General features: G+C 42.7%; 3 protein-coding genes, 1 non-coding gene and 1 pseudogene across 7 annotated transcripts; 2 read left to right on the forward strand and 3 right to left on the reverse strand.

Annotated features, from left to right (window-relative positions):
• Window positions 1-1,496: 1,496 nt before the first annotated feature.
• ZNF395 (zinc finger protein 395) lies at window positions 1,497-49,581 on the reverse strand. Of its 4 annotated transcripts, none has more exons than XM_070292253.1 (10): window positions 49,481-49,581; window positions 20,168-20,414; window positions 18,170-18,402; window positions 14,763-14,872; window positions 9,557-9,792; window positions 8,830-8,930; window positions 7,873-8,155; window positions 6,229-6,321; window positions 5,163-5,266; window positions 1,497-4,972 (listed from the first exon to the last, which is right to left on the reverse strand). In XM_070292253.1, exons 1-10 carry the CDS (start codon window positions 49,516-49,518, stop codon window positions 4,861-4,863), a joined length of 1,557 nt encoding a protein of 518 aa, XP_070148354.1. In that variant the 5' UTR covers window positions 49,519-49,581; the 3' UTR covers window positions 1,497-4,860. The 4 variants fall into 4 exon arrangements, with proteins under 4 accessions (XP_070148354.1, XP_069432800.1, XP_069432801.1 ...); XM_069576699.1 differs by lacking the exon at window positions 49,481-49,581 and adding an exon at window positions 48,657-49,127; XM_069576700.1 differs by lacking the exon at window positions 49,481-49,581 and adding an exon at window positions 48,816-48,950.
• Window positions 49,518-140,516, reverse strand: FBXO16 (F-box protein 16). Its single transcript, XM_069576701.1, has 11 exons — window positions 140,371-140,516; window positions 135,525-135,660; window positions 128,188-128,223; window positions 117,195-117,401; window positions 111,846-112,010; window positions 104,971-105,203; window positions 103,031-103,133; window positions 90,259-90,571; window positions 65,569-65,610; window positions 49,875-50,070; window positions 49,518-49,581 (listed from the first exon to the last, which is right to left on the reverse strand). Exons 2-8 carry the CDS (start codon window positions 135,621-135,623, stop codon window positions 90,392-90,394), a joined length of 1,023 nt encoding a protein of 340 aa, XP_069432802.1. The 5' UTR covers window positions 135,624-135,660; window positions 140,371-140,516; the 3' UTR covers window positions 49,518-49,581; window positions 49,875-50,070; window positions 65,569-65,610; window positions 90,259-90,391.
• LOC138434810 (U6 spliceosomal RNA) lies at window positions 96,625-96,731 on the forward strand. Its single transcript, XR_011254890.1, has one exon. It is a non-coding gene; the product is annotated as a U6 spliceosomal RNA (small nuclear RNA).
• Window positions 140,517-142,898: 2,382 nt separating the features above from the next.
• LOC138434632 (large ribosomal subunit protein uL30 pseudogene) lies at window positions 142,899-143,673 on the reverse strand (annotated as a pseudogene).
• A 2,193-nt stretch (window positions 143,674-145,866) lies between these two features.
• Window positions 145,867-240,193, forward strand: FZD3 (frizzled class receptor 3). Its single transcript, XM_069576702.1, has 7 exons — window positions 145,867-146,021; window positions 154,398-154,926; window positions 178,458-178,654; window positions 195,467-196,484; window positions 226,749-226,897; window positions 230,672-230,905; window positions 236,967-240,193. The coding sequence occupies exons 2-7, from the start codon at window positions 154,738-154,740 to the stop codon at window positions 237,178-237,180; spliced, it is 2,001 nt and encodes a 666-aa protein (XP_069432803.1). The 5' UTR covers window positions 145,867-146,021; window positions 154,398-154,737; the 3' UTR covers window positions 237,181-240,193.
• Window positions 240,194-279,490: the final 39,297 nt, after the last annotated feature.

The following is a 279,490-nucleotide window of genomic DNA, read 5'->3' on the forward strand; positions in this document are numbered from 1 at the left end:
GGAAGGAAGGGCGGGGGGCGCGGGCAGCGGCGGGAAACCACAGTGATTCTTAGTCTTTTTTAGAGACCAAGTGGGGCAAGGACAGGGGAAGGGGGAGAAAGGGGCCCTCTGATCTACACCGAGGGGAGGGAAAAGGCCAAGGACAACCTCTCCCGCAGGCTGCTGAGCTAGATTGACTTTGGCAGTAATCTACCTAGTTCTTAGGTCCTCCCTGAGCAGCTTCATACCTCCTGCTGGGTGCTGTGAGGGGGTCCTAGAACCCCCTCCCAGGGCAAGCCAGACCTTTCTGTGCCACCTCCCCTTCCACCCAGGCCAGCTCTGAACCAGCCTCGTGGGCCATCACAGGTCGCAAAACCCATGGGTTGACGGGGTGGGGGTGGGGAGGGGCAGCCTCTGTTACTCCCCAGGGTTAGCACGCACCGCACAAGCAGAAGGTGGCTCATTCTCTCCTTAGGCACCTGCCAGCACCCCCAACAAATTCAGGTCCACAGCCAGGAGCTTCTCCCCATTGTCAACAATGCAAGCAAGGGAGAAAATGGTTATTTTCCTAAATCAAGGAAGTCATTGATGTAAAAAGTCAAAGAACAGTGGTTGCTTTTATGAGGAAAAGAGGAATAGCACCTTGCTAGAGGGCTTTCCTCGGAGAAGGCAATGGCAACCCACTCCAGTGTTCTTGCCTGGAGAATCCCAGGGACGGGGGAGCCTGGTGGGCTGCCATCTATGGGGTCGCACAGAGTCGGACACAACTGAAGCGACTTAGCAGCAGCAGCAGCAGCAGCAGAGGGCTTCCCTGGTGGCTCAGATGGTAAAGAATCTGCCTGCAATGTGGGGGACCTGGGTTTGATCCCTGGGTTGGGAAGATCCTCTGAAGGAGGGCATCAGAACCCACTCTAGTATTCTTGCCCAGAGAATCCCCATGGACAGAGGAGCCTGGCGGGCAACAGTCCACAGGGTCGAACAGAGTCGGACACGACTGAGGGACTAAGCACAACACAGAGGTACAATGGCAGTTTCTGGAATGCTGGCCAGGATCTGTTTTTTGAAGGAATGGTGGATACTTAGGTGTTTGCACTGTAATAATCCATTAAACTGTAAAAATTAAAATTAGAGATTAGGAAGAAAAAAAAGAAAAGGGTTATCTCCTAGATTACAATCCTAGTGCCATTATTTCCCAGATGACGACTTTGGGCAAGTTTTCTAACCTCTGGGCCTCAGTTTTCCTTGCCTGTAAAATGGGAGTGATGAAATGAAAATAATAAATTTTAAAAATAGGTTTTTTTAATTTTAAAAATAAAATTAAAATCACTGCCAACAGTAATCCCTTTGTGGGTTATCCATGTAAGCACTTGGCCGGGTCCCTGATAATGTTGCCTGCTGTTGCTATAAGCAAAGGAGTGTACACACCTCCCCCGGGGCTACTGCTTGCTTAACACCAAGGACAATGATAATCTTATCCTTTGCAGGGTGAGAGGGCGGAGGCACAGGCACACATCAAATCAGACAATGTACCATTTTATTCCTTATAAAATATATTTCATATTGCTGTAAAAACATTATATTTCACATTTTTTAAAAAAATTTTTAACAGTAAAAATAATACTTGGAAGACAGCTGGGGGAAAAGGCGCCAATAAAGACAAGTTCACAGATGGGATTTATCTCCCTCTCCTTTTTTTTCTTTTTGCCCCTGGTAAAGTCAGAACCTGTGAGGACCAGAAAGTAACAGGACAGATTTCTTCCGACAAGTCAGAGTTTCCACATCCAAATCCACTATGTCCTTCAAAGAATCTAGCCTCAGGCCAACTGCAACATTGTGGATGTTGCTCAGAATGTGTTCTGAAATGACAGGACTGCTTTCACAGCCAGCTTAGAAGTCAGATCAGTCGATCTAAGCCATGTTACTCACCCGTTGCTCCTTGTGCTCTGCACCTGTGACCTCACTTGACCACCAGGAAATGGCAAGTCACTCCAGTCTTCTTGCCTGGGAAATCCCACGAACAAGAAGAGCCTGTAGGGCTACCATGAGGTTGCAAAGAGTCAGACAGGACTCAGTGACTCAACCACTACCACCACCACCATTCACTGGACTCTTTGCACTGAAGGCGCAAGCATGGGTGCAGATTCAGTATCATTAAGGCTGCTCAAAGCAGGCACCACAGACTCCAAAGGTACTTCCAAAATATTGTGAATAAGCATAACATCCCCGGAGTAAAGAGTTTCCCAAGACGCTTGCTTTGCCAATCTGTCCTGTTAGTTTCCAAAGCGCACCTGTCGCCTCTTACCTTCCATCAGATTCTGCCTCCCAGGATGGGCCAGGAAGGAGGGAGAAACACAGAGGTGAAGAAAACAGGCGTGTTGGTGGGATGAGTTCACAAACCACCCCCGGCCCTCCGAGAAGAGACGAATGGGACAACCCTGGGACAGACCACACGTCAAGAACCCACACGACAGCCACAGATGGAGCAGTGGGAGGAGAGAGGCTGGAGGAGGCCACCACCACCGGGAAGGAGGCCGGAGCAAAGGCCAGCAGGGAAAGCCACACCAGAACATTAAAAAAAAAAAAAAAAAAAAACCTCAGTTTTGAAATTGTTGCATCAATTTCTTCTCTCTTCCTTTTCTGCCCTGTGCAGCAGTAACGCGAGAAGCCTGCCTTACTTAGAGAAAATCTTGATATCCAGTTGTACCTACATGGTCCAAACTGAGGGGGAAATGAAAATAGTGTCTCCAAAGGGGAGACCCAGCAAAAGCTTTGAGTAAGGAGGAAAGGGGAGATGCTGCTGGGCAGAGCTTCCCCCACCCCCATCTCAAAGGCCCCCTCCTCACACGGGTAGGACCTACAGGTGCACAGGGCAGGAAGCCAGGAGTCAGCTTTGGGAAGCTGGGAGCTTGAAGGAGTGGGAGGAAGAACCCAGCACCTCTTGCTGGCCTGATTTCCAGCTTTACCGAGGGACAGAATTCCACATACATTTTTTTTTTAAGTAAGTTATAAAAATATATCCCATCACCACCAAAGACACTCGTGTGTAAGAGTGCCTTTCCCTTCTGTCACCAAACCCAGGTCACCATCACCCTTCACACCATCACACCCCCTATTCCCGTCTGCCGGTTTCCAACACGCGCGTGGCACAGACGGAAAGACATCTATCAGGTTCCTGCAGCCAGGTGAGCCCGCCTGGACGGGAAGGACAGCTTTGCTCACAGCCAAAGGCTGGATGCCACTGTGCAAACCCCAGAGAGCTGGCCTCGTGGTAGAGTTCCCTGAGACCCTGACATTTGGGACGCGGGCCCTGAGGAGTCCCCCAAGCCAGTGCCGCTTGGCAGAAAGGTGAGGCTTTGAGCCAAAAACATGCCCTCCCCCAGCCCTGCTCGCCCAGGCACAGAACCCCCTGCCTCTACTTGTCCCTCCTCAACAAAAATGGATTCACATATTCAGCTCTCAGGTCACGCCGTCTGGGGTCCCTCCATTCCTGAGGTCTCTAGTAGATGCTAAATCAACCCCAGTTCCTGTCACGTGACCTCCTCAGGCCCCCTAACCTCCCCAGAAAAGACACGCACAGGTGTCTGGGACCACAGCACCACATGCAACTGACCCTCCCCATCACACTGACTGGACCAGGCAGAAGCCCCCTGAAGAGTCCTGTCCTGCCTGCCACTTTAGGAAGAAAACCAGACGGTCCCCAAAGGGCCGGGTGAGCCCATGGAGCCACGGGACGGCTCTGCGCCCTCTCACCGTGGCAGGAGCTGCCACCTACCTTTCTGTCTGTTCTCTTCACCAGCCCGGCCCTATGGCCTTGGAGGAACACAGGAAAATCCCTGGTTCCCAGGAGACGAAGAGGGACCTACCTCAGGGCAGGATCTCTCGGCCAAAGGGGGAATCTTTAATCAGAAAGAGGCTCCTGAATACACCGTAAGTGAAAACAAAGGGTTTCTGAGAGGGTGTCTTCCAGAGCTGGTGGGGAGGGGTGGGTGTGGTTCACTCGGGGAACAGCGAAGAACTCTCACCGAGTATTAGAGAAGTATTAGAGACCGTCTGGTCTCTTCTCAAGGAAAGAGTGGGCAAGGCAGTCTTGATCCGCCACACCGTACAACGTGAATTCTTTTTAGCGTTTTGGCTCAGCTTCCTGGGGACAGTCTTTTTACAAACCTACGAGTCTGGGCTTGGAGAAGAGGCCACACCGTATCTGTTGGGCTGCAACCCGACCTGAGGGACCCCAGATCGGAGCAGCTGGCACCAGAAAAAGGGCTTTCCTTGCATTCTGATGGAAGCTGCCGAGTGAGGACAATCTCTCCCTCCTCCTAGATCTGGGTGGAGAAAGGGGGCCGGCTGCACCTCAAAAAGCTCACACATCAGCCCCTTCCCACCCCAGCCTCAGCAGGTCCTGTTCTCTGAGTCATCAGCCAGAAACCTCTTTTACCTAAAAAAAAAAAAAAAAAGTAAATCCATGTTGCTCACAGTCCCTTCTGAGAGAGTGGAGAAAGCAAAGAATCCACCAGCTCAGCAGGAAACACAATGAGCTGTCCCTTCCTTCCATACGGTACACATTCATCCCCTAGGGAGATGGGCTGTGGGGAGGAGAGGAGGGGCTGTCATTTCTTTGGTCTCTGGTTTGCTGCAGAATACCCTTGGTCAGTTTTGGCTCTCTCTTATTTCAGGGGAAGAAAAAAAAATAATTTTTTGTTTCTATTTTTTTTTTAAAAAAAAACTAAAACATTCCCATGAGGGAGGGGAAAATGTTTTGAGTATTCAACCTTAGCCAATAGAGCCCAAACTCCCCGTGTCCACTCTGTAGCTTTTAGGCTTCTGCTGTGGGGCTTGGGACCCATCTGCCTGTGTCTTCAGGCCGCCGGGAGGGGCCGTGGTTCAGTCCAGGAAGCGCTGGCAGGCCTTCTTCCAGCGGCAGGCGGTGCACCACTGGTCCCGGTGCTCAATGCCGTACACCTTGCGGCACTTTTTAGCTTCCCCGCGGGCCTTCCTGCAAGACGGGTCGATGAGGGGATGGTCACCCACTGGCCAGCCAGCAAGGGGAACCACCAGGGCCGGAGGACCAACTGCCTCGCTCGCATCTGAGACGTCCCCCACTGGCTCCCTGGGACCAGCCCTAGGGACGAGGGGCGGGTGGGGACAGGAGCCCCCAAGGAGATCTCGGGAGAAGACAGGCTCACCTGGTGGTGCTCTGGGCCCGAGGTGGAGACGTGACAATCAGGTGAGACTTCATGGCAGGCGGCGGCTGCTGGGGCTCGCTGAAGCTTAGCGACCGGCTCCGGACCTGGGCACAGGCAGAGGGGCTGTGAGCACGAGGGCAGAAGTACAAGGCCAAAGGACCATCCGGGGGAATAGCCAGCTACCCCCACCCCACCTTGTGCCAGGAGGCCTTCTCTAGAAGGAGACTTCAGGGAGAGGTGAGCAGGGATCAAGGAGGGAGTGGAGGTGGAGAGGGAGGAGCCAGCCTTGAAAGGCACACTCCAGCTAAGGGAAGGGGCTCCAAGCAGGAGAGCCACTAGGCCTGGCCCCCTCGTGGGCTGCCACTTGCAGACTGAGAAGAAGCTACCATACTGAGGAAGAAAGAGAGACGGTACAGCCTCAGTGGCACCTTCGGGCACGTGGGTTTTACAGTGTGTGGTGATGCTTTCCTGCAGGAGGCGTTTCAGACTGCAACACCCTAAGGGTCTCTCAGTCATGTCCAACTCTTTGCAACACCATGGACTGTAGCCCACCAGGCTCTTCTGTTCATGGGGATTCAAAATAACTTCTGATTTATTTCAGTTCGGGGACAAGCAACCTAATGCGCTGGTCCACAGTGGTCCGGGGAGCTCTGATCCACCTGCACAGCCCTCCACATGCCCCTCTTTCCTTTCTCACCCTCCCTCTTCCTCTCCAGCTTCCCCATGTCCTCTCCCTCCTCCTCTTGGCATCAAAACCTTACCAAGCACCCCTGGGGGCTCAGGACTAAAGAGGGTGCTGATCCCACCTGGCCTCAGGATCTTGGCAATAAACTTGATCTGGGTGCTCCTCACCAGCACGCCCCTCCCACATTCCATGGGCACCTGTGACTCTTGGTGGTGGTGGGGTTGGGTGGGCAAGGGTATGAAGACCTTTAAGAAGCTGGGGTGCCGGAGGCAACAAGCTCAGGGGGAAAGGCCTCCAGCATGGGGTGTGTGCGGCTGAGCCCTTGGCTGGTTCCGGGGCCCCTGGAAGGGCTGAGGGGCTCGGAGTGCTGGGCACACTCACCGGGGACAGGGCGGAGGCGCTGGAGGGGGCAGCGGCCCAGCTGATGCTGGTGTAGATGTGCGGGGAGACCGGGATCTGGAAAGGCGGCAGAGCCTGCGGAGACAGAGCGCGTTGGCCAGGGCCCGGCTCAGGAAGCTCTCAGGGCCCTCCTCCCACCCCAGCGACCTCACGGTCTGCAGCAACAGGTGCACCTCACACTACAAAGTCCTGGGACACCCCAAAATGCCCCTCCCGAGAGAAACAGCAGAGCACCAGCTCTCTGGAGTCGCCTTTGTCTCGGGCTCCAGTCTTTTTTTTGGAGCTCTCCTCTTGGAGCTGGTTTACGTGCCAGCCTCATGAGTTAATCATCTCCGCAGATTAACTTCCTGGCGGGATCACCTACCAAGAACATGCTCGGGGCAGCTCCCCCAGGAACTCAGCCTCGTGAGTTGGGACACAGGCACTGTGCTAAGGCGCCTGCCACCCCTGGGCAACCGCGTGGAAGCAGCAACTCTCCAGGTCAAGGTGTGTTTCTAAAATCACCAACCGCCCTCTCCAGGCCTCATGTCACAGGGACAGCTGGCAGCCTGAAGGGCCACCTGAGTTGGAATAGCTGAGCGACCACTCATTCTAATGAGGAGGAGAGCTGGCTCGCTCTCTAAAGGCTTTCCGACGGAAAGCACTGCTTCTTAGTTACTAACTTGCAAATCAACCTACAGTCGGAACAAAACAAGCAGTAGGCATCAAAGGATTTTAAGAAAAACTTGCACTTGGCAAAGAGAGTCTTCGGTACCTACTACATGCAGCAGAAAACCCCCGAAATGCCACCTGCTCCATGCCTGCTTTCCCAACCCAATGGGCATAATACCCTGGTCTTTACGGCTATTGTTGCTGAGTCACTGACTTGTGTCCGGCTCGTGAACTGTACCCTGCCAGGCTCCTCTGTCCATAGGATTTTCTAGGTAAGAATACTGGAGCCGGTTGCCACTTCCTTCCCCAGAGGATCTTCCCAACCCAGGGATCGAACCCGAATCGCCTGCACTGGCAGGTGGATTCTTTACCACTGAGCCACCAGGGAAGCCTGGTCCTTCCTGTACCCACCACAATTGTTTGTGCCTCCAGTAAGATATTTTAACTACTTATTATAATTAATCACAGTTACACATTCATTTCTCTCTCCAGCTAAACTGTACACTTCACAAGCTCAAGAATTATAATCTTATTCTACTGCAAAGCTTACCTTGCAGCTTGACACACAGTAGGTATTCAAAACACTGAGTCCCAGATTATCTAATGTAGTACAATTCTGAGAATTGGGGGTTTGCTCTCGGAAACCCTACTACCCTAGTCTATCCCCTTATAACCAAGGATGGACCAATTCCCCCGTCCAAATCCATCAACCTGGTCACTCAGGGATTCCGTCAGATTTCTTAACCACTGGATTCAGCCAGATTCAGTAACCACTCATTACAATCACCAAGGTACAACTCTGGAATTCCTGTGTTTATTAAGTGTGAAGTCATTTTCCTTAAAGTAAGAGATGGGTAATTCAGCTGAGGACTCAGCCTCCAATCAGTGTGGTCAGTGGCCTGTGATCAGGCTGACCAGTGACAGGCACGGAATCCCTCACGGCCCCTAGGCTGAGCTCCCAGGGGGTCCCCATACCTGGTATGCATGGTCGGCCTGAATGTGCCAGAAGGAGCCAGGAGCTGACTTGCTGAGAGCACCGGAGGGCAGGTAAGACTCCAGGCCAGGGTGATCTGGGCCTGAGGACTGGGCTTTAGGAGGAGGCGGTGGGGGCAGGATGGTGAGGGGCGGGCTGGTCACGCCGGGGGTCGGAGCCGGGTCGGCTGTGGGGCCGCCAGCCGCAGCAGCTTCCCCCTTCATCTGCACCTCTGTGTAGTAGAAATCCTCCTCCCGCTTGAACTGGTCGGAGTCCACGGAGTCCCTGCAGGGGAGAGAGATGTGGTGACGACCAGGGGCAAGCTGTCCTGGTCCAAACACCGGGGACAGCGAGGCATGAGGGGAGCACCTGCTCAGGGCCACCAGCAAGTCACAGGAGGAGCCCGGGAGGACAGGTGGGAGCCCAGGTCCCGACACGGGCTCCCAGGGACTGCACCCTGGCACAAGGGGAATTATTTTCCCTAGCACCGAAGCTTCTCCTCTGGCCAGATCTGCTTCACGCTTTGCCCTGGGTCCTCTTTGGACACCACTCACTCACGGACACACTCTCCGGCAGGGGAAGGACTATGAGTCGGCCCCCTCGGCCATATGCAGCTCCGGCTCCGGGTGGTCAGTGTGAAGGGAGCCCCAGCTCCCCAAGGGGAAGCAACAGGCTCTAAGTAACTAACCATCCTCTAAGTGCCCAGAACTGAACCATCTTCCTTCCAGGGTGAGAAGACATACCCATCAACAGCATCAACATCCACCACGCAGGAGGGCCTCCTTCCCAGCAAAGATCCCAGCAAAGGGGCTGTTCCACAGGGCCCAGGATCAGGGATGGGTGGGGTCCTCAGCCAGCCAGTTTCTCAGAAGCATTTGGGGGTGTGGGTCTCGGGGAATCAGCGGGTGGAGGAGGTCTGAAGAACGCCCTAGGCAGAGGAGCTCTGCGCGCGTGCCTACCCCAGGTGGAGGGCTTTCACGTGTCGTTTGATGCCCACGATGGAGCGCAGGACTTTGCCACAGCTGGGCCACAGGCACTTGTACATCACCTTCACCGAGTTCTGGACGGAAAGGAACAAGGGATGAGGAGGTCATGTCCGCCCGCTCAGCCTCACCCAGCGGGGCTCCAGTCACATCCAACAGGACCCAGCAGAAGGCTCAATCGAGTAAAGGGGTTCCCAGAGACCAGAGAGACTGACAAACACGGGCAGAGAGCTGGTCCTGGGGGCCGGCATCGGTCTGGAGCGGAGATGGGGGTGGGCTTGGGGGCAGGAGGATGGAGAAGAGGAGATGCGGTGGGGGAGGGGAGAAAGGCTGGGGGACAGGGGAAGACCTGACGCAGGTCTCTGCAGGAGAGCCGGTTTGGGCAGAGGTGAGGCCAATGATGTGGCATTGGAGAAGAGGGGCGGGCTTCTGGCAATATTAAGAGCAAAGAGAAGCAGCAAAGGAGAGCTGAAATGATGGCCCAGGGCCTTGGACTCTGAGCTCCCAATGCAGGGTGGGCCGGGGTTCAATCCCTGGGTGGGGAACTAGATCCCACATGGCACAACCATGATCTGGTGCAGCCTAATTAATTAATTAATTAATTTTTAAAAAATGGATCACTGAAACAGGATAGAGCCCGAGAAGGCCGGGGAAACCAGGCCTGGCCCCTCTGCAACTGAGCTTGAAAGCTCAGGCCATGCACCTTTCTTTTTCGGGGAGCTGGTTCATCCAACAGGAAAGCATCCGGGTCGGTCTCAAATCCATTATCAGTCTGGGGAGAGCCGAAGGCGTCCCCCAGGTACTTGGGGCTGGCCTGGGGGTGGGGGGGCGAGGGGGTGGAGACGCCGCTGCTCCCGCTCCAGTGCCCGCTGGTGGTGCTGCTGCCGCTGTCTGACACGTCGCCGCTCTCCTTCCACGGGTCGCAGGCCGTGCGGGAGGCTGGAGAGGAGAGGACAGAGGATGCTCGGTGCCTGTCCCTTTGCTCACGCCACATTCCGCAGACAGCCCCAAGTCGGGGGCAGGGCACCCTAGTTCAGAGTCTGGGGTCCTGGGCTTCCCTGGCAGCTCAGTGGTAAAGAACCCACCTGCCAATGCAGGAGACACGGGTTTGATGCCTGGTCTGGGAAGATCCCACAGGCCAAGGAAGAACTAAGCCTGGGCGCAACTGCGGAGCCTATGCTCTCGAGCCTGGGAGCTGTAATGACTGAAGCCCGAGCACCCCGGAGCCTGTGCTCTGTGACAGGAGAAGCTGGCTCCCTGCAGGTAGAGGGTAGCCCTCAGTGGCCACAACTAGAGAAAAGCCTGAGCAGCAACAAAGACCCAGCACAGCCAAAAATAGATGCGTAAATAAAAACTGTTTTCTTAAAAAGGTTGGGTTCCTGAATCTGATGCTGGGTTCTGCTTGCCTGGCTTTGTACTCCAAGGGGGAGAAACACAAACTGAAAAAGCACCCCTTCCCTAACAAACCGCTCCCCTTTCTGGGCTTCAGTAAAAAAGGAATGGGCCCCTTCACTGCAGCACTGTCTGCGGGTGGCAGACCGCTCTGTTCTCCTGGACCCTTCCTGCCACAGCTGTGCTGACCATCACTGACCGCCAGACACACTCTGTAGCTGTATTTTGTGTGCAGGTATCCCCCAGTTTTCGAAAGTTCAATTTATACCTTTTCCTTCAGATGCAAGACCTGCAGTCAGCCCTCCAAATCCCCAGTTTCCGCACTGAAGATATTTAGGAAAAAGAATTCCAGAAAGATCCCCACAGCAACACTTGAATTTGCCACACAGCAACGAATCATTTAAACAGCAACATTTAAAAGGCATTCACACTGTCTTTCCAACTACTTACAACATTGTACACAGCATCTGCCTTGTGTTAACGTATTATAAGCAACCTAGAGATGATTGACAATACGCAGGAGGATGTGCATAACTCACAAGCAAGTACAATGCTGTTTTACACAAGGGACTTGAGCATCCATGGATTTGGGTATCCGCACAGGTCCTAGAACCAAACCCCCACGAGTACCGAGTGACAACCTTGCATCAGGACCTGTTTTCACTAACTGAAAGGAATCTAAGGAGGACTTTCACTTTATGAGAAAAGGTGACACAGTTTTCAATGCTGGTTCTGCAGCGAGCTGTTACGGAGGCAGGGCGCCCCAAATAGTCCAGGCCCCTTCCTAGGAACCACACTCAGCATCTCAGCACCCAGCCCCCAGAGCTTTGAACTGAACCTGCGAGTATCTGTGCTTTATCACAATGTATTTTGTGCATCCGTTAGCCAAGAGGCGTCCTAAGGGAATTGTTTCTTTGCCTTATACCATTTCAGTTTTCGAAAGTTTTCACAGAAATGCTAATTTCAGATAGCAGGGGAGACCTGTATTATTAATGGAAAGATAACCTAATCAAAAGGTACCTCTCACTTTAAAGGTAAGGGGACAGCAGGGAGAGGGGAGAGGAAAAGCCTCTCCTGCCCCCACCCCACCCCGTGCACAGACAAACGGGCTGGGTACATTTGGGAAGTTTTCCCAGCAGTGGAGTAGGATGCAGAGGCCAGGAGAAGGCCTTGTTAACCAGGCTTTCTTAAAAGATGCCTTTTGATAATTTAAACCCAGGCAAGAACATCAAAACCTGCGTGAGAAAAGAAACCATTCAGCCAGCTCTCACAGCTGTCAGGAGGTGAAGCCTTTACCAGAGCTGGCTCCTGCTTTTATCCACAGGGAACACGCTTAGAGCAAGAAAGACAAGCTCTGAGAACAGTTCAGACTCATCACGAGATGACAGGAGGCCTGCTCGCCCGACAGGGCCTGAACTCGCTGCCCTGCTCCCAGCAACACGTCTGAACAGGAAGATCAGTCAGACGTGTGAAATTTTCAGTTTTAAAACTGCCTCCCTTTGGGTTGCTTTAAGCCCAGCCAGACTCTTCCGTGCCTGGGCCATAAACCTGTACTGACAACTCATTGGCCAGAGATCCATTAGTACGTCCTTTGTTACCCGAACATTATTGATCGGAGATGTTTCATATTCACTGACATAACAAATTGGCGGCCACAGGCATTAGGTTCTGCAAAAATTCTTAGGTCAATAATGTGCTAGTTTACCTCATTTAGTTGTTGTTCAGTCACTAAGTCGTTTCTGACTCTTTTTGACCCCATGGACTATAGCCCACAAGGCTTCTCTGTCTACGGGGTTTTCCAGGCACAAATACTAGAGTGGGTTGCCATTTCCTACTCCAGGGGATCTTCCTGACCCAGGTATCGAACCTGCGTCTCCTGCATTGGCTAGCGGGCATTGGCAGGTGGATTCTTTATCACTGAGCCACTAGAGAGGCCCGATTTATACTACAGGAGAACCTGAAATTTTGATACACAGAAATAGCAAGAAAAGGGGAAAAGCCTGTGACACATTCAGGTATGGTGGCCTTGTCCCCAAGCCCCAACTTCCACATGGGCAGTGGTCCACAAGGCCTCCTTACCCTGGATTCTGAGACCATCGACCACATCCCCCGAGGCCAGGATAAGCATCCCACTGCTTTCCTCTCATCCTACTCCATATTCCAATCCACTTTCAGGCTGACCTAGACACCCAGCATTCCATATTTCCAATGCAGGTTTTCCTTATATAAGTCTTAAATGCTAGGAGAAGCCTGCCCAAACAGAATGGGCCAAATGAACTCTGCCTTCCCTAAGCATCACTGTCGAGTCTCAAAGGTATGACTTCCTGGAAATTGAGAGTTTATGGCATCTACACATGAGGCTAAAAATAGGGTAGCCCTTCAGGAAAGAAATCAGGAGCCGCCAATGATTCTCACAAGTCCACTAAGGAAATCCATCAGGGAGAGATGGGCGAAGGGGAAGAATGCGACATCTGGCATCAGGACAGGAGAAGAGAACAGGCCCGCCCCACAATACAGCAGTCTTGCACGGAGGAGCCACTCACGTCGCTCAGTGCCAACACTGGCAAATAGGCACATAAGGAAAAATACAAAACAAAGCTAAAAAGTGAAACTCATAAATTAACTGGTATCTTATAAGTGAAACAAAGTTTTAGTCACTCAGTCGTGTCTGACTCTGCAACCCCAAGGACTGTAGCCCACCAGGCTCCTCTGTCCATGGGATTCTCCAGGCAAGAATACTGGAGTGGGTTGCCATTTCTTGACCCAGGGATCGAACTCGGGTCTCCTGCATTGCAGGCAGATTCTTTACCATCTGAGCCACTATGGAAGCCCCACATATCTTATAAGAGGAACATAAATCACTCCACCTTAGATCATACAATTTTCTAGGGCAGGGTCAACAGAGATTCTGTACCAGGAAAACAAAGTGTTGCCAGGCCAATGCACCCTGAACTTCTAAGAAATCCTTGTAATGCCCTCTGCTCTCCACAGGCCCACGCAGAGCCATCCTAACAATACAGACACCAGGAGGAATGGGTGGATTCTGCAAAAAGCAACCATGATTAGAGCAAGGTTTTGGTTGTTGTAGAGACCTCATCTTCCAGAATACATCAACATAATTAGCTGCCAAGGAGGCCTTATCTTCCCACTTACTTCAACGGAAGACCAGAAATATGTTGTTATGGGAAAACCACTTTAACAGACAACAAAAAAATGTTTATCACGGGAACTTAAGATATCACAGCATATTATCAGTTAGATGGGTATATGCTAGGGTTGGGGTCTGTGTGTGAATATATATGAACAGATTATATACATAAACACACAAACACACACACACACAAGCTGAGGGGAATTTCAGTCAATGATTTTCTTTCCCTTTATGATATTTTCCTGGATCTTCTTCATGTTGACCAACCTCCTCAATCTCCTAAACTTGTAGAGTTTCCTGAGACCTTAAAACTGACTCTATGGGACTTCCCTGGAGGTCTAGTGGCTGAGACTCTGAGTTCCCAATGCAAGGGGCCGAGGTTCAATTTCTGGTCAGGGAACTAGATTCCTTATGCCAGAACTAAGAGTTTCCACGCCACAGCTAAAATTCAGCATGACCAAATAAATGAATAATTTTTAGCTGACTCCTCTCCTCCTGTGTTGCTGGTGTGGGTCCCAGGTGTTCACAGAACGGGTGTGTGATGCTCTGCCCCTCAATTGGTGCTGTAAGACCGCAGTAGCTTCTGTTAGCAGTCTAACCATTGATGACAGGCCTTGGGTGAAATAAGTAAATCTTATCACTTCCTTAAATTTATTTTCTAAGTAGGGAGATTACTTATGAGGGATGCTTTGTAAAGGCCACTTTCCACCTGATATGTTCAAAAGTGACTCCATTATTTTCCTATAAGGTTTTAAGAAGCTCACGATTCAGTTAGATCTCACCAACAAAAAAGTTATTCCCTGGGAGTAAGTTAGGCCAGCCAGATAACAAATTTCAAAAAAAAAAAAAAAAAAGGTTCAGATTCACCACAAACCTTGTCAAACTACTAATATCCAGCAACCCACCTTCCTCCCATATTACTCATAATGTATTTGGGGGGTTGTGCTAGCATTTTTTTAATTTATAAATTTGTTATGAAATCTTTCTATTGGTTTGCATTAAGCGATTAGATTTATTTCAGACTTCAGATCGTTTATTCCACACTAATTTACGAGGCTGAATGAGGCACTTGGAAGGGGGCCGTGAATCGGCCGAGGCCACGAGGGGATCATTTAGTACGTTCCTACCTTTACAACTAAACGTTCCTCTCCTGGCCTCGTGCAGCCCGAGTGCCTTGCTCGCTTACTCCCGTGGAAGAACTTACTCAGGTGGCCAGTGAGGTTCAGTCTCACATTCAACCATCTTCACAACGCACCAGGAAACTTCTCCCCAGAGGAGGAAACTGAGGAGAGAGAACGGAAGCATCGAACTCCGAAAGAGAGGAAGCCTCGGCCGCACCCAGAACCCACTCGGTCCCGTTCCTCACCGGAAAAGTTGGCCTCGCCCCCGGGAGGACTCTGTACGACAGGGCTGCAGGACAGTGACGTGAGCACCATGGCAGCCATCATCTCGTCCATTTCCACTGCATCCGACCTCCTGGATTCAGACGGGTGAGAGCCAGAGGTTACTTCCCGACACAGCAGGTCACGTGAGCATCTTACGTTCCTGGAATGTACCATTTGGGCCCCTACTCCGATGAGTTGGTGTGTGGTCAAGTAATAGAGTTAAATAAAGCATTCGGACCTCTCCCCATTCTTCATGAAAAGTACTCAGTTCTGAGTGTCTCTGATAATACCAGTCAACCCCAGGGAAAGCAGGCTGGGCCCCATCCCACTGCTGACACCCAGAGGTAGCTCCATTCTCCATGGAATTCACTTCCTAACTCTCACTCTGCAGCTTAAAATTGGGAATTTTATTTGAGGGAAAGGAAGACATGCCCAAGCAATGAAATAAAGCAAGGGCATACAAGACACCTGGCTAGAATTCGAAAGCACTATCATTACCTTCCTTTTCTAGCTTTATATTTAAATTTTTAAATATTTATTTGCTTATTTAATGTATTTGACTGTGCTGGGTCTTAGTGGCAGCACACAGTATCTTCAAGCTTAGCTACAGCATGTGGGATCTACTTCCCTGACCAGGGATCAAACTCAGGCCCCCTGAATTAGGAACAGAGTCTTAGCCACTGGGCCACCAGGAAGTCTCTATACTTACATTTAAGGGAGAACAATTCCACTCACCAACTCCCTTCCCTTCCCCTCAATATCAGTGATGAGATAATATGGTAGCTTCTGAATGTCAACAGAATCTGGCACATAAGCCAATGAGCAAAAAATCTCCAGAAATACTAAAATAAATCTCCCAACAAACCTCAATGCTTTATACAGCAGAGATCTATGAAATTTTATACATAATTTCCTTAATCCATATAAAGTTACACTATTTGAAAATAAAATGAAAGCCATCAACAAGGTAATGCTAAAGTATGAAAAGTCAGTCTGAAATAATTTTCCAGGTGGCACCTCTATTTCAAAGGACTGTATTATACAATTTATTCTTTACAATTCAGATCCACTAAATTATATGACATGAAGCAGCTAAACTGAGACTAGTAATGTATTAGACATGTCAGCAGCCCCCTTTTTGAATGATTATTTGTATTTTTATTTCTATAGAATAGAAAGACAAATTCTTTGCCAGTGTTCCACTGAATCCACAATCACAAATGTTATTTACTGCTCTGGTCTGGTCTCAAGACACAGAATATACTGTCAATAACAGTAACATGCACAGATACACACACAGATTGCAGGGGCAGGGAGTTCAGCTGCTTACATATCCTGTATAGAAGAATCTCGGGGCTTCCCTAGTAGCTCAGCTGGTAAAGAATCCGCCTGCAATGCAGGAAACCCCAGTCTGATTCCTGGGTCAGGAAGATCCCCTGGAGAAGGGATTCTCTACCCACTTCAGAACTCTAGGGCTTCCCTGGTAGCTCAGACGGTAAAGAATCCACCTGTAATACAGGAGACCTGGGTTCGATCCCTGGGTTGGGAAGATCCCCTGGAGGAGGGCATGGCAACCCACTCCAGTAATCTTGCCTGGAGAATCCCATGGACAGAGGAGCTTGGTGGGCTATGGTCCACAGAGTTGCAGAGTCAGACACAACTGAGTGGCTAAGCATAGCACAGCATAGAAAAATCTCACTAGCAGATTTTCTTTTTTAATCTGAAAAGATCAATGTGCATAGAGTATATAACATAGAGCTTCCCTGGTGGCTCAGACGGTAAAGAATCTGTCTGCAGTGTAGGAGACCCAGGTTCAATCCCTGGGTTGGAAAGATTTGCTGGAGAAAGGAATGGCTACCCACTCCAGCATTCTGGCCTGGAGAATCCCCACGTACAGAGGAGCCTGGTGGGCTACAGTCCAAGGGGTCACAGAGTCGAACGTGACTGAGCAACTAACACAGTATAGTTTTTATTCTCAGGGAAAAAAAAGATTCTAAAACAGGAACTTTCCTAATAGTCCAGTGGTTAAGACTCCACGCTTCCAGGGCAGGGGGCAGGGGTTCGATCCCTGATTAGGGAACTAAGATCCCACATACTGTGCAGTGGGATCAAAAAAAAAAAAATTCTAAATAATTTTTTAAAACTTCTAAAGCTTGGGGCGGGGGGAAACTTCTAAAGCAAAGTATACATTTTTCATTCAAAATCAATGGTTTTAAATATCTAGCTGGGGCTCTGTAATCTCCTGACTGAGGCTACTGTCTGTTTTTGCCTGGTTTGAAAGTTAAGAATGGCATAGCTTTTTAAAAGTTTACTTATTTGTTTGTTTTTGGCCATGCTGGCTCTTCCTCGCTGTGTGCGGGCTTTCTCTAGTTACAGCAAGCTAGGGGCTACCCTCTAGTTTGTCGGGCGCAGGCTTCTCACTGCGGCGACTTCTCTGCTTACAGAGCGAGGGCTCCAGGGCACTCGGGCTCAGCAGCTGTAGCTCCCAGGCTTAGCTGTGGCATCCTCCCAGACCAGGCATCAGACCTGTGTTCCTTGCATTGTCGGGCGGATTCTGAACTGCTGAACCACCAGGAAAGTCCCTGGCTTAACAGTTTTCAAGTGGTTTTACAAATCAAAAGGATATTATTTCTTGACATATGATGCATGGAAATTACACGAAATTGAAATTTGAGTATCCATAAGTGAAGTTTTAATTGGAGCCCAACATGCCCGCCTGTTTAAGTTCTGTCTGCAGCTGATTTCTCAAGATCACAGCCAAGCAGAGTAACTGTGACAGAGAACTTGTGTCCCACAAAGCCGACATAATATTTACTATCTGGCCCATTCTGGACATGCTTGCTGCCTCCTGATCTAAGCCACTTTTTTTCTCTCTCATCATGAAAAACTAAGAACTAATTTTAGTTTAAGCAGGAAAGGGAAAAAAATAGCCCTCAGCCAGATGAAGCTATATATATATATCACTCTTAACAGAGTCACCAGGGCTTCCCTGGAGGCTCAGCGGTAAAGCATCTGCCTGCTAATGCAGGAGACTCAGGTTTGATCCCTGGGTTGGGAAGATCCGAAGGGAAATGGCAACCCACTCCAGTATTCTTGCCCAGAGAATCTACAGACAGAGGAGCCTGGTGGGCTACAGTCCATGGAACTGCAAAATTGTCAAGACAGGACTGTGCGACCAAAACAACAATAACAGAGTTATGGGGAAGAAAAGATGCCCGTCTAGGTTTTTTTTCAAAGGAAAAAAACTCTCACTGTATCTCGTGCGACTGGTACCTTCAGGAGTAGACAGATATCTGGAGTTCTGCATTCCTTCCCCAACCCAAGGCATCCCCAAACCCCTACCTCAACAGCCACATGTCTTTCAGAGCCAAGGTTCTCCCACACAAACCTCTTCGGGACATCAATGTTCCTGGACACAGGCCTGTAGGCTGGCGCCTGGGTTCCCTGCTCTGGAGGTGGCACCTGGGGACTGCGGCCCGGTGGCTCGGCCAGCCACACCTCTTCCGCTTTGCAGCAGATCTGTAACTTCTGGTCCAACAGCCAGACAGTCACCTTATCCTCTGCCCAACTGTGCCGCTCCACCAGCCCTGTGGACTCTTGACCCCCGTACTGCACACAAACCTGGAGAGAGAAAGAGCAACCAGTGGTCAGCACTTGGCAGTTCTCACTCCATGTGCTCTAGGTTCTGGGACCCAGGAGCTACCTGAAACAAACTGCATTCTCTGACTCATCTTTAGTTCATGAAGATGCTCCCGGGTACCTGCTTCCTACCTGAACATCCAGACCAGCCAAAGTGGATCAGTTCTCACTGAAACAAATCTTTATAAATTCTTTAGATGGAGAGAGCAAAAGTATCAATTTCTGAGACTTCTTGTTTTAAACTTGGAGTCTATATACAACTAAAGTTGATATCATCTTAAAATACTTATGTTTTCTGTAAGCGTCATGGAAACCACAAAGAAAAAACTCTAGTAGACATACAAAAGATAAAGAAATCAAAGCACAGAACTACAAAAAAAAAAAAAAACTCACAAAGGAAGACAGCAAGAGAAGAAAGGAACAAAGGAATTATAAAACAGGAAAAAAAACTAACAAGATGGCAATAGCAAGTCCTTACCTATCACTAATTACTTTAAATGTAAATGGATTAAAATTTCAAATCAAATGAATTTGGAATCTGTATCCATCTTCTTGAGATCTTAACCTGACTTGCCTCTAAAGTTCTATGTATCTGCTGGTTCCCAACTATTGCCTTGAATTGCTCACACTCTGCATTTCTGCTTTCAGAAAATCCTGAGTCTACCTGGGAGCAAGATGGTAGTGATGAAAATGCAGACCGACCGCTTTCAGAGGTGCCTAGCAGTTGGCAGGGTCCTCACCTTGTGGGAAAAAAGATCTGGACCACACAAGTCTTAAAAGAGAGGCAGAAAGTAGAGCCTCTATTATCAGCTCTTAGGAAGGCAATGAACGAGAAGCCCACTCATCTGGATCTAGCGATAGCATGAGGCCAAACAGATCTAGTGATAACACAGAGGAGCAGAAACTGGAAAAGAGAATCCAAATGGCATTCCAACTAAACAGACACCTTCGTCTCCTGAAACGTCTCAAGGTAATTCAATGGTGCAATCTTCGTTGTTGTTCAGTCGCTAAGTTGTGTCCAACTCTTCGCAACCCCATGGACTTCCCTGTCCTTCACCATCTCCCGGAGTTTGCTCAAACTCATGTCCATTGAGTCGGTGATGCCATCCAACCCTCTTATCCTCTGTTGTCCCTTTCTCCTCCTGCCCTCAGTCTTTCCCAGCATCAGGGTCTTATCCAGTGAGTTGGCTCTTTGCATTAGATGGCCAAAGTATTAGAAATTCAGCTTTGGCATCAGTCCTTCCAATGAGTATTCAGGGCTGAATTCCTTTAGAATTGACTGGTTCAATCTCCTTACTGTCCAAGGGACTCTCAAGAGTCTTCTCCAGCACCACAATTCAAAGGCATCAATTCTTCAGCACTCAACCTTCTTTATGGTCCAACTCTCACATCCATACATGACTGTGGGATGCAATCTTCTCTCTCTCATAAATCTGAGCTCCTTTCCCTTGTTTTTGTAAAGTTGTAAACTGGGAAAGATTAAGAGAAACTGAGCTCTGGCCATGCTTTGCACTGAGGCTCTGAGCAGGCTTGAGCCCAGAATTGTCATGCAGGAGCTCTGGATCTGCTAAGAATGGCTCATTCTCTTGGGAAGCCTGCTGTCCAAGGGGCTCATATGGCTGCAAGGAAAAGGTCTGCACTCAAGTCAGTGCCCAGGGAGTTTCTGGCCTGTCATTTGGGATACCACTGGGCTGCTGAACCCCAGCATGGGGACAGCGGACACTTGTCTACTTGGGGATCAACCTACCTTCTGCCCAGGGTGAAAGGCCACCAGCTGGGGGCCTGAGGTGCCTGGAGCCTTGAGGACTTCTTTAGGCTGCTCCTGGCAGGACAGATCCTTGGAGGCAACAAAGGGCTGGGGAGCCGCCCCCTCCAACAGCTCTGCCTGAGGCTCTGACGGTGGGGCAGCCCCAGGTGGTCCCAACACCCGGGCTCCCAGAAGGGACCGCTTGCCAAGGCGCCGGGACAACACGCTGGCCATGCTGTTGCCTTTCCTGGGGAGACAAAGGAGACACAGGGTCCTTTATCCAGTATCTGGGGAATCAGGAAGATGCCCCCCACACAGCTGGAGCCCATGAGTGTCCATAAAAAACGATGAGACATTTTAAAGTAATTTTTACAACGGTTTTCTTTCTACAAAAGCTAAACATCTGTTACGAGTAGGACATTGAGAACATCCTGATAGGCAGAAAAACAAATCACTCAAGAAGAGACTTCCCAGAGAAACACCCATGTTTCCTGGACAGTGTTCCAGGCTTTCTGCTACACGAGGGTTTACATACTTGCATTTCTACAAAAAACAGGATCATGGCTTGGTAAATGGGGAATTTTCACTTATTGTCAGCTGTACTGTATCATTAAATGTTATTCTACAGAAACTCTTTTGGGAGACATGGCTGTGTTTTCTTAGGCAGCTGCGTCACTGCTAATTTAACAAATCCCTTATTATTGTGCCTAATGGCTGCACCCTTGGGTTGTGTTACCGAAACTTCTCTGCCCACAGCGAGCATCTTAGCGTGCCTGGAAAAGTGACCCTCAGCATACACACCAAGGGTCACTTTCCAGGTCAGGATCCTATTAAGACAGTGTGAAGTCAGAGCAGAGGCCTCCCTGCGTGGTGAGTGGTAAAAAAATCCATCTGCCAATGCAGGAGACACGGGTTTGATCCCTGATCTGGGAAGATTTCCTGGAGAAGGAAATGGCAACCCACTCCAGTATTCTTGCCCGGAGAATCCCTATGGACAGAGGAGCCTGGCGGGCTACAGTCCATGGAGTCAGAGAGTCAGACATGACTTAGTGACTGAACAACAACCAAGTTAGAACAAGAGGGTGTCTGTGAGATACTCACAGAATCCCACACTTAGCTGGCTTCAAAGCTGCAGACAGCCACAGAAATGAGCCACGGTAACTCTCCTTGTTTTACACTTAAGGAAACTAACCCTGGGAGCTTAAGAGACTTATTCATGGCGATAAAGGTTGTTGGTGTCAGATAAATGGGATCTGGTGTCCTGATTCCAAACCCTGATCTTCTCACTGCCTCCCAATTGCCTGTACACTGCCCCTAACAACTCGGGCTGCTTGTGAATTCAGGGCTGATAGAAATGCAGGACCACAGCCTGCATGGACCCACGGAAGACCACTGCAGGCCTCTGCAGTCACCCCATGATGGGCAGGAGCTGCTCCAAAAACTGGACATATTATTTCTGCCTGGTCAGAGGTGTCAGCGCACCCTCCACGGATCATACTCCAGAAACCAGAGCCCTGTCCTCTACATTTTATGGTGGAAGGGCTAGAAAGGTGACAAGACGAGACGCTTGCTGATGCCTGAGAGGTGGGTTCTAACCACCTGGCACTCTATAAGCCCCAGGGCAGGGGTGGTTGAGGGGGAACCCCTTGACCTTCAGAAGCCCATACCATTCCAGAAAAGAGGAAGTCAATCTTCTAGGGCCTCTGAGAATCAAAACTGTCAACAAGTTGCTCTTGGGAAATCCCACCCATGCTCCACAGCCTGTCTGCTAATAATACAGTTGCAAATATGGAGAAGGGTTTGGCACGTTTTAATAAATGTTTTACTCAGAGCTTCACAGGCTAGAATCAGGGAGTATGGTATCTCCATCATGAATTCCCTAGAAAGCAAAGAAGAGGTAAGAAAAAGGTCAAAATCAGACTACCCTAACGAATTCCTCTCTAGATATCTAGTGACTTTATATGTAGTAACACTATTGGAAAGCTTTTTTTTACTATGCATGTCATCAAAAGGAGGAAAAACACAAGAAGTAAATTCTTCATCATCAAAAAAAAAGTGTCCACCCAGTCACCTACTGTCATCTTCAGGCATCAAGCCAGAAACAAGAGCCTCGAACTCTTGCTTTAAGCACTTCCCAGGTGGCGCTAGTGGTACCAATGCAAGCGTCACAGGTTGGATCCCTGGATTGGGAAGATCCCCTGGAGAAGCGAAAGGCAACCCACTCCAGTATACTTGCCTGAAGGATCCTGTGGACAAAGGAGCCTAGGCTACAGTCCATGGGTTGCAGAGTCGGACATGACGGAGTGACTCTGAGCACCCAGGCGGAAATGTGCACATGCACGTGGACACACACACACACAAACACACACACACACAGAAAGAGTTAGTCACTCAGCTGCGTCCAAATCTGTGTGATCCATGGACAATAGTCTATCAGGCTCCTCTGTCCATGGGACCTCCTAGGCAAGAATACTACAGTGGATTGCCATTCCCTTCTCCAGGGGATCTGCCTGGCCCAGGGATGGAACCCACGTCTCCTGCATTGGCAGGCAGGTTTTTTGGTCACTGAGCCACCAGGGATGCCCATAACCCACTGTTTAATGTCGAGCTGTAAGCAAAGCCACAGTGCCACTTAGAGACGTCAGATGGCAGCAACCTTCCAGAGAAAGAAAGAACCCTGCTCTTGACCAAAAGAAAAAAAAAACACACACACACACACGCACACACAACACACAGCGGCCACCCCCACTTTCCACAGCAGGAAGTTTGAGGTTTCTACCACTGAACATGAAGAAAGGGTAGCATTTCCAAAATTCCTGGGCTTCCAGTCTTCAGACGGAGCCTGAAATATTTGGCTCACAGTCTCTGATGATGTTTTCTTTTTCCTAAGCCTTTTTTTTTTTTAACGTAAAGAACACTTTTTATTTGATTTGTGAAGCTGCACCTTCCAAAGCCTGCTGGATTTGCACAGCTGGTGAACATGCCCACTTCCGGCTTCTTTCCACATGCGTTCTCTGGCCTTTCTCCTTTGACTGGCCTGAATTCCACCCTGAAATACATTTTATGATTTGCTTTATTTATAGTGAGCTCAAATCTTAATTTTTAAAAGCAGAAGAGAAAGAAGGAAGGGAAACTGCCTTTATTAAATGCCCAATAGCACGAGCTTTCACAAACTGTATCTAATTTAATCCTCAGAACAACTTAAGACAAACATATGGTCTTTCATTTCTGATGAGGAAACTGAGCCACTGCCAGCTTAGGTTGCCAAGGCAACACAACCATGAAAGGCAGTCCCAGGGGACTGAACTCTTGCCTCGTTGGTGTCAAAGGGCATGATACTGCCATTAGTCCAGTAGGTGTGAGATCTCTCAAAAGAAAACACTCAAGTTGCTTCTGACCTATGTGGTATTTTTTTCTCTATGTCAGTGAACCTTGATAGGAAAAAAATAAAGCAAAACCAAATAAAACCCAGCTCCCAATCCTGCAAGTTTCTGCATCCATCTCCTGTGCTTTTTTCTTTCCTTGAAAATCCCTTTTCCACTTGCACCTTAGCTTCCTACCTACAAAATAAAGGTCAGTGCTTTCCTCTGATCTTGTTTAACAGTCCAGGTCATTGTTAATCATTTAGTGGTTTGGGAAGAACTTTATACACATATTGCCCTCATGAGGGCGCAGAGAGATATGGAATCAATCCCAAAAGTTAAGGAAAATTTTAGCCAAATTTACACTGGGGACTGATAGCATGGAAGTCAAAAAAATATGACTCTAGATTAAATGTAGGCTACTGAATCAGGAGCACGGCTCTGGAGATAACACCATCCCTCAAGTCCTTCAGGAATTCAGAAGTGAACTCAAGCACCTACAGAGGTGTGCCAGGCTTCCCAGGAGCCACTAGTAGTAAAGAGCCCGTCTGCCAAAACAAGAGAGTAAGAGATGCATGTCTGATCCCTAGGGTTGGGAAGATCCCCTGAAGGAGGGCGTGGCAACCCATTCTAGAGAAATCTTGCCTGGAGAATCCCATGGACAGAGGAGCCTGGCGGGCTACAGTCCAAGAGTCAGATATGGCTGAAGTGACTTAGCATGCACACAAAGGTCTGCCATGCAGCCAGGCAGAGGTGCCAGGGTAATACGGAATTTGCCAGGGGCTCTCCAGGACTGCTTGTCACTTTATACCTGAGATCGAGGATCCCAACTCTCTCCCAGTATGTTTCTATCAATATAACCACTGCCTCCTTCAAATCCTCCTTCCCTGATCTCTACTTTCTACTCACTTCCCTATTAGTTTCTTTCTTCAGAGCTATAGATGTTCCATATAAACCAGTCAGTCCCTAACTTGCCACAGGGTTCTGGTACCATAAAGAGAAATCAAGAAACATCTATTTCAGGGTAACAATAACAGTGTTTCAACAAGTAGGCAAATCCAACTTTACAATGTTACATTCTCGAGTTACAGAAGTCTTTGACTAAAACATAAACTCATGCTAAAAAAGACTTCCTGGCTGATGTAGAGTTTTAAGAGAACCTGCTTCTCTTTGCTTCTCATCCCCTCTGCTGTCCTCCTCAGGGTGTGGTTGGCTACTGGAGATGTATTTTGGTCCATGTCCAAAAGGGGTGAGCCCTTTTCCAAACTCAGCAAACATCTTCTGATGTGCTAATAGCTCTTAATGAGGACATCTGCCATCAGTTTAACAACTGGAACAGACAGAAGAAAACAAACCCTCTCTGTGGTTCTAAGCTGCAAATCGCCATTTGACATGTGACTGTTGCCAGACAACCCCTCGTCTCAGCACATCCATGTGTGTGTGTGTGCACGCCCTCATGCACAATGATTGCTCTCTTTAGCCTCCCATGGCAACAAGCTATGACATCACTGAGTAGCACTTGCAGGACGCAGGTCATACAGTCAAACTGATTCATTACACAACCAAAGGGGTTTTTTTTGGGGGGGGAGGGGTTGTTTTGTTTTCCTGTTTGTTTTTGTCATTAAAGAGGGTGAGGCTTGGAGTAAGACTTCCATATGCCAAAGCATGGAAGACTGCTGCTTCTCTAATGAACAATTTGGGGACCAAGGTCAGGGGCATCACTCCTCTGCTGAGATTCCCCACTAAACCTCAGCTTTCTATTTTATGATCTCCCCTGAGTAACCACTGCAAAGAGCAACGATTTGAGTTTTTAAGACCTCTGGCTAATATTCTGCATATTGTTCTTAATCTTTTATCGGTGTTGCTATTATTTTCTTTTAAATCTGTAAAGTTTTCACTTACTGTCTTCCTTCCACGTGACATTCTAAGCTCACGTAAAGGTCAAAAATGCTGCAGCACACCACGTTTTACTGCCTAATGGAATTCAGTGGAGAAGAAGACAATTCACTGGTCCCAAACAATTCATGCTTCAGCGATCCTTGCCCAGGGATGATCTCTGTTACAGAGAGATGCCGCATGCGTCCACAGCATACTGATGACTATATGCAAATCTGTCTGTGGTCCTCACCATCTGAACCTTGCTTGGCAGAAAGAAGCAAGTTGTCATACTCTGTCCTCACTGCCCAAATGCTACCTGGTTCTCAAGCTTTATTTTCTTCTGGGTGCCTTCTCCAGGAAAAGTTTAAAAAAAAAAAAAAACAACCACTTCACTTCATTGAGCATACATTGATTATTTCTTCCCAGAGGACCTTTTTCTCAGCCTGGTTTTGGACAGAAAAATCTCCAAGAGTAGCCAAGGGCCTGCGTGAAAACATCTAGGTCTCTCAAGTTACACATCAGGCCCTATGACCCCATTTTTTAAATGCATAGTGTGCATTTTAGGTTTTTCAGGGTATGAGCTTAAGATCATAGCGTTGAGCATATTAGTAATTGATTCCATGCCAAGATTTCTAAATCAGCCGTTCAGAGAATGACCATTTCGATCCTCAAGTCATCTTAATCGTTGTCTTCATCTGAAGGTTTTTAAAAACCAGATTATACTGTCTCAATGTATAACAGTTTAGACTGCTGGTAAAATTAAAATTAGGTGATCAGGACTGGCAAGGATCTTAAAGGCTGCCCATCTCCCGTTCGGGGCTGGATCTTCTCCACAGGATCTCCTGTAACTGAGGGCCCAGCCTTCCCACCGTTGAGTAATAGAAGTAATAGCAAAACGGAAGAGGAAAATTAGGGCCCCAAATAGCGGAGTTATTTTCATATCCCAGCATATGGGCTGCAGAAACGGGTCACCTGATCTGGTTACACTGAATTTTCCCCAGCAAATAATAAATGACCCCGATCCACAAATACTTTTGTTGATGTGACTGCACAGGAGCCATTCTAGTCAAGTAAAAGAGACCATGCTGTTTGTGCTGCCCACAGGGAAGGAAAGGGTTTTCACAGTTCAGCCCAGGAACAACTGTGCTTCCTCTTCCTTCACACCTACCTCCTCATCTACTTACAAAACCAGCAGCGTCCTTTATTCACAGCTGTCATGCAGGCACTACTCTGTATGAAACACAGGGCTCAGGGACCTGAAACTCCAAGAGACTCCATCTCCCCAAGACAGCAAGCCCCTGCTTATCCCATTAAATGCATGATTTTGAACAGATGTTGCTATTCCCATAGGTAAGGAAAGCCCCCGATTAAAAAATAATATGTGGTGCACTTCCCCGGTGGTCCCTTGGGTAAGAATCCACCTGCCAACACAGGAGATGTGGCTTCAATCCCTGATCTGGGAAGATTCCACACACCATGGAGCAACTAAGCCCGTGCGTCACAACTGCTAAAGCCCACGTGGTCAACAGCCTGTGCGCCACGATGAGAAGCCACCTCAACGAGAACCCCTTCTGTAGCAACAAAGACACACTGCAGCCAAAAATAAATTAAGTAAAAATTTTAAAAATAAAACACAGTTAAAAAAATAATGTGTTGTAAGAAATAAGACCTACTACTCACCCTAAAACGATAGGCAGATGTCAAAAATAAGGGTAGCATTTTAGCACTTAGACTTGATTCTAAGAAAGTACAGTAAGTCCCATATATACAAACAAGTTCCGAAAGAGTGTTAGTAAGTCCAATGTGTTCGTAAGTCTAACAGTTAGCCTAGGTATCCAGCTAACACAACCAGTTATATAGTACTGTACTGTGACAGGGTTATGATATTTTTCACACAAATAGTACATTAAAAATAAACACACATAAAAAAAGATAATTGTTTTTAATCTTACAGTACCTTGAAAAGTCACTAGTATAGTGTAACGGCTGGCACTTAACAGTACCATGTACATCACCGCTGCTTTTACGCTTGCTTTTGGATGTGTACATGCTAAATCGCTTCAGTCATGTCAGACTCTGTGCAACCCCATGGACTGCAGCCTGCAAGATTCCTCTGTGCACGGGATTGTCCAGGCAAGAACACTGGAGGGGGTTGCCACGCCCTCCTCCAGGGCATCTTCCTGAGCCAGGGATCAAACCCAAGCCTCTTATGTCTCTTGCACTGGCAGGCTGGTTCTTTACCAGTAGCATCACCTGGGAAGCCCTGCTTTGGGACATCCTGGGGTTCAAATAAAGACACTGTATTCTGTAAAGCACACAAAAGTACAACCACTTGTAGAGGACGCACGCATGTGACAATGCATGCCAGACACGTGAACTAATTTATGCGGTGAAACGTGAGAATACACATTCGCATCTTTGAAAGTTCGCATCTTGAAGGTTTGTGTGTAGGGGACTTACGCAGTGTGCTCTTGAAAACAGGTAGAGCATGCTGCTTAAGGAAGCAGGGATAAGTAAAAGCACGCCTGCAAACATGCCAGGCAAGGTGGAGGGCTGGGCCAGCACTGTTTTCCTATCTGCACGGGGCGCGCACACACGTGCGCACATGTGGGTGCCTGCACTGTGGTTAAACCTGATTCGGCTGTACCAAAACTATGTGAGAGTTCCCGTAGGAGGCAGGGAGTTGCCCGACTGCTGACTCGGCATTCTAACCAGAGCCAGCGGGCTGGAGGAGGCGGGGAGAACCGGCCTCAGAGCACTGACAGTTCCCTCCAGCAGTTTGCAGAGAAAGCTTCCCACCTGCACAGTAACCCAAACCACCCATGAATGCCTGCATAGCACTCGGGATTCCACTTTGATACACACATCTGGGGGCTTCCTTTTTTTCCTGACCTCACAGCAACTCAAGGAAACGCGGAGGGACAATTTAATCCCAATTTTATAGCTGAGAAAACTGAGGCTCCTTCAGAAGGCCACTGCTTTGCTGGCCTAGTCAGCTGGGCTGTCTGCAGCCTTTCCTAGTTCATCCCTGGACTCGTTCTCTCATCCCTGGACCCTGGAGCAGGACAGGGGCTCAAATGGAAGGGCTTTGGAGTTCCCCGGGGCCTTCGTGTTGCCTTGTCTGATCCTCACAGTGCTGTGAGGAAGGAAGTGTGAGCTTCATTGGGAAGAAGGGATCTATCAGAGGCACTTGTGTGTGTGCATGCTCAGTCGCTCAGCTGTGTCCGACTCTCTGCAACCCCATGGACTGTAGCCTGCCAGGCTCCTCTGTCCATGGGATTCTCCAGGCAAGAATACTGGAGTGGGCTGCCATGCCCTTCTCCAGCGGATCTTCTTGACCCAGGGATTGAACCAGTGTCTCCTGCACTGGCAGGCAAGTTATTTACCACTGAGTCACCAGGGAAGTCTATCAGAGGCACTTACAGTTATGAAAAGGGAAAACTGGCATCGTAAGAACCACCTTCCCAAATCTAAAGCACAGAGGAGAGAATTTAAAATGCCTGACAGGGACTTTCCTGGTGGTCCAGTGGCTCAGACTCCAAGCTCCCAAATGCAGGGGGCCCTGGTTCGATCACTGGTCATCAGAGAACTAGATGCTACCTGCCACAACTAAGACCCAGCACAGCCGAATAAATACACATTTTTTTAAATAAATAAAAATTTTAAAATAAAATGCTTAACAACATGGGACCCCTTAGGTAAGTCCCTGAATGGTGCACACCCCAGAAAGGGAAGCTGAGTGATTGTGATGCCTGAAATGCTGATCTCGAGACACAGAGGCCTCTTGTATTCCTGCTCCTCTGAAGGCAGAGAGATGCAGGCTCTATTTCTTCACTGAACAGAAAAACCGTGTGGAACTCAGCAGTCATTTGAATGAATAATCACCTACCCTGGCAATCCTAAATAAACAGACCGGGGGTGGGGGGTGGTGCCAGGGGGGTTGTAGGGAAGGTGAGTCACCTGGTGACTTTCCTGGCCAGAATCAACAGGTAGTAAGAAGGTGGGAGCCCTCTCCCAGGGTGGACAAGATCCCCTGGAGAAGGGTATGGCAACCCACTCCAGTATTCTTGCCTGGAGAATCCCATGGACAGAGGAGCCTGGCAGGTACAGTCCATGGGGTCACAGAGAGTCAGACACAGCTGAGCGACTGAGCATGCACACACACAAGTGCCTCTGATAGATCCCTTCTTCCCAATGAAGCTCACACTTCCTTCCTCACAGCACTATGAGGATCAGACAAGGCAACACGAAGGCCCCAGGGAACTCCAAAGCCCTTTCTTGCAGGTACCCAAGAAAGGAGCCACCTGGTCTGGGGGCCGGGCCAGGAGAGGGGGAGAAACCATGCACACGCAAAAGAGAATGGGCCAAGCAGAAAAGAGCAACAGGGGAGGGAAGGACCCAAATACCCCTCCGGAATCCGAGTCCCACCTGGGAGCCATCAGGGCCAAACATAAGCCAGGACAAAATAAAGTGTAGTCTTGGAAATTACAGGTAATGAGACAAGGAGCACGTGCTGTTCGAATGACAGAACATTCTAGTGACTGATAACACTTAAAAACTTGAAATAAGAGCTGGATAATGAACAGAACTAGACGTGTCTGGTCAGAAGGACTGTACCCCGCTTCCATGGATCAACTTTTTTGGAGGGAGGGGAGGGCTGTGCCATGTGGGACCTGGTCCCTGACTGGGAGGCACCCTGGCCCCCTGTATTGGGAGCTCCGAGCCTTAACTACCGGATCAGGTCCTTCCACGGATCAATTTTTCATCTAAATGTTGCCTCCACCCTGACTCCCCGCTTCCCAGGACAAGTTTCCTGTCTCAGGATGGGGGCAGTTCCCCCACATTGTCACTCTGGCACCTTCTCCTGGGGGACAACCCTTCGCTCCTGGGGCTGGAGCGTTCTCCCCAAGAGCCGCACAAATGCCTCCCATCCCCTAGGAGCTCTGTGGCCGAGGGAAAAAAAAAGGCTGGATACACCTGAGTAACTGAAGCTGGCTCCTCAAAATGGAACCAGAGAGGCTGAGTCTGGGCACACTGCCAAGGGCACCGCTTCAGGAAACGCGCTCCAGGCAAGCCCGTGACCCTGACCTCTGCGATGTCAGGCAACAAGCCACCACCTGAAAGCCTCAGTTTCCTGCCTCACCGTAAAAACTGAGGCCACTTCCCAGTGTCCGGAAGGGTCTCCACAACGTGTCCCCTCCTCTGCTGCCTGATCCCAGCCTGGCACTAGACAGCTAACAGACATAGCTGGCCACTCGGACAGCTTAGTGGCCACAGTCCGGCCGGCACCTGGGAACTGAGGTTGTGAAAGGGTGTTCAACCAGAATCAGTGATGCAGCTACTAACTCTAAAGGGAATCGAGAAGCTGGCCACGGGGACTTCCCCTGTGGTCCAGTGGTTAAGACTCCTCGCTTCCAGGGCAGGGGGCATGGGTTCGATCCCTGGTCATGGAACTAAGATCTCACATGCTGCAAGACACAGCCAGTGTTAATATATAATAATATTATATTATATATTTATTATATATAAATATTTTATTTATATATTTATATTATGTTATTTATAAATAACATATAATATATAATTATATATTAAAATATTATATAATATTATTTATTATAAAATACTTCTAAAAAAAGTTGACCATGAGTGAGTTACTGATTAACTGAAATCACAATGGAACTGATTTTGGCAAGGAGGGGAACTGAGAAATTCAACATATTCCACTTAGAGGCCACCTGGCCATGGGGAACCAACCCCAGGGCTCCCAGCTTCAAGCTCAACACCCAGCTGGCCAGCTCTGCCCTGAGCCCAAGGCAGGGCCCATGTGACTAGCCCCTCACCTGGCTCTCAGCACACAGTTCCAAGTCTGCCCTCCTCCCCCGCCCCTGGCCAAAATCTCCGTCTTGGTGGCCTGCCCAGGGCGGTTCAAGGACCGCTGCCAAGCCTCCGCGAGGCGGAGCGTGACCAGCGTGACTAGCCTCTGCAAGCAACCCTCCCAAATCTGACACCTCAGTCCCAGATCCCAGCTGCCTGGATCTGGACATGAGTTTACCCATGCAGACACACCCAGCACACAGGGCAGCGCCAGCTCACTGAAAACCCAGGGGAAGGGGCACCACAGGACCCCAGCACCTGTGAGCTAAAATAATCTGCTGAATAATCAGAGAACTTTAGGCCTCACTGAGCTCCACTTGCATCCCACACCCAGCTCGTTTATTAAAGCACTTCATATGCTGAAGAGTGACAGTCATCGATCTGTGCAATTAGATGAATGGATCAGAATCTGCTTCTTTCAGGAAAAGGCAAAAAAAAAAAAAAAATCAGCAATCTGAAACCAAAGCCCAGTTTTAAAAAAGATGGTTTTTAGGGTGAAGCTTATAAACATAGATGACTATGCATGTTAATATTTTCAGTGCTTGACACAGTTAAGTTGAAATAAAATGTTATGGGTCGAACAACAACAAAAAAATCTGCTGAGTGACTGGAGGGTGAGGGAGACAAACACGTTTCCTCCTGAAAACAGAAAGTCAACCTCAGTGAATACCGTATAGGAGATGGTTTAAATAAATAAATTGTGAAAATGGGCACAGTGAGGGAGGGGGCTTGCCCCAGGCCCAACCCACCAAGGAAGTGGCTTTCTCTAGAGTGGCCATTTATGGAATTCTCAGCTTCCCATGTAGCTCAGTGGTAAAGAATCCACCCGCCAATGTGGGAGATGCAGGTTTGATCCCAGGGTCGGGAAGATCCCCTAGAGAAGGAAATGGTAACCCATTCCGGTATTCTTGTCTGGGAAATCGTGTGGACAGAGCCTGTCTGTTGGGCTACCGTCCGTGGGGCCACAAAGAGTCGGACATAATTGAGCACACGCACACGCATGTCCCAATAACCGTGGGCCTGAGGATGATTTCGAAGGCTGCAGAGAGATGGAGAAACAGGTGAAACGAGTGGGCATGTCTGTCTGAGCTCAGGATATCCAGGCATCCACTCTTGGATGTTCTTTCTGAAATGGACAGAGGATGAGAGCACATTCGCTGGTGACAGTAACGAAGTTAGTGTGGACCAAACGGAAGGACCAGCGGGCCGCACACGTGCACTCTGAGAAAAGAGAAGAACGACCCTGGCATGTGGTGGGTCGCCACAGTGGCTGCCCAGCACCAGTAACCCACTGCTGGCCCCTGGGACCACATGGAATCCCTCCCCAGGTCAGGCAGGGAGACTGAACTTAGGGTCACGCCGACAACTAGACTCTTTTGAGAGGAAAGGCCCCGGGGTGTTCACAAGCCCCCAGATCAGGTCTATCTGCTTCATTAGAACTGTTGAGAATCAAGGGCAAGAGAAACCCAGCATTCTGTCCATCCTGCAGCCTTTCGAAGACTATAGTTGTTCAGGAATGTTCCGAGAGCTATCATTACTCAAAGACAGAAGGGCTGGCCACTGGCTATGTATTTCACAGACTGTATCTCACTTCATCCCTCACAATAGCCCCACGAGATAAGCAGGATCACCTCCTCCACTTGATAGATGAGGAAACTGAGACGTGGGAAGGTTGAGCAACATTCCCAAGGCCACAGAGCTAGGAAGTGACAGAACCAGGTATCACTGAGTCACTCTGCAGGACAACAGAAATAACACAACGCTGTAAATTAACTATACTCCAATACAACTTTTTTAAAAAGAAAGTGTTCCCTGGTGGCACAGTGGATACGAATCCACCTGCCAATGCAGGGGGGGCAGGTTTGATCCCTGGTCAGGGAATAAAGATCCCACATGACACAATTAAGACCCAGGACAACCAAATAAATTTTTAAAAAATAATTTAGAAAAAGAGAGAGAGAGAGAGTCACCAAGATTCCCTTCCTAGATATTCTGATCCCCCAGGTCTGAGAGAAAAGCCCAGGAAGGAGTGGGAAAAGAATCTTCCAGGGCTAAGTTCAATAAGTGAAGTGAAGTGAAGTCGCTCAGTCGTGTCCGACTCTTTGCGAATCCATGGACTGTAGCCTACTGGGCTCCTCTGTCCATGGAATTTTCCAGGCAAGAGTACTGGAGTGGGTTGCCATTTCCTTCTCCAAAGTTCAATAAACGATAGCCTTAAAAAAAGGCACCAAGCTCTGGGTGGTGATGAGACGAGACTACAGGGGAAACTTCGCTCAAGGAGGGGAACAGCTGACAGTAAAGCTGAACACTGACAAGGGCAGTGTAATACATTTAAGGGGGGAGGGGAAACAGAAATCATGGAAGAGCTCTGACATAGGGACCTCTGTGTAGACTGGACTGTCATCCTACCGGGATCACAAAGTCAAAAAAAAAACAAATTCGTTTTGTCCAGCACCAATGCAAACGGACTAAACCAAAAGGAAACACGCTACCCACCACCACCTATAAACTTAAGAGACTCATCCATCCTGGGGACACAGGTGGCTGCCCATGGAGAAAGAACCTGTGAAACCCCAGGACAGTCAGCTCAATGGGCTGTCACGGGGAGGGCACACTCAAAGGAAAGATTAAGGCCAGTGAGCCCTGGGAGGGTCTAGCAAGCGAGAGAGATAAAATAGGGTCCCAACATTGACTGAAGCGGGTCAACACCCTCAAAGAAGGCGATATAAATTGCCTTACTGGGTTTGGACAACTGTGTGAGTGCAATCAGCGGGGGTCCCTGGATTCAGAACCAGAACTGGTTTCTAACCTCTGTGTAAGAAATCTGAAGGTGAATGCATCTAGGATGATTAAGGTTGCAACAGGACCTTCCCCTCACCAGCTGGGTGACCAGCAGCACCAGCATGCTCCGTTCAAAAGGGACAGAGCCAAGCCCTTCCTTGCCATACACCCTCCTAAAGGCATGGGTTTGGCCTGACGATGACTTTTCCTGTCTTCCAGGAGTTCTCAGAGATCTAGAGATGATGGGAGGGGTAAACACAGAGAGACACACTCCATCCTTCTCCAAGCACAATGGAACTGCTGACAAGAGTAATACAGACAGTGTTCGAGGTTTGGTTTTGTTTTTTTTAAGAACACAAAAATGCTTCCACAGGCCTGACCCTTGGCTTGCGTGTTGAAGCCACACTTTGTATTCTAAAGATGGACAGAGGAACTATCACAGATGGGTTGAAGGTCTCCAGCTAGGGAGTGAACTAGGTTAGAATTTACCATCTAGGGGCCACCACGGCTGCTCACCCATCCAGTGACTCTTCTCCAACACACAGGTCAAAGTCCTCGGGGAACTAGACCCAACCGACTATGGGGTTCAATGGACTCTCTCCAACACCCAGCCTCCCAGCCAAACTGCATACTCGCATACCCTGGGGCCTGCCCCATTCTCAGAAAACAACTGCTTTGTGTCTGAGCCCACCTGAAGAAGTTCTGGCCTACATTAAGCCTAAGCTCAGAACTGACCCTGTAATGGGTCTTTATTATTTTTTTAAATTAAAGTATCAGGACTTCCCTGGTGGTCCAGTGGCTGAGACTCCGCATTCCCAATGCAGGGGGCGCGGGTTCCATCGCTGGTCAGGGAACTAGATGCCATGTGCCTCAACTAAAGAGTCCACTTGCCACAACTGAAACTCAGCACAGCCAAATAAATAAATATAAAAAAATTAAAATTAAAATTAAAGTACCCTGTTACCCAGCAAATCCCCTTTCTCACTATCTATCCTTGGTCACATGCGTGACAAGCAGGCATGTCTGGCCATGTTTACTGTAACAGCATTTTGTATCAGTAGGGGATTTGGAAATAACTTCAATGGCCATCAATTAGGCTAAATTAAACAACTGTTTGTGTGTGTGCTAAGTTGCTTCAGTCATGTCCAACTCTTTGCAACCCCACAGACTGTAGCCCATCAGGCTCCTCTGTCCATGGGATTCTCCAGGCCAGAATACTGGAGTGGGTGGCCATTCCCTTCTCCAGGGGATCTTCTCCACCCAGGGATCAAACCCACATCTCTTATGTCTTCTCCATTGGCAGGCAGGTTCTTTACCGCCAGCGCCACCTGGGAAGCCCACAAACAATGGTTTAGCCTTCTGGTTCTAAGCAAGGTTATGCAGGAGGTAAAATCAGTAAGACCTATCTGCAGTGGCAGAAAGCCATCACCAAGATGGAAGGGGGGTGGGGAGAGCACAATACTACTTGCCACGCACTTTTTTTTTTAGTTCTACAGGTATAAATGCAAGTATGTTAAGCATCTGAGAACACCAACAAACTTTTAACAGTGGTTAACCTCCGGGGAAGGACTGGGATTACAAGTGGTTGTTAAGGAAGATTTGGGTTTGCTCTGAAAGGTTTGCGTTTTTTTTTTCCCTACAGAGAATGTGTTCATGTACTACTTCTGTAATGAAAATTGCATTTCACCATGTGATTTTTTTTTTTAAAAAAAAGAAACCGACCTTGTTCCGTACATTTCAGTCCGATGTTTGGGGGCAATTTCTAACTGAATCTGCCATACAATTCCCTAGGAGGCTGAAAGCAGAGTGGTGCAAAGCAGTGGGCTTTGCAACACAGATCTTACTTTAAGTATTAGAATCCCAGCTCTGTGACTCTGTGGATGGTTCAGTTTATACGCCAGTTCAGGGAAGAGGCAAGAAAAAAAGAGAAAGGCATGTCAGAGGGCTTCTGGGTAACATAAAGGGATGTCCTAGGAAAGATTTCAGTTGTGCAAGCTGAGCATTCCAGCTGTCCAACATCACACACACACACACACACACACACACACACACACACACAGACTCGCCCATAATGGCAGCTCTCACCCAACCACACATAATCCACACCAGGGCCCCTAGCCAACCAGCTGTGCTTCAGACCCTTCCATCTGGGAATCAGGATTTTTAACATCAATTCCGATCCCGTGGGTTCATGAGAAGGAAGAAGCTGACCACCACATCAGACAAGCTCTAAAATCTCATTTACTCCTGAGGGCCACCTAATCACACAAAACACTGATCTTTTAAACACACACACATACTCTCCACCTCTTCAAAACGCCACGTGAAAAGCCCATAGAAACACAAAAGTCTATTATTAAAGTCCTAGGGTCACCAAAACTAGCCTAGCTAGGGTCTTAGAAATCAGAGTTGTGGTCCTTCTGGTTGAGGTGAGGATTCACTCAAAAAGGTCACAGGGAACGCTTCGGAGGTGATAGAAAGGTTCTGTCTCGGGATGCATTTGTCAAAACTGATCAAACGGCACAGTTCAGATCTGAGCATTCCACTGTATGCAAATTACACCTCAATTTAAAAAGAAAACTACCCCAGCAGCCTTTCTCCCTGGCTGCAGCAGAACTTTGAGCTGTCCTATGAGATATCTGAAATCTCTGTTGTGCTATGTAAAGTGCACAAGTACCATGGCGACAGTCACCATAAAAATAGATAACAAGATTAAAATGGATAGAGGACACAGGAATTTAAGAACGGCACACCAGGAGCAATTCGTGTTCGGCTGAAGAAGAAAAATAGAGGACAGGGAGGTTTTCATTCCACCACCACCACCAACTCCCCCGCCCCCTTGCACTTTGAAAAACAGCCACCCAGTGTGGTTGTTTTTACTAAAAGAGTTTTATGGCTTCCTAATACTCAAAGGACAAAAACGGCTGAGAGCTGTTATTTCTTATCGTGTTTTTGCCTTAAAAAAAAAAAAATCTGATAGCCTAAGTTTTTCCCATACTCACTGTTATGTGGCCCAGGGAACTGATTCCGAGCAACTCAACAAGCACAGTCGATGTGCCATATACTGTGTGAGACCCAAATGATGCTGGGATAAAGGCGGCCTGAGCCCTTCATCATCAAATGCACAAAGATTTCCCACTGTAGTTCTCAATTACAGAGTTCTGTCTGTACTTTTTACATACATCTAAAACTGACGCCCCCTAGGTAAGCACCCCGAAACTGCTTCACATGAAGAAAGCACTTCCGTGCTTCCCTGGCAGCTCAAAGGTAAAGCGTTTGCCTGCCAATGCAGGGGACACAGGTTCAATCCCCGGTCCAGGGGGATTCCACACGCCTGGGAGCGACTAAGCCCCACAACTACAGAGCTTGTGCTCTAGAGCCCGGGAGCCGCAGCTGCTGAAGCCCCTGAACCACAGAGCCCGTGCTCAGCAGCAAAAGAAGCCACTGCGGTGAGAAGCCCGCGGACCTCGACCGGAGAGCGCGCCTGCTCATCTCGACGAGGGAAAAGCCTGCACAGCCACAGAGACCCAGTCCAGCCAAAAAATAAAATTAAATTTAAAAACACCAAAAAACCACTCTCTTGCCTAATACTGATTCTTTCAAATGCCAAAAGGCCGGCATGAATGGCCTGGTGACATAAATCTTGCGTTCTTCTCCAAAAGATGAGATAAACCTCTATTCTCCTTGTGGAATTTCTGAGAATCATTTGCTATGTGAGTTAGCCCTGACAGTGCTCCCAACAAAAGAAGGAATCCAAAAATATCAGCAAGAAAATCTAAAATGTTTAACCAGAGTGGATTCTAAATAAACCACATAGTTTAGTAAAATTTAGGCAAAATTAAACTTCCACATGGAAGCAACAAATAAAAATGTGAAAACAAAAACATTTTTATTCAAATCACAAATTTACTGTCCAATATAAAATAACATTAACATATGCATCTCTGGAAAATCCCACCCAAAAGTTTATCTGTTCCTTGTCGTCACTGTCACTAAATCCACAGAGCAGCCACAAGGTTCAGACTCATCCCTGGTGTCAGGACGGCATTTAATGTGCGGAGGGCCTCCCAGGTGACTCAGATGGTAAAGAATCAGCCTGCAATGCAGGTGACTTGGGCTCAAGGTTTGATCTCTGGGTCCAGAAGATCCCCAGGAGAAGGAAATGGCAACCCACTCCAGTATTCTTCCTTGGCGAATTCCCATGGACAGAAGAGCCTGGAAGGCTACAGTCCATGGGGTCACAAAGAGTCGGATACGACTGAGCGACTGAGCTCAATAACAACAATAACCTGGTAATATAAATCTGCCTGGAAAACATGAGGAAGGAGGTAGCCAAGGACACTTTTAGATCCTCCACAGCCAAGCAGAGGCCCTCAGGAGTCAATTAAAGGCCCCCAGCTTGATTCATTCATTATACTGAACACAACTGCCCAATAAACACGTTAGTCTTCCATATGCCAACCTGCTTTATTATTATTTGCCATCTCCACTCCACCTCTGTCTTCTTGCTTTTCCTAAAGACAAAATTCAATTTTCAGCAGTCCTGGCCACAAACTGACTCCTGAGCCACCACTGAATAGTCCTCTTCCTCCTTTCTAAAATGAGCCCAGCAGATTTCTTGAAAATGTTGGGACCCACTTATTAACATTTCCTAAAAAGCCTACAATGATGATGTTGACCATAGTACTGTACAATTAGAGGTATATCCCATATTTCACATTATCTTTCAGCTTTGACAAGTCACACAATAACCTAAGAATTGGAAAGGACTTTGGAAGCCAGCCTAATTCTTGTTCTCTTCTACGGCACCCTTAATCCACAGCATTCGGCCCACATTGAATACCTCCAATGATAGGGAGCTCACTATTCCATGGGAAGATATTTCCACTGTTGGTCAGACCTGCCAGCTGGAAAATTCCTTTCCCGGGACTCCTCTGGTGGCCCAGCAGCTAAGACTCCACACTCCCAGTTCAGGGGTTTCATCCCTGGTCAGGGAACTAGATCCCACATCCCTAAGAGTTCAAATGTTGGAACTAAAGATCCCTCATGGCAACAAAGGCCAAAGATCCTGTGTGCCACAACTGAGGTCTGGCACAGCTAAATAAAAAAAATCAAATTTTTTAAAAACTTCCTTTTCTGACAGAACTGAAATCTGGTCTCCCAGTCTTTATGGTTTAAAGGAACCTTAGGGCTCATCACCTTCAGTGTAATCATTCAACAGGTAAGGAATCATGTAAAGCAATCATTCTACAGAGGAAGAATCTGAAGCCGGAGAGGAGAAAGTAATCGTTCCGTCCATTGGTCATATTCTAACACCAGGAGCAGAGATGAAAAAGTCAATTACCATGAAAAGATGGGAAAGTACTACTGGGTGCCCACGCCCCTGAGTATGCGCCTGTCAATCCTAATCCCACCGCATCCCAGGCTCCTTCCTGTGGGTGAAGCCTTCTTTGTTTGTGCTTCTTTAAAATCATAGCCCGACAGTGGTCCAAATGTCACAAGACCAGCAGAGGTCACTAAAACCAGATCCTGGGATTGGACTGATGAATTTCTGATCCGGCTACGAACGGGATTTGAATTCTAAAATAGGGCTCGCCCAGTAGCTCAGATGGTAAAGAATCTGGCTGCCAAGGCAGGAGACCAGGGTTCGACTCCTGGGTGGGGAAGATCCCCTGGAGAAGGGAATGGCTACCCACTCCAGTATTCTTGCCTGGAGAATCCCATGGACAGAGGAGCCTTGTGGGCTACAGTCCATGGGTCTCCAAGAGTCAGATGTGACTGAGCAACTAACACTAACTTCTAAAAAACACCTTATGTCACTCAGGGCTCCCATTAAACTTGTGAACAACAGAACAATCTCCAACTTTTTCCCACATGATCTGTCCCATCCTTGGCACCTGGAGGACCACTGGGGCCACGCTGTGCTTGTCTGTTTGACTGTTGGTCTCCCGCTTTCAATCAGATCATCAAATTCAGGTCAGAGACTGAGCCTTCGTTTGTGTCTCCAGTCAGTGCTTGACACATAGCAGGTAAATAACTCAAGATTAGTCACCTAATGAATCATCTGCCTTTACCCCATCCTGTCCCCGAATGATGAAATGTTTTTTAAAAATACACGTGTTCAGGAGAGTGAAGAGACAAACCACAGGCTGGGAGAAAATATTTGCAAAAGACACAACTGATAAAGGACTATTATCCGTAATATACAAAGAACCCTTAAAACTCAACAGTAAGAAAGCAAACAACTCAATTTTAAAAAGCGAGCCAGAAACCTTAACAGATACCTCACCAAAGACATAGAGGCAACCAAAAAAGCTGTGATCTTTTTGAAAAGATGTGATCACAAGTCATTAGGGAAATGCAAATTAAAATGATACCACTACCCACCGACGAGAGTGGCCAAAATCCAGATAACTGACAACGCCAAATGCTGGTGAGGATACAGAGCAACAGGAACTCTCATTTATTGCTGGTGGGAATGCAAAGCGGTGCAGCCACTTTGGAAAAGTTTGGTGGTTTCTTCCAAAACTAAACACGCTCTTACCATACGATTCAGCAGTTGCATTCCTTGGTATTTATCCAAAGGAGCTGAAAAATTACATCCACATAAAAACCTGCACACAGATGTTTACAGCAGCTTCATTCATAATGACTGCCCATACTTGGAAGCAACCAAGGTGAACGGATAAATACACTGTGCTACACCCAGATAATGGGATATTATTCAGGGCTAAAAAGAAATGCTGAAAAGAATTATACTACCAAGCCAGGAAAGGACACGGAGGAAGATTAGATGCGTATTATCGAGTGACACAAGCCAGTCTGAAAAGACAACACACTGTACAATTCCGATGATATAACATTCTAGAAAAAGCAAAACTGTGCAGCCAGTAAAAATAACAGGGGCTACCTGGGGTTAGGGAGAGGGACGGATAAATAGGCAGAGCACAGAGGATTTTAGGGCAGTGAAAATACTCTATAGGATACTGTAACAGTGGATACATTTGTCCAAAATCAGAATATCCTTATATAAACTATGGATCTGGGGTGATTAGTAATGGTCAGCGTAGGTTCATCAGTTACAACAAATGTACCATCTGGTAGGGGATGTTGATGGCTGGAGAGGCTGTGCATGTGAGGGGCAGGAAGTATGTGGGAAATTTCTGTATCTTCCTCTCAATTTTGCTGTGAATATAAAACTGCTCGAGAAAACAAAGTATTTTTAAAAAAATATATGGTAGTGTTTTTCCCACTGTGACATACATACACCCTATAAAAAATATAAATAGCTAACTTAAAACATTAAAAAAAAAGCCACTCAACTCATCTATCTAGAAGTAACCAATATTAATATTTTGGTATTAGAATTATTGGAATATTTCCTTCCAGTCATTTTCTATGCACTTTTTTAAGATTTGAAATCATAGGGGCTTCCTGGTGGCTCAGTGGCAAAGAATCTGCCTGCCAATGCATGAAACACAGCTTCGATCCCTGATCCAGGAGGATCCCACATGCCTTGTAGCAACTAAACCCGTGTGCCACAACTATTGAGCTTACGTTCTGCACCTGCTGAAGCCTGCATACCCTTAGAGCCCGTGCTACACAACACGAGAAGCCGCCACAATGAGAAGGCCACACAACACAACTGCAGAGGAGACCCCGCTCGTCGCAGTGAGAGAAAAGCCCTCGAGTAGCAACGAAGACCCAGCACACCCAGAATAAATAAAACTATTTTCAAAAACTTAAAAAGATTTGAAATCATACTGTAGATGCTCCCTAACTTTTCGCAGAAACATCTGTCCATGTTATTTTAAAATATTCCTAACCATGATTTTTAATGGCATAATATTCCATTATGAAGACACATCCATCAGAATCACTTATGGATTACTTCCTGCCCAGTCACTCTATTGGATATTTACGTTGTTTCCAATTTTTCATTACAGTTTAAGAAAAAAAAACAACTCTAAATAATCTCTGTGTACAAAGCATCATGTACACTTGCGATGTGGTCTCCAGGAGGGGGATTATCTTACTAGAATGTATAAGCATTACAATTCAAATTTTAACTAAATCAGGGTCTACATTTATCACTTCTGGAATTTCTTTTTAAAATTTGAGCCCTCATTCTGTATATCTCTGAATCTTGGGTTATCTACTAACTAAGCAATTCCTCCCACTTCTACACTGTCAACAATGCTGACAAATATACCTTCTGTATCTTCATCCACAATGATGGAAAAAAATGTTGAACAGCTCAACACCAAGAATAGAACCCTATGGCACTCATTTTTAGACCCCTTTCCAGGCTGACTCAGTGCCACTAACTAACAGTTTTTGCATACAACTGTCAAATTAAATTAATACCACCACCCAGCCCACATTCCACCACTTATTTAATATGGACCATCCTACCTAAAGAAACTGATAAACACTTTACTAAAGCCAAAGTGTACCATAGCTAACGCATGGCTTCTCTGATGTAGTAACCAAACCGTTATATAAAACAGGAAATGGGGGACTTCCCGGGTGGTCCAGTGGTTAAGAATCCGCCTTCTGACGCAGGGAATTCGGGTTCCAGCCCTGCTCGGGGAGCTAAGACCCCACATGCCGTAAGTGGAGAAGCCCTCCACTGCAGCTACGGAGCCCACAGGCGTTCTGGAGCCCACACAAATGCAATGAAAGACTCCGTGTTGCAACTGAGATCTAACGTGGCCAGTAAATAAATAAAATGCAGATATAAAGTGAAAGAGGGACACTGGACACTTATTTTTAAAAAAGCAGGAAATGGGTTTTAATTTGATATGATTCGGCTGACTTCTGGTTATCCTTGCATCCTATGATCACATATTTTTAAGCAATTTGGCAAAAAGTACTTCAGTTTCAACTTTTTTTTTTACAAAGACTATATTTTAGGGGCTTCCCTGGTGGCTCAGTGGTAAAGAATCCACCTGCTAAGGCAGGAAACACGGGTTCAATCCCTGGGTGTGGAAGATCCTACATAGGGCGGAGCAGCTAAGCCCATGCTCCGCAGCTACTGAGCCTGCGCTCTGGAGCCTGGGAGCCTTGACTGCTGAGACCACACGCAGCAACTACTGAAGCCCACTCGTCCTACGGCCCTCGCTCCCCAGCCAGAGAAGCCACCACAATGAGGAGCCTGAGCACCACGGCTACAGAGTAGCCCCCACTCGCTCAAACTAGAGGAAAGCCCAGCAACAAAGACTCAATACAGCCCCAATAAATAAATAACTTTAAAAAAAAAAACTGTATTTTAAAATAGTCAGGCTGCACATCTGTAAAAAGCAGAGTGGTTCTTGTTCAGTGCCTGTCACCTGTAGCTTCCCCCGGGGAAGGACTATCAATCACGGGTGGTTATGGACCCCCTAGTTTTCTAGGAGTCATTTGCACTCATACCTGGTCTTGAACCAATTATGACATGGTCATTACGTATTCTGGACTATCAGTCTCTGGATCCCGGAAGCCCACCTCCAAGACCACCCTAGGAAGGATCTAAAAGAAGAAATGAGACCGTCTCCTTGCCATTCCTGTATTATTCACGCACAGAACCAAAGCTCCTGAGGACCTAATGTCAAACGGCACTTGGCAGTTGTGACTCACATCTCACCAAATTATTACCTCAACATGGTTCCCAGAAGGTACGTGCCAGGAGTCACCATCTAACCAGACCAGCCAGAAGTGGAAAGCGGGAGGACTAAGAGATCCTGGGGGTCACTAGAAACCGGCCTCACCAGAGAATACAGTCCAGGGCCATCTCTGATTAGTACCATTCCAATCATCAGGAAAATATTTCACAGTGCCAGCCGGCAGCAACTCAGAAAAGACTACTGACAAGCCTCCAACAAGTCATCTGCACACAAAGCTCTCAAATTCAGTGTCACACTCCTACCGGAATCCTCCGACAGCAATCCCAAATTCCCTCCTTAGCCTCTGAGTCTCGGAAACTCAGGTCACAAACCCAAAGGCCTGCAGAGCTGAGCAGGAAACTGGTATCAACTGGATTAAAGCAGCGGAGAGCAGGGGAACCTGAATATCTGTCGACCCACCCCCCAGGGTGGTGCTGTCTCCCATCTCCAGGGGGCAGCCACCACTCAGTTGCACAGGCCGGCCTGATCTGACTTTTTGTGAGAGTTCCAACTTCAGAGGTTTTTCTGGACTGCTCCTGATTTTTGAAAACCTCTGTGTGGTAGAAAACCTCCCAGGGACAACCCCAGTCTGCAAACTGAACACATTCTTCAGGCCTCCTGTTTACAACCCCTCCACTACCCTTTGATCCTAACCAACCTTTCCAGTCTGACTGCTCCCTCCTCTCTCACAAGGACCTCTTCTGCACACTGTGTACACCCCTAACCCCTGGCCGTGGGCCCCCACCTGTGCAGCATCATAGTGATAAACCCCCCACCTGTGAGGCACCATGAGCTACCACAAAGGAATCACCCCAGACTTCCTTCCCTATTTCAGAAGTTTTTTCCAAGTCACACAAGCATAGCTCCTTCCCTTGTACCCTGTGGCTACTTATTTTTCATCTTGGCATTTCATCACCTTGCCTTGCTCCTTAATCACAGGCGGACCTTATCTCTCATGGAGTCTGTAAACGTTCAGTCCCTTCCTCATGCTTCCTTCCACCTTCAGCACTAATCAGGGGCGCTCTGCACAGAAGCAGTTTACTCAATACTTCTTCGATGTGAAAATGCTCTTTCACTGTTTTCCTAACTGTGGGTTATGATCCATTATGGGCTCGTTAAGTTGACTTGGTGGAAGACAATAAACATTTGTAAATGAAAAATAATGGAATAGAAAATAAAAGTGTCAGGATTGAGATTGACATGTACACACTGTGCTGTGCGGTGCTGAGTCGTGTCCGACTCCCTGAGACCCCATGGACTGTAACCCACCAGGCTCCACTGTCCACAGGATTTCCCAGGCAAGAATACTGGAGTGGGTTGCCATTTCCTCCTCCAGGGAATCTTCCTGAGCCAGGGATCAAACTCGTGTTTCCTCTGTCTCCTGCATTGTAGGTGGATTCTTTAGCCACTGAGCCATCAGGAACTAACAAGGAGCTACCGTATAGCACAGGCACCTCTACGCAACACTGTAATGATCTATATGGGAAAAGGATCTAAAACAGAGTGGATGTATGTACATGAATAACTGATTCACTCTGCTGTACACCTGAAACACAACACTGTAAATCAACTACACTCCAATAAAAATTCATTAACTAAAAATATCAGAGGAGATTGCACCAAGCAAAAGAGGTAGTACTCATGAACTTAAATTAGGTTTTCACATACATGATTGGGTGTACTAGTTCATAGTGTAAATTTTATTTCTTAATGTAGGTCATGGTTGAAACAGTGTAGAAAACATTGTTCCGTAATCAGTAGATTAGTTCCACCAGGGCTCCATGCAACCTTTTTTTTTTTGACAGTCATATATTCCCTAAAAAGAAAAAAAAAAATCTGATGGCTACCTCTCCCCATATGAGCCTGTCTGCCCTGCTAATTCATTGATCCTGCATCCAGAGGAAGAGGGAGACTAAGTAGCTGCAATGACATTGCCACTCATTCTGCAACTCTGTGCAATCATATCCCTCAAATTCACCAGCCCTGGGATGTTGCAAGTTGAGGCTTGGGGAATTTGTTCAGTAAATCACCCTTGCTCAGCCTTGCAAAAGGAAAGCAGAATTCAGAGCTCAGGAGAAGCACCCTCTGCAGACAGACAGGCAAGTGGCTGGCTTCCTGGGACCTGGCTAGGGCTCCGGTTAGGAGGAACCTGGCCCTGGAAAAGGCACTATCCCAAATTTGGGCCCAAAATTTCCTCCTTCCTCTTTTAGATCGTCTGGCTGTCCCCTCGTCTTGTTGCTTCCCCCATGCTCACCTGCAGTGAGACACCAGGACTAGACAAGATCTCTGTGGAGAGCAAAACTCAGCATGTTTCAAAGTCCAGCAATTTATGTGCTTGGTGAATTCCATTCCAGTTCCTGCCATTCTCCAATCCCTCCCTCCCAATTAGAAGAAAAAGTGTCCCATATTCCTTGGAGCCTCAATTCCTCCGAGCTGCTTTGCTCCCTTCAGGTTCAGGACCAGGTGATGTCATCTGGATGGCAAGACAGAACAAAGCCTTCCAACTCACACCCCAGATCCCCTCACCAACAACCTCTACTGCACCCCCTATGACCAAGAAGACATTCATCAGAGTGCCTTCCATCCCCCGGCTCCGGCAGCCTTTCCCACCCTATACACCCTGGTTTCCCACCAATCTCAGGGCTGCAGTTGCTAGCAGGACACCTATGTTTCAACTTCTTAGCAAACAAATGAAACTTCTCTGCAGAGTATCAATTACTTCTCTCCAAAACACACATTTCCGATTTCTAGAGTTACCAAGCACAGCAGCTCCAAGGCCCTGGTGTGTAATCAATTTCCACAAAGAATTAATTTGCATTCATCTCCTCCTTCACCCTGCCCCTGTCAATAGACTATTTAAACCGTAATGCTTCTAAAACTCATCCACTTTTGCATTTCCAGTTATCCCAGTCCAAATCCTGGGCATTCCACAACTGTAACAGCCTACTGATTTGTCTCATAACATAACTTTTCAAAGGGCTTCCCTGGTGGCTCAGCAGCAGAGAATCCGCCTGCCAATGCAGGAGACTCGGGTCAACACCGGTTTGATCCCTGGGTCAGGAAGGTCCCCTGGAGGAGGAAATGGCAACCTATTCCAGTATTCTAGCCTGGAAAATCTCATGGACCGAGGAGCCTGGAGGGCTACAGTCCACAGGATCGCCAAGAGTCAGGCTAAACAACATTACTTTTCAAAATCTTTCCAAAGACCCTCTCGTGACATCAGTCTGGCTCAGAAACCTTGACGGTCTCCCCAGTACACACAGAGTAAAATGCAATCCCTCAGCCTGGCCTTCTAGGATGTTCACAACCTCAATCATCATCCTTCCCCATCTTTACTCCTACTGCTCAAGAAACATCCCCTGGTCTGACCAAGGGCATCTCCTGTCTCTCAGGAAAAGTCATGTCCGTTTGCACCTTGTGGCCCACCTCAAGGGTCTCCGGGAAAACAGTTCTGTGATTCCTACCCTATTCCTTCTCTGAACTCCACCAGCACCTATTCTACACTTTGCAGCTTGACAGGTAATGGTGCCCTAACTTGAGGCCTTAGTTCCCATGCTCAAGTCTTTCTGTCTCTCCCCTGAGATGATAAACCCTGGAGGAAATCATCTCCTGTATCTCTTACATCCTCCTCATTGAATAGCTGTCTGAACCTCTTCTCCTCCCATATGCAACCCCTTTCTGACCTCTCATACCTGTTACTTCTTCCTCCCCTACCTCTGGCCTTTGCCAGAGTTATTTTCCATGCGCATAACTGATTTCATAACTTAGGACTCCAAGTCCAGTCCCCAGCTCTGACCTTGCCTTTGACAGTCCCCCTGCCCCCTAGCATTTAGTCACTCAGGCAGTCAGAGTACATTAATTTGAACTTGAGCTCTCAAATCACTTCCACCTTTCCTTGGGTGCGCTCTCCTGGACAGCCTGGCATGGTGCTGAGAAGGCCTGCAGTCCCCCAAAGGTACCTGTGGAATTGAACTTAATTGCTGTTTTCTGGTGTTTCCAGAGTCCTGAGACCCGGACTCTCTGTTTACACAAAACCTTAGGAGGATGTCAAAAAGGCCTTGGATACCTGTTGATCACTCACTTGCAGGCAAAGTGCACCATACGGGGTGTAAAGAAGGGGTCGGTGGCCTGCAGGTAACTCCTGCACCTGGCGGCCTGACATCTGGAGAACGCTCGCCTGCGGGACGCTCTCCAAAGTCACCGGGCATTGGCCAAGGCCGCCTGAAACCAAGAGGCAACGGAGCCCCCTGGTCCCCTGGCAGGTGGGCGTCTTTAGATTTCTGAGTCCGTCCTAAAGTGAAGGCGCCGAGCCCCGAACTCCCAGGCAGGGAAGAAAACGCTGCCTTGGAAATTGTTTGCACATGACAAACTCCCCGTCCAGGCCCCCACAAGCCCACAGTGCCTGCGCCCGGGGCTGCCGGCGAGGAGACACAGGGTGAAGGCGCGCAGAAGGAAGTAGGGGGGTGGACAGAAGGGCAGAAGTGGACCGGGAGGGTGGGGGCCAGCCCCCGAGGTGGAGGGTGTGTCGCGCCGCGCGTCCCGGAGCCCGGCACTCGCCCGCCCGGCCGCTCGGCGGAGCGGGCAGGAACGCGCGGGGCGCCGGAACGACTGGGCCGGCCGCCCAGCCGGAAAGGGTCAGGGAGGGGGCAGGTCACCCTCCGGCGGAGAGGCGACTCCGGACCGGCGCTCAAAGTTGGGGAGGGGATTCCTTGGCGAGCGTGATAAACAAGGCAGCTCACGGGAGGGAGGGAGGGCGCGCAGCCACCCCCCTCCCGGCCGGCGCGGCCACTGCCGCAGCGGCCCCCGTGCCCCGACCGGCCGCGGCCCCGGCGGCGCCCGCCTCCCGGCCCTCCGGCCCGGCCCCCGCGGGCGTGCAGAGCGTGGGAAGTTCCCGGGCCGCCCCCCAGTCCCCGGGCTGCAGCGCCGCGAGGTCCTCGCGCAGCTCACCTCGCCCCGCCACGAGTGGCGGCACGGGCCGGGCAGCTCCCCCTCGGACAGCTCGGCTCGGTTCGCGGCTGCGGCTGCCGCGGCCCCCGCCCGCCCGGCGCGGCCCACCGCCCCGCTCCGCTGCGGCCGCCCGCCCGCCGAGGCTCCGTTCGCGCCCACCTGGCCGGCCTGCCCTCCCTCTCCGGGACACTGCGCTCACGTACGCGGCCGCGGCCACAACCCGGCCCGGATTCCCAGCCCGGGAAGGGAGCGGAGGCGCGCGCCAGCCAGCGAGCGCGGGGGCCAGGCTGGAGACACACCCCCTAGCCGCCCTCCCCGCGCGCGCACCCCGCCCCCGGCGCCGCGCGCGCCCGCCGCCCGCGCGCCTCTCGCCGGCCGCAAGCGCCCGCGCCCCGCGCCCCTACACCCACGCCGCGCGCCCGGCGTGCACACCCCGGCCGCCAGTAGACCGTGGGCGCTCAATAAGTGCCCAGCGACTCCTCGCGCACATGCGCCCTTGAACCTGACCGAGTGGTGACGCCCCCGCCTCCCCCCCGCCCCCCAAATCCGACCCGGCGGCTGCAGCCCCGAACCAAACTTGAGTGTTTGCCTGTTTTCACTTGAACCGCCAACCGAGCCAAAGTTTCTCGCTGTTGTTTTTCCAGGCCGGGCTCTGGGACCGGCTTCACCGAGACAGGCCGAGCTTGCCCCAGGGCGGGAAAGGCCGCCATCAGGCTCCGGGCGCCACCGACGGACGCTGGGCGGGGGCAATGGAGACCCAGGCCGCGCAGCCCGGCCCGCCGCGCGAGAACGAAAGGCCGGAGGGAGTGAAGATAGCAGCCAACCTTTCCATCTTCCTTTGCTTTAATGTTTTCTTCTCCATTTTATGACATTTTACTCGAGCTCACTCGTTTGTAGTTGTAAAGTGAGGCGTTATTTACTGTTTCTGGAATTAACAGGAGAGAAAGTTAACTATTAGCTTTCAGCCCTTATGTAAACAATACCAGTTGCTTTTGGCACCGTTAGGCTCTGGCTTTTGTATAATTTGTAACGAGGAGAATTGAAGCTGTTCCATTGTGTTGCTCTGTGTTTTTCAGAGATAAGACCAAGAGCCACAACGGTAGTGAAGGGCCCTAGTGCCTGTATGCATGGGCATATGGATTCATAGTCAAATAAATTTAAAGGGTAGAAGAAACCAATCCCCTCCCCCCAAAAGTTTTAAAATATTTTTGGACTTACTTATTGAGTTTGCAGTCAGTTCACCTTCAACTTGAAGTGTACTGTTTTTCTTGCAGTGAGACGGTGGGGAGTGTGCAGGAAAGGACTAGAGGCTTTGCAATCAGACGGGCCTGGTTTGCGATCCTGATTTTATTGTCGAACTAGTTTTATGCTTTTCAGCAGGTTCTTTTCTCTATCTGAACCTCAGTTTCTTTATCTGTAAGATGAAATAAAAAACATGGCTACAGTGCCTAGCTCACACCAAAGAAACACTAAATATTCTTTCCCTTCCCTCATGGTCCACCATTTGTTAACATAAGAAAAATCTCCTTTAAAAAACTCCAAAGTCCCTAAAGGATATCAGTGCTCAACTAGGGGTGACTTTTGCCTCCAACAGACATTTTGGCAATGTCTGGAAGTATTTTTGATTGTCACAACTGGGAGTAGTGGTGCTCCCAGCATCTAAACAGGTATAGGGCAATGGTGCTGCTAAATATCCTGCAAGGCACAGGACGGCCCCACACCACAAAGAATTACCTGGTCTGAATTGTCAATAGTGACACTGTTAAAAGATCCTGCTATAGGCTAATTCAGCCATCAAACAAAGACTGGTTCCCCCTTTTCCTTCTTATCCTCAAGGAAACATTCTTGTTTTGCATTCAAAAGAACAGAAAGCAAAGCATTTGGGGGATCACAGCAATGATATGAATATGCAAAACCTCCCCTTAATGGGAAAATGCAGATTTGAATTTTACTTTTTATTATTAAAGGAATATTCTACTTCATTAACAACCGATGTGTGCACCCTTATTATTAAGGTATCTTGTGATGTATTATGTATTACTACAGTTCACGAATGTACTTCCCAGGTGGCACCTGTGGTAAAGAACCCGCCTACTAATGTAGGAGACTCAGGTTCGATTCCTGGGTCGGGAAGATCCCCTGGAGGAGGGCATGGCAACCAACTCTAGTATTCTTGCCTGGAGAATCCCTTGGATAGAGGAGCCTGGCGGGCTACAGTTCATAGGGTCACACAGAGTTGGACACGAAGCGACTTAGCACACACACACAGTTCATGAATAGCTTTCGGTTCTGTTTCCCTTTCTCTTCAGACCATAGGTGCTTACTGGCTTCTGCAGATTCACCTCTCTGCCAAGTCCCTCACCGATCCTGACATTTATAATATAGTCCCTGCCTCCAAGGGACATCCAGTGTAGTTGGAAGTAAATGAATGCACTTGCAATAATTAATGAAAAATACAAGATAGCATATAATTAAGCTTTAATTGCAGCACCCAGACCAAGGGAGTGAGGAAACTGAGTCCAGCAACACCAGGTGCTACCTGGCTGAGGTGTTCTGCCAATGTTTGTTGAATGAACTGAAATAGTGAACACCTTTGACACCAGATAGGACTCCAGGTAAATTCTATTCCAGTCTTTTAAAACTGCTAGCCTTTATAAAGGGATGTCGGTGCCTGGCTGTGAGGTTTAATTTTCTTAAAACATCCAGTTCAAACTTGTAACCCAACCTATATATTTCTGAAAATGATTGAACTTTAATAAAACAGAAACAATCATTCATTTGACAGCTATGTCAGTGCCTGCTGTGTGCAGTGTGAGCCACCGGTCTCTAAATTTGCACAGAACCCAGAGCTTGTTCTGTTTGAGACAGGCCATCCAAAGGCATGTGCTCTCTTACTGCATATACTGAATGAATATCCCCTTTGACTGCAGGTATGTACTTGTCAGTATGCATTCCAGAGTTTTGCACATTAATACAGACTCTGAACTTTCCCTCACAAACATCCATTCCCAAACACATACCCAGCACTCGGTCTCCTGGCCCAGTCCTGAACACACCCCATAGCACACCAGACACAAAGCATGATGTGCTTAGAAAGATTATAACTGGTTGGTTTCCAATCTTGGCTCCCTCCCCTAACCCCAACCACCAGCGGTACCCCCAAAGTAGAGCTTACCCTCCCTGGAGGCTGTCGCATCCGAGAACTGCCCATCACCTTGCTTTCTCCCATAGCCTGACCCCCTATTAAAATGTAGGCACCCGGGGACATCCCTGGAGGTCCAGTGGTTCAGGACCCACCTGCCAATACAGGGGACACGGTTTGATTCCTTGAACCTGGTCCGGGACGTTTCCACATGCCTTGGGGCAACTAAGCCCAAGCACCACCACTACTGAACTCTGGTGTAGGCCTGTACTCTACATCAGAAGCCCCCACAATGAGAAGCCCAATCACCGCAGCTGGAGAGCAGTCCCGCTCACCACCACTAGAGAAAAGCCACTCACGGCAACAAAGACCCAGTGCAGTCAAAACTAAACAAACACAACAAGCAAACCTTAAAAAAAAAAAAGTCATCTGGTACCTCCTCCCCTTCAAAGTCATTAGCTTCTCAGAGCTGTTAGAACTGTGCCTGTGCTCAATCACGTCCTACTCTTTGTGACCCCGTGGACTGTAGCCCTCCAGGCTCCTCTGTCCATGGGATTTCCCAGTCAAGAATACTGGAGTGGGTTGCCATTTCCTCCTCCAGGGGATCTTTCTGACCCAGGGATCAAACCCAAGTCTCTTGTATTGACGTGGATTCTTTACCACTCCTTAAGCTGAGGTTCAGCAAAGCAGACTCAGGACTTGTCTCTTATTTCTCATATTATATGGACACATTCATAGGAGATTTTCAAGGTGAATCTGAAATTGCCACTGTCTCCCATCACCTGATGACTGTTTCCAGGCTTGCCTCCCTCCAGTCCATGCTTTTATACCAGCCTCTTTCCTCTGCTCCAGACTCCTCAAAGGCTTCCTGTAGCTTTTATAATAAAGTCCCAGCATTGCTCATTAAGATCCTTCCTGGTGGGGCTCTTAATTAGTTCTCCAGCCACCAGTTGCCTCTCTCTGCCTCCACCCCCTTCGCTCTGCACTGTATACATACTAAACTGAACTTCTGTCCTCTGCCTGAACAGACTTTCTCGTTGCTTGACCCAAGCTGTTTTCTCCGCCTCGAATACTCTCCATCCGTCTCTCTCATCTCTTTATCTTACTATTCCTGCCCGTTCTTCAGGAGTCAGCTTAGACAGCACTTTCTCTGGCCTCCCCAAGGCTGGATTACCTGCCTGTCCTTTAACTCCAGTAGCACCTCTACTCACCCCACCTTACCATCAACACTGCATCATTCCAAAATCTCCATCCCCTTGTCCTAATCTCCCACAAGTCTGAACATTCTAGGGACTTCTCTGGCAGTGGCTAAAATTCCATGTTCCCAATGCAGGGAGCCTGAGTTTGATCCCTGGTCAGGGAACTAGATCCCACATGCCACGACTTAGAGTTTGCATGCTGCAACAAAGATTGACGGTTCCATGTACCGTAACTAAGACCCAGGACAGCCAAATAAATTAAAATATATATTTTAAAGTACTGAACATTCTATGCAGATAAGGAGTGTGTCTTGTCTCCATGCCATACCCAGCATTTGGCAGAGTACCTGGCATGAGGTGGGCACCTGATAAACACTGGTGAATAATGAGTTGCTTGTTGAACTCTGGGGAGTGACTAGAGCTTTTCCATCCATAGTCCAGGCAATTACTAGTTGGAAGCACGCCTCAGATGCCCAGAAGATGTCAGGGCTGGTGAAGACTTTCTAATCATTTATTAATATTTGGAACAGGATGCAGCCTATGGAATGAACTCAGTTTTGGGGTTCCACCAGAGCCTCATTTGATACTGAACCTGGCTTCTTGAACACCTGTGATCTACTTGACACCTCCACTTGGATGTCAGATAGTATCTCAAAGGTCCATGTCCAAAGTCAGACTTCTAATTTCACTCCCAATTGGCTTCTCCCCATTCCAGTAAGTGGCAATTCCATCCTTCTAGTTGCTCAGGAAACAAAGAGACAAGCAAAACCTTGGAGGCCTTTCTTTAATCCTTAACTCCTTTTATTTTCTTATACTCCACATCAAACCCACCAGAAAATCACTGAAATATATCCAGAATCAATTACATTTCTCCATTCCAGCCCTCTTTCCCTAGCTGGACCGCCATCTCCCTGAGCTGGATTTCCAAAACAGACTCCTATCCACATTGGCAGGCAGATTCCCAACCACTGGATCACCAGGGAAGTCCTCTCCTTGCTTTTTACGTTGCCTCTCTACACTCTACTCAGCACCACAGCAACCAAAGTGATCCTTTTAAAACCTAAGTCATATTACTATTCTGCTCAGAACCTCCAACTGCTTCCCACTTACCTCACTACAAGGTCTCCAGTCAACTCTCTGGCCCCAAAACCTAGCACGCTTCCCTGGCTCTCCCAATGCCAGCCACACTAGCCCCCTTGCCCTTCATTAGACCGACTTCCAACTCAGCCTTTTCGAAGCTATTCCTTTGGGCTGGACAGATCTTCCTCCAGGTATCCACATGGGCAGCGCTGGCACTTGACTCAGGTCCCTGCTCAAAAGCACTCTAATGGGAAAGACATTCCTCCCCTCACCTATCTAAAGTAGCACCACCCAACCATCCCTTGGCCTGGCTTTATTTTCCCCCTTAGCACTTATCACCACCTGACAGGCTGTCTCCATTCATCGACTGTAAGTTCAAGGATAGTAGAGACTGTCGTTTTGTTTATGTATCCCCAGCTTCTAGAACAGTGTCTACCATATTGTAGGCATTCAGGAAATAATCACAGGACTTCCCTGGTGGCACAGTGGGAAAGAATCCGTCTGCCAGGGCAGGGGACATAGGTTTGATCCCTGATCCTAGAAGATTCCATATACTGAGGAGCAGTTAAGCCCATGAGTCACAACTACAGAGCCTGTGCTCTAAAGCTCTCAAGCTGCAACTACTGAGCCTGCATGCTGCAATCACTGAAGTCTGCATGTTCCAGGGCCTGAGAGCCACAACTAATGAGACCCTGTGCCAAAACTACTGAAGCTGTGCACCCTAGAGCCTGTGCTTTGCAACAAGAGCACTCACCACAATGAGAAGCCCATGCTCAGCAACTAGAGAGTAGCCCCTGCTCACCACAACTAAAAAGTCCAAGCGCAGCAACGAAGACCCAGCACAACCAAAAATAAGATAAATCAATAAATGATTTGTTTTAAAAAAGAAAGAATCATGAATCAAAGACAGGTATCCACTACTTTAATCTGACTCATTTGAAAAGACCCTGATGCTGGGAAAGATTGAGGACAGGAGGAGAAGGGGACAACAGAGATGAGATAGCTGGATGGCATCACCGACTCAATGGACTTAAGTTTGAGTCAACTCTAGGAGCTGATGATGGACAGGGAGGCCTAGTATGCTGCAGTCCATGGGGTTGCAAAGAGTCGGACACGACTAAGCGACTGAACTGAACTGAGTCTCTTGGGAATACCAGCTACATACCATCAGGATACCAGCTGCTCAACTGCTCTGCCACCCTGCTTCTCACCCACTTAGAGCAGGGACTTCTGTTACCTCTATGCTACCCAGTTTGAAACTCAGCTTCCATACCTCAACCTCAAACTAGCTATGAGTTTCAAATGAAAAGGATAATACCATCAATTTTGCAACTGTAGCAGACTTGATGCTTTTCTTTTGATTGAGAAAATGTCACAATGTTTCCTAGTGACAAAAACTCCTATTTTAAGCTTTTCAGGTTAAAATGTATAAGACTTAGGAACTCTAAAGAGAAAGTCATTTGTAGGTAGGCCTGTGGCAATTGGCATCTCCTCTCTAATCTACCCAATTTGTAAAGCTATCCTGGAGAAGCTGGGCTTTGTATTTCATTGAACAGAAAGGATTGATAGGTTGCAAGTAGGCTGTTCAAAGTTTAAGGATACACCTGGAGTAGTTGCTTAGATCTACACAGCCACGTTGTTGTTTAGTAGCTGAGCCGTGTCCAACTCTTTGTGACCCCATGGACGTCTCCTACATTAACAGATGTGTTCTTTACCACTGAGCCACCTGGGAAACCCCTGCACAGCCGTATTTTTGAGCAAACAAGCCCCCACATGTGTGAAGCTACCCACAGACACACCCCAGTCCATAAACACCCAGATCCCTGCTTATCTCTTCCCAGCTCTGAAACTAGGAATATGAGCAGGAGTACATATTCAAAGTGGGGAAGAAATGAGCTGGCTTTAGGAACACAGACCAGAAAGCCCTGTGACTGGGTATGAAAGAATGTGTAAGCCCAGGCAGGCTCTCTGTGCACATCTGGTTTTCCCTTTTATGCTTCTGTGATTTCTATGACACAGGAAATCCACTCTGGAACAACCCTGTCTGCTTTCTAGTGAGTACATAAAAAATGAGGATTAAAAGTCTGTTTATCTCACTGTTGAGGGCAGGAAGATAAAATCCAGAACAGTACCGATTTGGGGGTGGACCAACTCCAGCTTCATTCTCCACTGTGCCCCAGGGGAGATGCTAAGTAACTGAGACCAGAGGAATGAGAGGCCAAGCAAAAAAATTCTGCAAAGGCTTAAGATTATCTAGGCATGGCTCTTGCTCTGAAGCAGACCAAGTATAGGAAAATACCACGTGGTGAAAAGAGCAGTCCAGTCAACTCAACCAACATTAATACTATTGGAACCACTCTCAGTCTCACTGGGAGCCCTTCTCCATTTGGCTTTCACAGTGTAATCTTTGTAAAAAAAAAAAAAAAGAGAGAGTCTTCTCATAAAAAGTCCTTAAAGTGGGCAGAAGCAGCCAGCTTTCTCACTCCATGAGACAACACAGAGCTGTTTAAGAGAGGAGCAACATTAAATCAGGTGGGAAAGGACAGGAAAACTTAGACTCCGAAAGGGAAAAAGAGGACTGGGTCCCACCCCAGTGGGGTTAGGGGTGAAGTTATCTCACACCCTCAGTAACAAACACGAGTAGAAAAGCAGATTGGGAGAAAAGAGAGACCAAGCAAAGGCCTAACAAACAGTAAGAAGCCAAGAAGTGCCAGAAAACTGTACTGTGAATGCACACCGAGGCCACTCCTTATGTTAGTTTCTTAGGCTCCAATCAATGATAATTACTTTTGGGAAATTCCCTGGTCCGGGAGTTAGGACTCTGAGCTTCCACAGCAGGGGGCCTGGGTTCGATCCCTGGTTGCAGAACTAAGATTCTACATGCTGCCAGATGGGGTTAAAAACAAAACAAAAGCCAACTGTTACTTTTTTGCCCCATGTTGCTCTGAAGCCTTTCGTTCGTTAGTTTTTTCTGTGCCAGGCGGCAAGGGAGGTCTTCGGTCTCTGACCAGAGATGCAACCTGGGTCCCCTGCAGTGGATGCCTGGAGTCTTAACCACCAGACCACCAGGGAAGTCCCAAGCCTTCTATTTTTATTCTCCTTCCCATGGCAGTAGTACTCCATCCCCTCCCCAGCCTCCCAGAGAAGGGGTTAGTGGCCTTTTCTCTGGAGAGTTCACCAGAGTTTCATTTTGTTAAGCTGTTAACCTTCATCCCCTCAAATACCAACCCTTCTCTTCACTAGCCCCACATAAGTATTCTGCCCCTCTTCCTTATTCTTCTGTGAGACCAAACTCCTGCCCAAGACAGGTGTGTCTGCCACAACCCAGACTACCCAGATGGTTAAGAATGGCTCAGGGATTTCCCTGGTGGTTCAGTGGCTAAGACTCTGAACTCCCAATGAACCCAGGTTTGATCCCCAGTCACAGAGAAGGCAATGGCAACCCACTCCAGTGCTCTTGCCTGGAAAATCCCATGGACAGAGAAGCCTGGCAGGCTGCAGTCCATGGGGTCGCTGAGGGTCGGACACGACTGAGCGACTTCACTTTCACTTTCCTGCATTGGAGAAGGAAATGGCAACCCACCCCAGTGTTCTTGCCTGGAGAATCCCAGGGACGGGGGAGCCCGGTGGGCTGCCATCTATAGGGTCGCACAGAGTTGGACACGACTGGAGCGGCTTAGCAGCAGCAGCACCAACAGCAGGGACCTAGATCCTACATGCTGAGACTGAGAGTTCGAATGCTGCCACTGAGACTGAGCTCAGCTAAATAAATTAATTAAATGACTCAGAACCTGGCTACCTCCTCCAAGGCGGAATAATCATCTGGGAATACCACAGTTTTGCACAAGTGACATGCAAAGGGCATAGGAAGATCTGAATCCAACATACACGCCATGGGATGACAGCACCACAGAGCACTGGGTCAGCTCACAACCTCCACAAGGTCACACCAGTGATGTGCTAACTAACCATTGCCGAGGACTGGGGGTGATGAACTGAATGACTTCTCAACAAACAAAAATGAAAAAAAGAAAATTTTTGTTTGTTTCAGTCCATAAATCCATACACCAATTAGACAAAACCCCAACTATAAAAGCCAGTTTTAAAAAGCAATTTAAAGGCTGCCAGTCATTGGATGACAATTTCTGGCTCTTTTGAATTAAACAGCAGACACTGTTCCTTATTTGTACCAGACATCTTACTGTATTTGCAGTCAGCACAGTTTTGTACATCTATCACAGGTTGGCCTCTATCACGACCTGGTGGGATGTTCAACTTCATAAGACCAGTTTCTAAATCTTCAGAGGCTAAAGGAGATTGATAGACACTATTGAATTCCCTTTTGTTTTCAGCATAGATTGCAAGACACTTAGAGTCTCCTCCAAATTCAATTTTTTCAAGTTGAAACCATATACGGACAGAAAGTTTCTAGTCTTTCCATGTTGTTATTGTCACTCAGTTGTGTCTGACTCTTTCCAACCTCATGGACTGCAGCACGCCAGGCTCCCCTGTCTTCTACTATCTCCGGGAGTTTGCTCAAATTCATGTCCATTGAGTTGGCGATGCCATCCAACCATCTCATCCTCTGAGGTCCCCTTCTCCTCCTGCCATCAATCTTTCCCAGCATCAAGGGCTCTTCCAATGAGTCAGTTCTTTGCATCAGGTGGCCGAAGTATTGGACCTTCAGCTTCAGCATCAGTCCTTTCGGGATTGATTTCCTTTAGGATTGACTGGTTTGATCTCCTTGCTGTCCAAGGGCCTCTCAAGAGTCTTCTCCAACACCATAAATTGAAAGCATCAGCCTTCTTTATGGTCCAATTCTCATCATAGACCTCTTTCCATAGACCTGCCTAAACTAATATAGATGAAATACAGTGAACCTTCCTGATCTTTGGTTTTCTGAAGAAAGTCAAGCCAATACTTGCCTGTGAAACCCATAATCGTACCTTGATAATATATGCATATAATCACCATAGTGATTCTCTTAACCTACAATTCATCTAGCTTTAAGCCACATCCTGCCTTAATAATCCTAATATATTAGAGTAGAAATCCTGTGAGTTAACAAAATCCTGTTCAATTATCCTTTTGTGTTATCCACCTGGAAGCACTCCAGCTTGCCAATACTTGCTTTCAACATGGCCATTCACAATCTTCTCATTTATAAATTGTTGAACCACCAAATCTCAACCTTCTCCATCTGACAGTGTAATTGATTGCCTCTCAGATCACCCGTGACAAGCCTGAAATGATTCCCAAAGGTAAGAGAAATGGCTAGCACCTAGGTTTTCAGCCATTTAGCATCCAAACGTGGGAGTGAAGATCTGCCATATATAGGAACCAGACCTCTATCCACTCCCAGACCATCCTAGGGTTTTTGTTTTATTTTTTTAACTAATTAATTAATTAAATTTTTGGCTGCCCTGGGTCTTTGTTGCTGTGTGTGGACTTTTCTGTAGCTGCGGCGAACTGGGGCTACTCTCTAGTTGTGCTGTGCTGACTTCTCATTGCAGTAGCCTCTCTTGTGCAGCACAGACTCCAGGATGCATAGGTTTCAGGAGCTGCAGCTACTGAATTACCGTCTCAGTAACTGTGGTGCATAGGCCCTAGAGCACAGGCTTAACAGTTGTGATGCTCGAGTTTACCTGCTTCACTGCATGTGGAACTTTTCCAGAGCAGGGATCGAAACTATGTCCCCTGGATTCTTAACCACTGGATTCTGAACCAGCTAGTGCCATCCCTCTGATATTTCTCTTCTTCCTTCGCGGCTGATCTCCTGATCCAAACTAACCACCCAAAGAGAAGTTTGGAAATTCACTAGCTGATAATCTGCTAAGCTTCTTTGACATGAGTACTAAGAGCCAAAAATGACTGGGAAATCATTACTATGATGTACTTTAGCATCCGTTGGCCTCATGGCCAACATGCTAACACACCACTTGATAAATGATAGTTCTCACTGTCACTCTGATTTGCTACTGGGAAAGGTGCAGGAGGTGAGACGCGATATTACTCTCAGTGAGCCAGAGAGGTGATGAAATGCGGAGGACAGTCTTATGAAACCTGGGTGACACAGCCAGGAGAAAAACCAATTCAGTTCAAAAAAGCCTTAAAAATAATGCAAGTCTTTGTTGACATTTTCTTTAGGAGGAAACCAAGGAGGAATTTCATCTCAGCATACACAATGAAACTTCCAAAAATCCTCTTTTCAAGCTTCTGTCCCCAGTTTCTCCTCCTTCTGTCTTCCGCTGTCCTCCCCTTGTGCTCTTGTCTCCTTATTACCCCTTCTCCTCTGTCTTCTCCTTCCTCAAGTGAAGAAAGAGGCTGCTCCTAAGTTCGGTCTCTTAACTTTGTCAGAGATCTGGCAGCTGACTGAGGCAGCCAAGAATCCTCTCCCTTGAAATTAGGGAGTGGCAAGGGATTGGTACTGTATACATTGAAATTTTAATGTTTCTCTTTTCTTCATCTGACAGCAGTATTAGTATCAGATCAGTTCCAGGCTCTCTGGGGCCTCCACAGTTTTATCACCAGATCCGTAGAGCAGCTGACAGAGGATGGGAAGGAGGATTCTTCCCTGCTGTCCTTGGACCACTGACCAGCTTTTATGTTGCTCCTCAAAAACTGACCACTACCCTTCCAACACTTCAGCTTGAACCCACTAAAACAGTAGTTATTATTGGACCCGCTCGCTTTCTTTTCCATTTCACTAAAATCCTTCTAATAATCTCATCTCAAAAATCTCAATCTTGGGACTTCCCTGGTGGTCCAGTGGCTAAGACCCCGTGCTCGCAATGCGGGGAGCCCAGGTTCGATACCTGATCAGGGAACTAGATCCCACATGTCGCAGCTAAGAGTTCGAATGCCACAACTAAAAGATACCCCACGTGGAACCCATGACTGAAAAGAGAATGGCATGCTGCAAGGAAAACTGATGACCCCAAGTGCCAGGACTAAAACCTGGTGCAGCCAAATAAATATATAGATATTTAAAAAAAAAAAAAAAAAACCCTTAATCTTATCCTCTCCATGATTCAGACTGTCACACTAGCCCAAGGTTAAATGTTATCTACCCAACTCTGAATTCAGGTTTGTTGGCTGGTGTCCTGTTCACCATACAATAATATTGAAGAAGAATTCTATTTTCTTCTGTTTACCCATATCCATGGGACTCACATTTGGTATGACTCATGGGAACTAGAATGCTGAAGAAGTGATAGTTGTGGCCAGCACCCAACTTCCATTATTTTCTGAAGGATAAAGAAATAATATTGTGCCAAACTTGTTAGTCAAGCCTCTCTTTGGAGGCAAGTGACAGGAACTCAATTCATGCTAACTTAAGCAAAAAAAAAAAAAAGAGAGAGAGAGAGAATTTGTTGGCTCACTGAACTGGGAAATCCAGGAGTTTGGACTAGCCACAGGCACAGCCAGACCTCAGGTTTAAACAAAATTGTCAGGGTGTGTACTCTAAATCTCTCCTTTCTGCTTGCCCCTTCTTAGGAGTCCCCTTCTTTCCTATCTCAAAATAGCCCCTCACTTCCAATAAAAACAGCTTCCTTCATACACTTGGGAATCCTGTTGCTGGCAGCTACCAACTATGACATCCCCATTCAGCAACACCAGCAGAAAACAAAACTAACTCAGTATTCACATATTCGTTCCAGGGAGAGCCTCTAATTGATTCTGCTTAGTTAAAATGCCCCACTTTGGACTACTGCTGCCAGAGGGATGGTTTACTAGGCTTTTGAGGCTAAATCAAACCGCAAGCAATAGAGGACTGACGTCCCCAGAGGAATAAATGCTGGAGAGAGACGTTACATGTCTCCACTACAGAAACGGGAGGGAGGGAGGGGAAGACAGCATTTGGGAGTCAAAGGACTCATGTTCCTCTGCTCGTATATCAGTTGGGTGATTTTTGACTTGCCACTTCTTTCTGAGCCTCAGTTCCTCAAGTATAAAATGGTTACATGGCAGTTACTAGTTATAATATTAAAAGATATGTTAGTGTCTCTGTATGGTACCAGGTGATCTTTCAGATAATGGAAAACTGACTAAGTTGAGGATGGCACTGAAACGGTGCCCTCCGTCCTCTTGAGTTTATATGGATACATTTATAGAGCACTTTACATTTTACCAAAGGCTTTTTTCATCTACCCGTACAAATTGCAAAAATGAAGTTCAAGAGGCGGCAATGTAGACTATAAGCCGAAATTAACTTATTTGTGTAACTGAGGCCCCGCGCAGACACACAAAATACATGACGATCCTGCAACTGAATCATTTCCTGGACTGAGAAGTGGCAGAGACCCGCTCCGGGACAGAACGCACGCAGGCATCCACCTCTTAAGGCAGCGATCCCTAAGAGCACGTCCGCACAGCCTCTCCTCCGGGGAGGGGAGCCCAGTCTAGGTTTAAGGAATTTCAGGGCCGAAAGGACTGCCGGCGAGTGAAGGAGTGTGTACGTGAGTGTGTGTGTGTGTGTGTGTGTGTGTGTGTGTGTGTGTGTGTGTGGCGGGTGGGGGGGGGGGGACGGGCGGTGGGGAGAGGAGGAGAACTATATAGGCTAGGAAACTAGAAAAACACACCCTCCCCAAACCAACAACAAAAACAAAGCTGTGCTGGGCGTCTTTGACTAGACCCTTCCAGGAACGCTGCAGCCTTGGCATCTTCGCCGCAGTCAGCCCCGCCGTCCGCCCCTCCTCCGCCCCACTCCCGCTCCGGCGGCTCGCAGATCCAGCTCCGCGTTTTCCCTGCCGCTCTCCCGCCCTTCGGGTTAAAGCTCCCCCGCCAGGAGTAAACAAGTCTCCGACTGGCAGCCGGTAGGACCGGCCCCCTCGCCCCGTTTCCTGCGCCAGCCTCAGCAACAGGCCCCGCCCTTAGCGACAGGCCCCGCCCCAGGCCATCGGCCCTTCCCCTCGCGGCGTCCGCAGGCTCTAGCCTGGTCCGGGCGGCGGGCCCAGTCCCCAGTCCGCCCCCGGAGCCTCCTCCCTGGGGACCCTGCGGCCTGCCAGCCCGCCCGCGCGCCCCCAGCCCAGGCAGAGGGAGGGTGCGTGGCGCACACGTGACTCGTGTTGTGGGCGGAGCCTGTGCGGGCCTGGGCGGCGAGGGCCGGGGCGGCGGGGAGGGCGGGCCCGGCCTCGCCTCCCTCACTCCCTCCAGCCCGCCTGGGCCACGGCCCGCGCCCGCGCCTCCTCGGGCCCGGCTGGGGCCCCGCTTTGGCCCCGAGCCCGGAGATCGTTGCGCTAGGCCTCCCAGTGACTTTGCCACTGTGGCTGCACCTCCTCGCGCAGCCTCCCGGCGCAGCCCGGCCGCTGGGCTCGCCCCCGAGTCCCCGCTCGGCAGAGCCTCTCAAGTTTCCTGTCCCGTCTGCAGCCCTGCGTACTCACAAGCCTGCACGGACACACCGCCTTCCTGCCTCCACCAGCGGAGACGCCCTCCTGCACACAGACCTGATTGTACAGTCTTCGCACACTTCTCCGTTCATCACCATTTCGTAACCCGAACATAAGACGGACCCGCTAGCTAGCTCACCCAGCCCACCTCCCTTCCCTTTCTCTTACTCTGAAGGTGGGGGAAAACCTGAGGTTCAAAAGGTGAAAAGATTTCCTAGAGCCGGAGCCAAGACCAGACCTCCGGGTGGCCAGGGCCTTTCTGTCTGCCCTGATCCTTGCCTGCTATTCAGGGTCAGACTGACTACCCTGAACCGGTAGTTCCAGCCTCGGTTATCAGTTAATACCCTCTAGATCTTCCTCTCCCCGGGGGAAAATGTATCTGTCCTCTACCTCCTGTCTGTCCAGGGTAGCTGAGGAAATAGATCAGAGCTGGCAGAATAGAAAACCTTCATGAGAGACAGTTTGAGCCAGAGGTTGGAAGAGAAGACTTGGAGGCGGACGGGAGGCCGAGCCCTTCCTCCTCCTAGGTGTCTCGGGCAAGCCATGTGATTTCTGTCTCCCTCTTGCCCCTCATCTGTAGATGGAAAATAATGTGAGGATGAACCAAGTTAATATAGAAAGAGGTAGAACTGGCGCTTTGCATATCATAAAGCCATCAAAGAAATTACTCTGGGCTAGTCATTGTGCTGGGTTTCTTAAGTCCTATCCTCTCCCTCTGGGTGCTTCCCTCTGGGTATTGCAGCCAGATTAACTTATTGGGCCAGGCTCAGCTTTGGAGGAGTGACTTCAGGCTCCATGCAGATAGTGGCTGGAAGGGCAGAGGCTGGGGGACCCTGTTGGCTGGGACCTCCCCAGGCTGAGAGCCCCACAGCTGAGTTCTAAGCCAAGGGGGAAAGGTTATGTGCCAGAGGGAGGGCCAGGCAGGGACCCTCCGAGCTCTGCGCTTTTAGAGTGCCCAAGGTGGGGTGCTTGAGTAGGGGGAAAGCTGGGATTCAGTGCAATGGGGAGACAAAGGCCACTGCTAGATAGAATGTCAAATACCCCACTAGCTTCTGACCTTTTAGCTCCTGACCCTTCATTCAGTAAATTCCACAAGTGAGTATGTGCATCTAATCCTCCTTTGCAAATTTCTTGAGAGCAAGCTCTGTGTTTTGGTCTCCTTTTCTCATCCTAGCTTAATATTGTGGACCTAAGTCATCAACAAACGCTTGTTTGGTTTTTTTTTTAATGAAATTATAACTTGCGTATCACTGAGTTGGGGGCTTGAGGAGCAGGTCCTAATTTTTAAGAAAAGGAGTTAACAGTTTCCCTATCCAGTACCCTGACTTCTGAGTTAATTTGCCCTGGGGTTACACAGAAAGTTAGAAACAGAAGCCAAGTCTCTGCTTTCGGTCTGATGTTATTTCCATTTCATTGCACTGAACTTACAATGCAATTGGAAGGAAAAACAAACTCCCTAAAAGCTATAAAACAAAATACGGTAGTGCACGGTTAATTCCTGACTGCGTGGTTCAAATGGGAGGACTGCAATCCCCAGTGCCTGGGATCAGTCGGAAAATGCTCCCTGCAGGAGAGGGCACCAGCCTGAAAAGATGGGTAGGATCCAGGACTGTGAAGAGAAGAGACAATTCCTGGCTTTCCCTGAGGCCCTGGTGGTATTTAAAGATCAGTGAAGAAACCAGTCTGGTTAGAAGACTGGTTTGGGTTGGGTCCCAGGGGGAGCGAGGGGGGGTGTCAGAAGGTTAAGTTGAATCCTTTTTTTTTCTTTTGGACACACTGCTTGCAGGATCTTAGTTTCCCAACCAGGCATTGAACCTGGGCCCTCAGGAGTGAAAGCAGAGTTCTAACCACTGGACCTGCAGGGAAGTCCCAGAAGGATAAGTTGAGATTTCAGGAAATTTCAAATACCAGGATAAGGAATTTTGACCTTGGTCTGTGGATAATTGGGAACCCCTGAAAATAGACACCAAGCTAGGTGCTGCACCAAGACGAGACACCAACCAGATATCTGCCAGCTTGGTCTAATTTGCATCTTTCGTAGACAGTTGCTTGCCATATATGTGCATTTATTTATACCCACACAAGAAGGAAACTCCACTCACCAGTTCGTCTATATTTGTTTCGTCTCCAAATGTACATGATATCTGTGTGGGAACAGAGGAAAGAGAGGGAGATTCAGAGAGTGTGCATGCCTGCTGTCGAGCAAACACTTTCATCTGTTGATATCTCAGACATCCCTGTGTGTAACCCTCACGATCTTGTGGGTTGTGAGTTTACTGCTGCTGTAACACCAGAGATGGTAAGTGGTAAGTGACTTACCCAGATCACGGATCTAGGAAGTGGTGGAGCCAGAAGTCAAACTCAACTTTGATGCCGAAGCCCATTCCAGCCCCCTGAGAAGGCACAGGAGCTGTCTTCCCATTCTCTGTTTCCTGCTTAGAGAGGCCAAGTGTGCAGCTGACCCAGCTGGACTCACATTTCTAGGAGTGCTTTCTCATCTCTGGTTTCCTATTTTTATCTTTCCAGGCTTCCCCAGTGGTTCAGAGGTAAAGAATCCGCCTGCAGTGCAGGAGACTCGGATTCAGTCCCTGGTTCAGGAAGATCCCCTGGAGCAAGAAATGCTACCCACTCCAGGATTCTTGCCTGGAGAATCCCATGGACAGAGGAGCCTGGCAGGCTACAGTTCATGGGGTTGCAAAAGAGTCAGACGTGACTGAGCGACTAAGCAACAATGAAATGCTTATCTATTCTCACCTTTTCTAGTCTTATTTTTAAGATCAGAACTCCTCTTTGAATAGGCTTCAGCAAGCCCTCGACCCAATTTAGCCCTTGACCTAATTGTGCATTATTTTATGTACAGAGGGCTCCAACAGTTGTATAAGCTTCAGGCCAGATAAAACCTGGGTCAGCCTCATCTGGATGACTTAACTCGGTTATTTAAAGTAACTCAAGTTACTGTCTGAGACTTAATTTCCTTGTCTGTGTAAAAAACATCATAGACTCTGGTGTACCAGCTGAACATCTGTTGACACATAGGACTAAAGATACTGAAGTAACTTAAAGAGCCTGGTCTTTCCTCACCTTAGGTATATTAAAAAAAAAAAAAAAAAAAAACCTAGTGGATCCAAAAAGACACATGTATCCCATTGTTCATTGCAGCACTATTTACAATAGCTAGGACATGGAAGCAACCTAGATGCCCATCAACAGATGAATGGATAAAGAAGTTGTGGTACATATACACAATGGAATATTACTCAGCCATATAAAGGAATGCATTTGAGTTAGTTCTAATGAGCTGGATGAACCTAGAACCTACTATACAGAGAGAAGTGAGTCAGAAAGAGAACGATAAATATTGTATTCTAATGCACATATATGGAACTTTGAAGAATTTATTTATGGGTCAGCAGTGGAGAAACAGACATAGAGAACAGACTTATGGACATGGGGAGAGGGGAGGGGAGAGTGAGATGTATGGAGAGAGTAACATGGAAACTTACATTACCATATGTGAAATAGATAGCCAATGGAATTTGCTGTATGGCTTAATAAACTCAAACAGCGGCTCTGTTTCAACCAAGAGGGGTGGGATGAGGAAGGAGACAGGAGGGGAGTTCCAAAGGGAGGGGATATATGTATATCTATGGCTGATTCATGTTGAGGTTTGACAGAAAACAACAAAATTCCGTAAAGCAATTATAAAAATAAATTAAAAAAAAAAACCTAATGGATCTATTTATCAAGCAGTTAGGTCCAAACAATTTTTTTTTTTAATTTTAGCCATACTGGGTCTTTGTTGCTGTGGGGTGTGGGGTGGCTTTCTCTAGTGTGGGCCACCCTCTAGTTGGGGTGCCCAGGCTTCTCACTGCGCTGGCTTCTCTCACTTTGGAGCACAGACTCTGGGGCATGCAGGCTCAGCAGCTGTGGCACACCAGCTTAGCTGCTCCGTGGTACATGGGATCCTCCTGGACCAGGGACTGAACCTGCGTTCCCTGCACTGGCAAGTGGATTCTTAACCACTGGAGCACCAGAGAAGTCCCCACCTGAATGTTTGTTCGGGTTTGCCCCAGCGTGCCTGTGCTCAGTCCCTCAGTCGTGTCCAACTCTGCAACCCCATGGACTGTGGCTCACCAGGCTCCTCTGTCCATGGGATGTCCCAGGCAAGAATACTAGGGTGGGGTGCCATTTCCTTCTCCAGGGGATCTTCCTGACCCAAGGGCTGGAGCACCATCTGCTGCATCTCCTGCGTTGGCATGCAGATTCTTCACCACTGTGGCGTCTGGGGAAGCCCTTATCACTCAACCATCTACAGGGAGTCTTCCTGAAGTTGCCCTCCCTCTGTCTCTCCAATCTGGGTCATGGCTATTTACATGACATTAAGAATATAAGGAATAATGGTGGTTTGTTGGAAGGCCTGGGCTCCAGTTCTGGATCTGTCACTTGAGAGCTCCAATGCCTTGACCGTAAGTTTCTCTTTCCAAAATTCCTTCCAGCTTTAAATATGTACAGATCTACACTCAATCTTTCTCCTGAGCAACCAGAGTTTTTTTTAATGAACTTGACTTTAAGTCGACCTTAGAAGACTGCTGTTGTTCAGTTGCTCACTTGTGTCCAACTCTTTGTGACCCCACGGACTGCAGCACACTAGGCTCACCTGTCCTTCATCATCTCCCAGAGCTTGCTCAAACTCATGTCTGCTGAGTCGTTGATACCATCCACCCATCTCGTCCTCAGTCGTCCCCTTCTCCTCCTGCCCTCAGTCTTTCCCAGCATCAGGGTTTTTTTCCAGTGAAAAGGGAAATATTTCTTCTGTTGTGCTCTGTGCTCTGTGACAGCCAAGAGGGGTGGGATGGGGTGGGGCAGGGGGGAGGTTCAAGAAGGAGGGGACATGTATGTACCTATGGCTGATTCATGCTGATGTATGGCAGAAACCAACACAATATTGTAAAGCAATTATCCTCCAATTAAAACTAAACAATTGTTAAAAAATCCCATTTCACATCAGGCAAATTTATGAAAAGAGGGAAGAAAAAATAACAAAAAGTATATGCAGGGGGGCTCTTGGGATGATGGAAATGTTGTTTCTTGATCTGAAAACAAGTAACTGGGTGTGTTCAGTTCAGGAAAATTCATCACACTGTACACTTTTGGTATTTGCATCTCATGTCTGTGTGTGTGTGTGTGTGTGTGTGTGTGTGTAACACTTTACAAAAAGGGAGGAAAGCAAATCGCAGAACTGAAGCAATATATGTTACATAAAAATATAACAGTGTTTTTAAAATTAAAACTAAAAACCAAAAAATCCTGACAATAAACTGTAAGGATGTTCCTGTGTTGTTTGTGATAGGGTTTGTTTGGGTTTTTTCTTAATGGTACATAGTATGCTGCTGCTGCTAAGTCGCTTCAGTCGTGTCCAACTCTGCGCGACCCCATAGACAGCAGCCCACCAGGCTCCCCCTGTCCCTGGGATTCTCCAGGCAAGAGCACTGGAGTGGGTTGCCATTTCCTTCCCCAATGCATGCAAGTGAAAAGTGAAAGTGAAGTCGCTCAGTCGTGTCCGACTCTTCGCGACCCCATGGACTGCAGCCCACCAGGCTCCTCCATCCATGGGATTTTCCAGGCAAGAGTACTGGAGTGGGGTGCCATTGCCTTCTCCGGTACATAGTATTCCATAGCACAAACGCAGAATAGTTTTTGTTTTGTTCTGTTTTTATTTAATTTGGGGGACTACACTGGTTTGCATTGCTTTGAGTGGTCTTTCTCTAGTTGCAATGAGCAGGGGCTACTCTCCTGTTGTGGAGCATGGGCTCTAGGAGCACAGGCTTCAGCCGTTGTGGCACACGGACACAGTAGTTGTGGTGCACAGGCTTAGTGGCTCTGTAGCAAGTGGAATCTTCCTGGGCCAGGGATCAAACCCATGTCCCTTGCATTGACAGGCAGATTCTTTACCACTAGATCACTAGGGAAGTCCTGTGATAAGGTTTTAAAATAAATTTTAAATCATTTGAAAGAAGAAGTAAAATAAACCTCTTGCCAGCTCCCAGGAAGCTTTAAGACTTGGGCCAGGAAGAGGCAGGGTCTGTTCCTTCTGCATGAAATAGTAGGATCTGAAAGGGGCTCCTTTGTCCCTGCTCTTCTCCTTGTCATACTACTGAGGGTCAGATGCTGAGCCAGTGCAGGCCCATTATGGGAACTCCCTGGCAGTCCACTGGTTAGGACTCTGTGCTTTCACTGCTGAGGTCCCGGGGTTTCAATTCCTGGCTGAGGAACTAAGATCCTAAAAGCTGGGCAGCCTGGCCAAAAAAAAAAAAAAGAGAGAGAGAGAGACAGTTTATTAGGATATTCTGCAGAATTAGTACAAGCAAAATCCACACTGCTCAAGAATTCAGGATTAGCTAAGCAATCATCCTGAAAAGCCAGGAGAGAGAAGTTTCTGCTTATCTCAGGGCACTGGTGGGTTACCCGTGTTCATCTCCAGAGCTTGGAGCCGAGGAAGCAACCAGTCACCAGAGGCTGCAGGAAAGAGCACTGGACATTCGTGTCCTAGCCTTTGCCTAGCCTCAGTGACTCAACTAGCTGAGTGAACACCTCTTCTTTAAAATGATGAGTAGAGGGCTGCCCTGGTGGCTCAGTGGTAAAGAATCTGCCTGCCAATGCAGGAGACACAAGTTCAATCCCTGATCAGGGAAGATCCCACGTGTGTCACACAGTAACTAAACCAGTGAGCCACAACTGTTGAGCCTGCGCTCTAGAGCCTGGGAGCTGCAATTACTGAAGCCCACCCACCGTAGAGCAGAGCCCATGCTCTGCAACAAGGGAAGCCACTGCCTGTGCCTCACAACTAGAGAAAAGCTTGAGAAGCAACAAGAGCCTGCACAACCATAAAAAAATAAATAAAATGATAATTTAAAATGATGAGTAGACACTGGCAAGGTCTCTTCTGGCTTGATAATTCAGTCATTTTGTGATTTAGTGATGCTAAGAGAAGCGTTCATTGTCTTAACGAAACTGCAAAGAACACATCCACTCCGGAAAGAATAGTGAAAGCAGTTTTTAAAAACATCACAAGGCCAGGGGCCCAGATGAGCGATGCAAGGCAAATATATGTATATAACTAACGTCAAAGATGAGTTTGAGCAGGCTTTGGGAGTTGGTGATGGACAGGGAAGCCTGACACGCAGCAGTCCATGGGGCTGCAAAGAGTCAGACACAACTGAGCGACTGAACTGAACTGAACGTCAGAGATAAGGCCAGAACAGGAGGCTCCAACGGCAGCAGCAGGAGTGAGCTGAAGTTATGGGGCTGGAAATGCAGGCCAGCTTAATGAATAGGACATGGGAAAACCACGTGATGATACATGCACACCCAGATAGAAGTAAACATGAAAAGTGGGTTGCTGCTGCTTTTTGATTCCATCAGTGCTCTGCTATGATTGGGAAGACCTATTACCCAAGGGTTTAGAATTTAAGGGAAAGTGCAGATCTTGTTCATATTCACACTCTTTCTCTGCTGGTGCAAAGGGGTAAAGGAGAGCGCGACAGATTCTATCTGTTACGGAGTATCAAGGAATCAGACAAACCACTCTGACTTCAGTGTCCTCAACTGTAAAATGAAGGCCATGCATAATAAAACTTCCTCAAAGGGTGATTATGATCTAACTCTCAGAGCATGCAAGCTCCTGCTCAATAGAGTGGCTATTATTATTTATTCTATTATTCGTTGTTGCTAAGTCTTTAAGTCCTGTTGACTCTTTGTGACCCTCAAGGACTGCAGCCCACCAGGTTCCTCTGTCCATAGGATTTCCCAGACAAGGATACTGGAGTGGGTTGCCATTTCCTTCTCTAGGGGATCTTCCCGACCCAGGGATCAAACCCTCATCTCTTGTATTGGCAGGCAGATTCTTTACCACTGAGCCATATTACTTATTACACTATGACGAAGCTCCAGAAAGTCACTCAGAGTCCCTTCAGCCACTCAGATTTGGGGAATCTAGTATTGTGACTTGCCAAGCAAGTCCTGCATGGAGAGGCACTCCAGTTTTGGAGAAGAAGAGATTTTATTTTTTTCTCCTCTTGGCATTTGAATTCACCTTTATTATAGCTCTTATCCATTTAAATGTTAATATTTTGTGGGATGAGGTGAGAGTGAAGTCACTTGTATGCACAATGTTGTTTGTTTTCTATTTTCTTCTCTAAGGTTCCAGCAATATGGGACTTATTAAAAAATCATTTACGTATTTAATTTTTGGCTCTGTCTGGTCCTAGCTGTGGCATGCAGCATCTTTCCTTGTGGCACGATGCAGTCTCTTCCTTGGGGCGCTGGAGCTGTCATTGTGCACAGGCTTAGTCACCCCGGGGCATGTGGGATCTTAATTCCCAGACCAGGGATTGGACCTCCATCTCCCGCATTGGGAGGCAGACTCTTAACCACTCAACCACCAAGGAAGTCCCTATATGGGACTTTTAAAAAAACTGAAATGTATTTGATGTATAACATTGTATGAGTTTAAATTGTACAACATGTTGAACTGATACATTTACAATGTGATTACCATTGGAGTATTAGCTAGCACTTTGATCACATCATAAAACTACTGAATTTTTGTGGTAGGAAGAATTAAGATCCAGTCTCTTGACAAGTTTGTTTATAAAACAATATGGTTGTCCATAATCCCTGTACTGAGCCCTAGATCTCCAGGACTTACTCATCTATAGTTGCAAGCATGTATGTATCATTACAGTGGCCCAATGGTAAAGAATCCGGCTCACAACGCAGGAGATGGAAGAGACTCAAGAGATGTGGGTTCAATCCCTGGGTGGGGAAGATCCCCTGGAATAGAAAATGCCACCTCGCTCCAGTATGCTCACCTGGGAAATCCCATGGACAGAGGAGCCTGGTGGGCTACAGTCTGTGAGGTTCCAAAGAATCAAGACATGACTGAGTGACTGACTGCCCTGCGCACACACACACCCTTAAACAATACCTCCCCTAATCTGCCACCCCCCAGACCCTGGTAACCACCATTCCATTCCATTTTTACCAGTTTTTTTTAGATTCCACATAAAAGTGCTATCTGACGGTATTTGTCTTTCTCTGTCTGATTTATCCCACCTAGCATAATGCCCTAAAGACTGAATTATGTCTATCTGGAATCTTCTTTTGCCATTCATCGTTCTACCTGTACTTAGGAAGCAGAGATTGCTTTTCTCCCCCTCAACCCCTACCTTTGCCACATGGCTTGTGAGATCTTAGTTCCCCCACCAGGAAATGAACAAAGTCCCCAGTAGTCTGGCTGGACCCCAGGCCCTTGGCAGTGAAAGTTCTAACCACTGGATGGCCAGGGAATTCCCCCCTCCCACCCCCCCACCTGCTCCGCCGCACCTCTCCCCTCCCCCCCCCCCAATTCTTAATAGGAATAATTACTTAACACCTGCACTTTGAGGGCTTCTTGGCCTGATCCCAGGGGAGCCTCTGCACCTGTTAGCAGGCTGCATCCCGAGTGTTTCAATATTCTGTGAAGGAAGCTTCCCTGGAGGGAGGAGGACAGCGGTCTGAAAGAGAGAATTCCGGCTGATTCCTCTTTCAAGATACCCATTGGGTGGTATCCTTTCAAAACTTCAGGGGAACAGAAAATGGTGGGGAAACTGAGAATCAAGAACTGGCCAAAGTCCCCAAGTAGTCCGAATGTCTGAGTCCAAAAGGCTCCGAAATTTTCTTCACGTTTTTAATGAAAGGAGGCACGTGGTGCAGAGGTTTGGTGCCTAGGAGAGACCGGGTTACCTGTTCAAGACCTCGGAGTCTTTCTCTGATCAGTATGCATGGTGTAGGAAGTCTGGTCATTCATTCAGTGCGACTGGAAATATAAATTAGTACAGTCTTTGTGGAGAACAATTTAATATTAAGAATCAGGAACTTCAAAAACATTTTCATCCTTTGAATCTTTAAAAAATACGGTTACATTTTGCTACAGCTGGAAGTTAGCACAGAACCATACAAACGACGTGTTCATGGATATGGGAAATATTTTCAAGCTATTAAACACAAAAATCAAGATACCCCAAACAATTTACACAGAATTATCAATTATGTAAAAAAGAAAAAAATACATAACCTCATATGAAGAAATATCCCCAAATGTCAATTGTTTTCTTGTGGGTTAGTGGAATGATGGGTACTTTTTCTTTTTCCCTCTTTCTTTTTGGTCTGATTACTTACACTTCTGTACTGGGCCCAGTTTATACAGTAAGAACATTTTACTTTGATTATGTGGTGGCAGGCGGAGGTTGAAGCCGACCTCAAATCTCCCTGGGTTCCTTCCCAATTCTTTGCATCAGGTTAATTTCCTCCTGGCTAATTTCCCCCTTTTAAAAGTGTGGAAGCCTCCGCAGGGCCCTTCAGACAAGCTCAGGGAGGCTGGAAAGAAGATTCGAAAGGCTGAGGCGCAGCGAGGAAGGCGTGCTTCCGCGCGTTCCTGCCCCGCGCGTCCCGACTCGTTTGCACCCCGGACGGCCCCAGACCGCGCAGGGCCACGGCTGCCAAGGCCCTGGGCGGCCCGACGGCCGCGCTCCGCCTCGCCGCAGGCCCGGCGCCCAGGCCCCGGCCACGGCCGGCGGAAGCGCCTGGGCCCAGAGGCAACGCGAGGCCCCTCCCCGCCAGCTCAGCCTCCAGGCGCGCGGGGCGGCGAGGGCGGCGGCGCGGACGTGCCCGGCCCCACGGAGGCCTCCCTGCGCCGCCCCAGGCGCGCGGCCCGCGGGCGGGGAGAGCGGAGGAGACGCGGGGAGGGAGCGCGAGGCCAGGCAGCCCCGCAGCGCGGACGCGCTGCCTTCCCGGGGCCTGCGAGGCCTCTTTGTTCCCGAGTCGTGCTCGGCCGGCAGATGGGACTGGCGTCTCCGGGCCGTGGGTGCGCTTCTGCGCCCGGGTGGCAGGCCTCTCCCGGCGTGCGCCCTCGCGTCGAGTCCTGCGGACTCTCTACCAACCAGATCGATCGTTAAGGTCCGCTAAGCCCTAGACTCCAGACAAGAATTTCAGTGGGCACTTGGCTTGTCCTCAGCCAGTCCCCTCACCTTCGTGGCCTTAGCTGTCTTTTCATCGACTTTGCTCCTGTCCCGCTCTCTGTCCAAGGCTAATTCTACCTCCCCAAGGGCCTTGAGTTCACTTCGGCCCTGTCTGTAAATCCATCCTCCCTCCCCAGCTTCGGGAATCTCCTTCCACCATACACTACCCTCTGCCAACACACGTGTCCAAGGCTAAGTGAAATTTCACCTGTGCTTTGCTCCTGGGACAAGGTACCGCCCTATGCCTGCTACTTACAAATATTCCCAAAGGAAAGAACAGTTTACACTTGGGGGTCACTCAGAAGCAGCTACATAAATTTGCAGGGTCCTATGAGGGACCTCATGCTTAGAAAGAATTTCAGATGGGAGGGAAGTTCAAGAGGGAGAAAACATAGGTATACCTATGGCTGATTCATGTTGATGCTTGGCAGCCTTAGTTGGACTCGTATCCAACTCCTTGCGACCCCATGAACTGTAGCCCACCAGGCTCCTCTGTCCATTGGATTTTCCAGGCAAGAATACTGGAGTGGGTTGCCATGCCCTCCTCCAAGTTTGGCAGAAACCAAACCGATACGGTAAAGCAAGTATCCTTCAATTAAAAATAAATGAAATTAAAAAAAAAAAAAAGAATTTCAACAGCATTAAACCAAGCCCTTGACTCTTCTAAAGGGCTTCCCAGGTGGCTCAGTGGCAAAGAATCTGCCTTTTAATTCAGGAGATGCAGAAAACATGGGTTTGATCCTTGGGTCGGGAAGATCCCCTGGAGTAGGAAATGGCACCCCACTCCAGTATTCTTGCCTGGGAAATCCCATGGACAGAGGAGCCTGTCTGCTACAGTCCATGGGGTCACAAACAGTCGGGCATGACAGAGCTTGCACTCACGCACACAGGCTATACACCCAGGATGCTGGTCTTGGCAGTACCCTTTGCATCCTCAAGACTATGCCCTAACCACTCCCTGCCCCCATCCTCACCATCCTAACTACCCCTCCCCTCCATGTTTGTCCAATGCATACAAGAAAGAACAGAGAATGTCTTCATTGTGGCTGGCTATCAGAACTAGGGTTCCTTCCTTGGTCAGACATCTCCTTTAACTTCTTTGCAGCACTCATGTGGCTGGTGTCTCTTTTCCTTATGAAACCCCCTCTCCTTTGGTTGCTGTGATGCCGCACCGTTGGGTTTCCCTCCCTCTCTAATGCATTCCTTTAGGTGCTTTGCAGGCTCCCCTTCTCCTTCTATACTGCATCTGTGCATGTTCCTAAAGGTTCGTTCCTCAGTTCCTCTTTTCTGATTCCCTTGGAGAGATTACCATTTCAATCATCACCTTTGTGCATGTAACTCCCCAGCCTTGATCTCCAGCCCAGATTTCCCTCCCAAGCCCTAGCCTCGCTCTTCTAACTCTTAGGTGTCCTGGCAACTCAAATGTGACAAGTCAAAACTTGAATGTTTGGAATTCCCTATCTGTCAGGTGGTTAGAGGGCTTCCCAGGTGTCGCTAGTGGTAAAGAACCTGCCTGCCAATAGAGGAGGCCTAAGAGACTCAGGTTCAATCCCTGGGTCGAGAAGACTCCCTGGAGGAGGGCATGGCAACCCACTTCAGGATTCTTGCCTGGAGAATCTCATGGACAGAGGAGCCTGGCAGGCTCAGTCCATAGGCTCAAAAAGAATTGGACAAGACTGAAGGGACTTAGCATGCACTCATGCCCTCACCCAACAGGACTCTGAGCTCTCACTGCCAAGGGCAGTGGGTTTAATTTCTGGCTGGGGAAATAAGATCTCCAAGCAGCGCAGCAGGGTCAATAAATAACTAATAAAAAATTGGGAGGGACTTCCCTAGTGGTCCACTGGCTAAGACGCCATGCTCCCCGTGCAGGGGTCCCGGGTCGCCTGGTCAGGGAACTAGATCCCACATGCCACAGCTAAGAGTTCTAGCACTGCCAGACTGAAGATCATGCATACTTCAATTAAGACCCAGTGCAGCCAAGCACATACCTATTTTTTAAAATAATAATTTAAGAAAATTTTAAAGTTGAGTATATTCTTCTTTGCCCCTTCTTTCTCTCCCTCTTTCTTTGTAAGAAATGAACAAAAATAAACCAAACCTGGGACCTGTCGAAGTGCAGGGCCCAATACAAACACACAGGTGGTACTTTCAAAGAATCTCTTCACAATGTATTTTAGCCATTAGATAGCAACCTGGCAGATACAGATTAAGATCAAACCAGGAAGTTAACATGACAAGTAATGAGATAAATCACTTTGTTGATGCAGTGAGAACACAGTCACTTCTGTCACAGTCTGATCAGAGATGTATCGCCGGGGTCTAATACGGAGGAAACATGCACAAACCCAAACGGGGGACAAGCCTACAGAATGGCCTGTAATATTAAAAAATGTCACAACCATGAAAGTAAAGGAAAATCACAGAGCTTTTCTAGATGGAAGGAGATTTGAAAGATGTAATAGCTGAGTGCACTGCGTGGCCCTATGTTGTGGCCTTTTCTTAAGAAGGGCATTATTGAGACAAGGGTGAAAGTCTTATCTCAAGTATCTTGTATGATTCATTCCATGTAAATTTTTTAAATCTTTTTTTTTGGCGGGGGAGGGCTGCATTGGATCTTCATTGCTGTGCTGTAGTTTCTCTAGTTGCAGTGCTCACACTCAGTAGTTGCAGTGCTCACACTCAGTAGTTGCAGTGCTCACACTCAGTAGTTGCAGTGCACGGCCTTAGTTGCTCCACAGCACATGGGATCTTAGTTCCCAGACCAGGGGTCAGGATCGAACCCGTGTCCCCTGCATTGGAAGGTAGATTCTTAGCCACTGGACCAGCAGGGAAGTCCCTCTTTTGGTATAACTTTTCTCTAACTTTGAAATTATTGCAAAAGATAAGGAAAACTTGCCATTACACACCCCCCTCCAAATTAGCTTTTCCTCTAGGCATCTGTTAATAGCAGCAACTGTCTCCCAAGTGCCCAAGTTCAAAAACTTTGAGATCACCATGGATTCCTTCCCCTGCTGCTCTTTACCCCACCAACCAACTACTCACTAAGTGCTGTCAATTTTTTAAAAAAATATTGCTCACCAGGACTTCCCTGGTTGTCTAGTGGCTAAGACTCCATGCTCCCAAGGTAGGGTGCCAGGGTTCCATCCTTGGTCAGGGGACTAGATCCCACATGTTGCAACTAAGAGTTCGCATGACACAACTTAAAAAAAAAACAACAACCCATTTGTAGCAACTAATAGACTGAAAATCCTGAGTGGTATAACTACGATTTGGTGCAGTAAAATAGATAAATAAAAATGAAAACAAAAAAATATTGCTCACATAGCCACCTTTTAAATTAAACTTCCATTTTTGTTTGTCTGTTTGAGTGACATTTCTTTCCTCACATAATTGTTTTAGGGAGTGCCTGTGAAAAGAATGCATATAACGTAAAGCAGGCTAGATTAGATAGAAGGTCCTATTTCTCCATCTTCAGTCTGGATTACTGCTGTTTACTGCTGTAATCTCCTAACTGGTCTTCTTGTCTTTGGTTGCTCCCTTCAACAACCCTGCATGTATATGGTTACCAAAGTAATCTGCCTAAAAGCACACCTTTATCCTTTCCGGGCCTGAATTCCCACAGTTGACAGTGGGACTTAATCCATTTTCTCTGGGAAGTCTGATGTTCCATGAGCTAAACCAAGGTGGTCTGCCCTTGTGACCCTTCCCCAATTCATAGAGAAAAGAACATTTAATGGGTAGAATTCCCTCAACTTGTAAGTCCCCCCTGCCCCATTTGTTTTTCTACAGTAAGGATCCAAATTTTTATCTCTAGCATTGAAGTGTTAGTCGCTCAGTCATGTCTGACTCTTTGCAGCCTCATGGACTGTAGCCCGCCTGGCCCCTCTGCAATTTTCCAGGCAAGAGTACTGGAGTGGGTAGCCGTTCCCTTCTCCAGGGGGGGGTCTTCCCCCTGAAGAAGACCCAGGGATCGAACTGGTGTCTCCTGCATTGGCAGGCGGATTCTTTACTGTCTGAGGCCCATCTGCTCGCATTTACTGATGACAAACTGGACGAACAAGCAGCAAGTAAATAATAAAAGATTTGGCAATTGCAGGCCATATTTATTTCAACAGCTTGATTTTCTCCCAGGCACTCAGGCTGGTAGTTGCGATCATTACAATGTTAAAGATATGGTCTTTTTCTTTCTTGAAAATTGTTTCTCTTTGGGATGATGGAATGAAATATATCAAAATTTCATCATAGCACATTAGAGAAAACACCGCCCTCCGAGTAGATACTTTGGCCTCTTCTTCAGAGTTTATTCAACCTTATCACTACGACTCCCCTTCATGAATCCTTGACTTCAAAAAAGTTTTCTAATCTCTGTTCACATTTGCTTTTTTTTTTTCCCCTTTTGCATAAACAATTTTATCTCCCTGGAACTCTGTCCTGGCCCACGGCTTGCATACAAATCCCATCCAGCCTTAAAGGAACAAATCAACTTTCTACTTGGTGAAAACCCCTAAAATCATAACAATCTCTTGTTCTAACTCACAATTGTATGTTGCTATGAAAAGTGCATGGGAAAAAACCAGAATGGTATACAACAGTGTTCTTCAAACATAAAAGAACATAAGAAATATCCGGGAACCTTTTTAATTAAAATTATTTATCTATTTGGCTACACTGGGTCTTAGCTGCTGCATGTGGGATTTTTTTTTTTTTCTAAGATGCAGCATCTTAAAAAGGGATCCCCGTAAAGGGATCTTTAGTTGTGGCATGTGGGATCTACTTCCCTGACCTGGGATCTAACTCGGGCCCCCGGCATGGGGAGCAGGGAGTCTTAGCCACTGGACCACCAGGGAAATCCTTCCAATTGTTTCTTTTCTATAAGAAACCTTCCTGTTACATTATAGTTCCCTTAACTGCAAGGATCCTGTTCGCCTTTAGAATCCTTTATGGAGTCTCAAAGAGAAACAACTTTTTTAAGTACAAAAGGATGGTATCTTTGTTAAATACACTGATGACAAGCGGATGGGGGCTCATGAAAAACTCAGTGTTTCAATGATTTAGCAAGGGCGTAAATAAATAAATAAATAAAGTTGGGCTTTTCCACAAGACTGTCTTGTAATAGAGCTATCATTCTCAACTGGGGGTGTGCATGCCCTCCCAAATTCTAGATCACATTACGCACCCCGATTTTTATGCACTCTCCCAGAATCACCAGCACAGAGTCATAGGAGCGTCATATTCCTCGAGTAGATTGGGGTTGAGAACCATCATAACAGGAATTGAAGGTGGTGGTGGTATTTGTTAAGATAAGGTTCTTTCAGTCCTACTGGGCTAGAACTATGCCTTTCTGAGAGTATATAACTTCTTAGTTTTCTGACAATTGATGAGTAAGGGAGTCTGCCAGACAAAGTGGGGTAGAATATGCCAGGTCTAGGACTTAACCTGTGTCTCCACACCAGCAGGGAGGGCAGACCACCCCGACAGCTCACCCGCTCTTGCCACAGGCATTTCTAGACCACCTGAGCTTCCACTTGTGTGCGATGGTGCACTCAGAAGAAGGCAAAGCCTCTAATTCTCAGCTTCTGCCACTCATTGGCACCTGTGTATTTTTCCTTACATTACACACACACACACACACACACACACACACACACATATATTTTGGCCATACCGCTCAGCATGTGGGATTTTATTTATTCATTTATTTGGCTGCACTGGGTCTCAGTTCCAGCACTCAGGATCCTAGTTCCCTCATCAGTGAACCCGCGCCCCCTTCATTAGAAGCGCAGAGTCTTAACCATGGGCTCCCAGGGCAGTCCCAGATTACTTTTTTTCTTATTCCTCACAAGTAGGATTTTGGGGGAAGTAAATCTCTTCCTCTGTAAGGAAACTGAGAAATTAAATGATCCTCCCCCACCCAACCATGAAGCCGAGTGGAGCAACCCTTCAGAAGTGCCTAAGACCCCTCCCGCCCCATCTCGTGTTCAGGAAATAAACAAGACAGCCTCAGTGGCTGAGTGTGAGGTGCTGGCAGAACACCCAAAGCACAAACACCCTAGAAATCGGGGGAAAGAGGGGATGACGTGAGGGAGGGTGGCTGTCCTCGAGGACAGAGATTTGGGAGTCGTCATCACAATCGGGTGAAGCTGACAGAGCTGAGCACCTCTCAGGCAAGACCGAGAGAATAAACAGGACTAAACAGGAGGTCACTGCAGATTCAAGGAACAGACCAGTTAAGGCATGGACCCCATGGACTGTAGCCTGCCAGGCTCCTCTGTCCACGGGATTCTCCAGGCAAGGATACTCGAGGGGGTTGCCAAGCCCTCCTACAAGGGATCTTCCCAACTCAGGGATCAGACCCGAGCCTCCTGCTTTTCCTGCACTGGCAGGCGAATACTTTACCGCTGAGCCACCCGGGAAGCCCCATGAGTGGAATGAGCACCCTTATAAAGGAGACCCCAGAGGTGAGGATGCAGGAAGGAGGTACGGGGCCTGATCAGACACGGAATCTGCAGCACCTTGATCTTGAACTCCAGCCACCAGAACTGTGAGGAATAAACGTCTGTGGTTTTTAAGCCCCTTGATCCACAGTATTTTGCTTTGGCAGCCCAGACTGGACTGACGCACCATGAGAGTAAAATTGCCACGAGGTGAGGGCTGAGACCCGGTTTGCTGGTGTAAGGAGCGGAGGGAGATATTAAAGAACAAAAGACAGACACACAGGGAACTTGCAGGGAAGTGTTTAGTGAAATGAAGGAGAGGAATAGGGCTGAGTCCAATGATAACGGTGTAAAGACGAGTGGTTACGTGTGGGGTGAAGCATGTAAGGCACCTGAAAGTCGCTAAACTCAGATAGTGTGGTCCCAGCACCAAAGTGGATGGAACCAGGAGCCCAGATGGGTGGGACACTGGTCATCCCAGGGGCCACGCTCGGAGACTTTGGCTCTCTCCCTCACCAACAAGCACGATGCACGGTCACGAGGGTCTTCACTACTCCAAGGCACCTTGGCAAGAGATAAGGCTGTACGTGAAAGTGGGCTTAAACACACATCTTTCTCCGTCCTTTTTTTTTAAAATTAATCCTTCCATTTTTAAATGTTATGTTTTAGTAGAATTAAGTAGATTCATATTGCTGTGCAACCTGCCAACATCATCCATCTCCAGAACTTCTTCATCTTCCCAAAGCGAAATTCTGCATCTGTTAAGTGCTTGGTGGGACTTCCCTGGTGGCTCAGCCATAAAGAACCTGCCTTGCAATGCAAGGGACGCAGGTTCAACCCCTGGTTGGGGAACTAAGGTCCCACATGCTGCGGAGCAACTAAGCCCGCGCACCGCAGCTAGAGTCTGTGCACCAGATGGAAAGATCCTGCATGGCACCACACAGATCACACACGTTGCAGCTCAGACCCGACACAGCCAAATAAACAAATAGCTTAGAAGATACACTCTTGGTTTTAAAAGTAAAATAAATGCTTGGTACCCCTGGTAACCCCCATTCTACTTTCTGTCCCTACGAATCTGACTACTCTAGGGACCTCCAATAAGTGGAACCACACGCTGCCCTTCGCCATCCACATTGCAGGATGTGTCAGAAGTGCTTTCCTTTCTAAGGCTTGATACTGTTCCCTGTATGTTACAGGCTTCCCCGGTGGCTCAGTGGTAAAGAATCTGCTTGCCAAGGCAGGGGACTCAGATTCAGTTGCTGGGTCCAGAAGATCCGCCAGGGAGGGAAATGGCAACCCACTCCAGTATTCTTGGACGGGAGAGCCTGGCGGGCTAGTCCATGGGGCCGCAGAGTTGGACGTGGCTGTGCGTTTGCTGCCCTGCCTTTTGTTTATCCATTCATCCGTCAGTGGATGCTCGGGTCGCTTCTACCCTTTGGTTATTGCAAATAATCCTGCTATGAACATGGGTGTACAAACGGCTCTTTGAGTTGCCACTTTCAATTCTTTTGGGAATACACCCAGAAGTGAAATTGCTTGCATCGTACGGTAATTCTAGGTTTGATTTTTTTTGAGGAACCACCATACTGTTTTCCATAGCAGTGGTCATTTTACCTTCCCCCCAGCAACACAGAAAGCTTCCAATTTCTCCACATCCTTGCCAACACTTGCTATTTTGTGCTTTCAGTAAGAACCATACTAATGGATATAAAGTGGTTGGTTGGTTTTATAAATAGATGCTTCTCCTTAGATTATAAATTCTTCAAAAATTATATGAATATTAGTTTGATTCAAATGGAATCGAAGGCTTGAGCTGAAAAAAGATTTTCCTAAGTGTGGCGGTGTAAATATTCAAAACTCCCCCAAATTAGTTTAAAAACATGTTTCTATTAATGTCTGTCCTGTCTCAGCTTCCAAGGCCTGAACTCAGATCAGTGGGGAAGGAGCGCCCTCTTGTGTCCTTTCTCTGCCAGTGTCAGTGACTAAAGAAGCCGAGAAACAACCCTTTCACTCCAAGGACAGCAAATGCCAGCCACGTGTCTACTGGGTAAAAGAACTTGTGAAAACTTGGACAGAGTGAAACTAGGGTCTTTTAAAGAAATCCCAATCTAGAAGGGGTAGAGGAACAAAATACATGCAGAAATAACAATAGAAGACTATGCAAAATGGATGGATTATCTATTAAGACTCTGCAGGAATTAGGTCAAGAGTCACATCAAAATACAAGTGTGGCTGGTTACAAAGGAGCTCGGGTTGGCTCTCGGGTTTCTTTCAGGGTTCCAGTTCTAGAAGGTCCCTGACCTATGAGGGCAGCCTCCCTGTCGGGACTCCTTTCATGACAAGCTCGCTGTACACTCCCATCTTTGGGAGGGAGGCCCTGGAGACTCCTCCTGCGGTCCCTTCTTCCATGTAGTATCCTGCTCATGCCTACCTGTCTCTTGAGTTTCATCTTCTTCCCCCAACCCTCTGGGCTTCCCTGGTGGCTCAGATGGTAAAGAATCTGCCTGCAATGCAAGAGACCCAGGTTCGATCCCTGGGTGGGGAAGATCCTCTGGAGAAGGAAATGGCAACCCGCTCCAGTATTCTTGCCTGGAGAATTCCATGGACAGAGGAGCCTGGTGGGCTCGAAAAGAGTCAGACACGACTTAGCGACTAACACACACCTCCCCACCTCCCTAAACAGGCTGTCGATGGGCACACAGTCTCCATAGCCTTGTTGCTCACCAAGATAATTATACAGAAAGTACGGCTTTCAGAGTTTTGCAGGTTTCATCAGCGTGGGGACCAGTTACAGAAGATAAAGATGCTCTCTTGCAAACCTTGCTCCATCAGGCAAGCAGCCTTCAGCTGGCCTCTTAGGGCCCTGAAGGAGACAGTCCTTACCTCGTCTGCATCCTGCTGGACAGCTGAATGAAGACACAATCAAGGCATGGCGGTACACCGACCACATATCCAGCTGGGTAGAAACTAGGGAGCTCACTGGTGGAAAGAGCCGTTCTTCAGAGTCAGACACAGGTGGGTTTTTTATTTTTTTTAATATATCTTTTTAAAAATTTTACTTATTTAATAATTTTGCGCCACACACTGTAGCATGTGTGATCTTAGTTTCCTGACCAGGGATCGAGGCCACACCTCCTGCATTGGGAGGTGGAGCCTTTTTTTATTTTTGTATTTTGGCTGCACTGGGTTTTCACGACTGCGTATGCTTTTCTCCAGTTGTGGTGAGTGGGGGCTCCTAGCTAGTTGTGGCGCACATGCTTCTCACTGCGGTGGGTTTTCCAGTTGCGAAGCACAGGCTGTAGGGTGCACGGACCTTGGTAGCTGTGTTCTGTGGACTCTTTCCCGACCAAGGATCGAACCCACATCCCCTGCATTGGCAGGCGGACTCTTAGCCAGTGGACCACCAGGGAAGTCCCCGCAGCTGGGCTTAAAGCTCAGCGCTGCTGCTCTGTGCCCGTGGCCCCCCAGGGCATGTTACTTTACCGCCATTCAGCAGCTCTGAGATGGGAAGAACAGTCCCCACCTCCCTCTCTGGTAAGATTCTCATGAAGCTTAAACAAGACAGAGTACACAGACCCTGAGGAAGTATCCAGCATCATACACGCCCCTCTGCTTCCCGCTCTCACTGCAAACCTCCTCTCCAGTCTGAGCGTGCCGTAAGTCTCCTGGCTGCATGGGCCCGAGACCTCTGGGCAGCTGCACAATAACTGAGAGCTTAGGTCACCAAGAGCTGTCCGGGAAGCAGAAGAAAGGCTGCTTTGTTTCGTATTCTCACGCAGGGTGCAGTGGGGAAGGTGTTTTCAAACCGTCTTAATTTCTTCCCAAGACTTTTTCCAGTTGCCCAAGCCAGCAACCTGGGAGTCATCCTTGACTGCTCCTTCTCTCTCACCTCCCATACGTGTCTTTCTAAAGCCTGTTACTCCTCCTTGCTGCTGCTGCTGCTGCTGCTGCTGCTAAATCACTTCAGTCGTGTCCAACTCTGTGCGACCCTATAGACGGCAGCCCACCAGGCTCCCCCGTCCCTGGGATTCTCCAGGCAAGAACACTGGAGTGGGTTGCCATTTCCTTCTCCAATGCAGGAGAGTGAAAAGTGAAAGTGAAGTCGCTCAGTCGTGTCCGACCCTTAGCAACCCCATGGACTGCAGCCCACCAGGCTCCCCTGTCCTCCTCCTTAAGACATTCCAAATCCTCTGGGTCTCTCCATCTCCCTCCATTGTTTTACTTTCACTCTCCATCGCTGTTCCCTGGAAAACCATCACAGCTTCCTGAATGGCCCTCAATATCATCTCTCTTCCTCATCACCCAGCAGATAGAGCTCTTTCTAAATGCAAGTCTCTGGGGATGATGGGAGGAGTTGGGAGCCTGGGACTGACACGTATACACTACTGATTTGCACGCATGCCTGCTAAGCCCCTTCAGTCGTGTCCGGCTCTTTGCGACCCCATGAGCTGTAGCCCACCAGGCTCGTCTGTCCGAGCAAGAATACGAGAGTGCATTGTCATGCCCTCCTTCAGGGGATCTTCCTGAACCAGGGATTGAGCCTGTGTCTCTTAGTCACCTGCATGGGCAGGCAGGCTCTTTACCACCAGCACCACCTGGGAAGCCCCACACTATTGATACTATATATAAAATAGATAGCTAATGAGAATCTGCTACAGAGCACAGGGAACTCTGCTCAGTGCCCTGTGGCGACCTAGATGGGAAGGACATCCAAAAAAAGACAGCAAGGAGAGCCAAACCAGTTAATCCTAAAGGACATCAACCCTGCATATTCATTGGAAGGACTGATGCTGAAGCTCCAATCCTTTGGCTACCTGAAAAGCCAGACTCACTGGAAAAGACCCTGATCCTGGGAAAGATTAAAGGCAGGAGGCGAAGGGGACGACAGAGGATGAGATGGTTGGATGGCATCACCGACTCAATGGACATGAGTTTCAGCAAACTCCAGGAGGTGATGAAAGACTAGGAAGCCTGGTGTGCTTCAGTCCATGGGGTCGCAAAGAGTCAGACACGACTGAACAATAATATGTACAGCAAAGTATATAGCAGAAACTAATACAACATTGTAAAGCAGCTATACTCTGAAAAAATTTAAAAATAAAAATAAAGTCACACTACAGATTATAGAAAATAAATAAATATTACAATAATTTTCTGTAGAAAAAAAAAAGAAATCTGGTCTCAGCAAGTTGCTCCCCTACTTAAGATCACTGACGGATTACTTGCTTCCCTGGCAGCTCACTTGGTAATGAATCCACCTGCAATGCAGGAGACCCTGGTTGGATTCCTGGGAGGGGAAGATCCCCTGGAGAAGGGATAGGCTACCCACTCCAGTATTCTTGGGCTTCCCTGGTGGCTTGGGTGGTAAAGAATCCACCTGCAATGCAGGAGACCTGGGTTCAGTCCCTGGGTTGGGAAGATTCCCCTGGAGGAGGGCATGGCAACCCACTCAAGTATTCTTGCCTGGAGAATCCCCGCGGACTGTATAGTCCACGGGGTCCAAAGAGTCAGACACGACTGATCGAGGAAGCACAGCACAGCAGCAATGAGTACTCAGCTAGCTCCAAAAGAAAGCCTTACCTCCTGAGCATGGCTCAGTTCCTGTTTGGGCTCCTGCCTACTTTCCAGCTTTTTTCGCATCAACCCTGCTGCAACCCTCCTCCTCTGTGCACCAGCTCTGTGCATATAAGGCTCAGCGACACCGAGCTTTCCTGGATGTGGGATTTTTAGTGCTAAAACCAGGACAGCCCCGGGCAAACCAGGATCCCGGTCACCCTAGTTCTGTGTATCGTCTTCCTCAGTCCTGAATGCTCCCCCTTGTCTGTCCCACCCCGTGTTTACTATCCAGCTCCTCACCTCTGTTTCTGCTTGCACATCACTTCTGCAGCCCCCAGGGAGTGGTTTATTCGTTGTATCTAGGCACTCTGGGGCTTCCCAGGAGGCACTGAACGGAAAGTGAAAGTGTTAGTCGCTCAGTCGTGTCCTGACTGTTTTGCGACCTCATGGACCGTAGCCCGCCAGGCTCTACTGTGCATGGAATTCCCAGGCAAGAATACTGGAGTGGGTACCCATGCCCTCCTCCAGGAGATCTTCCTGACCTGGGGATAGAATCCAGGCCTCCTGCATTGTAGGTGAAATCTTTACCATCTGAACAACAGGGGTGCTAGCAGTAAAGAACCGCTGCCAATTCAGGAGACCCAAGAGACGTGGGTTCGATCCCTGGGTCTGGAAGAGGAAATGGCAACCCACTCCAGCATTCTAGCCTGGAGAATCCCATGGATAGAGGAGCCTAGTGGGCTACAGTCCATGTGGTCTCAAAGAGCTGAACATGACGGAGTGACTTAGCACAAATGCTCAAGTTCTCTTGGCAGCGACCACTGTGTTCTAAGAGCCACTCTGTCTCTCTTCAAGTTATAAACTCATTAAACAATGAGGCTTTTTTTTTCCCTTCTACCTATAATCTCAGAGCCTAGTGGAGATTCTGGCGCACAGTAGGTGTGCAATGGAGTTTTCTTGATTTAATGACTATCAGTATCAAGGTATCAAATGTCATCTATTTCATATCACTATGCGGGATGTTATGGACTGAATGTTTGGGTCCCCTCCAAAACTCATATGTTGAAGTCTTAACCCCCAGAGGGGCTGTATTTGGACGTGGGGCTTTTAAGGAAATGCATGAGAGTGTGTTAAGTCGCTCAGTCATCTCCAACTCTCTGTGACCCCATGGACTGCAGCCTCCCAGGCTCCTCTGTCCATGGGATTTTCCAGGCAAGAATAATGGAGTGGGTTGCCATTTCCTCCTCCAGGGGATCTTCCTGACCCAGGGATCAAGCCTGTGTCCCAGTGCAGGGGGCCTGGGTTTGATCCAGGGTCAGCAAACTAGATCCTACATGCTGCAACTAAAGATCTCACATGCCGCAACAAAGCCCTGGTGTGGTCAAATAAGTTTTTTTAAAAATTCAAGTAACACTAAATTCAACACTATACTTTAAAAACAGCATGTGCAGATTGAGCCTATTCCTGTTAGTCACTCTATCTATGTAGCCCTCTATCCATCCCTCTATCCATCCCTCTATCTGTATTTGTTATAATGGTGTTCACCAATTGTGGACATTTGTAGTATTTCTGTGATCATAAAATCAGGATGATTTGAACTTAGGGAAAAAAAGAAGAGACACCAAGAGATCACTCTCTCTCCCCCTCCCTCCATCCCCTCGCTTTTTCGCCCTGCAAAGTCACCCAGGAAAGACCATGTGAGCACACTCTGAAAAGGCAACCCAAAGGGAGCTCTCAGCAGACATCCACCCTGTCAACACTGGGTCTCAGGCTTCCAGCCTCCAGAGTGGTGAGAAAACAAATTTCTGTTGTCGAAGCCACCAGCCTATGGTATTTTGTTACGGCAGCCCAGCCCCAGCGCGATAACACAGAGGACATACCCAGTTCATATAACCATGCTGTGACCATTGATGGGTGCGGTCACACAGGCACCCTCTTGAGGCAGAGATCTGCTTTCTATTCCAAAACAGTTCCAGTAATACTTCCCATCCCATTTTAAGAACATAAGTGTTCCACATGACAAGATTGACAAACTTGTTTTTCTCTCATTCTGCTTTACTTCTGCGAACAAGTATCTTAGAATAGTAACTTCTGGGACTGGAAATGGCTGCATAAATATGTGATTCAGTTTCAAATGTATGACTAATATTTTTTGCAGCTAAGTAGCATTTTCTGTTTTCCGATGACACTTTAAAGCCCATTTATGTTACCTGAGTATGCATAATTAATTCCTCCTTTGGAAATGTCGTTTTCTCCACTGAGCTGGTGATTCTTCATCGTCCCACTCAAATTCCACTGCTCCCCTCCCACCCCTGGCCACACTTGGCAGCCCGTTCCCTGCCTCAAAGCCTGACACCTACAAGCTGCAGCCCCCAGTCTTCGCTGTTCTCAGCGCCTTTTTCTCGGCTCTTGACCAAAAGGAAGCACTATCAGAGTGTGAAGGGAGGAGTGTGAAGGATGAGGACAGAAGGGTGGGTCTTCTCCCTCCCTCCCTGCCAGAGCCTGGTCTCCGCCATGGGTGCCTTCCTCTGTCATACAGCACCCACGCTGGGCGGCCCTTCTCCTGTGACCACCGCTCTGGATGGGTTCTAGGAATAACACGCCCTTTCTCTTTTGTTTCTCCAGGCCCAAGGATGATAGAGGCTTCTGCCGTTAATGGTTTCCAGTGGCTTCTCCATTTCGTCTTGATTCTCTTTACCTTGCCCACAGTGTGAGTTAAGGGTTGAGTTGTAACTCCTGTCTCCCATTCCTATGTTGAGGTTCTAACCCCCAAGACCTCAGAATGTGACTGTCTTAGGAGAGTATCTTCAAAAAGGTAATTAAAATTAAACAAAGTCATACAGGTGGATCTTAATCCAACCTGACTTGTGTCCTTGTAATAAGAGGCCCAGGTGGCACTAGTGGTAAAGAACCCGCCTACCAATGCAGGAGACGTAAGAGACGTGGGTTCGATCCCTGTGTCCGGAAGATCACCTTGAAGGAGGGCATGGCAACCCACTCCTGAATTCTTGTCTGGAGAATCCCATGGACAGAGGAGGCTGGCGGGCTACAGTCCAAGGGGTAGCAAAGAGTCCGACAAAGTAAGAGAAGCTTAGGACACCGACATGCAGAGAAAGAAGACAGTCTGTGGGGAAGGCAGCCATCTGCAAGCCAAGGAGAGAGGCCTCAGAAGAAACCAACCCTGCCCGCATCTTAATCTTGGACTTCTCAGCCTCCAGAAAATAAATGTCTGTTGGTTTTGAGCCACTCATCAATGGTGGTGGTGGTTTAGTCACTCAGTCGTGTCCAACTCTTTGTGACCCTGTGGGCTATAGCCCACCAGGCTCCTCTGTCCATGGGATTCTCCAGGCAAGAATACTGGAGTGGGTTGTCATTTCCTTCTCCAGGGCATCTTCCCCACCCAGGGATCAAACCCAAGTCTCCTGCATTGCATGCTGTTTCTTTACCTCTGAGCCATCAGGGAAGTCAGGAAGTATCAGTGGTACTTTTGTTAAAAAGCAGCCTAAATGGACTAAGACTTTGTTGCAGCAGCCCCAGCAAACTATGATACCACGGTCAATCATCCCATCTCTAAACCGCTTGTGGAGCCTTGGGGATGTGCTGGTTATATCCTTCTCGGACCTGGCCTCACACAGCCAACCTCACCAAGGACACTATCATATATCCCTTTATCCACTCCACGGTATCTATCATCACATTCCCAAGTTTATAAATATGTCAACGTTTGTGCGGTAAATACCTGTTCCTGAAATACTGCAGGACTCGCTTTCCCCAATAAGGTTCCTAAGCCATTTCTAAGCGAGGATCCAAGTGACAGCCAAGTCTCTGTGTAGAGCATCTTGTCGTTTTTGGAAAAGTCTTTTCACATTTTTTCACATCAGCTGCTGCTGGAAGGCCTGGGGTGATGACTGAAGTCCAGAGAGCCTCTGGAGATGCTGTGTGAGAGTTTTTGTTGCTGCTTCAGTGGCTGGGAGGCCCAGTGGCTGGTGAGGAAGCCAAGCAAGGTGAGCTGGAACGTGTAGGGAGGCCCTGGGTTCTGCATTTAAGGAACTCTGGGGAGGAAAAAAGATACCGCTAGAGTGAGAGTTGTTAGAACAGCAAAAAAAGCTATCTAATTCAACTTATTTAAGGAATATAAAGGGCTTCCCTAGCGGCTCAGTGGTAAAGCATCCACCTGCCAAGGAGGAGATGTGGGTTTAATTTCTGGGTTGGGAAGATCCCCGGGAGAAAGGAATGGCAACCCACTCCAGTGTTCTTGCTTGGAGAATTCCATGGACAGAGAGAGCCGGGTGGGCTACAGTCCACAGTGTTGCAAAAGGGTCGGACACAACCTAGTTCTAAACAATGACAAAGCAGTATAAAACAATTTTATAAAATCATAGGACGGGAAGGGATTTATTGAGACGTGCCGGTTTCACCAGCTTCCCCCTCATGCAACCCCTCACGTACTGAGTTACTCCTAAGAAATACATTTCTTTGTCTCCAAAGCACTTTCACAGCCACATTTCATTTGAGCCTCAAGGAAACTGTGTGAGGTAGATAGGGAGGTATTAACGTCTCCATTTTACAAATAAATGAAACCTAAGAGCAGGTAGTTGAAATGCCAGCGTTCGAGGAGCTAAAAGGTGTTAGAGCTGGGTCTGGAGACTCGTGATCCTGAGACCAGGCGGGTATTGATAGAGTTCCCATCGTTTACCCTCCCTGCTAATCTGGGCATGCGCACAAAAGACTGATGTCACAGGCGGACATTCCATCCAAAACTCACGGTGAAGAGGGACTTCTCAACATCTGGCCGCGAGCAGAAAAGGCAGGGGAAGGGAGAGAGCGAGAGAAAGACATAATATGAGCTGAGTTTACAGGGAGCAGGAGGGGGCACATGCACCCTTATCTCAGCCCCAACTGGGCAGAGCAACACAGGAGAGCAAGCAGATGTACAGAGGCTGAGCCTCTCCGAACACGGTCCCCCTCCCGCCTCCATATTCAGCTGGCAGGTCCCAGGAGTCAGGTCATCCGTTACCTCCCTCTAATGCTCTGATGGATATGTTTGCAACACACAGGGTTTCCAGTAATCTGGGGGAAATCCTACTTTAGGCTTTCACTGAATCAGAAATTGCTGCAGCCATGACTGCTGTCTTCAGTGAACTGTGTCCCTCTTCCTCTACAGAGATGCCCCACACAGGCTGGTCTCGCCTGCACCCTCCACCTGCCGTCTCTCTCTATATATTTTTTAATTGGAGGATAATTGCCTTACAATGTTGTGGTGGTCTCTGCCATACATCAGTGTTAATCAGTCATAATGAGATACACACACACACACACATACACACACATATATATATCTCCCTACCCTCTTGAGCCTCCCTGCCCCCTCATCCCACCCTTCTAGATCATCACAGAGCTCCAGGTTGGGTTCCTTGTGCTAAATAGCAGCCTACCACAAGTTATGAACATACATGGGGCTTCCTTGGTGGTTCAAATGGTAAAGAATCTGCCTGTAATGCAGGAGACTCAGGTTTGATCCCTGGGTTGGGAAGATCTCCTGGAGAAGGGAATGGCAACCCACTCCAGTATTTTTGCCTGGGAAATCCCATGGACAGAGGAGCCTGGCAGTCTGCAGTCCATGGGGTCTCAAAGAGTCGGACACGACTGAGTGACTTTGAGAGTGAGTGTATATACATCAGCGCTACTTTCTCAGTTTGTCCTAGCCATGTCCACAAGTCCACTCCCTACATCTGCATCTCCATAGGTTCATCAGTACTGTTTTCCTAGATTCTGTATATATGTGTGGTGCGTGCCTGCTGAGTCGCTTCGGTCGTGACTTTGGTCATACAGACCCCATGGACTGTAGCCTGCCATAACGCATATCATACACGCGTTAATATATAATATTTGTTTTTCTCTTTCTGACTTACTCACCTGCTCTCTTTACTCCTTCTCTACATCTATCCTTGGAGGCCCACCTTCTCCAAGAAGCTTGAGTGTTTCAGGCCTCAGGGATTTATGTCTCAGCTGCATTCCTGAAGCCATTATCATCCAGACCCCCAAACTCAGCACTGACCACGTGCTCTTCAGGACTAGTTCTCTGATGAGACGTCAGCCCCTGGAGAATCAAGCTGGAATCCCACACCCTCCTGAATCTACGCTCCTGCCTTTAGTAGACCCATGCCTGTTAGCTGTGACTTTTCTAGGAAAGAGTAGCCAAAATTGGGGTTAAACACAGCCAGTCGTTGGAATCCAAGAGGAAAGGGGGAAGGCGTGGGAATTAATTGTCTTCCCGTGTTAGAAGTTTTCGGTGTTGTCTCAAGATCTGCATACAGTCAGCATTTTCATGTTGCTCTAAGATTAGCACAAGGTAAGAGAACAAACAGAAGCCTTCCTCTGTGCTATTTTAGGAACAAGGAAAACAGAATAATACCTTCCAAACGGAGGAACAGCCTAGCTTTCTGTGACACAAGAATGGGCTCGTAACACCTCGGCTGTAACAGTTTCAAATGGAATCCTATTACAGTGCAAAGTATATTTATCACTGTATTTGAGGAACGCTTTCTCCTAAGTCCCCCCGGGGGAAATCCACAGGCCCAGGCAGGCTCCTCTCAAGCTCTTCTTTTCCACCCTGGCAGGTCCCAGGGACTCCCCCGCCCCACCACGTCTCCTCTTGGTAATTGTCATCACCTACCCAAACTGTCATTTCTCATCACTTCCTGAGGGGCTCTGGAAGCTGGTCTCTTTATGTCCACCTGTTGGACTGCACCTCAGAGGCTTACAAAGCCTGCATTTGCCCAGCTTCAAGACTGAAGAAAGCCTGGACTGGGCAACAGAGGGCTTCCCCGGCTGCTCAGCAGTGAAGAATCCACTAGCAACGCAGGAGACACAGGAGATGGGGGTTCGATCCCTGGGCCAGGAAGATCCCCTGGAGAAGGGAATGGCAACCCACTCCAGTGTTCTTGACCGGAGAATCCCATGCGCAGAGGAGCCTGCCGGGCTACAGCTCATAAGGTTGCAAAGAGTCAGACGTGACTGAAGTGACTTGGCATGCACAGATGCATCAGGCAACAGAGACATCAGTGGTTTGACAGATGGGGAGCTTCTGTGTCTGAAGCAAAGTCCTAGAGTGACCCCCCACCCTGTGCAGCAGCACCTTCAGGACGTGGCAGCAGGCTTTGCTCCTGGTGGAGGGGGAGACTGCCAGTCACAGGGGAGTCGATGTCAGATGGGTTCATCGATTACCAGGGAAACCAACAGAAGGGCACACCCCTCACCACCCCTTTGATAAGATCACTAGCTGGGGCCCAAGGCAAGTATGTAGGAAGGCCAGAGTCAGTGTAAGTGAAGCAGGCACTGGGCGGGCAGGGGATGGACAGAGAGCAAGAGAACAGCCATCTGGAGTGGGCTGGTCATCCACCACCCTTCCTGGCTGTCCCTGGAAACAAGTTTGCAGACCCTCTTCATTTTAAGACTTTAACGCCCATCATGGCAAGAGGAAAGAGAAAATATAAGGAGGAAAGACAAAGTATGGGGAATTCTATGTGTGTGTGCGTCCAGTGGCTAAGTTGTGTCTGACTCTTTGCAACCCCGTGGGCTGTAGCCCGCCAGGCTCCTCTGTCCACGGAACTGTCCAGACAAGAATACTGGAGTGGGTTGTCATTTCCTCCTCCAGGGGATTTTCCCGACCCAGGGATCAAATCTGTATCTCCCGCCTGCATCTCCTGCGTTGGTAGGTGGATTTTTACCACTTGAGCCACCTGGGAAGCCTGAGGAAATAAACAAAAGGTACAAATCTGACAGTCTTGAGTTTGGTCCAGAGCATCTGATGATCTGGTCGAACTAACTTGAAATTTCTTTTATGTCAACATTGGGTGTTGTAAGCAGATAGGGGAGGGGGTCCCTGGAGAAAGAGAATCAGGCATGAGCTCTTTGACATAAGAGGACCCATTTTGGTCCAAGACATTTTGTGATCTAAGCCTGGCCCCAATGCTTGCCCTTAAACAGGTCTCAGTAATTAATGATCTTAAGGGAAGAAAGGACTGCAGGAATGGAAGGAAAGCAGTCAAGATTGGGTCTATGATTCCCCTGGTGGTCCAGTGGCTAAGAGTCCGAGCTCCCAATGCAAAGGGGCTGGGGTTCCATCCCTGGTCAGGGAACTAGATCCCGCATGCCACAACTAAGAGTTTGCATGCCCCAACCAAAGATCCTGCATGCTGTATGATGTGGCCATTAAAAAAAAAAAATTGGTCCACATTAAAAAATCTATACCTTAAAATTTTTTTTTAAATAGAGAAATAGAGGTGAGCGAGAAATAATCAACACAGCAACAGGTCTGTTTTTGTTCTTCATTTGTCTTTAGCTCTGGGGTAAAACCGTCAGTTGTGGGGGGAAAGGCTAAGCAGAAAATTCTAGCCAGGGTTTTGAAATCTAAGTCCAAGATTATATGATGCCACCATTCAGCCTCCCAAGTAAGTGACATAAAGTCAGGATGTGCCGCCAAATGTGCACAGGACATAAAATTCCTACGGTTGTTTGTTAGTAGGGACTACGAATTTACATTTCAAAATATCCATGTCTGAAAAAATTGGCTTCTAATGTAGTTTGCTGTAAAAAGCCAAACTATTTAATACAAAGGGTTATACACACGCACGTACATATAGACTGCATACACACACATATATATTTTTTAAAGATTTTTTTTGATGTGGACCATTTTTAAAGTTGTTTATTGAATTTGTTACAATATTGCTTCTGTTTTTTTGTTTTGGGTTTTGAGCAGTGAGGCATGTGGGATCTTGGTCCCCCCATCAGGGATTGAACCTGCAGCCCTGCATTGGAAGGCATAGTCTTAACCACAGCACCACCAGGGAAGTCCCTTTTGTTTAACTCATAAGTAAAAACAAGAAGCCATTTGGCCCCAGTCTAAATATTCAGGGAAAGAAGCGAGTAGAATTCCTCCTGTTGGAAATGCCACGTTAATTTATTATGCATAGCATGATCAAACAAGAGGCCACAAGACAGAACAAGCAGACTACGCTCTTTCAGAGGCAAAGGAGAAATGCAAAGATGCTAAGTCGTGGTCCTCCCTGAGAATTAATTTTGCCCCCAGGATTCTTAGCAATTTTCATCTTGGAGGTATCAGAGGCAGAGGAAGGCGCACAGCACCAAGTCCATGGCACAGAGTTCAACACACAGTATTCTGCCTGGGGGCGTGGAATCAAAAACCCAGCACTGAGGAGTCCTGCACAGACACAAGATGTATGGAGGCCATGCAGGGAAAGAAAATATATGGGTTACACGTCATACCGCTCTGGATGCAACCATTTTTCACACAGCAGAAACTGCGAGAGAGAAGACAAAGGAGAAAGACAAAGAAAAGTGGGGGAGGGCTGTCCCTGGTGGTCCAGTGGTTAAGAATCTGCCTTCCAATGCAGGGGACCAGGGTTTGATCCCTGGTGGGGGAACTAAGATCCCACAAGCCACAGGGCAATTAAGTTTGCAAGTCACAACTACTGAGCCCGGGAGCCACATTTAGAGAGAAGCCCGCGCCCCACAATGAAAGCTCCCACATGCTGCAATTAAGACCCATCAATAACAGCCCCAAAATAATCAATTAAAAATATTTTAAAAAAGAAAAGTGGGGAAAGTAAAGGTAGAATCGAGAAAGAGAAGGTTGGAGCCTCATACTGGCCACCTGGCTGACCCCTTGTCAGCAACTCAGCAGCCACTCAGCATCAGCACTCTCTCAGCATCCCTGCTGTCTCCATGGTGATCTGATGTGATTCTGATGGATGTGGCTAGTTCATGAATGCTTCCTGGAGCTGGGCCCTGTTGTTGCTAACTCCATTTTCCAGATGAGAAAACAGTGCTTCCGAGATTGTCAACAATTTGTCCCAAATCACTGAGTTGCTGAAATTGTGGGATCAGGCGTTGAACCTAGGCTGTTTCAGGCCCAAGTGTGTGCTCTTGGTCAGCAAAATGAAAAATAAGATGGTGTTTAATGGAGGAGGACGTGAACATGTATTGAGTACTTAATATATACCTGGCATGTGATCCTCACAACAGTCCTGCAAGGGAGGTATCATTATTCCCATTTTATAGATGAAGAAATTGAGGCTCAGTGCTCACTTCGACAGCACATATACCTCAATTGGAGTGATACAAAGAAGATTAGCATGGCCCCTGCTCAAGGATGACATGCAAACTGGTAAAGCATTTCACATTTTTATACCAGAAACCTTCACAACACTGTAAAGCGATTTTCCTCCAATTAAAAAATAAAGTTTCACAAGTATGAATAAAACAGGGAAAATTTTTTTAAATTGGGGCTCAGAGAGGTTAAGTAACTTACCTAAAGTTGCAGTGCTTAGTAAAAAAGCCCCGGTCTGGGGCACGTCACCCCCTCTCAGCGTCTATGCTGAGAGTTTTATACTTTCTCTCTGAAATAAATCCTGTTTGCTTGCTACCATGAAAAAAAAACAAAAAAAGACCAGGTCTCTCAGACTGCAAAGCCCATATTCCATTAAAAAAAAATACATTGTTGTTTTGCTCCTAAATTTTATTTATTTATTTGGCTGCTTCAGGTCTTCACTGTGGCATGTGGAATCTAGTTCCCTGACCAGGGATCAAACCCAGGCCCCCTACATTGGGAGAAGAGTGTCTTAGCCACTGGACCACCAGGGAAGTCCCCCATATTCTTTCTTATTCTTTCTTCCAGATGGAATTCTCAGGAATTTCACGGATTGGACTACGTAAGTAAAAATCTCTCCTATAGATATTTTTAGCTCTGCACATCCAAACCAAACACCTAGGGTATCTGTCAGAATTTGAAAGAAGTCTATTGAAGACTGCTTGCAAGAAAACCACTGTATAAACTATGTTTTATAAATTCTTCTGTTTTAATTAATCAGGTTTTCTAAAGTTCAAAGGGAAAAAAAAGGAGACAGAAACCAGTTTTTAATGATTTAGAATTAGGATTCATGAATACACTGGGTTCTTTTTGGTATTAGGGGAAAGCAGAGAGTAAATGTGGTGGGAAACTATGAGCGTCCAGAGATGCAGACTTTAGCCTGGAAGAGACATTAAAGAGGTATTTCAGGGGCTTCCCTGGTGGTCCAGTGGCTAAGACTCTGTGCCCCAATGCAGTGGGTGTGGGTTCGATCCCTGGTCAGGGAACTAGATCCCGCATGCCACAGGGAAGACTGAAGATTCTATGTGCCGAAACTAAGATCCGGTGCAGTGAAATAAATAATAAATGAGATAAATATTTAAAAGAAACCTCAGTTATTAAAAAAAAAAAAAAAAGATGCAATTCTAACTTATTTTAGAAATAGCTTGAGGGTCTGCTAGTCAACAGCAGAGCTAAGGCCAGAACCTGGGGTTTCCCAATGCTTAAACCATTGTTCTTTCTTAAATGTGAACCATGAATCGCTTTAGAGAATACTCCTTTCTCCTCCTCTCTTAATCCAGATGGGGGAAAAAAATAGTGAGAAAGCTTAAAGACTATTAAAAAACAATCAGGACATTAAGAATCAAGTTATCCTGGAAGGAGGTCAAGACGGTAACCACAGAGGCTGGAGTTAAGGGGAGGAGCACCAGGCAAGATAAGGTCTTATCTAAAGCAATTAGAGTAAGCAGGCAATTAGAAGCTTTTGTTACTTGTATTTAGCTGAACACTGAACAGAAAGCTTTTTGAAATCCTTGGCTAAATCAAAACCTGGAAAGTGAGGACTTCTAACCTTCAAGAAAAAAAGTTCAGCATGAGACAAAAAGGTATTTGTTTTTATACTTAACTTGGTAGGAAAAAGGAAAAACAAAAAACAGACAGAAAACAAGATGTCAGCTCAGCTGGGTCCCAATTCCAGCCCTGGGGAGCCCAAAGCCATCCCCCTTGGTTTTAGTTTTAAGGATAGCATTTTTTTTCTCCCTCCTTGGCCAAGCTCAGTGTGTGGGATCTTAGTTCTCTTACCAAGGATCAAACCCTCACCCCCTGGAAGCGTGAAGTCTTAACCACTGGACTGCCAGGGAAGTCCCGCCCTCTCCACCTTGGTTTTTGTAAATAGTCCCGAGGGGCTTTCTTGGTTTCTAGACTACTGAGATCTTGCTTCCATGTGTAAACTGAGTATAATTTCCTAAAGATATGGAAGGCAGGCTTTACATCCCAGTAATAGGGAACAAATTTGATTGGGAATGGCTGGGTTACCATCTAACACTGTCATTTTCCCCTGCCTGGGCTTAGCTTCCCTCCAACCGGCTGGCTTTTCTTTCCTGGTCTTATTTCTTTCCTCTCCGCCCTCTGCCCCACCTCCCCTCTAATCTCTAGCCGGGCAGGTTGTCCCTCCCCTGGAGTCCAGGTGCTTGTAGCATTTGCTCCTTAGTGGCTTTCCCCCAAGGAGACAGCTCCCTCCTTCTTCTTCCCAAAAAGGAATCGTGGGGCCAGCTGTTAAGATTTTTTTAAAGTATTTTTTTTAATGTCTTTACTCAAGATGGGAAAATCTCTGAAGTTTAAGATGGCACCTGGCTGTCCCGTGGTGCTTATATTTTTTCATGGATTTGTTCTGTCTGGGATTTTATTATAACTAATGATGGGACTTCCTTAATGGTCCAGTGGTTAAGATTCTGGACCTTCAATGCAAGGGGTCACAGGTTCAATCCCTGGTCAGGGAACTAAGATCCCATATGCCACATGGTGTGGCCAAAAAGCAAAACAAGCAAACAACCACCACAACAAAAAACTAATGGTAATGAACATACTTTGATAATAAATCACCTTCAAAATGATAAAGCATTAGTGATCGAATAGACAGAGATTCGCTCAGTCATGTCCAACTCTTTGGGACCCCACAGACTGTAGCCTGCGAGGCTCCTCTGTCCATAGGATTTTCCCAGACAAGAATATTGGAGTGGATTGTTGTTTCCTCTCCCAGGGGAATCTTCCCGACCCAGGGATCAAACCTGCCGTGTCTCCAGTATTGGCAGGTGGATCCTTAACCACTGAGCCACATGGGAAGGCTAGCTTCTATCAATGATTCCCACCAAAAGGTGGTTCAGTGAAGCAGCTATAGTGAGGCAGTGCTGGAATTCAAAGGGGAATCAGGTACCCTTGAAACTCAAACCTAATAATAGTGGAAAACATCACCGACTCACAGCAATATACACAGATTTGAAACTGTTTCCTTGAGAATGTTTCTGTTTGGAGGGAGAACTCTAATGACTCATTCTAAGTAATGACAGGCAAACAGTGAAGATGCCTCAGTGACCTGATAGCCATGCCCTGGAGTGAGAGCCGAGAGAGGGGTCCCCAGCCTCCGGGGTCTAATGCCTGATGATCTGAGGTGCAGCTGATATATTAATAATAGCAATAAAGTGAACAATAAATGTAATGCACTTGAATCATCCTGAAACCATCCCCTCTTCCCCAATTCATGGAAAAAATTCTCTTTCATGAAAGTGGTCCCTGGTGCCAAAAAGTTTGGGGATATTCAGAGGAATGTTCTTTGTCCTTCACACCCGTGCTGTTTTTCTTCTAACCGCCCCACCTCACAAAGCTTGAACCTCTCTAGCGCCACACGCCCTTCCCACTTTGAGGGGCAGGGTGCATGCCAGCGCTCAGGCCTCAGGTCCTCCCTGGGCGTTGGTGATCTGTCCTTCTCATTCTGGCTTTGTAAGGCGCTCCCCTAAGTTCTTCCTGCTCCCCTGTGTCTCTAGTTCCTCCTGAATCTTCCTAGACAAACCTGTCTAAACGATGCAAGAACTTTCTATCTAATGAATCTGTGATGTTCTCTACTTTAATCCCACCCGGGCTGTGTCTACCACACTCTCTCCACAGCTGCACTTGTCATTTCTGTTTCGTTTTCAGCTTTCTATTTTACCCAGGAGTACAGCCGATTAACAATGTTGTGATGGCTTCAGGTGGACAGCAAAGGGACTCAGACATAAGTATTCATGTGTCCATTCTCCCCCAAACCTCCAGGCTGCCGCATAACATTAAGCAGACTTCCCTGTGCTGTACAGTTGGTCCTTCATTATCCATTTGATTGTCAGATTTGATTTACTCCTTACTTTCTTTGTGCCCCCTAAATGAATTTCCTCAGAACCCAGTTCCTCTCATCTCAGGCCCCACAGCTAGTATTTCATTTTCACAATCACCTTGCCTCATGCAGGAGGTTGCTCCTTTCCTCCGAGGGAGGGGTGTGGTGGACGGTGGGGCAAAGTGGCGCAGGGAGGGGGCCTTAGCCACCTGCAGCCTGCGGCCTAACAGCCACAAGGCTCCCCAGGGTCAGAGTGGTACAGGCTCTGCCTGCCAAGGCAGGAGATACAGGAGACTCGGGTTCGATCCCTGGGTCTGAAAGATCTCCTGGAGAGGGAAATGGCAACCCACTGCAGTATTCTTGCCTGGAAAATTCCATGGAGAGGAGGAGCCTGGCAGGCTACCGTCCATGGGGTCGCAAAGAGTCAGACAAGCCTGAGCATGCACGCACATCACAGACACCAATGTGGAGTCCAACATCCCAGCTCACTTTTGGAGGGTTTAATTATGTCTTAATGCTCCCTCTCATAATTAAGCAGAAATAGTGATTCTAATTAGCATATTTACAGAAACCACACAAGTATGCTTCCCTGGTGGCTCAGGTTTTAAAGAACCCACCTGCAATGCAGGAGACCCAGGTTCGATCCCTGAGTTGGGAAGATCCCCTGGAGGAGGAAATGGCAACCCACTCCAGTATTCTTGCCTGGAGAATTCCATGGACAGAGAAGCCTGGCGGGCTACAGTCCATGGGGTCGCAAAGAGTCAGATACGACTGAGCAAATAACACACACAAGTAGATCCATACAGTCGCACACTTCACCTACTCATCGCTTAATGGTGTTCCATCCTTGTTTACTTTGCCCTGGTTTCCCTTTCAGCTTAAATGAGCACAACTTTTGAAGTCTTATTTCAACTTAAGCAAGCCCTGCTAGAGGGTGACAGATGGTGAATGTCAAAAACCCAGAGGGAGGATTTCTGTTTAGCCTTTGATTTTTGTTTTGTTTTTTTAAGCCAGAGAAATGTCCGACTGTGCTCATAGTTTGTAAGCATACGTCACCAATTTTTACCTTCCTGCAAATTCCCTGTGCTCCCCCAGATCTCTCCTCTACTTCTGGCTAAGGAGGAGCTGGCAAGTAGGTGGCCGCATGCCTGAGTGGCTCGGGTGATAAACCTCATAGTTATTTTTCCCAATTAATGGTTTTCACTGACAATTTTACTGCTCTATTTTAAGCTTCCTCATTCCCTTGGGCCTCCATACATATGTCTGTGATAAGTCTCATCCCGTCCAACCAGATTGTCTCCTCAGAATATAGACTAACCTATTTCAAAAAGCTCATCTCTCTCTCTCTCTTTTTGGAACATAACACTTGAAAATGCATTGAAACAGAAAGTAATTAAGCTTTAAAGGAGAGCTATAAAAGTGATTTATTCATGAGTACACACTTATCCTTCTCCCAACTGACACCCATTTGATATTAATTTTCCTTTAGTGTGTATCTGCAGCCTTTTTCTAAATCTTTACTACTAATAGAAACTTTTTATTCCACCCTTATTCCCTTCTACTTGGCTCCAAAGACTCATATGTGCTGAAAGGGATCCACTAGGGGTACAGAACCACAATTTGGGAAATTCTGCTCTGAAATAATAATGCTCCCTAGTTACAACCACTGACTTTTATTAGGTTGTCAATTAGCTATTTTTTAATTAGGGGAAGAAAAGTTCTTAATTCATTTTTTTTTCCCCTGAAGTTATTTAGAATGCACTTTTATCATCATTCTCCACTGGCGACAGAACAACTATGGAACGCGTATCAGGCTGGCCGAAAAGTTTGGGTTTTTCCATAACATGTTAAGGAAAAACCAGAATCAAGTTTTTGGTCAACTCAATATCCTTTTCTTGGGCTTGCCAGGTGGTGCCAGTGGTAAAGAATTCTCCTGCCAATGCAGGAGATGCAGGAGAAGGTGGGCTTGATCCCTGGGTCAGGAAGATCCCCTGGAATAGAAAAAGGCAATCCATTCCAGTATTCTAGCCTGGAGAATTCTGCGGACAGAGGAGTCTGGTGGGCTACCGTCCATGGGACCGCAGGGAGTTGGACACAACTGAGCGACTAAGCACAGCACAATACCTTTTTCTTAGGTCAGTGGAACTTGCATTCTACAGATAAGTAATTTCTACAGAGAAATGTCTATAGGCTCCCCTCTCTGACCCCAAAGGACTCACAGAAAAAGAAAGAAACAATGATAATAATACTTCCTTTATATTGTATAGTTTTCAAAGCAGATTCACACACATCAATCCATCCAAGATTTTAAAAAAAACCGAGGCTCAGAGAGATTAAATAAAGGGCATCTTCAAGGTCACACAGCTAGCCAGTCAGTGTCAGAGACCAGAATTTAAACTGTTACTTGATGATTCCCATAAAAAAAAATCAATAGGATTATAGAGATCCTGCATTTTTCATTAACATGGGGGGGAATGTTTTGTAAGCAATACTTACCAGCGACTGTGCTTTTCTTAGTTTAGATCTCTCCTGTGATTTATTTTTCTTATCACATGACTGTCGGTTGAAAGCTGGAGTCATTTCCTGTCTTTTCCTTCTCCTGTTAATTGGAGAGCATTGGGAAAATTATAAATATCATTTTAAAGTTTTGGTGGTTGGCAGAGCTGTCTGTCTATTTGATTTTGTTGTTCCTGCGGTTTAAAAGATTATCTTCACTCAGCTGGAAACAAGCCAAGTGTCTATCAATAGAGAAGGGGTTGAATAAACTCTGACACATCCACACAATGGAGGACTATGGGCTGTAAAAAGGAGGCCAGAGTATTTCTTCATATACCTGTGGAGTGAGCTCCAGGATGTATTGTTACAGGAAGAAAGAAAGCGGGATAAAGTGGTACGTATTGTGTGACACCATTTCTTTCAGAAAGGGGTGCATGTGTCTGTATTTGTTTATATTTTTTTCATCCGCCCCACTCCCCTCCTTTATGATTTTTTAAATGTAAGGACATTTTAAAAAATAGTTACCTATCCATAGGATTCCCCTGTGATCCAATTAGGAACACAAAACAGTATTGGAGACTTCTCCAGATATACTTTGTTTTGTATATTTGACTTTGGAACCATCTCAAAATTATGAAATAAAAGAAAAAAAAATTCCGAAAATCTAAAAACAGCTGGTGGTGTTACCCCACACAAAGGAATAACTTCATGGGACTTTAACATAGTCATTTGTCTGAATAGCCTTAGTAGAACATATCCTAAGGACAAAAACATAGGCAAAGACATCTTAAACTGTTTTCAGTAATCTTATTGTTTGTATTAACATTAATATTTGTTTTTTTAAAATGCTTGCATATAATAGGATAAAGTATGGATCCACATTATTATTATTATGAGTATATACCCCAGGCTAAAGGCAAAATGAACCAGAAACAAACATCGAATTCTAGTTAGCAAATTTGTTTTGACAGTGACAGGAGTTAGCAATTCAGAAATTACTTCCAGAATTTGTTAAGTAAATATATTCTCTGTGTGTATACTTCATATATTTTTTATACAAAATTATGCTGTACTATGCTTAGTCGCTCAGTCATCTCCAACTCTTTGCAACTCCATGGACTGTAGCCCGCCAGCCGCCTCTGTCCATGAGGATTCTCCAGGCAAGAATACTGGAGTGGGTTACCACGCCCTCCTGCAGGGGATCTTCTCAACCCAGGGATGGAACCCAGGTCTCCCACATTGTAGGTGGGTTCTGAGCGATCAGTAAAGCCCATACAAAATTATGTATGTACGTATATAATCAAATGTATATATAATATAATCATATATATAATCATAATCATCTATATAATATAATCATGTATTATATATAATCATATAATATATATAAAATCAAATATATATATGTATATCAATGCCACAGAAGGGAGGCACAAATACGGAAAAGGAAAAGACTATAATGAACCCTATGGTGCTGGATTGGAATCTGAGGTATTAAAATATTAAAAGAAGCTGTAAGGAAAGCATTACAGCTACAAAATGCAAACAAATCTTAAAGAAAAGATCAAATTTACCAATAAAGGTTCATTGACTTTCAATCACTTTTTGCTTCTTGGGGCTTCCCTGGTGGCTCAGCAGTAAAGAATCCACCTGCAATGCAGCAGAGGCAGTTTTGATCCCTGGGTTGGGAAGATCCCCTGGAGAAGAGAATGGCTACCCACTCCAGTGTTCTTACCTGGAGAGTCCCCATGGACAGAGGAGCCTGGTGGGCTGCAGTCCATGGGGTTGCACAGAGTCTGACATGACTCAGCGACTAAACCACCACCACCAGTGAAAAGCATTTGTATTTCACAGTAGCTTCTGTTTTCATCTTTTCGTAGACCAAAGAGCCAGTAAATTGTTTCTAAAAGGAAAGAAGTGGAGAAAGGCACAGTTCTTACCCTTGCCAGCTGTGTTCAATAGGGTCACAGTTGTCCAGGTAATTGAAGCGAATGATATCAGTTGGATGCTTGTCAGAAGACCTCCAGGGTGGGAGTTCTTTCTCCCCTGGATGGTTCTTCTTTCTTAAAGAGGAAGAGGATCGGAAAGCAGATGAAGGAGACAGCTTTCCCCCTGGAGAACTGCTTCTAATGGGTTGAACATCTGCGATCACAAACCCATCTTTTGGAGGTGTCTAGAAGGAGAAAATTATTTCTGTTCTCAAAACACTATAATAAAAACAAAAGTAAAACAAAGAACATGGACTTCCCTGGTAGTCTAGTGATTAAGAATCTGTCTGCCAAAGCAGGGGACACTGGTTCAATCCCTGGTCCAGGAAGATTCCACCTGCCCGTGTGCCACAACCACTGAGCCGTGCTCTGCCACAAGAGAAGCCATCGCAATAAGGATCCTGAGCATGGAAGGTAGAGAACAGCCCCTGCTCTCTGCAACTAGTGAATGCCCAAGGGCAGTAACGAAGACCCTTTGCAACCAAAACTGAATAAATAAATAAATGCTTTAAGAAAATCATCATTATCATCCTCACCATGATGGCATTGATATGGCAGCAGTGATCACAGCAGCCACCAACCCAGAGGTACCTGTATATGCCAGGCACTGTCTCAGGAAGTATTCCTGCATTATTATTACTTTTTGAGGGGGGTTATACACTGAGGCATGTGTGATCTTAGTTTCCCCTACCAGGAATCGAACCTGCACCCCTTACGTTGGAAGCATGGAGTCTTAACCACTGGACCACCAGGAAATTCCCCTTCTTACATTACTTTATTTAACCTTCATAATAACTTTAAAAGGTAATCATAACTACTTCCATTTTATAGAAGAGAAAACTGAAGGTAAGATAAACTGATTAATTTTTCCACTACTGCTATTAAGACATAAGCAGTAAGACACGGTCAGAATTTGAATCCGGGACTCTCCAGCTTCAAGCTCACACAATGAACTTCTCTATCCTGTATTGACACCTACCATATCATTATACAGTTATTCCACAACTGCAGTTAATTTGTTCATAAAAATATACATTCTTAAAAACAGTACCCTGTCCTACCTATCTCAAACACAGAGACAGTTTCCATTATGCAGGTGTAAACTATAGATTTTATCAGTTATCAAACCTTCAGCCATTTCCGTAGAATTGGGAAATGAAAGTCTATTTTTTTTGAAAGTCTATTTTTCAATTGCCCAAAATGAAAGTTTGGTTTTTTGTGTGTATAAAATTTGTAAGGGTTTTTATGCAGTTGCAGCCTAAGGGAAGAGGTACTGCTATGTTGAGAAGCCATTAAAGCCTTAATTTTTGATCTTTAAGAGATTAGGGAAGCTTTGCTCAGTAAATTGGTTTGCTTAAATTGTTTGTGAAAGTTTAAAAATTCCCCAAGTTCCTGCAAGCAGAATCAGTTTCTTATCCTTGTTTCAACTGCTCTTTGTACATATTTCTATTACAGGCTAGTACTTTGTATTCAATGTGATAACTATCTGCCTGTGTCCTTGGCCATAGAATGCTGCTAAGTCGCTTCAGTCGTGTCCGACTCTGTGCGACCCCATAGGCGGCAGCCCACCAGCTCCCCGCTCCCTGGGATTCTCCAGGCAAGAACACTGGAGTGGGTTGCCATCTCCTTCTCCATTGACTAGGCTCCCAGAAAGTGGGGTTCAGACCATTGTACTCTTAGCACCTGGCACATAACAGTATTTAATAAATATTTATTGATTTAGTGAGTTGTTATAAGTAGTAGAGTAAAAAGACATTTTACGTTTATATAATTGATGGCTCATTACTAGATTAGTTTTAATGTTTTGTGCAAATCCTGGAGGAGGGCATAGCAACCCATTCCAGCATTCTTGCCAGGAGAATCCCCACGGACAGAGGAGCCTGGTGAGCTATACAGTCCATGGGGTTGAAAAGAGTCGGACACGACTGAGCAACTAAGGACAGCACAGTGCAGATCTCACTTAAAATGGACATTCAAGGAGTTCCCTGGTGGTCCAGTGGTTAGGATTCTACACTTTCACTACCGAGAGCAGGAGTTCAATCCCTGGTCAGGGAACTAAGATCCCAAGTCACATGCGGTGGCCAAAAAATAAAACAAATAAGATGGACATTCATTTCATTTTTTTGAGTTTATATTGAATGAAATCTATTTTTGCTGGAAGAGTCTTGTTTAACACCACTAGTAATAAATAATACATGATAATAAAAAAGCAGTTTCAAAAAAAATAAAATAAAAAATAAAAATAAAAATAAAAAAGCAGTTTCAGGGAATAAAATTTAGTCATGAATGCTAGTAACTATATATATAAATAAACATCATTAATTTTGAAAAGTACAAAATATTGACCCATTAACAAAATAGATAATAATGAAAACTGATGACTTTTCTGTTAAGTAGACAAAAAATGTGTTACCTTTACTCAAAGCCTTTTGAGACTTTTTAAAATTGCAAATGTTGAAAAAATTTTAAATGCTTTTGTTTGCATATATTGAAATGACCATATATCTTTTCTCTTTTATTCTGTGAATTACATGGACTGATTTTTGAACATTATGCCAACCTTGCTCTCCTTGGATACATCCCACTTGGTCATCATGTATTATTCTTTTTTTATATATTACTGGGTTTAATTTGCCAATTTTTTCTTTGACAGAAAAACTGAAATTTACTATAACAAGTTCAGTTCAGTTCAGTCACTCAGTTGTGTCCGACTCTTCAAGACCCCATGAATCGCAGCACGCCAGGCCTCCCTGTCCATCACCAACTCCCGAAGTTCAGTCAGACTCACGTCCATCGAGTCCGTGATGCCATCCAGCCATCTCATCCTCTGTCGTCCCCTTCTCTTCCTGCCCCCAATCCCTCCCAGCATCAGAGTCTTTTCCAATGAGTCAACTCTTCCCATGAGGTGGCCAAAGTACTGGAGTTTCAGCTTCAGCATCATTCCTTCCAAAGAAATCACAGGGTTGATCTACTTCAGAACGGACTGGTTGGATCTCCTTGCAGCCCAAGGGACTCTCAAGAGTCTTCTCCAACACCATTGTTCAAAAGCATCAATTCTTCGGCGCTCAGCTTTCTTCACAGTCCAACTCTCACATCCATACATGACCACTGGAAAAACCATAGCCTTGACTAGATGGACCTTAGTCGGCAAAATAATGTCTCTGCTTTTGAATACGCTATTTAGGTTGGTCATAACTTTTCTTCCAAGGAGCAGACGTCTTTTAATTTCGTGGCTGCAGTCATCATCTGCAGTGATTTTGGAGCCCCCAAAAATAAAATCTGACACTGTTTCCACTGTTTCCCCATCTATTTCCCATGAAGTGATGGGACCAGATGCCATGATCTTCGTTTTCTGAATGTTGAGCTTTAAGCCAACTTTTTCACTCTCCACTTTCACTTTCATCAAGAGGCTTTTTAGTTCCTCTTCACTTTCTGCCATAAGGCTGGTGTCATCTGTATATCTGAGGTTATTGATATTTCTCCTGGCAATCTTGATTCCAGCTTGTGCTTCTTCCAGTCCAGCGTTTCTCATGATGTACACTGCATTTAAGTTAAATAGGCAGGGTGACAATATACAGCCTTGACGTACTCCTTTTCCTATTTGGAACCAGTCTGTTGTTCCATGTCCAGTTCTAACTGTTGCTTCCTGACCTGCATACAGATTTCTCAAGAGGCAGGTCAGGTGGTCTGGTATTCCCATCTCTTTCAGAATTTTCCACAGTTTATTGTGATCCACACAGTCAAAGGCTTTGGCATAGTCGATAAAGCAGAAATAGATGTTTTTCTGGAACTCTCTTGCTTTTTCGATGATCCAGCGGATGTTGGCAATTTGATCTCTGGTTCCTCTGCCTTTTCTAAAACCAGCTTGAACATCAGGAAGTTCACGGTTCACGTATTACTGAAGCCTGGCTTGGAGAATTTCGAGCATTACTTTACTAGCATATGAGATGAGTGCAATTGTGTGGTAGTTTGAGTGTTCTTTGGCATTGCCTTTCTTTGGGATTGGAATGAAAACTGACCTTTTCCAGTCCTGTGGCCACTGCTGAGTTTTCCAAATTTGCTGGCATATTGAGTGCAGCACTTTCACAGCATCATCTTTCAGGATTTGAAACAGCTCCACTGGAATGCCATCACCTCCACTAGTTTTGTTTGTAGGGATGCTTTCTAAGGCCCACTTGACTTCACATTCTAGGATGTCTGGCTCTAGATGGGTGATCACACCATCGTGATTATCTGGGTTGTGAAGATCTTTTTTGTACAGTTCTTCTGTGTATTCTTGCCACCTCTTCTTAATATCTTCTGCTTCTGTTAGGTCCATACCATTTCTGTCCTTTATCAAGCCCATCTTTGCATGAAATGTTCCCTTGGTATCTCTAATTTTCTTGACGAGATCTCTAGTCTTTCCCATTCTGTTGTTTTCCTCTATTTCTTTGCATTGATCACTGAAGAAGGCTTTCTTATCTCTTCTTGCTATTCTCTGGAACTCTGCATTCAGATGCTTATATCTTTCCTTTTCTCCTTTGCCTTTCGCCTTTCTTCTTTTCACAGCTATTTGTAAGGTCTCCCCAGACAGCCATTTTGCTTTTTCGCATTTCTTTTCCATGGGGATGGTCTTGATCCCTGTCTCCTGCACAATGTCACAAACCTCATTCCATAGTTCATCCAGCACTGTATATATCAGATCTAGTCCCTTGAATCTATTTCTCACTTCCACTGTATAATCATAAGGGATTTGATTGAGGTCATACCTGAATGATCTAGCGGTTTTCCCTACTTTGTTCAATTTAAGTCTGAATTTGGCAATAAGGAGTTCATGACCTAAGCCACAGTCAGCTCCTGGTGTTGTTTTTGTTGACTGTATAGAGCTTCTCCATCTTTGGCTGTGAGGAATAGAATCAATCTGATTTCGGTGTTGACCATCTGATGATGTCCATGTGTAGAGTCTTCTCGTGTGTTGTTGGAAGAGGGTGTTTGCTCTGACCAGTGCATTTTCTTGGCAAAACTCTATTAGTCTTTGCCCTGCTTCATTCCTCATTCCAAGGTCAAATTTGCCTGTTATTCCAGGTGTTTCTTGACTTCCTACTTTTGCATTCCAGTCCCCTATAATGAAAAGGACATCTTTTTTGGGTGTTAGTTCTCAAAGGTCTTGTAGATCTTCACAGAACCGTTCAACTTCAGGTTCTTCAGCATTACCGGTTGGGGCATAGACTTGGATTACTGTGATATTGAATGGTTTGCCTTGGAAACGAACAGAGATCATTAAGTACTTCCTAAAGAAACTAAAGACTAAGCAACAATGTGTCAATTTTCTTGTATCAGAACTATTCATTATTTTAAAATATGTGTGTGTTAGTTGCTCAGTCATGCCCGACTCTTTATGATCCCATGGACTGTGGCCCACCAGGCTCCTCCAACCATGGAGATCCTCCAGGCAAGAATACTGGAGTGGGTTGCCATTCTCTTCTCCACGGGATCTTCCTGACCTGGGGCTCAAACCTGCATCTCCTGCATTGCAGGTGGATTCCTTACCATCTGAGCCACCAGAGAAGTGCATAAATAGTTTCTGGAAAAAGAGTTATTGTTGAAGACCAAGTATTAAAATCAGTATTACGTACAGTACTCAAAACCATTTTTCATTCTACAACTTGGTGAATCACTTTTCTCTCCTCTGCCCCAGAACAGCCCAAGCTTCAGCTATGAAGCCTTTCCCTGCCTATGAGTGACGTTGAATGAGAGTTAAGGAAAGCCTTATGATAAAAGGAGTCATAGCTATTGTAATTTTTAAAATAACTCTTCCACCACTGCACTTAAAATTTTTCTTTTTAAAAGAAATTCTCATGAAGAACAGCCATCACTGAAATCAGAAAGACCGCTTTCATCATTGTAATTATAACAGTATTAATTATGCAGTTCATTACTGTATGAAATGTAGAGGGTTTCTACTTCAAGTAAACACAATAAAATGAAACATAAATGAGCATGTTAAGAACGAACTATCCAACAACAACAACAAAAAATTAAAAAAAAAAACGAGCTATTCGTATTTCAAAAGCATTCTTCAATTCAAAAAGGACTCACTGCAGCTTTTCTATGTAAAAACAATCCCTGTGGTTTCAAAAATAATTAAAAATTTTAATTTACACATAATTTTCAGGAAATCTTCTATTATACAAAACGATGCACAACTCTGCTTGTATATAGATCATGCTATAAAGAAAAAGCTCATAAAAATTTCCCATAAGTTATCTAATTAACTGTGACTGTAAGAATGAACATAAACATTGGTTATAATGTGTAGAAAACCACTAGAAAAATTTATGCTCACATTATTTACTGTTTACGATTCTATGTAAGGACTTTACATTGCTAGTTTCTAAAGTAAAAAGAATTTTAATATGCCCATTATGCCCTTTCCTAATTACTAATTTATTACAAAACTTTTCTTTATAAATGATAGAACCATAAACTTCAGTTTGCCTGGTAGAATCACAGAAAACTTGAATTAGTTAAGTAAAATTTGATGACCCATAGGTAATAAATACTGCACATTACCCACAGAATCCCAGTGTCAGAATTGTGTACTGTAGGCGTCAGAGACACAGAAATCCAGGAATCCGGAGAGAATGAGGAGCTCCAAGTCCTAACCTAGGTGGAACTGTGGTTTGTGTCAGACGACTTTCAACTAACATGGATATCTTGAAAAGAACTGTCAAGTTCTTTGAACAAGGGAATTTTGTAGTCTTGAACCAAAGGCCTTCCCCAGCGTAGTTCTAGAATTCCTAAGTAGCTGATGTTAGTAATTCTGTTGCTTCTTTTCTGAAACTTACCTTGGGCTTGGTAACATGGAGTTCTTTCACCATCTGAATATAATGCTTCTTCCATACACCCTGCTCATAGGGGGTTGGGGAGAAATTGATGTACCAGTTAAACCGTAAACATTTTAGCATCCAGAGCTGATCCAGTTCAGTTAAATTCTTCCAATGCCAGCTCACCTGGAAAAACAACGTTAAAAAACTATTCAGTTTACATGTCCACTTTCTCTAGGTTTTGAGCCGTCACCCTGGTACTGAGAGAACTTCTTTTTTTTTTTTCTGGAGTGGGTTGCTGTGCCCTCCTCCAGGGGGATCCTCCTGACCCAGGGATCGAACCCACTTCTCTGTGTTTCCTGCACTGCAGGCGGGTTCTTTACCACTGAACCACTGGGGAAGCCCATGAATGAATCAGAACAAACATAATTTTAACTAGATAAACCAGGGCTGCAATTCACAGCTAGTCTCTTTTTGGTCCTTCTCCAAATCACAGCTAAGTTACCTCCTACCTGAAGTGCTTCCTAACCAGGCAGGAGGATTTTTTTTAAAAAAATTATTTATTTATTTATTTTAATTGGAGGATAATTACTTTACAACATTATGATGGTTTTGCCATACATTGGCCATAGTTATACATGTGTCCCCTCCAACCTGAATAGCACTTCCACCTCCCTCCCCATCCCATCCCTCCAGGTTCTCACAGAGCACTGGCTTTGGGTACCCCTTTTTCTTTTTTTTTTTTAAATGTTAATTCAGACAGAATCCAAGTCAACTAATATTTATCGAGCATCTATTAACCATCCTCATCACAACCTGAAGGGCAGTATAATTAATATCGTCCCCTTGCAAATGGGGAAACTAAGCTTTAGATAAGCCTTTGGAACTTCCTAAAGATCTCTGGAAGTCTGTATGAAAGTTATATGAAGGCTACAGAAACTCCGGTTGGTACATTGCTTATTTTTTTCATGATATGCTTCTGTTTTCCCTCCATTTTTATGATTTAACTAAATATAAATTTTATAAAGGGAACACAATGACTAATACTATATTGGTGTGTCCTAAATAGCCTTCAAGATTCAATAGAGCATTAAGTATTTATCCTGGGGACTTCCCTGGTGGTCTAGAGGCTAAGATTCTATGCTTTCAGTGCAGGGGGCCAGGGTTTGATCCCTGGTTAGGGAACTGGATCCCACGTGCTGCAACTGACACCTGGTGCAGCCAAATAAAATTTTTTTTTAAAGTATTCTGTACATTCCATTTTCATAGGATTATGGTTAGTCCTACACATCCAGCAAATGGTGGAGGTGACCCTAGTATGTGTCAGTTCAGTTCAGTTCAGTCGCTCAGTTGTGTCCGACTCTTTGCTAGTATGTGTAGTAGTGTTTAAAATAATTTATTCCAGGTTTTAAATGAGTCTTAGTAGAAACTAGAGTCAAGTCCATATATAAAGTTGAGACTAGGCATTCCATGTCTCTTATCAGGAATTGCAGAGATGACAGCTAATCTTCACATTCATTTCATCCTTGGAAAACTGGCCTCTTTTTCAAGGTTAACTCAATAATAAATAATGTTTCAGTGCCCCCCAAAGGAGCAGAACACTCTGTAATGGAACTCGCTACCCATCCATCTGTTTATCTGTTTCTCTTCCTCCCTCCTTCCATCCATTGTGTATGGAGTTCTGATTACATCCAGGATTAGTTTATGGGCTGAAGATAAGACATGTAGGGGAGAGAGAAGCAGAAAGAGGCACAATTAGGAGAAACAGTAGGTTCAGGATCTAGATGGAGGAAAAGGCTTAAAGGATCTGATACTGCAGGCAGAAACAGAGATCATAACCACTTCGTGCAACCCAGAATGAAACTACACTGCCCTTAATCCTCCTATGGTTAGTTAATTCAATCAAGATGTGGAGTTTGGGAGGGAGGGGATGGGGAGAAAGTTTTTCTCAATTCTCACCCTTTTTCTCTTTTGACTTAGATCTGGTTTAGACCTGGGTAGTTAAGTTGGGGTTCTCCCCCTGCACTGGGAGTACATAAATTTTTGCTTTGTTTTTGATTTTTGCTGCTTTTTGTTTGTTTAAAACTAAACAGGAGTGAGGAAAGTTGAGGGTAGGTAAGAGCTTTCAAAACTGTAAGACAACCCCCACCACATTTGTAAACAGCTGAAAGCTCATCTTGGTGCAGTGACTTTACTGTTTACTTTAAATCTAGCTAAAAACAATTTGGAGAAGGAAATGGCAATCCACTCCAGTGTTCTTGCCTGGAGAATCCCAGGGACAGGGGAGCCTGGTGGGCTGCCATCTATGGGGTTGCACAGAGTCAGACACGACTGAAGTGACTTAGCAGCAAAGAACAATTGCTTCACAGTCAGTTCTGGAAATAAAATACGATGCTGAAATCTACCAAGATTGACACATGGTACACATAGATGATAAGATTATCTATTTCATATCACATCTCCCTGGAATGATAACATTCTCATTGTGAAAAACATGGAGAATTCTGAGAAACTTGAAGAAAAACAATACCCAGAACCCTGTCAATCAGAGACGACCAAACATTATTAACAAGTTCGTAGAGTTATTTTCCTTTCTGTTTTTCAGGCATATATGAAAGCAAAATTGGAAAACTGCATGCGATTTAAAATCATGCTTTCTTCATTTTACACATAATAAGCATCTCTGTTCTTCCAAAACATGCTTTCTAATTACTGCCTAATAATTCATTATATGGCTGAATGATACTCTATTACTGGGCATTTAAAACACTATGCTTTTTTTAAAAAAAAAAACAAATTGCTTCATTTTTAGAATAAGTAATATGTGTACATCAACACTAAATACAAAGATACCAAGGGGCACATGGTAAAAAAAAAAAGTTAAAAAAAAAATCTCTCTCATCCTTGTCATCTAGCCACTCATTTCCCTCCCTGAATGTAACCATTGTGACTGGCTTCTTGTGTGCCATTCCAGAAGGTTAACAAATATGGGTACATTCTTTTATTCTTTCCAAAATGGTAGGCCAATTCTGCACCTTTGTTTTTTTATTGATGATATATTGTGGAGATGGTTGCAACCAGTCTGCTATTAGCAGACATTTCCATTATTCCCAACCTTTTGCTACTACAAACAATGATGCAGTATTCTCATATAGATATAAATTTTGCATGTGTTGAAGTACAGGCATCTGACAAATTCCGAGAAGTGGAACTACTGGCCAAAGGTAATCTTATTTTTTTTTAATTAATTTTTTTTTTACGTTTTTAGCCATGTCTCATGGCATGCTGGAGAAGGCAATGGCACCCCACTCCAGTACTCTTGCCTGGAAAATCCCATGGACAGAGGAGCCTGGTAGGCTGCAGTCCATGGAGTCGCTAAGAGTCGGACACGACTGAAGTGACTTAGCAGCAGCAGCAGCAGCAGCAGCAGCATGGCGTGCAGGATCTCAGTTCCCCGACTAGGGATCAAACTCACACCCTTGGTAGTGAAAGCACAGAGTCCCAACCACTGGATAGACAGGGAATGTCCAGGAATCTTTATTTAAAAACTGAACACTACCACATTGCTCTCCTTGGTGTTTGCATCAATTTATCTTCCAACAACATATGAAGGTGCTTGTTTCCCCACACCCCCAACAATATAAAATATTATCATTAAAAAAGAAACTAAAAGAAGAAAAAAAGAAACTCAATCCATCTGAGTCACAAAAGATGGCATGAAAACCAGGCTAAGCATTTTACCTATTTTAGAAAGGTCTGCTTTTCTTTTTGTGAACTATTTGTTCACTTCCTTTGTGCATTTTTCTGCTAGGCTTTCATTTCTTTTTCTTCTTAATGTAGATTTATAGTCATTCTTTAAAAAATAAGAAAATTACCCCTTTGCTGGCAATATGTTTTTTCCCCTGTTTATCTTAAATTTTTTTTTTTGGCCAAGCTGCAGCAGCTTGTGGGTTCTTAGTCTCCTGGCCAGGGGTTGAACCTGAGCCCTCATCAGTGAAAGCACTGAATCCTAACCACTACCAGGGAATTCCTACCTGTTTACTGTTTCTATTTATTTACAGTTTTCTTCTCTATGGAGAAAATTTTAATTTTTATAATCACAACTTAATATCTTGCTTTCTCTATTTATAAAGCATATATAATATATATACAAAATATATAAAATAAATAAAGCAAGATTTTAAGTTATACATTTTCTTTTGAGGCTCTGAATATTATAGATTACTCACAAAGGCTTCCTTCCCTGCTGCTGCTGCTAAGTCACTTCAGTCGTGTCCGACTCTGTGCAACCCCATAGACAGCAGCCCACTAGGCTCCCCCGTCCCTGGGATTCTCCAGGCAAGAATACTGGAGTGGGCTGCCATTTCCTTTTCCAATGCATGAAAGTGAAAAGTGAAAGTGAAGTCGCTCAGTCGTGTCCCATTCTTAGCGACCCCGTGGACCGCAGCCTACCAGGCTCCTCCGTCCGTGGGATTTGCCAGGCAAGAGTACTGGAGTGGGGTGCCATTGCCTTCTCCGCTTCCTTCCCTAGGTTTCCTTTAATTACATTTTTCCCCCTTTAGTCATGCCTGGTGGCTTACAGGATCTTAGTTCCCCAAACAGGGACTGAACTTCTGCCCTCAGCAGTGAAAGAGCAGAGACTTAACCAATGGACCACCAGGGAATTCCCTCTTTTGAATACGAAATGGTTTCCTATAATTTCATATCAATCTTTTATCCTTCTAGAATTTTTTTCCAGCTAATTTGCCTGATTGTCCCAACACCAATTATTAAATAAGTCATCTTTCTTACTTCATTAAAATTATTTTTTTCATTTTATTAATTTTAAGAACTAAAATTACCATGTGAATGCATAGTAACAGATAATTTCTGGTCTTCCCAGACTATGAAAAGAAATCAACAAATGACTATCAATTTTATATCTTAAAAAATATACTTGAATACACCATGGAATTACTTGTAAGAAAATAATGGTCAGATGCTTTTCCAACCTGTGAGCACATCTGCCCACTCTGAACTCCTTCAGTCTCACAAGCTTTTGTATTTATCACATTAGCACCTTATGTCACGCTTTTCTATTTATGAATGGCCTGCACACTACATTTTAAGGTTGTACTATGGTCCTCTGCTGATGAACCATTATATACACGTGTATACATTTCCCCAACTGGCTAATACTGTCTTACAGACACTTAGTGATGGCTTACTTTTTCTCCCGTTTGAGCACTAAATGCACAGCCAGACACAAAGAGATGGGGGCTAATTCAAACTGCACAAACTGAACATAGTGAGCGTCTTGTCAGTGCTTGGTTTTGTATACGTGCTTTCTTTTTTTCCCTCAAGTTTCAGTGTTTTCTAGGCTCTCTGTACCTGTGCACAACGACAAAGGCTTCGGGGGTCCAGGAAAGAAAAGATATATAAAGATAACACCCTTGGGAGCTTGGTAGTAAAATCCAGAGCTTCTGCTGGAATTTTCTCCTGAAGCTTTCGACAGCAGAACTTTTGCTGTGACAGGGAGCAGCGTTCTAACAGGCTCGTCAGGATTCTTCTCCTCTGAGTGTCCGTCCATTTGTCAAACTGGAAAAAAGAGAGCAAAGCAGAACAAAAAAAAAAAGCTCCAGGTTTAGTCTGACACCAGAGACACGTTATGAAAGACAGAAAGAACTGCATAGAAATTGAGTTTAGTCACTTATTCCTAACGAATTACATGCATTTCCTTCCCTAACAAGTACACCCCACGTTTTGCGACCTACCTGTTCTTTCTCACATTTGTGTGTGTGAGCCCAAGCAAGGCCGGTGTGGACATAGACGTGCACTTGACCTCAAAACTTGCAGTTACAGAAAAATTTTGGAGCTGGTCATAGTCATAAACTGAGAATATATATAGACTTGTAAAATATAGATCTTCTTTAACTTCTGATGGGGCTATATCCCAATTAATCCATCATAAGTTGAATATATCATAAATTAAAAACGCATGTAATACACTTAACCTACCAAACATCCTAGCTTAGCCCAGTCTTAGCACCTTAATGTGCTCAGAACACTTACATGAACCTTGCTGCTTGTTGCTGTTGTTAAGCCGCTCAGTCATGTTCAACTGTTTTGCAACCCTATGAACTGTTGCCTACCAGATTCCTGTCTCCATGGAATTCTCCAGGCAAGAATACTGGAATGGGTTGCCATGCCCTCCTCCATGGGATCTTCCTGACCCAGGGATCAAACCTGAGTCTCCTGCATTGACAGGGGTATTCTTTATCACTGAGCCACCAGGAAAGCCCTCACATGAACCTACAGTTGGGCAAAATCATCTACCACAAAGCCTACTTTATAATAAAGTGTTGACTAGTTCATGTAATTTATTAACTACTACACCTGGTTTTTCCAGTGGTCATCTATGGATGTGAGAGTTGGACTGTGAAGAAAGCTGAGCGCCAAAGAACTGATGCTTTTGAACTGTGGTGTTGGAGAAGACTCTTGAGAGTCCCTTGGACTGCAAGGAGATCCAACCAGTCCATCCTAAAGGACATCAGCCCTGGGATTTCTTTGGAAGGAATGATGCTAAAGCTGAAACTCCAGTACTTTGGCCACCTCATGGGAAGAGTTGACTCATTGGAAAAGACTCTGACGCTGGGAGGGATTGGGGGCAGGAGGAGAAGGGGATGACAGAGGATGAGATGGCTGGATGGCATCACTGACTCGATGCACGTGAGTCTGAGTGAACTCCGGGAGATGGTGATAGACAGGGAGGCCTGGCGTTCTGCGATTCATGGGGTCACAAAGAGTCGGACGCGACTGAGCGACTGAGCTGAACTGAACTGAACTGACACCTGGAGAAGGGAATGTCAACCCACTCCAGTATTCTTGCCTGGAGATTTCCATGGACAGAGGAGCCTGGTGGGCTACAGTCCATGGGGTTGCACAGAGTCGGACACGACTGATGCAACTTAGCATGTACGCAAGCACACTGAACGTGAAAACCAGGATGGCTGTCTGGGTACTGATGATTTTAAGTGTATTTGGCCTGTACTCTTGTGACCGAGTGGCTGACTGGGAGCTGTGGCTCATTGGCTGCCCAGCACCATAAGACAGTATCCTACTGCAAATGGCTAGCCACCCCTCCCAAAAAAAACCCCAAAACAAAATTTTAAATATGTTTACCACTGAACGTCTATCACTTTTGCATCACTGTAAAGCCAAAATGTTGCTAAGCCAAAGCATCTTAAACCAGTACAACCTTAAGAGAAGACACTTGGGCAGTCAGTCTCCCCCAACAGTTTCTATATCAGCTCATTAGTGATTAAAACTCCAGGACCAGAAACAAACCTTTGCATTCACAATTAGAGATAAGGCAATACGAGCAAATATCTCTGAGAAGGGGGAGTATATAGGGTTAAAGTCCTGTGTGTGTGTGTGTGTGTGTGTGTGTGTGTGTGTGTTTGTGTTCTCAGTCACTCCCTCTTGTCTGAGTCTTTCCTGAGCCAGCTGGGGTCCTCTGTCCATGGAATTTTCCAGGCAAGAATACTGGGATGGGGTGCCATTTCCTATTCCAAGGGATCTTCCCAACCCAGGGATCGAACCTGCATCTTCTGGGTCTCCTGCATTGGAAGGCGGATTCTTTACCACTAGCACCACCTGGGAAGCCCCAGTTAAAGTCCTACTAATATGCAAATGATTGATATGATTGGAGAGGAAAAGTTGATAGCAGGACCTGGAAAAAATAAAAGAATGCCAAAGACAGGAAGTACATGCCAAAGCAATCTGGGGCATACCAAACAAATGCTTGGGTTACTTCACAATTTTCCCCAGTGATGACCCCAAGCCATCCCCAAGATTAGTGACTGATCAAAGATGAGAACGTGAGAGCTGGCCAAAATCAAAAGAAGGGTTCTTACGGGAACAGCTACCAGCTGAAGGAGCTGTTATCAGAGTCTAAATCTCTGTTTTTCTTCTTTAGTCCATTAGAGAAGAGAAAACAGGGATGTTTGGGGCTACTTGTATTTTATATGATATTTGCTAGTGATTATAAAGTAATCAGAATTTTATAATACTTTAGTTGTAATCATAAAATACATTGACCACCTAAAAAGGCATATAAAGTAAAAATGTATTTTTGACACGCCCTATGACAAGTCAACTTCTTTATAATCATAGGATCTATTTTTTTAAATTAGTTGGAGTACCTCTTGATTAAAACCATTCACTGTGGGACTTCCTTGGTAGTCCAGTGGTTAAGAATCTGCCAGTGCAGGGGACATGGGTTCCATCCCTGGTCTGGGATGATTCCACGTGGTGCAGGGCAAGTAAGCCTGAGGGTCACAACTGCTGAGCACACACGCCACAGCGACTGAAGCCCAAGCAACCTAGAGCCTGTGCTCTGAACAAGAGAAGCCACTGAAGCAGGAAGACCGCGTACTGCAAGGAGAGAGGGGTGGTCCCATGCTCACGGCAACCAGAGAAAGCCCGCACACAGCAGAGGAGACCAGCTCAGCCATGAACAAATCAATAAAAAGGATCTGCCTTCCAGTGCAAGGGGCTAGGGTTGATACCTGCTCGGGGAACTAAGCTCCCACACGCCACAACTAGAGAAAGCCCACACACAGCAGCGAAGACCAGCTCAGCCATGAGCAAATCAGTAAAAAGCATCTGCCTTCCAGTGCAAGGGGCTAGGGTTGAAACCTGCTCAGTGAACTAAGCTCCCACACGCCACAACTAGAGAAAGCCTGTGTGCTGCAACAAGACCCAGCTCAGCCAAAACAAAGAATTTTAAATAAAACAAAAACTGTTCGCTGTTAACAGATCTGTTCAGTGCTCATGAATCTCACTTTGGACACTATCATTCAAGGGAGAGAGGGGACTCTAAAAAGAAAACAAAAAACACAACATCAGAAACCTTAATTTACAAGTAAGTGAATAAAATGTATTCATGTATGAATGTTCCCAGATTTCCCCTCGGCCTGTTTCTGCACAGTCCATATTTCCAACTAACATAAAATGAGACTTCTTTCCTTTGGGGATGGGTTATTAGAATGATAGAGAAGCCAGACCAGAGTGGTGAGGGCCAAGGGAAGGGCTAGCCCACGATGCTGCGGTGATCTCTAAAACAAGGAGTCAGTGGGGGGCATATGGAGACAGGAGAGCTGCAGGGTCTTGGCTTGTAGGCAGCTTGTGGTGGTTCAGACTGGAACTGCCTTTCCAGCAGTTTTACAGTGTGAGAGAACTGGGGAATGAAGAAAGGGGATCTGGTAAGTAGTGTTATGAGCTCTGAATTGGATCCCCTGTGATTTTTCTTTGAGAGACAACATGAAAATTGGTATTCATCTTTAAAATTACTTTGGGCAGTGCTACGTGCTACTCTGTAGAAACTGAGCTACGTGGGGACCCAGGATGATTAGGGTTATGAAAAAATTTTTATGGGATATAATTAGCACTAGAGTAAATCAGAAATAACCCCAAATGCCTCACAATAGTGGATCAGCTGAGCAACACGATAAGAGAAAATATGGCATTAAGGATGCATGGGGGCTTTGGGAATGAGGCCATTCAGATTCTCACTAAGAACCTCTTAATTGCTTCATTTATACATTGAGAATAATTATATCTAAATTTAGAGTTACTGGGAAGATTAAATAAATGAAAATATGCACAAAATTCTGAATAGAGTGTATGATTCATTGTAGTCATGGTAGCTAATATTATAAACAGTGGTCCCCAACCTTTTTGGCACCAGGGACCAGTTTCATAGAAGAGAATTTTTCCACAGACTGGGGGAACAGGCAGAGAGGGATGGCTGCGGGGTGATTCAAGCGCGTTACACTTTGTTGTAGTTCAGGTGCTCAGTCATGTCCGACTCTTTGCAACTCCATGGGCTGCAGCATGCCAGACTTCCCTGCCCTTTGCCATCTCCTGGAGCTGGCTCAAACTCATGTCCTGAGTCAGTGATGTTTTCCTACCATCTGGTCCTCTGTCGTCCCCTTCTCCTGCTGCTTTCAGTCTTTCCCAGCATCAGGGTGTTTTCAAATGAGTCAGTTCTTCGCATCAGGTGGCCAAAGTATTGGAGTTTCAGCTTCAGCATCAGTCCTTCCAATGAATATTCAGGACTGACTTCCTTTAGGATGGACTGGTTTGATCTCCTTGCAGTCCAAGGGACTCTCAAGAGTCTTCTCCAACACCACAGTTTAAAAGCACCAATACTTCATTGCTCAGCCTTCTTTATGGTTCAACTCTCACATCCATACATGACCACTGGAAAAACCATAGCATTACATTTATTGTGCACTTTATTTCTAATGCAATGCCACTGCTGATCTGATGGGAGGGACCAACGGGTCTGTGGTCCAGAGGTTGGGGACCCCTGTTACAAAATATCATAGCGATGTTAAAAATAATAAGCATGAGGGGTAAATCACTAGATATGCAAATAATTTAATTGCAAAGCATAAAGTTACCATGTTTGTACATTAACAAGGACAGGAAGCACATTTGGAAGGACTGAGTTCAGCTCAATTATTTTCACAGATGCCCACAAGAAGAGAACAGGCTCAGATTGAAGAACAGTGATTTAGAATGAATATAAAAGAACATTAGGATTATAAAGTGCTGAAGAAATCTATAAAAGAAAACATTCAAACCTTTCCCTCTAGAGATTAAAAAGATAATTACATTGGTTTCTCATTTATTTCCCTGATTATAACAGTCAAAGATAATTTATATTTGGCTTTGATAGGTGTTCTTTGCCTCGGGGGTTTCTCCTTTCTAATTGTGTTTATTTAGGCTAATAGAAAATGAATTTGCATTCCTTGAACTTCTACCAGTTGAAGGTGGGTAGATGACTGAGAAGAATGCTTAACAGCTGGGGAAAATCCCCTTGGAATTTAAAAGGTGCTGGGAATAATCCAAAAAGTAGATAATCCGTGGAAGAATTAACTGTACATGAATTTGGTAATTGCCCAGTATCTTTCTCTTTTTTAAAAAAATTTCTAAATTGAAGCATTGTTAATTCACAATGTTTCAGGTATATAGCACAGTGATTCAAATATATATATATATATATGCACACACACACACACATATTGTTTTAGATTCTTTTCCACTGTAGGATATTATAAGATATTGGATATAGGTCCTTGTGCTATACAGTAAGTTCCTGTTTTTTTTTTTAATCTATTTTATATATAGTAGTATATATATATCTATCCCACATCTCCTGCTTCAGCTCTTCAAGAAAAAAGAGCCATGACATGATAGCCAGGGATCTAATGCGTGAGACAGGGGAGCAGCTAGGACCATTTTCTTATCCTGGTACCATGTATGATACCTCATCTTACAGTTAGTTCCTTTTTAATATTAATACCATATATAATTAATATATGACATTGTGCTATATTATTTTATGCTATGCTATCTTATATGGCCATCACTGGTGACTCAGTGGAAAAGAATACGCCTGCCAAGCAGGAGACAGAGGGTCAATGCCTGGGTCAAGAATATCCCTTGAAGAAGGAAATAGCAATGAGCTACAGTATTCTTGCCTGGGAAATCACATGGACAGAGGAGCCTGATGGGCTTACAGTCCACGGGGTTTTAGTGACTAAACAGCAACAATACTATCTTACATAATACCATAATTATATTTTATAGTTACTTTTAATGCCTTTGTACAGGGATTTCTTGACAATAATATTGTGAAAATCCCATTTTCAGAGTAGTTGTTACAAGGATTCTTGCTGCACTTTCAAGATGTGAGGACCATTGCTAGGCATCAGCGCCACTCACCTCACACCGAATGGCAAGGGAAGGAAAGTTCTCAGGCAGTGAGGTCAAGATGAAGGAAGAGGCTTGTTAGTTTTTGCTTTTTGGTTATAATATCTTGGGCTTCCTTGGTGGCTCAGCTGGTAAAGAATCTGTCTGCAATCTGGGAGAGCTGGGTTTGATCCCTGGGTTAAGAAGATCCCCTGGAGAAGGAAATGGCAATCCACTCCAATATTCTTGCTTGGAAAATCCCATGGACAGAGGAACTTGGTGGGCTACAGTTCATGGGGTCGCAAAAGAGTCAGACACGACTGAGCATGCACACATGGCTAAATATAAAATACTTTTATATTTATATTTATTTATATTTATATTTAATACTTTTGGACTGTCTATCATTGAATAGGTTTCACATTACATCTTGCCCCTTACTATCCAGGTTGTTTTAAAAAGTGACTTGACTTCTAATATGAGATTGAGCTTTAAAGCCAATACTTGAGTCCTACAATGAAAATCCCAAGTAATGCTAAGTTTAAAAATCAGTATCCTCAGGCTTCCCTGGTGGCTCAGTGGTAAAGAGTCTGCCTGCCAACGCAGGTGACATGGGTTTGATCCCTGATCTGGGAAGATCTACATGCAGCGGAGCAACTAAGCCCGTGTGCCACAACTACTGAGCCTGTGTTGATCCCACACGCCACAACTTAAACGAGAAGGCTCTAGAGCCCAGTCTCTGCAACAAGAGAAGCCATGGCCATGAGAAGCTTGCACACCACAACTAGAGAAAAGCCTGTGCAGCGAGGAAGACCCAGCAGAGCCATAAATAAAGCCATAAAGGAAAATTTTAAAAAACCTGTATCCTTCTCTCCTTTCCTCTTTATTGAAAATTCATTCCTTATGCTATCAATCTGTTATGTTGTTCATAAAACACACAGACCAAAAAAGCCTAAAACCTAAAATGGAGAGAGAAAACTGGATAAAAATAAACTGAAAATATCCCGTTCAAACTTAATCCATGTGGCTTTCATGGAGGTATAAAGATTACCATATGGTGTAGCGAATTTATGGAACAAATTTGTTGTTGGGCAAAAGAGAAAAACCAGTGAGTATCATTTATTCATTTAGAAAATATTTATTAAATGCCTGATAGCATCAAGCAATGTACAACAAGGAGCATGGTAAAACCATGCCTGACCCTGTAGTTTGGCTGATTGGAATAGAGAGATAATTAATCATCTTTGCAAATATCAGGGACCTTTGCAAATATATGCTTCTATTAGTTTGGTAAAAGAAAAGAATTAACAAGATCTTCTAAAAAGTTTGAAGACCTTGAATTTTATCCAGGATGATAGTAAAAATGTTTAACAACTGGCAATGCTACCAACCAATCAAAATAGACAGAGGCTGGTCAGCCATACCAGTGAATTCTGCCTGAACATTAGCCCTAGTTATATTAATTTAGGGATTTCCACTCATAGTAAGTAGAATGAAAATGCAAATATAATCATTTTAAATATGTCTCTTTTTATTTTATCTATTTGCTTTTTTATAAGTCTCTTTTTTAAGTTGTTGGTAACAAAGTTAGTTTAAAAACACAAATACAACATGAGAAAAACTTAGCTAGATTTTAAATTTGGGGTATTTTTCATTTTGCCATTTTTAGTGAATTTATTTTATAAAATTTTATTATTATTTTGAATAGGTATTACCTTCACATGATTAAAAACATTCACAAGATTAAAAATTCAAAAGACACAAAAGGCTCTCCAGGTTAAGAGTCTCTTCCACCCTTTAGACAGTTTTCCTGTCTGAAGGAAATCAATATTGCCCCTTTTCTTGTAAAAGTAAAAGTAAAAAAGTGAAGTCGACCAGTCGTGTCCAGCTCTTTGTGACCCCACGGACTGTAACCTGCCAGGCTCCTCTGTCCACGGGGTTTTCCAGGTAAGAATACTGGGATGGGTGGCCATTTCCTTCTCCAGGGGATATGTGAAGTCTTCCAGAAACACTGTCTATGTGACTTTTTTTCCAGAAACACTGTGTATGTGACTTTTTTTTTTCTTCTTTAGGTTAGTAAATCTCCTTAGACTGGAGCTTGTAGACCAGCACAGAAAGGAAGTGGTGACTAAATCAGACAAACAAGAACAGTAAGATACAATGCTTTATCTTAGTTTTAGTGGGATGGATTGAATGTTTATTCCTAAATTGAAGCCCTAACCCTATGGTAATGACACAGGGAGGTAGGTGGGGCCTTTGAGAGGATTAGGTCATGAGGGAGAGCATTCATACATGGGATTTCAAGCATCCATGCTCAGTCGCTCAGCTGTGTCTGGCTCTTTGCGACCCCATGGCCTGTAGCCCGCCAGGCTCCTCTGTCGATGGGATTTCCCAGGCAAGAATACTGGAGTGGGTTGCCACTTCCTACTCCAGGGGCTCTTCCTGACCCAGAGAGTGAACCAGCATTTCCTGATTGGCAGGCAGATTCTTTACCACTGAGCCACCAGGGAAGCCCTGCTGAATGGGTTTAGTGCCCTTTATTAAAGAGACTACAGAGTGACCTGTTAGCCCTTTCATCAAGTGAAGACACATGGAGTCTCTGAGCCAGAAAACAGGTTCCCACCAGACACTAAGTCTGCTAGCACCTTGATCTTGGACTTTCCAGCCTCTAGAACTATGAGAAATACATTTTCTGCTGTTTATAAGCCCCCGCCCCCACCAGTGTTTTGTTATAGCACCTGAGATGGACTAAGACATACGGGGAAATGAATCTCGGTAACTCACAGATATTCTGTCTACTGCCATATTCTGGGGGCAAAGATGCTCCCTTCAAAGGAAAGAAGGCTTTGACTGTACGCTTTAAAGATGGACTATTTCAAGTTCATTATATACATCTAGAGTTAAAGAAATCCAAGTATAATTTTTTTAAAGGGATCCTGATTTGTTCTTTTAAAATGAAGGTACAATTCATACACCACACCACCCAGCATTTTAGTATATTCGCAAGGCTGTAAAGCCATCACTACTGTCTAATTTCAGAACGTTTTCATTACCCCCGAAATAAACTGCATATCCATTACAGTCAGTCACTCCTCCCCTGCTCCCTGGCCCCTAGAAACCACTCCTCTATTTTCTGTCTGTATGGATTTGTCTATTTTGAATATTTCATATAAATGGAATCATATACTAGGTGGCTTTGGTGTCTGGTTTCTTTCACTCAGCACACTATGTTCAAAGTTTATCTATGTTGTAGCATATATCAGTACTACATTCTTTTTTCTCGCCCTTGCTTTTTAAAATTTATGGCAAAATTTATATGCTACAAAATTTATCATTTTAACCATTTTTAAGCGTACAGTTCAGTGCCATGAAGCACACACATTGTTGTACAACATCCCCACCATCCGTCTGAAGAACCGTTTTTAAAACTCAAGCTGAAACTCTACCCGTTATATAACGTCCCTTCTTCGTAACCTCTGTTTTACTTTCTTTCTCTGTGAATTTGCCTATTCTAAGAACTTCATAAAAGCAGAATCAACAATATTGGTCCTTTTGTGTCTGGTTTATTTCACGTAGCACAATGTCTTCAAAGTTCATCCATGTGACTACCTTGAAACAGAACTGCCTTTCATTTTAAGGCTGAATACTATTCCATTGTTTGGATAGACCCCATCTTGTTTATCCATTTCTCACCAAGTGGACGTTTGGGTGTTTACATTTTTGACGATTATGAATAATGCTACTATGAACATTAGTGTACACGTTTTTGTATGACCATGTTTCCAGGTCTCTTGGGTGGAAGAGACTCTCAATGAGACTGTAGAGGAACTTGATGAGTAATACACATTGGCTAGAGATGGATAGAGTAAGCCCCCTCATATAAACATTTGAGTTTTGAACTTTCAAAGATGCGAATATGTGTTCGCATGTCCAATCACATTAGTTCACGTGTCTGGCGTGCTCGGTCATGTGTGTCCATCCTCTACAAGTGGCTGTGCTTTTGTGTACTTTTCAGTACTGTGTAGAGTACAGTAGACCAGGTTTTTAATTTCAAGCCCAGGATGTCTGGAAGCAAGCTTACAGCAGGATGTAGCCACTTGTGTTAGTTGGGTACCAAGGCTAACTTTGTTGGATTTATGATGAAATTGGACCTATGAATTCACTTTTGGAATGGAACTCATTCATACATAGTGGACTACTGTACTTTGATCATGGACAATGGTCATTGAGACTATGTTTCCTTTGAGGAAGTGTGAAAGTAACTTAGATATGGATATACAGATACATAGATTTATATACATTCCTTTGTTAATGTTCTTTTTCATTATGGCTTATTCCAAGATAGTAGATATAGTTCCCTGTGCTATATGGTAGGACCTTGTTGCTTAGCCATTCTAAATGTAATAGCTTGCATCTACCAACCCCAAACTCCCAGGCCACCCCGCTCCCTCCTCTTCCCCTGCTTGGCAACCACAAGTCTGATCGCTACGTCTGTGAGTCTGTTTCTGTTTTGAGGGTAGGTTCACTGGTGCCACAGTTTAGATTCCACATATAAGTGATATTCATATGGTGTTCGTCTTTCTCTTTCTGACTTAGAATCAAGTATACTTTAAACAGTTACCCATTTTCCAAGCAGAGCTCTTCTTTCTTCAAATACCTACAATTAAAAAAAAAATGTAATGGGTTTCATATTTCAGGGTTCAAAATACCCATTAAAAAGACATCATTAGGACTTCCCTGGTGGTCCAGTGGTTAAGAATCTGCCTGCCAATGCAGGGGACATGGGCTCAATCCCTGGTTTCAAAGGATTCCACACGCCTCGGTGCAACTAAGCACAAGTGCTACAAGTACTAAAGCCTGCCTGCCCTGGAGACCCTGTTCCCCAACAAGAGAAGCCACCGTAATGAGAAGCCTGCTCACTGCAGCCAGAGAGTGGCCCCTGCTTGCCAAAACCAAAGCAAGCCTGTGCACAGCAGTGAAAACCCTGCACAGTCAAAAATAAATAAAATTTTAAAAAAGACATCATTAAAGGATCAATCACTAAATATTGCCAGTCTTTTCCATTTTATGAACTGAGTATAAAGAGAGAGATTTTGTACCTGAAAGGGTAACTTTATTTATAACTTGGGCAAACTTTCTTTTTTTCTCAGTTTCTCCATCTGAATCAATTCATCTTAGAGAATGAAGAATTTTTTAAAGGCAAGAAATAACAAAAGAATGGAACTATAAAGTGGAATCATTTTTGGAATTTGAAAGGCAATGACAAAACTGACAAAGGAAAAATAGGAAAACAGAGAACCTCCCTCCAAATATTTCAGCATTACTAGTATTAGAACTTATGAAATTTATGAGTGGGCAGCTCTGTTTTTTTATTTCATGAGTTCACATATCAGTGGGTGTATATTACATATATGTTTGCTTATGTGTGCCTCTGGGCTTATAGCTCAGTGTTTATCTGTATAGGTTTGTTATGTACCATTGAGGACAGAAATTATGTCTTATTCACCTTGACTTCTCCACTGCAGAGTGCTGTACGTGGCATATTACAGGTGCTCAAGCTTGCTGGAAGGAATGAATATGCTTGTGACAAATGAATATCCTTTGGATGTATCGCATGTGAGTGTATTTACATATTAGTGGAGAGGTGTTTTCCTGAGCTTCAGTCATTGTGTATCTGTCTGAATGGGTGAGGAAGGGACAACTCGAGTGAGAAGGTTTGGCAGAGGAGGGCGAGCTGGAGTCAGGAAGCAAGAGACAGCAGGTAACAGGTGTGACTGTCTCTCTCACGCCCACCCTGCACTCTGTCGGCTTTCAAAATCGGGCTCCATGTTTTTCCCTTCCTCTTGGCACTTTCTAAATTCTCTCGCACTGTCAGAACATTCCTATTTAGAAACTAGCTCAGGCCTATTTCTTCCCTTTTGTGGAGGAGGATGAGGAGCTGGTTTCATGCTTCCAACAGATCTGTTTTCCTTCCTTTTTTTAGACTCTCAAATTCTGCTTTCAAAGGGCAGGCAAAATGGAGACTGAAATAATTGATTCAACAACAACCTCAAGGCCTGTAAAATGCCATCTTTGCTACTAACCAGGGAATATCATATATCACAGGTAGACACTTTTTATACTTTAGAAAAGAAGAAAAAGAATACCATTTTCTCCTCCCTCCTAATTAACTGCCCCCGGTCTACTAGGACCCTCAAATAACAGTGACAGATAATCTCAGAATTTCTAGATGAAAATAGAACAGGGGAGTTCCCTGGTGGTCCAGTGGTTAAGACTCTGTGTTTCCACTGCAGAAAGCGAGGGTTCCATCCCTGGTTGGGCAATTAAGGTTCCATAGGCCAATGTTGTGGTCACAACAAGCAAACAAAGAAAAAGAAAATAGAAGAGAACCTATATATATATATATATTAAAAAACCTATAGAATTTTCAGAAGACTGAAAAATCAGGATTCAGGGCTTTCACGGTGGTCCAGGGGTTAAGAACCTGCCTGCCAGTGCAGGACATACGGGTTCCATTCCTGGTCGGGGAAGGTTCCACATGCCTCGGGGCAGCTAAGCCAGTGTTCCACAACTATTGATCCTGCATGTCCTAGAGTCCACGTACTGTAGCTAGAGAGTAGCCCCCGCTCGCTGCAACTAGAGAAAGCCCTCGTGCACCAACGAAGACTCAGTGCAGCCAAGAAAAAATAAAGAATAACCAAAAAAAGAGAGAAAAGTCAGGATTCACACATTTCCTGAACCCTTCTCTTGTGTCTAACAAAGTCCTATCAAGCATCTAATTCCCCTCCTAAGTCTCGGGCACCAGCAACTCTCTGGCACCGACTGGTCTCACTCTTCCCAACTCCTCCTCCACTTGCAGCCCATGCTCCACCTGGCCTTTCTAGGATTCGCTATTGCCCGCCAGGTGATTCTGTTCATTTTCTCTTCCAGGGTAGATTACAGCTACTTTCCCTTATATGATCCACAGGTTCCAGGGGAGGCTCACAACAAAACACCTGCTGACTGAACAACAAGAGATTCAGGTGTCATAGAATTTTAGGGCTGAAAGGAATCTTAGGATCTTTTTGTTCAATTTTTCTGTTTTAGAGAGGATAAGCAGAGGCCCAAAGAGTTACCTTTATAGATTAAAAAAAAAATCATTGGTTCCAGACTGTATGTTCAGCTGAATAATATACTTGGTTCCTCACTAGAAAGCCATGCAGTGCAAGCTTGCTTAGTCATGTCCGACTCTTGGAGATCCCCTGGACTGTAGTCTGCCAGGCTCCTCTATCCATGGGATTTCCCAGGCAAGAATACTGGACTGGGTTGCCATTTCCCACTCTAGGGGAATCTTCCTGACCCAGGGATCAAACCCATGTCTCTTGCATCTCCTGCAAATTTGACAATTGACAGGCAATTTGACAGGCAAATTCTTTATCACTAATGCCTGGGAAACCCTGCTAGAACCATGGTCTTTCTATTCTGACCTCCAACCTTGATCTTCCCTATTCTGACCTCAAGCCCTACGTTCTCAATGAATTGTTGCCCATGGTTTGACCTGACAGTGGGGAAAAAAAAAACCAATTAGGTCCCAGGATGACAACCTCCTTTCAAAAGGAGGTTGGGAGGACCGTTGTGGTGTCCAATGACAACAGAAGGCGTCAGAAAGAAAGGGGCACTGACTTGACGGGGTGTGGAGAGTCAGCAAGAATGTGGCAGGGGGACTTCCCTGGTGGTCTAGTGGCTGAGACTCCACACTCCCTATGTAGGGGCCCGAGTTCCATCTCTGGTCAGGGAACTGGATTCCACTTGCTGCAACTAAAAAGATTCCACACGCCACATCTGGAGATCCTGAATGCTGTAATGAAGACCCAGTGCAGCCAAATAGATAAAGAAAATAAATATTTAAAGAAATAAATAATAAATAAAGTCAGTCATTGATAATAAAATCAAATAAAGAGGGTGGGAGGTAGGGTCTTTAGAGGGCCAATGACCAAGTCTAAGCAGAGTCCAAGCAAAAGCAGTTCTTCACCAAAAGGCGATTAGAGTCAGGTAGGAACCGACAGACATGAGGGGCGAGAACAGAAACACTAGACAAACTCAGTGCTGGTTCTGACTCTACCCTTGACAAGAACTATAATTTGGAACAAATTATTTAACGGTCAGGTCCTCAGGCAGACTCAGAATCTTATAGTCTCTGGTTGGGAGCAAGTCTTCATTCCAAGGATTTGCAATCAGATTTTTGATCTTAAAAAGCTGGAAGAGGGTTGAAGGGATAAATTGGGAGTTTGGGATTAACATATACAAACTGCTATATATAAAATAAATATCCAACAAGGACCTACTTATAGTACATACACTACTCAATGCTGTGTAATCACCCATAAGGGAAAGAATCTGAAAAAGAATAGATATATATATATGTATAACTGAATCACTTTGCTGTACACTTGAAACTAACACAACGTTGTAAACCAGCCATATTTCAATTAAAATAAAAGAAGAGCCCGGAAACAGTATCACTTCAAGTGGGAAACATTAGAGAGAATCGTCTTTCCTTGCAGAATGCTGCAGTTTGTTTACATCACAGTTTACTCAGAGCCTGCTGTTAAGTCAAAATCCCATGGTTGTTATTTTAGTCTGTTGACACTGTGGTTGCATATTTCACCAAGTGACATCATTACCATGGAGGAGTAAGACGTTTGGGGGTTCCTAAATGATGACTGATGGATGGTGGTTAGATGCTTTTTCTCAGAACACCCTTTTAACTACATGTATACTGTACTACATGTGTGAACCATATTAAAAAAAAATGTTGATCACTTTCAATTAAAACACTAGATGGAAAAAAAAACCCTACACTAGACAGCAAAGAAATACATACTTATAAAACATTCCTACTCTCAAAGTTTTTACAAGGCCTGAATTATTTTGTAATCTGATGATGCTATAATTTTGGCATCTCCATTTGAATTTAATCTCTCTGCTTAAAGCCTCTTGTGAAGTTAAACTCCTATGAGGTTTATTTTAGACTGAAACAGTTTCAAATTTCTCATTTTACTACAGAATAGAAAAAAAGGCAAAATTAAAACAAAAACCAGGGACTTCCCTAGTGGTACAGTTTTTAAGACTCCATGCTTGCAATGCTGGGTGCATGGGTTCTATCCGTGGCCAGCAAACTAAAATCCCATATGCTGTGCAGTGTGGCCAAAACAAAAAAAGAGGACCTCAAAATTACGCTGATCATTGGCAAATACCCTGCTGTAGAAGTGTAGAAAAGCCCTTGAAGTTATCGTATGGACACGGTCTGCCTAGCTGTAAACTTGAGCATCTATTTTTAACCCATTTCACACAGTCAGAATGTTAGACCTGGAAGGGACCTTTGAGGTCATCTGATCCAAGCCACTCAATTTCCAAAGGCAGGTAGCAGAGATCAGAGGCATAAGAGACTCACTGAAGTCCAGCAGGAGATTATTTAGTGCAGCTGATCTGGAACCTGTGTCTTTCAATTCTCAGCATTACTGTTCTTTGCTCGCTTTTACTTTCATTTGTTTTCAAATTATTAAATATCATTGCACTGTATACGGTAAAAAATAAAAACTCTCTCTTCCAACAGACTTCCCTCCCACTCTTCTATGTCGTCCAACTTTTTAGGGGAAACCACTATTGATAGTTGGGCTTCCCTGGTGGCTCAACCGGTAAAGAACCCACCTGCCAATGCAGGAGACATAAAGAGACATGGGTTTAATCCCTGGGATGGGAAGATTCCCTGGAGGACGGCATGGCAACCCACTCTAATATTCTTGCCTGGAAAATTCCATGGACAGAGGAGCCTGGAGGGCTACAGTCTATGGAGTTGCAAATAGTTGGACAAGACTGAGCACATGTGCACACATTAACAGTTTGCTGTATACATATGCAAATTCCACGTGTGTGTCTAAGCACTGATACATTCATTCACATATATATGGGTATATACACGGGCCAAGATTTTTTTGGTATTATATTTAATTTTTATTGAATTATAATTGACATATAACATAATTTTAGTTTCAGGTGTACAACATAGTGATCTGACAGTTTTTAAAATTTTAATTATTTTTTTATTGAAGGATTTTGCTTTACAGAATTTTGTTGCTTTCTGTCAAATTTCAACATGAATCAGCCATAGGTATACATATATCCCCTCCCTTTTGAACCTCCCTCCTATCTCCCTTCCCATCCCACTCCTCTAGGTTGATACAGTGTGTCTCTGTTTGAGTTTCCTGAGCCATACAGCAAATTCACATTGCCTATCTATTTTATATATGGCAGGCTAAGATTTTTGAAAATACTTTTACTCCAAACTAGAACCTAACTAAACCAAAATAAAAATGCGGGAGGGAATAAAATGGGAGTTCTGAACCACAAAATAAATATCATTTCTAATAGAAATGTTTATTTCTCTTATCATTGCTCACCTAGAAATTAACATGAAATTTTTAAACATTTTTATTTATTTGACTGCACTGGGTCTTAGTTGTGCCATGTGGGTTCTTAGCTGCAGCATGCAAACGCTTGCAGCATGCAAACGCTTGCAGCATGTGGGATCTAGTTTCCTGAACACAGATGGAACACTGGCCCCCTGCATCGGGAGCACAGACTCTGAGCCACTGGGCCACCAGGGAATTCCCTAGAAATTTTCATAAAATTTGACAAAAGCTATTCAGGCTTCCCAGGTGGCACCAGTGTTAAAGAACTCATCTGCTGGGACTTCCTGGTGGTCCAGGGGCTAAGACTCCATGCTCCCAATGCAGGGGGCCTGGGTTTGATTTCTGGTCTGGGAACTAGTTCCCACATGCTGCAACTAAGGGTTCACATGCTTCAACAAAAATTGCAGCCAAATAAATTTAAAGAAGAAAACTCACCTTCTAATGCAGGTGATATAAAGGACACTGGGTTCGATCCGTGGGTCATAAAGATCCCTTGGAGGAGGTCATGGCAACCTACTCCAGTATTCTTGCCTGGAGAATCCCACAGACAGAGGAGCCTGGCCAGCTACAGTCCGTGAGGTCTCCAAGAGTCGGACACGACTCAGTGACTAACACACACGAAGGGTCCTCAGTGCTGTGCGCGGTGGGTAGGGTGGAATTTATCCTTGGGAGCAGTCTGTTATCGGTTTTGCTTCATAGGATTAGTTTGGTAATTTAGAAAGATCATTCTGGGACCAGAATAGAGGATGGATTAGAGACAGTGAAACCAGCTGAGGGGTTACTGCAATGTGCCAGGTGAAGGCGGGGGTGAGTGTGTGAACTGAGAACGTGGAGCTGGATGTGCACAAGTCAAAGGAGAAGAGGGGTCTGGATGAAGAGACCCAGGAGGAAGACTCAGAACCTGAAAACCAGTTGGAAACGGAGGTGAAGGTGAGCTGATAGACACTCCGCTTTCTCATCTCCTAAATCTTTTAAAAATATTTATTAATTTATTTGGCTGCCCTGGGTCTTAGTTGCAGCACACAAGGTCTTTAGTTGCAATATGTGGGACTGAATTCCCTGGCCAGTGATCAAACCTGGGCCCCAGCCTTGGGAGCAAAGAGTCTTAGCCACTGGACCACCAGGAAAGTCCCAAAGATCTTTCTTTCTAAGCAGGAACTCTGTATCTCTTGCCAACTCTGGCCATGTAACTGGGGCTCAATTAAAGTTTTCTTTTTGTTCTAAATTTATTTCAATTTTTTTCAATTGAAAATTTTGAAGAAACCTTTCATTTTTTTTTATCCTCTACACAGTCCTAAGCAATTTTTGTTCATGTTTTGATTACCAAATTTTTTTATTTTTTTATTTTTTTAATTTTAAAATCTTTAATTCTTACATGTGTTCCCAAACATGAACCCCCCTCCCACCTCCCTCCCCATAACATCTCTGTGGGTGATTACCAAATTTTTAATGCTTTTTTTTCCTTTAAAGCATGATTTCAACTAATAAAATAGTTCTTATTACTCACCCGGTCATTCAAAAGCTGATGGTTTAGGGGTGTCCAGGTACTCATCTTTGTCTGCATTTTGAGACCATCTCTGTTTTTTGGAGGTGCAAATGCCATCATGAAATAGCTGGATATTCTTTGGTAAGAAAAACTACACCTGCAGAAGAAATGAATCATACAATCTTCAGAATACTAAAAATACTAATACCATATAATCTTTTTTAGTACACTGGGGCAGGGACGAGGGGGAGAGTAACATTTACTGGTAGCATTTTATATGTCAGGCACTTAGCAGGTTTGCTCAATTAAAACCCATAACAATACGGTAAGGTGGTGGGTTTTAGGTTATTGTACAGATGAAGAAAATGAGGCTCACTGAAGTTACACGCTTTGCCCAGAGTTATACAGACAGTAGGTGGTGAAACAGGGAATCAGACCCTGGTCTGTTTAACTCTGATGATTTTCATTGGATCAAGGGGGAAAAATCAGAATCACTCTTAGCTAAGAACATACCATATTGGTCAGAGAGAAGTATTTATAAAATCACAGTGCAATCTGAACTACTCCATCTTTTGCCCCTTGTGACCTCCTTCTTCGTCTCTTAACTTTCTGACATCTAGCTAACAAGGGCTCTAGCTTGCTACCATATTTAAGAAGTAGAATGGTACAACGGACAAGGCCAAGAATTTACATATGGACAGATTTGGGTTTATTGGGGCACATACACTGGTTTCGGATGCCCAGTACTGTATATATCTGCCTTCATTTTTGTGGTCTCACGGCATGTGGGATCTTAGTTTCCCAACCAGAGATGGAACTCACATCCCTTGTACTGGAAACATTGAGTCTTAACCATGACTGTTGCTGTTCAGTCACTAAGTTTGTCCAGCTCTTTGCAACTCCATGGACTGAAGTACACCAGGCTTCCCTGTCTTTCACTATCTCCCAGAGTTTGCTCAATTCATGTCCATTGAGTTGGTGATGCCATCCAACCATCTCATCCTCTCTTGCCTCCCTTCCCCTCTTGCCCTCGATCTTTCCCAGCATCAGGGTCTTTTCCAAGAGTCATCTCTTTGCATCAGGTGGCCAAAGTAGTGGAGCTTCAGCTGCAGCATCAGTCCTTCCAATAAATATTCAGGGTTGATTTCCTTTAGGATTGACTCATTTGATCTCCTTGCGGTCCAAGGGAGTCTCAAAGGTCTTCTCCAGTACCACAATTAAAAAGCATCAATTCTTTAACGCTCAACCTGCTTTATGATCCAATTCTAACCATTGGACAGCCAGGGAAGTCCCTATGTTTGCCTTCATTGGATTAAAGCACTCTAATTTCCACGAGGGATTATTTTTCCCTCAGTGTTTAGGGTCTGCTGTGTTGGTTAATCAAGGTGGCCTCCCCTTGCCCAGTCATGAGACTAAGCTAGGCCAGGTAACTGATGCTGGCTTATCCTTGCTTTATAGCCAAGGTGATCATTCAAAGTACCGTAGATGCTCTGAGTAGTAGCCTGTTAAACTGTTCTTAGACTCTTCGTATAGGGGCTTCCTAGGTGGCGCTAGTGGTAAAGAACCTGCCTGCCAATGCTGGAGACCTAAGATGCAGGTTTGATCCCTGGGTCGGGAAGATCCCCTGGAGGAGGCCATGGCAGCCCACTCCAGTATTCCTGCCTGGAGAATCCCTGGGACAGAGGACCCTGGCGGGCTATGGTCCACAGGGTCACAAAGAATCAGACACGACTGAAGCAACTTGGCACAGCACGCATGTCCTTTTTCATCCATTTTGTGTGCCACCTGATAGCCTTGCAATAAATTTCACCTACATTAGCTAGAAGACTCTTCTTGTAGGGGCTTCCCTGGTGGCTCAGATGGTAAGGAATCTGCCTGCAATGCAGGAGACCTGGATTCGATCGCTGGGTTGGGAAGATTCCCTGGAGGAGGGCAAGGCAACCCACTCCAGTATTCTTGCCTGGAGAATCCCCATGGACAGAGGAGCCTGGTGGGCTACAAAGAGTCGGACACAACTGAGCGACTAAGCACACAACGTGCACACATTAGCTAGAATCTATTTATACTGTTTGCAACCAAAACTTTTTACATTACACAGCTTGGATCCTGGCTCTAAAACTTATTAGCTTTGTAACTTTTTGCAAATAGTCACTCAGTCGTGTCTGACTCTGCAACTCCATGGACTGCAGAGATGGCCAGGCTTCCCTGTCCTTTACCATCTCCTGGAGGTTACTCAAACTCATGTCCATTGAGTCAGTGATGGCATCCAACTATCTCATCTTCTGTCATCCCTTTCTCCTCCTGCCTTCAATCTTTCCCAACATCAGGGTCTTTTCTAATGCGTCGGCTCTTTGCATCAAGTGGCCAAAGGATTGGAGCTTCAGCTTCAGCATCGGTCCTTCCAATGAATATTAAGGACTGATTTCCTTTAGGATTGACTTGGACAGGTACACAATGCTATATTTAAAATGGATAACCAACAAGGACCCACGATATAGCACAGGGAACTGTGCTCAATGGCAGCCTGGCTGGGAGGTGAGTCTGAGGGAGAACGGATACATGTATATGTATGGGTGAGACCCTTCACTCTTCATGTGAAATGACCACAACACTGTTAATTGGTTATACTCCAATACAAAATTAAAAGTTAAAAAAAAATAGCATTACCACAGACTTTCTTAGAACTTCCTGTTATTTACAGAATTCTTCAAAGCCTGTCCTTGAAGGGGGCCCAACAAAATATTTTAAGGTGAAAAATATTTAAAGCAGACTAATGGCATTTTCAGTATATATCCTCAGTGTTTCTGTTTGCTTGTGCCCTCTTCCTCTCTGAAGGTATGTTTCATATCCAAAGCAGTGGTGCTGAGTTAGGGACTGCACAGGATTTGCCTGACGACCCAGGGCTCCAAAAATTATAGCAGCAAATACAAGACAACTTTTAAAAAATATTTATTTTTATTTATCTGGCTGAGCCAGGTCTTCGTTAGGGCATGTGGGATCTAGTTCCCTGACCAGGGATAGAACCCAGGTCCCCTGGACCACCAGAGAATTCACTTGGACAATTTTTTGATCCCACATGCCACAATTAAGACCTGGCGCAGCCAAATAAATAAATAAAAATAAATATTTTTTTAAATTAAAAAACCATTAGTTTTTGACTTACAGAGGATTCCCCCAGATTCTAGATCTGAAATTCTGTGACTCTCTCTTGACATGTAATATTCCCTCTCAGGTTTAAATCAGAGCTGAAGATAAAGTCAATGTTTTAAAACCTCAGGGTTTTAAACCATAGATAATATTTCCTGCAGTTGCCTGCTGATACCACTCCACTGGAATAAGGGGGAATTGAGGAGGTTCAGTGGAGAAGGCAATGGCACCTCACTCCAGTACTCTTGCCTGGAAAATCCCATGGATGGAGGAGCTGGAGTCCACGGGGTTGCTGCAGGTTGGATATGACTGAGCGACTTCACTTTCACTTTTCACTTTCATGCATTGGAGAAGGAAATGGCAACCCACTCCAGTGTTCTTGCCTGGAGAACCCCAGGGATGGGGAAGCCTGGTGGGCTGCCGTTTATGGGGTCGCACAGAGTCGGACACGACTGAAGTGACTTAGCAGCAAGGAGGTTCAGATGAGCCCTCACATTCTTAGCTCCTAACAGCTAAGTTGCAAAGGTGTAAGAAATTATTTCATTACAGTATTACTAATCGGCTGCTATAGAAATACACATGAGCAGGTGAATACACAAAGCACGGTCAGTGGGTCTAGATCTGCACAGTTAAACATCACATATTTCCTTTTTTATTGCTATTTATGCATGTTTGATCTTTCTGCTATTTAAACTGATTGAAGTTTTGTGTTTTTACTTTTTAAAATTTTATTTATTTGTTTAGGTGAGCCACTCGGCTTGCAGAATCTTAGTTCCCCAACCAGGGATTGACCCTGGCCTTCGGCAATGAATGTACAGAGTCCTAACCACTGGACGGCCAGGGAATTCCTTAAACCAGTTGTTTTTAATCTTTTATTTATTTTTATTCAGGGCCATAAAACTCTTTCAGGATATGATGAAAACTATGAATCTTCTCCCTAGAAAAATGCATATTAGCATTACATTTTGCTTACACCAGGTTAAAAACTTCTGTTGTAAGCTGCTACTGCTGCTGCTAAGTCGCTTCAGTCGTGTCCGATTCTGTGTGACCCCATAGATGGCAACCCACCAGGCTCCTCCATCCCTGGGATTCTCCAGGCAAGAATGCTGGAGAGGGTTGCCATGTCCTTCTCCAATGCATGAAAGTGAAAAGTGAAAGTGAAGTCACTGAGTCGTGTCCAACACTCAGCAACCCCATGGACTGCAGCCTTCCAGGCTCCTCCGTCCATGGGATTTTCCAGGCAAGAGTACTGGAGTGGGGTGCCATTGCCTTCTCCGGAGCTTTGGGGTTAGACTCAGGATAATCGGTTTTTTATTTGGCGTTTACAGAGCAGAACAGGGTTGCGTTTCTCCACTAACACACAGCTCACCCATTGTACACTGCAGTATCATCAGAGGAGGAAATAAGAGATTACCAGGAAATGATCAGGAAATAGGGTACGGTTAGATTTAAATATGAATTCATCTTATATTCAACTAGGTGGAAACAAAGAGAAACTATAAGACAATGCAAAGAGCTAGTGCTTTGATAGGCATAGAAATAATTATTTGTTGGTTATTAATTTCACATATATGATGCACCTGGTAATTTAACTGATAACACAGAGCAAAATGTAATTCCCGGGGCCACTGCCAAGGCTCGTGAAGAAGCCCAGGAGGACCTGAGAGAAGCGCTCTCAAAAGAGTCCCCATCTTTCTCATGCAGTGATCACTGCTCTCACCTCTTCAAGGCTTTCTCTTCAGGTCTTCCTCCTCAAGCCTCTAGCGCTGGTGTTGCCATAGCTCCTGTTTCTGTGACTCCGTCTAGCACCCCCCCTTCCAGTAGTCCAATCACTACCTATAAATCTTTCCGCTGGCATCCGGGGTCTCTTAGGCAACAATGTGTGGTCTCTTGATTGGCCGGGAGATCCTAGAGGGCTGGTTCCAAAATTGGGCACACGGACAAAATGGAAAAGTGGGAGCGCCCAGAGGGTGGGAAAGGCTGCCATCTCTCAATATAATGCTAGGACGAAGATGCAGTCAATCCTGAAACAAACAGCATTAAATGCCCCCATTCAAGCCATAAGTGTGTTCCAAATCAGGCCAACCTACTGAGCATGCCCAGTTACATCGTTCTGGTCACTCCAGGGTAAACTCCGTTTCTCCGGGTTTTAAGAGTGGCCAACAGGTAAAAAAAGGTTTCAGGAAAAACAATTCTGGAGAGGTTCAATGAAAGAATAGCACCTGCACACAGGAAGTGGAAGAACGTGGGAAAATTGCCCAACACACAAACTCAGCAATGGTTCAACATGATTTTTAATTTATTGGATTAAGGAATTCAGGCCGACCAACAGATACACCAGGGAACCAGCAGATGGCATGCCTGAATAAGGATAACTTCAAATTTGGGAAATTTTACGATCCGGTCTAATTTAATTAATTAAATTTATGGAGCATCTACCATGTAATGAGAGGCAGAGTGAGAATGCAAGAATAAAAAAAGAAATCTAATGAGGAGGATTTGAAAATGCAATGTAGAAATAACTACTGTGATATAACTATAAACTAATGCTGGAGAAAAACAACATTTCAGAAGGGACCTCTGGGAAGTGTAAAACAGTTCTTATGGGCAGCAGCTAACCAAATTTAAAAAAAGAAGACTTTTCTCATTATCTCATGTTTCCTAAAATAAATAAAAATGTACTCTCTTCCAAGGTAAATAAATGTAAACCCTATGTTTATATTGTCTCATTGTTTTGAAATAGTCAGCATTCGTATATCTCCCATTTAAAAAGAAAATGAAAAGTAAAGCTCACAGAGGTTGCTGCTTTCTTTTGAGTTGACAAAGGATCATTAAGTGGCCAAATTGAAATTAGAACTTATGTTGTCTGAATTCCAGCCTAGTGGTTTTATGTATGGTTGTATGTTTCATGATCAGGTTGTATGTGAGACGAATAAAGACTTCTGCAGGGGTGGAGGCCTGGGGAAGGTAAGTAGATGCAATACTAAATTACCATGTATGACCAGTTAAACATTGATGGTTTCAAAACGGGTTCATCCAGAAAGAGACCAGTTTTAACAACTCGCTGGGAGAGTGTTGGGTCTCGGTGAAGTTCCTGCTCATTAAAGACTTTCTATTGGTGGTTGTAACATTGAATGAAAGAAAGATGGGATTAAAGAGCACCTGACACTTTATCCCTGTTAGATCTGAATATTTTTATCCCTGAAAATAAGGTCCCTTTCATTGATCCTCTCAACTAGCATCCTCTGGACCTCTCCTTGTTCAGCCCTTCACAGTGAGCACACTGGCTCAGTGTACTTGAAAACTTAACATTGCTTTTATCTAAAATTTTAAAAAATTCCTTTTAAAAATATTTACTTATTTGGCTGCACTGGATCTTAGTTGCAGCACACAAGATCTTGGATCTTTAGTTGCATATATGGGACCTAGTTCCCAGTTGTTCTTCAGTCGCTAAGTCGTGTTTTACTCTGCAACCCCATCAACTGCAGCACGCCAGGCTTCCCTGTCTTTCACTAGTTCCCAGACCAGGGATTAAACCTAGGTCCTCTGCATTAGGAGGGTGGAATCTTAGTTACTGGACCACCAGGGCAGTCCCTCAACATTATTTTTAAAGGAAACATTTCAACCATAAAGAAAAGTTTACAGACTTGCCAAAGAAACACCCTTTTCTCCCTGCAGAGATTTTTTAAAATGTTAACATTTTGCATCCTGTGTGTGGTTAACAGTTGAAGCCTCTTGTACATGCTGCCCAGATCTCATTTTCCACCCTGCCTGCCTAGAGGCATCCACTGTCATGAAATTAGTGTGCTGCCCACTTGTCTACTTTGTATGCTTATTATATATACATGTTTGGCCTCATACAGTGTGACTGTTTTAAAGAGCTATCATAATTTACATCTTTGCAGTTCACTTCTTTCAGTCAGTGGTCTGAGATGTGATCGTGTTGATACATTCAGTGATAATTTCTACACCATTCCCACCTCCCACTAGGAGCCAAGATATGTTCTATGCCTGACAGTTTTCACAAGACCATGTGTAAATTGCATAAAAATGTGACAGCAGCACATCTCTAGAGGATATGAAGGTACAAGGGACCTAGAAGTACCTGAAGCAGGTCCACAATGATTTTCATAAACGCTCTTAGATGCTCACTCACCTTCAGGAGAGTCAGTGTTGGCTCCATAGGATACAATGACTTGATAATAACCAGCTTAAGGATCAACATTACTTTTTTTGTTTGTTTGTTTCAATTGTTTATTAACCAGAACACAAAAATAATCCTGGTAGATACCTTAGTTCATCCTTCTAATAAGCCTGTTGATCTGGTCTTCCCTGTTGCCAGCATCTCCATCCACCTCGTGGAGAAGACAATTTAAAGGGCCACAGGAAGTTGTTTGCTTCTTTGAAACGTTTTCCAACGGTATAGATCTCATGAATCAGATCCTCCATGCAGATGATTCCGTATTTCCCAAGAGATCGAGCAATCAATGCATTGTCTGTCAGGGCAATTCGCTTTTTGTTGATTTTGCCATAACCACGCTTGTAGATCAATTCATTTACAGACTTCAGATTTGGGTATCCCCATGCAATGTATGGCTCCACAATTCTCAGCATATTAATTGATGCCTTGTTGAGCTTCACAAAGGTGCCGTTGAAGATCTGCCGGAGGCGAAGGAGCTGCAGCACCTTTCGAACCTTTGGGCTCACACCGTTGATACCTCTGATCCTGATGACAAACGCCAATTTGGGTTCCGCGGGTACATAGAAGTTGCCGGCTTTTCGTGCCATCCTAGCCATTCGAATTTCAGTTCTGTACATCTGCCTGTATTCCTTGTGGTAATGCTTAGCTTTTTCATAGATAAGCTTCCTCCTTGCCTTTCGAAGCATCTTTTGGGCAAACTTCTTTCTCAGTCGCTTGATCTTAAGCTCTGCGAAATTCTTCCGCTTTTTCTTAAGGGTTTCTGGCACAGCAGGAACCTTCTTTTTCTTCTCTTCTGCACCCTCCATGGTTCCAGCCGGGAAAGAGCAACATTACTTTTTTTTAAACAAGTAGTACTGCATTAGTATTTATTAATGAAATTGAAAATGTCCATTTCATATCTCTTTTACGATGCATTTCCCATAGTTCATCTTCTGATGTTAAACTGTATTTATGACTGTCTAAGCTCAGTATTTATTATCATTTAACTAAAGAGCCTCTTGATGAAAGTGAAAGAGGAGAGTGAAAAAGTTGGCTTAAAGCTCAACATTCAGAAAACTAAGATCGTGGCATCCGGTCCCATCACTTCATGGGAAATTGATGGGGAAACAGTGGAAACAGTGGCTTACTTTATTTTCTGGGCTCCAAAATCACCGCAGATGGTGACTGCAGCCAGGAAATTAAGACACTTACTCCTTGGAAGGAAAGTTATGACCAACCTAGACAGCATATTATAAATCAGAGACATTACTTTGCTAACAAAGGTCCATCTAGTCAAGGCTATGGTTTTTCCAGCGGTCATGTATGGCCGTGAAGAGTTGGACTATAAAGAAAGCTGAGCGCCGAAAAATTGATGCTTTTGAACTGTGGTGTTGGAGAAGACTCTTGAGAGTCCCTTGGACTGCAAAGAGATCCAACCAGACCATCCTAAAGGAGATCAATCCTGGGTGTTCATTGGAAGGACTGATGTTGAAGCTGAAACTCCAATACTTTGGCCACCTGATGCGAAGAGCTGACTCATGTGAAGAGATCCTGATGCTGGGAAAGATTGAGAGCAGGAGAAGGGGACGACAGAGGATGAGATGGTTGGATGGCATCAGACTCAGTAGACACGGGTTTCGGTAAACTCTGGCAGTTGGCAATGGATAGGGAGGCCTGGAGTGCTGCGGTTCATGGGGTCGCAAAGAGTCGGACACAACTAAGCGACTGAACTGACCTGAACTGAGGGAGCACCTTTGAAAAAGATTGTTTCGCTGGTGGTCAAACAGTAAAGAATCTGCCTGCAATGCAAGAGACCTGGGTTCCATCCCTGGGTCGGGAAGATCCTCTGGAGAAGGGAATGGCAATCCACTCCAGTATTCTTGCCTGGAGAAGTTCATGGACAGAGGAGCTTGGTGGGCTATAGTCCATTGGATCCCAAAAAGATAGGACAGAGGGACTAACACTTCCACTTTTCTTTGTATAAAATAGTTGCCTATAATTAAAGATGCCACAGAGATGTGTCCCAAGGGTTTGGACAAACCACAGATTATATAGCTGTTTTTGGTCAGTCTCCTAACATGGGGTGGCAAAGATTCAGACAGAAAATTGTACTCAAATACACCATCTTAACCAAGTGTATAGTTGAATAATGTTAAATACAGTCATACTATTCTACAAGATCAAAATATTTCTTTAAGTCCTTTGTGCTACCAGAGAACAAAATGATGCCTGTGAAGTCTAGGTTGAAAAGGGAGGAAAAGGAAGAGAAAGCAAGGTAGGTAAAATGATGGAGGCAGAGGTAACAGCTTTGGCTTGGAATGAGTGAATCCAGACTCAGCCCTTAAAACGCTGCCTGGCTTTGGGTAAGTCTTTTTAACCTTTCGGGGCCGTTCTTTTCCGCGTCTGAATAATGAGAGGTTAGGTTTAGATGATTTCTAAGGAATCTTTTAAGTTCTGAAATAGCTTATGTAGAAAAAGATAAAATAAAATCACTTATGAAGAAAAAGAGAGAAGAAACATTTCCCAAAGAACAGAAGATGGGGACTGCCGCCAATAACCTCATGCCCCACCTGCTCGCTAAAGTGGGTGTTGATAAAGAGAGTATCTGCTCTGCTGCTTCAGCCTGGAGCTCTGCAATGTGAAAGCTGACTACCTCCATCTGCACCCAGTACCACCCTCAGCACCCGCCTCTTAACCAATTCCAATCCCCAGGTCCCCAGGGGACACGCTGGTTCTCGAAACAGGTTTTGGTGGTCTCGCAATAATAGCGTTCCAGGCTTGAGTGATGAGAGTCGCTGCACTGTCTCAGCAGGGAAGGGAGGGAGAGCTTTGCAAAGGGGACTGAGGGCATTTAAGAAAACCTTCCAGAGCTTGGAACGACTCCGTGGGGGCAGGACAGGGCCAGGCATCAGCCTCTGCGCGAGGTAAAGAACAACGAAAGCCGCGGACGCGTACCCAAAAGCTGCGCTCAAAATGGGAGCGCTCGGCCGAGCGTGCCAGCGCGCCTGCGCCGTACGTGCGCGCGCATGGCCCCCCGCCCCCGCCGGGCCGCGCGCCCGGGCGATCGCGAAAGCTCGCGGTCGCTCCGAGGCGCCCGCCGGCCGTCCTCGCTGGCTCCGTTTACCTGAGGGACCCGCGGCCGCCCCCGGCCGGCGCCGCAGCCCCCCGGGAGCTGGGCCCCGAGGTGTGAGGTGAGCCCCGCGTCGTGCAGGCCCCTTCCCGTCCGGCTCAGCGGGAAAAGGACTCGGGAGTGGGGACTGAGGAGGTGCCGCCGCGGCTGCCCGCTCCTCGGTCTAACCCTGTGCCGAAGAGCCACCAGCAGCCGCGGCACCTCCTCCTCAGGGATCGTTATTCTCGTCGCCGCCAAAACAAAAGCCTTGGGCGCCGCGCTGTGGAGGGGTGTCTCGGGGCTTTCTCGGGGTGGGCGGCGGGCCGGCGGGGCGCGGGGGAGCCCGAGTTTGGGGCTGGGGGCTGAGGCGGACCGATGCGCGCGGACTGGATTAACCCTCTCGGTCCCGAGCCCGCGCCGAGCAACCTGTTCGAGTGTGGCCCGCGCTCCCTCCGCGCCGCCCCCGGCCCAGCCCGGGGGCTAGGTCGGCGCCGCGGGGGCGGGTGGCGCTCCCGGGCCGCTGGGGGCTGTGGGTGGAGGACGCGGCCGCTGGCGGGGAGGACAATGCACCGAGGGCTGGGCGCGGGGGCGCCGGGGGCCGCCGGGACCCGCCTTGGGGCATCCCGGGGCCCGGGCGGCGTCGCAGCATCTGGACTGCCTCCTGTTTCTACTTCTGAAAGTTGTCCCCTCTCCTCCCTCCCGTCAGTTTTGCAGAGTCTGCATATTCCTCCTCGAGGCTTCCCCCTCTGTCCCCTTGGACGCTCCGTGTGTTTGCCCTGGGGTACCGCGGGGAGGTTCATCCATAGCGTCTGAAATAAGGTGCTGTTAAACATTTCAAGACATTTTAGCATCTTCCTAGAGGCGTTTTCACAGTTAGGTGCCTTCCTCAATAAGAGAATAAAGGGTGTTCTTTCTTTCTTTTTTAAAAGAACAAAAGCATATGCCACTAATTTAGGCAGAGGGTCAACTTGAAGTTGCAAAATATCTAGGAAGGAGGACAAAAGGTCTGGTTTTTGGCCCAGAATAAATGAAATTTTGAATTTTGGTTCCCTTCTGAATGTAGGTAGACAGAGCAGCCTAGCAGACCAGCAGCTATAGAAATAAATGACTGCTCTATAAGGTTGGTCAAACAAGATCTTATTTTATAGTAGTTTGGCGAGACCTGTAATGTTAATTTACGGCAATTGGGTTACTTGGCAAAGCCAATACCGCAGGAGCAAGTAAACAAAGACTTGACAAGGGGGATGTTACCTCCCTCTTGAGCCTTCTTTTAGCCTTTAGTGGTGTGCTGACAGGCAAAGGGATAGATAAACCCGTAGTTCTGTTATTAAGAACCATTTTCTCCTCAAGATAATGCTTTCCATCCGTACTTTTAAGCAAATCAATATCTTCTTTTTCCTCCAGAAGAAGAAAAAAAGTGTTTGTTTGAAGTACCAAACCACAACATAGAGGTAATAAGATAGGAAAGTGATGTAAAAGCTTAAGTGGGCAGGCTTGCAAGGGTAGAGCTGAAAATAAAAGATAATTGAGTTGCAATTCTTCTTACAGTGTTGCCTTTTATTTAGTGAAATAACAGGTTCCTCCTCTACCCCCTCCCCCCCAAGTGCTTTGAAACTGTCAAGAAAATAAGGTAATTAGTAAAGCCTACCGTCCTGCCTTCTCTTTCCTCCTCCTCCGTTTTTTCCCCCCCTCATCCACTAATATTCCCTGCCTCTGCATCTCTCCTAAATCTACCAGTGCCCTATTAATAGAAGAAGAAAGGACTATAGGTTCTTTCATTCCTTTTTTTCGTCTTAGGTACTGTATTCCTCTGAGCTTTATTTTGTGCTTTGAACATTTAGGTGGATTTTTCTAGAGAGATCCCCAGCCATAATTGAGATATTTGAAATAGGGAGGCTTGAGGTGAAGATAATAGTACAGTGCACATTCTTTCTTTGTATAGCACAATGTTGTGAGAGCGTCATCATTGGGCGAAGAGAGGGGGTTTTAAAGTCATGGTAAGTCCTCTGTTGCCCACTTGACAGGAAAAAAAATCTCTTTCCCCAACGTAAATTTCGTATGTGTTAGTAAAACTGTGAGATTTCATATTGAAAACTTATTCAGAGCATGTTAGTTTGTTAGACTACTCTTGACTTTATTTTCTTCAGGAGACATGTGATAGGAAACAGTTCTTACTGCATCTTTACCTTCTTTCACAGGGAAGAGCAGTGTTGGCCTCAAGTGTTTTTTAACCCCTGAATCTCTAGAGTTAGAGACGTTTAAAGCTGCAGCTGCCCACAAAAAGAGCAGTAGTGCAAATGAAAAGCAAGACTTTGAAATATGTATGAGAGGAATTGTTCAGTATAGATTTGGGAGAAGAAAGGTCACTGCGTCCTGAGGAAAGAAGTGAAGGTTTTTAATAGTGGCATTTCCAGGTTAGGAATGAATGTTTGAAGAGTAACAACTCCCCTTTGACTAGAAAGCAGTTTTAACTGACTGTTGCATCAGAAATGGTGAATCTACCTTTGAGTTACAATTTGTTGTGCTGAGAACTAGCAACAGTTTTGGTGCATCCAAGGAATGCGCTGTGAATGAAGTTTAAGAAAAAACAACTAGGCTAGTAGGCCTAAAAAAAAATGCTGGTCCCAAAGTTTATCTCATTAAACTAATTTTGTAGTCAAAACATGCAGCCATGCTAAAGGGGGAAAAAAAATCAGGAGCTTGATATTAGAGCATTTTCTGAACACATTTTAATGGGAAAGGGAAACCAGGCTGGAATTTCAACCTGATTTTTTTTAAGTCCAGACTCTGGCCATCTTTAACTTTCCAATTTTGTTTTTAGTTTTAAAAGATCTGCTTCTGCTTTCTCTAGTCTTAAAAGTAATGTATAATTTGTTGGATGGACTGGATTTTGATGCCTACTATTCATTTTAATTTTGAACTTTGTTTTTCCTGTTTTTTTTTTTAAGCCCCATCACTCAGCACACTGGAAGATTAGATTATCTTTTGTAATCAGTAGATGACTAGACGGACTTTAAAAATTAGATAAAGTAACAAAGTGATATACCTTGAGATTAGTAAGAATCTGGGCCCTATGGATTAAATATGGAGCTACATAAACTTTAGCAACCAGAAAACAGTATCCTGAAAATGAATTTATTTTTTAAATAAGATATGGAAAACAAAAGGCCAAAACCCATATCAGTTTTAGGAAAAGGAATCTAGCACTTTAAGCAGTGATATGCTTTCAGTGTGTACTTTGCTCTCTAACAAGATGATAATTTCCTTGAGAGAAGAAGCTTCAGAGGTAGTGATGGCTAATCCTTATAATGCAGTCTTGGAAAACTCTGAAAGAAGACAAAAGAATATCCTCCTGTTCCCACTGTAGCCAGTGTGTTTGAGGCAACCTTTAATTTCTGAATTGGAAAAGCAAAATGTTAGGTACATTTATAGTGCATCAAGATAAGTAAATCTAAGCTGAGAAAGATGAAAGGAATCGCTTTCTATACAGAAGGTGTGAATTGGAATAAAATTGCTAGCATCTTTTGTTGCAGGGCCCTGCTGACAAGCCCCCAGGGCCCACTTTTGTCATTGTCTCTTCTGGGGTTCAGCCTGCTTTCTTCACAGTTGCCATCTCCTGATATTCCCACCTGAGTTCTTTGGGTCTGGCTTTGTAGCCAGCCTCTGAAGACAGTCTTCCAAGATTGCATCCCCTTTATTGCTGTTCTTCAGGATAAATACTCAACTTCTTTTAGAGGCTTTTACTTTTTATCATCAAAAGAGAACTGGTAAATTGGGAAATATCAGATTCCTGATGTTACACATTGATACAAATTAAAGTGTAGGGTTAAATGTATCTAGTCCTTTTTGTTCTCTGAGGAAGTAATCATCAGGTCACTTAATCTGAAATCAGTTTTCCACATATCTTATATTGCTCTGTAAGGAAGTGAATGTCTCTTTTCTCAGGGTTAGGGCATGAAAAACTATTGCCAGACCCCTCACTTTTTACTGGCCCTTGGTACCCAAGACTGTTCCCTCCAGTTAATCTAGCAATTCCCTTTATTCAGCTGAGATTCTGCAGATGCCTATAGTAAAAGATATAATATCAAAAAGAAAGCAAAAAATCTTTTAACCTTTATGTAGTCAGTTGCTGTATTTTGTCAGTATTTCCTGGTTTCCTCAATCATCTGTGTCCTGTTGTCTGAAACTTGCAGCTTCTTCAAGGATGGTTCTCTTAGGAGAAAGGATTGTTGCTGTTCATACTCACATGATCCTCATTAGAGGCATTTATTTCATCATGTTATTGAAAAGCAATTTAGAATATATACCGAAAGTTTTTTTTTAACTGTGTAATATTTGATTCAGCTGAGAGGTGATCGGATTTTTTTTTTCAGTATTGAAAATCAATTTTTGACCCATTCTAAGTTATTAATCATTTTTTTTTGCTTTTCTTGTTACCTGTAGTAGGGCATTTTTGTGTCCCTTGGCTTGTTACTTTCAACACCGAGTAAATCATTGGTTCAAGTAGTAGTATTGTCAGCACACATTTATAGATTTAGTAGACTTAATTTTCCCGTACACAAATAACATACAACAGATTTTAAAATAACATTTCAGCATTTATAAGACTTTACTATTTTGGGGCTTTTTGTTTGTTTGTTTTTTGACCATGCTATGCAGCTTTTGGGACCTTAATTCTCTGACTAGGGATCAAACTCTAGCTCCCTGAAGTAGAAGTGTACAGTTCTAATCACTGGATTGCCAGGGAAGTCCCTATTGTATTTTTAAACAATTCAGGTAGTTTTATTCTGTTCCATGTATATGTATTTTTGACAAAAGTGGGAGACTATATGCTGTTTTGTAAACCATTTAAAATTTTATTTTTCACTTATTGTATTGTTACTGTCTTTTCAAGTCAGTATATACAGATCCTGCTCATCATTTTTAGTGAGTGTTATGTGTTGGTTGTACCCTAGTTTAACCAGTTCCTTGTTGGTAGACTTTCAGATTGTCTCTGGGTTTTTATTGTATAAACAGTATTGTACTAACATTTCAGTTGTACATCATGTGTACTTGTGTTTATTTTCTTAGAATAAATTGTAGAATAGGTTTGCTGAATCAAAATTTTAAGGACTTTTGATATCCATAGCTATTTTTTTGAAATACCAACTAGTTTGCTTTTCCTCCAATAGTATTTGAAAATGGAGAATTTCCTGCCAGTCTGGTGGTTAGACACTTTCCTGCCCTGGCCCGGGTTCAGTCCCTGTTTGGGGAGCTAAGATTCTGCAAGCCATGTGGAACAGCCAAAAAGAAAAAAAAAATATCTCCAAGTGTTGGAATGTTGAATATATTCTTTTTTCTGCACCCTCTCCTGTACTGTGTTCTGTTATTGTTACTTTGCTCATCTGATTGGCAAAAATGTTATATATCATGTTTGTGTGTTTTTATTAGTAAAGTTGAATATCTTTTCATATGTTTGTTGGACATTTGTATTTCTTTTGTAAATGTATGTCCTTTTTCCATTTTTCTATTAAAGTAGTATTCTTTATCTGCTTTTTAAAAAAACTCATTTTATATATTTCCTTTGCTAAGCACATAATTATGTGCAAATATCCTATACTGTTTTAAATTATTCTATTTTAGGATAGCATTTCTCAAAATATGACTTATAGATCACTTGTAACAGTACCGAGATAATCGTTAGAATACACGTATATCATTCATTTTCCAGAGGCTCAGATTTCTTAGACCTATGGAGTTTCTGTGAATCTGCTGCACATTAAAATTAGGGAACCTCTGATTTGGAGGAAATATAAATTCCTTAATATTTTTACTGTTCCTATTTTTCTTCTTGTCTCATGGCATTCTACTGTTTTTTCTTATTTTATATTAATAATCATCAACTACAGTCTTAATGTATTAAGGTTTTATCCTACCCCAGCCTAACATAATAATTTTACAAAAATGTTTTGATATATGGAAATTTGAATGTCAAAGTACATAAAGGAAAGTACTTTTGTAAGTTTGTGAGAAGCATTGTTTGTAAATGAGGCAAAAGGAATAACTGAGAGAAAAACAAGTAAAATAGGGTAGATGAAAGTGTAAGGGGGTTTCTCATCTAGTTTAAAAAACTCAATATTACTTTGTTTTTTCCTCAAGTTTTGTATGGTAATCTTCTTTGAACTGTAAATTTGGAACCCATACTGCCTGAAAAATAGTCTAAATGAAATTTTTGGAATTCTCACTGTTAGATACATATTCGGTAGGGAGCAATCTTCCCTTAATTTTTTTTTAAGTTGCAAGCAGATGAACATGCTGCATAAGCAGCAAACTACAAAAATGGAACTTGTATGGATGTTTTGATACTGTAGCCAAATAAAGCTTTCAGGGCTTATTTGACACATTTAATGATATGCATAATTGTTACTGTGCTGTATGGTAATTAAGCTTAAATATATGTAACTGTGTTTAATATCACTTTTCCATAGCCAGACATTACATTTCTGGTCCCAGCTTGAAGGAGGAAAAAATATGGCAGGCCAAGAAGCTTTAACAAATATTTCTGATTTAGAGATTTCAGTGTTACAGAGATTAGATGTTTCGGGCAGAGGTTGCTTGTAACTTTGGTGTTCCTAATTCCTAAGGTTGTAGACTTTCCTTTTCCCTTCTACTCAAGACCATATGCTTGGGGGAGAAATTGGGACGATTCAGCCATGGCTTTTCTTTCTCCAGTAGTTTTTTCTGCCCAGTAATTAAAGCTTGGGACGCAGAGGTCCCTGTCATTGGTAGTGCACAGAGGACAGTTTCTTTCTCTACTTTGGCCAAGCCGGTTCAAGTTCTCAAGGGGGTCTAACCTGTCATGGGTCTTAATATCTATTTGAGTTGTCCTGTTAACCTGGGTCTCTGAGGATTTCTGCACCTGACTTTCTCATGTTTTCCCAGCCGAGGTTGTGTACTTCAAACAGAAATATTTGACATCTGTGAAATGAAAACAAAGTAAAAGCAGACTTAATAACAAAACCAAATGGAAGTCTGATAGTTTTAGAATATCCTTTTTTCCTACCAAACCTGCCTTCTACTCTACCTACCCTACCAGCCCCAAAAGAGATGCGTAGTTTTGTCCCTAGAAAAAAAAAGTGAAAGCTGCATCCAGCTCTCTGCACCCCCATGGAGCCTGTCTGGCTCCTCTGTCCCTGGAATTCTCCAGGCAAGAATACTGGAGTGGGTTGCCATTTCCTCCTCCAGGGAATCTTCCCAACCCAGGGATGGAACCCATGTTTCCAGCGTTGCAGGCGGATTCTTTACTGTCTGAGCCACCAGGGAAGCCCCCAGGAAAGGCAGTGTCAAATCAGACTCTGAAACTTGGTAGAAACTCTTAACTGGAAATCATTCATATCCCACGCTGTAACTTTCTAGGGTTGACTCTTCTCTGCAGCCTGACTGTGTGTAATGAAGCATTTGTTGGTCAAACGTTTTCTCTATCTATGTACTAAATTTTTGTACTATCTAAAAGGATGAAGCATTGTTGGGAAAATGTCCTGATACTAGTTTTAGAATCTTCTGTTTGCCAGTTCAATATTGGTTGATAGAAGTAAGTCTTTGTATCCGCTGTAATTCAGCAGTAAAACTATCTAAAGTTTGATGTTGCTTTACCTTTTATAGAGTACATTATTTTATAGTTCACTCATATACCATCTTTGATAGGGAGGTGCAATTTTTAGAAAGGAAAATTCTGAGCTCAGAGAAGTTAAGTGATTCACATAGTTGGGAAGAGGCTTGAATCCATATCTTTTGATTTCTTTATATTTGACACCTTTCACAGATACCATCTGCCGAATCATTTAATGATTAAAACATATAATAAAATTTAAATAACTTGGTATTAAGTATGGCAGATATTTAAATAAAATTTAGGACAACAGCTTACAAGTTTTTCAAAATGAATTAATTATGTCTCGTGACAAATGAAAAGCTACCATTATAGATGGGAAACTAAACTCTATGTTATATAAACAACTGAGGGAGGAAATGGTGCCTTTAAATGCTATTTATGGATTCTCTGGTATATCTATAGCAAGAATGATAAGGTAGAAAAGCTATAGTATTTTTTTAATGAAATATTCATGTATTTTATCTATAAGGCAGTATTGTATCTCTCAGCAAAGTTTGTGATTGTTGTTGTTGTTAGCCACACGCCCAGCATTTGGAATTTTGGTTCTCCACCAGGGAGTGCACTGGTGCCCCAGCAGTGGATGTGTGCAGTTTTAATCACTGGACCGCCAGAAAGTCCCAAAGGCAGTATTTTAAAATTTCTCTTTCTAGTAGCTGATTGTTGGTGTGTAGAAATGCAACTGATTTCTGTACACTGATTTTGTATCCTGCAGCTTTACTGAGCTAATCAAAGTTTTAATATCAAGCCTATAATATTTTAGGAGGAAATTGCTAATTTCTCCCATTTTTAAAAAAAATTATTTTTCAGATATTTCAATCAAAGGAAGAAACAGCTCTTCTCCTAAGATGGAATCTGTTGTTTGGGAATGTGGTTGATCAACTTGACATGTTGGCCAAATGGTGCCCGATGTAATAAAATGAAAAGAAGAGGCAAGATGATGTCATTTTCCCATATTGTGAAACCAAAAACAAATGCCTTTTGTGAGACCAAGCTAACAAACATCTGACGGTGCGAAGAGTATTTCTGTTTGAAGAACTTAACAGTAAGATAGAAGAAGTACTTTCAAGCTGAGACCTGCAGGTGTACAGAGATCTAAAATACATATTGAGTAGGCCTGATCATCTGAATCTCGTTCAATCGAGGAAGCATGGCTATGAGTAGGATCGTCTTCTATCTGTGGCCCTTGACTATGTTTGTGGGCCATATAGGTGGGCACAGTTTGTTTTCTTGTGAGCCTATTACCTTGAGGATGTGCCAAGATTTGCCTTATAACACTACCTTCATGCCCAATCTTCTGAATCATTATGACCAACAGACGGCAGCTTTAGCAATGGAGGTAAGACTTCATCTATTATTTGGCATGTCATAGAAAACTACTCTTGTATTGCCCTTTTAATCAGTCTAATGAATGTCTCTGATAAACAGTAGGAAAAACTAATATATTATTTTTAACTGCATCTGGTACATTAAAAAGTTATGTATTTAGGTTCAGACTCTGATAGATTAAAGATTTCATGTTTGGGGAATGTTACTCATTTTAGTTTTCAGATATTCTTTCTTGAAGAAATTTGAAACATTGGAACTGGGAAGGTAATAGCCTTTCAGAAGTTTAAATTGTCCAAGTTATGGTTATATCTTTTCTGTTATTTGATAATAAGACTTTAAAGAGCAGCCTATAATAATAATATTCATAATTCACTTAGTAAATATTGAAGGTAACATGATTTTGAAAATGGGTTCTTTGCTTCAGCCTTTAGGCTGATGGGTTTACTGTATTTACATTGTTTTAAATACTTAAGATGGTATCCTGGTCTTACTATCTTCATATCAATTTAAGAACAGTAACTCCCAAGCAGTGATAAAGGTTTTGTTGTGTGATTTATCTGTTCTTGACCTCTTAGGACTTCATGAAAATCTGTTGCCTTACTTGAATTTTTCTAATGATAATTCTTTAGGCACTTTTTAATTATTTTACTTTAGAAGCTATGACAAATTAATGGATATAGTTAGTAATAGGTTTAAATAATTTTGTATGTGTTTTAATAATGGTTTTAGAATTGTGGACAAAGATATGTTTACCAGATAGGAATTAGGAGGCAGTTGGAGAAGGAAATGGCAGTATTCTTGCCTGGAGAATCCCATGGACGGAGGAGCCTGGTGGGCTATAGTCCATGGGGTTGCAAAGAGTCGGACATGACTGAGCGACTTCACTTCACTTTCTAAACTGACAGTAAGAGTTAAAAGCTTTGGAGTTGTATAAACTGCAGCAGCAGCTACCACTTTCTATCTGTATTACTTTGGCCAAGTTATTTGAACTTTCTTACCATTGTCACTTTACTTGTAAAATAGAGTTAACATTTTGGAAGGTACAAAATGAAGTGTTTATAAAGTACTTGGCACAGTACTTTTGGAGTAAGTTCTCTTAAAGTGATAGTTTTTACCATTTTCCCATATTCTGATATTAATGTAGCTATATCGTACATAGAATTTACAGGGTTTTTTTTTTTTAATTTTAGTCTTTAATCCTTTGTTACAGTGCTTTCAGCAAATTGAATACTACGTGTTTTGGAATCTTCATTTTATAGTAAAATTCAAAGGTTTAGTACTTCTAAGTAAACTAACATAAATCTGGGAAATTTTGTAGAAAGATTATTATTCATAGATTTTGAAACATCGAGGGCAACTTATAGAGTCCAAATACTTGGAAATATTGTAGAGGTTGAATAAAATATTTCTGCTCTTCCACTGACTATACAAAGTCTAATTGGTAAGGAGAGATTTGGTATAGACTGTTAAATTGGGTATATGAAAATGGGTATTGGTTTAATATAGAAATTTGGTTCCAGGCATGGTAGTCCCTGTTGGGTATTAAAACTACCCAGTTCTCTCACCAAAAAAATGAAGAAGTAGGAATATCTTTGGTTCTGGTATCATTTAAAGTCAGTGTAACTCCTTTGGAAAGCAAATAGAGTTGTAAGAAAAAAGTCATAAAGATTTATGTACTTATTTGGGTTTAACTTTTGCCTCTTTCATGTAGCAGCTTTCAGACTTTGAAATTAAGTCACCTAACATCTCTGTGATCTGGAGAAGGCACTGGCAACCCACTCCAGTACTCTTGCCTGGAAAATCCCATGGATGGAGGAGCCTGGCAGGCTACAGTCCACAGGGTCACAAAAAGTCGGACATGACTGAGCGACTTCACTTCACTTCAACATCTCTATGAAAATCATTTGTGAAAAGGCACTGATAACAAAAACAGTTTGAATGGCTATTAGGATTAAATGAGAGATTTAAATAGCTAGTACAATGCATGATGCAGACTAGGTGATCCGCAAGTGATAATGCTATTCCAAATTTCATTTCTAAGTGACCCTAGAGAGAAAGTACTAGAAAGACAATGTATTTGTTTCACGTGAACGTGCATCTCTTGTTGTGGGCTCCTGGGGCTTTCATAATGGTGGCATGGTGAGCTGCCTCTGTCCTCTCTTCAAACAGGCCTATATAGGCTAGACATTTTGCTGGCAGTGAGACTGCATTTTTCTGAATTCACTCATTCTAGGGAGAGCACCTAGATGAGTAAGAGAAAGCTCTAGTGATATCAAGTGATGTTGGGGATAGTTGGCTTGGTTGTCATACCAGGACAGTGATGTCACTGACAAAGTCTCCTGACAGTCTGAGAGTGTGAAGTTTCTGTAATAGCAAAGGATATGGAAATTTAGCAGTCAACACAGCACACTTGCAGATAGCACACTTGCACACTTGCAAATAGAAGTAAGGATTCTTAGATCTTTACAAGGACTTGTCTGCTGATGACACCCTCCTGTCTCTGATCCAGGAACTTTGCATCAGCTTCCCAGCTTTTAGCAGGAGCAGATAATTGGAACAGGTAACCCTAGCACATTTCATGCAAAGATGGGCTCGATAAAGGACAGAAATGGTATGGACCTAACAGAAGCAGATTAAGAAGAGGTGGCAAGAATACACAGAAGAACTGTACAAAAAAGATCTTCACGACCCAGATAATCACGATGGTGTGATCACTCACCTAGAGCCAGACATCCTGGAATGTGAAGTCAAGTGGGCCTTAGAATGCATCCCTACAAACAAAGCTAGTGGAGGTGATGGAATTCCACTTGAGCTATTTCAAATCCTGAAAGATGATGCTGTGAAAGTGCTGCACTCAATATGCCAGCAAATTTGGAAAACTCAGCAGTGGCCACAGGACTGGAAAAGGTCAGTTTTCATTCCAATTCCAAAGAAAGGCAATGCCAAAGAATGCTCAAACTACCGCACAATTGGCACTCATCTCACATGCTAGTAAAGTAATGCTCAAAATTCTCCAAGCCAGGTTTCAGCAATATGTGAATCGTGAACTTCCAGATATTCAAGCTGGTTTTAGGAAAGGCAGAGGAACCAGAGATCAAATTGCCAACATCCGCTGGATCATCGAAAAAGCAAGAGAGTTCCAGAAAAACATCTATTTCTGCTTTATTGACTATGCCAAAGCCTTTGACTGTGTGGATCACGATAAACTGGAAAATTCTGAGAGAGATGGGAATATCAGAGCACCTGACCTGCCTCTTGAGAAACCTCTGTGCAGGTCAGGAAGCAACAGTTAGAACTGGACATGGAACAACAGACTGGTTCCAAATAGGAAAAGGAGTACGTCAAGGCTGTATATTGTCACGCTGCTTATTTAACTTATATGCAGTGTACATCATGAGAAACGCTGGACTGGAAGAAGCACAAGCTGGAATCAAGATTGCCGGGAGAAATCTCAATAACCTCACATATGCAGATGACACCAGCCTTATGGCAGAAAGTGAAGAGGAACTAAAAAGCCTCTTGATGAAAGTGAAAGTGGAGAGTGAAAAAGTTGGCTTAAAGCACAACATTCAGAAAACAAAGATCATGGCATCCAGTCCCATCACTTCTGGGAAGTAGATGGGGAAACAGTGGAAACAGTGTCAGACTTTATTTTTTTGGGCTCCAAAATCATTGCAGATGGTGACTGCAGCCATGAAATTAAAAGACACTTACTCCTTGGAAGAAAAGTTATGACCAACCTAGATAGCATATTGAAAAGCAGAGACATCACTTTGCTGACTAAGGTCCGTCTAGTCAAGGCTATGGTTTTTCCATTGGTCATGTATGGATGTGAGAGTTGGACTGTGAAGAAGGCTGAGCGCCGAAGAATTGATGCTTTTGAACTGTGGTGTTGGAGAAGACTCTTGAGAGTCCCTTGGACTGCAAGGAGATCCAACCAGTCCATTCTGAAGGAGATCAGCCCTGGGTGTTCATTGGAAGGACTGATGCTGAGGCTGAAGCTCCAGTACTTTGGCCACCTCATGCGAAGAGTTGACTCATTGGAAAAGACCCTGATGGTGGGAGGGATTGGGGGCAGGATGAGAAGGGGACGCCAGAGGATGAGATGGCTGGATGGCATCACGGACTCGATGGATGTGAGTCTGAGTGAACTCCGGGAGTTGGTGATGGACAAGGAGGCCTGGCATGCTGCGACCCCTGGGGTCACAAAGAGTTGGACATGACTGAGCAACTGAAATGAACTGAACCTTCGCACATTCTTGAGTGTTCTTTGTGGGACTGGATGAGTTGAAAGACATTTCCTAAGTATAGTATGTTTCAGCAGACCCAGGGTTCAAGCCTGCCTCGGGTTTATTCCTGTACTGATGTTTGGTGAAATCAAAATGAGTGCTTCAAATGAAATAATATATGATATTGAGCCAAGGATGCCAGGAAAGATATTGCAGAATTTAGGTTATTTCTAATTTGCTTATTATGGTTCACAGTCAACAAGTTGGGTGTTCTTTCATTGTATATAGAGAATTCCTCCTCAATACTTCCATTGAAATTTAAACATGTTCAAATAAATGGGGTGAATGTCTATTTATTAAATTGGAAAAAAGATCCTTGTTAGTATGTTAGTATGTTTATTTCTCTTACTTTACAAAAGGTGTGTTTATATACAAACACACACATTAAATTTTTCTTAAGTTCTTAACTTGATGTCTGTCTTTCCCCCAAGTATTGTGGCTTTTGATAGAAAAAAGATTGCTCATTCCTGAGTTTCCCACACCATTTTGAACTGTCTGAATTGCCAAGTAAATTTTTAGGAGCTGTCCAACATGGACAACAAATTGTCAGTAACTATTTTTAGAAACCTACATGTTACCAGGAATTTATGACTTTATTGGTAACGAAAGAGATCCGAACAGTTTTTTTTTTTTCTATATTGAATAATTAAGCCCCATTGAATAGAATGGGTACAGGTTATTGGAAGAAACACTAAAACAGGAATAGAAGGCTTATATTCTGCCACTGCCTGAGTCTTGTGACTCCCTTGTGTTGGTTTCTTCTAGGAAGTATTTTCCCTGTCCCTTTCACAAAGTTTTTGTTAAGATCAAATGGTACAATTTATGTGTATTTTACAGAACTTTAAAAAGTTAAAATGCTCTTCAAATACAGAGCATCATTCTTTGCTGCCTGTCAGTCTGTTTAATTTTAGTTAGATTGTGGAATAAGCAGTCTTTAATTTCTTTGGGAGGTTGATTGCTTTTTTTAAAAAAACTAAACCTGTGTAGGATAATCAGAGGAAAAAGCTCCCGGAATGGTTCCTACTTGCCTCCATTTCCTGTTTTCTTTTGTAATTCTCATTAAAGATTTTCTTACAGCATGAGAAACTGGCAGGTGCATAGATCCTAGTGGAAACAGAAATCTTCAAAGCCTGAACATTTTTTGTATCCTTTATGGCTCATTAAGAACAAAGCATGTTTGAACTAGTTTCCCAGTTATCCAAGCTCAAATTTTAGCCTTTTCTCCCCACAGCTTTTTATTATGGAAGATTTCAATTATGTGGACATATATGGAACACCATATACCCATCATGCAGCTGCAAAAATTACCAACTCATACTAGTCTTGTTTCATTTATGACTGCACTCCCAGCTGGGTTACTTTGAAGCAAATGCCACACACCATAATTTCATCCATAAATATTTCCATATTTATCTTTATAAAGTAAGGACTCTTTCAAAATATGTAAACATATCACTTCCTCAGTAATTTCAAATATATACTCAAATATATGTTCAAATATATTTTCAAATATATGTTTCATATTAATGTTCAAGTTACCCCTGTGCTGTTCTCAGTCTCTCAGTCATGTCCAACTCTTTGCAACTCCATGGGCTGTAGCCCACCAGGCTCTTCTGTCCATGGGATTCTCCAGGCAGGAACACTGGAGTGGATTGCTATGCCCTCCTCCAGGGGATCTTCCCAACTCAGGGATTGAACCCAGGTCTCTCAAATTGCAGGAAGATTCTTTACCATCTGAGCCACCAGGGAAGCCCAAATTACGCTTAGAATTTCAGGTTTTTAATAGTTGGCTTTTCAAATCAGGGTTCGTGCATTACATTCAATTGATATGTCTCTTAATTTAGTTTCTCCTTCCGTTTCCCTTCCTTTTTTCTTGTAATGCACTTGCCTTACAGATTTTCTCAAATTTTATTTTGCTGTTTGCATCCCTGTGGTGTTACTGACCATGGTCCTCTGTTTTCGTTTTGCAAGAATACTTCCAAGGCACTGTAATATCCGCTTGTTACTCTGTATAATGTTAGCAGCCATCGATCATTCCGTAGGTCAAGAATTTCATGAGGGGTTTGTAAAATGGTAATATTCTGTCATTCTTCATTTCTCAGCTAGAATACTTTATAAACAGAAACTTCCTCATTTTGATTACTGGACTGTTGAGTTACTCTTATGTTCAGTTTATATAAAAAAACAGTAAATATGCAACTGTTCTCCTTTGTTAGTTTTTAGGATAATAAATTGATTCACAAAAATCTTTCAAAAGTAACTAATGAGATCTTTTCGCCTTTTAAGTTTCGTTGTTCTCCTTTCAAGTATCATTATGAACGCATGGATTTTTACCGTATTTTATGTGTTTCAGTCCATTGCAGTTATGATTTTGTTGTGGCTCAGTCTGTTCTGCCTTTGGTAGTGAGCACCTCTTCAAGATAGCTCCTAAGTGTTTTTGATACTACCCTAGTGATTTCTGATAGCTTCCTTGCTTTCTGGTATGATCCAACCTCATTTCATAAAATTCTGCCTCAGAACTTGAATTATCACTTTCTTTAGGGAGTGCTGGTTCCTTTTAGTTGTAAAGAATTTTCACAGGTTTTCACAGACTGCTATCTGGGTGCTATGCTTATTGATACTAGGTTAGTAATTTATAGGTCTCTTCAAAGATGGAGCTAGGAAATACTTTTTTTAAAAAAGAAAGTTCAGCATGAGTTTATACTGATAACTTATAATTAAACAATATTGGAGAGTTTTTAATATTTTTGAATTTTTGTTTCTTCTCATACTGAAACCTGATGATATACAGACATTACATAATTTCCGAATAATATCAGTATTACTACTAGCAGTGTCATTACTGAAAGTGCTGTAAGATTTCTTTGTATTTCTTATGTCCTTAGGATGTATTTCACCAAGGATGTCCAGTCAGATTACTGTGTTTTAGAGTTAAGTATTCCTCTGTTTGGTTTAACTCCATAGACAGTTTAGGTTTGTTTTTTCATTTTGATTTTGAGGAACGACTTAAAATTTTTTTTGTTTAAATTTATTTTATAATCATGTTTAGAAACTTGATATATATGACAAGGTACATTCAGAGGAGTCTAGTTTCTAGACTGTGTTTGTGCTTAGTCGCTCATTCATGTCTGACTCTTTGAGTCCCAATGGACTGTAGCCTTTTAGGCTCCTCTGTCCACGGGGATTCTCCAGGCAAGAGTATTGGAGTGGGTAGTCATGCCCTCCTTCAGGGGATCTTTGCAACCCAGGGATCGAACTCAGGTCTCCCGAATTTCAGGCAAATTATTTACCATCTGAGCCACCAGGGAAGCCCATGAATACTGGAGCCTTTCCCTTCTCCAGGGAATCTTCCCGACCCAGGAATCAAACCGCAGTCTTCTGCATTGCAGGTGGATTCTTTACCAGCTGAATCCTAACCTTATTCTTTTCTTCCTTTGAGGGTAGTTGTTTTTCTAAAGCTTTTTGTTTATCTTTCCATTAAAAATTATAGTAATTATAGAAAATGTCTGTATAATATCTGTCTATAGCTATGTGTTCTTTCACGCCCTTTTGATATAGTGTCATGCTGTTTGTTTTCTCTACCTTGTTTTTTTACTTAACAGTATATCCTGGCTATTTCATAGTATCACTTATAGATAATATTCCTCAGAATTTTTTTAATTGTGGCAAAATATACATGTTGCACAAGTGGTAAAGAAACCACCTGCCAATACAAGAGATAGGGGTTCGATCCTAGGGTCAGGGAGATACCCTGGAGGAGCACATGGCTTCCCAATCAAGCATTCTTGCCTGGAGAATCCAATGGACAGAGGAGTGTGACAGGCTACAATCCATAGTGTTGCAAAGAGTTGGACATGACTGAAGTGACTTAGCATGCATGTATGCAAAATATATATAACATAAAATTTACCATTTGAACCTTTTCTTGTTTGTTTTTTGGCATACCATGCAGCTTGTGGGATCTTAATTCCTCAACCAGGGATTGAACCCAGTCCCGGCAGTGAAAGTTTGGAGTCCTAACCACAAGACCACCAAGGAATTCCCCCATTCCAATCATTTTTAAGGGTGCACTTCAGTGGCATTAAGTACAGTCACCTTGGTATATCATTACCACTGTCCTTCTTCAGCACTTTTTCAGCTTCTGAAACTGAAACGCTATACCTATTAAACAATAATTCCCTGTTCTCCCCTCCCTTCAACCTTTGGCAACCACCATTCTACTTTTTTTCTTTCTCTCTGAATTTGACTACTCCAGTACCTCATTTAAGTGAAATCATAAAATATTTATCCTTTTGTGTTTGGCTTATTTCACTTAGCACAGTGTTTTTCAAGATTCATCCATGTTGTAACAGATGTCAGAATTTCCTTCCTTTTGGACTTCCCTGGTGGCTCAGACGGTGAAGCATCTGTCTACAATGTGAGAGACCTGGGTTTGATCCCTGGGTTAGGAATATTTCCTGGAGAAGGAAATGGTAACCCACTCCAGTACTCTTGCCTTGAAAATCCCATGGACGGAGGAGCTTGGTGCAGGCTGCTATCCATGGGGTCGCAAAGAGTTGGGCACGACTGAGCGACTTCACTTCGCTTAAGATTGAATAATATTTCACTGTATATTTATGCCCAACATTTAATCATTCACTCATCAGACACTTGAGTTCCTTCCACTTTCTGGCTATTATGAATACAGCTGCTATGAAGACAGATATATAAATATTTGTTCCAAATATTTGTTTTGCTTTAAATTTTTTTGGGGTATTCCCAGAAGTGAAATTTTAGGATAGCATGATAATTCTGTTAAATTTTTTGAGGAACCGCCGAACTGTTTTGTGTAGCAGCTGCTCTATTTTACATTTTTGCTAGTGCTGCACAAGGGCTCCAGTATCTATATCCTCACCAACACTAGTTATTTTCTGGGTTTTTGTTTTGGAATAATAGCATTGTAATGGGTATGAACTTGTCCTCATTTTTTAGTTCAGGTCCTACTGAAGGACATTTGCTTTTGAAAGCAGAACTTGCTGTTGAGGTCCTTATTACTCTTTGTAGGGCCAGCAGCTAATATAGTACCTAACACATAATAACTGCTAAATAAATGTTTGAGTGAGTTAATGAACTTTATAAACTGTGAATTCCGGAAGAGGTGATGGTAGTCATGGTGGTGGTTATAGAGCTGGACCAAAGCACATGATCTCCTGGAGTTGTAAATAGTTGTGGGTTTGTTGAGGATAGTAATGGTCATCCTGACAGGAGTACCAAAGATACCTGAACACTAGTGTTTTACTTTGCTCTCTTTTTTGGGAGAGGGGAATGGTCAAAGTGACTTGAAGCTTTCAGCATTATGTGTTTACACTTATAAGTGGTATAATAAAGTAAAGGAATAAAACAAACCAGCTTTCTTATCTCTAGACCTCTCATTCTCTTTCTGCCTAAATAATCTCATCTCCATCTTTGTCTGTCAAATTCTAATGGTTGTATTTGATACAGCCCGCCAGGCTTCTCTGTCCATGGGATTTCCCAGGCAAGAATACTGGAGTGGGTTTGCCGTTTCTTCTCCAGGGAATCTCCCCAACCCTGGGATTGAATCAGTGTCTCCTGCTTGGCAGGCAGATTCTTTACTACTGAGCCACCAGGGAAGCCAAACTTGATACATTAATTAATAGGACCAAAATAGGAATAGATAATAATATATGTGGTATCATCATGTTTTTGTTGAAGAAAAGAAGTATATTCATGTTCATGTAGAGTAAGTGAGTGATCTGGAAAGATTTTTGTCAAAACTGACAATGATGCACAATTTATTTGTGTTTTCTATGTTTTTCATTTAATGTTTGTGTTTTCTGATTTTTCTGTAAGAAACACATTGTGTTTTTAAAAAGTAAGATTAGTACAGAAACTTTATTTTTAAAAATCCCAGCTGTCCTTTTTCGTCTAGCTCCCAGTTGCAGTGTCTAACACTTAGTATTTATTAAATATGTTTTTATTTGAATGACTGAAACTTAAGGAAGAACTTGGTAAGTGCCATAAATAGGCATAAAGTGCTGAGAGGATTCAAAGAGAAAAGGATCATGTGTAGAAAGGACCAGTTGCAGATGATGTTTGAATTGACCTTGAAAGGCAGGGTTTTGTTTTGTTTTGTTAAGAGTATACTATAATTTAATACCCCTTTGTACCAGTGATTAACATTTTGTGGATAAGCATTTGAGGAAACGAGATTTCTTTGATTGTATTTATTCTTTAAATTCATGGCTTATATTTTTAGGATACATGCATTATCCAGCAGACTGACTTATTATCTTCTCTTTAGGTTAGTATTAATAATGTGGTTTCCCCTAAGCAAACAACAGCCTGGTGAAGTGGGTTGAAGAGCCTATCGTGTGATAGGGAAACCAGCCAGGAATTAGGAAACTTCTCAATTGAAAAATGTGAAAAACACACAAGTAGTGGAGAATTGATTACATTTAGTTATTTCTGACTTTAGCAAAAAATAAGCTTTTAAAATTTTAATTGATTTTCTTACATGATAGATCACTTTAAAAGAATGCCTTAAAATGCTTATTTTAAATTAAAGTATTAAGTGTGGTGAATTTGGTTTGTGAAGTTTTATCTTTTGAGACAGACTATAATTCACAACCATTCATGAAGTGTTAAAAGTTTACTTCCTGAAGAAAAGTCAAATTTTATGTGCTGATCCAGGAGCTCCCTTTTGACTTAAGATAAATATACTCCTGTGATAAAGTCATATTTCTGAAACTAGCTCACTGAACTAATATTGGAAAGTATTTAGTATGCTGCCATAAGACATTAACAAAATAAATTTGTAAAAGAAAAGCAAATCTATGGAACTAAAGGTACTTTACAAATGTAAAATTTTTTTATATATATAAAATAATTCTTAAAGTTTTAGACCTTTTCTCTTTAGAATTTTATTCTTACAAAAAAGTTTTTAAAGGTCTTATTTTACATCACTTAAAATTATTCTAAAAAGCTTTTTTTTTTTTTTAATAATTTCTTACTCTAATTTGGATCTAAAATAGAATGAATACCAGTTTTGAATTTTCAAGGCCGGTCTACATTTGGTTTCACATTTAGTGAATTTAGTCATAATATTCCCAAACCCAGCAGGATACAGTTTCTATGGTTATCAGACCCTTTATAGAGTGACAAAGATTGGAATTCTGATTCTCATGAGTCAAATTTTGGCCTTTGACTCTGTCCCCCTTTCACACTCCTTGCTAAGCTTGGGCTGTTGCTATGCTTGAAGGCCTGTCAGAGAGCAGGTTCCTATGGTAACAGGAATGGAAATTTCAAAGAAGAAAGAGAATAGGAGCACAAAGGCTTGGTTGATTTGAATTTGAACAAAGAATAGAATGTTCCCTGTCTTGCATCTTTGTTGAAGAAACCAGAAATTTAATTTTAGAAAGTTATTTTTCAGTTTGTAAACTTCATATACCCTGGTCTTAATTTAATGAATAAAAGTACTACTGCTTAGGGGAGTACTCAGTAAGAATCTTTAAAAAATTCAATCAGCTGAAGATTCTTTTTTCCTCCTTTATAGAGCTTTGATAGTCTGTGTTCCTTATATATATTCTCAACTTGGCGGTATGCTGGCTAACTCATTTAATTTTTACTTTGCTGAAGTTAAAAATTGTTAGAGTTATAATCAGGGCAGCTTGCTTATTTGAAAAATACTAATATTTTTTGTTTTTACATAACTATTGAGGTATGATTTGTATATAGTTAACTGTACCCATTTAACAGTGTTCAGCTTGAGTTTTGACAGAAGTATATATCTGTGAAACCATTATCACTATCAAGATGTCATACATTTTCATCACCTTAAAAGCTTTCTAGGGATCTTCCCTGTAGCTCAGACAGTAAAGAATCTGCCTGCAATGCAGGAGACCCCTGTTTGATCCCTGGATCGGGAAGATACTCTGGAGAAGGGAATGGCAATCCACCAGTATTATTGTGTGGAGAATCCCATGGACAGAGGAGCCTGGTGGGCCACAGTCTGTGGGGTCACAAAGAGTCAGACACGACTGAGCGACTAGCACTGCTATACTACAAAAGCTTCCTTGTGCCCACTGTAGCCCACCCCTCTGAGTTGACTCCCTGCTGTAAGCAACCACTGATCTGCTTTCTGTCACTGTGGATTAGTGTTCATTTTCTAGAGTTTTATATGAATGTAATCATATAGTATCTACTTTTTTATGTCTGGTTTCTTCCACCCAGAATCGTGATTTAGAGATTAGTGCATGTTTTATTTTGCTTTTAAAAAACACCATTCCAGTTGACAGTTGACTTTTTCACTTGGCACTTGAGCATAGGGAATTGAGCAGGGTTCCTCATGCCCATCAAATAGGCCTTCTGCAGCTTTATTAATTTGTAACTCTTTCCTAATCTCTTTTTAAGCTGTCATTTACTAGGTGCTGTATCCTATTTTATATATTCTTATTTGTATATATTGTTGTTATTTGGTTGTTTAGTTGTGTCCGACTATTTGCAACCCCATGGACTGCAGCACGCCAGGCTTCCCTGTCCTTCACCATCTCCTGGAATTTGCTCAAACTCATCTCCATTGAGTCTGTGATGCTGTCCAACCATCTCATCCTCTGTCACCTCCTCCTCCTCCTCCCCTCAGTCTTCCCCAGCATCAGGGTCTTTTCCAGTGAGTCGGCATTTCACATCAAGTGGCCAGAGTATTGGAGCTTCAGCTTCAGCATCAGTCCTTGCAGTGAATATTCAGGGTTGATTCCCTTTAGGATTGACTGGACTGGTTTGATCACCTTAATACATCTATAGGTATTCAGTTCAGTTGAGTTGCTTAGTCGTGTCTAACTCTTTGTGACCCCATGAATCGCAGCACGCCAGGCCTCCCTGTCCATCACCAACTCCCAGAGTTCACTCAGACTCAAGTCCATCGAGTCCGTGATACCATCCAGCCATCTCATCCTCTGTCGTCCCCTTCTCTTCCTGCCCCCAATCCCTCCGAGCATCAGAGTCTTTTCCAATGAGTCAATTCTTCGCATGAGGTGGCCAGAGTACTGGAATTTCAGCTTCAGCATCATTCCTTCCAAAGAAATCCCAGGACTGATCTCCTTCAGAATGGACTGGTTGGACCTCCTTGCAGTCCAAGGGACTCTCAAGAGTCTTCTCCAACACCACAGTTCAAAAGCATCAATTCTTCGGCGCTCAGCCTTCTTCACAATCCAACTCTCACATCCACACATGACCACAGGAAAAACCATAGCCTTGACTAGACGGACCTTAGTCGGCAAAGTAATGTCTCTGCTTTTGAATATGCTATCTAGGTTGGTCATAACTTTTCTTCCAAGGAGTAAGCGTCTTTTAATTTCATGGCTGCACTCACCATCTGCAGTGATTCTGGAGCCCCCCAAAATAAAGTCTGACACTGTTTCTACTAGTTCCCCATCTATTTCCCATGAAGTGATGGGGCTGGATGCCATGATCTTCGTTTTCTGAAAGTTGGGCTTTAAGCCAACTTTTTCACTCTCCACTTTCACTTTCATCAAGAGGCTTTTTAGTTCCTCTTCACTTTCTGCCATAAGGGTGGTGTCATCTGCATATCTGAGGTTATTGATATTTCTCCCGGCAATCTTGATTCCAGCTTGTGCTTCTTTTAATACCACTTTATAGAGGAAAAACTGAAATTTAGAGAGGTTACAGAGAACAAACTGGTTAATAAGCTCAAGGGCTCTGGATAAGAATGCCAAGGTTTAACTCTTGAGACTGTCTTTGTAGCTATGTGATCTTCAGCAAGCTACTTAACTTTCTGTGTCTTTTTTTCTTCACATTTATTATAGAATGGTATGACTAATAGTGCCTACCTTATGGGATTATTGAAAAGATTTAAGTTAGGTTGAAAAGATTAAGCAGCTAAGCACTTACAACACTGCCCAGCCTGTAGTGAGTGTCCATCAATGCTAGCTGAGACACAGCACAAGATACTTACCAGCTAGTAAGTGACAGCAGCATCAACTTAAAGCCTTATACTCAGTGCAAGCAGCACAAAATAGTGACTCAAGTCAGATTTATAATTCATGACGGGGCTCACAAATGGAGGTTTCACTAACATGGTAACACATCAATATCAGATTGGTATTGTATAGCTGAGGACTAAGCAAGTCTGAGACTTACTTAAGGCATACATATGCTTGTATGTACGGCTGTACATACATCAGCATGTGAATATAATGCATTTTCAAGCTTTGAATTTTTTTTTTTTTTTTTTTGCTTTCATTGAGTCTCCGTTGCTGGGCACAGGCTTTCTCTAATTGTGGTTTAAGAGCTTCTCCATTGCAGTGGCTTCTCTTGTTTCAGGGCACAGGCTCTGAAGTGTGTGGGCTTCAGTAGTCGTGGAATGTGGGCTTAACAGTTGCAACTTGCAGGCTCCAGAGCCCGGGCTCATTAGTTGTGGCCCACTGGCTCAGTTGCCCTGTGGCATCTTCCTAGACCAGGGATTGAACTGGTGTCCCTTGCATTGCAAGATGGATTCCTAACCACTGGACCACCAGGGAAGCCCTAAACTTTAAAATAATCATATTGACTCACAGGAAGTTAAAGTAGTGTAGAGATTCTATATACTGTAGGTAATTTTACTGGGGATCTTGCTATCTTATGTAGCTATTAGTGTCAACACTGGGACGTTAGACTTCCCTAGTGGTCAAGTGGTTAAGCATCCTCCTGCCAGTGCAGGGGACACCAGTTTGAGCCCTGATCCAGGAAGACCCCACATGCCTTGGGACACCTAAGCCCATGTACCACAGCTACTGAAGCCTCTGTGCCCTAGACCCTGTGCCCTGCAACAAGAGAAGCTGCTGCAATGAGAAGCCTGCACACCACAGCTAGAGAGTAGCCCCCACTCACTGCAGCCAGAGAAAGCCTGCACTCAGCAGTGAAGACCCAGCACAGCCAGAGAGATAAAGAAAATTCTTTAAAGGCACAGGTGATCTAAAAAAAAAAAAGGAAAGTTATCATTGGTATAATCCATAGCCTTTCGTCATATTTCACCAGTTTGTACATGCACTCATTTTTGTGTCTGTATGTGCACATGTACATGTATGTTTATTGTCTTTGCATTTTTATCACATGTATGAGTTCATGTAGCCATCACCTTGGTTAAGATACTGTGGAAATTCCCTGGCAGTCCAGTGGTTAGGATTTTGTGCTTCCACTGCAGGAGGCACGAGTTCAGATCCCTGGCTGGGGAACTGAGCTCCCACAAGACCCGCAGCGTGGCGAAAAGAAAACAAAACACCAAAACGATACAGAACTGTTTTTATCACCACATCTTCCTTGTGCTTCCTTTCTCCCTGCCACCCTTTCCTATTTCCAGGCAACCTCTAATTTGTTCTCTGTCCCTATAATTTTGTCATTTCAAGAATGTTATATAAATAGAATCATACAGTATATAATCTTTTGAGATTGACTGTTTTCATTTAGCATAATACCCTTGATATCCACCCAAGTTGCTGCATGTACCAGTAGTGACTGTTTTTAATTGCTGAGTAGTATTCCGTTATTGGAGAAGGCAATGGCACCCCACTGCAGTACTCTTGCCTGGAAAATCCCATGGACGGAGGAGCCTGGTAGGCTGCAGTCATGGAGTCGCTAAGGGTCAGACACGACTGAGTGACTTCACTTTCACTTTTCACTTTCCTGCATTGGAGAAGGAAATGGCAACCCACTCCATTGTTCTTGCCTGGAGACTCCCAGGGACGGGGGAGCCTGGTGGGCTGCCGTCTGTGGGGTCGCACAGAGTCGGACACGACTGAAGCGACTTAGCAGCAGCATCAGCATTCCGTTATAGAGATGTTCTGCAGTTTGTTTAATCACCCACTGAAGGATACTGAGTTGTTCCAGCTTTTTGCTATTACAGATAAAGCTGCTGTGAACATTCATGTACACATTTTTGTGCAGACGTAAATTTTCCTTTCGGGGGAATAAATGCCCAGGAGTGTGATTGCTGGGTTATATGATAAGCATGTATTTGAATTTTTAAGAAACTACTCAACTATTTTCCATAGGAGTTCTACCATTTTACATTCTACCAGCAGTGTATGAGAGACGTACGTTCTCAGCGTTCTTACCACCATTTGGTATTTTCACTATTTTTCATTCAGCTTTTCTCATGTGATGTGATATCTTACACGATTTTAATTTGCATTTCCCTTATGGCTAATAATATTGAACATTTTTTCATGTTCCATTCATATATACTCTTTGATAAAATGTTCATGTCTATTGTTCATTTTCAATTGAATTGTTTTTTGCTTTTGAGCTTTGAGAGTTCTTTATATATTCTAGATACAAATCTTTTGTTTGAAATGTAGTTTGTAAATAGTTTATTCTAGTCTATATCTTGCTTTTTCATCCTTTTAACAAAGTCTAGAATAGAAGTCTTAAAATTTTAACAAAATCCGGTTTACCAAGTTTTCTTCCTTTTAGGGACTGTGTTTTTGGTGTCATTTATAAGAACTCTTCAGTGGGTCTGCAAATTCTCTGAAGTTTTATAGCTTTATGTCTCACATTTAAATCTATGATCAATTTTGAGTTAATTTGTATAAAGTAAGTTTCATTTTTTTGCCTGTCAATATCCACTAGCTTCAGCACCATTTGTTGGAAAGGCTGTCTATCCTTGCACTATTGAACTGCTTTTGCTTCTTCCTCAAAAATCAGTTATCTGTCCTTGTATAGATTTATATTTGGGTTGTCAATACTGTCCTGTTGATCTTTGTGTCTATTTCACCACCAATACCACAGTGTCTTGATTTTTATTAGCTATACAGTAAATCTTAAAATTGGATAGTATGATTTTCCCCCCTTTTTTCCCCAAAATTATTTCATTTATTCTACTTTTTTTTTGTATAAAATCTAAAATAAGCTTGTCTTTAACTACTAAAAGTGTTACTGGATTTTGACAGAAATGTTACTAAATCTAGAGATCAGATGTTGAATCTCCAATCCATAAACAGTTTTGTTATGGATATATGGATTGACTTGAGTCCACCTGAAAAGTGAAAGTGTTAGCCACTCAGTCGTGTCTGACTCTCTGTGATCACTTCATGGCAAATAGTTGGGGAAACAGTGACAGACTTTATTTTTTTGGGTCGAAAATCACTGCACATGGTGACTGTGGCTATGAAATTAAAAGACGCTTACTCCTTGGGAGAAAAGTTATGACCATCCTAGGTGGTGTATTAAAAAGCAGAGACATTACTTCGCCAACAAAGGTCCATCTAGTCAAAGCTATGGTTTTTCCAGTAGTCATGTATGGATGTGAGAGATGGACTATAAAGAAAGCTGAGTGCCGAAGAACTGATGCTTTTGAACTGTGATGTTGGAGGAGACTCTTGAGAGTCCCTTGGACTGCAAGGAGATCCAACCAGTCCATTCTAAAGGAGATCAGTCCTGGGTGTTCATTGGAAGGACTGATGTTGAAGCTGAAACTCCAATACTTCAGCCAGCTGATGGGAAGAACTGACTCGTTGGAAAAGACTCTGATGCTAGGAAAGTTTGAGGGCAGGAAGAGAAGGGGACGACAGAGGATGAGATGGTTGGATGGCATCACTGATGCAATGGATATGAGTTTGAGTAAACTCCAGGAGTTGGTGATGGACAGGGATACCTGGTTTGCTGCAGTCCATGGGGTCTCAAAGAGTTGGACATGGCTGAGCAACTGAACTAAACTGAATGTTAAGTAATCTGGACTTCATAGAATTTGTTCAGATTAGTTCTCTGCTGTTTTCTGGAAGAGATTGTGTAGAATTGGTATTCTTTTAAAATTGTTAGCTTTTACCAGTGAAAGCATCAGGCCTGAATATCTTTTTTCAGGAGATTTTAAACTACAAATTCAATTTGTTGAATAGTTTATAGGACTGTTCAGCTTATCAGTTCCATCTTGTATGAGTTTTGGTAGTCTGACTTCAGAGGAATTGGTCTACTTCATCTAAATTGTCTGGTTTATATGCATAGAGTTGTTTGTAATATTACTTATATATTTTTTAACATTTTTGCTGGAAAGTGAAAGTTAGTTTTGGCTGTTGTGGGTTTTCGTTGCTGTGTGTAGTCTTTCCCTAGTTGCAGAGTGTGGGGGCTACTCTTTCCTTTTAGGCTTTTCACTGTGGTGGCTTCTCTTGTTGCAGAGATGGGCTGTAGAGTGTGTGGGCTTCAGTAGTTGTGGCACATGGGCATGTCACTCAGAAGCATGAGGGATCTTCCTGGGCCAGGGATTGAAGCTTTGTCCCCTGCATTGGCAGGCGGATTCTTAACCACTGGGCCACTAGGGAAGTCCTTCCTTATTATATTTTTAATGTTGGTAGAGTATCTAGTGATACCCTTCTTTTCATTCTTGATATTGGTTAAGTTGTGTTTCTCTCTGTCTTTTTAAATCATTCTTACTAGAAGCCTATCAATTTTACTGAAGTTTTCAAAGAACCAGCTCTTGGGTTGAGTGTTTTTTTTTTAATAGTTGATTTTCTGATTTCAGTGTCATTGATTTCTCTTCTTTATTATTTCCTTTCCTTTGCTTGCTTTTACTTTATTTTGCTCTTTTTGGTTATTATGAATAACACTACTCTGTTATGAACATTCATATGCACATTTTTGCTTCAGTTCAGTTCAGTTGCTTAGTCGTGTCCGACCCCATGGACTGCAGCACGCCAGGCCTCCCTGTCTATCACCAACTCCTGGAGCTTGCTCAAACTCATGTCCATTTAGTCGGTGATGCCATCCAACCATCTCATCCTCTGTCATCCCCTTCTCCTCCCGCCTTCAGTCTTTCCCAGCATCAGGGTCTTTCCCAATGAGTCAGTTCTTCCCATCAGGTGGTGAAAATATTGGAGTTTCAGCTTCAGCATCAGTCCTTCCAATAAGTATTCAGGACTGATTTCCTTTAGGATGGACTGGTTGGATCTCCTTGCAGTCCAAGGGACTCTCAAGAGTCTTCTCCAACACCACAGTTCAAAAGCATCAGTTCTTCGGCACTCAGCTTTCTTTATAGTCCATCTCTCACATCCATACATGACTACTGGAAAAACCATAGCTTTGACTAGATGGACCTTTGTTGGCGAAGTAATGTCTCTGCTTTTTAATACACCACCTAGGATGGTCATAACTTTTCTCCCAAGGAGTAAGCGTCTTTTAAATTTCATGGCTGCAGTCACTATCTGCAGTGATTTTGGAGCCCCCCAAAATAAAGTCTGACACTGTTTCCATTGTTTCCCTATCTATTTGCCATGAAGTGATGGGACTGGATGCCGTGATCTTAGTTTTCTGACTGTTGAGTTTTAAGCCAACTTTTTCACTCTCCTCTTTCACTTTCATCCAGAGGCTCTTTGGTTCTTCTTTGCTTTCTCCTGTAAGGGTTGTGTAATCTGCGTATCTGAGGTTATTGATATTTCTCTGGGCAATCTTTATTCCGGCTTGTGTTTTGTCCAGCCTGGCATTTTGCATGATGTACTCTACATATAAGTTAAATAAGCAGGATTATTTTTGCTTAAACATGATTTAAAATTATTTGGTGTATATTCCTAGGAGTGGAATTGCTGGATAATGTGGCAGTTTTATGTTTAACTGCTTGAGTAGTTGCCAAACTTTTCCATAGTGGTTGCCTCATTTTACATTCCTATCAGCAAATTTTTTTGTACTTAGTCCAACAATCTTACTCTCTTATGTAGTTGGTAGTTCATTTATATATAATGCAATTGGTGATGTACTTGGGTTAATATCTACTACCTTATTATTTGATTTCAATTTTTCCAAACTGTTTGCCTTTTTCTCTCTATCTTGACTTCCTTTGTATTATTCTGTTTCTCTCTCTATTACCTAGTTAGTTGTGCATTCTTTTATTGCTTACTCCAGAAATTATGAGATGTGCTCTTGACTTACAGTATTCTAATAAAAATGATAACTTTGATCACTCTCCCCTGACTCCTGTCTTTATACTTTTATTATCACACATAATTATTTTGTATTTTATGTGTCTTTTAAGGCATTGTTTTTTATTTTTACAGAGAATATTCATTTCTATTTTCCCACATATTCACCTCTTTTGTGGCTTTTAATTCCTTTTGAATTTTCATCTTAAATTACTTTTAGCTTTTAGTGTAGATTTGGGCCAGTCATTTTTATGTTTTTGTCTATCTGAAAATGTCTTTACTTTGCCTTCACTTATTAAAGGGTATTTCTGCTGACCATAGTATTATGGTGAGCGGTTGTTTTCTCTTAGCTCTTTAAATAAGTCATTCTGTTGTTTTCTAGTATTCCAAAGTCCAGCAGTAGTTGTTCTGTTGAAGGTAAGGTGTCTTTTCCCCCATTGGTTGTTTTTACAATATTTTTCTTTGGTTTTCCACAGTTTAAATGCGATATGCTTAGGTGTATTTTTTGTAAGTATTATTCTGGGGATTTGCATAACTTTTTGACTCTGTGGGTTGCCTTTAATCAGTTTTGACAAATTCTTGACCCTCATCTTGTTATATATTGCCTCTGTTCATTCTTTCTTCCTTCTTTTGAGGTTCCAGTTATGTATATCCTAAACATTTTCATGTGTTTTACACATCTGTTATGCTTTTTTCTGTATTTTTCAGTAGTTTTTGGTCTGTGTGCTTCTGGTTTGGATATTTTCTATTGCCTTGTTTTCCATTTTGCCAGTTCTTTCTTCTGATATAGCTAATGAGCTCTTAATTTCATCATTTATGTATTTCACTTAGAGAATTTCCATTTGGTCCCTCTTATGATCGATTCCAATTTTCTGGAATCCTTCATCTTTTATTTTCTCAAACATATTTCTCACGTGCAGTCTTGGGACTGAGCTGAGTTGAGGCTGGGTTTCAGTTTTGACAGGTCTCTGCCTCCCTGTCATTTGCCCCCACTGCTGAAGTGTGGTCACTCAGGGGAGGGGCTTCCAGCTGCGAGTGAGTTATACTCATGTCCCCTAGTTGGACTTGAGGCTCTAATTTATGTTTCTTCATACTGATAACACTGCCAAAATCTCCACTCTGCTTTTCAGAGGCTTTATGCTTAGCTTTTTAACCTCCTGCCCTGTGCATCTCCAGAATTTTCAAATATCTTGAAGGGAAAATTAGCTCTGTGTCAGCCTAAACCTAGGAACTTCCGTGTTCACCCATCTGTCACTTTTGAATTTTGTCTGTAGTCTTTTTCTTTTTTCTAATTTGTATTTTATACTGGAGCATCATCAATTAACAGTGTTGTATTAGTTTTAGGGGGTACAGCAAGGTGATTCAATTATATATATACATGTACTGTCTATGGTCTTGCACGACTCCCAGAGCCCTGCTGGTTTCTTGGTTCTCTAGCATCACCCTGGGCAAAACTTGCTTCCCAGTCTCTTGCCTTACACCCAGGTTTACCAGATACCTCCTTGGAGAAGTGGCTGCACTTACCAGGCCACCTCTGCATACTTCCTGCTCTCTGATTCCTGTCTGTCTAGTTCTTTTCCTTTAGTAGTTCTCTAGTAGCCTTCAATGGAGAAGGCAATGGCACCCCACTCCAGTGCTCTTGACTGGAAAACCCCATGGATGGAGGAGCCTGGTGGGCTGCAGTCCATGGGGTCGCTAAGAGTCGGACACGACTGAGCGACTTCCCTTTCACTTTTCACTTTCTTGCATTGGAGAAGGAAATGGCAGCCCACTCCAGTGTTCTTGCCTGGAGAATCCCAGGGACGGGGGAGCCTGGTGGGAGGCCGTCTGTCTATGGGGTCATGCAGAGTTGGACAGACTGAAACAACTTAACAGTAGCAGCCTTCAATAGATACTTTAAAACTTTTCCTGTATTTTGAAGTTGTTCTTGATGGAAACATTGATTTAATTTAAAGTTATTAATTTAAAATTATTTTTTCTTGCTTGGAAGTGCTGATTGCATATAGTTTGTTTTATGTTATTATATATAAACATGTTATATTTATTATATATAGTATATATAGATATTATATATAGTGTTATATTTATTAATACATATATATAGTGATAGTGATGTTAAATGATAAAGTGATCATCACATACAGTTATGTATCAGTTACACATCTCTTATATAGTTAACTTCTTTTAACACCAGTTTCTCTAAGTGACTCAGTTTTTTGACTGCATTGTGTATAGAAGGCTTCTGGAAAATGTTTTATATCAATGTAGAAATAAATTGATTGAGTCTTAGTGGAAAAGACTTGTGGTGAGAATATGTTATTAGTTAAAAATCAGCAATGACTCTGAAACTGGTTATATAAACATGAAAAAAATATTTGGTAGTCAAAAGTCCAGGTGTACATTTCTTGGGATAATTGATCTATTCCTGAGGTTATGATGATAATTTTAGTATGGTTTTATGTTTGGGGCCACTATTTTTTCTTTTTGTTTCCTTAAAATCAGCTTACAGTGTTAGCTGTGTTTACATCATAAGATTTCAGAGTTCAAAGAACTCTAGTGTATGTTCTTAAAATTTTTTTTTAATGTAAAAAGAACAGGAAAATATGAGACCAAAGTGATACCGCTTCCTTTACCTGCCACCTCAAAACATGTACTACTGTGTATAATAACAACTACTCTTTGTCTCCTGTTGGGAAGGATTGAAAGCAGGAGGAGAACGGGACAGAGTTGGTTAGATGGCATCACCGACTCAATGGACATGAGTTTGGGTAAACTGTGGAATTTGGTGATGGACAGGGAGGCCTGGTGTGCTGTGGTTCATGGGGTCACAAAGAATCGGACACGACTGAGCAACTGAACTGAACTGAACTTCCTCTCCTACCCTTTCCTTTCATTTTTTGTCCTCCTCTCCTATTGATATATGTTAGTTGACAAAAATACAGAAATTGAAGTACATAAGAAAAAGAAAATTGAAACCTTTTGTAATCCCATTACCAAGCCATAATTAGGTTTCTGAGCATTTGACACGTATCTTTTGTGGATTTTTCTTTGTAAAATGGACTGTATTGTTATTTGTTGTTCTCAGCCAGGCCTTTTCATTAATATCACCTGTGATAATTAAAATATCCATATAGATTCTGCAATACACCTCATACTTAACCAAATCAGAATCTCTAGGTGATTCTCTGTGAAGAGGGTTTTGTTGAAAAAAAGAAAAGCTTCCTTCAGAAAATTTTAATTGCCTTCAGAAGTCTTCTAAAACAGAAAAAGCAAGAATATTGCCATATTATATATGAAGAAAGCTTTAACTTGTATACAGCTCTTCATCTAATGATTTGATTTGAACTTTTCCCTAGCCATTCCACCCTATGGTGAATTTGGATTGCTCTCGGGATTTCCGGCCATTTCTCTGTGCACTCTATGCTCCTGTCTGTATGGAATACGGCCGTGTCACACTTCCCTGCCGTAGGCTCTGTCAGCGGGCTCACAGTGAGTGTTCGAAGCTCATGGAGATGTTTGGTGTTCCTTGGCCTGAAGATATGGAATGCAGTAGGTGCGGAAATCATAGATTTTTCATGGACCATTGCTTCTTTTACAGCATGTTTAAAATTGTTTTCTAGTTCGTCAGTTTTTAAGAACTTTTCGAAGTGTGTATATTACTTATAATTTTGAACAGAAGTTTCATGCCTCCGAGCTGTTCATTTCCTTAGGAATTTGGAATGAAATGAAAAAGGTGGAAAAAGAAAAACATTTCTATGAAGAAAATTTTAAAATAATTAAGAAAAACATAATCAAGATATAGATTGTTGATATCTTTCCCTTACAGTTTTTTTCTGATTATAAAAGTAATGCCATTTATAAAAGATTAGAAGATATAGAGAACATAATCATTTGTTGCCTCATTACTAAATATCTTTAATGATGATTTAATGGGACTTGAATATCTTTATAATTTCAGTGTCAATAACTATAGTAGTTTTGTCAATTCTGTTTTTCTTTCTTTTTTTTTTTTTTTTTTCAATTTTGTTTTTTTGACCATGCAACATGTGGGATCTTAGTTCCCTGATCAGAGATAGAACCCATGCCCTCTGCACTGGAAGCACGGAGGCTTAACCACTGGACTGCCAGGAAAGTCCCTCAGTTCTGTTTTACTGTAGCGTATTAACATACTTAGACCCAGAAAATGTCAGATACTTTTCAAATCACTTCCAGTATATAGACTGTAAGCATTTCCTAAAGGTTTGCAGATATTTACCTGATAGTCTTATAGATTTGTATAAGAGAACATAATTGTTAGTAATAACGTGTATGGTAGTAATACTGAATTTTTTGTACTATAATGTTATACCTTTTTGTGTTCTTACATATTTCAAGGATAAAGCATAGATGAATACCTATAAAACTCTTACTATCTAGCTTTGTCCAATAGTATTTTGCAGTGTTTGCTTCAGGTTTTTTTTTTTTTTTCTCTTGGCCACACCCAAGATCCCTATGGCTTGCAGGATCTTAGTTCCCCCAACTAAGGATGGAACCTGGGGCCCTGACAGTGAGAATACTGAGTCCTAACCATTGGACCACCAAGGAATGCCCCAGATTTCTTTTTTAAAGAAATAAAACAGTACAGGTGGAGCTGAAAATTCCTTCATTAGTATCCATCTTGATTTCATTTCCTTCTTTTCTCCCCAGAGATGAGATAATCATTATGTTGAATTTGTTGTTAATTCTTATGTTTGTTTCTATACTCTTACTATACATTACATATATATCCATAAGCAACATTATATACTTTTTTACATTTCATATATATATATATATATATACACACATATATAATGTTGTTTATGTATCTGTGTTTATATCTATATCTGTGTTTATCTTTGTTAGTCTGGTTCATTCCTCTTAATTGCTGTGTAATGGCCAATTTTCTATAGTTATTTAGCCATCTTCTACTGATGGTCATTTAACTTATTTCCAAGAGTTTGCGTTTATGGGCAGTGCTGCACAGAATACTTTTTTTCTCCTTCATGTTTAAAATTAATTTTATTTATCATCTATCAATAACTCTTGGAAGCAGGTAAAAAGCCCATGTTGTTACTGTCATTTGATAGATGGGAAAACTTAAAACATGTATTAGTTACTTGTAGTCAGTTCACTGACAATTTGCTTTCTCTTATTTGTCCACGCTTTTTTCCACCTATTTGACATACTCTCTTATCTAGCCCCATCAAACCAGTCATCCACTGTCTCCCCCAAACCTTACAATACTTACAGTTCCTCTTTTGGAAATCTAAACTTCTTGGTGTTTATACCAACAGTTATGAATTACCTCGGCAGGAATCCTATTTTATGTGTTGTGTCTAGCTCCTATTGTTTAGTGGTCTTTTTATTTTAATAGGTTATGTACAGCTATAGAAATGTCATTATGATCTCTGTTTTGATAGCATTAAATCTATTTTATGTCCTCACTGTGTTGCCTGGAATTGCCTGACTCTGAATTCTTACTTAAATTCTGACAAACCTGCTCTTTCATAATAACCTTTCGTTCTTCCAGTCTCTCATATCCTTCTTCATACTGTCTTTGTGTTTCAGTTTCATGGATACCCCAAAGTTTTGGGGTTTCCCTCACCTTTCCTAATAGGTCCCTTCCTGATCTGATTTTTTTTCTTACTTAGGTTAAGCTTTGTTGTCCATTACATAAAATAGTACTTTTGCTAACAGTTTCAACTTATTCCTTCTACTGTACTTGTTCAGATCTCTAGCTGGACCAATTCAACTAATTTCTTACAAATTAGTTATGCTGCATATTTAATTATTTAAACCATAGCAACTCCTTTTTTTCCCCTACAGTCCAGATTCTATCATTGTTTTATTATATTTGCTTTATCATATCTGTCCATCCCTCTGCTGATCCACTAATCTACATTATTCTTTGAGTGTATTTCAAAATAAATTAGAGACAGCAGTTACTGTCCTCACAAATATTTTATCAGGTCCTTCACCAAACATTTGTCTTTAGTTTTGTGGGTTTTTTTCTGTTTAAAACTTTACAAGGAAATGCATAAATCTAAAGATGTGGTCAACTGGAGAAGGGAATGGCAAACCACTTCAGTATTCTTGCCTTGAGAACCCCAGAAACAGTATAAAAAGGCAAAATGATAGGATACTGAAAGAGGAACTCCCCAGGTCAGTAGGTGCCCAGTATGCTACTGGAGATCAGTGGAGAAATAAATCCAGAAAGAACGAAGGGATGGAGCCAAAGCAAAAACAATACCCACCTGTGGATGTGACTGGTGATAGAGGCAAGGTCCGATGTTGTAAAGAGCAATATTGCATATGAACCTGGAGTGTCAGGTCCATGAGTCAAGGCAAATTGGAAGTGGTCAAACAGGAGATGGCAAGCGTGAATGTCGACATTCTAGGAGTCAGCGAACTAAAATGGACTGGAATAGATGAATTTAACTCAGATGACCATTATATCTACTACTGCAGGCAGGAATCCCTTAGAAGAAATGGAGTAGCCATCATGGTCAACAGAAGAGTCTGAAATGCAGTACCTGGATGCAATCTCAAAAACGACAGAATGATCTCTGTTCGTTTCCAAGGCAAACCATTCAATATCAGAGTAATCCAAGTCTATGCCCCAACCAGTAAAACTGAAGAAGCTGAAGTTGAACAGTTCTATGAAGACCTACAAGACCTTTTAGAACGAACACCCAAAAACGATGTCCTTTTCATTATAGGGACTGGGATGCAAAAGTAGGAAGTCAAGAAACACCTGGAGTAAAAGGCAAATTTGGCCTTGGAATACGGAATGAAGCAGGGCAAAGGCTAATAGAGTTTTGCTAAGAAAATGCACTGGTCATTGCAAACACCCTCTTCCAACAACACAAGAGAAAACTCTACACATGGACATCACCAGATGGTCAACACTGAAATCAGATTGATTATATTCTTTGCAGCCAAAGATGCAGAAGCTCTATACAGTCAGCAAAAAGAAGACCAGGAGCTGACTGTGGCTCAGATCATGAGCTCCTTATTGCCAAATTCAGACTTAAATTGAAGAAAGTAGGGAAAGCCACTAGACCATTCAGGAATGACCTAAATCAAATCCCTTATGATTATACAGTGGAAGTGAGAAATAGATTGAAGGGACTAGATCTGATATATACAGTGCTGGATGAACTATGGACTGAGGTTCATGACATTGTACAGGAGACAGGGATCAAGACCATCCCCATGGAAAAGAAATGCAAAAAAGCAAAATGGCTGTCTGAGGAGGCCTTACAAATAGCTGTGAAAAGGAGAGGCGAAAAGCAAAGGAGAAAAGTAAATTTATAAGCATCTGAATGCAGAGTTCCAAAGGATAGCAAGAAGAGATAAGAAAGCCTTCCTCAGCAATCAATGCAAAGAAATAGAGGAAAACAACAGAATGGGAAAGACTAGAGATCTCTTCAAGAAAATTAGAGATACCAAGGGAATGTTTCATGCAAAGATGGGCTCGATAAAGGACAGAAATGGTATGGACCTAACAGAAGCAGAAGATTTTAAGAAGAGATGGCAAGAATACACAGAAGAACTGTACAAGAAAGATCTTTATGACCAAGATAATCACGATGGTGTGACTACTCACCTAGAGCCAGACATGCTGGAATGTGAAGTCAAGTGGGCCTTAGAAAGCATCACTATGAACAAAGCTAGTGGAGGTGATGGAATTCCACTTGAGCTATTTCAAATCCTGAAAGATGCTGCTGTGAAAGTGCTGCACTCAGTGTGCCAGCAAATTTGGAAAACTCAGCAGTGGCCACAGGACTGGGAAAGGTCAGTTTTTATTCCAATCCCAAAGAAAGGCAATGCCAAAGAATGCTTAAACTACCACACAATTGCACTCATCTCATATGCTAGTAAAGTAATGCTCAAAATTCTCCAAGCCAGGCTTCAGCAATATGTGAACCGTGAACTTCCTGATGTTCAAGCTGGTTTTAGGAAAGGCAGAAGAACCAGAGATCAAATTGCCAACATCCTCTGGATCATGGAAAAAGCAAGAGCGTTCCAGAAAAACATCTATTTCTGCTTTATTGACTATGCCAAAGCCTTTGCCTTTGTGGATCACAATAAACTGGAAAATTCTGAGAGAGATGGGAATACCAGACCAGCTGAACTGCCTCTTGAGAAACCTCTATGCAGGTCAGGAAGCAACAGTTAGAACTGGACATGGAACAACAGACTGGTTCCAAATAGGAAAAGGAGTACGTCAAGGCTGTATATTGTCACCCTGCTTATTTAACTTATATGCAGAGTACATCATGAGAAACGCTGAGCTGCAAGAAGCACAAGCTGGAATCAAGATTGCCGGGAGAAATATCAATAACCTCAGATATGCAGATGACACCACCCTTATGGCAGAAAGTGAAGAAGAACTAAAAAGCCTCTTGATGAAAGTGAAAGTGGAGAGTGAAAAAGTTGGGTTAAAGCTCAACATTGAGAAAACGAAGATCATGGCATCTGGTCCGATCACTTCATGGGAAGTAGATGGGGAAACAGTGGAAACAGTGTCAGACTTTATTTTGGGGGGCTCCAAAATTGCTGCAGATGGTGACTGCAGCCATGAAATTAAAATACGCTTACTTCTTGGAAAGAAAGTTATGACCAACCTAGATAGCATGTTGAAAAGCAGAGACATTACTTTGTCAACAAAGGTCCGTCTAGTCAGGGCTATGGTTTTACCTGTGGTCATGTATGGATGTGAGAGTTGGACTGTGAAGAAGGCTGATTGCCGAAGAATTGATGCTTTTTAACTGTGGTGTTGAAGAAGACTCTTGAGAATCCCTTGAACTGCAAGGAGATCCAACCAGTTTATTCTAAAGGAGATCAGCCCTGGGTGTTGTTTGGAAGAATTGATGCTAAAGCTGAAACTCCAATACTTTGGCCACCTCATGCGAAGAGTTGACTCATTGGAAAAGACTCTGATGCTGGGAGGGATTGGAGGCAGGAGGAGAAGGGGATGGCAGAGGATGAGATGGATGGATGGCATCACAGACTCGATGGACATGAGTCTGAGTGAACTCTGGGAGTTGGTGATGGACAGGGAGGCCTGGCATGCTGCAGTTCATGGGGTCACAAAGAGTCGGACACGACTTAGCAACTGAACTGAACTGAAAGATAGCACCTGAGTTTTAACAAAAACCTGCAGCTTAGAAAGCCAAATCCTTAGAAGGATATAGAACAGATCATTACCATTACCTCACGCTTTCATGTACCTTGCTAGTCAGTCCATGTCTATACCATCCTTTGGAAGCAACTACTGTTTAGCATCCTTCCTAGATAATTACTTTGTACATTCCAGCACTTCATACAAATAAAGTCATATGTTGTATAAATCTTATTTTGCTTGAGTTAAGATTGCTCTTTCTTGCTCTATTTTCAAGACTCAGTGTTTGTGTGTTCATTAATAGTTCTTTCCTTTTTCTTGTCTTCCATTGTATAGATTACTGTATTTTGCTTATCTGTTCTCCTGTTGATAGACATTTTAAACCATAGCTGCTGTATTTGCTCTTTGTCTTTAGTCAATTTCCAATGTGGTCAACAGGAAAGTTTCTATTCATTCTCCTCAGCACTTATGCCAAATCTATGTCACTCACTTCAAACCTATATTTCATTTCATGTTTATTCCATATTTGACCCTTACTCCCCTCAACCTCAGTCTGTCCTCCTTTCCTGAAAATCACTTTGGCATTTTGTGCAAACTGTTGTGGTCTGCTACATCTCAGACCAGTCCTTCTCAGTTTCCTTTCTTGCATCGTCTTCTTCCTGGTGCTTCTTAGCAGTCTTTTTCTGTTCTTTTTGATTCTACATGCTTCCCCTGGACAATTTCATCTCACTGATTTTAACTGTTACTCACATGCTGATGACTCCTAAATCCAAATCTATAGCCTTGGCATCTTTCTGGTAAATTCCAAATCTGTGTAACAAGCAGCCATTGGATATCCTAACCTGAATTTGTCTCAAGTACCTCAACTTCAACATATCTAAAATTGACTTTACTCCTTGCTCATTTTTCTTTTAAATTCCTGGAAGGCATATTCCTCCTTCATTGACCTAAAGCTCCCACATCCAGTCAGTTGTAGATTCTGTTGCTTTTATTTAACTAATTTCGTAGCTGTCTCACTCTCACTGCCTTATCTGGTTTTAGTTATGTTTCATCAGATTTCTCTGCTCTCAATTTTGTACAGCTCAAATGTCTTCCATACTCCTTCTAGTCATCTTTCTAATTAACTTGTATGTGTGGTGAGCTCTTAGTCATGTACAACTCATTGAGACCCCATGGACTATATATATAGTACACCAGGCTCCTCTGTCCATGGAATTTTCCAGGCAAGAATATTGGAATGGGTTGCCATTTCCTTCTCCAGGGGATCTTTGTGACCCCAGGATCAAACCCATGTTTCTTGAGTCTCCTGCATTAGCAGGCAGGTTCTTAACCAGTTGAGCCACCAGGGAAGCTGTTAACTTGGGTAAGGGCTATATGAATATGTTTAGTCAACAGTTATCAATTCAGCAAATATTTAGTCAACAGTCATCCATTCAGCAAATATTAATTGGATGTCTTCCATGTGCTAGACACTATTCCAGATAGTGAAGATGAGTAGTGAACAAAACATGGTCTGTTCTTATGGATCCGCAGTTCTAGTGATGGTTGTAATGGTAGGATATAAATAAATAGATAATGTCAGATAGCAGTGAATGCCAGTAAGAAAGAATAGAGCTAGGTGACATGATATACTGTGGAGACATGAGGGAAGTCCTTTTTAATCAGGAGACAGTGGAACAGGGACGTGAATGGAATGAGAAAACAAATGATACAGATATCCAGGGAAGATCAGTCCAGGCAGAAGAAGCAGAGCAACACGTGCAGAGCCTCTGAAGTGGACGCGTGCTGGTTATATTCACACAACAGCAGGGACGCCACAGAGGCTAGAGCCATGTGAGTAAGGGAGAAGGGAAGGAAATACGATCAGAAAGCACTGGGGTTGGGGAATGTCTTTAGAGCTCCTTTTGGAATTTGGATTTGATTCTGAGTGAGTTAGAAGATTTTGAGCTGAAGAGACATGATCATGAGCACAGGGGTGGCATGTCTTTAAAGGATCACTCTGGTTCTTATGTACAAATGGAGATGAACTAGAAGCCACTCCAGAAATCCAAGGATGAGGTACTAATAGCTCAAACTGGGTGAATGCCATGGAGGACGTGGAAAGTGGTCAGATTTTAGATACGTTGCAAAGTCGAATGACAGAAAGTGCTGGTTTCATTTGCTATTATTTTCTCCCATTCTGAGGGCTGTCTTTTCACCTTGCTTATTGTTTCCTTTGCTGTGCAAAAGCTTTCACTTTAATCAGGTCCCACTTGTTTACTTTGTTTTTATTTCCATTACTGTAGGAGGTGGGTAATAAGAGGATCTTGCTTTATGTCATCGAGTGTTCTGCCTGTTTTCCTCTAAGAATTTTAATAGTTTCTGGTCTTACATTTAGGTCTTTAATCCATTTTGAGTTTATCTTTGTGTAGGTGTTAGGAAGTGTTCTAATTTCACTCTTTCACATGTAGCTGTCCAGTTTTCCCAGCACCATTTATGGAAGAGCCTATCTTTGCCCCATTGTAAATTCTTGCCTCCTTTGTCAAAAATAAGGTACTCATAGGTACATGGGTTTATTTCTGGGCTTTCTATCTTGTTCTGTTGGTCTATATTTCTGTTTTTGTGCCAGTACCATACTATATTGATGACTGTAGCTTTGTAGTATAATCTGAAGTCAGGAAGGTTGCTTCTTCCAGTTCCATTCTTTCTCAAGACTGCTTTGACTATTTGGGATCTTTTGGGTTTCCATATGAATTGTGAATTTTTTTGTTCTAGTTCTGTGAAAAATGCCATTGGTAATTTGATAGAGATCACATTGAATCTGTAGATTGCATTTGGTAGTATAGTCATTTTCACAATTTTGATGCTTCCTACCCAGAAACATGGAATATCTCTCCATCTGTTTATGTCATCTTTGATTTCTTTCATCAGTGTCTTGTAATTTTCTGTGTACAGTTCTTTTGTCTCCTTAGGTAAGTTTATTCCTAGATATTTATTTTTTTTTGTTGCAGTGGTGAATGGGATTGATTCCTTAATTTCTCTTTATGATTTTTCATTGCTAGTTTATAGAAATGACAGTGATTTCTGTGTATTGATTTTGTATCCTGCAACTTTGCTAAATTCACTGATTAGCTCTACTCATTTTCTGATACTGTCTTTAGGGTTTTCTATGTACAGTATCATGTCATCTGCTAACAGTGAGAGCTTTACTTCTTTTCTGATCTGAATTCCTTTTGTTTTTTTCCTTCTCTGATTGCTATAGTTAGGGCTTCCAGAACTATGTTGAATATAGTGGTGAAATCTTAGGGGGCATGCTTTTAGTTTTTCACCATTGAGAATAATGTTTGCTGTAGGCTTATCATATATGCCCTTTACTATGTTGAGGAAGGTTCCTTCTGTGCCCATTTTTTGAAGAGTTTTAATCATAAATGGGTGCTAAATTTTGTCAAAGGCTTTTTCTGCATCCACTGAGATGATATGATCTTTTTTTCAATTTGTTAATATGGTATATCACATTGATTGATTTGCATATATTGAAGAATCCTTGCATTCCTGGTATGAACCCAACTTGATCATGGTGTATGAGCTTTTTGATGTGTTGCTGAGTTCTGTTCGCTAAAATTTTGTTGAGGATTTTTTGCATCTATGTTCATCAGTGAGATTGGCCTGTAGTTTTCTTTTTTTGTGTTGTCTTTGTCTGATTTTGGTATCAGGTTGATGGTGGCCTTGTAGAATGAGTTTGGAACTGTTCCTTCCTCTGCAATTTTTTGAAAGCGTTTTAGAAGGCTAGGCATTAGATGTTCATCATGAGAAACACTGGGCTGGAAGAAGCACAAGCTGGAATCAGAATTGCTGGGAGAAATATCAATAACCTCAGATATTCAGATGACACCACCCTTATGGCAGAAAGTGAAGAGGAACTAAAAAGCCTCTTGATGAAAGTGAAAGAAAGAGGAGAGTGAAAAAGTTGGCTTAAAGCTCAACATTCAGAAAACGAAGATCGTGGCATCTGGTCCCATCAATTCATTGGAAATAGTGGAAACAGTGTCAGACTTTATTTTTTGGGGCTCCAAAACCACTGCAGATGGTGACTGCAGCCATGAAATGAAAAGACACTTACTCCTTGGAAGGAAAGTTATGACCAACCTAGATAGCATATTCAAAAGCAGAGACATTACTTTGCCAACAAAGGTCTGTCTAGTCAAGGCTATGGTTTTTCCTGTGGTCATGTATGGATGTGAGAGTTGGACTGTGAAGAAAGCTGAGTGCAGAAGAATTGATGCTTCTGAACTGTGGTGTTGGAGAAGACTCTTGAGAGTCCCTAGGACTGCAAGGAGATCCAACCAGTCCATCCTAAAGGAGATCATTCCTGGGTGTTCATTGGAAGGACTGATGCTGAGGCTGAAACTCCAGTACTTTGGCCACCTCATGTGAAGAGTTGACTCATTGGAAAAGACCCTGATGATGGGAGGGATTGGAGGCAGGAGGAGAAGGGCACAACAGAGGATGAGATGGCTGGATGGCATCACTGACTCGATGGACATGAGTTTGTGTGAACTCCAGGAGTTGGTGATGGACAGGGAGGCCTGGCGTGCTGAGATTCATAGGGTCACAAAGAGTCTGACACGACTGAGCTACTGGACTGAACGGAACTGAACTGAAATAATTGATAGAATTCTCCTTTGAAGCCGTCTGGTCCTGGGCTTTTGTTTTTTTGGGAGATCTTTGATCACAGGTTCAATTTCAGTGCTTGCAATTGGGTTGTTCATAATTTCTATTTCTTCCTGGTTCAGTCTTGGAAGATTGAACTTTTCTAAGAATCTGTCAATTTCTTGCAGGTTATCCATTTTATTGCCATATAGTTATTCGTAATAGTCTCATAATTGTTTGTATTTCTGCATTGTCTGTTTTAACCTCTCCTTTTCATTTCTAATTTTGTTGATTTGATTCTTCTCTTTCTTTCTTGATGAGTCTGGCAAAAGGTTTGTCAATTTTGTTTATCTTCTCAAAGAACCAGCTTTTAGTTTTATTAATCTTTACTATTGTTTCTTTCATTTCTTTTTCATTTATTTCTGCTCAGATCTTTATGATTTCTTTCCTTCTACTAATTTTGGGGTTTTTTGTTCTTTTTTCTTCAGTTGTTTTGGGTGTAAAGTTAGGTCGTCTATTCCATGTTTTTCTTGTTTCTTGAGGTAGGGTTGTATTGTCATAAACTTCCCTCGTAGAGCTGCTTTTGCTGTCTCCCAAAGGTTTTGAGTTGTCGTGTTTTCATTGTCATTTGTTTCTAGGAATTTTTTAATTTCCCTTTTAACTTCTTCAGTAACCTGTTGGTTATTTAGAAACATGTTGTTTAATCTCCATGTGTTTGTGTTTCTTACAGTTTTTTTCTTGTCATTGATACCTAGTCTCATAGCTTTGTGGTCGGAGAAGATGCCTGACACGATTTCAGTTTTCTTAAATTTACTGAGGTTTGATTTGTGACAGAAGATGTGGTGTAGCCTGGAGAATGTTCCATGTACCCTTGAGAAGGTGTATTCTTCTGCATTTGGATGGAATGTCCTGAAGATATCAATGAGATCCATCTCATCTAATGTGTCATTTAAGACTTGTGTTTCCTTATTAATTTTCTGCTTTGATGATCTGTCCATTGGTGTGAGTGGGGTGTTAAAGTTTCCTACTATTATTGTGTTACTGTCAATTTCTCTTTTTATGTCTGTTAGTGTTTGTCTTATGTATTGAGGTGCTCCTATGTTGGATGCACAGATATTTATAATTGTTATGTCTTCTTCTTGGACTGATCCCTTGATCTAATACTATGTAGTGTCCTTCCTTATCTCTTGTAATTTTCTTTATTTTAAGGTCTACTTTGTCTGATATGACAATTGCTACTTCAGCTTTCTTTTACTTCTCATTTGCATGCAATATATTTTTCCATCCTCTCACTTTCAGTCTATATATGTCTTTAGGTCTGAAGTGGATTTCTAGTAGACAAGCATATATATGGGTCTTGCTTTTGTATCCATTCAGCCAGTCTGTGTCTTTTGGTTGGAGCATTTAATCCATCTACATTTAAAGTAATTATTGATACATATGTTCCTATTGCCATTTTCTTCTTTGTTTGGGGTTGATTTTTTCGATCTTTTTTCTTCTGTTACATTTCTTGAGTGTGTAAGTCCCTTTAACATTTGTTGTAAAGCTGGTTTGGTGGTACTGAATTCTCTTAACTTGCTTGTCTGAAAAGCTTTCTATTTCTCCATCAATTTTGAGTGAGATCCTTGCCAGGTACAGTAATCTTGGCTGTAGATTTTTCCCTTTCAGTACTTTAAATATATCATGCCATTCCCTTCTGGCTTGCAGAGTTTCTGCTGGAAGATCAGCTGTTAAATGTGTGGGGTTTCCCTTGTATGTTACTTGTTGCTTCTCCCTTGCCGCTTTTAATATTCTTTCTTTGTGTTTAGTCTTTGTTAGTTTGATTAGTGTGTCTTGGCGTGTTTCTCCTTGCATTTATCCTGTATGGGACTCTTTGAGCCTCTTGGACTTGATTGACTATTTCCTTTTCTACGTTGGGGAAGGTTTCATCTATAATCTCTTCAAAAATTTTCTCATACCCTTTCTTTTTCTCTTATTCTTCTGGGGCTCCTGTAATTTGAATGTTGGTGCATTTGCTTCTGGCCCAGAGGTCTCTGAGACTATCCTCAGTTCTTCTCATTCTTTTAATTCTTCTAGGTCTCTGTTAATTGATTCTTGCATTTTCTCCATTTTGTTTTCAAGGTTTTTGATTATCTTTACTATCATTGTTCTGAATTGTGTTTCAGGTAGTTTGTCTATTTCCTCTTTATTTATTTGAAATTCTGTTTCTAGTTTGCTTCTTCATTTGTGTAGTATTACTCTGCCTTTTCATAATTTTTTTAACTTGTTGTGTTTGGAGTCTCCATTTCCCAGGCTTCAAGCAAAGTTGGAATTCTTTCCTTGAAGAAGGTTGAATTCTTTCTTTTGGTTTCTGCCCTCCAAAGGACTGATGCTAAAGCTGAAACTCCAATACTTTGGCCACTTCATGTGAAGAGTTGACTCATTGGAAAAGACCCTGATGCTGGGAGGGATTGGGGGCAGGAGGAGAAGGGGACGACCGAGGATGAACTGTCTGGATGGCATCACTGACTCAATGGACATGCGTTTCAGTGAACTCTGGGAGTTGGTAATGAACAGGGAGGCCTGGCGTGCTGCAATTCATGGGGTCGCAAAGAGTCAGACACAACTGAGCGGCTGAACTGAACTGAAGGCTGGTCCAGTGGTTTCCGTAAGCTTCGTGTAGAGTGAGATTTGTGCTGAGTTTTTGTTTGTTTGTTTTTCCTCTGATGGGTAAGGCTGAGTGAGGTGGTAATCCTATCTGCTGCTGATTGAATTCGTATTTTTGTTCTGTTTGTTGCTTAGATGAGGCGTCCTGCACAGGATGCTACTGGTGGTTGGGTGACACTGGGTCTTGTGTTCAGGTGGTTTCCTTTGTGTGAGTTCTCACTGTTTGATACTCCCTAGGGTTGGTTCTCTGGTGGTCTAGGGTCTTGGAGTCAGTGCTCCCACTCCAGAGGTTCAGGGCTTGATCTCTGGTCAGAAACAAAGATTCCACAAGTGGTTTGTTATGGCATTAAGTGAGATTAAAACAAATATCCAAAAATGAGAAACCAAAGATGAATCCCAGACAAATGGCAGTTACAAAATCAGGCAAATAATAATTAAAATAATGGAATATTCACATATACATATACACCCACGAGCAAAGTCAAAACAATCCAACAAAAATACAGTAGATTGATCCAGCAAACAAAGGAAATCAAAAGTTATATTTACCAGTTAAGAACAAAACTAACTAAAGCACAAACTGGAAAACAAAACTAAAGCAAGGTGCCAAGTGGGGAATAAAGCAGTAAAAGCAAAACTAACAAATATGTTGAGAGGAAAGGAAGGAAAGAAAAGAAATAATGGATATGCAAATTTAAATAGAGATTTTATAACATTGAAAATTAACTGCAAGGGAAAAAAACAGGAAAGGTGAAGAAAGGGCTAAATGTACAAAAATACAATAAGTTTTAAAAAATTAAAATTATAAAAAGAAAAGAAAAAAAAGGAAGAAAAAAGGAAAACTCCAAGGAACTGCAAAAGCCCAATGTAGAGGCAGAGATTTATAACAACATTAAAAAGTGTGACTGAATATACACATATACACCCATAGGCAAAATCAGAAAAGTCCAACAAAAATAAAGTACAATAGATTGACCCAGTGAACAAAAGAAACCAAAAATTATATCTACCAGAACAAAACTAGCCAAAGCACAAACTGGAAAACAAAACTAAAGCAAGGTGCCAACTGGGGAATAAAACATTGAAAATAAAACTAACAAATATGTTGAGAGGAAAGGAAAGAAAGATACAAAAGAAAGAATAGATATGCAAAGTCAGATAGAGGTAGATAAAGAATATTTATATATGTTAAAGATTAACTGCAAGGGGAAAGGAACCGTAGGAAAAGCAAACAAAGGAATAAATGTAGAAAAAATAAAAATAAGTTTAAAAAATTAAAAATTAAAATTAAAAAAAGAGAAAAGAAAAAAGGAAAACTCCACAGAAGTGCAAAAGCCCAATGCAGAGGCAGAGGTTTGTAACAACAATAAAAAATGTAACTAAGGAAAAAATAAAGCTCAAAAGCTTAATTGATTTCATAGTGCCAGTAAAATCGACAGCTACAACAGAGGGGAATAAAGGGGGTGGGGGAGGAAAAAAAATCCAAAAGAATCTACAGAACATGTCAAAAAATTAGAATAATAAATGTATTTCTTGAGTCATTGCTGCCAGCGTCCTTTCCCTCGCTGGGAGTCATAGTCCACGTTACCTCCCTAGGATGCCCTCCAACACTGTGCTGATCTCTGGACCTGCTGTGTGAGCACCTCAGATCCTAATCTGGTCCTGCTCCTGTATGTTCTTGCCTCCAGTGTCCACAGCTATCAGAACTAGTGAGTTTTCTTTTGTGGGAGCTCTCAGTGGCCTTTTATACATTCCATAGACACAGAGTCTGCCTAGTTGATCGTGTGGATTTAACCTGCAGCTTGTACAGCTGGTGGTAAGGTTTTAGGTCTTCTTCCTTAGCCACACTGCCACTGGGTTTCAGCTGTGGTTTTATTTCCACCTATACATGTGGGTCCTCCACTGGGGTTTGCTCCTGCGGCTGCCCTGGAGGATTTGGGTTTGCCCCCTTGAGGGCCAGGTGTGGAGGTGGTGCAGCTGCTTGGGTTGCTGGGGTTCTGGCAGCTCCAGGTACTCAGGGGAGTTGGTGGCTAGGGCAGCAGGAAATACAGTGCTCTAGAAGGGTATGGCAACCAGTATTGGCCAGTATACTCCAGTGTTCTTGCCTCGGGAGCCCCACTCCCTGACAGAGAAGCCTGGCAGGCCACAGTCTACAGGGCAGCAAAGAGTTGGACATGACCGAAGTGACCCTGTGGGCGTAGATGCTAGACTTTTTTTGCCTGTGGCAGCTCTGCCCCAGTGAGAATTGAGCGTGAAGGTGGCGCAGCTGCTTGGCTTGCAGGGACCCTGGCAGCACCAAGTTTGCAAGGACACGGACTGCCTCCGCTGCAGGAGTTATGTCCCTATCAGAGTCTTTTTTCGAGCCTCTTATAGCTGGCGATCAAAAAGCCTCTTTGGCCAGTCTGTCTCTGTAGCTCCACCTGTTCAGGCACTTAGAGGGCTACCTTGCCTGGGGTCCTTCTCTGTTGTTCGGTGTGTCAGGCACATAGAGGGGGCCCCCTGGCTGGGATCCTAGTCTGTAAGTTGGCACCTCTGGCACTTAAAGTGGCACCCTGAGTGGGGTCCTACTCTGTAGTTCAGTGTGTCGGGCGTTTGATGGGCCAGCCTCTCTATTGTTCAGCTGCTGATGCTGGCGTGTGGGGAGAGAGAGGCTATGGTGATGGCTGCAGCCCCTACCCGTGACTCAGCAATATTGCCTTGCTTCCGTGGCTGCCTAGCTTTCCTCCACAGGCATTTCCCACCACGATCTCCTCCCTCATATCCCCTCAGTCTGTCTCTTCTCCCTCACATCCCCTTAATCCATCTCTCTGCAGTCAACAGCAGCTTTCACCCTAGGATTGCTCCACAATCCCTAAACTCCACCTCCCAGCTGCTGCGCCTTCCAGGGGACCAGCATTCCTTCCCCGGGGTATGTATGGCTGCTGCAAGGACTGTCTGATTCTCATTCCATTTAGGCTGCCACAGATCAGCTGTTTCACTCTCAGCCTTAAATGTTTCTCCTCTGACTCAGACAGTTGCCCCTACGTGGGGATTGGACCCCTGCTTCGTCCCCCCACCGGCCGAGGACAGGTCCAGGCCTACTGACACTCCTGTTTTCCCCGTAGTTCCTTCATCCTACCGAGTTTTGTGTGGGTCTATATATTCTTTTCCACTGGTCAGGTACTCTTGTCCACTGTTAGCTGGTGTTCTGCATGCACTTCCGTGTCTGAAGGTGTATTCCTGACGTATCCTTGGAGAGAGATGTACTCCACGTCCACCGACTCCTCCGCCATCTTGTTCTCCTAGGGAAGATTTTTACCTCTTATTTTTAAGAAAGTTCTATTTGAGTCTAGGGTAAATTGAGGACTATCTTGTAATTAAACATTAAAAAAAATAACTTTTAGCTACTATTCTACTGGTGCTTTTTATTTATGTATGTTTATTTTATATATGTATACTTGTTTATAGTTTGAAATCTTACTGTAAACTATGTGTCCTAAATAAATAGGATTAATTACACTGTTTATTAATGGCTATGCCTGTTTTAATAAAGAGTGATATTTTTGTTTTTGTTTTTGTTTTTTTTTTTTAATTATTATTTTTTATTTTTTTTCCTTTTATTTATTTATTTATTTATTTAAATTTTAAAATCTTTAATTCTTACATGCATTCTCAAACATGAACCCCCCTCCCACCTCCCTCCCCATAACATCTTTCTGGGTCATCCCCATGCACCAGCCCCAAGAAGAGTGATATTTTTGAAGCCAAAACAAAATTAAGTATACATTTTTCATTTTTTTGCCAACTCGTTGTATGACCCACAAGCAAGATATTTGCATTATTTCTTCGACATATCGTAATGTTCCCCAAGGACATAAGCATAAATAAGCCACAACTGCTAAATGTGGAAATCCAAATCATTAGGTTCCCAGTAAGTAAATGATTCTTGTCTTGTGTTTTTAGGTTCCCAGATTGTGATGAGCCGTATCCTCGGCTGGTGGACCTGAATTTAGCTGGCGATCCTACTGAAGGAGCCTCAGTGGCAGTGCAGAGGGACTATGGCTTTTGGTGTCCCCGAGAGTTGAAAATCGATCCTGATCTTGGCTATTCCTTTTTGCACGTGCGTGATTGTTCACCTCCTTGTCCAAATATGTACTTTAGGAGAGAAGAGCTTTCATTTGCTCGGTATTTCATAGGATTGATTTCAATCATTTGCCTCTCTGCCACGTTGTTTACTTTTTTAACTTTTTTGATTGATGTGACAAGATTCCGTTATCCTGAAAGACCCATTATATTTTATGCCGTCTGCTACATGATGGTGTCATTAATTTTCTTTATTGGGTTTTTGCTTGAGGACCGAGTTGCCTGCAATGCATCCAGCCCTGCACAGTATAAGGCTTCCACAGTGACCCAAGGATCTCATAACAAAGCCTGTACCATGCTTTTTATGGTACTCTATTTTTTTACTATGGCTGGCAGCGTTTGGTGGGTGATTCTTACCATTACGTGGTTCTTGGCAGCTGTGCCAAAGTGGGGTAGTGAAGCTATTGAGAAGAAAGCCTTGCTGTTTCACGCCAGTGCGTGGGGCATCCCTGGAACTCTGACCATCATCCTTTTAGCGATGAATAAAATTGAAGGTGACAATATCAGTGGCGTGTGTTTTGTTGGCCTCTACGATGTTGATGCCTTGAGGTATTTTGTTCTTGCACCCCTCTGCCTGTATGTGGTAGTTGGGGTTTCACTCCTTTTAGCTGGCATTATATCCCTAAACAGAGTGCGAATTGAGATTCCATTAGAAAAGGAGAACCAGGATAAACTGGTGAAGTTTATGATCCGGATTGGTGTTTTCAGCATTCTGTATCTCGTACCACTCTTGGTTGTAATCGGATGCTACTTTTATGAGCAAGCTTACCGCAGCATCTGGGAAACAACGTGGATACAAGAACGCTGCAGAGAATATCACATTCCATGTCCATATCAGGTAAGGGAAACCTTGTTCTAAATTTCAGAATATTTAACAGTGTAAAAACCTAATCTTAGCTGTTTTGTTTTGTGTTTTTTTTTAACTCTTCATGAAAAACCTGAACATTAAAATTTTGAAGTGAAGTTAATGAACAAATTTATTGTAGTAAGAATGTCATACACACATTTCTGTTAACATCTTCCTTTTAAAAGATCACTTTCGTGAGTCCAGGCCGTGGGCTTTTAAGCACTTTACTTCTGTTATCACAAAATAGTTGCTTGTTGGTTATTTAGAAGTCTGCAGGTTTGAGGGGAAGATGTTGATAAAAATACAGTGTCTGTGAAAATTTTACTGATACTTAGAATGGGAGTTTAACAGTTTTGAAAAAAATTAGAATGCATTTGTACAAACAGCTTCATCTTTTAGTTGGTCTTAGTTTTTCTTTTTTGCATACTGAATATTTTGTGATTTACCTTTTAATTTAAAGAGATCGGATAATCATAGAATTTTAGATCTAGAGAGGACCTTAGAGATGATTTATTCAAGTTCCCTCTATAATTTAGAGTTCTTAAACATCTATCTCATTTGAGGCTTAGAAATGTTAAGTGACTTGCTCACTTTATTAAAGTACTTATGCATTATAGATTACTTCCGTTTACTTGGCTCTTTCCCCTCATAGACAGTGAACTCTAAATGCAAGAACATCTTTTCTTTTTTTTTTTAATTTTAAAATCTTTAATTCTTACATGTTTTTAATATTTTTTCAAAGCATGGTCTATAGGTTAGTAGATGATGGCATTGAGGATGGGAGTGTGTAGATTGAGAAGAAAAGACATTTTTAAGAAATGTTCCAGTTTTACTGGAAACAAGGAGTGTGTGATTAGCACATAGTCAATTCTCGTAAATACTTGATGACTGAAAATGCCATATCCTTTTTTATTTTGTGGTATAAATAATTCTACACAAAATTAAATTTTTATTGTATAAATATTAGCTACTGGCTTTTAAAAAACCAACCTATAATTGAGAGACCAGAAAAAATGAATAATTGAAATTTTATTACATTTCTTGATAGAATTGCTTATTAAAAACTCTCATTAAATAAAACTCATAGCTCATATTAAATAAATATGAGTTTTCAGGCCTGAAACTAAGTAATCAAATTTTGCCTCTAATGATAGAGAATGAGATGATTGAATTACATCATATGCTTCTTTATGTAAGGTTTCTAGGATTCCAAATATATATTATCTTAGGACTATAAAAGAAATAATGTTTGGCTCTGAAATAATGATCTGAAAAATACCAGACCTCAAACACGTAAATTAGTAAATTGAGTAGTTGGGACACCACTATTTTCAAGACATTCCTAAGAATCTTTTAGCATCTTGAGAACCAGTTTGAGCTATACAAAAATGTGTGTGTGTATTCATTTCTTTATAGTCATAGGTTCTCTAAGTGTTTTTTATTTCCAACTTACAGAAATAATGTTGGATTTCTGAAAAGAATAGAAAATGGTATAGTAACTGACATAGTTATTAAGCTATAAAGTCTGGGTCAGGAATCCTGACTTCATATCTAACTCTTATTATTTACTAGTTTTATAGCTTTTGATCAACTTCACCTCTTTGCACTTCCAATTCCTCATCTGTAGAGTGAGTAATGGAATCTCATAGAAATAAAAGAGTAATCGTGTGAGATAGAAATAGTACAATCTGTCTTCTAGGACTGTCTTTAGGCATCTACATGCAGTTAGAAGTGTGCCTTCTGTATAATAAGTGCTCAAATGTTAGTTCTGTTACTCATTTTTTCATTTATTGTTGCTGCTGTTACTGTTATTTACACACACACATACATACATACACTTAAAAAATAAAAACCATTCAGTACCAAACTTTAGCAAATGCCATGTTTAAGTTATTGAGAATATACATGACAGTATGTGTACCACTAACTTGTTCATTTTAACTGCAGTAGAGAGATTTAATGTACAAATATACTTTAATTCATTTACTCATTATTTTGCTGATGGATATAGAGTTCCCAAGTGTTTTACTGTTGTAATACCTATCTTCCTTGTACATGACCAAGAATGTTCATGGGGTTTGTACCCAAAAGTGTAGTTGTGGTATTTCAAGTGGTTCTTTTAATTTACACTCGCAGTATGGAGTTGGAATTCCCCATTTCACGCCATCTTGTTGTTCTCAGGCTTTAGGTTTTTGTCAACCTTTGAAACAATATCTCAAGCTTGTCTTGATTTTTATTTTTATTTCCCTTGTACCTCGGTGTTTCCATATGTTTATTGGCTGTTTGGGGTTTCTCTTCTGTGATTTGCCTCTTTGTTGCCTTTGTCCACTGCTCTGTCAGGTTATTTGCCTTTTGTTGTTATTCTTGTTTTAATTCTTTGTCTGTTACTTGCATTGCAGATATCTTATCCTGCTCTCTAGCTTGTCTTTTCACTTTGTGTTTTCTTTGCCTTTTGTGTTTTAAGAAATCCCTCCCTACCTCTAAAAATCATAAAAATGGTCTGCTGTTTTTTTTCTAGCAGTTTTTTAAATTTGATTTTTTAATTCACAGCTCTAATCTTTTGAAATTCATTTTTATCTATGTTATGAGTGATAATTTTAGTTTTTCATATGAATGGTGCTTTTTGTACCATTTGCAAATAGCCCATGTGAATACTAATGCATTGCTGTAATATACAAGTTCCATTTTTAGGCTCTCTTATTTACTGCTCTGTTTGAACAACCTTGTTTCAGTCCCACGTTTCCTCTACCTTATGCTTCTTCAAACTTATTTTAACTGTTCCTGGCACTCTTCTGTTTGAATTTTAGAATAATTTCTTCAGGAGAAGCAGTTTGTATTTTGTTGAAATTGTTTCAGGTTTTAAATGAATCCAGGGAAAGTTGCTATCTTTGTGATACTGAGTTTTAGTATCATTTTGTTTCTTTATGTATGTATTCATTAATTTGTTCCTAGGTACCTTACAGTTTTTGTTTCAGTTGTGAATGAGATCTTTTCTCTGTTACATTTTTCAATTGGTTATTGCTGGTCTACAAGAATGCCACTGATTTTTATATATTGACCTTATATTGAGCATCCCTGCTGAACTCTTCTGTTAGCGCTAATTGTGTATAAATTCTTTTATATATTCTGTGTAGAAATCCTGTTGCAGCAAGTAAGGCCAAGTTCATATTTCACATTCCAGTTCTTATGTTTTATTTAAGATTTTTGTGTCTATACTCATGAGAGATATAGACTGTAATATTAATAGTTTTTCTTTTCTTGCCATATATTTTTCCTTTTTGGTGTCAAGGATGTAATAGCTTCATAAAGTGAGGTTTTTTCCTCCTGTTCTTTGAAACAGTTTTTACAATGAATAGGTACTGTCTGCTCTTTGAAAGAGTCAGTATATCATCCTGTAAAATCCTCTGTCATGGTATCTTTGAAGGAAAGAGAGAGAAATTTCATCTTTCCAAACTGAAATTCTGCAGTTCTCCATTCCTCCTTGTCTCCTGGCCTTTGGCAGCCATTGTTCTACTTTATTTCTCTATGAATTTGGCTGCTCTGGGTACTTCATATTAATGAAACTCAAACACTAGAATTTTAATATTAGTTTTCATTCAGGATTTTACTTTGAGGAATTTTATACAGACTTGTAAATTGAGCACTAGAGCTATTGAATTCCTATTTGAAGTAATATCCATACATAATTGTATAATATTTACTATTATTGAGCATGCCTAAAAGAATGCTTGTTAAGTTTTGATGATAATACCTAATGAGAGGTTTTTTAAATGTATTAAGCAATGATACTATCCTTGAGGTAGCCTCTGCACGTGTCTTGGAGAATGTAATATTTGAATATATGTTTACATGAATATCAGTGCAGTTGCTTTGTAGTCATTTCTCAAATTAATGAAACTTTCAAATATTTGAAAAATCAGAATGTGAGGTCGTTGATCACATTGTTTCAAAGTACCCAGTTGGTACTTTTTAAAGTAAATTGCATGTATTTAAGTCCATGATTTGAAGAAAAGTGGGCTTGTGTAAAGTATTTTAAAATATTTAAAATGAACGTCCTTGCTGAAAACAGGAATACACTGCTTGGATTTTGAAATACTTTACACCAACTGTTTTTTGCAAGAACACTTTTTAAAAAATGTGTATTAAATAATTCTTGAAAAAGTAATGCCTGAAAAGAGTTGGGTTGTGAAATATAGCTTGAGTTTTCAGAATTGTGTATATTTTACAGTTTAAAATCAGTAAAGTTTCTTCCTAGAATATGTGTCATCTTATATATTATGTAAATAGCACAGTAATTTTCCAGGTACTTAGTGGGTTTTTTTTTTTTTTCTTTTAAAGTATTTCCTTCTATTTATTTAGGCACTTCTAAGAGGCTCAAAGCATTTTATGAAAGAGTTACACATTTCAAAGTTTGTTGATATTTCTAGAAATCCATTCACATGTAACATATTTATTAAAAACATGGGGTTTAAAGTCCTGTCTGTAACACTTTGAGTCTCAGTTTCCTCATGTAAAATACAAGGAATAATATGTTAAATATAGTAATATCTACCTCATAGGTGGCTGTGAAGATTAAATGAGAAAATAAAGTTAAGCCTCTTACTAGAATGCCTTGCACAAAGAAAAATTTCATTATTCTGTTGTTGCAAGTACATAATTCCTGAGGTTTAGAGAAGAATTGTTCTTATATTCTGTATTAGAATCATCATTTTGTCTTTTAGACATTGATTTTCAAAAGAAACTGTTTCCTTTCCTAAAGTTTCCCCCTTCATTTTTTTTCTCTTTCATCCATCTAATCCAATGATGTAAGCCCAAGGAATTTTGATACTAGAACCTGTGTTTCAATAATAGAAATGTTTCACCGTAATAGAAGCAGCTAAGACTGTCAAGTTCACATTAGAGCCATTTGTAGAATTAAAAAAAATTATTTGTGTAGAAAACAAACATAAAACCCATTATTTCTATTTTTAGCCACAGAAGGCAGCCCGTCTGTTGTTTATCTAATGTTGATTCAGAAACATACAAAAATAGAAGAATAACATATCTAACTTACGACTTTAGATTCATTTTCTGATAAGAGTGTTTCCCCTTTACCCGACAATACCAAAAGGAATCAACATTGTTTATCAAAGGACCATAAGGAAATGGGTATGTTTTGTCCTTCCAACATTAGTGACAGCAAATAATTCTCAATAAATATATTATAAGTACTACTAATCTTTTCTTTTTTCCTGCTACTAATCTTTAAAGTGGTAAGTATACTGCCTGTGACTTCCTAGCACCAAACTGATTTTTCCTCAGAATTGTTCAGTGCCTGTAATAGAGAGAAAGATGGAGAGTTACTGAGCAAATATTCTAGGTCTCTTATAGGAAAATATTTTGAAATATTATATTTTAGAAGTATAGAATATTAAATTTATTTTTAAAGTATTCATACTGTTATGTACAGGCTGTAAAATGCTATCAAGGAGCACTTTTGGATAAATACTTTAAAATATACAAGTTATTTTGGCCTCTGCTAAACAGACTAAATAGCCTAAGCCATGAGTTCCGTTTTAGTCTTAACTGCAGATATATCTGGTGGTGGTGGTGGTGTTCATTCGTTAAGTCGTGTCCGACTCTTTGTGACCCCGAATAAACTGCAGCACGCCAGGCTTCCCTGTCTTTCACTATCTTCTGATGTATACTATCTAGTGTACAAATGGTTTATACATCTTTAGGAAAAAATTCAGTATTCTTGCCACAGTGTACAGCAGGACACAGCAAACTTTCTCTGTAAGGTCACATAGTAGATATTTTAGGCTTTGCCAGCCATGTGGTTTTTGTTGTAACAACTCAGCTCTGCTGGTGTAGTGCAAAAGCAGCTATCAGTCAGTTCAGTTGCTCAGGCGGGTCCAACTCTTTGCAACCCCATGGACTGCAGCACGTCAGGCTTCCCTGTCCTTCACCAACTCTTGGAGCTTGCTCAAGCTTACGTCTATCGCGTCAGTGATGCCATCCACCCATCTTATTCTCTGTCGTCCCCTTCTCCCGCCTTCAATCTAGCCGAGCATCAGGGTCTTTTCCAGTGAGTCAGTTCTTCTCATCAAGTGGCCAAAGTATTGGAGCTTCAGCTTCAGCATGAGTCCTTCCAATAAATATTCAGGACTGATTTTCTTTAGGATGGACTGGTTGGATCTCCTTGCAGTCCAAGGGACTCTCAAGAGTCTTCTCCAACACCACAGTTCAAAAGCAACAATTCTTCGACGCTCAGCTTTCTTCACAGTCCAACTCTCACATCCATACATGCCCACTGGAAAAACCATAGCCTTGACTAGACGGACCTTAGTGGCAAAGTAATGTCTCTGCTTTTGAATATGCTATCTAGGTTGGTCATAACTTTTCTTTCAAGGAGTAAGCGTCTTTTAATTTCATGGCTGCAGTCACCATCTGCAGTGATTCTGGAGCCCCCAAAAATAAAGTCTGACACTGTTTCCGCTGTTTCCCCATGAAGTGATGGGACCAGATGCCATGATCTTCATTTTCTGAATGTTGAGCTTTAAGCCAACTTTTTCACTCTCCACTTTCACTTTCATCAAGAGGCTTTTTAGTTCCTCTTCACTTTCTGCCATAAGGGTGGTGTCATCTGCACATTTGAGGTTATTGATATTTCTCCTGGCAGTCTTGATTCCAGCTTGTGCTTCTTCCAGTCCAGCGTTTCTCATGATGTACTCTGCATATAAGTTAAATAAACAGGGTGACAATATACAGCCTTGACGTACTCCTTTTCCTATTTGGAACCAGTCTGTTGTTCCATGTCCAGTTCTAACTGTTGCTTCCTGACCTGCATAGAGGTTTCTCAAGAGGCAGGTCAGCTGGTCTGGTATTCCCATCTCTCTCAGAATTTTCCAGTTTATTGTGATCCAGACAGTCAGAGACTTTGGCATAGTCAATAAAGCAGAAATAGATGTTTTTCTGGAACTCTCTTGCTTTTTTGATGATCCAGCGGATGTTGACAATTTGATCTCTGGTTCCTCTGCCTTTTCTAAAACCAGCTTGAACATCTGGAAGTTCACGGTTCACGTATTGCTGAAGCCTGGCTTGGAGAATTTTGAGCATTACTTTACTAGCATGTGAGATGAGTGCAATTGTGTGGTAGTTTACGCATTCTTTGGCATTGCCTTTCTTTGGGATTGGAGTGAAAACTGACCTTTCCCAGTCCTGTGGCCACTGCTGAGTTTTCCAAATTTGCTGGCATATTGAGTGCAGCACTTTCACAGCATCATCTTTCAGGATTTGAAATAGCTCAACTGGAATTCCATCACCTCCACTAGCTTTGTTTGTAGGGATGCTTTCTAAGGCCCACTTGACTTCACATTCCAGGATGTCAGGCCCTAGGTGAGTAATCACACCATCGTGATTATCTTGGTCCTGAAGATCTTTCTTGTACAGTTCTTCGGTGTATTCTTGCCATCTCTTCTTAATATCTTCTGCTTCTGTTAGGTCCATACCATTTCTGTCCTTTATGGAGCCCATCTTTGCATGAAATGTTCCCTTGGTATCTCTAATTTTCTTGAAGAGATCTCTAGTCTTTCCCATTCTGTTGTTTTCCTGTATTTCTTTGCATTGATTGCTGAGGAAGGCTTTCTTATCTCTTCTTGCTATCCTTTTGAACTCTGCATTCAGGTGCTTATATCTTTCCTTTTCTCCTTTGCTTTTTGCTTCTCTTCTTTTCACAGCTATTTATAAGGCCTCCCCAGACAGCCATTTTGCTTTTTTGCATTTCTTTTCCATGGGGATGGTCTTGATCCCTGTCTCCTGTAGCGTATCATGAACCTCATTCCATAGTTCATCAGGCACTGTATATATCAGATCTAGGCCCTTCAATCTATTTCTACTTCCACTGTATAATCATAAGGGATTTGATTTAGGTCATACCCGAATGGTCTAGTGGTTTTCCCTACTTTCTTCAATTTAACTCTGAATTTGGCAATAAGGAGTTCATGATCTGAGCCACAGTCAGCTCCTGGTCTTGTTTTTGTTGACTGTATAGAGTTTCTCCATCTTTGGCTGCAAAGAATAGAATCAATGTGTTTTTGGTATTGACCATCTGGTGATGTCCATGTGTAGAGTCTTCTCTTGTGTTGTTGGAAGAGGGTGTTTGCTATGACCAGTGCATTTTCTTGGCAAAACTCTATTAGTCTTTGCGCTGCTTCATTCCATATTCCAAGGCCAAATTTGCCTGTTAACTCCAGGTGTTTCTTGACTTCCTACTTTTGCATTCCAGTCCCCTATAATGAAAAGGACATCTTTTTTGAGTGTTAGTTCTAAAAGGTCTTGTAGGTCTTCATAGAACCGTTCAACTTCAGCTTCTTCAGCATTACCGGTTGGGGCATAGACTTGGATTACTGTGATATTGAATGGTTTTGCCTTGAAAACGAACAGAGATCATTCTGTTATTTTTGAGATTGCATTCAAGTACTGCATTTTGGACTCTTTTGTCGACCATGATGGCTACTCCGTTTCTTCTAAGAGATTCCTGCCCTCAGTAGTAGATATAATGGTCATCTGAATTAAATTCATCCATTCCGATCCATTTTAGTTTGCTGATTCCTAGAATGTCGACGTTCACTCTTGCCATCTCCTGTTTGACTACTTCCAGTTTGCCTTGAGTCATGGACCTGACATTCCAGGTTCCTATGCAATATTGCTCTTTACAGCATCGAACCTTGCTTCTATCACCAGTCACATCCACAGGTGGGTATTGTTTTTGCTTTGGCTCCATCCCTTCATTCTTTCTGGAGTTATTTCTCCACTGATCTCCAGGAGCATGTTGGGCACCTACTGACCTGGGGAGTTCCTCGTTCAGTATCCTATCATTTTGCCTTTTCATACTGTTCATGGGGTTCTCAAGGCAAGAATACTGAAGTGGTTTGCCATTCCCTTCTCCAGTGGACAACATTCTGTCAGACCTCTCCACCATGACCCGCCCGATTGGGTTGCCCCACGGGCATGGCTTAGTTTCACTGAGTTAGACAAGGCTGTGGTCCTTGTGTGATTAGATTGACTGGTTTTCTGTGATTATGGTTTCACTGTGTCTGCCCTCTGATGGCCTCTTGCAACACCTACCGTCTTACTTGGGTTTTTCTTACCTTAGATGTGGGGCATCTCTTCACGGCTGCTCCAGCAAAGTGCAGCCGCTGCTCCTTAACTTGGGCGAGGGGTATCTCCTCATCGCCGCCCCTCCTGACCTTGAACGTGGAATAGCTCCACTAGGCCCTCCTGCACCTGCGCAGCCACCGCTCCTTGGATGTGGGGCAGCTCCTCCTGGCTGCCACCCCTGACCTCGGATGTGGGGTAGTTCCTCTTGGTTGTTCCTGCACCGTTGCAGCCTGGCACTCTCGGCTGCTGCCCCTGACCTCGGACGTGGGGTAACTCCTCTTGGCTGCTGTCCCTCGGGCATGGGGTCCTTCCGGCTTCTGCCCCTGACCTCAGACATGGGGTAGCTCCTCTCCGCCACGCTATGTGTGCCGTTGCATTACATAATGGTATTAAAAATACTTAATAAATTCTAGTACATCACTATAATAAAGATATGACAATAAATCTTATTTCCAGTTGTCTTTGAAGTCATACCACACCAGAAAAATTTGAGTCAAGGAAAAATCTGAGTAGTTTATGGGAATAGTAAAATAGAAATAACATAATGTAATGGTCATATAAGCTTCTAGTTACTAAGTATGTACTGTGCATCAGGTTCTGTACTCAGTGAATTTATACACATTATCCTTTAATTCTCACAGTAGCACAATAAGATTGTATTCTGCTTTACAAATGAGGAACTGAGTCTTATAATTAAATACAACTTATCTGGATTCTTAAAGTAAGTGATAAAGCTAAGGTGTGAATTGCATTTCTGATTCCAACGACTACTAACCACCTACCTGATCATGTTGAATATGAAGTCTTCCATTTTATTTCCTCTGCCTGCCTGCCTGCTCATTCGCTTGAGTTATGTCTGACTCTTTGCAGCCCCATGAACTGCAGCCCGCCAGGCTCCTCTTTCCATGGGAGTCTTCAGGCAAGAATGCTGGAGTGGGTTGGGATCTCCCCAAACCAGGGATTGAACCTGGGCATCCTGTGTCTTCTGCATTGCAGGCAGATTCTTTACTGCTGAGCCACCGGGGAGACCCCTCCAGTGAATCATGTGTATTTTATCAGTGATTTTATAAAATGTGTTAAGGTAATTTGGCTTCCCAGGTGGCACTAGTGGTAAAGAATCCACCTGCAGTGCAGGAGACTCAAGGGATATGGGTTTAATCCCTGAGTCAGGAAGATTTCCTGGAAGAGGAAATGGCAACTCACTCCAGTATTCTTTCCTGAAAAATTCCGTGGGCAGAGGAGCCTGACAGGCTACGGTCCCTGGGGTGGCAGAGAGCTTGACATGACTGTGCGCACTGTAACTGGTTAAGGTCATTGAGTTCATTGATGTTGTTAAGTTTGTTAAAGAGCTAAGAAGTTTGTCTTAAAGTAGAGCATTAAGAAAATGATTAAATATACTCAGGTTTCCTCAGACAGTATGATTTCTGACAATATGTCTTGAGTAGGAGCATTAGCAGTCTGAAGCAGTTAAATCTGGGAAGAACTCACTATTTGAGATATCATAGATCTTGCATGATTGAGGGGAGATCTCCAAAGAGTCCACCACTTCAAAAATTGTTATGAATTGGGACCAGCCCAGTAAGGAGCTATAGGGCTGGCTCATCAAGCAGGAGCTATTATGTGGATGAGATGGGAAAGGTCACACAAGTGTGGTTGCTATTTATTGGTGAAATGTGAGCCTTGGGCCAGTTGGTAAGTTGAGAAAGGGAGCCAAGAACTCCCTTGCTAGCCTAAATCTCCAGGGCCATAGGCTGAAGTGTTTGCAGGTTAGTTGTGACTCCTATGAATCAGCTAGAACAATACTTTCTCCAGGATTCCCACTGATTGATTGACCAAATAGCTCAAAATATAAAGCCACCAAACACATGAGAAAAGCCACTATGACTATGAGTCACAGCATCAAACTTAGAACTGCAGATGCTGAAATTGTCAAACACTGAAAGATAGAATAGGTAAGTATGTAATGTTTATAGAAATAGGAAATATAGTCACAGGTTACCAGTCTACAAGAAATTACTTGAAATAATAGATTTTTTAAAAAATCTAGAAACTTAATTTTTGAAATGGAAGCTCGTTTGATAGAATTCCTGAAATATTTAATATGAAACAGCAATTTAAGCTGCTGTTTGAAGAGAAATTTAATGAACTGGTATTAGGTGAAAATAAAACTATCCAGAATGTCATAAGAGAGAAAAGGAAAATGTGAAAGTGATGTTAAGAGAAATGTAGGGCAGAGTGAGAAGGTCGAATAGGAGTGTATTGGGTTGGCCAAAAGATGATATGGGCTTTCTGTATCTGAATGAACTTTTTGACCAACCCAATAATTAGATTCCCAGGAGGGAGGGAATTGAGAGAGTCTAGGAGAGACAATATTTAAAGAGCTGGTGACTACACATTTTCCACAACTGCTAAACACGTGAATTCACAGACTGTGGAACTGTGAATTCCAAGGAGGAACTGTGTACCACTAGCAGGATAAGTAAAAAGAAATCCACACTTCAGTGAAACTGCAGAACTCCAAAGACAGGAGTCATAAAAAAGTCTCAGAAAAGGGGACAGATCTTCTAAAAAAGACCAACAGTTAGAGTGACAGCAGAGTCCTTAACAATAACAAAAGCCAGAAAATGATATATTTTAAATGTTAAAAGAGAAAAAAAACTTTTCAACCAGAATTTTGTACCGCGTAAAACTTTTGTGGGGATGCATGGCCAGATCGCTTCCACAGAAGGACGAGCCTTTCAGCTGCAGGGAGTGGGGTCCGTAGACATCCTTCAGGTGGAAAGCTGCCTTGTCTGAGGTGGGCCTGCAGCCAGCGACTCTTAGGTGGGCCAAGAAGGCTTGGCTGTTGGCCCAGCTTAGGACCCTCTGATGGTCCTTATTTGCTCTGGAACTCCCTACCAGTTTGGCTGAGGCTTTTCTGAGAATGCATGGCAGGTCACTTTCTTCTGTCCAATTGTAGATACTGCTCCCAAATAAATATCTCGCACCCCAAACTTTATCTCTGCATGTTCTGGAAAACGCCAATTTGTTCTCAAGAATAGACTTCATCTCTGCATGTTCTGGAAAATGCCGATTTGTTCTCAAGAATAGAGATGAAATAAAGCCATTTACATGTAAACAAAAACTGTGAGTTTACCACCAAAAGATTTGTATGAACTTCTAAAGGTTATATTTCAAGAAGAATGAAAATAATCTCATAGACAGTAGGAGATGCAAGAAGAAATGAAGTAAAGTTGTAAACATATATGTAAAGCTAAATAAATGTTTCTATAAAATGCCAACAACAGTGTGTACTTTGGGGGTTTAAAAAAACATCTAAAGACCTATAGAGAAAAAAATACACCAAAAAAAACCATATATAGACCAGAATTGGGTTAATGCTGTAATCAGCTGTATCAGATGATCTAGGACCCCTGATAAATGGCTGCTCCCCATCCTCTTTTTTTTCTTTTTCCTCTTCTCATAGGCCTCTTGTTCTTAAGGGTTTTAAAATTTTTTGATTTTTTTTAAATTTAATTTTTTGGATAGGTGATTTGTAATGTTTAGAACTTTAAAAATAGTAAACATATATTAAGAAGCATTGTTCCTACTCTTGTTTGTCATGTTCTTAATTTTTGCCCCCTTTCCATCTCTTACCAGTAACCACCGTATATATCAATAATTTCTTGTATGTATTTCCAGAGTTTCTTTTTCCACATGGTTGTTTTGAAAAGTAAGTCATAATTATAAGAGCCTGTCACACACTAAGAGGTCACTAAATTTAGTTCCCTTCTCTCCATAACCTTCTTAGGACCTTAAGACCCAGAAAGAATAATTTTCCATAATTTTGCTACTGAATATCACATTTTTTGCTTTATATCTATAACATAAATTGGAACCATAAAACCATGTTTCATGCATGTCATATTCTTAATAAAAAGTTCATGTAGCTTTCCTAGCCTTAGCCTAGAACTAATTGAAAAGGCAAAGTATACTTTAAAGATGTGAATATGATTAATAGAACCTTGCATGTTTTCTGAAAAGTGATTCTGGTGTTTCACAATATGATATCATAAAACTAGAAAGGTTAGTTGTGCCTAATTTTTCCAAGATGCAAATTGTTTTTTATTTCAAATATTATAAAATGTGAGATTAGATTTTTTCTTTTTATGGAGGAGAAAGAAAGAGTGGCTTTATTACTTTGCCAGGCAAAGAGAGAACACAATAGGCTAATCCCCCAAGAACTATGCACCACTCTCTGGAGATCAGTTTTGTTTTTTTGATTGAGGTGTAATTTACATATTACTGGTTTCAGGTGTGCAGCATAATGATTTGATATTTGTATATATTGCAAGTGATCACTGTAATAAATCTAACATCCATCACCATACATAGTTTAAAAGTTCTTTTTCTTGTGATAACTTTTAAAATCTACTCTTAGCAACTTTCAAAACTGTAGTACAGTATTATTAACTACAGACACCAAGCTGTACATTACATTCTTATGCCTTATTTCTCTTATGACTTGAAATATGTACCTTTTGATCACCTTCACCCATTTCATCCATTGCCCACCCTTTGCCTCTGGCAACCACCAGTCTTCTCTTTGTAAGTTGGGTGGGTTTTTTGAGGTGGGTGGGGGTTGTTTTCTTTTTAAGATTCTATATATAAATGAGATCATGAGGTATTTGCTTTTCTCTGACTTAATTTCCCTTAACACAAACCTTCAGGGCCAATCCATGTTGTCACAAAATGGCAAAATGACATCTTTTATGGCTGAATAGTATTCCATTGTATATGTATACCATGTTTTCCATATCTGTTCAGCCATCACTGGACACTTAGGTTGATTCCATCTCTTGGCTGTTGTGACTAATGCCGCAGTGAACATGAGGTGCAGATATCTTTCCAAGTTTGTGTTTTTGTTTTCTTAAATACCCCAAAGTGGAATTGTTGGGTCATATGGTGGTTCTATTTTTTATTATTTGAGAATCGCCATACTTTTTCCATAGTGGCTATACCACTCTTCATTCCCACCACCAGTGCACAGTGGTTCACTTTTCCACATCCTCATCAATGCTTGTTATTGCTTATCTTTTTGGTAATAGCCAGAGGTGATATTGTGGTTTTGATTTGTGTTTCCCTGAAGATTAGAGATACTGAGCACCTTTTCATATATGTGTTGACCATCTGTGTGTCTTCTTTGGAAAAACGTCTATTCAGAACTTTTGCCCATTTTCTAATTGGATTGTTTGGGTTTTTTTCATTGAAATTGTATGAGTTCTTTGTATCTTTTGAAAATAACTCCTTAACATATATATGATTCACAGATATTTTCTCCCAGTCAGTTAGTTGCCTTTTCATTGGGTTGATGATTTCCTTTGCTGTGCAGAAGCTTTTTAATTTTATATAGTCCCACTTGTTTATTTTTACTTTTGTTAACTTTACTTTTTGTATCCAAAAAAATTTTTTTAAATCATTACTAAGACTGATGTGAAGGAGCTTGCTATTTGTTTTCTTCTGGGTGTTCAAGTCTTTAATCCATTTTGAATTAATTTTTGTGTATGGTGGTCCAGTTTCATTCTTTGACATGTGGTGTCCAATTTTTCCAACGTCATTTATTGAAAAGACTGTTCTTTCCTTATTGTGTATTCTTGGCTCTTTTATCAGAAATTAATTGACCATATGTGCATATGTTAATTTTTGGACTGTCATGTTGTTTGATTACTATAGCTTTGTAATATAGTTTGAAATCAAGGAGCATGAATGATACCTCCAGCTTTGTTCTTTTTTCTCAAGATTGCTTTGGCTGTTTGAATCTTTCGTTGTTCCATATAAATTTTAGGATTTGTCCTATTTCTGTGAAAAATGCTGTTGGAATTTTGATAACAGTGCAAAGAATCTGTAGATTGCTTTGGATAGTACAGATATTTTAACAATATTGATTTTTCCAGTCTTTAAGAATGGAATATCTTTCCATTTATTTGTCTTCAGTTTTTTTCCACTAATGCCTTATTTTCTTATTGTAAATCATGAGATTATAGGACAGTTTTATGGAGTTTCAAAGAACTCATTTCTGAACATAATCTTCCCTCTAACATGGGCTTTCCATAGTTTTTTCAGGGCTGAGGAAGTTGATCTATTATTGTAATGTTTAGGAAAGTCTAAGCTATGCTTTCTGTTTCATTATTCTATACTTAGTAACAAGCTAATTTAAATTTTTTCCTGGTTAATTTTCAGTTCATATTTAGAAAAGAGAATGGGAATTTTCAAAATTATTCACCTTCAGTTTGATTTGTTTTGAGAAAATAGCAGTTTGTTACTTTAATCCAAAAAAGAAAGGTTATGCTTTTCACTTGATGAATGAGCATCATTATACTGTGAATTCCGATTAATAGTTCTTTATGTACATCAAGTTTGAGTGAACTCCGGGAATTGTTGATGGACAGGGAGGCCTGGCGTGCTGCAGTTCATGGGGTCGCAAAGAGTGGGACACGACTGAACTGAACTGAACTGATATACATCAAGATTAAGTGTAAATTCTGCAGTTTTTAATTGTTTCCCAGTTATTGCATCCATTATTGTAAAGTGTATATGTACAGAATAGTGTTCTGTTTTCTAGCTATTTCTAGTTCATAAGATTAAAGTGACATAAGACTAATGATCATTTTCCCCTCACTAAAATTAGGATAAAAGTTCAAGATGTCCTTTGCTTAATCAAATGTAACTTCTGAAGAAGTAATAGTTTATATTTTGAAATGTCATCAAAGCAAAGGAATAGAATTGAGGTAATCATTATTTTTGTTTTCATTTTAACTTCTTGAGTGAACTTTGGCTTTAAGCCTTTTCTTACCTAATTTGTGAGTTTTCCATGAGGTTCATTAAATAATAGGCACAGTATATCCAGATGTCATAGTAAATCTTTGTGATGTTGATAATCTGTGGTGAATATTAACACTCTGAGAATGTGTGCTCTGTACCAGTCAGTTCTTCCTAATCAGGCATGCTCTCCTTTATTTCCTCTTGGTTTACTGAAACCATTTTCTCCTCTGTTTCCCTGGCTAGTCTTTCGCTTGGAAAGTTGTCTGTTCCTTAGATAATGGGAATAAAAAGTTATTCTTTAATCATTAAATTTTATCTTTTATTTATCTAAAAGTTGACATCACCCACAGTTTACAGCAGTCACTGGTAAAGTCAATTAGGATCTAAATTAACTTTCCTCATTGCTATTAGCCATTCTTGAATTTAGAAGACAACATTCTTTTAAGGTAGTCTCAGTGCTTGGAAAAGAAAATGAGATTATTTGCAAAATATCTGTAGTGTGGAGTTTATATTTTGTCATTTCTTCTGTTGATCAAAGAAAAGCTTGGAAATTGAAATCCCAGCTTGCTATACCTATTTTTCACTGGGCTACAAATAAATTGGTGGTCCAATAATGGGAGAAGGTAAACTTTGAAAGGAAGATAGATTGATAGATACAGATCTGGTTAAAGAAGTGAATTACTAATTAGTTCTCTATTTACCTTACCTAGTGATACTTAATTTCAAAACTGCTGCCTCTCTGAAAGTAGCAAGGTATATTGAAATTATAGGAGCCTTGACCACCTTTTTGTCCTTTATTTTTTTTAAATTATAACTGTTTCTGACATACACGTATTTATACACACACACATATATATGCATGTATATATTGGATTGATCATAAAGTTCATTTGAATTTTCCATGAAAAGGTACTGAAAAATCTGACTCAGATAATCACGATGGTGTGACCACCAACCTAGAGCCAAACATCCTGGAATGCAAAGTCAAGTGGGCCTTAGGAAGCATCACTATGAACAAACCTAGTGGAGGTGATAGAATTCCAGTTGAGCGATTTCAAATCCTAAAAGATGATGCTGTGAAAGTGCTGCACTCAGTATGCCAGCAAATTTGGAAAACTCAGCAGTGGCCACAGGACTGGAAAAGATCAGTTTTCATTCCAATTCCAAAGAAAGGCAATGCTAAAGAATGCTCAAACTACCGTACAATTGCACTCATCACACGCTAGTAAAGTAATGCTCAAAATTCTCCAAGCCAGGCTTCAACAGTACATGAACATGAACTTCCAGATGTTCCAGCTAGATTTAGAAAATGTAGAGGAACCAGAGATCAAATTGCCAATATTCGCTGGATCATCGAAAAAGCAAGAGAGTTCTAGAAAAACATCCATTTCTGCTTTATTGACTATGCCAAAGCATATGTAGATCACAAGAAACTGTGGAAAATTCTGAAAGAGATGGGAATACCAGACCACCTGACCTGCCTCTTGAGAAATCTGTATGCCCGTCAAGAAGCAACAGTTAGAACTGAACATGGAGCAACAGACTGGTTCCAAATCAGGAAAGGAGTACGTCAAGGCTATATATTGTCACCCTGCTTATTTAACTTCTATGCAGAGTACATCATGAGAAACATTGGACTGGAAGAAGCACAGGCTGAAATCAAGATTGCCAGGAAAAATATCAATAAGCTCAGATATGCAGATGACACCACCCTTATGGCAGAAAGTGAAGAGGAACTAAAGAGCCTCTTGATGAAAGTGAAAGAGGAGAGTGAAAAAGTTGGCCTAAAGCTCAACATTCAGAAAACGAAGATCATGGCATCCGGTCCCATCACTTCATGGGAAATAGATGGGGAAACAGTGGAAACAGTGTCAGACTATTTTTCTGGGCTCCCAAATCACTGCAGATGGTGACTGCAACCATGAAATTAAAAGACGCTTGCTCCTTGGAAGAAAAGTTATGACCATCGTAGATGGCATATTAAAAAGCAGACATTACTGGACAACAAAAATTCATCTAGTCAAGGCTATGATTTTTCCAGTGGTCATGTCATGTATGGATGTGAGACTTGGACTATAAAGAATGCTAAGCGTTGAACAATTGATGCTTTTGAACTGTGGTGTTGGAGAAGACACTTGAGAGTCCCTTGGACAGCAAAGAGATCATATCAGTACATCCTAAAGGAGATCAGTCCTGAATATTCATTGGAAATACTGAAACTGAAGCTGAAACTGAAGCTCCAATACTTCAGCCACCTGATGATGCAAAGAACGGACTCATTGGAAAAGACCCTGATGCTGGGAAAGATTGAAGGCAGGAGAAGATGGGGATGACAGAGGACGAGATGGTTGGATGGCATCACCAACTCAATGGACATGCATTTGAGTAAACTCTGGGAGTTGGTGATGGACAGGGAGGCCTGGCGTGCTGCAGTCCATGGGGTCGCAAAGAATCGGACCTGACTGAGCAACTGAACTGAAATGAAAAATCTAAATGAATTTTTTGGCCAACCCAATATGTCATATACATATACATGTATAGTATAAAGAATAATACATTGAACAGCGATAGATATATCACTGTTTTAATAAATGAAATACAAAACACCAGATCCCACTCCCTGGTTGAATCTCCTTGGTAAACTATCATTATCCAGAACTTGGTGTTATTGTGTATTTACACTTATATGTACTTACCTAGACAATATATTGTATTAGTTGAAGTCTTTTAAAAACTTTGCAGTGTCAAAACTGTATGTATTTTTGTAGCTTGCTTTTGCCATTCATTATTTTTATGATATTTATCTATGGTAATACGTACAGTGTGTGTTTATTTGCGGTCTTTGCTGTTCAGCGTTCTGTTGTATGAATATATCTAATATGTTTATGTGTTTTACTGTTAATGGGTATTTAGGTTACACATTGTTTTTACTCTGTTATAAATAATGCTGCAATGAATATTGTACATCTATGTGAGCTTCTCTAGAATATATAACTAAAAATGGAACTGTTAGATCTTGTGAATCTTCAGCATTGCCAGATGTTGCCAAATTGTTTTCCAAAGTTGCTGTACAATTTAGAACCTCATATGAAAGTGCAGAGAGTTCTCATTGTTCTACATGCTCACTGTCACCTTTAAAATTTTGCCAGTCTTGTGGACAATCCTCATTGCTATTTTAATTTGTATTTCCCTGATTACTAGTGAAATTGAACTTCCTTTTTCTTACATATATAACTTATAATAGCTAAATAACTTATTATTTAGATTTCCTCTTCTGTGAAGTGCTTGTGTATATACACAGTATATTCTGGTAAATATATTCTGGTATAATTTCTTAATCAGTTTTATGCATTACAGATAAAGTCTGACTTTGGTTTTTCATTGTTTTAATGGTGTCCTTTGACGAGCAGAAGTTTAAATTTTTAATATATATTATTCTTTTTCTTTGTTTTTTTTTTAATTGTTTAACAAATCTCTACTCAAAGATTGCAAATAATATTCTCCTTTGTTTCTTTAGACAGTTATAAAGTTTTGCTTCTCAGATTTGGATTTTTTTATCTATAGAGCTTATTTTTAGATCTGGAATAAGGAGGCAATATCATTTTAAAACTGCGTAGATGTCTAGCTAGCACCGTTCATGAGTAGTCCATCCTTTCTCCACTGATTTGTGATGCTGCCTCTGTCATACAGATCTGCTTCTCACTTGTGCAACTTATTTTGCTATTCTTCTCTGCGGCCCATTTTCTATCCTTGTCTTGATCTTCTGCCATTGTCCTAATTCTGATAGGTCTTTATATCTGATAGGGCGAGTAGGTGAGTTTTCAAGGCAGAATAAAGGTAAAGGCAGACAAAGCTATGCAGTGTAGTAGGGCACAAAATCTGAAATCAGAAGACTTAATTCCAGAACTGTAGTCACTTATCAACATGGATGAGCCTGATCAGAAGTTTATTTTTATGTGGGCTTTCGATGCCCGTAAACTGACATTTTGTAATGATTTTTTTTTTTTAATGAAAGCAATCTAATACAATGTAGGTCTCATTAGTAAAGAATAGATGCTACTTGATCGGGGAAGAAGCCAAAGACTCTGCCTACCTGATTCAAAGCCAAAGTCTCAGAAACAATCATTGAATTTAGGCCACCACAATAACCATACATATGTCCTTGGTGTTCTTCTTCTTCTGTGAGGCGTTTTTCCCCCCTTTAGCATGAATAATTTTTTCTATTTAATTAAAAAGAATTTAAGCTCCAGGGTCTTTGGTAGATGATGGATCTAAATTGGGAAAATATTTTCCATATTTTGATCAAATAAATTCACATTGCAAAATTCTGTTGATTGAAATTAGAGTGGTGTTAGTGGAGATTGGTTGTTGAAAAGATAGTCAAAGTAGGCTATTCACAGCAAGGCAGGCAGTTGTAGAAAAAGGACAATGACCAAGATAACAGGGATAGCAGTGGAGGCTGATTGTCTGCCTTTTCTGCTGGGGATTCTCCTTCAGTTCCCAGTAAAAAGACCAAAGAAATAGATCAGATGAGGCTTTTCAGCTGTTAAGGTGGTGTTTTTTTAATTCAACTTTATTTTATATTGGAGTAATATTGATTTATAACATTGTGTTAGTTTCAGGTGTACAGCAAGGCTATTCAGTTATGCATATACATATATCCCTTTTTTTTCATATTCTTTTCCCATATAGGTTATTACAGAATATTGAGTACAGTTCCCTGTACAGTAGGTCCTTGTTGATTATCTGTTTTATATATAGTAATGTGTATATGTTAATCCCAAACCCAATTTATCCCTCCTTTCCACCTTTCCCTTTTTGTAACTGTTTTCAAAGTCAATGAGTCTGTTTCTGTTTAGCTTGAGTTGCTTTCTCATTGTATCGTTATCATGGCAGGTACTGACTTGTCTTCCCTGGGGATTTGTCTTTTACTAGAACCTTATAATACAAAATATCCCATGTTACAACCCTCTGTCCTCCAGTTCTCCTCTTTACTGTCTTGCCTAATTGAGGGTTTTGGTTGTTGCTGTTATTACTGATTTTGTTTTTAGCACTCCTTTATTTCAAGCATTTGTGATATATGGACAGTATTTCTAATTTATGAAAGACAATACAGGGCAGTTTAAAAGTACTGTAGGAGTCATCAGATGTGGTTTCTCTCCCAGGTTCCCTTTTTTTCCTCTCCTCCTTTTCTGGGTAAACTTATTCAGTCCCATATTTTGTATTATATAGGTCAACTTTTCTTCTGAACTCGGGACATGTTAACTGTTTATATGACATTTCCAACTTAACGTGTCTAAAATACAATTCTTAATTTTTCTTCTTAAACCCTGTTCCTGCTTTCCATCCCCAGTTCTTTCCATTCAGTAAATGGTATTGTCATCTGTGAGTAGTTGTTGTTCATTTGCTAAGTTATGTCTGACTCTTTGCAACCCCATGGACTGCAGCACACCAAGCTCCCCGTCCTCTACTATCTCATAGAGTTTGCTCAGCTTCATGTCCATTAAGTCAGTGATGCTATCTGACCATCTCATCCTCTGCCACCCGCTTCTCCTTTTTTCTTCAGTCTTTTTCAGCATCAGGGTCTTTTCCAGTGAGTCGGTTCTTCACATCAAGTGTCCAAAGTATTGGAGCTTCAGCTTCAGCATCAGTCCTTCCAATGAATATTCAGGACTGACTTCCTTTAGGATTGACTGGTTTGATGTCCTTGCAGTCCAAGGGACTCTCAAGAGTCTTCTTCAACACCACAGCAAACTAAAGCATCAGTTCTTCAGCTCTCAGGCTTCTGTATGGTCCAACTCTCACAGCTGTACATGAGTACTGGGAAGACCATATCTTTGACTGTATGGACCAATCCAGCTATAATCATGTGCCAGTTAGAGCTAAAGTGTAATAAGGGAATTTTTAAACAGAGTCAGCCTAAAAGACAAAATAAGCTAATTTGTAGAATAGAAATGCAAAATGATGACTGGAGATAAAACCGTGGGCTACTAGAATCCAGGTCTGAAGTGGCTGGGGTGGCTAGGGCATTCAGTCTCTCTGGGCATACAGAAGTACAAGTGTTACGTGGGAGTCAGGACTAGAGCTAGACTTAGCAGTTTAAAGGAGGAGTTGGAAATGGGACTCTCCTGCTCCTAAAAGTTTACATAAAAGGTGCAACCAGCTCTTTCCTGAAGCTTCATTTAGCATTAAAAATACTTAAAATGTTCATCTAAAGATATAAGAAGGCCAAACTGTAATGACTCAGTAGCTGAATCTATGGTAGCTGATAATGTCTGGAGTGTGCAGTCATATTAGACCTGGTTTTTAACTAGGGCCCCATAAAGTAAAGTGAATTTGCTTAGGCATGTCCGATTCTGTGATCCCATGGATTGTAGCCCACCAGGATCCTCTGTCCATGGGATTTTCCAGGCAAGGGTACTGGAGTGGATTGCCATTTCCTTCTCCAGAGGATCTTCCTGACCCAGGGGTCAAACCCAGGTCTACCACATTGTAGGCAGACACTTTACCATCTGAGCCACCAGGGAAGTCCAGGGCCCCATGGGTACTGGTAAAGACAAAAATGAATGAAACATGGTGGATAAATAGGGGGAGTCAGGGAGAGAGAACAAGAGAGAGAGAAAACTCTCTTACTCAAGATCTGTAAACAAAAATTCCAAAGCATAATTAAAGAAAAAAGCTAAACCTAAAAAGTCATTCAATAAAATCAACAGTCAGGAGATGGGTTCACTCCCAAATGTAATAAAAGCAATAAATAGAAAGTAATAATTTTCTAAAGACTTATTTTTAAAATATGTATGTTTAGGATGCTTCAATGGATAAATAATAAAAAGCACTTTAAAAGAATAAGAACTTATGATAAATTAGCAGACGTGAAATAAGAATAGACAAACATAAAAGCCAATTTGCCTAGAAATGTAGTTATAGGAATTAAGTCAATAGATGGAGTGAATTCTAAAGTAGACATGATTAAAGAGAGAACTAGCGAAGTTCTAACTCTTTAGATCACCCAGAATGCATAATAGAGACATAAGATGCTCAAAATTATCTAATTATGCCATTAAGAGATATTAAAAATAGGTTGAGAAACTTCAGTATACATCTAATGGGAGTTCTAGAACAAGGGGCTGTAAGAATGACTAAGAAGTGATAACTAAAGAACTACATCCTGAATTTTTCAGAACTGAAAACTTGAAACCTCACGTTAAAAATACGCTCTGCATACTAAGCAGGACAAGTGAAAACCAATCACAATGAGAAACACTCTTTGCAACTATAAGACAGAAGGCTAGAGACATTTAAAAGCTACCAGAGAGGAGAAATCTCCAAAAGATTATCAACTGTGCAGGCTTCTTAACAGCAACAGTAACAGCTAGAAGATAAGGAACTAATGTCTTTAAAATGCTGAGTAATGATAACTTTATCCATCTAAAACACCACTGAAGATTGAGGACAAGAGAAAGACATTTTGGGACAGACTAAAATAATTTATCTCTAGCATACCCTATCTATAAGAATTTCTAAAGAGCATCCTTTAGCAGAAAGAAAAGAGAACCCCAAGATAGGATGAGGGTGTACTTTTTGACAAAGTCACTTAACAATGATAATAACAAGACCAATTATTTTTGTAAAGGTTATTCTGAGTCTGGAAAATAATAACAAGGAGTATTAGGTAGCTAAAGTGTACTAGGAGCATAGTCTTGTTCAAGAAGATGGAAGTGCTGAATACTTTTAACTGTAACTTTTTCTCATAAAGCCAAGTAAAAGTATATATTGTAAATGTATGTATGTATTTTTTGAGCACCTTCTATGTGCCAGACATTGATCGAGGCTCTGGGAATAAGACCACTGTGGGGGAAAACTCCTCATTGAGTTTATACTTCAGTAGGAGGAAACTGTATATTGTTTAAAAACAGTAGTATAGCACAAACAGGCTTGAAAGAAATACATTGGTAAATGGGAAAAGGTACACTTGAAAAATGTGATGGTATGATGAAGAAAAAAAAACCTGGTGTAGCAATATTGAAGTCAGATAAAATACTGTTTAAAGTGAGCACTAAATTACATTGTTCAGCTAGAGCATTTATGTAACACCTAACACAGACTTAAAAGTGAAAGATGACAGGATTAGGAGGAAAACTGATGAGCCCACAGTTTAGCATATCTCTATTGAAACAGATAGGTAGGGACTTACCTGGCCGTCCAGTAGTTAGGAATCGCCTTGCAGTGCAGGGGACATGGGTTTGATCCTTGGTCAGGGAACTAGGATTCCACGTGCTGCAGGGCAACCAAGTCCACACACCACAGCTAAGACTCGATGGAGCCAAATAAATACATACCCTTAAAAAAAAAAAAAAAAGAATAGGTAAACAGAAAATTCGTCAGGAAAACACATTTACCTGGTTTTATTGCACTTCCTTTTATTGTGCTTTGCTGACAACAGTTCAGTCTCTCAGTCATGTCTGACTCTTTGCGACCCCATGGACTGCAGCACGTCAGGCCTCCCTGTCCATCACCAACTCCCGGAGTTTACTCAAACTCATGTCCATTGAGTTGGTGATGCCATCCAGCCATTTCATCCTCTGTCGTTTCCCCTTTTCCTCCTGCCCCCAGTCCCTCCCAGCATCAGAGTCTTTTCCAATAAGTCAGTTCTTTGCATCAGGTACCCAAAGTATTAGAGCTTTAGCTTTAGCATCACTCTTTCCAGTGAATATTCAGGACTGATTTCCTTTAGGATGGATTGATTTGATCTCCTTGTTGCCCAAGGGACTCTCAAGAGTCTTCTCCAACACCACAGTTCAAAAGCATCAATTCTTCAATGCTTAACTTTCTTTATAGTCTAATTCTCACATCCATGCATGACTACTGGAAAAACCATAGCCTTGACTAGACGGACCTTTGTTAGCAAAGTAATGTCTCTGCTTTTTAATATGCTGTCTAGGTTGGTCATAACTTTTCTTCCAAGGAGTAAGTATTTTTAATTTCATGGCTACAGTCACCATCCGCAGTGATTTTGGAGCCCCAAAAAATAAAGTCTGTCACTGTTTCCATTGTTTCCCCATCTATTTGCAGTGAAGTGATGGGACCAGATGCCATGATCTTAATTTTCTGAATGTTGAGCATCAAGCCAACTTTTTCACTCTCCTCTTTCACTTTCATCAAGAGGCTCTTCAGTTCTTTGCTTTCTGCCATAAAGTTGGTGTCATCTGCATATCTGAGGTTATTGATATTTCTCCTGGCAATCTTGATTCCAGCTTGTGCTTCATCCAGCCCAGTATTTCTCATGATGTACTCTGCATAAAAGTTAAATAAGCAGGGTGACAATATACAGCCTTGACGAACTCCTTTTCCTATTTGGAACCAGTCTGTTGTTCCATGTCCAGTTCTGACTGTTGCTTCCTGACCTGCATATAGGTTTCTCAAGAGGCAGGTCAGGTGGTCTGGTATTCCTATCTCTTTAAGAATTTTCCACAGTTTGTGATGATCCACACAAAGGCTTTGACATAGTCAATAAAGTAAGAATAGATGTTTTTCTGGAACTCTCTTGCTTTTTCAATGATCCAACAGATGTCGGCAGTTTGATCTCTGGTTCCTCTACCTTTACTAAATCCAGCTTGAGGATATGAGAGTTCTCAGTTCAAGTACTGCTGAAGCCTGGCTTGGAGAATTTTGAGCATTACTTTACTAGTGTGTGAGATGAGTGCAATTGTGCGATAATTTGAGCATTCTTTGGGATTGGAATGAAAACTGACCTTTTCCAGTCCTGTGGCCATTGCTGAGTTTTCCAGATTTGCTGGCATATTGAGTGCAGCACTTTCACAACATCATCTTTTAGAATTTGAAATAGCTCAACTGGAATTTCATCACCTCCACTAGGTTTGTTCATTGTGATGCTTCCTAAGGCCCACTTGGCTTCAGATTTCAAGATGTCTGGTTCTAGGTGAGTGATCATACCATCATGATTATCTGGGTCTTGAAGATTTTTTTTTTATAGTTCTTCTGTGTATTCTTGGCAACTCTTCTTAGTATCTTCTGCTTCTGTTAGGACATACCATTTCTGTCCTTTATTAGTCCATCTTTGCATGAAAAGTTCCCTTGGTATCTCTAATTTTCTTGAAGAGATCTCTAGTCTTTTCTATCCTATTGTTTTCCTCTATTTCTTTGCACTGATCACTGAAGAAGACTTTCTTATCTCCCCTTGCTATTCTTTGGAACTCTGCATTCAAATAGGTATATCTTTCCTTTTCTCATTTGCTTTTCGCTTCTCTTCTCTTCACAGCTATTTGTAAGCCCTCCTCAGACAGCCATTTTGCTTTTTTGCATCTCTTTTTCTTTTGGATGGGCTTGATCCCTGTCTCCTGTATAATGTCACGAACCTCCATTGATAGTTGATTCCATCAGGCACTCTGTCTATCAGGTCTAATCCCTTGAATCTATTTGTCACTTGCACAGTATAATTGTAAGGGATTTGATTTAGGTCATACCTGAATGGTCTAGTGGTTTTCCCTACTTTCTTCAATTTAAGTCTGAATTTGGCACTAAGGAGTTCATGATCTGAGCCACAGTCAGTTCCCAGTCTTGTTTTTGCTGACTGTATAGAGGTTCTCCATCTTAGGCTGCAAGGAATATAATCCATCTGATTTTGGTATTGACCATCTGGTGATGGTCCATGTGTAGAGTCTTCTCTTGTGTTGTTGGAGGAGGGTGTTTGCTATGACCAGTGCATTCTCTTGCAAAACTCTATTAGCCTTTGCCCTGCTTCATTCTGTACTCCTAGGTCAAATTTGCTCGTTACTCCAGGTGTTTCTTGACTTCCTACTTTTGCATTCCAGTCCCCTGTAATGAAAGGGACATCTTTTTTGGGTGTTAGTTCTAGAAGGTCTTGTAAGTCTTCCTAGAACCATTCAACTTCAGCTTCTTCAGAATTACTGCTCAGGGCATAGACTTGGATTACTGTGATATTGAATGGTTTGCCTTGGAAACGAATAGATCATTCTGTCATTTTTGAGACTGCATCCAAGTACTGCGTTTCGGACTCTGGTTTTGCAGACACCACAGTTTTTACAAATGGAAGGTTCGTGGCAACCTGTGTTGAGCAGATCTGTTGGTGCCTTTTTTTCCAAAAGCATTTACTCACTTCATATCCTTGTGTCACATTTTGGTAACACTTGCCTAACAGGCATTTCTCTGAGATATTGCAGATTTGGTTCCAGGCCACTGCAATAAAGCAAATATCACAATAAAGCAAGTCACACAATTTTGGGGGGTGAGTTTACATATAAAAGGCTCTCCATGGGCCTCCCTGTTCACTTAGGCACAACGATCTTGAAATCAGGCCAGCTAACCTCACAGTGGCTGCTAAGGCGTCAAGTGAAAGGAGTTGCATACCTCTCACTTTAAATCAAAAGCTAGAGATGATTAAGCTTAGTGAGAAAGTCATGTTGAAAGTTGAAACAGGCCAAAAGTTATGCTTTTTGAGCCCAACAGCCAAGTTGCAAATCCAAAGGGAAGGTTTTTAAAGTAAATTGAAAATGATACTCCAGTGAATTCATGAATGATAAAACAAAATATCCTTATTACTGATATTGAGAAGGTTTTGGGATCTGCATAGATCAGCCAGCCATGGCATTCCCTTAAGCCCAAGCCTAATCTAAGACAAGGCCCTAACTCTAATTCTGTGAGGGCTGAGAGAGGTGAGGAAGCTGCAGAAGAAAGGTTTGAAGCTAGCTGGGGTTGATCTCGTGAACTTTAAGGGAAGATGTCATCTCTGTAGCATCAGAGTTCATGGCAGAGCAGCAAGTGGCGATGTCGAAGCTGCAGCAAGTTATCCAGAAGATCTAGCTAAGATCATTCCTGAAGGTGGTGGTTCTAAACAACAGATTTTCACTGAAGACAGAACAGTCTTCTTTTGGAAGAAGATGTCACCAGGACTTTCGTAGCTGGTGAGGAGACGTCAGTGTCTGGCTTGAGAGCTTCACAGGGCAGGATGACTCTCTTGTTAGGGGCTAATGCAGCTGGTCTGGTGGCTCAGTGGTAAACAATCTACCTGCCAATCCAGGAGACATGGGTTTGATCCCTGAGTCAGGAAAATCCCCTGGAGAAGGAAATGGCAACCCACTCCAGTATTCTTGCCTGGGAAATTCCATGGACAGAGGAGCCTGGTGGGCTACAGTCCATGAGGTTTCAGAAGAGTAGGATACGACTTGGCGACTGAACAGCAACAAAATGAATGCTCGTTTGCCATTTGAATTACGCTGAATCTTCTCTTCCTGTGCTCTGTAGATGGAACAGCAAAGCGTGGGTGACAGCACATCTGTTTACCTCATGGTTTCCTAAGTATTTGAAGCCCACTGTTGAGACCTACTGCTCAGAAGAGAGAGTCCTTTGAACATATTACTGCTTATTGACAATGCATTTGGTCACCCAAGCATTCTGATGGGGATGTACAAGATTAATGTTGTTTAATGCCTCCCTTCTCCACATCCATCCTGCAGCCCACAGATCAAGGAGTAATTTCAACTTTCAAGGCTTTATTATTTAAGAAATATATTTTGGGAGTGGCATACCTCACAGCTTGCAGGATCTTAGTTTCCTGATCAAGGATTGAACCTAGGCCACCACAGTGAAAGTGCCAAATTCTATCCACTGGACTGCCAGAGCAGTCCCATAAGAAACACATTTTTAGGCTATAACTACCATAGTGATTCCTCTGATGGATTTGGGTGGTTTAATGAAAACCTGGAAAGGGTTCACCATTCTGGATGCCATTGAGAATATTCATGATTCAAAGGAAGAGGTCAAAATATAAATATTAGTAGGAGTTTGAAAGAAGTTAATTCCAACCCTCCTGCTGCCTTGAGGGGCTTTAAGACTTTGATGGAGGAAATAACACCCAGTGTGGCAGAAAAATAGCAAGAGAACTAGAATTAGAAGTGGAACCTGAAATGTGACTAAATTGCTCCAATCCCATGATAAAACTTTAATGAAGAGGAGTTGCTTCTCTTCGGTAAGCATTCAGAGAATGATTTCTTGACATGGAATCTGCTCCCGGTAAAGATGCTGTGAGGATTGATGAAATGACAACAGAGGGTTTAGAATATTACGTAAACTTAATTGATAAAGCAGAAGCAGGGTTTGAGAGGATTGACTTCAGTTTTGAAAGACATTCTACTTTGGGTAAAGTGTTACCGAACAGTAATTCATGCTACAGAGACATTTTTCATAAAAGGAAGAATCAATGGATGTGGCAAACTTCATTATTATTTTAAGAAATTGCCACAGACATCCTATCCTACAGAAACCACCCTGGTCAGCCAGCAGCCTTCAGCATGGAGGCAAGACCCTCCACAACAAAAAGAGTATGACTCACGTGAAGCCTCAAGTGATGGTTAGCATTTTTTAGCAATAAAATACTTTTTAATTTAGATATGAGCATTGTTGTTTAGACTCTTATAAGTAGATACTATATTCTACATTATAATATAAACATAAGTCTTATATGTACTGGGAAACAAAATAATCCCCATGACTCACATTATTGTGGTATTTGTTTATTGTGGTGGTATGGAACCAGACTTACAATCTTTGAGAATTTCTATATAGAAGATTTGAACAACGCAACTAATAAAGTTGGTCTAAAAATAGAGAGTAAGCATTATTTCTGAGCACACAAGGAGTACTTTAAAAAATGGACTATGTCCTAAATCACAAAAGAAGTTTCCAAAATATAAGGTAGCCAAAATCAAATAGACTACATTCTGTGACTATAATAATTTAACTTGAAATCAACAATAAAAAGAAATCTTAAAAAAAACTCACCTGAATAGAAACTAAAAAATGTACTTATAAATAACTCATAGGTTAAAGAGGAAGCTTGAAAACAGCCAGCAAAGCAGACATGAAAGGAGGCGTGTATTAAATAAAAGAACAGAAACTAATAAGATGGGGGAAATGATTAACACTTTCCTGATTGTATATTGTGATAACCAATGATAGGATGAGCAAAATTGGCCAAGAAGAATATAGGTATTATTTGAGCCTCTATTCCTATTCATGGTTTATTTTCTGTATTAGTAACCTTGTTCTTTAGACAATATCTAATATGGGCTATAGAACTCAGGCTATAGAATATATAGTCATTGTCAAATTTTCAGCAGTATATCTTTTCCATATAATGAGAAAATTATAGGACTGTGTAAGTGCAGACATAAGACTTGTATAATTATTTTACTGTTTATTTAAAAGGTTTTAAAGTGGTCTTTAAGAGAAATTTCTATTTATATATTTAAGATATTCTTCTTTCCCTTCTTGTAGGTTACTCAGATGAGTCGTCCAGATCTGATTCTCTTTCTGATGAAATACCTGATGGCTCTCATAGTTGGTATTCCTTCCATTTTTTGGGTTGGAAGCAAAAAGACTTGCTTTGAATGGGCCAGTTTTTTCCACGGTCGTAGGAAAAAAGAGTAAGTTGAAGTAAATTATCATGGTGTTCACGGGCTTCACGTTTACATAATTTTGTGTGTGTGTGTTTACTGTGTTGAAACAATTTGGATTTGGAGGAAATATTCCAACAAGATTATAACCTCAGCTGCCACCAGGTATGATTAAATATTAAACCTAAAAACTGAACTCAGAAAAAATAGCCAAGTAGAACCAAGCTTAAGGCCTGTTCCTTACTAATTCAGAGTATTTGAGGGAAAGCCAATCTTTTTCTTTTTAAAAAATCCAAATTATAATCTTCTTAAAATTAAAAACTAATGAATGCTTATATATGTATATTCTTATTTGATCTTTTAGACATTTCTGTGATGACTGGTGTTATCATCTCTGTGTTAAAGATATGAAAACTGATGCACAGAGGGGCTCAGTGCCTTGGCTAAAGTCACACGGTGTTAGACGTCATTTCCAATTGTCCATTGTTCTTCCGGGTTACACCATAAATTATTTAAAGGGATAGCATGTTATTTTATTGAGTCATACACATTAAAGCCAAAATAGTAAAATATTAGCAGATAAAATGAACTATCTTAAAGATGTTATTTTAATTCATAGTTGGCCAAATTGCATATTAGAGAGTCATGGTAAAATAAGATTTGGGTATATTTGAGGACTCTTATTTTTTAACCCCTGAATTAATAGACCAAAATAAGACCCTACAGTATTCACAAAGGAACAGATGACTTCAAGCTTTTTACTAAGTATAAGCTAATATTTATACTGTGTTTGGATCGTCACAAACTCTAAGTTAGTGGAATCCATATTCTTAAGATTTTATTTAAGCTAAGTTACATGGAAAATAAATTTTGGGAAAATGAATTTCTATAAAAGTCTTAAGATTATATGTAAAATGTTATTGTGTTCTGTATGGGTTAATGTACTTTTAAAATACATCTTAAATTACCACATTATCAGAATCTTGTGTTTTCTCAATTATCAGTAATTAGCAGCTTCTGTTACACAGATTAGATTGAAATCTATAAAAATCACAATTTTAAAATATACATTCCTAATTACCATATCTGAGACTACTGCTAGTGATATCAGACAATGCATTTCTCCTTTAAATGCAATTTCATTGGGTAGAGAAGGAAAGAAGGGGAAAGGTTAATTCAACAATGACAAAAATGTATTTTCTGGGAATTCATCCTTTGAGAAAGACATTAATGAGTAGTTACTATGGACCATCAACTATTCGGTGATGGCACAGGTTCAGTAGCAAACAAAACAGACCAATTCCTTGATTTCTGTGAAACAGCCTACTTGGGATATTTATCTGTGTATTCTTTGAAATTTCTAAATGTATTTTAATCACAGTAAAACATAATTCTAAGGAGAGGGTTTGAATTAGCATTCCTGGTCACCTCTGGGCCGCACACAAGCCATTCTGTCACATGGTAATTCTGTTGTGTTAGAAACTCCAGATGGGGCTAAACTACACCAACGCTGCCCTTTTGGGTACTCATCCCAGTTATTTGGGGGATCCTGACTGGGCCAGAATCCTTTTGAAACTGGCAACCCACTCCAGTGTTCTTGCCTGGAGAATCCCAAGGACGGAGGAGCCTGGTGGGCTGCCGTCTATGGGGTCTCACAGAGTTAGACATGGCTGAAGCGACTTAGCAGCAGCAGCAGCAGACCTCCCCGAAACCCTTCCATTCGGTTTTCTGGAACCATGGACCACCCACTTCCCTGACTCAGCAAAGTCATTGTGACCCTCCCAGCTGGGACTGTGCTTTCTGGGCTAGAGTGTCACTCCTCCAAGAGTGTGAGCAGCCTACAGTCATTTCTAGCTTTTGTCTGGTTGAGCCTTTGAGATATAACTAGAGAGTAACCATAATAATGGTTTCCCATCAACTGAGCCCACTTAATACTCCAAGCACTGTTCTAAGCATTAAATCATTTAATCCTCTAGACAACCTTGTGAGGAAGATTGTTATTTTACAGATCAGAACACAGAACCAAGGTTCAATAGCTAGTGAGTGGCAGAACTGAGATTCAGACTCAGGCAGTCTGATCCTAGCCTCTAGTCTTTACTGTTAACCCCTCTGTTATACTGTGCTGTCGAAAGACTGGCTTCTAAAATTATGCCAATCAAATTAGTGTTCTTTCTCTCAGTGAAGCCACATTGAAGATTGCTTATGCTAATAATTCTGACACTGGTTGAAATATTTTTAGAAATCTTGTTTTGGAGTTATCTGGGTCACATCACTTCATTTTTCTGGACCCCTGGTTTCTTATTTGTAAAATGAGGAGACAGATCTTCACCATTTGAAGGTAGATTAAATTTTTGGAATGACCAGAAGTCAGTTTGAACCAATTTTTAAAAATAGGTGTAGAAAATAAATTCGGCAGTCCAGAGCAACTTTGGATATATGTACATGTACACAGGGCCATTGATGACAGAAGAATAAATGTTGTAGTAACTATGTTTGAGTTGTGCTTTCTTCTATCTAGTTTTTGATACTTTCAGGATATCTGTAAACGTTATGTTTTATCATTACTTTATGATTCACTTTGAAACATTTAAACTTAAGTTTGATCCCCAACTGTTGTTTTGCTGTATGACTTTTGAAAAGTTCTTTAATCCCTTGTGACCTCAGTTTCTTCATCTATAAAATGGGGATCACAATATTTACCCTTGATGGATATCTACCCCATAGAAGTGTCTGTTTAGGAGTTAATCTCTATAATAAAAACATTGTTAAGAAAGATTAACAGAGAATATATGTAAGACACCTGGCACTATGCAGGTATTCAACAAATATTAGTCTTTGAGTCCTTCTACCCCAGCACTAAAAATAACAATGGCAATAACAGCAGTGATTCTTTTCTAATTTGAAAACTTAGAATATATGCACTTTGTCAATTTATGATCTAATCTTCACGTCGGAACTTTTTAAAAAAAATAATATTGTGTAATTTTAAGTTTATGATTCTTATAGTCAGTTATTTACCCAAACTGATACACTGACCTTTGCACCTGTTTAATTGGCTCTTTAATTACCATTTTGTTCATCAACGTAAACACCTATCTGCTTTTAGCCTTTTCATAGCAGTTAAAAACTTTAGCTCTGGACATAATTCATCCCCTTAATTATTTTTTTCCTAAGCCTTTATTATGTCTGGGACTTCATTGTATGTTTGCTTAAATTAATTTTTCATACATTTTGTTCTAGTTATGGTCATTCATGTTTATTCAAGCACTAGACAGCAGCTTCTGTCGTAAAATCAACTTGTAACCTAAAAACAACTGCTCTTACAAATTAAAAAAATGAGTCCATGTCATGATGAGGCTTCCACTACTTCAGTAAACCATGCAAGAAAATAATATTTTTACTTTATAGTAGTACCTTTGCAATATTTCAGTGACCTCGAGAATGATAAATTTTTTTAGCCAGAAGGGACTTTTTAAAAATGATGAAATTGTATGCCTTCATTTTTATATGAGGAAAATTAAGAAAAGGGGATAGTGACTTGCCCAAGATCACATATTTATGAGTTGGAACTAAAATCCTGATTTCCTTATTCTAAGATAAACCTCTTTCCGTCATACCAGTTTAGGGGACAGATTGACACAGATTTTTGTTTAGTCTCTCTTCTCTCGACAGTGTTACCTTACATATGTCCTAAAGACATCGTTTGGAGAGCTTTTTCTCTGAAGAATACCATCAGTCTGTCAAAGTACTTATTGTTTTTGGTCTGTAGGGTTGTTATCTTACACTTAGTATTTTATTATCTAGGATAGTGAACGAGAGCCGACAGGTACTCCAGGAACCTGATTTTGCTCAGTCCCTCCTGAGGGATCCCAATACTCCTATCATAAGGAAATCAAGAGGAACTTCCACTCAAGGGACATCCACACATGCTTCCTCAACGCAGCTGGCCATGGTGGATGACCAGAGGAGCAAAGCAGGGAGTGTCCACAGCAAAGTGAGCAGCTACCACGGCAGCCTGCACAGGTCCCGTGATGGCAGGTGAGTCTTATCGGCAGCTTAGTTTATTTCTCGTGCTGAGTTAGAGTCACATGGCATCTGAGGAAGAGCAGCCAGTTCTGAAACAGAAGTTGATCATTATTAACCTTTCTGAACTTTGCTAGGTTCAGTTGTCCCAGATTATGGTCAGACTTAATGCCAATCAGAGTTTAGATGTGATGCGGTGAGCAATATGGACTCTGCACATCAGAGAGAAGGCAGAGTAAAAGTGGTTATTTTAGTAAGATTAACTTAGCAAACAATTCTGGAATACCTACCATGTCAGACATTGTGTGAGTCTCTGGGAATACAAAACTGATTGAGGCATGATCTTTGTTCTTAATAAGCTCAAGAAAAATAGGGTAGTCATTATTTGTGTTGTAGTTGAAAGCATGGGGTCTAGAATAATAAGCCTCAGTTTCCTCATCTGTAAAATGGAAATAGTAATAGTATCTGTCCCTTTAGCAATGTTGTAAAAAAGAGATAATATACCTAATTGCTCAGAACAGTGCCCATCTCAGTAAGTGCCTGTTATCAACTTTTATTATCAATATAAGGTAATAATTAAAGTAAAATGCAAATACAATCGTATAGTCCAGAGGCTGTCAAATTTTTCTATAAAGTGAAAAATAACTAATAAATATTGTATTATAAATGAAATAACATATAAATACCTTTAGGCTTTGTGGGTCACATGGTCTTTGTTGGCACCATTCATTTCTGCTGTTAATACCTTGAAAGCAGCCATAGACAGCATGCAGTCAAAATAAGAGTGTCTGTGTTCCAGGAAAACTGCTTACAGAAATAGGAAGGGGCCCAGGTTGACCAGCAGGCCACAGTTGGCCAGCCCCTGTTTGGTAGCATGGACAAGGGGGTGATTAAATCTGGTGGGGAGGAGGTGGGAGAGAGCTTCACAGAGAATGTCTGAGAGTGGGCAGGATGTGCTTTCTTGTTATATTTGATGGTAGAGACACTAGAATTAGCAACCTCTTAGGAGCTCTGCAGTAATTCAGTTAAGAGATGATGGAAGTTTATGAAAGAACAGTGACAGTGCCAAGAGAGTAAGAACTGATATGAAAGATATTTAAAAAGAAGAAATGATAGGAGTTGGTGATGGATTAAAAGCAGCTGGGGAGAAGGAATGTGCCAAAAGAAATTTTTTTAAGGTTTCTAAGCCTGGGAAACTGAAAGAATGAAAGTCATGATGCCTGAAATTCTCCATCTCCATGGCGGTCCTGTATTCTTCCAGTCTCACTCCAGCCTTTCTTGCAGTCTTCCCTGTCCTTGTCATCTTTTTAGACCTTGTTTGTCCCCTCAGCTTGCTTGCTTTTGCCGTCTAACTTGGCCAGCTACTTAGGTTTTGAAAAGGAGCAGCCTTTCTTTAACTTTGACTTGTTTTCTCTCTTGTATCCATTTCTTTTTATTTTCCTTGCCAGATTTTTGAAATATTTTGAATATTTCCTTTCTACCAGTTCCATCCTTCTTTCCTTGTATTTCTGGTCTTTTTCACCTTTTTACCCAACTTCTAACATAACCAATGACCTGTTTTTAAACCACCATCTAAGATCCTTTCCCTTTCCTGCCTTTTCCTTTCATTTGGCACTCCTAAATGAAAAGCATTCTTCTAGGTGCTAGGAACGCAGAGATGGAAGACAAAAGAGTAGTAGGTATGATAAAATCATATACGATGTGCTTTGCGATTCCAGAGAAGAAAGCCTTTTAAGTCACTGTGGAAAGTCTTGCCCACAAACAAGGTAGCACTTTAATCTGACTAGGGTACAGAGGAGGCAGCTGAAAATCTCAGACAAGGAAACAGCACATGCAGAGGCAAGGAGGACAAAAAGGCATTTAGGTATAAGGCCTGCCGTAGGAGATGCTGAGGAGTTCGGGGTTTTTTTCCCCTAGAGCAATGAGAAACTATTAAAAGACTTTGAGCATTGGGGTGATAAAATCAGATTTGTGTTTTAGGAAGATGACTTTGACAACAGCATGGGACAGGAGGTTGTAAGTAAGCCCAGTTGGGAAGTTTCTAGAGTAAAACTAGAGCTCTTAACTTAAAACACTCATAGAAAGAGAGGAAACCAGAGAATCTTTCAGAATATCTGCCTCCATGAACTGCTAGCTCCAGTTGGCGCTAGTGGTAAAGAACCCACCTACCAGTGCAGGGGACATAAGAGACATGAGTCTGATCCCTGGGTTGAGAAGATTCCCTGGAAGAAGAAATGGCAATGCATTCTTGCCTGGAGAATCCTATGGACAGAGGAGCCTGCCATGGGGTCACAGAGAATTGGACATGACTGACGTGATAGCATAGCATGGCTCCATGAACTGACTTTCAGCAGTATTTGATATTTGACATTATTAGCCTCATCCTTTTCAATAAGGAATGAACAGTTATACTACAGCTCTTATGCATGTGGCATTCTGTGTATTGAGAGATACACAGGAGAAAGCTAAAGTATAATTTCTGCTTTCCAGCAGAATAGGACCTTACAGGAAAGGCAGCACATGTACATAATAACCAGTTAAAAATAGTCCAGGCTGCTGCTGCTCAGTCGTTTCAGTCGTGTCTGACTCTGTGCGACCCCATAGACCGCAGCCCACCATGTAATTGGAACTGTGAGTGTTAGTGTTAGTGTCAGTGTTATAGAGCTTCAGATGATCAGATTGGGCTCTCTGAAAATATCTCAGAGGAGATAAATAGGGTGAGCAAATGGTAATACAAGTAATGAGTTCATACTGAGCAGAGACTTTCTGAAGGGAGTTAAATATAGGAGAATTTTAGCTTCTGTAATCTAAACGAAATTAAAGTTTAGATAAGAAAGCTTATAATCTTTAATATAAGGTAGTGGTAATTAAAAAGCTGTGAGATGGAATTCCTTAAAGCTGAATTAAAAAGGACATACCAAGAACAAGATCATCAGTCATCGTCAGTTCAGTCACTCAGTCGTGTCCAATTCTTTGCGACCCCATGGACTGTAGCACGCCAAGCTTCTCTGTCCATCACCAACTCCCGGAACTTGCTCAAACTCATGTCCATCGAGTAGGTGATGCCATCCAACTATCTCATCCTCCATCGTCCCCTTCTAGGAGAAGAACATGATACGGTAATGAAAACAATACAGTAAGAATGGCCTAGCATGCTTATAAACACACAAAGGTCTCTGTGAAAGTTTAGTGTCATGGAAATTAGGGGATAGCGCATGACCTCCTGTGATGGCCTTTCTTCTCTCTCTGCTTAATTAAAATCACACTCATCCTTTAAGTTCTGCTTAATTCCCATACCATGGCAGCTAATTAATTGCTTTTTAAACACTCTTTGAGTGTGACCTATTTTCAGTACAGTTTTTTTTCCTCAGCTAAGTTTGCAGTTTCTGGAGAATGTGAACTTGCTGACAGATACCTGTATATCCCTTGACAGTATCTAGCCCTGTGTTGTTCTTTAGTTGCTAAGTCATGTCCGACTCTTTGCAACCCCATGGACTGTAGCCTGCGAGGCTCCTTTGTCTATGGGATTTTCCAGGCAAGAATACTGGAGTGGGTTGCGATTTCCTTCTCCAGAGAATCTTCCCAACCGGGGGATCGAACCCATGTCTCCTGCATTGGCAGGCAGATGTTTTATCACTGAGCTACGAAGGAGGAAACAAGTAAATCTGTCAAACAACTTTAGAAATAATTTGGGCATGCCATCTCATGGATATTTCTTTCTGCATCAGTCAGTTTTTAAGTTTACACGTTAGCACTATATTTTGGCCATGGTTTTCTCATCATCTCGTGTTATCTTGGCTGTGAGATTACACATATGCACACATATCTGCTTCTCAGTACTCACTCTAGTCCAGATTCCTTGACAGATAATTACTGATCTCAGTGCTATATAAAATAAAATAGACTTAGGTAAATATACCTACACATATATATCGACTTCAAAGAATAAGTAATTGGTAGTTAGATGAGAGGATATAGAAAAGGAAATGGACGAGTAGCTGGGTGGAATTTGAGAATGAGTGGTTAGTTTGGTAAGTGGGTGACATTTTACTGTGTAGTTGAGTCTTGATTATCCATGGGCAGGTGGTTCATATACTAGAATTTTGTGAATAACCATATATTTCACTTAAATAGACATAACTCAGTTTTTTCTATGAAAAAGGTATTCTTTGAGTCTTATTCACTAAATTACACTTAAAGATTTAGGTTTCAGTTTTAGAAAATGTGATTCATATTTTTAATTGCTTTGATATCATCACATTTTGCTTTTTTCATTTGCCATATTTACATGAATTAGATACTTATGAAGTCATCGAGAGGTGAAAGTTCTCCAAATTAGCTAGCAAGTCATAGAAAAATTTTCAGTTTAGGGCAATAATTATTATGTAAAATAATTTTTGACTAGAATAACATGCTTATTCTATTTTCATTATTTTAATTTGCAACATTGTAATTATTAAAACTTACAAATCAAATTTAAAACCTTTATATTCTGAATGTGAAGTCTTTTAATAAATAAAAATTAAATGCTCTTTTATCCATTAACTTGAGGAATTAAAAAAATATTCTAAAGGTAGTTTTTCATTCTTATATTTTGTTTTTTGCTTTACTCAAACAGGAGAAGAAATACATGCTTTCTTTTATCATTTTAAAAGGACTTAATTTTTAAACTTTGTGATCTAATGAAAACATTGTTTGATAAGCACTGCTATATAAGACTAGATCACTTCTGTAGTATATGAATCAGTCTTTAAAATCTTTAAATTTTACAAATGACTCACAAAGAGTCATGAAATTTGTTACAATCATTAACTGAGGGGAATGATAAATTGGTATTTTCTGAATACCAGTAGGCGGTCTTCAGCTGTTCATGGCTAGTTCTTTTGATGACTTTAAAAAAGGAAAAACCTGCTACCTCCTTTTTATTTTTAGAAATGCTACTAAAACTTAATTTATTAATTATATTTGGTTGTTGTCTTTGATTGTTGTTATTCTAAATTAAATGCTTTTTACAAAACTGTGTATAGTTATATAGGGGCTTTCCCAGTGGCTCAGTGGTTAATAATCTACCTGCAATGCAGGAGCCACAGGAAACACAGGTTCAGTCCCTGGGTAAAGAAGATCCACTGGAGGAGGGCATGGCAACACACTCCAGTACTTTTGTTTAGAGAATCCCATGGACAGAGCAGCCTGGAGGGCTACAGTCCACAGGGTCACACAAAGAGTTGGACATGACTGAGCGACTTAGCACGCACACACATATAGTATATATGACTGGGAGTTTTCTTAGCTCTAATGGGGACTCAGTGAATCAGAATTGCAACAAAAGAAAATTTTAACAGATCCCCCTGCTGCCTTTCAAGATAAATAGAATGATGGAGAGGACAGCCTGCGATGAGCAATGGAACCCAGTTGACACACATCTTGGGGAAGGGATGAGGAGAGAATTTGCTTCTGAGGGAACATGGGTTACAAAGTGTTAGGAGGTTGTTAGTTGTGTTTAAGTCCATGTAGCTTTTATGAACTAGCATCCTGACAGCCTCAAGCCCTAATGAAAAGTAAGACCATTTACATGTAGTTAATTGAGCTGTTAACTGGGCTCTCTGGAAGGAAGCTGTCCACACTTAGCATCATCATTGCTTGCCAACTCCCTCACTTTTTAAATTTCTCCTCTAATTTCATATGCTCCCTTTTCCACTCCCAGGGTTGTAGTGAAATTGGAGTTTGCTATACCATGACTATCACCATTCTTCTAGGTTGCCTGGGACAATGCCATATTTCTTCTGTTCTTGTTCTTCCTCTCTCGGGACTGCCTCACAACCCCAAACTTATTTGAATGAGAAAAGTACCCTTACTTAGCGTAGTTCTAGATCAGTTGGTTCTGCTTAACTTCAGCTTCTGTCTTTTTGCAAGGCAGCTCTGAATTCTGAGCCTAATTAGTAGATTTTTTCTCCCTTTTGTTTGGCCACTTGAATAATTCAGCAATGTAAATCATGAAATTACTTTGTAAATCAGTGTTATTTCATGAAAAACCTTAGTGTTATTTTCTACTGTGTTCTGTTGCCTCCCACATTAGGTACACTCCCTGCAGTTACAGAGGAGTGGAGGAGAGACTACCTCATGGCAGCATGTCACGGCTTACAGATCACTCCAGGCACAGCAGTTCCCATCGGCTCAATGAACAGTCACGACATAGCAGCATCAGAGATCTCAGTAACAATCCTATGACTCACATCACACATGGTACCAGCATGAATCGGGTTATTGAAGAAGATGGAACCAGTGCTTAAATTGTCCTGTCTACGGTGGAAAATTTGTGCTGTTTAAAAAGCAGATTTTATTCTTTGCCTTTGCATGACTGATTGCTATAACTCACTGTTATGATGCTTTCAGTCAGGTGCAGATTGTGTCCATTGAAAAGTAAATTTTTGCTTTTTATATTGCATCAAACTTGGAACCTCAAGGCATCCAAAATGCTAAGAATGATATCATCACATAAATAATTCTTATTTCTAGGTTATGAGAAATAATTATTTGTCTGGTAAGCATTTTTATAAACCCACTTGTTTTATATTTGGAGAAATCCTATATGTATGATGACTGCTTTATAGTGAACTTTCGTATATCAACTAGTTGTGAGGTAACATTCTGGTAGTTCTGTTAATAAAACAAAATTTCAGAATTAAAGAAATTTTCTATGCAAGGTTTATTTCTCAGATGAATAGTAGGACTTTGTAGTTTTCTTTCCACTAAGTGAAAAAGAACTGTGTTTTTAAACTGTAGGAGAATTTGATAAATCAGCAAGGGAATTTTAGCTAATAGAATATAAAATCAACTGAAGAATCTGATTAGTCTACTGAAGACTCTTTTGAAATTCTGTCAAAATAGTCTTTATCCAGAGAAATACAGGAGTAGGATTAGCAACAAAGTAAAAGCGGAGATGGGCATTTTTTTCTCAGTAATTGTGCTGTTTTTATTACTTTTGTAAATATTACTTTTACTGGCTGTGTTTTTATATTGATAACTTATCCATATGCATGATGGAAAATTTTTACTTTTAGCCATTTTTTCCCGTGTAGTAGTATTGATTTGTAGAGAACTTCATGTTCAGATATGTTCTATGGAAGCATGTAATAAGATAAGCATCACACACTGTAAGCCTTTTTGTAGTAACCATAGTTACAAAACAGCAAAGTGTTTCCTCGCAGAGTGTTTCCTCTGTATCTGTTATTGTGTTTTTTGCAGTGAGATGTAATCTTGCCAAAGCCGCCAGATGTTGGTATCCAGGCCCCTCCTATCAGTGGACTTGTTCGCACTCTCATTGCCCAGTAGCCAATAAGCTACAGCTTTTGCCCCACACCTTTATCTTCAGGTTCTGGTTCATTCTTGTTTACAGCTGAAATATATATATAACCTGAGTCCACAGTGGTGATTAATTTGGGATATTTGAAATTCATTGTAGCTTAATGAAGCATGATTAGTCCTGCTGTGAAGTATCTTTTTAAAAATATCAACTCAAAAATCTTTGACATTTTGTCTTGTAATATTTAAATAACTTAAAATAAAAATTTTAAACCTTATTAGGCATGATAATGATCGGAAGGGAAAGAAAAATTCTGGGAAATGCTGGATGTGTTATGTAGACAAGCATATTTAAACAAGCCATCCTCAACGCTGACTACAGATAAGAATCACTCAGGCAATGCCCAACACCTTCCTCTCATTGAGATGAGGACTGGTAGTTTTGTAAAAAGCTTCCCCAGTGATTCTAATCTGCTGCAGGCCTCACTGCAGGCTGTTTGCTCCTGCTGATAATATGATGGCATCATATTATATCATGTGAAAACCTAGCTGGACTCAACGTTAGGCTTTTATATCTATTACCTGATTGATCTACAACTGGAATTTTGGACCCCACTCCTAAAAATTAGTACTCAGTAAGTCAAAGGTGATAGTAGGACTTTAAAAATCTGTCATCGTAAAAATATTAATATCATAGGTGACTCTTATGCAGATATCCAAGAATCAGACTTTAAAAAATATTCTAGACTCCAGAGAGGTCTGGCTTTGCCATGTGCTAGTTTTTGACCTTTTACAAGTTAATTTCTCTGAGCCTCAGTTCCCTTGTTTTTGAATGAAGATAGAAAATAAATACCTACCTCACAAAGTTGTCAATAGGTATCAGATGAAAAATCATGAAAGCTGAAAGCTCTTTGAAAACATTAGTGTTATGAACTAGAAGGGATTAAGATTACTGAAGATTTAAGATATTTGTTTGAGGGCTACCATAGTACAATCTTTGACATGTGTTTGAATTCATGTGGACTTTTCCTCTCCTTTTGTAAAACAAAATGTACCAAGGAATTTGGTGTTGGAAAAGCTTTCATCATGCACAGAAGTCAGTTTTCTGATAATAATTTGTTTGCCTGTCATGTTTTTTTCTTTCAAAGTACATATTTCTTAATATTTATTATTAATTCTTCATGAGATATTTGAACATTTGGCTCAGATGCTTTACTTTTTCCTCCATCTTCATTGTCTTTATCCTTGAAACTGGAGTTAATACTCAGGACAAGTAGCGTCTGAATTCCCTCACATCTGACAGTAGACCTTAACTCTGAAGATCAAGTTGGTAACAACTCATTTATAAATAAATCAGCAATTCATGAGGCTTTTGTCTGAGATTTCTCCTGAGAACAGCATGAAAGACCCAAAACAAACATTCAGACACAAAAATAAGTTACCATCAAAGGTATCAGTTTGAGCTCAAAGATGCTGTCATTCATTGCCATCTGCAGTATATCATCAATTGCCAAAATGTTAATTGGTTTCTTTGTGGGCCAAGTATAGACAGTTAAGTGAACATCAATATGAAAATTTTAACCCTGTGCTTCCTGACTTTTAAATATTCATTTGTATCTTCTCTGTTAAACTCTTGATATATTTGTAAATGCTTTATTGGCCTTTCAGTTACTTTCACTATCTTAGTTTTGCTTCACAGAATTTACTTAATATTGTTAATCTGTCATTTTAAATAACAGTATTTAGTTTGGGTTGTGTTATTTATCCAACTAGTGCTCCGAATTAAGACTTTTTTCTCTAAAGAGACAGTTGAAGAACTACAGCAAAACAGTTTCAAGTCTCAGCTAGCTTAAACCAACTTGAACAAGTCCGGACAGCTTTCTTACCATATGTTTCAATTTGTGTTGTGATTGGCAGATGATAATGTTTAGTATTTTATTTGTTCAGTTGACAACTGAGAAAATAATAGTTCTCTCTAAAATGTTAACATATAACCAAAAAGTTTTCAAAAAGTACTCTGATTTCAGCAATATTGTATTGAATTTTTTCAGTGATTAAAGCAAACAACTCAAAACAATATTAAGCTCAAAACAATAATTAGTTTCAAAGAACAGTGAATAACAGCAGCTAGAAGAGGGCATGGTAGGTTTTCAATTAAAATATTTAAATAAATGAATGTTATGCAACTCACTTTAGTCATGATAGTCTCAGTTCAAAGAAATTTGAAGAGTCTATCTAAATTTAAGCTAAGTGAAATGAGTCTCTGCTTTACTGGAATAATATGTGGCGAGTAATAATCGATGAATCGCACCAGATAAAGTATTTCTCCTAGAGTAACGGCTCATATTACTATTTTAATTAAATGTATATGCAAACTTATGCTAACACTTTATAGTAATTTTAAAAGGTGAACAGCAGTTTTTAGAAGTAAGTAGGTTCTTGTTGGTTTTATGTGAAATTAGATCTCTGTATACTAGTTGGGTGAATGAATATTCAAGTAAACCTTTATTAATGATTTTCTTTTTCTAAAACTGTTTCTTGGAGCAGATTTAAGAAAATTCTAAGAATCTCTTCAAAGGAGGAAAATTAACTACATTTTAACCTACCTCATTAGTTTCTTCATGATAATAGCTGGAAATAACTGAAGTTGTAACTTTACCGGTGTAGACTATATCCCCATGAAATAAAAGGAACTACTTAAAAGTTTTTTGATAAAGTAGTGGATCATTGGCTGGAGCTTAGAAAATGTTAACATACCAAATTTTCACTATGATGATATTTATATTGCTTTTGACATGCCAAAGGTATATTTATATATTATCATACTTGGATGACTAACATAGTCTAGTGTAATGAAAATTGCCCTGGGCTTGGAATTCAGAAGACCCATAATAATGATGTTAACTGAACAGGTCATTTAATTTCTCTTTGTCTCAATTTCTTTGATGTAAAATGAGGATAAGGTAATTTGGGGCTCTGAGACCTGCTTTACAGGACATTGTGAGGATCAAATGAGCTAACAAGAATTACAGTGCTCTTTAAAAAACACTGATAGTGTTTGTTTTTGTTAGAATTTGGGGGTTACAGAAAGCAAGCATAGTGGTATTGAGCAGTAAAAACAGAACAGGCGGTTAGGCCAGTATTCATTTGACACGGTCTTCAAATCAGCAATCCAATTGACCCTTTAAAAATGAGATTCTTTTTCGAGAATGATTGTGCCCTTAGTTTGTTTTGGCCCTTTATTATATGTTATACCAGAATATACTCTGAAATTTTATATGGTTGAATTTATAGGTCACTTTCAAAAGAAATTTGGGGATAGCCACTATATGTCTGCTTTAATATGGAATGATATAACTACATTAGTTTGACAAGAAAAATATAAAGAGAAGTGTAGGCCCTGTTACTTTTTGAGGTAATTCTTTTTTATTAGTGATTACTGTAACTAATTGGTTTTCATCATGGCAAAACTTTAAATTTTAAGTGATACTATTATATTTGTATATATAATTTTTTAACCTGCATAAAGTAAGGATTTCCCATTCTTTTCCACACATAAACACACAAAAGGGCATTTTTATAGAACCTAGATGTACAAAGGAACTCACGATTCTTTTAAACTGCTTTTATGCCTTTTTACAATGGAGTAAGAAAAGGTGTTTATGTTTAATTCAGCTATGTTTCTTAGTAGCTGTATGATTTTATACATTATTCTTGTGTCGTTTTTATGTTTTTTATTGAAAAATTATGTTGACATCTCTTCATATTTTAATTCACTTCAATTCTGTTTTGCTCCAATTACATGATTTTTGAGAAAGGAATGGGAAAACTAAGCAACCTTTACCTGCCATCTTATTGTAATTACTTTCCTGGATTTTTTCCTAATGTAAATTCTATACTTCCTTAATAGCCAAATTGATAGGATTATAATAATTTCTCTCAAGATCTAAAGTCTTCTGGGAAAGAGAATATTAAGGTTTATCCAGAACCAGCCATCTTTGTAGATGTTCCTATTTGGTTGATTTATAAAGATTTAATGCAGTAAGTTAATAAGCATATTTCTTATTCTGTGATCTCTAATTAGTAACATTTTTGTTGCCATAAAGATAAAAGAAAGTAAATTTTCACTTACATTTTAGTCAAATCCCATGCCAGTACAACATTACCTCCTAGAAAAGAGAGTAGTTCAATCTACTTAAATGTAGTAAGAATGGTTTCCTTCAGAATTTTTTTTGTTTTTAATAATCATTTTTCTCAGAAAATCTGTTTGTCCTTTCTTGGACATTTTCACTGTTGTGATAGCATTGTTTAGAATTTTTTTAAAAAAATCATTTCATTGGTCACTGTCAGCAGTTTTCCCTGATCAAGAGAAGCAAGTATTTACCTTAGAGTAATTCAGATCTTGAAAATTCAGTGTTTTGTTATTTTCATAGTTACTGTTCATTAATAACATTAATTTTTATGACTGATATTTTTCAATCTTTTTATCATATTTACTGCAGTAGGATGAACTGTATTTTTATTATAGCCCTGGGATTTTTGTTACATAAGTCAGCTTGTTTGTATTGCTAACTTGCAAGTATTACTTTAATTGTGTTGACATGCTATTGACATAAAAGAAAGAACTTTGGAGCTTAATAGTTTCTTTTTTCTAAATTGGCAGATTTTTTGAATGCTTAGTAAAAATACATTATGTTAGTTTTTAAATCTGACAGCTTTGTGTCAGAGGGCTGATTTGTAGTGTTGCCTCTATTTTCAATGAGCTGTGGAACTTTGCAATTTTATCTCTTGGGACCTCAGTTTAACCATCTGTAAATGAAAGAAAAAGGGGATTAGACCAGGTCATGTCTCAGATTCCACCTGTGTCTGATTTGGTTACCCCTGACTATTTTATAATCATTATCTTATTCTTGTTATTCCTCCCGTGAGCTCCATTTACTAGATCAGCCTGCAATGTTAATGCAAGTTGCGCTTAAATTGATAGGATTCAGCTATGTTGCTGATTTTGTTTTCCAGTCTTGATTTTAGGTAATTTTAAAGGAGGAAAATTATATTACAGATTGTAAAAGTGAAAAAAAAGGTTACAAATAATCGACATGACCTTTTTTCCTCCCAAGGGAAAAATCTCCTAAGGAACCAATATAAGCACCTTAAAACTGATGTACAGAAAAAAATAACATCTAAAATTTTGTGGTCTTTGTTCTCTTAAATATGAGTATAGCTACTTAGGCTAAACTTTTAAACAAAATGTATTAAGGTAAAATTAGTAACAAAGCATAAAACAGTTATATGGCCGATATAACTAATTAAAAAGCTATTAGGTTTGCTGACATGAAAATAATTATAAAATACAAAAATAACTGAGGACTGGATTAAAATTTATCTGTTCATTAATTACCCATAAGCTGAAATCTTTGATTTTTTGCATAGCTACAGTTGCCAGATTGCCACGAGCAAGTGAATCTCCTGCTTTAAAATATCCTTAGAGATAAATGTGGTTTCTTTGTTTTATTTTTTTCAGCTCTGCAGAAGATGTTTCTGTAAAGCCTCCTTCTGTAATAAAATGTAGAGATTCTGTCACTTGCGTCTCTCAACAGAGTTCTCTTGTAGATTTATTGATAATTACGTTCTCTGAGAACCAGGCCATAGAGGTTCCTGTTGCGCTGAAAGATCATTGTCTTTGTTCTAATTGTCCTCACTAACTCCTGTCAATCTCCTGAACCCCTGGTCTGTAGATTCACAGTCTAGGTCCTGGGTTTGGTGTCTGGTGGGTAGCGAAGAGTAATGGAAATGGATACAGGAAGGTGCACTGGTGTCTGATGTAATTTGTTTGGCTGTGCTTGATTCCTTGTCTTTGGTCAGTCCACTGGATCAGGCAGCTATCCTGACATCCAAAAGTTAAATTAGATGCCCAGCGTCTCTCATTCACACATTGCTATATTACAGTGTTATATTAACCACCTGTTAAGAACAACCACCACGACTTTCTTTTCAGTTCTCTGACTCTGTGTGTTTTGCTGTAATATTTGTTAAACCTTGAGTCTGAGGTCTAAACTTTCTGGGTCTGAGTACTTTCTGGGTTTTGATAATGGGATATTCTGTGAGGTAAAACAGATAATCCTAGGGTGGTTTAATTTATATTTATCCATCCACCATTTTTGTGTTTTTCTAACTGACCCCTCCTCAGTTTTGAAAATTAAGTTTATAAATATCTTCCATCTCTCCCTTAGCCCTGCCTCAGATAATTTTTCTTTGAACTACTCTTGCTGACAGAAAGGTTTAATATGAAATATTTCTGTGTTTCTGAGACAAGATCAACACAGTAATTCTTTACATTGAGCTGAGCTGAACATGTATTTGAGAATGTTGCAGTTTCTTTATATGTGAACTTAAAATTAATTTTTTTAATCATGAAGAGGACTCTTTGATTTGAAAACATTAGTTTGGAAGTTCTCTTGTTATCAGGTGCTATTTCTACCTTAGCTGTGAATTATCATAATAAATCTGAATTCTTTATCTTTCATCTTTTTAAAAAAGTTAATGCCTCTGGAATGATCCCATTTCACAAATCTTTTTTTTCCACAAATCTTTAATACCAACTTCAAACAACTTTTCTGCTTTTATTTTCAAATGCCAGACTCTGTTTTTAAGTTTTATTTTTTCATTGAAGTTTAAACGTATTACATATGTGAAGGAGTGACTGCAGTTTAAACATTTACTTTGGCATGATAAAGAGAGCTACACCATCCATAGTCGCTTTCTGCCATTACCAGGAAGAAAAGTTTGTTTGACACTTAAAAGCTGTTAAATTGTCTTATTTTTATTTGAAAGAGCTATGGAAGCTGTTTCTTCTCATTTAAACTTTTTAAGAAAATGCCAACTTTGCTGTATTTTAATCTGATAGTGAATTGGGATTACTTATATAAGTATATATGTCTACAGTTTATCAGAAAAGTGAAGTGAAAAGTGGAGTCGCTCAGTCTTTATGACCCCATGGATGGTAGCCCACCAAGCTCCTCCATCCATGGAATTTTCTAGGCAAGAGTACTGGAGTACTCTTTACCTTATAGTACATTTCCTTCTCCAGGGGATCTTCCCAACCCAGGGATCAAATCTGGGTCTCTCACATTGTGGGCAGATGCTTTACTGTCTGAGACACCAGGGAATCCCACAGTTTATCATAGTTAATAGTTATTTCACTTTCTGTAATATACGATACCTGAAGCTCACGTTTATTTAATTCGAGTGGGTTTTTTTTTTGAGCCCCTTTTTTTGTTTTGTCTTTTTTTTCTTAGTGTTGTACATTATTGTATATGTTAGGTAATCATGGTCATCTCAGTAGAAGGCTCTTGAGTAGATGTGTTTTTTGTTTGTTTTTGAGAATCAGCCCAAGGAGATTCATATTACGTGGCCATAGCTGGGTAATATTATTCTGAGCTATGTGAAGTTGCTGGTCTTGTTGATCAAATGTTAGCAGTTTCATAATACATATTCAAGAAACAACCAAACAAAAGATCTTTTAGAAAAGATATTTCAACTTCCCAATTCAACTCTTTTAACTGACCTACCAGAGGCTTTATGAAGATTCAAGCTACAGATAACCAGAGGCCTACCAAGAAAATTCTGCTTTGTTTTGCTGTTAAATTGCCCACTTTTCAAAGGTGTTTAATCAAAATGACTTCAGTAATTGAAGCAAATATCTTTTGGGAATGCTTAAGTTATGTAAGCTTTTTCATTAAATCTGTGTATAGTTTTTCAGCTTTCATTCACTGAGATATTGTCATGTATCAAAGGAATAGTCTGTAAATAGCATTTGAAGGCAAAATAACTACCCCCTGCCAATATCTAATATGGACTCAATTTTGCCAGCTATAGAATTTTGTCTTCTTAGTATGCATTCTAAAATAATAATATTATGTTATGTAGCCAACAGATTTGCCTAAACATGCCATTTTAAAGATTTTCTTTATACCCGTGTTTCAAGTTATAAGAATTAAAATGTATGAGCATAAAAAAGGATATAAAAATGAGAAGCTCCTACATAGGAAATCCCCAATTTTAAATAGAACTGTGTTTTGAAAGGTTGCAGATTGGGTTGTTCCAAAGTCAGACTATGTCTCCTCATATATATAATATTATAAACAATAAGGGTAGCAGATAGCCAACAAGAGCTGACCTAATGCTCTCCAAAATTAACCTAGGGGTCTTGGTTTGGAATAAAGTGTTCGTGACTATAGCCCTTTCACCTGTTTTAAAAAAACAAATACATTGTTATTAGCACAGATGACTATCAATTAGTAGAATAAATATTTAGCTTTTAAACAAAAGTGGAAATAGTTCAGTCAGTGTTGGTGAAACTATTTTGAGACAAGAGATTTCACTTAGGTGACTTAGGTTGGGAATCTGCTCCTCTTTGAAGAGCCCATGTGATGACTGAAAGTGCTGTGTGTTTTCAGTGACCTTGAGGAAGGGAGCCAGTCATTTCTTAAGGGTTGTAAGAACTAGGGGCCTTGCTGATCTCATGCTTTTCAGTTCAAAAACTGTGTCCGGAACATCTTAGATACCGTTCACCCACAGTGTTCAAAGGCTGGCTATTTCAGGCTCAGTCTGCCCTACCTTCAGCTGAGTCTGTCTTGCAGCTCTGCTCCCTTATACTGAATTTACAGGTGGGCAGTCTCCATTCTTTTTTTTTTTTTTTTAAAGTCTTTACTCATTTTACTGTTATGAGAAATGGCCACCACCTTCTCCCTTTTTCAAGAAATATAAAGGTAGAAGAGATATTCCTTTTCCATTGTTTTTAAAAGCTACTGTTTTTGAACTGCTGGCACTTAGCAGTTTAGTTTTTAGACCCTAATCTGAATGACGCTGATGGAGGTGATCCTAAAATTGATCTAAAGTTTTAATCTTGCTTTACCATATAAGCATCTGGTTGGAAACTGTGCTGATGAAGATTTGTATTTTGTGGCATTGGTTCTTCATGTTTCTTTATGTATTTAAAATCGATCATTAATTTCCAAACGAGTGGAGAATTTACCGTTGTTGAGCTATATAGAGGGCAGGTGTGCTTGACTAGAGCATGAACTGTACTTTCACACTAGCTGATGTGCTTTGCACTCTGCTCTTGTAGATTTATTTTGTTTACAGTAGACTGATGTCAAGTTTTTGTAAATGTTTTTACTTAGCACTTTAACTGTGAGTGTACAAACTGATTTTAAATGTAGTGGTTGTATATTTTGGTTATAAATTGGAAATTTGTAATAAAAATTAAATGATTTGTTCTCTATTTTGTCATCAGTACCTGATTGAGTGTAATTTTCTACATCATCTACACTGCGAGTTTTAAATTAGGTTTGTTTTAAATAGTTTGTTTTTCTAATTAATAATTTTTTCATTCACAATAGCATAGACTCCACAGTAATCTGGAATATAGATACATCGTTCTGAATGCTATCCCATCTCTATTCATTATCATATCCCCATGCATACCACTACCAAGTACACAACAGAAAAAGATGAATTTAAGTACCTATATCAATATCCCCAATAGGAAGTCCTACCCATGTAAGCAAATCAGTTTTTTTTTTTTTTTCATACACAGGACAGCCGATTAAGACTTAAACTGGTACTAGAGTGTTTTTTGCCGAGATCATGCATTCTTTAGTTGGAAGGGACCTTAGAAGTCATAAGGTTCAACTTCCAACCTAGTACCAACATCCTCCAAAACCAGCTTTTATAAGCCTCTGCTTGAATGATTTCAGTAACAGGAAGGCCTTCCATTCCATTTTGAAGTCAGCCGACAACCAAAATGAGCAAAGTGAGCAACGAAATTAACACTCTTCATAAAGGAGCTGCTGGCGTCTTCATTTCAGCCCCGTGAGACCCATGTCAAGACTTCTAACTTACAGAAGGTGATAAGTTGCTTAAGTGTTGCTTAAGCCCATAAATTTAGGGTAATTTATTAGAGCAGCAGTAGAAAACTAAAATATTCAGCCTCACACTTGCACATCTGCAAAGTGTGGGCAGTGAACAAGCGAGGAGTGGAAAATGGCCCAAGGAATCCATTAAAGAACAGAAACATTGCACAGAACTGGCCAGTTGCCATGAAACAGATTGTTGAGGTGGCTTGGAGAAGTTGGAGGTACTGAGATTAATAAGAGCAATCAATCTCTGGTGCCCGTCTTCCAATGTTATCCTTCAGTTTTCTTCACCATTATTGTCCAGTTTTCTTTTTATTCCCACTTCTTTATCTTCTCCTCCATCATACTTTCCTCCTTTTTTAAACAATGCTCTTTATTTTTCTCTACTAATCAAGTGTATGTTTTTATCAACATCACACTCCCACTAGCATACCCAATTTGTTGAAGGAGATAAGGAACAGAATACGAGAGGAGGCTTGAGAGAAGGTTGAGATTTCCCAGCGTGCCAAGAGTTAAAAAGGTAAGGAACTTAGCTTTACCGCCTGGTCTCTGAGTACTCCAGTGCAGCACACGAATTCACAAATGAGGGTTGTATACAAATCCATTTATTAGAAAAAAAAAAATCAAAACTAAGCAGGCACTCAAAAGTATTTTGAAAATAATAAAAGGTTTTTGCTAAGGTACTGATTAGTGACTGTCTTCTATTTTGCTGCTGAAAAATTATGTTGAGCCCTTTTCACTATCTCTTAGCTGAAAATTAAGGCCGCCTTAAGGAGCTAAGGGAAGGTTTTCATCAACTTCAAGTAACATTAGATGAGCTGCTGAACAATAGTAAATACAACAAAAGCATCTAAACACTTACGTGAATCAATGAAGCATGTACATTTTTATTTTAAGAATTGTTTAGCACCAGATTTTTTAGGAAAGTGCTGAGTATGATGACTAAGATCCATGCACTAGCATCTATGTACAAGCCTCTGATTTCCCACATGGCCTGTTGGCTACAAGGGCAGAAAAGACATTGTTCTCTGGCAACAGATTGGGCTTTGGTGGAGCCAGTTTAAGGGCACTATTGGTAATAATCCCAAGGGTACAGGTGTTACCTCAGTCATCAATTTAATGGATTCCAAATGAACCCTTAGCAGAAAGACAAGGAGAGAAGTCTCATTTCCAATGTGATGATAAGCATTTCTGAAAATTTCAAAAATGATGTGGGCCACATGACTGTCAGAAATTGGCTTGTTTCTAGAGCCATTGCTGCGGCACTGAAATTGATGAGCAAATACAGAGGAGAACAAAGCCATGTAACTGGAAAGTCCTTTTCTTCCTCTCTTCTGTCCTGATCCTTGTCAGGAGTTCTTTTGCAGAAGCATGACATATTTAATTAGAGGCTTGTTTTGTCACGGTTTTAGTTGTTTCCAGAACCAAAGGTTATGTTCATATTGTTTTTCTTGTCTCTTGATGAAAGCAATTTTAGAAAATGATTTTTCAAGTCTCTGTCATTCATTTATTCAGTAAACATGCATTTGTTTACCTACTCCTTATCAGGTAGTGAATAAGACCCTAGAAATTCAAAGAAGAAAATGTCATGATTTATACTCCTACAAAATGCACACTCTAGTAAGGTGATAAGCTTGTAGACACCTGAGTACCATAATGGTGGTGTGTTCAAAGTGTTATTTGAGCACAAATGTGGAAGTAGTTACTTTTGCCATGAAGACTGGGTGTTCAGAGAACTATTAGAATGTGAAAGCTCCAATCAATAGGAATGTATTAATCACCTAATAATTGCTGAGGTTATGGTAGGGAACAGATAGACAGTTGTCCTGTTGTAGTTCTATGATTGAAATTTTGAGTCTAAAGAGAGGAGGCAGACAATAAGTAAAGACATTAACAGATTAGTTTCAGATAGTAATAAGTGTTATGAGACACAACTAAGTGTCCTGTAGGGAAAGGCTTAAGGGTCTTGGTTAAACAACATGGATTTTATTCAAAGTGCAAAGGTGTGCCATTGAAGCATTTTAATTAAGGGGTTAACATGACTAATTTTCCTTTTAAAAAATTATTCTGCTGGCTCTATGAAAATCAAGAATGCACACAGGGAAACCAATAAAAAAGCAATTGCATTAGTACAGGTTAGAGATAATAATGACTAGGACTCAGGATGGAGAAGGCAATGGCACCCCACTCCAGCACTCTTGCCTGGAAAATCCTATAGATGGGGGAGCCTGGTAGGCTACAGTCCATGAGGTTGCAAACAGTCGGACACGACTGAGCGACTTCACTTTCACTTTTCACTTTCATGCATTGGAGAGGGAAATGGCAACCCACTCCAGTGTTCTTGCCTGGAGTATCCCAGGGACGGGGGAGCCTGGTGGGCTGCCATCTATGGGGTCGCACAGAGTCGGACACGACTGAAGCGACTTAGCAGCAGCAGCAGCAGCAGCAGGACTCAGGTGGCAGTTGTAGAGATGGACAGGAAAGGGAAAATTCAGGATGTCTTAAAAGTAGAGGCCGTACCACACACTTAGAAAATGAACTCATGGTTGCCAGAGGGAAGAGATAGTTAAGGACTTTGGGAATACCATGCACACACTGCTATATTTAAAATGGATAACCAACAAGGATCTACTGTACAGAGCATGGAACTCTGCTCAATGTTATGTACTGGTCTGGATGGGAGGGGGGTTTGGGGGAGAATGGATACATGTATATGTATGACTGAGTCCCTTCACTGTTCACTTGAAGCTATCACAACATTGTTAATTGTCTATATCCCAATAAAAAATGCTTTTGGTGTTAAAAATAAAATTTTATAAATAAATACTTCAAGATAAAAATGGAATCAGTAAGACTGACATACTGGAGGTGATAGTGACAGGGAGGGGGTGAATGAAAGATGACTCCTAGTTCTTTGGTTAGAGCCGCATGGTGGAGTCAGGGCCACTTACTACGGTGGAGAAAACGAGGAAGAATAGATGCTGGAGGGGAAAACCAAGAGTTCTGTTTTGGACAGGTTTAAAGTGAACGTTACCCAAGTGAAGATGCCAGGTAAGCAGCTGGATATAAGTCTAGGGCTCAGTTCAAGATTTTGGCCTGAGACCGAAATGGGAGAATCATCGAGATGTAGGTAGGATATAAAGGCAGCAGGTTATAGGAGATCACCTTGGGAAGACTGGATAGAGGGAAGCTGTGTAGAAGACAAAAGGTCAGGAAAGGAGACTAAGAAGGAGAGGCCAGTGACACAGGAATATCCAGGGAATGTGCTGAAGAAGCAAGAGATGCTGTGTGAAGGAAGGAGTCCTTAGGCCAGTCAAACGATGCTTGAAGGTCAAGTAAGATGATGACTAAGGAAGACCATTTGATTGGACAACGTGGAGGATACTGAAAAGAACCACTAAGGGGAATTCCCAGGCCATCCAGTGGGTGGGACTCCGTGTTTTCACTGCCAGGGGCCCAGTTTCAATTCCTGGTCAAGGGACTAGCGTGGTGTGGCAAAAACGAAAAAACACCACTACCACCACCAAATGGAGTGGGAGGGGAGGCAGCCTGGAGAGGACTGGAGAGAGAATTGGGAACTTGCGTTTTTAGCAGCTGGAAGATTAGATACTTTCAATGACCCTCCCAATGTAAACAGTCAAAAATCATCTTTGTGGTTGTACTGCTAAACTGGCATGATCTTAACAAAGGTCAAACCAGTGGAAGCAAGAAACACTGGTGATAGGTAGCACCAACATCAGCTTCTCTCGAGTTTTGCTGAACCCTAGAGACAGTACCATATTTGGGAGGCAAGAAATTAAGCTTAACTTAAGAAATTAAGCTCCAATGTCAATTGGAGACTGTGATAAACCTCTTTAGAAAGCTGGGACTTCAATGGATTATACCTTCAATGTAAAGGAGATGGAAGAAAAGAAACTCACACGGAACGAGACATCAAAGAAATCTGAATCCGAGTTTAGCGCTGGTTGGCAGAAGTGTGGTGGAATTTCGCCCTGAGAATGCGTAACGGCCCTCACAATACATTTTTTGGTCCAAATATATGCTGTATGTGACCTGAACCGTAAGCCAAGAATATAACTCAAAGTGTCCTGGATTGCTTATTACTCCAGGCAGTTGTCAGAAGCAAATGCACATCTTTGGAGGAAAGCAGTCTAATGTTGGGAAAGACTGGGGGCAGGAGAAGGGAGTGACAGAGGATGAGATGGTTGGAGGGCATCACTGACTTGATGGACATGAACATAAGCAAACTCCAAGAGATGGTGGAGGACAGGGACACCCGGTGTGCTGCAGTCTGTGGGGTTTCAAAGAGTTGGACATAATTTAGTGACCGAGCAACAACAACAACGTTAATTTAGGTGCCGAAGAATTTCCACAGAGAAATTTCCAAGGGAAAGGAGCAGATCATAGTCAAAGCTAGCAACACACACACTAAAGAGCAAGACCTCAGGAGTGAGAGTCTATTCTCCAAAGACTGAAGATTTTTAGTTAGCACACAGCATAAAATAACGATTTAACATGCTTAAAGAAATGAAAGAAGGTATAACACAATACTGTGAAAAATCACTAGGCAGGTTTGAAAAAAAGAGGGCTAGCTGAATGTCTGGATATGAATGTTGTAGTAACTGAAATTAGAAACAACAGATCAAACACAACCGATGAGAGGCTGCTGAACTGGAATACGCATGCTCAGCCGTTCAGTCAAGTCCCACTCTTTGCAACCCTAGGGACTGCAGCCCACCAGGCTCCTCTGTCCATGGGGAAATTTATGTGGTGATTTTTAAAAATTTGTTTTTTGGCTATGCTGCTAAAAATCCCATGTGGGATCTTACTTCCCCATCCAAGGGTGGAACCTCTGCCTGCTGCAGTGTAAACGTGGATTCTTAACCACTGGACTGCCAGGGAAGCCCTGTGTGGTGATTTTTAAGTGTTTAGAATTCTTTGATAGTCTCCTCTTCAGGAGGTGGAGCTTCATTCTCCTTCCCTTAAGCATAGATCAGCCTTCTTGATTTGCTTCTAAGAAACTGAATAAAGCGGAACTGAAGGTGTGTGATTCGGGGACTGGGTCATAAAGGACCCTGTGGCTTCCTGCTGCTGCTTCCCCTCTCTCATACCTCAGCCTGGGGAAGCCAGCTGCTCTGTCCAGAGACTACTCAGGCAGCCCTGTGGGGAGGAATGGACGTGAGCCAACCTGGAAGCAGCTTTCTCTCCAGCCCTGCTCCCACCCTCCGTACTTGACCTTCACCTTGTGAAAGACACTGAGCCAAAATTCCTGGATTTCTGTCCCCAAGAAACTGTGAAGTAATACATGTTTGCTGCTTCCAGCAGCTAGGTGTGTGGGTAATTTATTACACATCAATAAATAAGTAATACAAGATTAATTTGAAGAAATTACCCTAAAGGCAGCACAGGAATGGAAAGCGATAGAAAACATGAAATGGGATTAACCATTCCAGAAAGAATAATCGGAACAAAGAAATATTTGAAGTATTAATTGCTAGGAAATCTTTAGAATTGTTGAAAGACAATGATTGTTAGGTACATGGAGCCCAGTGAATCCTAAGATGAATACTTTTTTTTTTTTTTAACCAGCACTTAGACTCATAGGAAAACTGATGAATACCAGACGGGGAAAAGATTCTTTAATAACACAGCCAGAGAGGAAAAAGCTCAGTCTCAAAGGGATGGCAGTTACACTGAAAGCTGATTTCTCTCTAGCGTAATGGAAGTCAGGAGCCAGGAATATATCTTGATTTACTGACTGGAAGACAACTGTAGTTTGAACATTCTTTGAACATTGCCTTTCTTTGGGATTGGAAGGAAAATGGACCTTTTCCAGTCCGGTGGCTGATGCTGAGTTTTCCAAAGTTGCTGGCATATTGAGTGCAGCACTTTCACAGCATCATCTTTTAGGATTTGAAATAGCTCAGCTGAAATTCCATCACCTCCACTAGCTTTGTTAGTAGTGATGCTTCCTAAGGCCCACTTGACTTTGGACTCCAGGATGTCTGGCTCTAGGTGAGTGATCACACCATCGTGGTTATCTGGGTCGTGAAGATCTTTTTTGCATAGTTCGTGTATTCTTGCCGCCTTAATACCTGCTGCTTCTGTTAGGTCCATATCATTTCTGTCCTTTATTGTGCCCGTCTTTGCATGAAATGTTCCCTTGGTATCTCTAATTTTCTTGAAGAGATCTCTAGTCTTTCCCATTCTATTATTTTCCTCTATTTCTTTGCATTGTTCACTCAGGAAGGCTTTCTTAACTCTCCCTGCTATTCTTTGGAACTCTGCATTCAGATGGGTGTATCTTTCCTTTTCTCCTTTCCCTTTAGCTTCTCTTCTTTTCTAAGCTATTTGTAAGGCCTTGTCAGACAACTATTTTGCCTTTTTGCATTTCTTTTTCTTGGGGATGGTCTTGATCACTGCCTGTATAATGTTATGAACCTCTGTCCATAGTTCTTCAGGCACTCTATCAGATCTAATCCCTTGAATCTATTTGTCACTTCCACTGTATAATCGTAAGGGACTTAATTTAGGTCATACCTGAATGACCTAGTGGTTTTCCCTACTTTCTTCAATTTAAGTCTGAATTTTGCAATAAGGATTTCATGATCTGATCCACAGATCCTGGTCTTGTTTCTGCTGACTGTATAGAGCTTCTCCATCTTTGACTGCAAAGAATATTATCAATCTGATTTCGGTATTAACCATCTGGTGATGTCCACATATAGAGTCATTTCTTGTGTTGTTGGAAGAAGGTGTTTGCTATGACCAGTGCATTCTCTTGACAAAACTCTATTAGCCTTTGCCCTGCTTCATTCTGTACTCTAGACCAAACTTGCCTGTTACTCCAGGTATCTCTTCACTTCCTACTTTTGCATGTCAGTCACTTATGATGAAAAGGACATCTTTTTTTGGTATTAATTCTAGAAGGTCTTGCAGGTCTTCATAGAACCGTTCAGCTTCTTTGGCATTAGTGGTTGGGACATAGACTTGGATTACTGTGATACTGAATGGTTTGCCTCGGAAATGAACAGAGATCATTCTATCAATATGCCAGCAAATTTGGAAAACTCAGCAGTGGCCACAGGACTGGAAAAGGTCAGTTTTCATTCCAGTCCCAAAGACTGCTCAAACAGTATACTGCACAAGCGCACTCATTTCACATACTAGCAAAGTGATGGTCAAAATTCTTCTATAGGCTTTAACAGTACATGAACTGAGAACTTCTAGATGTTCAAGCTGGATTAAGAAAAGGCAGGGGAACCAGGGATCAAATTGCCAACCTCTGTTGGATCATAGAAAAGCAAGAGAATTCCATAAAAACATCTACTTCTGGTTCATTGACTACAATATAGCCTTTGACTGTGAATCACAACAAACTGTGGAGAATTCTTAAAGAGATGGGAATACCAGAGCACCCTACCTGCCTTCTGAGAAACCTGTGTGCAGGTCAAGAAGCAACAGTTAGAACTGAACATGGAACAACAGACTGGTTCCAAATTGGGAAAGGAGTACGTCAAGGCTGTATATTGTCACCCTGCTTATTTAACTTATATGCAGAGTACATCATGAGAAACGCTGGGCTGGATATAGCACAGATGAAATCAACATTGCAGGGAGAAATACCAATAACCTCAGATATGCAGATGATACCACCCTTATGGTAGAAAGTGAAGAGGAACTAAAGAGCCTCTTGATGAAAGTGAAAGAGGAGAGTGAAAAAGCTGGCTTGAAACTCAGCATTCAAAAAACTATGATCATGACATCTGATCCCATCACTTGGCAAATAGATGGGGAAACAACGGAAACAGTGACAGACTTTATTTTCTTGGGCTCCAAAATCACTACAAATGGTGACTGTAGCCATGAATTAAAAGATGCTTGCTGCTTGGAAGAAAAGCTATGATAAACCTAGACAGCATATTAAAAAGCAGAAACATTACTTTGCCAACAAAGTTCCATCTAGTCAAAACTATGGCTTTTCCAGTCATGTATGGATGTGAGAGTTGGACTATAAGGAAAGCTGAGCACCAAAGAACTGATGCTTTTGAACTGTGGTGTTGAAGAAGATTCTTATGAGTCCCTACAAGGAGATCAAGATGGATTCTAGCAAAGAGACTTCTGAGTAGGTTGACATCACCTACTAAGGGGTGGCGCCCCCTCCCTTCCTGACCCTGGAGGAGCCTTTCGGTGCGTGTGCAGTTGGGAAGGTCGCCTTGACTTCCAGAGTGAGAGCCATGCGGTTTCTTCACCTCTTATCTGGGCAGGCTCAGCTCCTTCTCACTCCTGCTATTACCTTCATCTTAGAGTCTCTGTCCACGGGGGGACAGACTCCAGCTCTCAGCCTGGGGCCCACTACCTCAGAGTGGCATGCGTGGAAGGGTGTGGCAGCTCCGTGCTGTCTCCCCACACCTTGCTCTGGGCATCTCACCCGTCTGGCTCCTCCTGCGTTACCTCATTCCTCATTTTATATACTAAACCGGTGATCCGGAGGCTCCATATGAAGACAGTGACATCAGACAGTGGAAGGGGACCCTTGATGTGCACTTCCCTGACAATTAGTGATGTTGAGCATCTGTTCAGGTACCTGTTGGCCATCTGAATATCTTCTTTAGAAATATGTCAGTTCGGGTCCCAGACCACCCAGCACCACAGGGTGCGCTCTGCTGCTGCCCAGCGTTCTCCAGTCAGACTCCCCGGATGGGCAGGAACCGAGGCCGAGTTATTTGCTTTCCTGCTGAAGTGAGGCAGAAGAATGAGCTGGTGGGGCCCCTTGACGGGAGACTCAGGTCAGGTGGAACTGCCAAACAACTGTATTCCCTGGCCAGATGGGACGCCCAGCAAAGCCACTGGCTGGGATGTCTGCTCCCGCACATGGTAAGTGGGAACATGGTTCACAGAGGGCCACAAGCAGGTCCCTGCAAGCCTGGAACCCTGTGTCTATTTGATCCCTGATGGTGGAGCCCTGCCACTCCCCCAGGTAATTTCTTTGAGGCAAGACCCAAACAGACCTCCCTGGAAGCACGTTTCACAATGCTGGGAAAGCGGGGTGTCCATTTGGGGTTCTCTTTTTGCCTGCCAGAGAAACTAGGTGAGGGGTGGGGATGGGGGCTCTTCAGGCAGTGCTATGCCAGCCTGGTGGTCAGAATCTAATTGCTCCTTCTGCCTTCGAATGTGGTCCTCCTCAGTCCCTGGTCCAGATGGGTGCTTCAGCTCACCCCTGCGTCCTCTGATTTTCTCTGTGGAAAGATGCTGGTTGATCCTCTTGAGAGGGGGGCTGAAGTGGCTTGAGGCATGGCTCCATCCTTATGAGCTTACCTTGGGGAAGATGCTGTCGCAGGCCCAGCTGGGGCACTGGGACATGCTTTTAATGGCCCAGAAAGTTCGGCTGTTGATGGCAGGATCTGCTAGTATTGGAGGCTCTCCTCTCAGGTGGTGGGGTGGGGCCTGTGGCTCCCGAGGGGGAAAAGGCCACTGGCGGCAGTAGCTGTGGGGAGCACTCAGTGGTGTGAGCCGTCCTGGAGACCACCGTTTTCTCACCAAGACCTGCCTCACCCAGCAGCCTTGTTGTTGTTTAGTCACTAAGTTGTGTCTGATTGTTTACAACCTCACGGACGCAGCACGCCAGGCTCCCCTGTCCTTCACTATCTCCCGGAGTTGGCTCAAATTCATGTCCACTGAATCGGTGATGCCATCCAACTGTCTCATCCTCTGCTGCCCACTTCTCCCCCTGCCTTCAGTCTTTCCCAGCATCAGGGTCTTTTATAATGAGTCAGTTCTTTGCATCAGGTGGCCATGTATTGGAGCTTCAGCTTCAGCATCAGTCCTTCCAATGAATATTCTGGGTTGATTTCCTCTAGGATTGACTGGTTTGAGTATCTCCTTGCAGTCCAAGAGACTCTCAAGAGTCTTCTCTGGCACCACAACTTGAAAGCATCAGTTTTGTAGCCCCTCAGAGATGTAGACTCAGTAGGTCTGAGGTGGGGCCCAGGAGCCTGAATCTGGAAACCCACATGATTCTGAAGCCTGCGGCCTGAGGACCACACTTAGAAAAACATTCCTACACATTATAGGTTCTCGAACCCACAGGCAGCAAGCACATCCTCTGTATCACAGAAGACAAATAAGCAGGTGATGATGAGTTGTTTTGAATACTTCTTGAGGTTTTTTTCCCTTTCCCCTTTGTCCCCGAATCCTTGGCTCTGCAGCAGCTTGCCTGTGCTGTGGGGTGGGCACGTGGGAAGTGTGGACACCTGCCAGCCAGCCTGGTGGGTGCAGCGCAGCTCCAGGGAGGGACAGGGCAGTTCTGAGTCACCTTTCCTAATGAGCATCGCTTGTTGACTGACTGGAGGGGAGGAGCTCATTATTCATGTTTGGCCCAGGGCCTTCTCTCTTGATTGCAAAGCAACAGAGGCCCCGCGGCTTCCACCATGTTCACCTCTGTGGAAAAAGAAGTGGAAAGATCATCAAAGCAACACTTTAGTTCACCCTTCTCATTGAAAAGAGTTAGATTAGCTGCAAGGAAGCTTATGAGGCTGTTTGGCAGAGAATTTTCACACTTGATCTATTCCTTTCTTCCTTCATCCATTACCCCTTGCCCAGCCCACCTTGATCCCTTGAATAGGGACATTGTCTGCTCCAAGTCATCCAAAACAAAGCCTCTGTTCTTTTGAGCAATTCCTGTCCACCCCCCAACTCCAGTCCCCAGATGCTTCAGAAACATAACCCCTAAGAAAACAACATGAGGTTAAAGAATATCATGTCAGTATCCCTATTCCTGTAAAAGGGCTGGCCTAATCCAGAAACTTTGTCCTTGTTTCAAAATCCTATAGCACCTTTTTTTTTTTTTTGTCTCCTGGTAGAACTCTCAAATAAAGCCCCTGGAGTCAAATATATTTGGAGTTAAAAATTAAGTTGGGAAACAGGGTGGAATTTGTGGAGCTCAACTCCAAAGTGCCTTCCTGGACCAGCCACAGCCAACACTTCAGGGTGATGGTTTCAAAATAAACAACCTTCTTTAATCATGAGATGGCTCTGTGCAAAGGCGTAAGGGGAGGTTCTTCCCTCCCCAGAAGAGGAAGGTTCACTTCATCCTGGCCCCTGGGTCTGTAGCCCACAGGGACTGGAAAGGAGGGAAGCCTTAGCTCGTCTTCCTGCAGCCTTGGCGTCCGTTCTCCATCCATGGCACCCAGGTCTACTGACCCCGGACAGCTTCTGGGCTAACCTTGTATAGGTTAAAAAATGTCCGCTTTCATCTGTGGGCGTCCCTTCACTGGGTCTTGAGAGGCGAGTGATTTGCTAAGATAACAGTGCTCAGAGGGGTGGCTCCCATCTGACGTCATTCTAGAATGGCTCCTATCATCAAATCTGAAGACCACCGTGCTCCCTTTGAACGTGGGGCCTAAGTTTAGATGAGAGAGAAGCTGGGGTGGCGAGGGGAACGCCCATCTTCCTTTCTTTCCTTGCGGCTCTTCTTGCCCACTTCTCCATGCTTCTGCCTCGTGGCATCTTTCTCTCTGCTTTTGCTCCTCTGTAGCTCTGTTTAAAGCTTCCTTGGTGGCTCAGTGGTAAAGAACCCACCTGCCAAGCAGGAGACTCAGGTTTGATCCCTGGGTTGGGAAGATCCCCAGAAGGAAATGGTAACCCACACCCGTATTTTTGCCTGGAAAATCCCATGGATAGAGAAACCCGGTGGGCTGCAGCCCACAGGGTCACAAAAGAGTCGGACACAACTGAGTGACTAAGCAACAACAGTCTTGTTTAAACCAGGAGCTCCTTTTTTGGCTGCGCCACTCAGCTTGTGGGATCTTAATTCCCTCAGCAGGGATCGAACCCGGGATATGGCAGTGAAAACCCAGAGTCCTAACCACTAGGCCACCAGGGAACTCCATTAAACCAGGAGTTCTGAACCTATGGTTCATGGATCCCTTGAATAAAGAAGAATATGTCTATTTTATGGGGAAAAGCCCACAGTTTTCACACTGTCAAAGTGGACTGAGAAAAAGAACGATCATTCTGAACTACCCGCCCCCCTTGCTTTCTCTGACACTGTGGCTGCCCCCTTAGGATTCTGACTCCTGTTCTGTTCCGACTCTTCCTCCCTGATCCGCGTCCCTCCCGTTTCTCCTCTCGTGTTCATGTGCTAAGTCGCTCAGTCATGTCTGACTCTTTGAGGCCCCGTGGACTGTAGCCCGCCAGGCTCCTCTGTCCATGGGATTCTCCAGGCAAGAATACTGGAGTGGGTTGCCACGCCCTCCTCCAGGGGATGTTCCTGACCCAGGGATCAACCCCCTGTCTCTTATGTCCCCTGCTTTGGCAGGCAGGTTCTTTACCACTAGAGCCATCTGGAAAGCCCTTCTCTCCTGCCTTCTCTCTTTCTCCTTCCGTCTTTGGCTGATTGCCCCATGCCATCTTTTTTTTTTTTTTTCCCTGAAAATAGGGTATATAAAAAGTGCATACTAATTAATAATTGTTACACATTGGACAATGTTCAGTAAATGAAGGTTTAGTTTCCCTAGTTACGTTCTTAATTTTAAAAGCCACTGAACTGGATATTTTTTCTCTAAAAAAAAATTCACGAGGGGTAATTGCTGGCTACTTTTTTTTTTAACTCATCTGTGACGGTCCATTTTACCCAGCCCTCAGCTGTGAATGAGAGCATAGCTTCTTGACGGCGGTCTAATCAGACATCGGGAGGGCAATCGCGCCCCCTCGTGTCACAGTTTTAGATTGCATGTTGCGTTAGATGAGGAAGGTCCCTCCAAAGGCAAGAAATCTAATTATTTAACAATTTGAATCCATGAACAGGATTGCTTTCAGCAGCTTGCTGGTCTACCGGAATGGGGGGCTTCAGAGAGAAAGAGGCAGAGGGAACAGGGAAGGGTCTGACTCTTTGTCATCGGAGCAATACAAGACTCCTCAACCATTAGATAGAGTGGATCTTTGTCCTTAAAGAGTACAGACTGCAATCGCACCTTCTGGTGTTTCAATATATTAATATTCCAGGATTTTGCTGGCATAATTCTACCATTATGGTAATTTTAAAAATCTGAAATGCATCTTGAGGTACATTTAGAGAGTTAGACACTGCATTAATTTTCAAATGGTAAAGTTTATTCATCTGAAAAGTGTTATTTTATGCCTGTATAACATTCGAGAAAAAAAATCAACTGACAGAGAATCTCTTGCAAGAATGACTCTCTATTTTCAGACTTTAGAAACTTCATTTCTCATATTATCCCAGGAGAAGGAAATGGCAACCTACTCCAGTATTCTTGCCTGGGAAACCCCATGGACAGAGAAGCCTGGCGGGCTACAGTCCATGGGGTGGCAAAGAGTCAGATATGACTTAGTGACTATCCCTGCTTCAGACCCTCTAAAGTACCTTTTTCTTGGAACTCTTTATCTCTTGGTCGAACCCTAGAATAAAAACCCAAGAGCCATGCTTATCTGTTTGGAGTTTAAAATTAAGTTGGAAGATAAGGTGGAATTTGTGGAGCTTAATTCCAAAGTACCTTCCTTGGACCAGCCCCAGATTCCACCCCAAAGAAAGGGAAGAAGCCTGGAGCAAAGGTCAGCATTAGACACTTCAGGTGGAAGGTTTCAACACAGATATCCACCTTCTTTAACCATGAGACCGGTCTACACAGAAGTGCAAAGGGAGGTTCCTCCCTCCCCAGAATTCTACAGTGTCCAAATGTAAAATCGTTGTTGTTCCCTGGGCATTCATCTTATTCCTATGTAATGTGCAAAACTGACATCCATCCGGGGATGGGAGAAGGGCAGCATCCATGGGAGCCTCAGAGACCAAGGCAGGAGACGGTTCTGGAGGTGAGGAATCAACGATGGTGTTAGAGGCTGTTGTCAAAATGCTCCTGCGTCAAAGCATCTGCACCGAACTCTCAGGAATCTAGTAAAACACGCAGTTACCGAGGCGCCGGGAGGGAACCACGTAGGGGCAGTTTATACTGATTGCAGGCCAAGCAGTGGGAAGAAATGAGCTCGCCATCTCATCTTTTTTAAGGGACATGGGATGAGGTGGTGTGAGATGGGAGTGGGAACAAACAATTACCAAGCACCTACTGTATGCCACTAGCTGCCTCTCGTTTAACCTTCAAAACAGCTCTGGGTGGTAGGTAGTATTAGCCCTAGTTTTCAAGCATCGAGAACTGAGAATCAGGTTAAATGGCATGATTTTTTCATGTTCTTACAATGAATTTTCTGAACTATCCCACAGTAACTCCCTGCAAAGCTGAATCAAAGGTGCGGTGAGCTGTAGTTGCCCAGATATCACTCCGGACATCACTCTCTAAGGACTCTCCATCCTTGCTGGAATGTAGTAACGTGGAGAACGTTAATTCCACTTCCACCCCCGTCCCCGTCCAGCACTTTCTCTTAGGGAGAATAGAATAAAAAGCTGTAAGAAATAGTCGATGGGCTTCTGGGGGTGAAGTGGAGTTATAACCCCTGGCTCCTAGCTGTCCTTCTGGAATGTGGAGAAGGGAGTGATTAACTCATGACTCTGGTTTGCTGAGGTGGTATGCAACGTTAGAGAGAGCCAAAGGTTTGGGACCGCGCAGGAAAGGAGGTCCCATCACTTCATGGGAAATAGATGGAGAAACAGTGGAAACAGTGTCAGACTTTATTTTGGGGGAGCTCCAAAATCACTGCAGGTGGTGATTGCAGCCATGAAATTAAAAGATGCTTACTCCTTGGAAGAAAAGTTATGACCAACCTAGATAGCATATTCAAAAGCAGAGACATTACTTTGCCGACTAAGGTCCGTCTAGTCAAGGCTATGGTTTTTCCTGTGGTCATTTATGGATGTGAGAGTTGGATTGTGAAGAAGGCTGAGCGCCGAAGAATTGACGCTTTTGAACTGTGGTGTTGGAGAAGACTCTTGAGAGTCCCTTGGACTGCAAGGAGATCCAACCAGTCCATTCTGAAGGAGATCAGCCCTGGGATTTCTTTGGAAGGAATGATGCTAAAGCTGAAGTTCCAGTACTTTGGCCACCTCATGCGAAGAGTTGACTCATTGGAGAAGACCCTGATGCTGAGAGGGATTGGGGGCAGGAGGAGAAGGGGACGACAGAGGATGAAATGGCTGGATAGCATCACGGACTCGATGGACGTGAGTCTAAGTGAACTCCGGGAGTTGGTGATGGACAGGGAGGCCGGCGTGCTGCGATTCATGGGGTCGCAGAGTCGGACACGACTGAGCGACTGAACTGAACTGAGGAAAGGCGGAGCGGCTGCCACCAGAGGGCGCGCTTCGCTCCTGCCTGCACCCCAGACCCGTCCACCCCCACCGCGCAGCTGCAGCCCCAGCCTGGTCTCCACCCGCGTCTCTTTCCTTTCTCCAGTGTTTTTCTTTCTCCTCGCCCTCCTCCCTCGACGCTCACCCGCTCCCGCTCTTCTTTCTGAGGATCATAAGGTAGCAATGAAGGAAACCTCCTGTAACTGCTTTTCCCCTGCTAGGCACTTTGTTGTGTCTATCCATGGAGGTCGTTTGACAATTTTACGTGACCTTCACTTTGGGTAAATCTTTTCAGTCCTTAATAACAACGTTGCTGGAAAATTGTTTTACCGGGGGAAAACAGCAAGCCCACCATGCTAGAATTACAACAGGCCTTGCTTTTTAACTTTTAGAGTGACAGCTAGTTAAAAAGCCAATTTCCGGGTGATCACGTAAGTTCAGTTCAGTTCAGTCGCTCAGTCGTGTCCGACTCTTTGCGACCCCGTGAATTGCAGCACACCGGGCCTCCCTGTCCATCACCAACTCCCGGAGTTCACTCAGACTCACATCCATTGAGTCCGTGATGCCATCCAGCCATCTCATCCTCTGTCGTCCCCTTCTCCTCCTGCCCCCAATCCCTCCCAGCATCAGAGTCTTCTCCAATGAGTCAACTCTTCTCATGAGGTGGCCAAAGTACTGAAGTTTCAGCTTTAGCATCATTCCTTCCAAAGAAATCCCAGGGCTGATCTCCTTCAGAATGGACTGGTTGGATCTCCTTGCAGTCCAAGGGACTCTCAAGAGTCTTCTCCAACACCACAGTTCAAAAGCATCAATTCTTCGGCGCTCAGCTTTCTTCACCGTCCAACTCTCACATCCATACATGACCACTGGAAATGGTCATGTAAATGTGTGTCTAAATGGGAAAGGTGTTTCATAAAACAAAATCTAGCCTTTTCCCAAATTCCTTTTAAAAACTAAATAATCCAGAATGTTGTAGAAAATAGTTGGGTCTTTTCCCCACATGGTAAGAGGAAAGGCATAAGTGGGAAGACTGGGAAGAGAGAGGGGTTCACACCGAGGGATGGGGTAGAAAAAGAAGGAGGAAGATAAGGAAGATACAGTGGGAGGAGGGCACAGAGTTTGACCTGAGGAAAAGAGGGTGAAAAAGTGATGAAGAGGAAAGGGAAAGAAAAGAGGCATACTGGTTCCTGTATCACGTGCCCGGAGTGACTTAAGTGGGTAGAATTAAAGCTTGGGTGTTAGCACCTTAAGTTTTCCTTGCCTATGAGGTGGAAGGGGAGGGGGAAATCCAGGGAAAAGAGTCCTAGAGAAACTGCTAACCCCACCGTCCTTCTCAGAGCATGTGTTCATCTTCTATACCCACAGCAGAGGAAACTGCGGAAGAAAGTCCAAAGCTGTTCCCCTCGCAAGGTGAGTGTGCTTCCATCTGCCAGGCTGTCTGCTTGCTTTGCACGTCTCCCCAGATCATATGCTAACAGCACCCATCGTCTGCTATCCTGGCATGAGCCCAAGAAGCTGCAGCTAAATTAGAACTTGGGGGAGAGGAGGGGAGCACGGCTTGTTTTCTGCTCTGGAATTTGTGGTAATTCATGACTCACTGCTGCTGTTTAGTCGCTCAATCGTGTCCGACTCTTTGAGACCCCATGGACTGTAGCCCGCCAGGCTCCTCTGTCCGCCAGGCTCCTCTGTCCATGGGATTCTTTAGGCAACAATACTGGAGTGGGTTGCCCTTTCCTTCTCCAGGGGATCTTGAGGCCTTTGGAGGTCCGGACCATTGGGATCCTTTAGAAAAGGATTCAGGGTTTTGTGCTGAGCTTGCCCAGTCTCTCCTCATTCCCTTTGACCTGGTTAGTGCACTTCTGAACATTAGCAGATTTTTGTGGGACAGTCTTGGGATTCGGTTGAAATGAATGCTCCTCCAATATAAGGCTCTTTAGTTCATTTTCGGTGGTTTGGAGTTCATTCGTTTTTCCACTCAAACAACAAGTATTTGTTGCATGACATCTACATGCCAGAACAGGAAACAGGGTGGATTGAAAGATCCCTGCTGTCTCACAGAGATTCTGTTCTCACAGAACAGGACAGGCAGTAACCAAAGAAATAAACAAGAAATCTATCAATAAGTAACATGAGCTACACAGAGAATTATAATAAGTCTCCATAATAGCAAGTGAATGGGTGGGCTTCTGGCACGGGTTGTCTGAGCTAGTGACATCACTTGGAGTACCAGAGGCCCCTGCCCTGCCAAGATATGAGGGGACACATTGCAGGCAGAGGCACGGCTGGTGCAAAGGCCCAGCCCAGGACTAACCTTGGAACATTTGAGGAACAGAGACAAGGCTAACTTGTCCTGAGCCCAGTGAATGAACAGAGAGGTATGGGATGAGTTGGAAAGACAGTGGAGGGTAGGGGGGATCATTGAGGCTTTTCTGACTCAACAGAAGGAATTTGGAATTTTTTTCCAAGTGCAGTGGGAAATCATCAGAAAACTTTAAGCTTAGGGATAATTTGATCTGGTCTATATTGGCTCAGATGGTAAAGAATTTGCCTGCAATGCAAATTTGATCCCTGGGTTGGGAAGATCCCCTGGAGGAGGGCAAGCAACTCACTCCAGAATTCTTGCATGGGAAATCCCACGGACAGGGGAGCCTGAAAGACTACAGTCCACAGGGTTGCCAAAGAGCTGGACGTGACTGAGTGACTAACACACGCACACACATATTTTTAAAAGATCACTGGTGGGTTTGTGAAGAGGGAACTAGTCTGGGATCAGGGTGGATACCACAGTGATAAAACAGAAATTCATGGTGGCCCAGACTTGATGGTGGTGGAGCTGTAGAAGTAGAGGTGTGAAGAAGAGAATGGAGTGGGATGCACTGTGAATGTAGCATCGAAGGCCCTGGGAAGACGAAAGAAAGAGACCCGGGAACATCCCTAGATCTTTGGCTTAAGTAACCAAGTGGATTGCGTTGCCCTTTTCTGAGTCTAGGTGCTTGAAAGAGGAGCCGGTCTGGATGTGGGAAGGTAGAGTCAAGAGTTCTCTTCTGAGTAAGTCCATTTGAGATGCCTGTGAGACCAGTCAAGTCTTCATCTAGAGTTCTGGGCAGAGGTCAGGGCTGAAAATACCAATCTGGGGAGCCATTGGGCTGTAGGGAGAATCCCCTAGTGCTGTTCTTAAATTGCTATTGCGTTTGTCTTCCACTGCTTCCTTGGTGGCTCAGATGGTAAAGAATCTGCCTGCAATTCAGGAGACCTGGGTTCGATCCCTGGGTCTGGAAGATGCCCTGGAGGAGGAAATGGCAACCCACTCCAGTATTCTTGCCTGGAGAATTCCAAGGATAGAGGAGCCATAGGGTCACAAAGAGCTCGATACAATTGAGCAACTAATTCTTTCCTTCCTTTTTGTCTTCCTCTGCCCACATTCTCTTCTCCTAAGACCGTGCAGCCTTCTTTTCTTGACCTACTGGCTCTTTTTCTTTGTATGTATGACGACCTAGGCTGACCAAGGTCGTTATTGACCCTGATCATTTTTCCATGTTGGAAATATGGGAATAGGATCACGTTCCTATCTATTCCCATCACCCTCCACTATCCCCGGTTATACAAACACACACACACAAACACACACACACACACACTTCTGGATCTTACAGCATATATATGTAAATACAGGTTAAGGAAAGCTCATTGAATTGAGCAGTTGGGTAGGCTTCCCAAATATCAATATCAAAAGATAATATCAATTTTTAATGACCTTTACTGGTGGCTCAGACGGTAAAGAATCTGCCTGCAATGTGGGAGACTCACGTTCGACCCCTGGGTAGGAAAGATGCCCTGGAGAAGGGAATGGCAACCCACTCTAATATTCTTGCCGGAAGAACTCCATGGACAGAGAAGCCTGATGGGCTACAGTCCATGAGGTCACAAAGAGTCAGACCTGCCTGAGCAACTAACGGACCCACACCCTATTTCTCTGATAGGAAAACTGATCTGCAGGTGGATCTAGGTTTTCATGTACAGCTTATCAGGGTAGAGGCAGAAACTAAGCCCCATTCTCTATCTCATTTGCTGGGGAGCCCAGCTACGGAGATGTGGTAACACACCTAGGGGTCCCTTCATCCCCAGCCTGAACCTGATACCTGCAAATACTCTGCCTGTTGCTGTCATTGGGACCAGAGGAAACATGAATGAGCTGTGACTCCAGAGCCCAGCACTGAGCTCCAGCTTTGACTCTGAGATCCGAAAGAAAGAAGGAAAATGATTATTGAGGATTCTTATGTGGCAAAACTGTGCCAGTGCTCTTCAGGTTTCAGTCTTAATTTTAACAGCAACCCTGTGAAGTGATTCCTATTATGCCCATTTTACAGATGAAGATAAAGGACTCAGACGGGTGCAATGACTTCTTGGTGTTTGTGTCTGGGAATCAAGCCCTGATCTACTGGAAGTTATTGTCCTGTATTGCTCCACCTTCTCATGTACCTAAGGGCCAGATTTTTAACCTCTCTGGCCCAGAGTGTCTCCATTTATTAAATGGAACATGACATTTTTTATTTTTATGGGTTCATCTAACTCTGATATTCTGGATTCTAAATGCATTTGAATTTTCCACTTTTCCAAGCAAGAGTTTTCAATCATACTGTGAGTGACATGCTTTAGGCAGAGTGTGACTTTCACCCTTTCACTGCAAGAGGGGATAATTGGGGATAATTGACCTTGCTTATGGAGTGGATTTGTTACCCTGACACCCAGGAGTGAAAGGCCACTTAGACACAGAAAGGATACTGACATGGCTTCTTTGTTCCCCTTGTTTATAGCTCTTGGTTTCTTCTTTTTCTTTGTCTCTGGAAAATGCTTCTCATTTTCTGAATCCTTGTGCTTTGAAGACCAATTTTGCCAGAGAAATGTCAAAGGAGACACGGGGTTAAATATGGAATTGATTCTGTTCACTTTGAGCTGCAGTAGCCTGACTGTCACCCCAGACCTCGTCATCCTGGTGAGAGCGGAGGCGTGGCATTCTGGGATCACCACTTCCTTTGCCAACAGCAAAGGGCAAAGGGTTCCTTCTTAATTGATGCTTGCCTGTCTGGATCCTGAAGAGCATTCTGGTGGTAGACAGGAAAGGCAGCACCCGCCTGGCAGCATGATGTTTTGGTCAAAATCTGTCTTCACTGCAGAAATTCTCAGGGTGTTTTAATCTCATCCCTTTGGGTGGTTGTCCATTTATAACATGTTTTAAGACTTTAGCAAGGCAAATCTTCTTAGTGTTCTTGACAATTATCTATTCATGAAGAATTGTTATTATTAATTTTGTATAAAATGTATCATGAATGGGGGTTGGATTTTGTAAAGTACCTTTGCTGTATCTATTAGTATGTTCAAATAATTTTCTTTCTCTGGATTGATATGCTGGGTTCCTTCCATTCATTGATTTTGGAGGGTATGCAAGGCTAGAGTTTTGAACTAGCCTTGTATAGCCAGGACAAATTCCATTATAAAAGAACGGTATACAATTCTTTTCATATAGTGTTGGCTCCAGCTTACTAATGATTCTTTAAAGATTTTTGCTTCTGTGTTCATGGGAGATACTAGTTTTGGTTTCTTTTCTTGTGAAGTCTTTTTCTGGTTTTGGTCTTGAGATAGTGCTGCCCTCACGGAATGAGTTAGGAAGTGTTCCCCGTGCCTCTCTTTTCTGGGAAAGATGCTAAAGGAATCGATACAATTTCTTCCTTAAATGTTTGTTAAAAGTCATCAGTGAAACCCTCTGGGCCTAATGCTTTCAGTTTTAGAAGCTTATTAATTATTGATCCACTTACTTTCTTTAATAGAGAAAAGCCTGTACATATTATACATTCTGTTTGTGTGAGTATTAGCAGAAAAGAATTTCGGGGAAAGAGACCTGCATCTTCAAGGAACTGACCCATTTCAACTAAGTTATCAAATTTGTAGACATAGGTTTGTTCGTTATATTCCTTTATTACTCACAACATCCATGGGAGGTGTAGTGATAGCCCCGCTTTCATTTCTGATATTAGTCATTTCTATTTTCTTTCTTTTTCTCTTTATTAGCTGGGCCAGAGGTGTATCCATTTTATTGATCTTCTCAAAGAACTGGCTTTTGGTTTGGCTGATTTTCTGTTGCTTTCCTGCTTTCGATTTCATTTATTTCTATTCTAATTGCAACCTGCCTCCCAATGGAGGAAACTTAAGAGATATGGGTTTGATCCCTGGGTCGGGAAGATCCCTTGGAGGAGGGCATGGCAACCCACTCCAGTATTCTTGCCTGGAGAATCCCATGGACAGAGAATCCTGGTGGGCCACAGTCCATAGGGCTGTAAAGAGTTGGACACGACTGAAGTCACTGACCACGCGTGCGTGCACAGTACAAGCTTAGGTTACTGGTTTTAGACCTTTCTTCTTTTGTAATCAATGTATTAAATGCTATAAATTTCCCTTTTTGCACTGCTTTCTCTGTATATGATACATTTTGATAAGTTGTGTTTTCAGTTAGTTTAAATTTTTAAAATCTTCTCTTGAGACTTCTTTGACCCATGTGGTATTTAGAAGTGTACTGTTTAGTCTCCAAATATTTTAGAATTTTTCAGCAATCTTTTTGTTGTTGGTTTCTAGTTTATGTCCACTGTGGTTTGAGAGCTACTTTGGTTTCTCTCTCTCTTTTTTTTTTTTAATTTGTTAAGGTATGACATGGAAGCAACCTGTGTCCATCGACAGATGAGTGGGTAAAGAAGACGTGGTATATATATACCCAATGGAATGCTGCTGCTGCTGCTGCTGCTAAGTACTCAGCCATAAAAAGAATGAACTAATGCCATTTGCAGCAATGGACCTAGAGATGATCATACTAAGTGAAGCAGGTCAGATAAAGACAAATATTATATGATACTGCTTATATGTGGAATCTGAAAAAAATGATACAAGAGAACTTATTTACAAAACAGAAATAAACTCATGGACATAGAAAACAAATTTATGGTACTGAATGGGAAAGGGAGGTGAAAGGATAAATTAGGACTTTGAGATTAACATTAACTATTGTGTATAAAATAGGTAACAAGGATCTACTGTATAGCAGAGGGAATTATACTCAATATCTTGTAATAATGTATAATGGAAAAACAATCTTAAAAAGAATATATAGTGTTCTCTTGATTAGTATTAATGTGGTGTATCTCTCTCCATTTCTTGGATTTAAAAAACTATTGTATCCAACCTATCACTAGTGAAATTATTACTTTGAAGAATGTAACCACTCTTGCAAAAGGCAGGATAGTAAGCCATTTTCAGTCATTCACACCTTAGTATAAATCAGTGTATAAGCTCCTTTCAGTAAACAGATAAGGACAATTTTATGTGGAGGGAAATGGAGAAGCTGTAAGAGATGATGAGTCAGTAGCTGAGAAAGGGAGATAGAAGCCCTACAGAGAGAAAGGAGAGGTAGGCAGAGGTAAAAGGCAAATCTTGTGCTCCGTAAGATTTTTGCTCAAGGCTGATAGTGCCTGAATGTGTAGGAGCTTTCCTTTCTAGGTGAATTCATCAGTAGCTGTGTCCTGAGTGTGGACCTGGATATGGAGCAGGAGCTAGGAACACACGAGGGCTCCCAGAACAGCCTAGTGGCCACCTGGAGAGCACCTAGTGGCTCCATACAGTCTGTCTTAGAACTTGCTGTGGTTTCACTCTCTAGGTATATGAAATTGAAGGGAAAACAAAATTAACTTACAGGCTTCTTCCTTAAGCCACATCATCTCAAACTCTTTTTACTTGGACTGCATCAAGGTAGCCTAGTGTTCCCGGTTATGCTCAACTCCAGGAAGTGGGATGTTCTTTCAAAGCCCACTTCCTGTCGGAGAGTCTCAGTCTTGAGAGGATCTGTGCAGGCAGGACCAGCCCTTCAGCCAAGCTGAGTATGTGCTGCGTCTTGATGGTGTGATTTGAGGAGCACCTACAGGGTTCCCACATTCAAAAAATTTCTTCCCTACTCATGCCTAAAATCCTATCCTTGATGATTCATACCTGTTGTTAACACCTGGTGCCTGGAAGGGAAAGACACCTGGCTGTTTACTTCCTAATTTTACCTGGCAGTAGCCCAGAATTAGGATCATAAAGGGACTTCTGAGTGTACGAATTGGAATGTCTTGCAATTTCTCATAAATGCTGACAAAATTCAGTATGTGGCCTCAAGGCTTTGGGGCATGGGGAGAAAATCAAAGAGGCTTTCGGTGATTATTTCTTAGGAAGCAGGTTAACACCATGGGCTGGGTTTGACCAAACTTAGGCTAGATCATGGCGTTCAACACATGACCCATTGTATGCTCTTGTTTATATTCAGGTCATGTAAAAGGATGTGAAATAAGGTTGCATGTTGGCATCTGTGCCACTCTGTCTTTATTGGACCCTATTTATTATATGGTGGTGATTTGGTAGCTTGACTAAAGCTCTGCTGAGTATTCAAATGACCACTTACTCTAATCTCCCTTCTTTCCATTTATGTCCCATTCTTAGTTTCTATTTATGTATTTATTTGTCTTTTGGCTGTACCAAGTGGCACGCAGAATCTTAGTTCCCCGACCGGGAATTTAACTCATGCCCGCTGCATTGGCACAGACTCTTAATTACTGGATTGTCGGGGAAGTCCCTTAAAAATCTTTTTTTTTATCTTATCTGCCATTCTTTTCCACTCTTCTCTCACCCAGTTAATATCCACATACCCACAGCGGTCTCCACACCATTTTACTTTCTGAGCATGACTGCATGTGGACATTTATGGGCATCAAATGTGGACCCATTTTTACCTCCCTTGGGCAAAGCCCCACCTCTAACTGCAAGCTTACTGGAGCCTCCTAAGTAACCCCTTCAGGCTCTGCTCCCTTCAGTCCTCACACTTCCACGTGATAGTCCATCTGAGAAAGTCTGTAACTCAGTGGGGCAAATGGAAACATCCCTGGACGCAGGCCAGAGGTTTGAGCCTGAACTCCTGATTCATCATTTTCCACTTGTAGATGATTCTGTAAGATAAATGACACTTAGCCAGTTCTACCTTAGTAATAAGATCTGACTATGTGGAGGCAAAAACGTGACGTGTTAACCAATGTCCAGAGCAGAATTATTCGCAATAACCCAAAGGTGGAAACAACCCGGATGTGTATTAACATATGAATGGATAAACAAAATGTGGTATATTCACACAGTGGAATATTATTCAGCCATGAAAAGGAATAGAATTCTGACACACGCCACAACATGGATGAACCTTGGAAATAAGCTAAGTAGAAGACACCAGATACAAAAGGACAATTATTGTATGATTGCGTTTATAGACAATACCTAGAATAGCAAACTCCTGGAGACAGAGTAAATTAGACATTAGATGTTAGTGGAGATTGGGTAAAGTAGAGAGTGGGGAGTTATTGCTTAGTAGGCTCAGAGTTTCTATTTAGGGTGATGAAAAATTATGGAAGTAGTGGTGATGGTTGTATAATTTGTGACTGTCACTAATGCCACCAAATTCTGCACTTAAAAATGGTTCAGATGGCACACTTTATATTACATGTATTTTGCCACAGTAAAAGATAGTGAAAAGAACAAACCCCAAACCTGGGGGTTTAATAATAAAACTATCAATGTGACTCAAGATTCCTGGCATGGGAAGAGACCCATAGAGCTAGGAAAAGAGTAAAAACTCAGGAAAAACAAGTATTAAGACCTAAAATCAAGCAAACATGGGTTGTTTGGGAATGGCAACTTACATAAAGTGAAGTTACCAGGAGTGGGGAGGCAGATACAGCTGGTGAGTAGATGCCAGATCAGGAAAAGCCTGTGTCTTGTGCAAAAGAGAGTCAACCTGAGCCAGGGAAGGGTTTTTAAGCAGAAAGGAACATACATGTATCAGCTTTGCTCATGGGAAAAATCACCCCAGCAAGGGTGGGGGATTATTGTACAAGAACACCATTGAGGGGACTTCACTGGTGGCCCAGTGGCCATTTTTAAGTGCAGAATTTGGTGGCATTAGTGACAGTCACAAATTATACAACCATCACCACTACTTCCATAATTTTTCATCACCCTAAATAGAAACTCTGAGCCTACTAAGCAATAACTCCCCACTCTCTACTTTACCCAATCTCCACTAACATCTAATGTCTAATTTACTCTGTCTCCAGGAGTTTGCCTATTCTAGGTATTGTCTATAAACGCAATCATACAATAATTGTCCTTTTGTATCTGGTGTCCACCTTTCAATGCAGGAGGCACGGGTGCGATCCCTGGTTGGGGAACTAAGATCCCACCTGCCAAGAAGCAGCTAAGCCTGTGCGCCACAACTGCTGAAGCCCAAGTGCTTTGGAGCCTGCGTGACACAGCTGGGAAGTCCATGTGCCCCAACAAAAGACCCCGCACGATGCAGTAAAGAGCCTGCGTGCCGCCATTGAGCCCTGATGCGGCCAAACGAACGACTGAATTAGCAAAAGGACAACACTGAAAGCAGTCAACTTCTGGGTTAGGCTGGAGGGCAGGTGCACCCCTAGTCTGCACTGTAAACAGGAACAGAGCCCCTGAGAACCAGCTGGAGTGACGGAGACCCAGCAGTGTCTCTTGGTTGTCATACCCGCCTTCAGTTCAGCTCAGTCGCTCAGTCGTGTCTGACTCTTTGCGACCCCATGGACTGCAGCACGCCAGGCCTCCCTGTCCATCACCAACTCCCTGAGTCTACCCAAACCCATGTCCATCGAGTCGGTGATGCCATCCAGCCATCTCATCCTCTGTCGTCCCCTTCTCCTCCTGCCCTCAATCTTTCCCAGCATCAGGGTCTTTTCCAATGAGTCAGCTCTTTGCATCAGGTGGCCAAAGTATTGGAGTTTCAGCTTCAGCATCAGTCCTTGCAATGAACACCCAGGACTGATCTCCTTTAGGGTGGACTGGTTGGATCTCCTTGCATTCCAAGGGACTCTCAAGTGTCTTCTCCAACACCACAGTTCAAAAGCATCAATTCTTCATTGCTCAGCTTTCTTTATAGTCAAGCTTTCACATCCATACATGACCACTGGAAAAACCATAGCCTTGACTAGATGGACCTTTGTTGACAAAGTAATGTCTCTGCTTTTTAATATGCTGTCTAATATTCGTGGTCATAACTTTCCTTCCAAGGAGTAAGCATCTTTTTATTTCCTGGCTGCAATCACCATCTGCAGTGATTTTGGAACCCAAAAAATAAAGTCTGCCACTGTTTCCACTGTTTCCCCATCTATTTGCCATGGAGTGATGGGACCAGATACCATGATCTTTGTTTTCTGAATGGTGAGCTTTAAGCCAACTTTTTCACTCTCCTCTTTCACTTTCATCAAGAAGCTCTTTAGTTCTTCTTCACTTTCCGCCATAAGGGTGGTGTCATCTGCATATCTGAAGTTATTGATATTTCTCCGGGCAATCTTGATTCCAGCTTGTGCTTCATCCAGCCCAGAATTTCTCATGATGTACTCTGCCGCCTTCACACAAGCTTTATCGGCTATAACAGGAGCCCACGTGTGTCCTGCACTGGGCTCAGCCTCATACCAAGACCCTCAGGTGGGAGAACGACCTTGTGGAATGTAAGCCCAGTGACATGACAGGTGGGTGGGCCCTGGAAACTCTCACCTGAATGTCCCTCTTCCTGCCAAGGTCATCTCAGGGCGAACACCCTAAGAAGGAAAATGAAAGAGGGGTGTTTTCCTTCAAGCTGAGAACATTCTGATTGCTTCACTTGGGCCTGTCCTATTTCTCTTACCCAGACTGAGTGAGCCTCTCTGAGCTCGGAAAGAATGCGCTTTCTCCTGCTGGGTTTGGTCTCCTTGCCCATTCCCCACCCCCACTGCCCTGGAGGCTGTGTGGGGGCCCAGATTCTCATGGCGCTGCCCCACTGCCCATGGCTCCCCACTAGCATTGCTGCCCAGTGGAGGCTTTGCTCTAAACCCACAGGGCCTACCTACTGTCTGCTCCCAGAAACGGCTCCCTGGCAGCCTCCCAGCTGTGAGACCCTGAAACCAATTACCTGGCCTTGGTGTTGGGCGTGCTGGTGCCCCAACTCTGCGTTCAGTGACCTCCTGTTGGTAGCTTGAAATCAGCCATGTGGAAGTATTTATGATGTTAAACTCAGCCACTCTGCAGTGGTGCTGAACAGAATCTCAGAGACAAAGTTTTGGGTGAAGTAGAAAATTATAACCTTATTGCTTCACCTGGCAAAGGGGGACACAGCAGGCTCATGACCTGAAAATTTGTGTGTCCCTACCTGGGAGGGTTTGGGGAGGAGTTTTATAGCAACAGTACAGTACTGAGGCTCACTCAGTCTGGGTAAGAGAAATAGGACAGGCCCAAGTGAAGCAATCAGAATGTTCTCAGCTTGAAGGAAAACACCCCTCTTTCATTTCCCTTCTTAGGGTGTTCGCCCTGAGATGACCTTGGCAGGAAGAGGGACATTTAGGTGAGGACTTCCCTGGTGGCTCAGACAGTTAAGCGTCTGTCTACAATGCAGGAGACCCGGGTTCAATCCCTGGGTCGGGAAGATCCCCTGGAGAAGGAAAAGGCAATCCACTCCAGTACTATTGCCTGGAAAATCCCATGGACAGAGGAGCCTGGTAGGCTACCTGTAATCCATGGGGTGGCAAAGAGTCGGACACAGCTGAGTGACTTCACTCACTCTTCACTCACCCGGGAGGGTTTGGTGAGGAGTTTTATAGCAACGGTACAAGGGTGGGGTTGTTGATAAGGATCTGGGTTTGTGCAGGGTCCAAGTTCCTTTGATCTGGCCTCAAAGGATCCCCTGATGAGCTTTTTGATTCCTGAGGTTATCAAACTGTGACCTTCTCTCTGGCATGAAGGAAGCTTCAAGTAGTTAACACCTCCTGTTTGTTCGGGGAGAACATCTTCTAGTTCTGCAGAAGAGCTCAAAGACATTGCTAAGTGTATCCCTTAGGGTGGAACTGGGATTCTATACCAAGGCTGCACTATTGTTTCTTGGCTCCTCCTCCCTGTCTCCGCAGCCTCTCCTTTCCCCGATTAGCAGCTATTTGAACCTGCCCTTTGGGATTCAGGGAAGGTCATGGAGGCTAGCGCTTCCCTGATAGCTCAGTTGGTAAAGAATCCGCCTGGAATGCAGGAGACCCTGGTTTGATCCCTGGGTTGGGAAGATCCCCTGGAGAAGGGAAAGGCTACCCACTCCAGTATTCTGGCCTGGAGAATTCCATGGACTTGTATAGTCCATGGGGTCACAAAGAGTCAGACATGACTGAGTGACTTTCACTTTCCCTTTCAGGGTGGCTGAAGCCTAATTCCTACAAACAAGAAAGGAGGATACAGAAAGGTTTCTATGCCCAGGAGCCACACAGGGTTCTGCTCAGTTTTATTTACACCGCAGAAATCTGCAAACACCAGGAATTAGAGCTTTTTTTTCTGGAGAGTCAGTTGTTTTTATCAGTATACCTCTAATTGGGCTTCTGGTTCCTTTAGAAGAATTAACAAACAAACAGATGAAACTGGAGGTGTTAGGGCTTTGTTCTCTCAGAGATCTACTGGGTCCCCATCATCTCCAAAAGCAGGAGGCAGGACTCAGTAATGATTTTAAGCTTCTTGTCGAAACCATGTAGTGAGATGAGTTGGGAGAGGCTGGCTCAGCTCAGGAAGATTGGATCAGTCCTTCCAATGAATATTCAGGACTGATTTCCTTTAGGATTGATTGGTTTGATCTCCGTGAAGTCCAAGGAACTCTCTAAGAGTCTCCTCCAACACCACAGTTCAAAAGCATCAATTCTTCAGCACTCAGCTTTCTTTATGGTGCAACTCTCGAATCTATACGTGACTACTGGAAAAACCATAGCTTTGACTAGTCAGACCTTGTTGGCAAAGTAATGTCTCTGCTTTTTAATATTTTGTCTAGGTTGGTCATAGCTTTTCTTCCAAGGAGCAAGTGTCTTTTAATTTTACGGCTGCACTCACCATCTGCAGTGATTTTGAAGCCCAAGAAAATAAAGTCTGTTACTGTTTCCATTCTTTCCCCATCTATTTGTCATGAAGTGATGGATGATTTTAGGAACAGATTTTATGATCTCAATCCTTGCATCTCCTCATATCTAGAAAAGCACTAAATCCCTTCATGGTGACATCAGATCCTCATGACCAGCAAAAAACCTTTTGTAAAATGAGGGCTTAATGGTATTGAACTCCCCCTTCACCAAAACCTTATATATTGACCTTGACCTCCCCCCACTGCTTCTTTGGAGCAGTCTCCCAGAGTTATCTGAGATGCTGCCTCTTGGGCTGCAGTCCTCATTTGGCCCCCAATAAAACTTCACAGCTCTCAAGCTGGGCATCTTTTTTGGTCGACATCCCCAAGCTGAGGCTCTTACCGGCCTCCTGAACCAAAGTTGAGTTCTTCACAGGAGGGTGTTTGTGTGTGTTTTCCAGTGATCAGATCCTGCTTACAGTTCTCCACCCACAGCCTCTCTGACCTTGTTCCTGAGGCACGAATGCAAGAGATGGCACCTTCCACCCTGGGCACGTGGACACATCTTCTCCAAGCCCTTCCTGTAGGAGGTCAGGCGCATCTGATCTACTATCTGTGAAGCTAAAGGCTGTCTTCTTCCATTAATATCTCTGATTCCACTGGGAAGGCCTGAAAGGTGTTAGAGGACAGAGAGAAGAATGCTGTAATCAGTTTAGCTTTACTGGGTTCAAGTTGACAGGGTTTTGATATGTTTGAGACTGTATACAGGATTACTAAATAAAAAAGACTGAGTCCAGAAGAATTGATGCTTTTCAATTGCGGTGCTGGAGAAGTCCTTGAGAGTCCCTTGGACAGCAAGGAGGTCAAACCGGTCAGTCCTAAAGGACATCAATCCTGAATATTCATTGGAAGGACTGATGCTGAAGGTCCAATACTTTGGCCACCTTATGTGAAGGGCCAACTCATTAGAAAAGAACCTGATGCTGGGAAAGATTGAAGGCAAAAGGAGAAGAGGGTGGCAGAGAATGAGATGGTTAGATAGCATCATCGACTCAATAGACATGAGTTTGAGCAAACTCCAGGAGATAGTGGAGGATAGGGAAGCCTGGTGTGCTGCCGTCCATCGCGTCGCAAAGGGTTGGACATGACTTGGTGACTGAACAACAGACCCCTCACTGCTCCCAGAAGGAATCAATCCTGCCAATACCATGATCTCAGACTTTCAGTCTTTAGAACTGTGAGACGATAAATTCTGTTGCTTAAGTTGCCCAGTCAGTGGTAGTTATAGCTCTAGTGAACTAATACACGCCCCTAATAAATTTACTTTTGTTTTGTGCCCCATCAGGGTTTGCAGATACGCAAAACTGTCTGGGTTCACTAAAACCTCAGCATTTTTTCTTTATCATGTAAAGTGAAGGGAAACTAAAATACTGCAGTTCCATCCAAAATTAGAACTAGTCCCCCACAAGTTAGAAATGTTTAAAAAGTTATTTAGTAAAGATAAAACAACTTGCATGCTTGCTCAGTCTTTCAACTTGTTGGGACCCTATGAACTATAGCCTGCCCGGCTCCCCTGTCTGTGGGATTTTTCAGGCAAGAATACTAGAGGGGCCATTTCCTCTGCAAGGGATCTTCCCCACCCAGGGATTGAACCTGCATCTCCTGCATCGGCAGGCAGGTTCCTTACCACTGAGCCACCAGGGAAGCCTCACCACATGTTAAACTCCATATACCTTGTTCCCAAGGTTCTTTTCACATTTGTTAACACATGTTTTTCACATACAATCACAGGCCATGCGCTTTCTTGGGTTCTGTGTTTTTAACATTATTTGATAGAAATATTTCTAGTTAGTGATGATATTCATATTTTTCTTTAAGTTGCTACATATTATTTTTAAAAAAGATGGTATTGGCTCCGATGGCAAAGAATCTGCCTGCAATGCAGGAGACCTGGGTTCGATCCCTGGGCCGAGGTTGTTGTATTAAATAAGTGAGCAACTAACACACACGTATTATTTTTATGCCTTTCACGTATTTTTAGCTGTTACTTTCTAATTTGTCACTGTGAATATTTTTGTATAATTTATTTTTACCCCACTTGAACCGTTTCCTTGAGGTGTATACCAAGAAGAACAAGTCTT

The sequence above is a fragment of the Ovis canadensis genome, chromosome 2 (genome assembly GCF_042477335.2).
Source record: "Ovis canadensis isolate MfBH-ARS-UI-01 breed Bighorn chromosome 2, ARS-UI_OviCan_v2, whole genome shotgun sequence".
NCBI classification, from domain to species: Eukaryota; Metazoa; Chordata; class Mammalia; order Artiodactyla; family Bovidae; genus Ovis; species Ovis canadensis.

Coding starts and splice junctions, on each gene's coding strand:
- ZNF395 (XM_069576698.2), bottom strand. CDS start 23,227: ATGTATTTCAGGGTGGAATTCAGGCCAGTCAAAGGAGAAAGGCCAGAG. Junction 18,403..20,167: donor CCTTTCACCCTGGGCAGAAG/GTAGGTTGATCC, acceptor TTCTCTCTCCAG/GTTTGTGTGCAGTACGGGGG. Junction 8,931..9,556: donor CAGCTCCCCGAAAAAGAAAG/GTGCATGGCCTG, acceptor CTTTCCGTCCAG/AACTCGGTGAAGGTGATGTA.
- FZD3 (XM_069576702.1), top strand. CDS start 154,738: ATGGCTATGAGTAGGATCGTCTTCTATCTGTGGCCCTTGACTATGTTT. Junction 154,927..178,457: donor CGGCAGCTTTAGCAATGGAG/GTAAGACTTCAT, acceptor ACTTTTCCCTAG/CCATTCCACCCTATGGTGAA. Junction 230,906..236,966: donor CACAGGTCCCGTGATGGCAG/GTGAGTCTTATC, acceptor CTCCCACATTAG/GTACACTCCCTGCAGTTACA.
- FBXO16 (XM_069576701.1), bottom strand. CDS start 135,623: ATGATGGCATTTGCACCTCCAAAAAACAGAGATGGTCTCAAAATGCAG. Junction 128,224..135,524: donor ATCAGCTTTTGAATGACCGG/GTGAGTAATAAG, acceptor TTTTAATTGTAG/GTATTTGAAGAAAGAAGAGC. Junction 112,011..117,194: donor GCCTTTGTCGTTGTGCACAG/GTACAGAGAGCC, acceptor TTGTTTTTCCAG/GTGAGCTGGCATTGGAAGAA.